The sequence below is a fragment of the Lepidochelys kempii genome, chromosome 8 (assembly GCF_965140285.1).
Source record: "Lepidochelys kempii isolate rLepKem1 chromosome 8, rLepKem1.hap1, whole genome shotgun sequence".
In the NCBI taxonomy this organism is placed as follows: Eukaryota; Metazoa; Chordata; order Testudines; family Cheloniidae; genus Lepidochelys; species Lepidochelys kempii.
In genome coordinates, this window is record NC_136387.1 from 48,420,241 (window position 1) to 48,660,246 (window position 240,006).

Consider the following 240,006-nt stretch of genomic DNA (forward strand, 5'->3'; position numbering starts at 1 on the left):
CCCTATCCAACCCCCCATCCCTTGACTGCCCTGACCTATCCGCACCCCTGGGACTCCTACACCGTATCCAACCCCCCCATGTTCCCCGACCCCTGACCACCCCAGAACCTCCGCCCCTTCCAACTGCTCTCTGTCCCCTGACTGCTCCCCAGGCCCACCGTCCCTAACTGCCCCCTGCTCCCTGACTGCCCCCCCCGGACCCCCTACCTATCCAATCCCCCCACCACCGCACGCACTGCCGCCCCCTTTCCATGCCACTCAGAGCGGCAGGAGCTCATAGCCCTGCTGCCCGTGCAGTGGCATAGCTTTGGGGGTAGGGTGAACAGCAGGGGAGGGGCTGGGGGTGAGCCACCCGGGCCAGAAGCTCAGGGGCCAGGTAAGATGGTCCCACGGGCCATAGTTTACCCACCTCTGTCCCAAAGCCATATTCAAGCTGACATTCCCAGATGTGTAACCACCTACTCCACTTCCAGAATGTGCATATTCATGTGTAAGCAGGGTGCCCTCTACAAACAACGTTACCCTGGGCCTGGCATTTTCCAGACATTGGTAAATAAACATGTAGAAGATCAAAGATATATATAGATCAGTGGTTTTCACTTTTTCCATACAGGACCTGCCCATTTAGCAATATGGGAAGGGCAAGTTGGTCCCTGATACCTGGTCACATGCCCCAGGCTGAGAACCCCGATACAGATCATATGTGGTCTCTGAAAGTTAATTCAAGAAAGTATCAAGAGGACTCCAAGAGAAACTGGCTTCCACTGGAATTCTCAGCTTGGGGGGGATGGAAGGTGGCCTCTTGGCTGTTATATCAAGGGCTTTTTTATTTTTTTTTACCTGAATATCAGCATAATACTAATCCTACACAGAGGGAATAAGGCAGAAATCATAATGACAGAATGAGCTGCTAAAGTGAATAACTACTGAGTATTTCTCAGCATGAAATACATTTATATTCCATACACAGAATAACCAGGGGATGGCATTGCTGTACTACCAAAATCCCTGTGTCAGTTCAGCATACAATAACACAGTGGTTCTCAAACAGGGGTCTGGGGGGGCTGTTGGCATGTTTCAAGGGGTCCACTAAGCATAGCCAGTGTTAGACTTGCTAGGACCGAGGGCAGAAAGCTAAATCCTCGCTGCACAAGACTGCAGCCTGGGGCCCCGAGCTCCACCACCTGGGACTGAAGCCGAAGCCTGAGCAACTTAGCTTCACGGTGCCCCCTGAGGTATGAGGCCCTGGGCAATTGCCCTGCTTGTTACCCCTTAACGCCAGACCTGGCTTTTATAGGCAGTTGTTGTGGCACAGGTGGGCCGTGGAGTTTTTATAGCATTTTGCGGGGCCTCAGAGAAAGGTTGAGAACCTCTGCACTAACATATTAACTCATGACAGGAACCCCTGCCCGTGCACAGTTCTTTGACCACCTTTGGGGGGAAAGATTTTGACCATTTTGTAGCTAGTTGGGGCACTTTTTAAGAACACATTTTAAACCATTTTGAAGCTTTTTTAAAAAAACAACCTAGCTTGTGTCACTTTGGGCATTTGGGGGGCAGTTTTGATCATTTCTGTGCATTTTTGGTCCTCTTTTGGGGAATTTGGGAGCATTTTTGAGGGGAAGTTGTTTTCACTGCTTTTTGGTAGTTTGGAGGAAAGTTTTATTTTCTCACCAGTTATTTGGTACATTTAGTGTCTAAAAATTGCAAAACTCTGGCACCACAAATGCCCAATTGAAGTCAAGGGGCTCATTCAGGTGCATGAAGTTAAGCACATCCTTAAATGTTTTCAGGGTGGGGGCCAAAGAGAGGAAGGAGAGAGAGGGGAATATTTTGCTGTTGTGGTGACTGACACGTGCAGGGTTATTATTACTCTGGTTATTTACCTCTCATCGTCATTGCTTGGTAACGGCAGCACTTACTGAAACTCCTCAGGAGCTAGAGGATGCAGTGTTGGAGAGTTTGTATATCACCTGTGTCAGAACAGAGTTGAATGCACACTGTCCAGGATCCATTCCTCACTTTAAAATGTTTTCTCCCTCCCAGTGTGCAGACACAGATTTCTATCAGACTCCAGATTTTCAGAACTTTGATAAACATTTTTTTTTCCTGTTTTTCAATGCTTTCATCGGGTTGAACTTTTGGAACTTCAGATTTCAGTGATAATTTTTCCACCAACTCTATTTCTCAGCACACCCCAAACAAGAAGTTTTGAATGCATGCCTTCGGCTTCTCATCTCCCGTGTCTGTTTCCTTTCAAAAGTTAAGATGGAGGCAGCAGTCCAGCTGAAGCAAAGCTGAAGGCCACGCGGATTAGCACCCTCATACACAGGATCTCTCTTACCACAAGGCATCGCACAACAGACTTCATGCCTTTTAATAAAATACAGAAACTAGCCATGAACAGCACCAGCTGGGGATGCCTAAAACATCTGTGATAGGTGGAGAGTTGTAGTGACTTTGTTGAAGAAAGTGCATTTTAGTCGTGAATGTTTAAAAAAAATTAAATTAGACTTTCCTTTTTCAGAATAGCATGAGACTCTGTTCCAGATTATAAAGGAATAAATTACTATAATAAAAGAGCTATTGCAGAGTTTAATTAACGGTGAGTAAAAATGGTCTAAGCAAGCCACAGTGAGACATTAGAACCTATATTTACCAAAGGAAGAGATGAACAAATACAGAGGGCTTTGCAGAGAGCAGGCGTTGTTATGTGCAGCATAGGAATATCATAAATGCTTACAAATTTGGGGAGTGCTGGCTAGAAAGGCTTACAAAGTGCTCCAGTTGGGTAGGTCATTTCAGAACTACATGCAGCTCAGACATTGGGGATCTCAGGTTCTGGGAAAGGATTATTAATATCCAACACTGGCACCCGCAGCAAGTACTTGGTTTTATGGATCTCTGGAAAGTCTCTCTCTGTCATTCCTATTTCCCACTTGGGAAAATCTGGCGCGGCCTTCAGCCATAAGTCTTCCATGGGGTCTTTTCCAGTGAACCACCACTCCTAGGAAGAACAAAAGAGAAATGAGAGGCCAGAATGAGACTGGTTTCAGAGTAACAGCCGTGTTAGTCTGTATTCGCAAAAAGAAAAGGAGTACTTGTGGCACCTTAGAGAGAAAGCTTATGCTCAAATAAATTGGTTAGTCTCTAAGGTGCCACAAGTACTCCTTTTCTTTTTGCAGAATGAGACTGAATCTTCAGAGACAGCATTTCCGAGATGGTCAGGAAGGGGAGAAGTCTGACAAGAGCCACCCTATTCTTGCTATCGATCACTATCTATCCCACACTGCCCCACAGGCAAACTAGGGAACAAACGGATTACAAAAGTTGCAATTTGATCCTGGGTTCCCAGCTGGCTTCGGGGAAGGAAGTAATCTGCACCACGCCTACACCAGGCACAGATCTCTTCCCGCTCCATGCTGGCTCAGCACTGCTGGCTGGCATGTTGGATTCCCTGCCTGTATGTAGGAAGGGAAGTAGCACCCCATTGAAACTACTCAGCTCCCCATGCTGTGACCCATGATACAGATAACCCATACAGGAGTGTTGAGGCCCCTTAAGCCCCATTACTTACACCCTTTTAGGGTGTAAAGTGAATGGTTTTCATTTGATGATTTACTCGTGCTTCATGCTACAGAGGCGCTATACTGGAAGTGTAAATATTGTCGTGATTTATCTTACAAAAGACTTTATTAGCAATAAAGCAGGCCAGCTGCCTTTACAATGACACCAGAACAGAACCGTCAAACCACAGAACTGTCCTCCGAGATGGTAAAAATGCATCTTGACAGGGGAATTGTTCTCTCAGTTTGCCACCAGGGTGGAATTTCTCAGGCTAGGCTGGCAGAGCCTGTGGTTGGAAAGGCTGATTCCAAACTTCAGTCTTCCGCATTTTGTATGGCAGAGTACTGTAAACAAGGAGCCGGAGAAGGATCTTACTCAGGTGGTTAGAACTCTACCTGTGTCCATTTGGATCTGGAAAAAGTTCTCAGACATCCGTATTTCAAATCCCCTCTCTTCCTGGTGCATGTCCTTCTGATGAAAGTAGTTGACCATGATTTATTTGTCATCCTAGCTGTAGACTTCCCATACTTCTTTTTTCCCTTCTCCTCCAGCTGTGATTGGACCAAACATATTTCTGGCCAATGTCTTTTTAAAAGGCCAATAGCAGGTGCTTCCGGGCTCCAAAGCTGTCAGCCTGCCTATTAGTATTATTATTTATTATTTGTATTGCCTCATTGTGCTAGGTGCTAGACAAACAGAACAAAAAAACATACCTGCCCCAAGGAGCTAACAATCTAAGACAAGAGTCAATGGGTGGATACAGACAGATAGGGGAGCACAAGGAAACAGTGAGATAATATTGGTCAACATGGTAGTCTGTGGTCTCAGAGCACTTGGCATCATGGCAAAGGAGAGTTTTAACTCCAGCACCCACACTGGCCTTTGTTGCCTTGGTTCAGAACAGAACTGTGCAGCTGGGGCCATGGTAGAAGGCCCTGTTAAGACAAACCAACTAGTTTTGAGTTTGCATCCATAGTAAGCTATCATACCTTTCTTAGCCTAATACTTTCAAGGGATGAGACAAATGTATCCATTTTGCTTAACTTCTAAATTCCAAACTATACATCCCAGCCATTTGCTCCAATCAGCTCCCTGGGCAGGAGAAGAAAATCGGCTCTGCGAAGAAACGCACAAACTACATTAGAGCACTGGCTTTGAGATATTTTCTGACATTACCTCACAAGAGTGGGTTAAAATTAGAGCAGGTACTAATACGATCAATGGAAAACTCTTCCAGTAAGAATGCTTGCCACTGTTATATGTCCATTGCGCCTGTGATTGCCTTCACTTGTTCCATATCCCGTACATTCAGAGTGTACCATGAAAACGTATTTTAGCGTCCACTGATTTTCATGCATTGCAGGCATGCTACCATCTGGCAGTATGTTCCAATTATACCAGCCTCTTTGCAGGTGCTTTAGGGCACATGGCCCGGCAGATATGTTGTCATGTAGGTGTCTGGGCCAGACTGCACTAGATCTTTAGTAATGCTCCTGTTTTTAAGTCTTTCTGCATTGCTGCTTGTGGGCCTTTTACATTTTTCTCTGCTTGTCTGACATCTCAGAACAGACATCTGCTGTTCATCAGGGACTGGGCATTTCTGTCCCTACTTGGAACAGTCGGCCAGGCAACAGGAAGGGGTGGGGTCAAGAAAGGGAAATTGTGGTGGGGACGTGGTGTGCTGGGACCGACTGACCATGCGATGGAGGTGTAGAAAGGAAGGAGGGAAAGAGTGGCTTGTGCAGGGCTCTTACAAACACACACTCAGGAGAACCTGGGAATGCATTCCCTTCCCAACCCAAATCAGACCCCATCTGTACATTTTCACAACTAAAAAGTAGCTTACCAGATCTGAATGGCATTTCTCCTGCTCTCCAGGGTTGAACCTGCAGCTGTCTCAGGAAGCACCTCATCAGATTCCTCTTCCCCCTGGCACTCAGATGCCTTCTCCTCTATCACTCTCACAATGCAGTCTCCAGGACAGGGAATGTCCATCTCTGCCTGATGCTGGGAAATGCCATCATACCATACACCTTCCCTAGATGCTGTGGTCATGCAGTACCACAGCCTCTGGCCCTGTCCATAAGGCAGTCAGCATGCTGATGTCAGTGCTGGCCAGCTGGCAGCCTGGTCGGATGATCCAACGAGGCAGTGTAGAGATCAGATCGCAAATCAATCAGCAGAAGAAGCCTGCCTCTGTGGAAGCACTGTGCAGATAGGGGCCATCCATGTGTCCTGCACTGTTTGTACAGGTAGGTGGGTGCTGGCCAGGCTGTCTCCTGGGCAGTGGAATGCAGGCAAGTGACCAGACAGGCCACCTCTGCAGTATGGGATTGCACTGGGAGGTCCATTTGCACTCTTTGGGCTAACACAACATTACCCTCTTCTCACAATGACACTGAAAACGACTGAGGCTCAATCAAGGTGGACCTCAAAAAACCTGTGACAGCACGGTCTGTAGCGTAACAGAAACCCAAGTGTGTGTGTAGATGTGGAGCATGTTACAGTCATGCTAGGGAGAACATGCTATGTTAACCACGACAAGTTTGACTAAGCCATGATGGGCAGGCAGGCGTAGACAGAAGAACGGACAACAAGAAAAGGAGATTTAATTTTGCAAATATGAAGTTTGCACTAGAGAGAAAACCACTGGCCCCTAAAAATGATGCTCCTATAGATCTTCCATCAAAATTTACTCCAGTCAAGGAGCCAAAGCACAAGTTCCAGGAGGCACAGAGCAGGAAGCAATGTTATTTTGGAATGGTTGGACTTGTACTAGAAATGGTCCTAAACCTGTTAAATGTTTTGAATGGGAATTTATGCTTCTTAAACCATAGTCCTGAAAACCAGTCCAGTGACGTCAAGGTAAGTGCTGTGCACAAAATACTGAGTGAGACACTTGGGTTGAAATCTCAGGCTGAATCTCAATCCCCAGCTTGGCAAATGTGGGCTTGTCTACACTTAACGGGCGCTTGACGCACGGCGATCGATACATCGGTGGTCATTTTTGCAGCTCAAGACCCACTAAACCTACTGCAGATCGCTCTCCTGTCAACTCCTATACTCCACCAGATTGAGAAGAGTGTGGGGAGTTGACAGGAGAGGGTCTCCCAATAAACATCGCGTAGTGTGGACCCCGCGGTAAATAGATCTAAGCTACATCGACTTGAGTTATGCTATTCATTGAACTCAACTTACATAGCTTAGATTGACTTTTCTCTGTAGTGTAGACAAGGAGTACTGCAGAATAACCCTGGCAAGACTTGGGGGCTTATTTGTTGGGTTTTGTAAATAGTCACCACTGCAAGGTAAGCAGTAGCACAGTTAATAGAGTCCTTGAGAGATTCTATTCCATTCTGTTGGAGAAGAGTCCTGATGATGTGGGTGGGTGTGGATGTACACAGCAGGGTGAAGGATCAGGTGCTGTGCACGCTCCTCCCCCAAGCCTTGTCCCCGAATATCATGCCAGCCCCAGGCTGTCTGAGAATATACCACAAATGTTAGCAGAAGTTAGCAGTTAGGTGGGCTTGGGGTGTATGTCACAGTGGTGGGGCAGTTCCCCGCCCCTGTCAGGAAGGAGTTAAAGAGCTCCTCTGGCACAACCAGCCTCAAGCCAGCGCAGCTGTAAGGCTTGTCCAGCCTAGGTATGGGGGTGGGGGCCTTAAAAAGGAGGATCCCAACTCAGTTTGGGACAGCACTCTGAAGGAGCAGGACTGCAGTGCACTCCCAGAAGCAGGGGTTGCTGACAGGGGAAACAGCTGGAGAGCCTTGCCCGCCCAGGCCCTCACAGAAAGGAGAAGGGCAGGTACTTTTGTCTTTTTTTGCTTTCTTTTTCTTTGGCTTCCCAAACTTTTTGTTTGGGCTACTTTAATTCCCCCCACCCCTGGGCAAGGGGGCAGAGGCCTTGAACAGCACTGGACTCTGCCACAGGAACAGTGCCCACCCTCTCCCCCAAGGGGTGCTAGGGAGGTATAGCCTACTGCAGGCACCCACCAGCTCCATCCAGGATTTTGATCATTTGCCTTCACAACCTCTCCCTTGACTTTCTCTATATTGCAGCCATTGACCTGCAGCCAGCTCCACTTTCTTCTAGGGAATCCTAAATCCCTTCCCAGAGACGAGCTCATCTGGTGCTCAAAGGAAAAAGCTTTCACATTACCAGTTCTCGGGACTTACATTGCTGATCTCCAGCCAGGATTTCTCCAGGAGGTTTCCATATATGTCACAGAGTTTGAATGCTTTGGATAGGTAGATTTGGCTCTGTTCTTCATTGCCCAACACCAGGAAGGTATAGGCTTTCAGGTGGTAAACCCTAGGGTAATAGATAGGGCTTGTGGAGCATCGAGAGAGAACCTGGTCCAAGTCCTAACAAGAGAACAATTGAGATTCATGTCAGGATGACATCCCAGAGCTTTGAGATCCCTTTGCAGGAATACAGTATGCCTGAGGAGAAGAGCCAGCTAGAAAGAAACAGGAAACCTGCAGAGAGATAAAAAGTAGCAGGGGGCGAGATAAAATCCAAGAGGATTCAGACTGTATGAACTTGTCTTGATCATGCACTTAGGCAGCACGCACTAACTTGGCTATGCACTAGTCTCTTATCCAGCCTACAGGACAATTCCTCTTTGGGAACTGTGTACTCTGTGTGGCTGATTTCTCTTCTACCTCCTGTCCAGAGGCCACTCTGAGGGGATCCTAAAGATATGTTTCTTGAAAGCGAGTGGAATGGGGACAAGGGGTCATCTGTCACAGTCTTAATAGCATCTTCTTCCACATCCTCACAACATCAGAATAATCTGTCATGGTTCTCTCACCCCACAAAGTACTGGCCCTGGAAGTTGAAGGGCTATAATAATGAAATACTGCTGTTTGATCAAGGGTTGCCCCCACTTTCTGAGACCTTCCACTGGCTTCCTGCCTCTTATTGCATCAAATTCAAGTTTCTCTGTCTCCCCTACAAAGCTCTACAATGTAGACATAAACCTAGCTGCACAGTACAAAAATGTCAATGCCTTCTCCCCTCCTCCGTCGCACAGCTGGACACATACAAATATAGAACATCACTTTTGACCAGTTTCCATGTTCCATGCCAAAAATAGAAGTGTGTATGTGTGATTTTCCCTCCTCTCCATTGTAGTGTATTATGGGGAAAAAAGAGTTTTTGCAATTCTTACCATCAATTTTTGGATGAATCAACTGGAAAGAAGCAAAATTAAGATCAACCTCCCCCTCCACTTGTGATAGACTTTGCATTAGTTATTGCTCATGCTAAGCTATAGTGAAACACCGAAGGGATTTCAAAACCAAACCACCACCTGAACAGCCGTTAAAACCACAGGGGCCCGAATAGGGAACTAGGCAATTCAAGGGAGGAGACCAAGGCTAGTAGAGCTGAGTAGATACACAGGACTGGAATGCTGCAGGTGTCAGGACCCTGGTATTGAATCCAAGTCCATTGGATTCCTCAATGGTACCCCCAGCCTCCATGCCATGGCAGCTTGCTGAGCCACTACCCATGACCGGCAGTCTTAGTGCTAAAGGCCTACGACCCCACAGCAGGTAGGCTCCTGATTGGCTGGACTGACAGCATTCTCATTGGGCACCTGGACTATATAAAGACCCCGACAGGCAGAGGAATCTGTCTGAGCAGCAGGCCATTGTCTGCTGGCTGGTGCTTGGACCACCTTGCTGCCCTGCTGTTTTGCCTGACCTTGCCTTGCTGCCCTACTGTCTCACCTGACTCTGCCTTGCCTGACTGCATCTACCCTATCTTCCCAACCCACACCCTTGGATTGGATCTCCTGGCTACAGACCCCCTGCGAGAACTCTCACCATTGCCTGGGACTGCCTGTAATACCAATTGTCTTCCCAGTTACCAGACTACCCACATACCACGAGGCCATGACTCTGGACTGCCCCTAGTCTGTGTTAGGATATAGATATTCAGGCCTGTCTGTAAAGGCCTATACTCTAAGAATTTAGGTGTATTCTTATCACTTGGCTAGTTAGGGGTATAAAAGAAAGAATCAAAATCACTGTCTGCTGGTGTAAGGTCCTTCTCTTACTGTGACAGTCTGAGGCCCTGTGCTTAGGCTAAGATCTTTGGCTAAGCAGCAGAGGCAGCCATAAGCTGGGAACCGACCAGTCACATCCTCACATTCCAAACTAGTCACACTGAAATAAGGTGCTATTGGGCTGTTAGGAATACAATCCTGTCCTGATAGTGCCTATCACCTCCAGAGAAAGGCAAACGCTTAGAAAATGTAAAAGGAAACTTAGTTTGATAGCATCCTGTCTAGCAAGAACTCACTTATCAATAGCTGGGATGTGAAATCCTCACTTTTGTATTGTTTTGTCATTATAGTTCCCACTTTGCTTTGTTTGTCTGCATAATCTCTGTCCGGTTCTGTGAGTGTTCCTGCCTGCTGTATAATTAATTTTGCTGGGTGTAAACTAATTAAGGTGGTGGGATATAATTGGTTACATAATCATATTACAATACGTTAGGATTGGTTAGTTAAATTTCAGGAAAATGATTGGTTAAGGTATAGCAAAGCAGGACTCAAGTTTTACTATATAGTCTGCAGTCAATCAGGAAGTGAGTGGGTGGGGGCGTGGGGAGGGGAAATGGGAACAGGGAATGGAGGTGGGGAAATTGGAATCATGTTTTGCTAAGGGCAGGAATGGGAACAAGGACACAAGTGTAAGGCTCTGTGGTGTCAGAGCTGGGAAGGAGGATACTAAGGAAGGAAACTGGAATCATGCTTGCTGGAAGTTCACCCCAACAAACATCCAATTGTTTGTACCTTTGGACTTTGGGTATTGGTGCTCTCTGTTCATGCGAGAAGGACCAGGGAAGGAAGTGGGTGAAGGAATAAGCCCCCTAACAGTCTGCTTCCCGTCCTGACCTACCATAATGCCCAGTGGCAGAAAGGGAGGTGTTGGGAAACTTGACAGATGGCTGCTCTCAATGGGCCTGATTCAAAGCTTGTTGAAACCTGGAAAGATTCCTACTGACATCATGGGCTTTGGATCAGGTCCTCCATGCCCAGGAGATATCAGGCCTCCAGTTGCAGAGGTATTGCATTTTACAGTCTTTCCACACAATGTGAACTTCTCCCGCTCTCACCTTTAGCGTCTTAGTACGAGTGTCCCGGACACTTTCAGGCTTTTCCTCAATGTGTTTCCGTAGCACAAGGACCTCACACTCCAAGAATCTACAGAATCCACTGATAGCAAAGAATGAGGCGCTAGTTCTCCTCAGCAACCTTCTGGCCTTTTCAAAAGGCTCCTTGAAGTTTCCCCACTGATGAAGTCTGGCAAACCTAGATCACCAAGCAAGAGATCCACATAAGATTTGCTGTAGGGGATTAGACTATTGGACTGGCCAATGGCACCAATCTAGAGGAAGATGGAAAACTCACGCTGCATCTAGCCACCTGCACAGTGTTATACAATGGGGAGAGGAATTCTTCCTAATGCATGCAGCAAAGCATGAGATATGATTACCACCAACTTAGATTGTACTTTGGGGGCAGTGACTGTCTCGTTCTGTGTTTGTACAGCGCCGAGCACAGCAGGGTCCTGGTTCATGACTAGGGCCCCTAGTCACAATGATATTGATTATAATAATTTAGTGCAAAATAAAGATGTTTTTACTGAACCTAAAATTATCCATCCAAGGTATGTGACATGATGACCAAAACTTTTCAGCCACCCACCCCACTCCCCCAGATAATGTGGCCTTAAGGTTCATCAATACCCCATTCAGTCCTCTAGTAGAACTGGCCCAATTCTGCCACCCTTACTCACATTGAGAAGTACCTGATCAGCCAAGCAGTTACTCTGATTTCAGCAGGACTCACGGACTAAGGAGCTATTCAACATGAGTACAGATGGCGGAATCCAGCCAAAGTTTCCAAGTTCCAAGCCACCATATGGCTAGATAAAGACTAAACTAGTAACACAGCAAAGTAATTTTGAGGAGACTTCGTATATTACCAAATGGCCAGGGATGAATACAGCCCCAGCATGATGCTGTTCTGAGACATAAGGATGCAGTTTTTTTCATTGCGCTGTATGAATTCCAGGCACTCTTTAAATGACTTAAATGAAAATCCTGTAAAAGACATTTGCATTAGAGAAGCCGTTTCCCCTTCTGGTGGGAGTGTACTTCCCTATTCTAAAACTTCAACAGGTACAAAGATAGTCAAGAGGGATGTTGGAAGTAGCTGAATCACCTGGCAGAAAAAAATTCTCAGATCTCAATGGAAATTGAAAAGAAAAGCTGCAAGATTTGGGGTTTTAACTGAGCTCCTTAGGGCTGTCATAGGCTCTGTATCAGTGGTCTCTAGTGCAAGGGGAGAAACCCCGTACTGGGCAAAAAAAATGAAAGCATCAATAATCTTTCACCCAAGCATGCAGTCCGCTTTTAAACTGCCCATGTTTCTGTAACACCGAGACCCAGGTCATCAGCAGCTGGGATTGAACCTGGGACCTCTGGAGCTTAGTGCATGACCCTCTACTGCATAAGCTAAAAGCCAACTGGCTATTAGCTAAGGCTGTAGAGCAGACACATAATCTCTCTCTGAGGGTCTTGGTGCCACTAGATCGGACTGAACACCACACCCAGTAGATGTGTGGGTTATATACTTCCCCTAGGTGATGGGGCATGTCCTGAGCTTCAGAGACTTCCCAGTTGAAATCCCAGACAAGCCCCCACTTGTAACACTGACAGACCCCAGTCATCATTGAACCTGGGACCTCGGGAGCTTAGTGCATGAGCCTCTACTGCATGAGCTAAAAGCCAACAGGCTGTTAGCTAAGGCTGTAGAGCAGACTCATAACCTCTCTCTAAGTGGACTCACAACCTCTCTCTAAGTGGCCATTAGATGGGACAGAACACCACACTCAGGAGGTGTGTGGATTACATTTGTTCTCCACAATGGATGCAATGCAGGGATGGGCAAAGCAATTCCTATGTTGTGGAGCAGCAGCAGTCCTTCCATAAGGAAAGTTGCCACTTGGGTCCCATTATCCATCCCTCTCTTTCTAAAAGGTGTTTTTGAAAGAGGTTCTCCTTAAACTACAGAGCAGAAAAAGAGTTTCAAAATTCTTCCAACTTTTTTGCCACTTTTGTAAGGGATAAAAAACAAACAACCACAACCAAAAACCCAAAGAGAATTGGCTTCAGCAGATCACTGCCTTTGATCACGACTATAAGGTGGGTAGAAAGTTGGCTAGATTGTCGGGCTCAACGGGTAGTGATCAATGGCTCCATGTCTAGTTGGCAGCCGGTGTCAAGTGGAGTGCCCCAGAGATCGGTCCTAGGGCCGGTTTTGTTCAATATCTTCATAAATGATCTGGAGGATGATGTGGATTGCACTCTCAGCAAATTTGCGGATGATACTAAACTGGGAGGAGTGGTAGATACGCTGGAGGGCAGAGATAAGATACAGAGGGACCTAGACCAATTGGAAGATTGGGCCAAAAGAAATCTGATGAGGTTCAATAAGGATAAGTGCAGGGTCCTGCACTTAGGACGGAAGAACCCAATGCACAGCTACAGACTAGGGACCGAATGGCTAGGCAGCAGTTCTGCGGAAAAGGACCTAGGGGTGACAGTGGACGAGAAGCTGGATATGAGTCAGCAGTGTGCCCTTGTTGCCAAGAAGGCCAATGGCATTTTGGGATGTATAAGTAGGGGCATAGTGAGCAGATTGAGGGACGTGATTGTCCCCCTCTATTCAACATTGGTGAGGCCTCATCTGGAGTACTGTGTCCAGTTTTGGGCCCCACACTACAAGAAGGATGTGGATAAATTGGAAAGAGTCCAGCGGAGGGCAACAAAAATGATTAGGGATCTGGAACACATGACTTATGAGGAGAGGCTGAGGGAACTGGGATTGTTTAGTCTGTAGAAGAGAAGAATGAGGGGGGATTTGATAGCTGCTTTCAACTACCTGAGAGGTGGTTCCAGAGAGGATGGTTCTAGACTATTCTCAGTGGTAGAAGAGGACAGGACAAGGAGTAATGGTCTCAAGTTGCAGTGGGGGAGGCTTAGGTTGGATATTAGGAAAAACTTTTTCACTAGGAGGGTGGTGAAACACTGGAATGCGTTACCTAGGGAGGTGGTAGAATCTCCTTCCTTAGAAGTTTTTAAGGTCAGGCTTGACAAAGCCCTGGCTGGGATGATTTAATTGGGGATTGGTCCTGCTTTTGAGAAGGGGGTTGGACTAGATGACCTCCTGAGGTCCCTTCCAACCCTGATATTCTATGATTCTATGACTGTGAGAGTAACCTCGCCTACAATAAGTTATTGAACACGTTTAACAGATACTCCAAGGAACAGACATTCCTACACTGACTAGCTTGGTGTAGCATGTAAAAGGACTGCTGGAGCCCTAGACTTTCACTGCAAGGAAAGTCTCTAGCCCTTTCCCTTGAAGAAGCAGAGCTCACAGCATAGATCAGTAGGGAGGCTAGACTTGTCAAAGAAAAAGGTTTCCCACCACCAATCAAAGGCTCACAAGGGAGTTCTCCCCTCTTGCAGACCTCAGAAACCCACTGTAAGGTGGTGTGAAGTGACCACCTGATCTCCCAGCCAAGCCCCCTGTTCTCACCCCATCCCCCATTTTGTGGGCTTTCTGAAGTGTGTACGAAGGGAGCTGTGGTCCTGGAGACCTTAGGTCTATGATTCAATGTTTTATCGGCCTAATTAAGTCAGTTAGGGAAGTGATTTTTTTAATGAGATAGCAGTGCCAGCCAAAGCCCTAGCACATAGCAGCTATACCGGGGGAAAGGGCTTTTGCCAGTACAGTTTATGTCTTTCACCAAATCGGTATAAGATGTACCATCCAAAGGATTTTTTTGCTGGTATAATTGCATCTCCATTAGCAGGGTTTTGCCAATTCAGCCACATTGAATAAATTTGTCTGCTCAGATAAATTTGTTAGTCTCTAAAGTGCCACAAGTACTCCTTTTCTTTTTGCGGATACAGACTAACATGGCTGCTACTCTGAAAACTGATAGTTATACTGGCAAAGGTTTTAAGTGTACACAAGGCTTTAGCTGTGCGGAGTGCCAGGGGCTAAAAGGAGCAGGGTGATTGGGGTAGAGATCAGGGGAATTCCTCCATGCCGGCTGAGTGAAGTCTGCAAAACCCCAGTTAGCCTTAGGAGGTTTGTTGGCCAACTTTACAACCTCCCACACTTGTATGAGAATATCCCAAAAGCTTCAACGTTCACACAGATATCAACATCCCCTCATCGGAGCTACCACCCCTTTTCTGTTAAACCTTTTAGCTCTCTTCTTTAAAAGCATGTCAATTGCAGTGTAACCACAAACGAGATGCCAGAACGGCGCCACCATTTTTTGGCAGTGTTGACATGGCGACTGTCCCTGTCCAGGAGTGTCTTTGCAAAGCACGCCATTATCTGTTGTCCTCATCACACAGTACTTACCAGCATAAAGCAAGAGTTCTAAACAGTAAGAAAAGAAATAAGCCATCCCAATGATTCTCTCCTCCTTAACGACCAACTCCTCCATCCAACTCAGCACTCGCACACAATCTTGGTACCTAGACACCATGGAGAATTATTGCATGACTCATTTTATTCTGGGGTGTTTCTCCACTATCCCTTCATTTCCTTTCCTCTTTCCATGTCTCATTCTCTATGCTCCCATCCATCATTCCACTCATGTATCTATCCTATTTTTCTCTCCAAGGATCTTCGGCAAACAAGCTTATGGAGAAGGGCTTCAAGGATGCCTGACAAGATAGCGAGTGGATAGAGACATTCCACTGTGGTCCTTCCCAGGTGCACGAAGTATCCCTATGTGCATATAAGTGTCTGCAAGGTCCACTGTGACTAGCTAGTTGCCTTTCCAGCTGGTCATTGACAAGGAAAAGCACCAGGAACAGTGCATATAGAAGCCAGGTGGCCAACCTATCACCGCAGACAAACATGCCCCAGCAGAAGGAACAGTTGTGAGAAGAAGTGTGTTCAGGAAGCCATTGTGGCTCAGAGAGAGTCGTTATAGAGGGATGTCTAATAAGAAGCAGACCAGTCTTCTAATCTGCTGGGGGTGGGAGGAAATAAGGGTACCACATGACTCCAGTTGACACTTCTGAGCTATGTGACAGAGGTACCTGTATCCCAAGTATGGGGATCCAAACTGCCTCCTCGTGAGGAAGAAATTCACTTCAGAAGAAAAGTACCAGCCATCCAAAGCAAAAAGCCAAACTTAGCCTGTCCATACTTCCTTACTTCCTGGCTCTATAGACCAGGGAGTTCCTTGGTCCCAGATCTTTCTGTCAAGGGCACATTGTTCTCATCGATAGTAATTCACATTAAGAGCTGTTAGATATTGCTCAGTATTATCCCTCCATCTCCTCCTTGGTCAGCCGTGAGGCCGGACACCATAAATAGGGCCCTGTGTAAATCACATTTTCGTGGAGGGCATGGAAAATGCCCCCAAACTGTGGTCTTTGACATATTTTTCCTTACAGTTAACTACATTTACTTGTCAAATTCATTCCTTGCAAACTGTTGGGAATTTTCTAAAAAAAAAAAAAGGTGATTTATACAGGGCCTTAAACATAAGGATGCCCTTCCTAGAGACACTAACTTATGTGGTCTGTCTTCTGTCATTGTAACCACATGCCCTGCCCACTGAAGTCATTGGGAATTCTTTACTTTTACTATACTTGGGTCGCCATCGACCTCCCACAGTACCCTATTAGATTTCTTCTCTACACACCATTCTCCTTAGCCCATCCATATGGGAACATAAATTTGCATCATACCTGATGCTCAGAAAGAGAGCTTTGAAGAGCATGCAGAGAACCAGATAGTCTAGCTTGGGTTTCTTCAGACGCACACACATTTCATGGGCTCGATAGCCTGTGGAGAAAACAAATGTATTAAGTGTCTCTCCCTTAATACTGACACCTTCTCTTCACAGTATATGATGAAAGCATACTTACCTAATTGAATAGATAGGGGCAGGTTACCCAAGCAGAGCTTCATATAGGCCAATGACTGTGCTAATTTAACTGTTGTTAATAGCCCTCCTCCAATAACCTGGAGGTGAGAGCTACGCTGGATGGCCATCAGCTCATATTTCATCCATTCATCTTGGTAACCCATCATCTGGCAGCAGAGTGAGAATTCCGTATAGGACGAAATGATCTAAAATGTTCCAAACAAGAAAAAACAAGAGCCTGAAACTGTTGACTGAATCGTTATCTTGTGTAGGTTCAAAAGGGACACATGGATAAACCAGAAGCCCCCAAATTTCTTTGTTCCTTTTTCTCTTACAACATTGACCATTAAAAAAAATTAGGATTATTAATACTAACATTTATTATGCTCATGTCTAAAGGCTCCATTCAGGATCCTGCCCCCCGTGCTAGGTGCTAAGGCACAGAATATAAACTAGTGTACATAAAATTAGCAATAGCTTAAAAATCAAAACCAAGCTGAACTGTTACAATAAAAAAATGAAACTGAACCTCAGATCAACTCTTTTGGGAGGTTTAAAAAAGCTTGGTGAACTGTAATTGTTTGTCATTTCACCACATCTCTGCCTCCCTAGTTCTTAACAGAGACAGAAGTGCTGCAACATTACAAGGAAGACCATGGGCATGTTTTACCAGCCAAGACAGAAAGGAGCAAGCATGCCGGAAATCTGACAAGAAATCTGGTTTTCCATGAGATTTCCAGCCCCAGAGGCTTAGACAGTGTGAATGAGGTTCAGAAAAACATCAGAACATTGGGATGATTATCCAAAGCAAAGCTTTTACAGGTCAACCCATTGCTCGTTGAAATCAGACATCTGCTCCATAACAGCCAGGATGCCCCAATTGCAGGGTGTGTCCTGTCATCACAGTTACTTCCAATGCTGCTAGTTACTTCCTCTTCTTTGGGGGCAGGAGGAGAGGGTTCCCAGCGGCAAGGGTGGACCCACCTGGCTCTCATCCTCCGATTCCTCTGCTGAGTTCACCTTCATGAGCGCTGCCAGACGACAGAACTTCTTGCTGTTTGTAGCAGTGTCCAGGCTGAAGAGTTGCCACAATAAGGAAAGGCAGTGGCCCTGCTGGTACAGGAAAGCTAATTTCTTCTCCCTGTCACACAAGAGACATCTTTAGCCAGAGCAGATCACAGCAGCACAAAGATCTCACTATTGCTACTAATTAAACAGAGAGCCGGGGTGGGAGGAGGAAGAGGCGGGATCCTGAACTGGACTTTTCCTCCTCCTCCTAGGAGAGGAGACATGGAGGATTCCAGGAGCAGGAAAGGGGAAAGGAGGAAGTAGCAATTGGATGATGGGGTATCAATTGGGGGAGGGTCAGTCAGCGGAAGGATGGCATTGTGGGGGAAGTGGATGTAGAAGCAGGGAGGTTGGGGGTAACTGTGGGCATTGGGAAGGAAGGGGAACTCTGCTCCCCAACTTTGGCTGGCTGCAGAAGGGAGCAGCACAGAGGAACCTGAGGCTGCTTTATGCAGCAATACCGAGAACCCTCCCCCTTCCCTGGCCACTACAGATCAGCTGTTAGGTTCCAGCCAGTGGGGATTAGCCATTGTAGCCCTGTGCCAGCAGGGGTTGCTCTGTCAGCAGAGGGGAGCAGGAGGGGCTTGGCTAGGGCATGAGGCAGCACCATTGGCTGGGGCAGAGGCTTCTCCCCCACCATCCTGCAAGCATGGGGAGGTACAGTTATGGGGAGGATCAGAGGGGACAGCTGTGATGGAGATATGGGGAAAGCCATGCTGTCAACTCTCATGATAGTTGGCATTTTTCTTAAAGCCCCAGCTCCTGGAGTCATGGGATCACAGGAGAACCTTGGCTGCCATTTATTATTTCAAAAGAACAAGGTTCATGTTGTGAAGAAAAGCTTGAGAGACTGGTGATCTTGGGGGAAGGGAAGAGAAGCCAGAAGAGCTGAGGGGGAGAGAAACTGACTGGGATGGGAGGCTGTTTGGGGCAGAGAGAACGAGGAGTCTGGGGCAAGAGGGAGAGAAGGAGTGAGTGTGGGGAAAGCAAGAGGGGAGACTAGGAACTGATGGAGGAGAATCTTGACAGGCGGTGCAGCACTGCTGGCTCAGGGGGGAGCTGTTGGGGAGTCTGGATGGATTTCACATGGAGAGAAGTCTGGAGAGGGAAGGAGGGTGGAAGCTCAGCTCACCATCTGGAGACTGCTACAGTGTAGGCTGGGAGCCTGCCACTGGGGACACTGTAGCGGGAGGCCAAAGTAGGTGTTGGGTGTTTTGTTGAGGGGTATTGGATGAAAGGCAGTTGTGCTGGGACATTTTGGTGATCCAGGGAGGAGGGTGGCTTCATGGCAGGGAATGACTGTCCATCTCCCCAACCAGTGAGGGCAAGAGGTGAATGTAATGTGGGTGGTGGGGAGTTGTGGCAGCCGGAAGGGGGTTCCAGCAGAGATGGGGAAGAAGGTGAGCAGAGGAGGAGGGTGGCAGCAGCAGGGGGATACGGTGAGGTACGTTGGGGATTCCTAGGGGAGAGGTGAGACAGCCTGACTCTCCCCTGGTGCCTCAACCCAAACTCTGTCATCTCACCCCTCAGGGCCTCACCTACCCCTCCTAGAATCCAGCCTTTTCCTGCTCACTTTTCCCCCCACTCCTAAAATCCCCCTGCTGGACCATCTGTCACTTCTACCTGTCCTCACTACCTCACCTTCACCCCCAAGCACCCCATCTTCTGACTCCCCTTCTCCCCTCCTGCCTTAACCTTTCACCTCTGCCACTTCCTCCTTTCTACTGCCTTAACCCTCACCAGCCGGTACCCCGGGCTGCCTCACTGATCTCTGCCCCCAACCCCTCCCCTTCTGTTCCAACACTGCCTCCCCTCCACTGGGGCTCCCTTATCTCCCCCTGCTTCCCTCTCCACAGCACGTCCCCCATGAAGCACCCCACTCTGATATCTCCCCTTCCTGTGGTACCTCCATCCCCTCATGCTGATACCCCCACTGCCTCACCTCTCTCTCTCTGCTTGAATCCCCAACAATACTATCCCGCATGACCCAAAGGGTCTCTCCATAACACCAGATGCTTTTCCTTGCTTCCTCTGCCCCCATTGGCCCCAAAGCCCATGGCTCCCAACAGCGCTTCTCCTAATCTCAGGTGCCCTTTCACCTAGGACATTCCTGAACCACTAAGATGATGACTTCTTGCTCCACAACCTAAAAGAATGCTCGTAAACACATTACACAGCCATGCAGTAGAATACATTCTGTTAAAGCACTGACACTGTTCAGGTAGATTATTTATAGTGCAAATAAAAACCTTACAAACTTGTTTACATCTGTTGCACCCATTTTTAATCACAAACAGGTAAATTGAAGCACTGTTCCCAGACTGAAATATGAGCATTCCCATGACGAGACTGGTTAGCGAGGAGAGGCCAACATTTGGAAATAATGCCTTTAGCAGTAGCAGGGAGTACAAATATATTCTCAAAAGCACATGCATTTCTTTGCAATCGATTCCTGTTTTCCAAAATAAATGCCTTGCTTTAAGGTACTGTACCATTGGGAATGCACATATCTGTAATTCCCCCTTCACTACAGTATGTAAACACCACTATTTAAAGCCCCCACTCTTCATGTGCTTAATTTGAAGCATGCAAGTTACATGCTTCCAATTAAGCATGTGCTTAAGTGTTTGCAGGATTGAGGTCTAAATGACAACCAGGGACTAAGGTAAAATCCACCCAACTTGGTTTTACTCCAGTTCTACTTCCTACCCTTTACTGCGTCTATACAAGAATTGCTGCTTCTTCTGGTGAGACGCGTGCTTTGACACTTCCACCAGAGTCTTAAAAAAGACTCCAATCAAGGTAAACGGGAATCTTCTTTTTAATAAAATCAAAGCCTTCCTGATAAATTTCTTTGCCAAATTCATTTGGCCCATGTTATAACAGACCTGCAGAGAGGAAGGGAGAGTGAGACAAAGACCGTTTGTAACATTATCAGCCAGCTGCACGTTCCAAAATGGTCGGGCTCTCAGCTGCCATTTTCTAGCATGACATCAATGCTGGAGCCAAGGGCGGAGGTGGGGAGTAGAGAGTAGGTTGGGTTAAACCTCATTGAAACTGTTGTGACCTCCACCCCTCTTTTAAGATAGCTGTGAGAGACAACTCAGTGGCCCCACCTAAAGCAAAGGGGGCATGCAAGCCCATCCAGTAGTTTGGACTTTTAGTTTTGGATGAGGTTGTACGGACATAGGAGGGAGACACAGAAAACCTCCAATCATCTTCCAGGATGGCCCCGACCAGATACATAAGGAGGTTCCTCAATATCTTGCTGTCTCTTTACCTCACCCTTCAGGCTGTAGAAGGTAGCTTCCTCAAACTGGTTAATTACAGTGGCTCTGAAGTCCACCGATTTGATCAGATTCTCTGCTGTATTCAAATTGCAAAAGGCCTAAAGCAAAGCAAACCACAGAGAAGGGTGGGTGACCATCTGTGCCGCACACTTTCTCCAACCCCACCACCCGCTGAAGAGAGAAGGCTGGATTCTCCCATCTGCTACGGCCACTGCAAGCAGCCGGAGATGGCCAATGGAGAATCCCCTCTGCGCAGGGGGAGGCAGCTCTGTGTCCCCTGCCCCCCTTCTCCCATGCCCTGTGGCAGGGGAAGGAGGGAGTGTCCTGAGGGCAAGGTGGGAGCAGAATGGGGTCATGGCAAAGCTTTACACCTGATCTTCCACTAGTGGAAGCCTAAGCTAGAGCTGCCCTTGTGCAGCTATCTCACGCCAGGGCAACATGGCACTGAATCATGGAGCTGCAGCTGTGCACCCTGTCTCTTTGCCACCCTAGCTGTGCTCACTCAGGGGTGAATCAAGCCACAAAGCAAAGGGAGCTCTCTTCACCCTGTCTAGGACAGCAACATTGCTTTCTTTCCCCTGGGAGTAACCCAGGAGCTGCTGGAGCTGCCTGTAGAGCTGGGACATAATGCCCATGGGTTTCTTTGGCTGAATGTATAGAGGAAATGTAGTAGTGAAGGACTGATGGCACTGAGTCCCAGTCACCCTTCAACCCCCCCACCCTCCTCCACACACACAGCCCTGCCAATGCACCTTACTCCTGACCTGCGTGCCACCTCCTCCAGGCTATTCCAGTCGAGGGCCCCTTCCACAGCTCAGTAACATACTCCAATCCTGACTAGAAGCACCCCATCTCTCCCATGAGCTCTCCATGGTAGAGATTGCTAACTCATATGATGAGTTTTGTCATATGACTAAATGTCACCCAGAGACTACGATGGGCTTCCCAAAATCATGTCCCTAATGATCTCCTTATCCTGCCACCCCCCACCCCCATGCCCCCAGCCTCTTAAGGACTGAGGCTAGTGCCCTAAACCACCACGCCTTTGAACATTCCTCACCCCACTCTCGCCACTATAGTCACTATACTGGGGGGATGGGTGAAACCGCCTTGAGGTCAATGGGTGTTAGAGCCGGCCTTCACTCCAGACAAATGTATAAGGCACTCAGCTCTTTTCTGGAACAGACAGCTAAAGCAATAGGAGCCTCCCCCCAAAACACAGGCCACAGGCAAAGCTGGAGCAGGAGTTGATCCATGTGACCTAAGAGGTTTCCTGGGAGTCTGATAACAAACACAGGGCTGGGGATTGACTGGATTGCACAGGCGTGTGTGGGTGTGAGAAATACCACAGAAAGACCCAGAGAAGTCAGAAGAAAGCCAAGGACAGCCACAGAAGGACTTGTAGCATGACCCAGAGAAAAAGGTGAGAGAGAGAGCATTTGGGCACAGTGCTGTCTGGAAAGAAGCTTGGATCTGTGAGCAATTAACTGTCTCCAGCTGTTTGAGTCCTACAGTGTTCAGGGAAACAGAACTTTATGTACATTCCTTGTAAATAAAGAGGATTGCATCAATGACATGCCTGACTCAGTTTCTCCTTCTAATAGAAACAACCCACAGGATCCCAAATTTTGACTAAAAGCTCAGGTCAAAAGGGGTAATAATATTAAACCGGATGTATGCTTGTAATCTCCCATGTGCTATGTCTGTGACATTAAAATCCTGCGCCACAGCTCAGGGTCTCTAACAAAGTAGGAAGGAGAGACAAGGAAAATGTAGGGCCTAACACCACCATTCTGAAAGAATCAAAGAACATGTGTTCCTAGATGAAATCTGGGACAGCCTGTTAATATGGAGAGAAGTAAGAGGGAAACCAAGGGAGAGGACATGAACTCGCATGGGATCAAGGGAGCAAAGCAGCTCACCATGTAGTTGTTTGACAGATGTAAGTAAGCTGCTGCACACTCCAACAAGTAATACAAGGCTCTGGCATATTCGCCCATCGCCATGCAGTGCCGGGCCAGGGGCACAAAGACAGACTCCACGATCTCTTCACATTTGCAGGATCCCAAGCGCCTGATCTTCTCCTGGTCCCTGTCGGAATGCTGAATGATCTCGTCCAGCCTCTCCAGAAACTCCTTCTCTATCTCTTCAGCTCTGGCCGGAGACAAGATGGCAGAGAAGGGGCAGGATTCCCCTGTCACAAGGCTTTCTTGTGTGTCCGCGTGCGCAGGGTTCGGTAGAATTCACAGTTCTAATTCCCTGGTGCTGTTTTTATGTTGTTCTCGTTACCCAGGGAATGGTGCTCTCTGTCCCTAAACTCCTAGCCCCTCCTGGGCCTTTACGGCACAATTCTAGAGGAAGACTATGGTATTCCTTTATGCAGGGCAAGTTTAAGGCAATCTGCAGCTCTTGGCACACCCCCACATGAGGTCTTGTGGCCACTAGAGGGTGGACATGTGGCAATTCTCTCCCACCACCATCTCCAACAGGCACAGCAGAGCCCCCCTTCTCCCTGGGCCATGCCCTCTCTGCTGTGGGGTGGGCTCAAGCAGCTTCCTCCCTAGCTACAGTGGCTGCTGCTCCCCTTCAGACTCAGGCAGACATCACATCCCTGCATCAGTTACTCTCTCTTCTGTTTTTTCAAGTTATTTTTTGCAAGGGCTGGAAACAGACTTCTTAAAAATGAAAGCTGAGATGCAGACATCATTGCAGGATTCCTGGAGGGAGCCCAGGCCCACAGCACAAGCCTGTGATGTTAGCCAGCCCTGGCACCCTGTGCTTTTGGCCAGGATGCAGGCAGCCCTTTCTCTGCCTTGCTTGAGAAGACAGAACTCCATCGCCTCTGACAGCACCAGCACCTAATCCCTCCTAAAAAGAACAACCAAAACCATTTCAGCTTGGAAATCTTCCTGTTTCTTAACATGCCAGAGAGAAAGCGGAGCACAAAAGTTGGCTAAAATGTACCTGACTGAACAGTGGCTCTACAAAAGAACTTTGTAAGCAGGCCTGAGTACCTTACCTTGGATAGAAAAGAAATGTGACCTAAAAGCTTGCTTAATCTGTATCTCCTGCCCTTGGCTCATGTGCAGCAGGACTGTGAACCACAGATGGCCCAGACAGTATGGAGCTTTCATGACTATCTGTCTTTTCCGAGCAGGATCTTGAAAATGTGAATTGAGTGTAAACAGATGGAGAGATGCCTGCCTGAGTCTGCAGAGAGCCTGAAACAATCATTCTGAGAGTGTGTTCTACCGTATCCACCTCAAACAGGGCTCCATCGACTCTGCTCTTCATGGCTGTGCAAGTTGCCATTTTTCCAGGATGCCACAGAAACCACCATTTCTGCCATGGAATTCACTGTTTTGCTGCATTCAGGCACTCACCGTTTTATCTTCCTGACCTACCAGGACCTGTCTGCAGCTACCTCTTGCTCTGTAGATTTCCCCACAACAGAGAGTTATTTCAGTGCACGCTCCCTGCACTGTTCCATGGAGCCAGGGACTGGGGAAAGTGCCAACTCCATGGAACAGCACAGGCTGGTGAGCTAAGCAGGCTGGAGAATGGTACAACAGCCAACGTCTGAGAAGATGAGCCACTAAGCCAGCTCCCAGCTTCCCACTTCCCTGGCATCCATGGGGGAAGAGGGCTCTGAGCCAGGCTGGGGCAGGAGCTAAGGTTTGGGGTGTGGAGCAAGGCCACCCAGAGGGTGTAATGAAAAATCCATTCTTGGACTGTTGAAAATAAACAAATTCTACTGCAAGAATGTTTAGCTATGAGCCACAGGGGGATAGGAAGGAGAGCGAGTGGGAATGAAAGGCATTTCCCAGAAAGAGAGAGAGAAAGAGAGAGAGAGAGAGAGAGAGAGAGAGTAAATTAATGCTGCTGTAGAATGTAGGATTCCCATTTTGCCATGGAATACATGGGGCCCTGACAGTAGGGATGTTCCATTCTAAGAGAATCCCTCACACCCTCCAAACTCCCGATCTCCGTGGGTATCTCGCACCCCATCAAATAATGTCTTCCCCCACAGGTAGCAGCCAAACCCATATATTCCACTCACAACCTCTGGAGCCCCTAGGAATCTATTTCTTTGTAAAGTGGTCTGGTGAATGAAGACCTTGCTCCCGTACTTAAGATTTTCCTCTGGCAACATCTTGTGTTTCTTTAGTGCCTTTAGAGTCTCTGGAAAGAAAATCAACCATGGGGTTCAATGCAACATCATATGTCCTGGAATAAGAGCCGCTTTTTACCATTCTCTAGCACTAAGATAATGAGATGAAATTCCATAACATAGGGAATGTCTTCACTGCAGACTTAGCGTGTGACATACCAGGCCAGGAAACTCCAAAGGCCACAGTTAATGGGAAGAATCCCACCCACCCAAAAATCCTCCAAAAGCTGACGGCTTAAAGAGGAGAAACACCCACTACTCCCAAAAATGTTCTTTATGGTCCAGATCTTCAGCTGGAGTAAATCAGCACAGCTCCATTGATGTCAGCACAGCTACACCCACTTACACCAGTATATGATCTAACCCAGTGGTTTTCAACCTATTTACCATTGTGGGCCGCATATGTGGCCCACAACGTGTTATGTGGGCTGCATCCAATACTACCTCTATGACCCTGAGGATGTCACATGGGCCGCAGCTCTGTGCTGACTGGGCCACAAGCAGCCCGTGGGCAGCAGGTTGAGAACCACTGGGTGGGGGTTTTTGCCCAAACCTGTTAGTCCATAGTGCACTTCATCAAACTGTTAAAGGTTCTTTTCAGTGCAGCATTTTAGGCTTTGGCTACACTAGCACTTTTGTTGGCAAAACTTTTGTTGGTCAGGGTGTGTGTGAAAAAACACACCCTGACTGACATAAGTTTCACCAACAAAGCGCCAGTGTGGACATGGCTACGTCAGTGGGAAAGCGTCTCCTGCCGACATAGTTACCGCTGCTTCTTGGGGGTGGTTTAAATATGCAGACGGGAGAGCTCTCTCCCGCCGGCATAGAGCGGCTACACATGAGACCTTACAGATTGCCGCTATATGGTCCATAGTGTAGACATAGCCTTAGTTAGTCAGAAGGAAGGAGGAGAAATTCAGTTCCCTCTAGCCACCTTTTTTGTTTGTTGCTTTCTTTTAAACAATATTTTTCATTCCTGAATTTTTCAGGCTAATATATGATGCTGAGGAGCCAAATTCTGCTCTCTGTTACAAAGATGCAACCCCCATTGAAATCAGTGGAAGTCCAATATCTAATAAATCTGTGATTTGAGCTAGACAAGCACAGTTCTGTTTGAGTTAGAAGCTGTTACAGTCAAGCATGGATTTGGTCTTCAATTTCTCATTGCTGCACTGACTGAGTCTAAAAAGAACCCCTGGCTGATCTGTTACATTCCAGGAAGATAAGCTTGAATTTACCTTTCTCAGTGTCTTGTGGAAGTAATAACTCTAACTTCTTGGAGACAGTAGAAGTAGTGATGTCTGAAATTCAGAGAACAAGGGAGAAGGCATATCTAAGGGTGCCTGCCACACACATCCTTTGTTCAAGACAAATGGTTCTGGTACATGCTGCCTACATAGAGAAGAATCTTTACCGGCATTGGGGATCTGGAAAATTTCAGGAGATGGTTGTCTGGACACAGAGATCCTAGTCAAGGGTGCACCTGCTCAACATGAAAAAGAATCAAAGAATAAAGTTCCTCTGAAAAGCCATCTTAGAGTCATCACCTGCCTCTGCTTATTGGAAAGAGAGTGTGATGAGCTTTCATCGCAACCCCGCCTGCAGTCTGCAGATGAGAAAGCGAGTGCTGCATCTATGAAAGTGACTACCATCCCAATAGACTTGCCATTGGGCATTAGCCATTTTCTGTTGTACTCTTTTGTACATGATGACTTGAACACTCCATTCATTTCTTTCTGCAAAAGGACCACAACCAGCTAGTATGACTGTCTTTTGTATGTCATGTCAAACTCAGGTACTGACCATTCATGGTCATGAAAGATTTCATAGCACTTTTCTCAAAAGTTAGAGATGGCAACCCTGTTGTCCTGGCCTAATTTATTTGTGAAAATGTACATTTGGCTCCATAAACACCTTTCGGAGTGTCATTTGAAATAGTTATTCCTTCCCTCCTACTCCTTAAAACACCCTGTTGGGTAATGTTGCTGACACAGAGTAGTTGCAGTACTCCACCCCAGAGATGGCTGTATTTCATTGGTGGGTGAGTAATCCATGTTTAAATAAACTGTAAAACATGATGCCATTGAAAGACACTGTATAAATACTGTAGGAAGTTTGATTGTATTTTCAGTTCTCTGTTTGGCCCTGTTTTATTCCCACAATAAGCGTAATGCCCCTACTCCATTTGTTACATTCTTAGACCTGGTGTGATGAACAGCTCAGTGGTGTAGGGGAGAATATATATAGAGAGAGAGGTTTAATTATTATCACAAAACACTACCACACACGGTACCTCTAATCCACCTAACTCATTTCATTACGAACTAAATGCCCAGTTCTTTCGCAGAGTCTGTGCAAGCTGTACATTCTCATACATTAACATACTAGGTCAAATTCACTTCAGTCCAACTCCACTGAAGTAGGCTTACTCTTCTCTTTAATTATTTTGCAATAGGTTTGTGACATATTGCACATATTTTCCTACTCATACTGTGAACAGCAGCGTTCTTTAGAGAGAGCCAATGTTTCAACATTCAGACTGTCTGAACAGAAGCAGGCAGAAAGGAATGACCCAAATTGGAACTTGATCAGAACACCTGGGCTTGGATCCTTCTTGTTGCCTCACTTGCTGTAGGATCTTACAGAGCTCAATTTTACATTTCATCTGAACAGTGGGAAGTCTTCAGCCGGGCAACACTCCCTAGCACCATGGTAGGGCACTAGGTCAGTACTGACTCAGGGGACTAGGCCTCAAAGGTATTTAGGCACCGAGCTTCCATTGAAATCAATGGGAGTTAGATGCGTAAATACCTTTGAGGAGCTGGGCCATAGTCAATTGCTCCCTGTGATGGGGCTTTCTCCCCATCACCTGCAAGGCAAGGGAAAGAACCCCAATTAGGGATAGCTCAGTGGTTTGAGCATTGGCCTGCTAAACCCAGGGTTGTCAGTTCAATCCTTGAGGGGGCCATTTAGGGATCTGGGGCAAAAATTGGGGATTGGCCCTGCTTTGAGCAGGGGGTTGGACTAGATGATCTCCTGAGGTCCCTTCCAACCCTGATATTCTATGATTCTATGATTTAGTCATATTCCACACTTAAGGAGTGATTAACTAATTGCCTCCTGGCCAGAGGAAACGGAGCAAGGCATTTTAAATAGACAAAGGGTGCTCAGGTGGGGACAGACTACAGAGCACACAGGTTTCTGATGGAGCAAAGCCTTGGAAGCGGATTTAACAGACAGGAAACACCAGAGGAAGAACTCTACAGGAGCGAGTTAGGCCCCTGCAGGAGAAGCCCTGAGGGAGGGCCAGCCAGGGAACTACAGTGGACCCTGGGGCTGCAAAAGAGGTATTAGTTTGGTGATCTGATTGGACTTTCATTTGGACTTCATGTTATCCCTGAAAGGGGTTGAAATTTCCATGTGCCTTGGCCTTATGGCCATGCCACAGCACACCCAGAAGGGGCAAAGAGGAAGCCTGAGAAAGGCCACTGAAGGGCAGAAAATGAGCCCAGTAGGTGAGGCCAGAGACAAGAACCCTGTGCAAGGCAGCATGAGGGGTGCCCACAAGGTGAGGATGTGCTACTAGTACTACGCTGCCCCTGAATCCTTCTCCGCTCTCCATATCAGTGGTTCCCAAACTTGTTCCGCTGCTTGTGCAGGGAAAACCCTTGGTGGGCCGGGACGGTTTGTTTACCTGCCACGTCCTCAGGTTCAGCCAATCGCGGCTCCCAGTGGCTGCAGTTTGATGCTCCAGGCCAATGGGAGCTGCTGGAAGAGGCAGCCAGTATGTTCCTCGGCCCACACCGCTTCCAGCAGCTTCCATTGGCCTGGAGCAGCGAACCACAGCCATTGGGAGCCATGATGGGCCAAACCTGCAGACGCGGCAGGAAAACAAACCGGCCCAGCCAGGCCCAGCCGGGGCTTTCCCTGCACAAGCGGTGGAACAAGTTTGGGAACCACTGCTCCATACCAATTCTTTACCTACCTCTTTTGTTTTCTTTTTTGTGCTCTCTCTCTCATACCTTCACCCAAATTATTTCACTCAATCTCTCTCCCTTATCAGCCACAATCCCTTTTCATCCCTCTTTCTCTCCACAGCTCCCTGGGTTTTAGCGTGGTGGTCTCGCCTCGCTCCCTCCAGGTTACTGTGAATTCTGTATCCGATGGGGCATTTTACCTTCACTTGTCCTCTGGACACTTTCAGGGGAGCATATAGTGGCTAGGGAAGCCTCAGCTGTCACAGCTTTTCGCTCCATCCCTGCCAAATCGGAGGGAGAAACAGACGTTAATAAAGAGCTGTAGAACAACTCCTCATCGCTATCCGCATGGTAGTGGCCAGCAGAAGCCAGTGGGCCATTGTGCTAGGTGCTATACTGACTCAGAATACAAAGATGGTCCCTCTCCAAAAGCACTTACCCTCTGTCTTTTAAATGTTTAGATTGTAAGTTCTGTCCTCAGTTAGACCCACTCAACCCCACCGACTGCCCATGGGTAGGGCCCTACCAAATTCATAGCCGTGAACAACGCCTCACGGACCGTGAAATCTGGTCTCCCGCATGAAATCTGGTCTTCTGTATAGTATAGGGTAAAAGTACACAAATTTTACAGGGGAGACCAACATTTCTTAAACTAGGCGTCCCAACCCAAAAGAGGGCTGTGGGGGGGGGTCACAGTATTGCCACCCTTACTTCTGCCTTGCCTTCAGAGCTGGGTGGTCGGAGAGCAGCAGCTGCTGGCCAGGTACCCAGCTCTGAAGGCAGTGTCCCACCAGCACCAGCGCAGAAGTAAGGGTGGCAATACTGTGACCCCCCCCCCCTAGAATAACCTTGTGACTCCTACACAACCCCCTTTTGGGTCAGGACCCTTGCAGTTACAACACCATGAAATTTCAGATTTAAATATCTGAAATCATGAAATTAATTATTTTTAAAATCTCATGACCATAAAATTGACCAAAATGGACCGTGAATTTGGTAGGGCCCTACTGGTAGGAGTTACACAGCCAAGGCCCGCTGTGCTCTGTGAAACAACTGTTATTTATTATTTGATTGGCATAGTGCACAGGAGACCCAGTCACAGATCAGGACCCCACTGTGCTAGGGGCTGTACAAGCACAGAACAAAAGGTCCCTGCCTCAAAGAGCTTGCAGTGGACCAAATCCTGCAGCAGACCAAATCCTGCACCAGAACTCCTAAATTCTACCAACAGGATGAATTCCTTGGAAAATTCTATGGCTGCTGAAACAGAGTCCACAGGGCCCTGATTAAGATGAATGGGACACGTCACACCTCTCACAGCCATTTTTCCTCAAAGCCATTGTTTCAGGCTCTCTGCAGACTCAGGCAGGTGATACTGCATCTGTTTCCATTTTCTCCACCATCATAAAGCCTATAAACACATCTGTTCCAACAGAAGAGCTCAGATTATGAAGAACAGTTCTGGGGCAAGGACACAGTTCCCCAGCAAACCCTGCAGCCATGGAAGTGTGGAGTACTCTAGGCCCTGTGTCTAGGTGTAGCTGAAGGCCGAATTTGGCCCAGCCCAGGTATCCCCTTCACATATCATCAGCCCAGCTAACATAGCCTCCTTCCCTGCACACAATCCTTCCATTCCACACCTCTGCCTGCTTCCCACTACTCCTTCACAGCCCCATGCTGCCCCCACCACAGCCCTGGACTTTCCCCTACCCTTCAGCTCCTGACACCAGACCTAAAGGCTGAGCAGAAATGTGAGGGGGCATGGAAAGGTTACAGCATATGTGGGGCTTGAGGAGTAGAGTGGGGATATAGGGGAAAATAAGGGGATTGGGAGGGCATGGAAAGGGGGCCAGGATGCCTCTCCACATTTCCCCTAGGGCGGGAGGGGATATGGAGCAAATGGGACTACTGGAGGTGAAGGAGAAGGGAGAGAGGGACTTGGCAAAGGTGTCTGGTGCATCCCACCAGCTAGGAGCAGAAGAAGCCCAGAGGTACACTTAGTCACACCCTCCAGGCCCCAGGTCTCAGAGAACGCTGAGGCTCAATACGTGCCCGTGCAGATGCATTGAGGACTGTGCATTGTCTGCATAGCCCTAGTCTCTGCAGCAGTGAGCAAAGCCCTCCCAGCAGCACGGTCCCTTGGGGAGCCCAGTAGAAACCGGGGCTTCCATTTACCTTCAAATGAGGGTGCCTGAAGATTTTTCAGGGTTGTATTAATGATCAGTGAGGCTGCTTCACTGAATGGGTATTCCTTGTGCTGCTCAGAAATGTCTTCCTGAGACTCAGTGTTCACCAGAATCATCTCCACGGTGTGGCGGTGAAATGAAATGAAGTCCCCTTCTCCGCAGCGTCTGCATTTGTGAGCCTGCCCTTCTAGATAGCTCACGCACTTGAGATGTAAGGCTTTCTTCTGGCTCTTCAGCCAGACCTCATAGGCCGCTTCCTGCAGCAGCGGTGTGCAGAACGCCATGATGCTGCATTGCATCACCAGCTGCTCTTGCTTGATTCGGTTATAAACAGAAGAGCGGATATCTGAAAGACAACGTGGATTTATCCATAAACTCTCAGCTAGGCCAGCTCTCATGCAGAGCTCTGTTTCTGCTGCAGCCACTGATGGAACTGTCCACGCCGAAGGTGTAACACTGTCCTGGGGAGTGGGTGGTAGGGATTAAACCCAGAACCACCAGGTCTGAAAGCATGAGACATTACTGCCCGAGTTAAAAATTGCAGTCCTTAGCCACGGATGTAGTAGGCTTCTCAACCTCCACATTCGGGCCAGAGTTCCACACTACATGGATTATCACCACTTGGTTATACACCAGCAGACTCCGAAATAACCTCATCCACTTTAATTCACTCCTGTTGCTATTGTTGGTGCCAGACTTGCACTGAAATAACAAAAGATAGATATATGGTGATTTCTGTGCCAATCTGTGTGTAGACAAGCCCTTAGACACCATAGGGAGAGTTTGGTGGAATCTAGGTGAGGTAGGAGGAGAACAGAACAAAATAAATTCAGGGGTAAGACATATTAGCTCATACCAGCCCATTTTGACAGTACGTTAGGGGGTTTGGAATGACTATAATTTAGTGCTTTAAAGTATATGCTGCCACATCATGGTTATTATTATTTGTATTAAAATAACTCAACAGAGATCTCAACTGAGCTGAGGGTTACATTGTCCTGGGCACTGTATAAATGCATAATAAAAGATCATCCCTGCACCAATGAGTTTATAATCTACATACGAATCAGACAAAGTTGGGGATGGGAAACTGAAACACAGAGCGAGAAGTAGAGCTTAGGTTTCCTGTGTGTGTCAGGTCAGTTTCCTATCCCCTGCACCCAACTGTCTCTCTCTAGGTTCCGCAGGAGTGACTTGAATGCATTTACAATAGCATTCCTAATGCTGCAACAGCTGAGTTTTTTGTATAGAATATTCCTTTATTTTTTTAAAGAAAAAAGGCATTGATGATTACCCTGAAACAGATGCTTCTCAGGAGTTTATTTCAAAGCGTGATGCGAGATTCTGTTGTGTAGGCTGTGACTGTCAGTAAATACATTTAAGATGCAAGCAAGTACTAAAGCTACAGGCAAAAAAAATCTAATGATCTGTACATTCCCTCCCTACTAGAAATAACCCTGCACTTTATGCATGTTAACAAGATGGATTCACACAGCACTCTGGAAAGATCACCAAGAACACAGACAAGGAGCAGTGGGATTTCAGCACACTCTGGTACCCCCAGTCCCTGGCCAGCTCCACGTACCTGACTCTTGTCCAGTTGATCTGACCATCCCTCGGCAAACAAGTAACTCTATGGAGGGCATATCCTGTGATTGTGCATTCTGGGAGTCCTTTCTTTTATTAAAACACTTGAAGATGTGGGAATCCACCAGGGTTGCAAGCGTCTGGTTCATCTTTCTCTTGGTCCATTCAGGAAGGATGTGGAGCAGCAGCTCAGTCGTGAAAGTCAGCCCGATGATAGCCGCACACTTCACTACCATCTGCTCCGAAGGGCTCATGTTGTCTAACTCAGCCAGTGCAATGCCTACCGAAAACAAGTCATCCAGTAAATCATCACTTCTCCATGCTGGGTGCTCCTGAGACACCAAGACAGTAAGATTACAGTGGTTAGCTTTAGCGTTGGGGGTGAGAGGAGGATGGACGTCCTATCTGGATCCTGTCCTTTTTACCCTACAAATGAACTGACCTGAGTAAAGTCTGCTGCAGTATCCACGGTATGCATCCGATGAAGTAAGCTGTAGCTCACGAAAGCTCATGCTCAAATAAATTGGTTAGTCTCTAAGGTGCCACAAGTACTCCTTTTCTTTTTGCGAATACAGACTAACACGGCTGTTACTCTGAAACCTGACCTGAGAAAGCCAACACCTCAATTATCTCATCTGGAAGCTGCCTTCACCAGCAACTACTGATAATGGCCAGTCATGGGGAATTCACCCACTGGATTTTTGACCATGAGTTGATCCAGGATCCACCATAACTGCTCAGTAGCTTGAGTTGTAGAATTTATTAGGAGGGCTGTGTTTATATTAATTCTTAATAGTTTGTCGTTTAAATGAGTTTTAAAGCGGCTTCCCAGAACAGCATCAGGACTCTGCTGCGCTGAGCTAGAGTGCCGACTACTGGACTGGAAGCTTGGCATGACTCCAAGAGCAGACCAGCGTATTCAGGGATTAGACTGGGGCAAAAGGAGGGGAGAACCTTTTACAATACAAACGCCAGAAGAATGCCTGTTCAGCAGACTGTAGTAAGGCTGAGTAAGTGAGTGAGTGGCCTCCCTCCAAGCTGGAGAGCGAGGGACCACTACACTCCCCCTGGTGGGCAGAGCTAAATCTGCCATTCCCTCCCTCACCGGAAGTCCTGGGGCGGGACAGAAAGTATAAAAGGAGAACCCCAGAGCTCATTTGTGACTAGCAGGGCCGTCCTTATGCATAGAAGACTGCATAGGGCACCTGAAAATTTGGGGCACCACTGAGTCTTAGTGTCCACCCTCCTGCCTCTTCCTATCCCTGTTCTGACCCTTCCTGCAGGCTCCCACAGCTAGGTGCTGCAGCCTGGTGACTCTTACTCTGGAGGGGATCTAATAACTTAAAAGTGAAAAAGCCTGCCATCCCTATTAGCACAACATTGAAACTGTTAAAGAGACATTCAAGTGCTAATGAAGCCATTTAACTGACATTTGCCAACCCCAAGGTATATACTGTCAGTTTCTGAATTTTCTGACAAAAACAGTTGTGCATTACTGTAATATTTACTCAGAACATGTTAGTCTACAGGACCCTAGTTTAAAATTTTCTTTAAAAATATTTCATTCGTGAATTAGTGAAGATTATAAAATCACATCTCTAAAAATTCCTTGCATACATTTTTAGATGCACAATCATCTTTAGCCTTAAATGCTTGGATCTTCAGACATAGTTTTTTAAATAAATCCTTCAGAAGACCACCCTTATCTAAAATACACATTTTAATTTTAATTACTATAGTAAACAAAACTTGCTTCCAAAGTCTTCCTGTCCTTTCTGTCCATCCCCTTCTCCCTTCAAAGCCCACCCACCTTCCCACCCCTGTTGAAGAGAGCCCTTAAAGGGACAACACACCTTTCCTTTCAGATAGCTGGACAAAGAGTTTCCCTTTCTTTACTTCTGACTATATGATTAATTAGTTTTAAGAGAACTCTCCAGCAAAATCAGTACCTAGTAAGATATAAAAACCTTTGTTACGCCTAAAATCTTTGGAAACATATTTTTTAAAGTGGTAAAATTTCATAAACACGTCTATTGTTATGGAGATCACACAAAGTAAATTAGTGTTCCCTTTTTCTAAAAGCAATGAACATTATTATGAACACACTAAACCTCTGTGACTAATTAATTTAAAATAATGTCTTTGTTTCAGTGAGTTAAATATGTAGTAATCTGGAAGTATTACTTTATGAAGGCTTAAGAGTACATTTAAAATATTATCAGTATTTCTAAGCTGATTTTAAGAAAATGTAGAACAGAGAAGAGCTGCATCATGTATTCCATAATATTTGATATTGTATTCAGCAAGCCAGCTGACTCACCCTTACTACAAAGTTTTTGCAAATAAATCTCTGACAAACTTTAGGGCATATCAAAAAACCTGTGACGGATATTTTTTATTCCCAAGTTTAGTGCTTTTAATTAGGTACCTTCTGCATGTCCAGTCTTCACCATCTGGCATGCGGTGGAAAACATGCCCCGTTTTCTTTAGAAAGAAATTGCAGAAGAGTGGTTTTTTCAAATGTGATTTGCTTCATTTGGTTTCAGAGATTTGGCCGGAAGGGGGTGAGCAGGATGGGGGAGGGAAGAGAGGAGGGAGACAGTGGGGAGAGGGCGGGGTCTGGGTGGAGTGGGGTGGGGCCTGGGGCGGAGCAGGGGTGGAGTGTGGGTGGGGCCACAGGCGGAAGAGGTGGGCTGGGGAGCTAGCCTCCCCAGGCGGCCGCTTCACCCACAGCCAATGACAGCAGGTAAGAGCAGACTGGCTCCTGCACACCGAGCGTGCACTGCAGTCTCCTTAGGCAGGGGTTGTATTCGCAGAGCTGAATGCCCCGGCGCTGCACATTCTGCATGAGAGAGAGGGTACGGGGGTCTCTAGGAGGAACTGTGACTCTCAGCCGCTGTGAGGTGGGCCGTGGGGCTCGGTAGCCTTTGCTGCCTCGTCCCTTCCCCCCCCCCGCCTTTCCCCCCCCAGGCAATGAGCCTGGGCTGCCGTCGGGCATAGGGGTACCAGTTTAATAATACTGCGTAGGGCCCCATAAATCCTAAGGACGGCCCTGCAGACTAGGCCCTGAGTGGAGTTGTGCCCTGCAGTCGGAGGAGACAGACGAGAATCCCCAAAGACTCCCCACCACTGTTAGGGCCCTGGGCTAGGACCCGGTGGAGTAGGGTGAGCATAGGTCTCCCTATCCGCTGCTGCCAACCCCACCCCTGGGATGGCAATCTACCCACCTTAGGCCAGATGGTGTGCACTTGCCTGCTTTTGCTCTGCCCCAGTCAGGAGGCTGTAAGCCATAGACTGCCTGTGCTCTGCCCCCCACCCTCACCAACACCACCCCCCGAGGGCCAGAGCTTCCCCATAGACTATTGATTACTACCTGCCTGTAGTGAGGCAGAGTGGCCTCCATCCCCACTTGAAAGTGAGGGACCACAACACAGACTTCTTGCCTAATTGGAAGGTCTGGCCTATTCTGCAAAGCTCAGACTCGTCCTTCTCCGCTTTGCTCCAAAGTTCAGACCTGCGCTGTCTGCCGCATTCAAGCTCCCAGGCCCTCTTTAACTGCTGCCCTTAAGGAACAGAATCATTGTGTCCCCACTGGCTGGAGACATCAGGATCAGACCCTTACCTTTTAACGTAGGGGGCAGCATAATATTTTGCAACTTAACGTTCTGGCGAATGGTGCAAATGTACAAGTCATTGTCTAAGCTGGAAAGTGATTCTGTTTTGGAGGGGATGACCTTGATTGCATTGGCTGCATGGAGAGAAAGAGGAGAAAAAACAATTACAAGAACTCACATTTTAATTTGTTTGCTTTTTAAATATAACCAAAGCAAAACAATACTTGGCAAGATCTGATGGGAACAGCCTTTTAGCCATTTTGGTGTGAGAGTAAACTCTATCACCCCGCATGCAAAATGGGTTCCGTTGCATTTCTACTTAATCACAACGTTCCGAGGCCGGCTCTTCTGGGGGCCAAAGCTTTCGTGTTTGGTCCCTGCCCAAAGGGATCGCCTAGATTTTCCAGATTTATCAGATCAATGGCCCATCCAGGCCAGTATCCCAGCCCCACCAGCTGCTTAGAAGAAAGCCGTTAACACTTCTTCCCCTATGGAAATTTGGCACTAATATGTGGGGAAGTACCATCCTAATCCCAGGACGTAAATGGCTGGTTTATGGCCTGAAGAAGCTGGGCTGCTATTTTTCTCTTCCCACTTATTTATTTAGGAAGTTTTAAAAGGCTTACAAAATCATTGTCATGGAATTATCATCATTTTGTTTTTGATATTTACAACAGCTTTTATTTAAAGAAACATTATTCAGCAATATAATCATCAGATCTCTCTAACAGGGTGTGTTACCTTTTCACTACACAAGACGTTTTGTTTCTGGTGATTGTATTATTCTGATTACCCATTTATCAAGCCAGGCATGTCCATCAAATGTTAATAATAAAAAACATGGACAGATGTGCTGGGTTTGGTTTGGTTTTGAGGCAAATGTACTTTGTCTGAATATTGAACAACATATCTAAGAATCTATCCCCTACATTTCTCATATCTTAGCTAGTATAACTGCAAGTGATACTATTCCCATAAATATCAAAATCTTTTCGAAGATATTTGTCTCCATATTATCTTATATCAATTAGTCCACAGATTAACTGTGTGCTGAGTAGGAAAGTGTTTCCTTTAATGTTTTAAATATGTTGCTTTTTCATTTCACTGGATGGCAGCATAGTCTATTGTGGGAAACTATAACTATTCACTATTAGAGGGGTAGTACATAGCTGAAACCTTTTAAGGTTGCTAACAAATTGCATTATAACCCTCTTTTTCTGTGATTTATAGCTTTGTTAGGCATTAAGCTTTGGGACTGAAATTTTCCATGCTTGGTCTCTGCCTCAGATTGGGTTTTTTTTTTGAAAAGTTAAGATTTAAAATGGTTCCGCAGTTTTTTAATGTTAAAAAAAATGCATATTTCCCCCCTCCCCCAACACACACCTCCTTTTTGAGCAGCTTTAGTGTCCCAAAGATTTGGAGCTGGAATAGAAACTTGTCAGGGACAAATAGCATCCAAGGGTTTTAACTCAGTCCCATGCTTTAACCAGTCAACCTTACTCCCCTCCTGGAGCCAGGAATAGAACCCTGCCACCCAGCATTCTACTGCTGCCTAGCAAAGTGCTGCTCAATGTACACCTCTTACCCTCTGCTGCCTCCCCGACCCTAGTCTCTCCTCCTTTCCTAGCCTGCCCAGCTACCCTTTCCATTCCCCTCAGCATTGCCCCTTGCACGCTCCTTCCTTCCTGAATTCCAGCAACCAGTGCCAGGCTGACAAATGTTCCCAGAAAAGATGAGAACTGCCTGGGAGGGTAATACACTCTCCTGCGAACAGTATACAGTGGGCTGTGGCATTTAAGAACGTAAGAACGGCCATGCTGGGTAAGACCAAAGGTCCATCTAGTCCAGTATCCTGTCTTCCGACAGTGGCCATTGCCAGGTGCTTCAAAGGGAATGAACAGAGCAGATAATCAAGTGATGATGAATTAATGACAAGTAGCTTACTGAAAAGGATCTCCCACTCATCATCTACTTCCTCCTCCTCCTCCCACAGATGGAAGATGAGCATGTTGTTTAAATGGAGGTTCCGCAGCAGCTCCTCGCAGTAAAATGGGATGCCATGGCTTCTCTGTATCAAGAACCTAAAGAGAGGCAAAACTATCACTACCCATTAAAATAAAGGATTGCGATGCTCCTCAGGCGATGATGGGAATGGTAGCTACATAGACGCCATGGTGACAGGTGCCTTCACAACACCTAAGGTTGCAGTTGAAATGGACAAGGCTGCACCAAGTGTCCTGTATGCCTGCTATGTGGTAGATTGCAGGGCTGCTACAAGTACAGAGTGTAAACCGTACTGAAGATACAGAGTGTGTCGTGGGGTGAATGGGCATCAGGGCAGGGGGTCAGGCTCTTAGGAAAGCATCTCAATGTTCAAATGACAGTCAGGTGTAAATCAGCACTTAACGTAGCTATGGCCGTTTACAACAGCTGAGGATCTGGCCCCATGTTCTTTTTTAAATGTTACTAACAGCAACTAGATTACTAAAACTGGACCCATCCATGTCAAGCCTAAATATTCTCTGCTAACTCCTCACATCGGTGGCACCACCTTCCTGCAGAGTTCCAACCTGTCACAGCCAGCCTCTTCCTCAGACGCCTTCTTCCTTTCTCCCATAAAGCCCCATCAGTCACAGGAAAAGCTCCCTGGCAAAGTCCATCTAGTCCCCACCTTTTCCTTCTTCAAATCCCTCCTTAAAAGTCACTTCTGCCTTTATGCCTGCAAGACACTGCCAGCTCACATTGGCTAGGCCATCTGCGAGCCATAAGCACTGTTCATTTTGCTAAAATGTACTTGTTTGACTCTCACCCTTCCCATTCCCACACAACCATGCTCTTTGGCTACGTGTTGTAACATACAGTCTCAGTGTTTTTAGGGCAGGGACACTGGAGCCCTCATCCTGACTGGCACCCTTAGGCGTTACCATAATATAAATAAATGCCAAGATTTTCAAAAATGGGAGCTTAAAGTGAGGATCTTAAATCCACATTTGGGCACTTACATAAATTGCCTGATTTTTTCAAAAGTGCACCCAGCAGCTCCCATTGACTTCAACCATGCAACTTTAATTGTGCATATACACACTGATTCAATCTTTAATTAATTATTGTCCCCCACTCCCCCATGGGACTCCTTGCTTCAGTCAATGCACACAAGGGAATCTAGGATCCTATGGTTACACCAGTGTGGGGAGTCCTTGGAGTAATTTTAAGGGTTCCTTCTACATATCCAAACCAGGAGGAGGGTAAGGAGATTCGCTTAAGCACATACAGCAGTTAGGCATCTAACTTCCGGTTGCTCTTTTGAAAATCTCTCCATTTTATACCAGGCTTTTTATTTGTAATGTTATAAACTGGTTTGGCCAATATCCATTGACCTGGTTGCTATGACATTTGCTGTCTCTCAGCCACTTGAACTGCAAAGATTCAACATGTCAGTAAAGCTTCCTATGGCACAATATCCCCCAAGTCCGCTCATTACCTGATGTTTCATCGATTCACAGATTCTGAGGTCAGAAGAAACCACTGTGATCAGCTAGTCGCACTGCCAGTGTAACACAGGACATAGAATTTCCCTGAAATAATTCCTGTTGGAACTAGAGCATCTCTTTTAGAAAAAAACATCCAGTGTTTTCGTACCATGCTTAGCTTTAGTATCTTAGAAAATATGGAAACAGTACTGGCATGCCCATCTGCATTACAGTAGTAAAATGGAAAAAACAATGATAACATTTTAAAATGCACTGTGCAGGGTTTTTTTAGTTGATTGCTTTTAGCTGAAGGCAGGTATCAAATAAGGCTTAATGCATTTTTTAGCCTTGCAATTTGAATAGGTGAAAGGGCAACCTGGAGATAGACATTAGCTAAGTCTGTTTATAAAGCTGGAGATGGAAGCCTAGTACAGACTGGGTTTTACTTAAGCAAAAAGGGAACTGCTGATACAACCCTGAGGACTCTCGGCAGGTCACAAATGGGTATAGCAATAGGCAAAAAGAGTCTAAAACTGGAATGAGTTGCCCAAATTTGAGGTACTGGCAGCTGTGTTCAGCTGGCTGGAATAATGAAGACAGATGGGTGGGTAAGTCACCACCTGCCCCCTGTGGGACATGTTGAGAAGAGGTTGTAGGAGCCACTGGCACTAGATGGCTGGGGGGTTACTCCAGAAAGCCTATGCTTTACTGTGAGGATTTTACCTTTGTTTGTGGGCTCTGGGAATTACACTGAGGACATCCAGGCTTCACCCAGACTGGTGAGGACTTTGGGCCCCATCACGGGACCACTGGATCCCAGGCTGCCTAGGGGATGGGAGACTGAAGATTTCTGTTGGTTTCTTCTCTCACCTGTCCCCGCTGCCTGATTCTGTGCTCCTCCTCAGCTACCATCCAACCAACTCTGAGGCCGACTGAACCACATTGCACCATCATGACAGGCCAAGACACCGTCTCAAGCTCTGCAAGCCAGACATGCCACCGCTGAACCTGTCTGGAGCTGCCCTGCCTGCACTGATTCTTGGGACAACCCCAGACAAAAAAACGCATTTCCCCAGCCTTTGCTGCCACACCTTCCCTCCCCTCCTGTGTCAACCCCTTTGCCTAAAGAGCTGGAATAATCTCTGACCATGTTGACCTGAAATCCAGCAGCAAACGTAGCCTTTCTTTCCCTTCCCCAAAGGGGTGGACCCTTTAATATCACCAAAAATTCTGACCACCTTCTCAAGGACTCTAATAAACACTCCAGTCAGACTAGTCCCAATGCAGAGCCACTATCCTGTCACAGCTCAGAGAGCTCAGATTGTATTTTCCCTCTTTGCATTGAGTGACTGTGATATTATTGACATGAACTGTGACCATATAGATCATTGTTGCAACCAAGGTCCTATAGTTGCACCAAATCTTGTACAAAGGAAGTCGAGTAAAATGTCTATAGAAAGATTGTAATTTGCTGGTTATGATTATGCTGTCTGTATGTGTGCATCATTTTTGTATTTGAAGTTATGAATATTGGCTATGTACTTGTATCTCAATGTGTCTGATACTAAGTAGCCTCAGTGAAGCATTTGGTCAGCTTCTTGAGAAAGGACTATTCTCAGTAAGTGCCCAATCAAGAGACACTTAACTGACAATGGACTTTGGGAGACGCCAATCCATATCTGAGCTTTCCTGAGAACATTCAAACTAACATGTAAACAATGGTGTCAGCCTGCAAAAAGCTGAATAATTCATGGGCATGTGACTTTCCCAGGTGGTTACAAACTCCATCTTGTAGCTGTGACTTTGCACAGAAGAACAAAGGGGTTTCCACCCACAAGAGAGGGAATATAAAAGGCCCCAGAAGCCCCTCTATTTTGTCTTCAGCTGGCTCAAGAGATGGCCTCTCCACCCCAAAGAGATGCCTGAAAGAAACTGGGACAAAGGCCTGTAACTATGGGGGTGTAAGTGATTGCTGGACCCAGGCCATAAACCACAATGTTGGTCTGAAAAGGATTGGGTCCAGACTAGGAAGGAGTCTAGTCTGTGAAAGAAGTTTATTGGGACATCTCTGAGAGTGAGATTTACCTGTATTCAGTTTCCTACTGTATTAGGCTTAGACTTGCTTGTTTTGTTTTATTTTGCTTGGTAACTTACTTTGTTCCACTTGTCATTATGTGGAACCACTTAAATCCTACTTTTTATACTTAATAAAACCACTTTTGCTTATTAATTAACCCAGAGTAAGTAATTAATACCTGGGGGAGCAAACAGCTGTGCATATTTCTTTATCAGTGTTATAGAGGGCAGACACTTTATGAGTTTACCCTGTATAAGCTTTATACAGAGTAAAACAGATTCATTTGGGGGTTGGATCCCATTGGGATCTGGGTTTCTGGGTGCTGGAGACAGGAGCATTTGCTAAGCCGTTTTCAGTTAAATCTGCAGCTTTGGGGGCATGGGTCAGACCCTGGGTCTGTGTTGCAGCAGATTAGCATATCTGGCTCAACAAGGCAGGGTTCTGAAGGTCAAAACTAGCAGAGAAAAGGGCTCAGAGGTAGTCTCAGCACATCAGGTGACAGTCGCAAGGGGGTCTCTGTGACCAAACCCATCACAGGAAGTAGCTGAAGGAATTTTGACAGGGCGGTTTCTGTACTAAGATGCACTCACACCTGACTGATGAATGGTGGGGCAGGAAACAAAGGTCAAGTTAACATCTTAGCCTTCTGTGCTCACCACTCTTCACCCAAACAGAGGGGATGGATGGTATCAGCTTAACTCCCTGCCTAGGGACCAAACTGATTGAGAGATCCCCTGAGCAACTGCCCTGAGATGTACTTGCAAGCCAGAACATTAGAAGGCAGTGACAAGCCAAGAACTCAATGTTAATAACAATAATACCTGGACTTTCTATGGTGCTTTTGTCAGTAGATCTCAAAGTACTTCACAAAGGAGTCAGTATAATCATCCTCATTTTACAGATGGGGAAACTGAGGCACAGAAAAATGACATGACCTGCCCAGGGTCACCCAGTAAGCCAGTGATAGAGCCAGGAATAAACCTCAGGCCTGCTGAGTCCCAATCCACTGCTCTAGTCACTAGGCTACAGTGAATCTTTGCCAAGCCACTAGAACAGCATACAGTTAGGGCCGACCATGTTTTACTAGGTGCTAGGCTATTGGGCTGTTTTGACCCTGCTTTCATGGACCCTACAGAGTCAGTCACTTGGCCATGAGCTATGTGGTTTCTCCTTTTCGGACCTGCTCCCCTCTGTTTTGTGGGAAAAGGTTGGTTTGCAGCTAAGAGCACAGAGCAGGTGCCTATCACTTACGTTTCTAGCTCCCGGGGGATGCTGACCACCCCAAGGTCCTGGCAGGCTTTTTGCAGGATCACAGAGGGCTTTAGCTCCTGCAGCTGAACGTAGATGGTTTTTGCATTGTTAATGATGCTTGCAGCAGAGACACAAGGCAGCCGTGCTTGGCAGCTGAAAGGAGCTAGAGACATGACCATAAACACTGGGATGCTGGAGAGCAAGTTGTCCAGAAATTCCCATGAGGCAGGATCAATGAAGTGGGCTTCATCAATGACAAAAATGAGAATGTCTTTCTCCACTGCCTAAAAAGGCAAAGAATCGCCTGAATAAGGTGTTGCTTCAGTTACGTATATCTTGCCTTCAGGCCAGGGCCCGGCGTGTCATACCCACAGCCCCGTGACTGCTACTCCAACCTATGGAGTGGAAGAGCAGCTGCAGCTCCTTTGTGTTGGTTAAATAAGATACTGGGGTCTGCATACACATGGATCCATGGCCCCTCCCATGGCCTGACCCCCGACTGCCTCTAACATGACTTTCTGTGCTGACTAGGGAGGAGACAAGGTCCAGAGCTTTCCTCCCAGCCAGCTCACCCCACCTCATTCATGCACCTGTAAGAGGGCTGTGTCCACGCACACCAGGGGCAATATCACCCAAGATGATTACACTCTTTTGGAAAAGGGAGTTATTTATGTTTTTCCACTCTGGGGGTGTAGTCAGTGCATTTTGGGAGGAGATCCACGCTTTGGGACAAAGCGTGAGCCAGTTTCATGGAGAATCCATCCCATAATCTGAATTTGAGAAGGGCCAGAAAGTGCACTCGGTGCTACAGAAAGACACAGTTCCTGCACTCTAACTGTAGGCATCACACAGTGAGCACAGATGACAGGAATTAGGATTGAGGCGTGATACAGAGGATAAGGACATAAGGAAAATGGCTGGGGTACACCATATTCCCAGCCTGCTAGCCAACTGCTCATTAGCAGAATCTGCAAGTCCAGTGCAGTCTGGGGAATCATTTCTCTCTGTTTCACAATGAAGAGAGTGGTTCACCTTCTGTAGTATTTTCACAAGAAATAGTTCCATCTCCTTTGTCCTTGTTTCATTGTCCATTTTGGAAACCTCGGCAGAGGTGGGAAACTAGTCAGAAAAAAATGAGAACAGTGAGCAGAAGAGGCAGCGTTCCTGTTCATAATATACACATTCATGGGAAAAGCCGTGATTGAAATGTCCAGCCTAGTGAGACACACACGTTCATCTCAGTGTCTATCCTTTTCACACAGGGATTGCATCATCTGGGCATGCATATGTGACTATACCAGGCCTGCTTCTAGATCCTCCATCTAAGTCCAGCTAAACAATTAAACTACCATCTGACAGCTCTTTGGTGACCTGTGTGAAATAAACTGTTGGTCTTAGTCCTGCTCTGGGTAGGAGGGTGCCTAAAGCAGAGGAACTATGGGGGAAATCCTGGCCCCACTGAAGTCAATGGGCATTGACTTCCCTTGTGATTCAGTTCACTCTGGTTGACTGACAGTGGACAGGCTAAGAACTGGAGGGGCTGTGATCGCTGAACTGCCCTCTCACCTAGAGAGGTGGTCCTTTCAGAGCAGAGGTGGGAAGTTGTGTGTTTACAGAAGGCTCACTCCGCCATTGTGGGAATTCTGTGGATAAGGAAAAGGGTTTCGTTCTCCAGGGCTGCCGAGCCTGCACCTTTCACCCAGCTTCCATTTTTGAAGCCTCACCCTCCATGACACCTTTTTCCCCTTACGCCTCTTTTGAAATGATGTTTCCGTGCTGTGCAGTGACAGGCAGCAAAACCAAATCACTGAAGTGTGGAAAACAAGAAATGACCCCCCCCCCCCATTTACTTTTATGGCAACTAGTGCAGATATCAGAGCGAATCTTTCCCTCCACATTCAACTTTTCTCCACTCCTGTTCCCCTTGAAAAGTCAAATGTAACTTCTCATTGGAGGGGTCCTCTTACCATAACTGACTAGCATCCACCCATTCCCTTAACTACTCTGTAAATCCCCTAAGCCCCCATCTGACCCCCCAACTCCCCAGGTGCTGCTTTCTAAGTCTTTCCTGGAATGAGTAAGAGCTTTTTCTTGCCACCTCACAAGTCTGGGTGGAATTGCTTCCCTTCCTCCTGTGTAGTTGCAGATGGTAGACATTCTGTGAATATCCTTTAGAAAGTATAGGAACAAAGTCCAGTGTGTGTGCACAAGCTAGGATTCAGGCTCACCAAACAGGTCAGCCTCATGACTGCAAGAAGGCCAATCCCAGAATAAGAGTGAGGAAGTGGGACAGGTGAAGTGGATGGCATCAGATCGACAGCATGATGCCACTAACTCTTCCATGCAGATTTAGGAACAAACATTTCTTCAGCCACACCCAGCACCCTATTTATCCCAATTATAATGACTGTGTTGAATTTCATGAGTATTCACACCTTTGATTCAGTGTGCAATTTCAGGGCAAGAACAAAAAATGCTGAGATGCCGAATTGGTGTGAAGCAAGGTAAATAACAGAACCCAGTTCCACAGACAGGCTTTTCCCCCAGAAGGTGAGGGCTTTCTCCATTACCTTAACAAGAAAGATGTTATTCAGGAGGCAATAGTAGGTCTGTTCTACCACACCTCGGAGTTTGCCTTGGAGGATGTGCTGTCTTGCATCGTAAGATTTACAGGCATCAATCCCCAGAAACATGGCCATGAGTGTCCGGATGGCAAAAAAATTCTGCTGCACATTTACCTTTGTCAGCTCCATAGCAACAACCCTGCATGGTTAAAATGAAGAGAAATTATAAGGAAGTTCTAATGGGGAGTAAGGAAGAGCCAGCACATTCTGAGAAAGAATTACAGAAACACAAACCTACCGCTTACCACATGGACATCTAGACACACAGAAAAAGCTTCCAAATGAAGGAGAAATAATGGAACCAGCGTTCTTCAGCCCTTTCTGATCGACCTCCAAGACAACTACAAGACATTTCAGCACCTGATTTTCCTTATGGATAAATGGCTGAGGATCAGCAGTGGATTTGAGCAATGTCTCCTGGTCTCTGTTTCCTCCATGGCTGGTGCAAAGCAATCTAACCGCAGAGCTCAGCCTCTCCGTTTTTCGCTTTTGTTTGAGGGACACAAAAGATTAACAGCCCTGAACTGATCTCCAACCACCTTTCCCAACCACACCCCTTTGAGTTTCTGACAGAGTCCAGACTGATCAGCCTGTTTATTGTCTTCTGGAGAGCACACCCTTGTCAAAAGCACCTGGCTGCTTTCAGTTCAGTTCCAGGCATCCCCTTGGACTCTAAAGTCATCCTGCATTGAAAGACATGCAACCATACATACCCATGAGCATCCATCCCATTAGAGCTGCTCTCATTGCCACATCACATGCATCCAAAAATGTCTTCTCTCAGTGAGGGGCCATCTCCTAGCCCCTCACTAATGACATTTTTAAAGTCTGTCCATTTCTCTTGGGGGGGAAAAACCCAGCACACGCATGAGCTTTCGTCCACAGTTTAAAAGTTGGATTAGCCCATGAAAAGCTAGTAACGCTGTGTCCAGGTAGACAGAAAACATGGGCCAGAGTTGATCAACACCTTTTGAATTTTGAAATTTCAACATTTTTAATGTTGACATTTGAAAAGTAAAAAGGACTTTTTTTGTTAATATTGACAATTTTCATGGAAATCTTTCCCTAGCTTTCAACCAAGCACTAAGCTGTTCAAAATATTTCAAATTTTTTGAATTTTTAAATTAAAGGGGGGGAAAATGAGAGGAGAATTAATAAAACAAATTAGCAGAATGCCCCCCAATTTATTTTTTAGCAGCTCTATTGGATACACTGTCTTGCTAGACATGTTTCCTCTTTAGCATCAAATAGCACTGAAATATGAATCCGACTTGATCTGGGTCATGACAGCCTCAACCAAGGAGTCTCTCATAGGATGGATGGGAGAAATAGCCAGCAGTGTCTCTTTCTGATGCGTATTCATGCCCTGCTAGTTTTGAGATTCCCAGAAATCAACTTTCCATATGCTGTCAGAAAACAGATGGACGGCTATGCCTTCTGATTCACGGGGGGTGGCTGGGTCAACAAATCAACTGGACAAGAAGCCACAGTTAATCAAAGAGCTGGTGAGGTTAATCCTTTGAACCACAAAAGGACCCATCCAACCACAAGTGAATCTCTCAGATTGCCTCATTTATTAAATGAAGAATTAGAGCAGTAGACAGACATTGATAGGTACAATTGGACCAATGGTTGTTTCACCTCCCCTGTGACTGTGCTGGCTATTCCTGTATGTGAAATAATAGCTGTACTAAAGGAGGAAGTTACTAAAAGCTCCTCTTCCCCATGCAGGGCTCATTTAAGCCATTAGAGGTCAGTTTGCAGCCAATTAGACACCGTCTCAGTCTGTGCCAGCCTCACAAAGCCTCCTACCATTGGCATTATTGCAATCTCTGTGGGAATGTTGCAGCTCAGGATCACCATGCAGGGGCAGAGGTGTGTGGGGCACAGGGGTCAGGTGTATCAAAGTGGGCCAGGTGTATCAAAGTGAAGTTAAAGGCACTTACCTGTGGCCAGCCTTCTGGCCTAAGTAGGCAATTTCAGCAAGTAACTGGCTTTTTCCATAGCCCATAAGGCCTTCATACATTATGATACGGCCTTCCGTAGACCCCACAAATCCTTTCAATAAAGTGTCATAGATTTCAAGCTCTTTTTCCCGACCTAAGAAACATTGAGTGACTGTAAGAAAGCAAAGACCAATGCACTTCCCTTTCCCTCTTTGCTTAGCAGTGGCAGCATGTCTCCATCCATATTGAAAATGCATCCATAAGTCACTGGTTCATTTCCACCTCTGCTGCAGGCCTTATCCATCCCTTTCTCCCCACTCATTTTGATAATTGCAGCTTCCCTCTGTAGCGTAGTCCCAAACCCGACTGTCCAGATTCCAGCGGCTTGCTGCTACCGTCCCCCGCAAACACACAAAGAAGTGTGACTACATTATCCCTATCCTCACACAACCCCTTGTTCATTCCAATACCCGGGGTCACTCTTCAGATTTGTTGCCAGCCTCCCTTACAGACCCTGAGCTACATTCACTGGAGCTGGCACAGGGAAGCGTAATTTACATCTCTCCTTACCAGCCTGCCAACTAGGAGATTCACCTCCAGGGAGGGCAGGTAGTAGTTGAGTGCATCAGCTCCTACAGGGAACAGGATTAAAACTTAGAGACGAGGTGGGGCTCACCCAGTATTGGGGTGCTGGGATCTAGCATTTTGCTTTAACCCCATTTGTCAGTAAAGTGAAAAGCCCTTAAAATGAAAACAACAAGGAGTCTGGTGGCACCTTAAAGACTAACAGATTTATTTGAGCATAAGCTTTCCTGGGCAAAAACCACGATGCAGCTGAAGAAGTGGGGGTTTTACCCACGAAAGCTTACGCTCAAATAAATCTGTTAGTCTTTAAGGTGCCACCGGACTCCTTGTTGTTTTTGTGGGTACAGACTAACATGGCTACCCCCGATCCTTAAAATGAAGTGGGCAGTTAACACCTCTGCTCGAAAACTTGTTTCTTCCACTAACAGGAACTAGTCCAATAAAAGCTATTCCCTCACCCACCTTGTCTATCCTGGGACCAACACAGCTACAACAACATGGCAAGCATGTATTCCATACTCTTGTCTGACCATGGACAGGTCCTGCACTCCTTAGCACCATATAAGGCCTGCAAGATCAGGCACCACAACTTCAGCGTAAAGGCCCCGTATCTTTAAGAGCATCCTGAGCACATCTCACAGCTTTACATTTCTGAATGATCCCAATGGTCAATTACTTAATATTCTCAAGTAAAAAGAAAAGGAGGACTTGTGGCACCTTAGAGACTAACCAATTCATTTGAGCATAAGCTTTCATGAGCTACAGCTCACTTCATCGGATGCATACTGTGGAAAGTACAGAAGACTTTTTTTCTGTACTTTCCACAGTATGCATCCAATGAAGTGAGCTGTAGCTCACGAAAGCTCATGCTCAAATGAATTGGTTAGTCTCTAAGGTGCCACAAGTACTCCTTTTCTTTTTGCAAATACAGACTAAGATGGCTGTTACTCTGAAACCTATCCTCCAGTAGTGGCTCCCCCTCAGACATTTCCCCCCACATCCATCTCTTCCCTGGGCATCATCTTCCCAGCAGCAACAACTGCTCCACAGGTTCCTAATGACAAACCAACTGGAATTCTGAAGAGCTCTGTCCACCTACCCAGTAAGGGGTAATACTCAGACCTCTCCTTGGTGAGATACGCTTTGCCAATCATTCTGCAAGGAGTAAGAGAAAGGAAAGCTGCAGTTAAAGAGCGAAAATACTCCTGGTCAGAATCTACATGAGTGGGGGCGCAGCTGGGCTGCCCACTCTCTCTGAATCCAAGCCCTGCTTCCAAGAAGGGTTTCATTATTCTTAAGCCTCCTGCACCCAGAAGCTCAAGTTGAGATGGGGTGAAGTAGTGTCATGGGGTTTCCCTTCGGAAGAGCGCTAAAGGAACATCAATAATTAAGGAGCCTAATGAGCCTGGTGTAATGGGAGAGTGGATTAAAATCCATCGGAGAGCTAAGAAGGAAACGAGGCACAGCAGCCTACAATTCCTCTGGTAAAGAGCAATACAATGCCCACCAGTCTGGTTTCCTGAGGCTCCTCAAGGATCTGAAGGTAACAAACAATTTTGTACTGCAAATGGGCGAGAGATGAGAGACAAGTAGGAATAGACAGAGTCAATGAAGCTTGCAGGGGAAAAGATAAGGAAAGCAAAAAAAAAAAAAGCAGAATGAGTTAATACTAGGCAAAGGCTGTAAGGAGAATAAGGAGGCTGTAAGGAGAATCTATAAACATGTCATGGGAAAAAGAAAGTAAAGCCATTAATAAGGAAGAATGTTGATATAATCGGTGATTACTCTGAACTACTGCGCTGCTTTTTAAAATCTCTCTTTAGCAAGCTATACATTAACAACAGCCCGGCTCCTGCAAATTGCTTCCCACATACGGACTCCCACTGATTTTAATGGGGCTCCTTCCACAGAGAGGAACTTGTAAGAATGTAGCCTTGGATTTGGACAATGAGAGCAAGGCAGTTCTTATATAAACAGCTGTTGATGAAAGGAGGTATCAGGATATATGAAAAAACAAAACACATGCAAACTTGGTCTCTGAACTCAATAATTAGCTAGCTACACCACAGTTGCTATGAACTTGGATTTTTCTGTACTGCACCTTTAAATTTCTGCCAGCACAGCTGATGCAGCATGTTCCCAAGAAGGGACCCAAACTGTGCTCCCTCATGGAGACTTTACATTCGTTCTTTCTTAGTCTGTTGTGCCCCTTAATCTGAACTGAAAGTCATTCGGACTGAGACTACAGGGCTGTTCTAGGTGTATGGAGAAACACTGCATGCTTCTACATTTCCATGGTGCAGTTCTCTGTCTCCAAGTAGCTGGAGCTGATGAGGGAGTGGGAGAGAGATGCAAATGAGACACTATAGTTACCCATTCTCTCAAACATGAGGCTTGATTGAAGGTATGCCAGTTGAAGCTATTTTTACACTAAGCTATTTGCTGTCCAAGCAGCTGTTTGTCTCCTTGACTAAGTTGCCTTGAGTTTATCTTGTGTGGGGGGAAGTACAGGACTTTGGAGATGAAATTTCCTAAGACAGCTGTGAGATGATGCCCTGGATTTTGGCAAGGATGATGCACATTGTGGCTTTGAACAGACAGGATAGCACTCACACCCCTTTGTGCTGATCAAAGGTAATTTGCCCTTTCATCACCCCCACCCCACCGTGGTAAAATGGGGGTGTGACTCTGGAAGCCCCTCAATGCCAACTAGCAGAGGGCACCCCTACTGTAACTCACATCAGGTCTGACATACGCATTACCCCAACATACTGTTGTCATGATATATATCTCAAAGATGTCATGAAAGGTATTGTATATAACCTGGTGACATGCTGGTTCCAAAAATCACTGTGTGATGTATGTACAGGTTGGGTACAAAGTGTTATAGATGTGTGCTGGAAATATATTCATGAAAAGTGTTTGGGAAGTAGAGCGTAAAACCCAGTCTGTCCTAGGCAAAGGCATGCATATTTACCTGTCTTACCTGGGTTACCAGCAGAGGACAATGGAAGTATATTTACATATAAGGAAAATAAAGACATCAAGCTAAACAAGCGGGGGAGAAGACTGTGGACTTTGAGTAATATAAGGGGAACAAAAAGACCTTTTAGTTCTCTATCACTGAGGGGACAGTGGAGTCCAGCACCTTTTGACCTATGAAAGCTGGATTCTCTTGGCCGGAGAGGCAAGAGCTGATGGAAACATGATGTGAGAAACTGCTTAGGCAAAGACTGCAACTTGCTCAGATTGAGTTTTCATCATTAGAAAGTGTGTTTTGTTTTGTTTGTGACCTTGCCTGTCTCTTTTGCCCTTGCTTAGTGTCACTTAAATCCAAGGGCTTTGTGCATAACCTTTTTCTTGTTTTATTACAAAACCGTCTCAGTTCTGTGTATTAAAGTGAAGTGTGAGGCCTCAGCTAACCTCACAGGCTGGTGTGTGCTCTGTCTCTTTGGAGGCAGTGAGCGTAACATGAGGGACTGGATGCTGCAGGGAGACATCTCTGGGGAACTCGCAGCTGGGGCTTACTGATTGTTACCAGCAAGCCAAGGTTTAGACTGGCAGAGTCTTGAGGAGTTTGCTGGCAAGGCAGACAGGCTGCTGTGTCAGGGACCTGCCACAGAGCTTAGCAGTACCAAAGTTCTTGCTCTTGCTAAGGCAGAGTGGTAACAGTGGCTCACAGTTCTGAGTGTTCTGAGCTTGACGTCACAGGGGGCACTTACGTTTTCTCACTGATGCCAAGATAATGATAAACCACGCCGGGATTCACAACTCCTTTCATCTCAGTCTGGGGGAGCTCTTCGAAGAAGTAATGAGGCAGCCTGGAGTTGGCGTAGGTCACTGCATCACAGGACACTAACCCTGGATAATACATCATCATCCGGGCAGCAAGATTCACCTTCTGGCCAATGACTGTGTTGTGGAGAGAGCAAGAAAATGGGCACTGAAAAGTTAACTGAGTTCCCACCCACCATCCTGTGGACAGCTCCATGCATACATACCCCTCCACCAGCAAAAATATGCAGCCTACACACACACTCCATGGGTACCCAGGGGATACCAAACATGCACACGACCAGAGAAACAGACTGTACCTGTGTATTCATGCCTTACACGATGGCCAACTACTCCACAGAACACTGGCCCGCTGGTTACTCCGATGGAAACTAGCCTAGCAAGCAATGAGAGCAACATGGAGTCGGCAATCCCAAATGTCCAGTCCCTCTTGCCGCATCTGCTCACGCACCCTCTCCCCACCCGCACTCCTGTAGTGCTAATTTGTATTGACTATCCCCACATCAGCCAGCTAGGTCTCCGAACAACCTGTGTGCAGCTCTGTGTGTGCGCAAAAGGGATGGAGAAGGATGCAAGGAGGTTCCCTCACGCACATCCCCATGTAATGACAGTTCTTGTGCTTCCCAGAGTGCAGAGTGCTATGAGCTACCATCGCTGTTGGAACTAGCCTCCCCAGAGAGATAGACCACAGCCCCACCTGCTTGCCACCCCAGCTAGCAGAGCTGACCCCAGGCCAAAGGGAGCCCCTGTCCATCCTTTGCAAGGGTGCCACAGAGGCCGCATTCCTTAGGCAACTCCACAGGCACAATGTCTCTTTGACCTCCCCATGGGTTGCGAGTCCCTGTTCTCCCTGTAATGCAAAGCCACAATTGAGCCCTCATTTCCTGGTGTGGAGCTGGAGGTGAAGCCCTGCCTGAAAGTTCAAGGAAGTATTCACATTTTCTCAACACATTTATCTGCCCACAGTAAAAATCCTGCATCCTTAAAATGCTTCCATGGGTGAGGGAGTGGTGAGATGGGTGTAGAGTTTCAGCCCTCCCTCCTTGCATCATCCAGCTGTCCAGTTGGTTATACCACACCCATCACTATGGTATGTGTGTGCTTCCCATATTTATAATGGGTGCACACAGCAGAAAACTGCTTAACTTTAATTGTCACTGGACACTGATCTCGCAGGGTACTCATGCCTGGAATTTAATTCTCTCACATGTGACTGGTTGAATTTCCCTGGCTCTTTATGGTTGGCATGCCCCTTAAAGGGAGTGGCTACTGAGCAAAGCACACACCCCTATTGGCTATCACGCACTGTTCCCAGTTGAATATAAATGCTGCCCTCTGAGTGTGCCGGTCTGAATTCTCCCTGCTGGAGAGTCAGGAGCTGGAGGGACGTCAGAAAAGGAGAGTCAGGTTACACAAAGACTCAAAGAGATCAGTGCCAGTGGTGTGAAAAGGGCGTGTGGTTTGGTCTGGTCTTGTCATTTATAGACACAAAAGGGGACAAAGGCTCTGGTCCCACAAACATGCAGGAATTTAATTTGAAGCCTCAGTGAAATCAGCAGTGCTTGCATGCCAAGGCACAGGCCTCAAAAATTCAGCAGCCAGACCAGAGCGTGCTGGAAGGTAGGAGGGGGTGAAGTGCTCTCTCCAAGCACTGCTGGAGTCCTGCCAGCGGACGGGCCTCGGGGTCCCCTTCAGTCGGGAGCTCCTCCACCAAATGCAGTCAAGAAGGGCTTGATGGGACCTTTGGAGGCCAGTGGGGTGGGGGGTGACAGTCAGTAGGGGTTTGGCTCATGCTCTGTCCTGTTACCAATGCTCTCAAGGAGCAAAATGCCTTTAGAGCTCAAAAATTTGCCATTCTCACACAAATGGAGCTGAGAATCCTGCACAGCTGGTGTCGGGTTAGTGAAAGACACATTGCTCTCTCTTTTCTGCAGGGCCTGAACTTGGGGATTGGAGTTTCTTGGGCTGTTGTGGGATGGGTCAGTGAAGGTGGTTGGCTTTGCAGTTCGCTCTTAAGGCTGCTGAGGTTCACGGTCATCCTGAGCAGGTTCCAGATTCATGGCCAGTCGCTATAAAAGTTCCATCACCTGCACCCACCAGTACCACCCCTGCGGTTGCGGTTCTATTGCTCCAGTAGCATGTAGCTGTCTTAGGAGGTCAGGGTCACATAGCGTGAGGGGGAGCCCAGGTAAACTGGGCTAATCCCAAATTTTGTCTCCCAGCTGTCATGTCACTGCCTTCTGCCCACTAGGGGGGCCTTCCTGTTGGGATGAGGGAGTTTAGATGGCAAACAAGCCCAATAGCACCCCTGTAGACAACGTGGAGAACTTCACCTTCCTGCTTACTTTATTTTCATGAGCTTCTCAGAACAGAAGTTGAAGATTTTAAATGCACTGTCCAAGGCGTGGGTGCTCTCGTCAGCCTGCTTATCCCCAGGGAGCCCGAACACACACAGGAACGTGCAGCCCTGCCAGGGAGGGGAAAGAAAACACCAGAGGGGGGAGGTTTTTTTCCAAAGAGCAAATCAGTAACAATGTCTGTAGCAAACAGTTCCACTGTGCTCCAGCTCTCCCACCCACCCTGTTAGAGTTGTGCTGTCACACACCACCCCCAAAATGCTCTGGGAGGCCCCACCACCACCCCAGACTCAGTCTCTTCAGCACTGAGCTTCTTATCATTCCTCCTGATGGCTGCCCTCCACCTCCCTTCTCTATCCCTAATGACAACACCACTGTCCTTCCTGCCTCCTACTAGTCCTGCACTCTCAAGGGAATGTTTGCCAGCTCTGGCTGCCTGGCTGGCATGGCCTTGAAGCTCTGACTCACTTTGTCAAACATAAAGACTTTGTTGATTTTGCCACTGAAGACGTGGATGGTGTCTGAGATCTTCATGCTGGCATTGTGGATAGCCTGGCACAGATGCAAGGTATTGGCGCTTTCATCAAACTGCAGGTTTACAAAGACAATTGTGACTGGCCGAAGCTCAGATAAATATTCCAGAGGTTGGTTGTCATCAATCTGAAAAAGAGCCGGATGTACTCAACAGTCCGTACTCCTGATGAGCGGGAAGCATTCGCTACTCCATATACCCCTCCTCCAGCTGGGCTGACTCTACTCTCAGATACAGGTGCTAACTTCATGAGGGCAAAGATGTTAGATCAGCTATTGCCATAGGAAGGAGTGGGCCCCCATCAATGGGAAGCACTCTCCAGGCTCAGGAAGATGATCCTTTCAGCACAGGACTGGGAAATGAGGCTAGGCACCAAGGGGACAAAGGGGGAGATAGCTGAGCAGAGCCTGTCAATGTGACTTTGCTACAACCCAGGTCTCCCCATAAACTTTAAAATTTTAAACGGAACAAAGAAAAAACTTTTTCATACACCTTACAATTAGCCTGTGGAACACATTGCCTGCAGTCAAGAACTCAGCAGATTTCAAAAAATGATGACAACGTCCAATGTTACAATAGTAAGGATTTTTTTAAATAAAACCCAAGAGTTTTGGAAGGGATCTAAACCCTCATGTCTCAGGTCATAAGCCAAGGGAGCGGGGAGGAGAAAACTTTCCATGTGAACAAGTTGATCCACAACTACACACTGCAAGGTTTCTTGTATTTTCCTCTGTATCATAGAATCACAGAATATTAGGATTGGAAGAGACCTCAGGAGGCCATGTTGTCCAATCCCCTGCTCAAAGCAGGACCAACACCAACTAAATCATCCCAGCCAGGGCTTTGTCAAGCTGGGCCTTAAAAACCTCTAAGGATGGAGATTCCACCACCTCCTTAGGTAACCCATTCCAGTGCTTCACCACTCTCCTAGTGAAATAGTGTTTTCTAATATCCAACCTAGACCTCCCCCACTGCAGCGTGAGACCATTGCTTCTTGTTCTGTCATCTGCCACCACTGAGAACAGCCTAGATCCATCCTCTTTGGAACCCCCTTTCAGCTAGTTGAAGGCTGCTATCAAATCCCCCCCTCACTCTACTCTTCTGCAGACTAAATAACCCCAGTTCCCTCAGCTTCTCCTTGTAAATCATGTGCCCCAGCTCCCTAATCATTTTTGTTGCCCTTCGCTGGACTCTTCCCAACTAGACATCGAGCATCAGCAGAACCTCAGAAAAATTCTAGCTGTGTAAAGCACAGACCGTCACGCCAAAAAACAAAATTCTATGAAGTTACTGCACTACCTTCTTCAGAATGTTTCTCATCACAAACTTCCGGAGGGACTTCTCCAGCTTATCATTAGGAGACAATGTGGAGGTTTCTCTGAGGATACCTAGGGGAGGAAATTTAGTGCTTTAAATAGGAGAAGGAAGACTTGTGGTTAAAGCGTAAGGTTTTATTCCTGGCTTTGCTCAAGGGCAGACTTTTGCCAGTGAGGACTGGACAGTGCCTGGATGGGGCTGGAGATTCTTGTCTAACCTATTTCACTTACAATCTTGAAAATGCAAATCACAGTTGCATAGGTGCTGAATTTCTAATCTGCCGGGGGGTGCTCCCCCCGGCTCCCTGCAGGCCCCGCCCCCACTTCACCCCTTCCCCCAAGGCCCCAGCCTTGCCCTGCTTCTTCCCACTCCTGCTCTGCCCCACCCCGCCTCTTCCCTGCCCCTTCCTGCTCCTTCCCTGCCTAGTTCTGCCCCTCCCCCGAGCACACTACACCCTTTCTCCTCCTCCCTCTCCCCCAGCACCTCCTGACACAGCGAAACAGCTGATCCGTGGTAGGCGCTGGGAGGGAGGGGGAGGCGCTGATCAGTGAGGCCCACGAGTGGGCAGAAGGCACTGGGGGGAGTGGGAGGTTCTGGTAAGTGGGCTGCTGGTCAGTGCGCAGTACCCACCATTTTTCCCCATGGGTGCTCCAGCCCTGGTGCACCCACGGAGTTGGCACCTATGCACAGTTGGGGTTTTTTATTAGAAAATTCCTTGTGTGCTTATATCAGCACCACTGAAAGCTTGCTCGCCCAGAAAGACTGTAGGCACTGAGCAGGGGTCCCTATAGTATCTCTTCTTGCCAGCCAGGGGCCTCCATAGAGCTGACCCAGAAGGTAGGGAGAGGGTCTCTTCTCCTCCACAGTCAGTGTACCCCTTGCTGGTGTCCACACAGGTTGAAGCCAGCAGGGGGGAGAGGGAGTTGAAATTCAGCTGGCTGCCTCGGGATTTTAGTGGCAGGTAATGGAGGAGTACACAGGAACTCAAAGGGGTACAGGGCAGGGGCCCACATGTGCAGTCCATTCACCCTCTCACATTTACACTGACGGAAAACAGGAATTTCTGCCTGCTGTCTCCCTGGGGTTCAGCGCAGTAGAAGGAAGAGGGACTCACTGTTACTTTCACCAGTGGGGTAGTTCTGTAGGTATTCAGTACATTTCCAGAAGAACTCGTCAAACTCAGTCTCAGAGATGTTCTTTATGTATCTAGCCTGAAGGCAGACAGAATTAAAGGCATCTGTCCGCTTCCCCAAGCCTAGTGTAGAATTATTCAATAAAATGCACTCCCATCCTTCACTGTCACCTCCATCATCAACCTCCCTGTCAACTGGATGGAGGACACAGCAGTAATCAGCAAAGATTTTTTGGCTGGAGCAAAACAAATGACTACGCTCCCAACAAATGCAGCAAAGTGATTCTGCAGCCTCCAAAGCTGGCTGCAGAGCCTTCCAGTTCCACAGTCTTTCTCCTGCTGGGTATCTGTCCAAGCCACCAATCCTGCAAAGGCTTACATACGTGCTTAACTTTAAGCACCTGATTGGCCCCAATGATTTCAACGGGTTTACTCCTATGCAGGTGCAGGAATGAAGCCCAGTTTCTTCTCATGACGTCTGTCGCTGAACTATCTCAGTGCCTCCAGAAAGATACTAACTAAAATCACAATAGGCCCACAGTCTGATTCTCCTCCCCAGCCTCACAGCTGCTCTCCAAGAACCAGTGCAAGGCGTAAGAGGGGGATGCTCAAAATAACTGGTGGGCTGCAGGTAGCAATGCTCCCACTTCCACTCCTTGGCAGGTTGGTCGTATTTTCAGAGTTCAAAGTGGGGACACCGGCGTTGGTGAGGGGGATGGGTCAGGGGAACTGTGTGTTATCCTGTCAGGATGAGTACTTGGGGCCTTTTACAGGAAAAGGTAAGGAAAGTGAGAACAGTATTTACCCCTCTGTGACCCCTTTCTTGTTCTGTCCTAGCTCTAATGTCTCCCATTCCAACCTAGCTGTACCCTACCACACCCCGACCGCCCCCTCCACAGTCACTGATCCACCTACACCCTCAGTCACAAACCAACTCCATCAACCTTCCCCCCAAACTCTTCCCTCAGCTCCCCACCTGCTGAGAAACACGCCTCACAAACACACCTTTTCACCCAGGCTGAGATCCGCCCTCTTCCTAACAGGCCTCCACAGCTCAGGCCCACATCCTCAGCTCTGAGCCCTGGCCACCAGATAGCCCCAGGCTCAGAATGCCCTCACACACTCCTCCAGCTCTAGTGAATCCATTCCCAGGCTCCAAAATCTTCCCCCTCCTACCTGACACCCACCACCACCAATCTCAGATGCCCCCCAGGTCGGAACCCTGCCCCCTGCTGAGAAAGCTCTGGTATTCACTGCTCTGCACCTCCTCCCTCTGCCATTTGCATCCCTTCTCTTGCAGAGTCTCTTGCAGGGGCTGGAGGCTGCAGGGAGCATGGATAAAGAGCCCCAAATTCTGGCTTTGTGGCTCTGTCCTCTGCAGTACAACACCTACACTACCCAGGTCTGAGATCACTGGTGGGGCTTGTTGGATCATATTAAAGAAGTTCTGTATTAAAATCACAAATGAGTTTGATTCCCCATAGTTTAAATTCCAGGGTATTACTAATTAAGAGGTCTCTTGGTTTTTGGTACTGTTTCTCTCCCTCTGTGTGTGGAACTTGCAAGCAGCTAATTGCGTTAGTACATTCTAAGACAGAGTCTGTTCTCAAAGCAATTCACAGAGAGAGAGATTCAAAGCAATACTCTGCAACAACAGAAACAGCACCCAGAGACTCCCCGCCCTTTTGTTGTATTAACAATTGTGATTAAAATAGAGCTAGAGGATGTATGTGGATGGATGCTTGGTGTGGATAATAACTGAATGATCAGGGAGGTGCCAGCCTAAGAATCCAATGTCCATCGGCTGAAGAAGGCGTCAAGTGGAAATAACCAGAGGACACCCCCCGCCCCCCCCTGCCCCCCCCCCCCCCCGAGAGCAGACTGGAATCCACCCAACAGCCTCAAGAATGGAAGAACCAAAGAACAAGATAACATTTAGCAGCACGGAGCCCTCAGGAATGTGCTATCTGCTGATTGATTCAGCAACAGCATGATGAAGCAATTCCCACAGACTGGCATAGGAAGAAATTCCTATGAAAATAGACTCTAAAAAGTGAGAACTTTGGGGGGTCTGATTCTGCAAACCAACTTCTAGGAGCATCAGATGAGCATCTGACAAGGCCCTGCTCCCTCCTCATGTCCAGGCCACCTGGCCTGTGGCTTGGCATGAGCAACCCTAAGGCTGGTAACTATGATAACAACCGTGCAGAACCTCTGTGTGTGTGTGTGTGTTTGTATGAATGAATAAATATGAGATTGAATGGAATGTTATAACTATAACTAACTGCTTACTATGATTCTTTCTGTATTCACAATAAATGTGGTATTTTGCCTTTTCCCCTTTAATAAGATCCTGCTGGTTTTTATTTTATTGGTATAACATTTTGGTGGAGAATTGCGAAAGGGGGAATATTGGTAAAAAACCTCAGTTATTGTAAATATTGGTGTGCACACCGCCAGCTCTATTGAGCTAGGCATTTCTATTAGATTAAACCAGACCTGCTGGCCTCCGGGAAGGTAGTAGGGGACCTGCTGGCCTCCGAGAAGGTAGCAGGGAAAACAGATTAAACCAGACCTGCTGGCCTCCAGGAAGGTAGTAGGGGACCTGCTGGCCTCCGAGAAGGTAGCAGGGAAGAACAGGTTAACCGGACCTGCTGGCCTCCGGGAAGGTAGCAGGGAGAAATAGGTTAACCGGACCTGCTGGCCTCCAGGAAGGTAGCAGGGGACCTGCTGGCCTCCGAGAAGGTAGTAGTGGGAAATAGGTTTAACCGGATCTGCTGGCCTCCGGGAAGGTAGCAGGGGACCTGCTGGCCTCTGAGAAGGTAGCAGGGAAGAACAGGTTAACCGGACCTGCTGGCCTCCGAGAAGGTAGCAGGAAGAAATAGGTTAACCGGACCTGCTGGCCTCCAGGAAGGTAGCAGGGGACCTGCTGGCCTCCGAGAAGGTAGCAGGGAGAAATAGGTTTAACCGGATCTGCTGGCCTCCGGGAAGGTAGCAGGGGACCTGCTGGCCTCTGAGAAGGTAGCAGGGAAGAACAGGTTAACCGGACCTGCTGGCCTCCGAGAAGGTAGCAGGAAGAAATAGGTTAACCGGACCTGCTGGCCTCCAGGAAGGTAGCAGGGGACCTGCTGGCCTCCGAGAAGGTAGCAGGGAGAAATAGGTTAACCGGACCTGCTGGCGTCCGGGAAGGTAGCAGGGGACCTGCTGGCCTCCGAGAAGGTAGCAGGGGAAAAACGCATAGATTAAGCTATGATTTCAGAATCTAGGCTGTGTCACTTTCTAAGTAATACCAGCAGTGACAAAGAGATTGAAATATCCATGTTAAGATGTTTAAAAGAAAACAGGGTAAGCCAGTACCAGAGGGAGGAATGGAGTCAGAAGGAACTCCAACCTCACCTTTTATTAAAAAAATTATACCTTTTAAACAAATCCTTCAAAAATTTGGGCACAGTCCTTGGACTAAACAACCCTAGCTGATATCTGCACTATTTCGGACCTGGAGGATAGATTGGCTCAGTATATCCTCATATACAAACCTTCTAGTGCTGCCAAAAGAGATGCAGCAGCAATTTGGTTGTTGTGGGAGGCATGTAAGGATTCTTCCCTCTGCTTGTCTTCATGAAAGGAGGAAAAGGCACAAATGGAAAAGGGAGCCACAATAAGTTGGGTTTTCTTTTTTTAGATTGCTGTGTGTTTTGGAAGCAGAAGTTTAAAAAGTGACCAAAACTCTGGTGAAAGTTGATTGTGTCCCTTTTAAGATAGTCTCAGGAAGTGTCTGACAAAATGCAAATTATCTAAATGATAAAGGAAGGAAAGAACTAGCAGCACAAAGGAGCTGCAGATAAAGGACACACCTGGTCAGCAAACAAATTGTCTAAATAAAAGGCATGGGATAACAAGATAATTTTAATAGTGTGTATGATTTTTGGAAAAACCCTTTAAGGTCGTATGGTAATGATGCTTCACAGTTATTACTTGTAAATAAAACTTAAAGCTTAACACAGCAGGAAAAACATTGTAAACTTGGTCTGCTGTATAAGAAGGAAAACTCAGGGATTTAATGACTAAACAGTGGGATAATTTCCCCATAACCCTTAAAAGATAAAAGCCATTGAAACCTGGCCTGCCTATAGAACAATAACAGGAAAATGTGGGGGCAATTCCTCTGTTTTGCCTGCAATCAGCAAGGGTATTTGTAAAAGAAATATTTTAAGCAATAATCTGCCACCCCAAAAGGGGTAGAAACATGTTCTTTTTGTCTTTCAGAAAATCAGGAAAAGCTGATGCCAGCTGAAGAGCAACCCAATACCATGAATCTACTGTCACAATAGAAATTGTGTTTTGTGTTCTATGTTTTGTCTTCTGTTTTGTCTTGTTGCTAACACTGTTGTGTGTTTAAAAAAAAAAATACTAAACACCTGCAGGTAATTAAAAATAAATTAAGCTGTCCCAGCTACAGGACAGCCTGATACAAAAACAAGTACATGCCAATATAGACTTGGTCCAAATTGGTCTGGGTAACCTAAAAGGCCGATGGAAACTTTGGTAATGGCTTAATACTATCACATGGCTTATGCATAAGAAAAAAATTTAGAAATAGGAAACTACACAGCCATAGCTATGGGATGCACTGAAATGCAGATACTTGCATTAGCTACTTTGGAACACAAAATGTTCTGGGTCATATTGGGAAATATTAAGGGTTTGAGGCATTTGTTAAAACAAAGAAAGAGATCATTGTTTGACACTTATCAATATGAATGGATGCAATACATTTCCAGTATTGTAAAACCAGACTTGTTAATGGGAGAAATTGTTGTCAAAATTGCACACCAACAGTCCCTGGAGGCAAAGGTATTGAAGGTTAACCCACTCCCCATATTACACATGGGATCCTTCTGGCTACCCTGCACCTCAAGCCAGTGGGCTGGGGAGGGAGGGAAGCTATTGGACACTAAAGGTTGTATCGAATGGACTCCTCAAAAGTGGGTGTGCCTCACCTTGCCTCTTGCCCCAGAACCTTGTAGTAAAGATACATCACTAGGATCATGTATGTGGCATGAATTGGAAATCACAAACTCAAATTGCCTCACAGTACCTTCTCTTGAATAGGCTACATAGAAAGTGACATTGACTATTATAAATCTTAGCGTCAAAAGGGGGATTATGTTGGATCATATAAAAGAAGTTCTGTATTAAAATCACAAATGAGTTTGATTCCCCACAGTTTAAATTCCAGGGTATTACTAATTAAGAGGTCTCTTGGGTTTTGGTACTGTTTCTCTCCCTCTATGTGTGAAACTTGCAAGCTGCTAATTGCGTTAGTACATTCTAAGACAGAGTCTGTTCTCAAAGCAATTCACACAGAGAGAGACTCAAAGCAATACTCTGCAACAACAGAAACAGCACCCAGAGACTCCCCGCCCTTTTGTTGTATTAACAATTGTGATTAAAATAGAGATAGAGGATGTATGTGGATGGATGCTTGGTGTGGATAATAACTGAATGATCAGGGAGGTGCCAGCCTAAGAATCCAATGTCCATCGGCTGAAGAAGGCGTCAAGTGGAAATAACCAGAGGACACCCTCCCCACCCCCCAGAGGGCAGACTGGAATCCACCTAACAGCCTGAAGAATGGAAGAACCAAAGAACAAGATAACATCTAGCAGCACGGAGCCCTCAGGAATGTGCTATCTGCTGATTGATTCAGCAACAGCATGATGAAGCAATTCCCACAGACTGGCATAGGAAGAAATTCCTATAAAAATAGACTCTAAAAAGTGAGAACTTTGGGGAGTCTGATTCTGCAAACCAACTTCCAGGAGCATCAGATGAGCATCTGACAAGGCCCTACTCCCTCCTCATGTCCAGGCCACCTGGCCAGTGGCTTGGCATGAGCAACCCTAAGGCTGGTAACTATGATAACAACCTTGCAGAACCTCTGTGTGTGTGTGTGTGTCTGTTTGTATGAATGAATGTGTGAATAAATATGAGATTGAATAGAATGAACTAACTACTTACTATAATTCTTTCTGTATTCACAATAAATGTGGTATTTTGCCTTTTTCCCTTTAATAAGATCCTGCTGGTTTTTATTTTATTGGTATAACAGGCTTACCCCCCTTATTCCCTAATGACCAGCCACTCCTGGCAAGAGGAAGCCAAAATTAAGCCCATGTTTCCAGGGAACAAGATATTTCCCACATTCTACTATGCCTTCTTACTTCATCACCACTTTCAACTTTCGCATCACCATCCCTCTCGCCCCGCTCTGACCAGCTGGTCCATTGGATAGAGGCCCAATAACAAATATACACACAAGCATACGTGTGAGATTGCATCCAGCAGAAGACAATAAGGCACGTAAACATACCCCAACCTAGATAACAAGGCAATATGAACTCCACTGGTTATGAACCATTGTTGCACACTCCACATTGCCCACCTTAACAGCTCTTTGATCTTTAATTCTTTCTATTTCTATCATGCTCCTGTTACAGAGTTCCCAGCAGTTCGGCGATAGAATAACCTCGCTTGCTTTTGCTAGGTTTTGGGCCAACCGAACTTCATCCACTGCTCGGCCAATTACCAGAAAATATTGGTGCTTATTGTCTCCCACAACAACTTTGGAGATGTGACCTGCAGATAGCCCTGAGAAGAGAAACAGGATTGTTATGGAGCGCATATTTACTTTACCATTTGTAATATATGTATCTCATTTATCTTGGAAGCGGATTTTGGAGGCCAACCTATTTCTTTTGAGGTGGGAGGTTTGGATCAGTTCTTGACAATATGTGATATTTATTCTAGGAATCTGAGGATTTCTAGAACACCACTCTCCAATGAATTAAACAGCACGTCAGTTAATAAATAATAATAATAATGCACACATAATTATAAGGGTCACACAGTAGCATCTGTTATAAGGCTGCAAATCGGTTTCCGTTATAACAATCTGTTTATAGCTGAAGAAGAAAGCAGTGTGTTATAATAACATTTAACATTCCTGTGGTGGGAAGAACACCTCAACAGCCCAACACTGTGGCATTTAATTTCAGAAAGGGGAACTATGCGAAAATGAGGAGGTTATTTAAACAGAAATTAAAAGGTACAGTGACTAGAGTGAAATCCCTGCAAGCTGCATGGACACTTTTCAAAGACACCATAATAGAGGCTCAACTTAAATGTATACCCCAAATTAAAAAACACAGTAAAAGAAGTAAAAAAGAGCCACCGTGGCTTAACAACCATGTAAAAGAAGAAGTGAGAGATAAAAAGGCATCTTTTAAAAAGTGGAAGTCAAATCCTAGTGAGGTAAATAGAAAGGAGCACAAACACTGCCAAATTAAGTGTAAAAATGTAATAAGAAAAGCCAAAAAGGAGTTTGAAGAACAGCTAGCCAAAAACTCAAAAGGTAATACCAAAATGTTTTTTAAGTACATCAGAAGCAGGAAGCCTGCTAAACAACCAGTGGGGCCCCTGGACGATCAAGATACAAAAGGAGCACTTAAAGTCATTGCAGAGAAACTAAATGAATTCTTTGCTTCAGTCTTCACAGCTGAGGATGTTAGGGAGATTCCCAGACCCGAGCCATCTTTTGTAGGTGACAAATCTGAGGAATTGTCACAGATTGAAGTGTCACTACAGGAGGTTTTGGAATTAATTGAGAAATTTAGCAGTAACAAGTCACCGGGACCAGATGGCATTTACCCAAGAGTTCTGAAAGAACTCAAATGTGAAATTGTGGAACTATTAACTATGGCTTGTAACCTGTCCTTTAAATCAGCTACTGTACCCAACGACTGGAAGATAAATAATGTAATGCCAATATTTAAAAAGGGCTCTGGAGGTGATCCTGGCAATTACAGACCGGTAAGTCTAACGTCAGTATCGGGCAAATTAGTTGAAACAATAGTAAAGAATAAAATTGTCAGACACATAGAAGAACATAAATTGTTGGGCAAAAGTCAACATGGTTTCTGTAAAGGAAAATCATTTCGTACTAATCTATTAGAGTTCTTTGAAAGGGTCAACAAACATGTGGACAAGGGGGATCCAGTGGACATAGTGTACTTAGATTTCCAGAAAGTCTTTGACAAGGTCCCTCACCAAAGGCTCTTATGTAAATTAAGTTGTCATGTGATAAGAGGGAAGATCCTTTCATGGATTGAGAACTGGTTAAAAGACAGGGAACAAAGGGTAGGAATAAATGGTAACTTTTCAGAATGGAGAGGGGTAACTAGTGTTGTTCCCCAAGGGTCAGTCCTAGGACCGATCCTATTCAACTTATTCATAAATGATCTGGAGAAAGGGGTAAACAGTGAGGTGGCAAAGTTGGCAGATGATACTAAACTGCTCAAGATAAAAGAAAAGGAATACTTGTGGCACCTTAGAGACTAACGAATTTATTTGAGCATAAGCTTTCGTGAGCTACAGCTCACTTCATCGGATGCATAAAAGTGGAAAATGCAGTGAGGATGTTTTTATACACACAGACCCTGATAAAATGGGTGTTTATCACTTCAAAAGGTTTTCTCCCCCCACCCCACTCTCCTGCTGGTAATAACTTACCTAAAGTGATCACTCTCCTTACAATGTGTACATCATACACATCACACATTGTAAGGAGAGTGATCACCTGGAGCTTGGTACTTAGCATGTAGCACAGGGGTGGGCAAACTTTTTGGCCGTAGGGCCATATCAGGCTGCAAAACTGTATGGAGGGCTGGGTGGGGAAAGCTGTGCCCCCCAAACAACCTGGCCCCCGCCCCCATTCGCCCCTCCCACTTCCCACCTCCTGACTGTCCCCCTCAGAACCCCCGACCCATCCCACCTCCCCTGCTCCTTGTCCCCTAACTGCCCCCTCCTGGGACCCCCCCGCCCCAAACCCCGCCCCAGGATCCCACCCCCTATCCAATCTCCCCTGCTCCCTATCCCCTGACTTCCCCCACCTATCCACACCCCTGCCCCCTGACAGGCCCCCTGGGACTCCCATGCCCTATACAACCCTCGCTGTTCCCCGACCCTTGACCACCCCAGAACCTCCACCCCATCCAACCACCCTCTCCCCGACTTCCCCCTGGGACCTCCCAGCCCTAACCTCCCCCTTCTCCCTGTCCCCTGACTGCCCCCTGGGACCCACTACCCAACCCTGTCACCGCTGCACACACTGCTGCCACTCCCTTACCATGCCGCTCAGAGCAGCAGGAGCTTGCAGCCCCACTGCCCGCGCAGCGGCATGGTTGTGTGGGAGGAGGAGCAGCGGGGAAGGGGTTGGGGGCAAGCCTCCTGGGCCAGGAGCTCAGGGGCTGGGCAGGATGGTCCCACAGGCCGGATGTGGCCTGCAGGCCATAGTTTGCCCACCTCTGATGTAGGAAGTGCCCACTGAGGAATACATTCATGAACAAGTTTGAGAAACATTGGCTGGATAGCAATAAAGTGATATGCAATTCAATAATCCCTTCTGAACCTGCTCAGTGCAGCATCTACTAAGACTTTGAGTAGAACTCAGTAAAAAGCACTCTCTCATTTGGGATATCACTGCACATTCTGTCTGTGCGGTCTAACCAGGAGGCCAGCAAGCAGAAGGGTTTTGCTCTCAGTCTGCTGCTGCTGGGAGTTTGCATGAAGGGAGCTTGTAAATGTCTGCTTGAAAACACAAACAGAAAAAACATCCAGATGCAATCTAAAACTCCCCAGCTTAATATAAGGAAATGGCAAAAGAGCAAGTTCCTGAAGATCCCAAACTTAAGTGGCTTTACATTCTGTTGCCCAAACAGACAGTTGTGTGAACAGAGGTACTGTGAAGGCACTTCCCACAACCCTAATGGCCAGCAACTTCCTGTTGGTTTCCATGGATGTGAAATACTCAGAAGTAGAGCTGGTAAAAAAAAGGGGGTACTCTTTCCACTGACAATTTCAATACAAACAAAAAAGAAATAATTTTTGTCTAAATTTTCCATAAAAATTTTTGATTTTCAGCAGAAATTCAAATGCTGAAATACTTTGGCTGAAAACAAAACAAAAAAATTGACTTGGAAATACTCCCACTTTATTTATGGGAGTTGTAGTTCTGATGCCTCAATCTCCCATTATCCTTTATATGTTGGGCTCTCTAGTTTGACTACATCACCCAGGATGCTTCTTAATGTCCCCTCTTAGTGAGGGGAATTGGTTAATAATCAGAGTCTTTGTTTGTGGTGTACAATGGGAGATGTAATCCAGCTGGGGAGGACATTAGATGACCAAAATACAATTCCCATGAGCACTGTTCCCTCTAAGCTATGCACATGTGTGTGTGCACACAGATCCTAAACCCCATGCACATGGTGAAACACCGCACACACAAAAATTTGCATAGAAGCACAACAATTTGCACAGAAGAAATTTTTTGCGCACATGGCCTGTCAAAAATTAGAGGGAACATTGCCCATGAGACACTGTGGCAGGATTTCTAAATCAAAATATTTCAGTTTTCAGCTGTTTGGGGGTTTTTCGATGGAAAATTGAAATATTTCATGGAAAACAGACACTCTTCATAACAAAAATTGTTTAGTAGAAAACCCAATTTTCCATTGAAAAACAGTTTTGAAGGAATTTTGTCCACGAGTGCTAGTCAGAAGCTCCTCAGAGACAGTCATAACTCTGTAAAAATAAACTAGGTACAGTTAGCACCAATGAAAGGTGCCAGACTGGCAACAATAAATAAATTGAAGCTGTTTATTCACATAATAGATGCAGAATGGCCAGCTGTAGGACCAACTACCCCAAACTGCCTCCCTAAGGTACTTCAGCAGTTTGATCCTCAAGGCCCATTCAATCCCTTGGCTTCTCCGATGAAACTGTTTCTGAATGTAAGGATGGTTTATGTGTCACAGATACCTGTCTGCTAGGAACTCAAACGAGACCTGCAATGCATTTCACATGAGCCACTAGGCAATCAGATAGGAATAAGTCTCGGTCACCACTTCCACAGGCTGAATTTGAACCAGCAACTTAGAGATGAAATGCTCTTTATTCCAGTCCCCAAAAGACGCTTCTCTCTGACCAGAAATACATTTTCCCTACCACAGCAGCAGCCTTCCCATGCAGCTGCTGAAAAGGATGCAACTGATCAAAGCACCAAGCAATTCATGTCTTCTACAGATTCCTGGCCCTCTAGAAATGGAACAAGATTTGGGCATGGTGTTTCTCAGAGACGTATCTCGGGAGCACGAGAAGTGAGTGGGGGCTCATGTGACTCAGGAAGCAGAACTGCCTACTGGTTAGGGCAGACAACTGGGAGTGAGGAGTCCTGAACGCTCATCCCATCTCCACCACCAACTCACTGTGTGACCTGAGACAAGATATTTCATCTCCATTTGCCTCCGTTCCCTCCCCTGCACAATGGGGTCAATGCTTCCTATTCACTTTTGTAAAGTGCTTTGAGAATGTGCTCTCTAGTTACTGCAAAGTATTGTTATTCCACTAGTAGCCATGGTACCTATCTTCACTCGGAGCTCCAGACCCACTTCAGTCTCACGAACCCCATACTCTTCCTGGATCCTCAGGCTACATTTCAGCGCCAGGGTAATGATATCGCTCAGCTGGCTTCGTTGCACTTGCCACAGTGCTAGCAGTGCGTCCCCTGGGGAAGGCAGTGTGACAGAGACTTATGGGACACATGCTCTTCTTGTTTCGAAAGTGCTGACAAAGCCACAGCAGATCCACCTGTACCAGCCCAGCACTCTGACCCACAGAAAGATTGCTCACTAACCACCCCAAACTCCTTAGCAGCTGCTGGCTGTGAACAGACCAACCCCTCTATGCTTCTAGCACAGGGGTAGGCAACCTATGGCACACATGCCAAAGGCGGCACGCAAGCTGATTTTCAGTGGCATTCACACTGCCCGGGTCCTGGCCACTGGTCCCAGGGGCTCCGCTGCCAGCCTGGGGTACCGTCCGCTGGCCCCTTGCCTGCCGGGGTTCTGCTGGCCCCGCTCAGCCCGCTGCTAGCCCCGGGTCCCAGCCACTGGTCCCAGGGGCTCCGCTGCTGGCCTGGGGTACCGGCCACCAGCCCACTGCCAGCTGGGGTTTTGTCCACTGGCCCCCTCGGCCCACTGCTGGACTCAGGTCCCGACCACCGGTCCGGGGGGCTCTGCTGCTGGCCTGGGGTTCTGTCCATCGGCCCCGCTCAGCCCACTGCCAGCCCCAGGTCCCGACCACCAGTCTGGGGGGCTCAGCTGCCAACCTGGGGTCTCAGCCGCCGGCCCGGGGCTCTGCTGCCACCCTCAGCTGTGGCCCTCTGGCCCCAGGCTGGGGCAGTGAGGGGTGTAGACTGGGCCAAGAGGGGGCGCAGCTCAGCATGGATCGCATGGATTATTATTACTAGCACGTGAAACCTTAAATTAGAGTGAATAAATGAAGACTCAGCACACCACTTCTGAAAGGTTGCCGACCCCTGTTCTAGCAGCTGTCGGTTGTGACTACCTCTTCCCACCCAGTAATCCCTGTAGCTGCTTTTTACAAGTGAACTCTCCTTCCTGGTGATCCCTTATAGACACTGACTGCAAGTGTTCCTTCCCCGTCAGTGACCCCATGCAGTGGCTTGCTGCATGTTCCCCTCCCCTCTCCCACACACACAAACCTGTGTCCGCTGGCTCAGGTACACCTAAGGCATTGCACCTCCTATTGTCCTTGGGCAACTGCTAGCACAGTCATTCAGGCCCAGATCCCCAAAGGTATTTAGTATCAGAGGGGTAGCCATGTTAGTGTGTATCCACAAAAACAACGAGGAGTCCGGTGGCACCTTAAAGACTAACAGATTTATTTGGGCATAAGCTTTCAGGATAAAAAAACCCCTTCTTCAGATGCATGGACTGAAGAAGTGTATCCATGCACCTGAAGAAGTGGGGTTTTTTGCCCACAAAAGCTCATGCCCAAATAAAGGTATTTACGTGCCTAACTCCCATCTGATCTCAGTTCTAAAGGAAGTGCCAGCCAGGGTTTCTCAATCAGACACAGAGGAAGGGGAATCGGGGTTGTTTCTAACTGAAAGATATAGTGTAAATTCTTGCTTCTTCCAAATCATGGATCAATCCTGTGGGAATAGGAGCCAGAGGGATGGGTACAATAGAACAAGGAAAGGGAGTCGGCTAGTATGAGTGCCTTCACTGTCCAGAGCCTCACAAGTTAAATGACAACGGGAAAATAGGCCGCTCTACCCCACCCCAGTGCTTCCTCCTTAGATATCACAAGCTAATAAATACCTGCAAAGTTCAAGATATCGCCTCCGTAAATCAGCACCTCTGCAGCAAGAGAAAAGGCAAGAGAAGTTACACACAGCTCTTGTCAAAGAAAATCACGGAACAAATTGTTCTGTCGATCGGGGGAGGGGTGTGTGTGTGTGTTCGTGCGTGTCATAAATATAAAGGGAAGGGTAAATATCTTACAGGGTAATCAGATTCAAAACATAGAGAATCCCTCTAGGCAAAACCTTAAGTTACAAAAAGACACAAAAACAGGAATCTACATTTCATTCAGCACAGCTTATTTTATCAGCCATTTAAACAAAACAGAAGCTAATGCATATCTAGCTAGATTACTTACTAAGTTCTAAGACTCCATTCCTTTTCTGTTCCAGGCAAAAGCATCACACAGACAGAGAGAACCTTTGTTTCTCCCCCCTCCAGCTTTGAAAGTATCTTGTCTCCTCATTGGTCATTTTGGTCAGGTGCCAACGAGGTTATCCTAACTTCTTAACTCTTTACAGGTGAAAGGGTTTTTCCTCTGGCCAGGAGGGATTTTTAAAGGTGTTTACCCTTCCCTTTATATTTATGACAGGAGAAAAAAAGGTTCTCTCTATCTGTGTGATGCTTTTGCCGAGAACAGAAAAGGAATGGAGACTTTGAACTTAGTAAGTAATCTAGCTAGATATGCATTAGATTCTGTTTTGTTTAAAGAAAAGGAGTACTTGTGGCACCTTAGAGACTAACCAATTTATTAGAGCATAAGCTTTCGTGAGCTACAGCTCACTTCCTCAGACATCTGAGGAAGTGAGCTGTAGCTCACGAAAGCTTATGCTCTAATAAATTGGTTAGTCTCTAAGGTGCCACAAGTACTCCTTTTCTTTTTGCGAATACAGACTAACACGGCTGTTACTCTGAAACCTGTTTTGTTTAACTGGCTGATAAAATAAACTGTGCTGAATGGACTGTAGATTCCTGTTTTTGTGTCTTTTTGTAACTTAAGGTTTTGCCTAGAAGGATTCTCTATGTTTTGAATCTGATTACCCTGTAAGGTATTTACACATCACCATCCTGATTTTACAGAGGTGATTCTTTTACTTTTTCTTCCATTAAAATTCTTCTGTTAAGAACCTGATTGCTTTTTCATTGTTCTTAAGATCCAAGGGTTTGAGTCTGTGTTCACCTATGCAAATTGGTGAGGATTTTTATTAAGCCTTCCCCAGGAAAGGGGGTGTAGGGTTTGGGGAGGATTTTGGGGAGAAAGACGTTTCCAAGCGGGCTCTTTCCCTGTTATATATTTGTTAGACGTTTGGTGGTGGCAATAAAGTCCAAGGGCAAAAGGTAAAATAGTTTGTACCTTGGGGAAGTTTTAATCTAAGCTGGTAAAAATAAGCTTAGGGGGTTTTCATGCAGGTCCCCACATCTGTACCCTAGAGTTCAGAGTGGGGAAGGAACCTTGACAGTGCGTGTGTATGTGGGCGCGCACACATTGAGAGGGCATATTTTGCAGAGTAGGTGTGACTGAGTGAGCAAGATGGTGTATGCTTGAGCATTTAATCACAACAAAGCTCCCAGCTGCTGAGGGCTCAGAGCAAAAATCAGGGAGTTAAACTCCATCCCAAAAGCCACCATAAGGAGGCAGAGCACAGTGTTCTCTATGGCAACTAGAAATATTCCCTCCCAGACCCACCTCTTCTCCCAACCCTTCAAATCCCCTACTGCTCAGTTTTCAAAATGTCACATCCAACAGGGAGGGCCCTGGGGACAGCTTCAGAAGCACTGCTCAATGGGAAGTTTTGAAGCAAGTTCTCAAAAGCAATGTGACAGCGAGAGATAAGGAAGGACGATCCAGTGGTTAGGAAGCTAAGCCAGAGACTCTTGGTTCCCTGCTCCATTATAGACTACAGGTGTGACCTTGAGCAAATCAGCTGGCCTCTCCATGCCTGGGTTCCTTATCCATAACATGAATAATGGCACTCCCCTACCTCACTTCCTCACAGGGGTGTTGGAAGCCACATAAGAGCCTAAGATAGACAAGGAAGGGCCACACTGTGCTCTCAGGCTGTTGAGGCACTTTCTAGATTCTGAGAGGGAATTAGTAACTTTTGTCAGAGCTCAGCTCCCCAAATCATTAGCGTGCTGATGTCACAGGGGCATCTTACTCCTTGGCCACATAAACAACAAGACATTGCTCTTCCAGTGAAATGGGGTGGAGATCAGTGTTCCCTCTAATTTTTCCCACCCATGTGTGGAATGAATTTTGTTATGTGCACCAATATGGAGGTGATGTGTGACACACAACAAAATTCATATGGTGGGGGTGGGGTCGGGGCAGAGGGGTCAGGAGTCTTGGAGGGGGTCAGAGCTGGGGCAGAGGGTTGGGGTGCAGGGGGTGAGGGCTCCAGCTGGGGGTACAGGCTCTGGGGTGGAGCCAGGATGAAGGGTTTGGGGTGTGGGAGGGGGCTCCGGGGCTACCGCGGGGAGAGAGGAGTCCCCCCCAGCACTTTCTCCCCGCAGCAGCACCTGGGCTGGGGGGGAGAGGGGCCTCTCCTCGCCACTGCAGCTCTGGGGCTGGAGCCGCAGGATAAGTGCCCCTCCCCCAGCAGGTCCAGGCCGGAGACGCAGCAGGTTGGGGCCAGGAGCGGAGCGCCCCTCCCTTAGCCAAGGCAGGTCCCCTGGCGGGTTCCCTGAGCACCAGCATGGCTCTAAGAAGGCTGCCATGTGGCCGCACAGCTTACAGGGAACTTAGGTGGAGGCATATACCAGGGTAGAGCCACAGGAATAATGGACCCTTCAAAGCAGGACACATTGTGCCACTGAGGAGCAGCAATGACTGGTTCCCAAGGCAGCTCCATCCAGCCCTCCTAATCTTGGGAGATTTTCAAGGCTCCCTAAGTGACAGAGAAGATCCAAACCTCCAAGTAAAGAAGGGCCCACGCTGCTTAACAGAACACCTTTCTGATGGGCATTTCTTAAGTTCCCCAGACCTGAGCCAAAGAAGTGCTCTCAGCAAGGGATCGTGCCACCTGGTACTTACGTTCTACAATATCTCCTACGTAATGATTGAGGGTCTGCGTTAGCTGGTCAGCACCACGGTCCAGACTGGTGTCCATGCTAAACTTCTCTGTCAGTGCAGTAAAACCTGTAACACAAACGGCAGTCAGGCAGCCACTGTAGGAGGCAAGAAATGGCAGAAGATCTCAGCGACTGCAGTCAGACATGCTTTGTGTTACCTTAAATGTGCTGGATACATAAGAAAAAAAGTTTAACAAAACTTATTTTCCATTTAAAACTGATTTATTAAGCAAAGGAAGTATTATCTGTAGTTAGTTAATTGAACTGGAGTTTCTAGGTCACCACAACCTTCAAGATTTTAGAATAAGTTGATCTCATCCTCTTACACCTTGTTTTTGTTTGCAATTGGAAAAGGAAAACAAGCATTCCCTCTTTTGCAACTTCCAACTGGTTTCTTGATTTTGAATGAACTAGTCATTGAACTGAACTAGCGGAGTAAACTGAAATGAAGAAAATATTCTCTCTGCACCACAACAAGAGGCTACTTCTGCCAAAAACTGGTTTAGCACATCAGCTAACTCTGGTTCCAGGTGCTTAGCCAGTGACTTCCACCGGTTCATTTGAAATGAAATTTGACTTTCATTAAAACTTGGCAACAAACGTGTACTGCTATGTATTATTTTTGTATGTGATTTAAATGATTTTAATAGGCTATAAGTTTAGGCCTTAACATAAGTTGTTAATTTCAAGTTTAATTTTAAATAGGGTTGTTTTTTCTTAAAATAAATCTATATTTAAATAAAAAAATCTTTTATATTTTTTAATTAATTTTTCTCCACCCTGCATGCAACATTCCCTGATTTCAAGTCCCTAGTTCTTTCAGATTTCAGAGTAGCAGCCGTGTTAGTCTGTATCCGCAAAAAGAAAAGGAGTACTTGTGGCACCTTAGAGACTAACAAATTTATTTGAGCATAAGCTTTCGTGAGCTACAGCTCACTTCATCGGATGCATATAGTGGAAAATATAGTGGGGAAATTTATATACACAGAGAACATGAAACAATGGGTGTTACCATACAGATTGTAACAAGAGTGATCAGGTAAGGTGAGCTATTACCAGCAGGAAAGCGGGGGTGTGAGGAACCTTTTGTAGTGATAATCAAGGTGGGCCATTTCCAGCAGTTGACAAGAATGTCTGAGGAACAGTAGGCAGGGGAAATAAATATGAGGAAATAGTTTTACTTTGTGTAATGACACATCCATTCCCAGTCTCTATTCAAGCCTAAGTTAATTGTATCCAGTTTGCAAGTTAATTCCAATTCAGCAGTCTCTCGTTGGAGTCTATTATTGAAGTTTTTTTGTTGAAGAACTGCAACTTTTAGGTCTGTAATCGAGTGACCAAAGAGATTGAAGTGTTCTCCGACTGGTTTCTGAATGTTATAATTCTTGACATTTGATTTGTGTCCATTTATTCTTTTACGTAGAGACTGTCCAGTTTGACCAATGTACATGGCAGAGGGGCACTGCTGGCACATGATGGCATATATCACATTGGTAGATATGCAGGTGAACGAGCCTCTCATAGTGTGGCTGATGTGATTAGGCCCTATGATGGTGTCCCCTGAATAGATATGTGGACGCAGTTGGCAACAGGCTTTGTTGCAAGGATAGGTTCCTGGGCTAGTGTTTTTGTTATGTGGTGTGTGGTTGCTGGTGACTATTTGCTTCAGGTTGGGGGGCTGTCTGTAAGCAAGGACTGGCCTGTCTCCCAAGATTTGTGAGAGTGGTGGGTCGTCCTTCAGGATAGGTTGTAGATCCTTGATGATGCGTTGGAGAGGTTTTAGTTGGGGGCTGAAGGTGATGGCTAGTGGCGTTCTGTTATTTTCTTTGTTAGGCCTGTCCTGTAGTAGGTAACTTCTGGGTACTCTTCTGGCTCTGTCAATCTGTTTCTTCACTTCAGCAGATGGGTATTGTAGTTGTAAGAATGCTTGATAGAGATCTTGTAGGTGTTTGTCTCTGTCTGAGGGGTTGGAGCAAATGCGGTTGTATCGTAGAGCTTGGCTGTAGACAATGGATTGTGTGGTGTGGTCTGGATGAAAGCTGGAGGCATGTAGGCAGGCATAGCGGTCAGTAGGTTTCCGGTATAGGGTGGTGTTTATGTGACCATCGCTTATTAGTACTGTAGTGTCCAGGAAGTGGATCTCTTGTGTGGACTGGTCCAGGCTGAGGTTGATGGTGGGATAGAAATTGTTGAAATCATGGTGGAATTCCTCAAGGGTTTCTTTTCCATGAGTGCAGATGATGAAGATGTCATCAATGTAGCGCAAGTAGAGTAGGGGCATTAGGGGACGAGAGCTGAGGAAGCGTTGTTCTAAGTCAGCCGTAAAAATGTTGGCATACTGTGGGGCCATGCGGGTACCCATAGCAGTGCCGCTGATTTGAAGGTATACATTGTCCCCAAATGTGAAATAGTTATGGGTGAGGACAAAGTCACAAAGTTCAGCCACCAGGTTTGCCGTGACATTATCGGGGATACTGTTCCTGACGGCCTGTAGTCCATCTTTGTGTGGAATGTTGGTGTAGAGGGCTTCTACATCCATAGTGGCCAGATGGTGTTTTCAGGAAGATCACCGATGGATTGTAGTTTCCTCAGGAAGTCAGTGGTGTCTCGAAGATAGCTGGGAGTGCTGGTAGCGTAGGGCCTGAGGGGGGAGTCCACATAGCCAGACAATCCTGCTGTCAGGGTGCCAATGCCTGAGATTATAGGGCATCCAGGATTTCCAGGTTTATGGATCTCGGGTTGCAGATAGAATACCCCTGGTCGGGATTCCAGAGGTGTGTCTGTGAGGATTTGTTCTTGTGCTTTTTCAGGGAGTTTCTTGAGCAGATGGTGTAGTTTCTTTTGGTAACCCTTAGTGGGATCAGAGGGTAATGGCTTGTAGAATGTGGTGTTGGAGAGCTGCCTAGGAGCCTCTTGTTCATATTCTGACCTATTCACGATGACGACAGCACCTCCTTTGTCAGCCTTTTTGATTATGATGTCAGAGTTCTTTCAGTTCACTTTGTTCCTATGCTGGAACTCTCCCTGCTTTCTAGTTCTGATCCTTCCCCCACTCCATTTGACCCTGTTTGCCATGAGATCATGCTGACTCTTCTGAGAGAGGTGGCAGAGATCCAGGAGAACATGCTAAAAAGCTTTAAGTTCTTTCTCGGTAGTGATGGAAAATTGCCTGTCTCCCACCAGACCTTTCACTTGCAGAGTGTCACAAGGATCAATTCTCTCTCCAGTCCTATTCAATACCTACAAGCTAGTCAGACAACAGGGACTCAAATGCCAGCAATATGCAGATGATACACAGCTCTGCTTCTCCTTCCGCATATACATATGACTATACCCCTACCACCAAGATGACCCAGTGCTTAGAGGAGATCAGTTCATGGATAGAGAACACCTGATTAAAGCTGAACCTGAGCAAGACAGAGGAGATGCCAGTGGGTAGAGACGTTTGCAATCACAGCGCAGTCTCCTTTGGTTGAAGGTACACATCCATCATTGGTCAATTCAATCTGTAGTTTAGGAATGCTTGCTGATGATACACTCTCACACAGTTGCATCCACAAGTAACTTTCTCTACAACATCCACTTGACTAGGAGAGGCTCATCGTAGAGGATGAAGACCTGGTCTCTGTTATATATATTTCCTCACCTCCCAGCTGGGCTACTAAAATGCAACATACCTGGGCATAAAGCCTTCACGCCTTAGAAAACTGAGAATGCGGCAGCACATCTCCACAGCAACACAAACTATCACAACCACATCAAACCTATCCTCCCACATAATATAAAGTCAAGTTCAAGGTCCCAGTCCTTATCTTCCAGGTACTCTTTGACCTGGGCCCATCATATCTAAAAAATTGCACAAAGTTCCAGGATAGGGACAGCAGTCGACAACTCTGCCCTGAGCTGCTGCTGTAGCATCCTCTGCTACTCCTGTCCCAAACTCTTCTGAGCCTAAAGACAGCCAATTCTGCAAAACCGTCCAAAGTGCTGTAATAAAGATGAAAGTCCCTAAGCCATTTCAGCTGTGACTTCAGCTAGATTTGGGCCCAAGCCTCCCATTACTACAGACAATATCTCTTTTAAACCTTCCATGTACTAAGGCTGGGCTTTTCGGAAAGGCCTAATAAAGGAGTTAAGGCTTGTCTGCACAGTGAGTTACTGCACAATAAACCAGGGTGTGACTCTACAGCATACCAGTTTGCCACCCAGTCATTCATTGTATGGACACTGCTAAGTCGTAGACACAGCTTAGCATGCTGCTGCTTGAGAGCACAGTACATCAAGCCACACTCTGGAACTTTTCACTCTGCTGTAGCACTGTCCACACACCAAGTTAGTACATGGTACGCTGGCATCCTATTGATTCACACTCTGTCTTGCTGCACAATAACTTCCCATGTAAACAAGCCTTTATGCACATTAATCCCATTGATTTTCAATGGAAGTTGGGCACCTAACTTCCTTGGGCCCTTCTGAAAATCCCACCTGAAATGTCTGCAAAAATCTCTCTACCCACCTGAAATGTCTGCAAAAAGCAATACTCCATCAAAACTCTCAATGAAAGGCACCTCCTGGGAGAAATCGCCATATACGATGAGATCGGGGACATGAGCTGCTACTTTCCCAATTATAGAGCTGTCACTAGACTTTCTTTGCTCCATGTTGGCCATGAATACAACCTGCTGCCCAGGGCCCTGGAACACTGATGGATAATTCAATATATGATCCTCCCACGCCGGGAAGGAGGTGACTCCCACTAGCCTGCCATATCCATGATCACTCTTCTGATGATCAGACAGCAGCACCATAAAGGACAGGTCACAATTCACTGACGGAAGGGTTTCAGCCAGTAACATTCTCTGTGTATCACAGTCTATGTAGCAACAGTTGCTAGGTGAGACAAGCTTCCTTCATTAATGTATTTTAAACCCATTTACACAGAAATGGTACAGAAACCCCACACAAGTCTGGGCTGTTGTGACTCTTGGGCCTACAAGAGGCTCTCCTCTTGTAAACTCAAATGTAAAAAGTATGTAAAAGTTCTTAAGATGTTACAATAACCATGAAAAATAGGTAAAGTTGTTTACAACCCTGAATGTTGTAACAAGTCCAAAAGAACCAGACAAAGAAGCCAGATTAGTCTTATGGCGGTTCAATGACAAGACAAGAACACAGCTTTTAGCAAGCAAGCGGCTGGTCTGCTAACAGGCTTCTGCCTGTCAGCTTTCCACCTTCCCCTTTATTCTTTCTCTCCCCCCGCACATTACATTCTCCAACAGATAAAAGGAATACACTGGCTTTGTTTAACATTCTTATTTACCAGCTTCTATCTACCGCATTCCTTGCTCTCGGGCCTTGAGCCCAGTCCTGGGAGGCTTCCCACGGTTCATGTCATCTGGGCGAGATTCCAAGGTTGATGCCCTTGAAAGGAGCTGTGTGTGCACAGGTCCAGCACAACACTCCGGGTGTGCCCTGAATGTTGCCAAGCACATAAACCTTGTATGAATGCTACATAGTCTAAACCAAAAAAGGCCATGTTGACATAATCCAAGAACAGTTGAAATTATGACTGGTAAAAACAGAAGACGTGGAACCAGAAGTTAATAGCCCAAAACTGGTGTGATGGATATGAGGCCTAACTGGTGAGAGGGATGAACTATGACTCCTACTTCTCCCTTTTTGGTTTCCTTAAAAAGAAACAGTGAAAAAAAAGACACGATCAGTTCTGTTCAGATCAATTCAGAGCTCTCCCTCTCATCTCAACACCTTGCATCCCAGCTCATCCCCCGATCTGCCAGCACTGCAACTCATCCCAGCTCACCTTGATTCACCGGAAGGACTTTCTTCCTGGGAGGAATCCTGGCCGGCCTTAATCTTGTTCAAGGAACTTTGTTTTCACCTGTGAGTGCTGAAAGTCATCACATGATCATGACATCCAATCCTCAGCCCATCAGTGGGGATATCCAATTGCCAGTACTGCAGAGGCATATGTAAGAGCCTGTATTGTTTTCCGTCCCCTTGTGTTATTTTCTGCCTCCCCCACTTCTTTCCTATCTCTCATTCTCTTTGCTGTTTTTCAAATTCTGAAATCAACTATGGTGTATTCATCCAAGCCTGCCTTGTCTAAGAAGAAAAGATCCAACCAGATGAGGTCCCTGACCAAATCGTAAACCAGGATTCAAGCTGCAGGTGTCATAGTTGACTTGCCAACCAAAAGCACCCACTCATAACTAACCAGCAGTCCAGTGTTTCAGAAACATCAACAAAAGCCATATTTCACCCATCTTTTCTATCCTCTCTCTTCTCTACGTTGTGTCTGTTAGTTAAGAACAGGATAAGTAAATGCCCTCTACACATCAAAACTGAGAGTAAAATTAACCCTTTCCTTTTAATCAAAGAACAGTTGTTCTGAAAATATGAGTCTGCTATTTGCCTCCAAAAGAAGGGCTTTCAAGGTTTTGCCTAAGCTTGTTTTGCATAATCATTCAATCATAGTTTGACTATAAATGCCTGTTTTGATTTCTTGTTCTTTCTTGTTTTTAATCAATAAACTTTTAATTTAAATTAATGCTTTTGGGTGTTTGCCAAGTTACCGAGTAAAATCAAGCCTTCTGTTTAAAATAACCTCAAACCTACCTATCCCTGTTTGAAGTTGGACAGTGAAAGAGTTTATAAACACCTTTAAGTCTTTGAGCTTTTGAGATCAATATCCGTAGAACAAGGCCCAGTCCATCCTGCCCTGTAACACCTGAACCAAGTGTCAGGCTTCATGGGAGGAACTAAAAAGGGAGAACCCAACACAGCTGTTTCCTGGCTGGGAAAGAGAGCAAGTCTGAGGCTTTCATGGTGTGAGAGATTGGTTGGAGCCAGAAACTGGGGAAGATGGCTGCCTACCAAGGGAAGGGAAGAGTTTATGCTTCTTTGTGTTTATTTTGGACTTTGGGCACCCCGATAAGGTGGAACTGTTACATGACCTAGCTGAAGAGCTAAGTCACTTCAATCCAGAAGATGTTTGAGACTGGGTGGAGCAATGGAGGACCAGGAGGAAAACAAGGCAGAGCCATGGCCACACAGTGCCATGCCATGAGGGGATGTAGCAGGAGAGCACGTGGGCCACAGGTAGCTAATGCCATGAGACTCCACTGGTCTTCCCTTTCAAACTCTGGGCTTCCTATGCTTCCCCACTCAATAGCTGAGTAGAAATAAGGAGGCTATATTACCTCTGTATTTGGCACTGGTGTGACTGCTCCTGGAATAATATGTCCAGTTCTGATGGCCACAATTCAAGAAGGATGTTGAGAAATTGGAGAGGATACATTGGAGACTGTTCAGAGAAGAGTTATTAAATTGATTTATGGATTGGAAAACATGCATTCCAGTGAGAGGCACAAGGAGCTCAATCAGTTTAGTTTAGCTTTCTCTTTGTTAAGGGGTGACTTGATCACAATCTCTAAGTACCTACATGGAGAAGAGAAATTTGATAATGGGCTCATCAGTCTAACAGAGAGAGGTGGAACAAGATCCAATGGCTAGAAGCTGAACCTAGTCAAATTCAGACTGGAAAAAAGGTGCAAATTTTGAACAGTGAGGGTAATTAATCACTGGAACAATTTACCAAAGGTTGTGGTGGATTCTCCGTCACTGGCAATTTTAAAATCAAGATTGGTGGTTTTCTAAGAGCTATGTTTAGTCCAAACAGGAATTAATTCAGGGGAGTTCTCTGGCCTGTGTAATACAGGAGGTCAGATTAGATTGTCACAATGATCCCTCCTACCCTTTTAATAGTCCTTATATTTCCTCCAGCTCCCTCAGATGATATCTCTCTAAGTGTTCTCTCCATTGCAATACCCCAATTTCCCCAGACTGCAGCCCCTGCAGAGAAGCTACCCAATTGCTGCCCTATTGTTCCCTGTCCCCTTCCAATAGAGACAAGGGAACAAATGGGAGTCGGGGAGCTGACTAACCTCTGTAAAACCCCTCCACACAGTGTCCTGTTGCCTTTTCCATTGTGACCCAGTCAGATGTGCTATTCCCCCTAGAGAACTTCTCATAATGACCATCACCAGGGCTACCCCTGTACATAAAGACCTGCTGCTCTAGAGATACCTCATTTGCTGTCCACCCTTATAGAGAATACTCAGGCTGTTACCACTCTGACCCGTAAGGGCCTCTCACACACCTTCTACTCAAGAGATCTTGCTCAGAAGGATCCCTCAACAAACCACACACACACACAGCAATGACCCTCACCTTCTATTTCATGCAGATCCCACCCAGTCACATGCTAACCCTGCAGAGATTCCCACATGGCAACCACTGTTCCACTGACAGCTCCTAGACACTTAACAGATCTCTGGGTTATCCAGCAGTGCAAGTATGGTGGTATGGTACGTTATGCCATACCAGCAAGATATTTATAGCTGGCACAGTGTAACAGAAAGACACAGGAGGAGCCGGCGGTTCCATGCCGGCAGCTCCTCTGGCACGGCTGTACTTCCCCCTGCCCTTCCACAGAGCTGCATCTCCTCCGTCTGTATGGCAGTCTTGACGGAGGGCAGGGCTGGGGACGGTACAGCCACCCAAGGAGCTGCCAGGGTTCTGCTCCTTTTCCCGCTGCCCCTCCCAGGGGGGAAAACTATCTAATAATTATCAACATAGACGACACACACAAACTAGGTTAAAAAGAACATGATTAAGGTTGCAAAGTCAAGCACTCAAAAATTATGAAATGGCAGAATTAAGAGGTCAGTCTTAAGGCAATAAGGGTAATATTTTCAAAAGTACTTAGGTCCCATTAACTTTCAGTAAGGCTCTTAAGTGACTTAGGTGTTTTCAAGATAGGACTGGACTAAGGCTTCTAAGTCACTTAATTTTCCCTGATTGAAAATGCATGTGAAAGCCTCCTATGCATGGTCTACGTATTCAAGGAAGGAAAACAAAATATACCCACACACACAAATTTCCACTGTACATATTATAGAAATGCAAAGAAACACTCCTAAGCACTGTATACAGGCTCTTAAAAGTGTAAAATGCACACAGCCAAAGTCCTAAAGAAGAAGGCCTTCATCCTAAATAACACACAATACAATGTAATTGTTTGAGTAAGGGTTTGCAGAATCAGACCCTCTGTAAGAAAAGAACAAAGAAAGGGAGCTTGGAGGCTGGTGTTACTACAAAGCAGAGTTGCGTTGAGTAACTCAACTATGCATTCTGTAAGCCCCTGAGGGTAGAAAGATTCCTTTGTCATTGGTCTGTAAATGCTATACACACCTATGGACTGTGTAAAGAACTCATATTCATAGCAATAACATTGTCGAAGGGACACAATGCACTGAGCCTTTTACAGGAGTGTAAGAAATCATATGCATTATTATAGGCACCAATACAAAAGAGGATTACACCAGATGACTGGCTGCATCGGTCTCAAATGCAACAGCAGTGGGAAACCGGGGGCTTTGGTGATTTGTGTTTAATACTAGACATATATTTCTTGGATGGGGAGAATGGTTAATCCCCATATTCAAATGATAGATTTCTCGTGAGTGTTGAAGACATTCTGGTGGGGGAAGGGAGGTAGCAGCCCTTGCTAGAACAGGGTGGGATTTTCCCAACAGCATCATCCTGCTGCCAGAGAGGGGTGAATGAGGAGTTGAAAGAAAAGGCAGAAGCCCTATATGTCAACTAAGGCAGCTCTTATTCTCTTCTCTGTCGGGCTTTGCTGCCTTCTAGCAACACTTTGTGTGTGAAATAAACAAGAGGTTTTGTGTTTCCCTGGTGGGACTAGTGTGAGAAGTGCAGTTAAACTTTAATGCTGTGGGTGAACATAACCAGGCCGATTGCCTTGGACCAAGAACACCTCTCTCCTAGCTGGGAGGGAAATAAGAAGCAACCTGTTCATGTGAGCCACTGCCATAGATACAGATGAGATGGGTCAGATAAGATGGATGTTCCATGCATCCAAGCCCATCCCACCAATGAAGGAGGACTAGAGGGCAGCTGCAAGGGAAAGTAGGAGAAATACAGTATCAGGTGCATAACAATTAATAATATACAGTCAAGGGGTGACTGGAATGTTACATGTGTCTTTGTTGGATCATATTAAAGAAGTTCTGTATTAAAATCACAAATGAGTTTGATTCCCCATAGTTTAAATTCCAGGGTATTACTAATTAAGAGGTCTCTTGGGTTTTGGTACTGTTTCTCTCCCTCTATGTGTTAAACTTGCAAGCTGCTAATTGCGTTAGTACATTCTAAGACAGAGTCTGTTCTCAAAGCAATTCTTTGTAATAACAACTACTCACACACAGAGAGACTCAAAACAATACTCTGTAACAACAGAAACAGCACCCAGAGACTCCCTGCCCTTTTGTTGTATTCATCTTGCTTTGTTAACAATTGTGATTAAAATAAAGATAGAGGATGTATGTGGATGGATGCTTGGTGCGGATAATAACTGAATGATCAGGGAGGTGCCAGCCTAAGAATCAGTGTCCATCGGCTGAAGAAGGCATCAAGTGGAAATAACCAGAGGACCCCCCCCCCACCCCGAGGGCAGACTGGAATCCACTCAACAGCCTCAAGAATGGGAGAACCAAAGAACAAGATAACATCTAGCAGCTCGGAGCCGTCAGGAATGTGCTATCTGCTGATTGATTCAGCAACAGCACGATGAAGCAATTCCCACAGACTGGCCTAGGAATAAATTCCTATAAAAATAGACTCTAGAAAGTGAGAATTTTGGGGGGTCTGATTCTGCAAACCAACTTCCAGGAGCATCAGATGAGCATCTGACAAGGCCCCGCTCTCTCCTCATGTCCAGGCCACCTGGCCTGTGGCTTGGCATGAGCAACTCTAAGGCTGGTAACTATGATAACAACCTTGCAGAACCTGTGTGTGTGTGTGTGTGTGTGTGTGTGTGTGTGTGTGTGTGTGTGTGTGTGTGTGTGTGTGTGTGTGTGTGTGTGTGTGTGTGTGTGTGTGTGTGTGTGTGTGTGTGAATAAATATGAGATTGAATGGAAGGTTATAACTATAACTAACTGCTTACTATGATTCTTTCTGTATTCACAATAAATGTGGTATTTTGCCTTTTCCTCTTCAATAAGATCCTGCTGGTTTTTAATTTATTGGTACAACATCTTGATTTACCATTAAGACAATAGTGACGTGAGAATTCACCTCTCATATTTAAGTAGCAATTTTTCCATCCATGTTTTCAATGTCAAGTGTAAAAGCTTAAGAGTGCAATGTATTAAAAACAATAGCAACCCAATACGCTTAGTAACAGAGAGAGAGTTTACATAAACAAGCAACAGCATTCTTTCTTTAAAATGCAAAACCTTTTACATTTGGTATGTGTCTAACTGGAATCTTTACAGTACAGTCTTTAGCATTACTTCTTCCATCACAATCATAGAATTATAGAATCATAGAATATCAGAGTTGGAAGGGACCTCAGGAGGTCATCTAGTCCAACCCCCTGCTCAAATGTTAGATGGGGTAGGATCTGAGTTACTACAGAAAATTCTTTCCTGGGTATCTGGCTGGTGAATCTTGCCCATATGCTCAGGGTTTAGCTGATCGCCATATTTGGGGTCGGGAAGGAATTTTCCTCCAGGGCAGATTGGAAGAGGCCCTGGAGGTTTTTCACCTTCCTCTGTAGCATGGGGCATTTGCTGGAGGATTCTCTGCTCCTTGAAGTCTTTAAACGACGATTTGAGGACTTCAATAGCTCAGACATAGGTGAGAGGTTTTTCGCAGGAGTGGGTGGTTGAGATTCTGTGGCCTGCGTTGTGCAGGAGGTCAGACTAGATGATCATAATGGTCCCTTCTGACCTTAATATCTATGAATCTATGAATCAAAGCAGGACCAATCCCCAACTAAATCATCCCAGCCAGGGCTTTGTCAAGCCTGACCTTAAAAACCTCAAAGGAAGGAGATTCCACCACCTCCCTAGGTAATGCATTCCAGTGCTTCACCACCCTCCTAGTGAAAAAGTTTTTCCTAATATCCAACCTAAACCTCCCCCAGGAGGTTTCATCAAGAGAAGGTGCCCTTTACAGGAAGAGAAATAAATGGTCAATCTCGCCTAGTAATCTAGTCAGAGTTTTGACACACTGCATTTGTTCTCTCACCTGAAATTATTGACAAACTGCCCCTAAGTACATTACAGCCACAGCTAGAACCCTGCTGTTCTCCCATAGTACCGAAGAATAGGTGTATGGGTCATTCCTATCTTTTTTCCTGTTTCTGTCAATGGCTAAGCAGCATCATTCTGTCCCCCTTAGTTCCCACTAGGATCTTTACGTTGTATAATTTCAAAGAAAATGTAATTTTCTGGCACAAAAACCTGGAAGTCTCCAACATTAGGGCTTTGACCTTAGTCTCTTAGAAGTTTTGTTTGAAAGTTCAGAATTACTGTGATGGGGTCCTCGCACCACAGAGGCGCCTCCTACCGGCCTTCACAGGGAATAACTCTGCCAGCCAGTGTGCCCTCTTCAGGTGGTGCCCTATTATCATCTTCTCCACCTGCAGACTGGCCTCAGTCCAAGTACCGCAATGTCCTCTTCATGACTCAACCCTCCAGCTGACTCAACATCTGTATTTCCCCCTTCAAGCCAATCCCCAGTGGCAAATGGCAGAGATCCAGGCCTGCCCACTACTCCGTGTCCCGACCCAGGGATCCTATAGATAACAGCCTCCTGCTGCATCTCCTTAACTTCCTTCAATGCTACTTCAATTCCCTGGGCCACTTCCCCACACTCTGGTCCTTCTTCGCTCTTACCTCAGGGCATTCAGCCAGCAAGTCCCAACAGCCAGCCAGGAGCTCCCTCTTGATCCCCCTTCCCTGCCAGCAACTGTTCTGTCTCCAACGCTACCCTTGCTGCAGCCTGTTAAAAACACAGTCCTCCCTCCTTGGGGTCCCCACAGCAACGGAAACTGACTCTGCCCCTACAGAGTCTTTTGTACTAGCCTGCTAGGCCCTGATTGGCCGCTCTGTGCAGCCTCCCTCCAATTGGCTGTTTCCTGTGCAGCCTTCCTAGGCTGCGTGGAGGACTCTCCTCCCCTGCTCCTTTCTGGGATGTTGTATGGCAGGCCCCTGAGACCCCCATTAACCCCTTCCATGCCAGTGTGGGGTGAACACCCCATCACAGTTATCTTTTCATTCTGCTCCCTTTTGCTGAAAGAAGTCACGGTTATCTCATCTTCACCTACACAATATGATCCCATTCGTATCTTATTTCTGAATGTTGAGAATTATTTTTCTTTATAAACAAGAATAATGGGGTGGCTGTTATGTTCCCAGCATACATATAGAAGTTAGATAAAAACCTAAATACTCTTGCTGGAAGGCTGTAATGTAACATGACTTTATTTTTTACAATTCAGCACAATAACACACAAGACCCAAAAACAGGGAGAGACAAAGCAGGCTGCTCCCTGAGGCAGAGAAGCACCACTCAACCCGCCTTGCTTTGAGCTGGTTCTTTCCACAAAGACTCTGCTTGCATGCTTTCACACAGAGCCTCCGAGCAAGGTTGCCAACCTCAAAGCTTGAGTTTTTGCCAATCACATGTCAAAAGTACTTAAAATCACTTAGGTTGGCACCATTGCATTCTTCCACACCTCTCCCCTCCCCAGTAATACTCTCCCCAACCCCAAAAGTCCCCCCTCAAGGTGAGTCTGGGGTGTACACACAAAGGCTGCAGAATCCCTGTTTCCTTCCCTCCTTCCCTCCTTCCCCCCCTCACCCCACGCTACCCTCTCCCTGCTGCCTGCCTGGCTCTTTGTTTCCTGCCACAGACTGACAGGAGAGTAGCTCCCACCACCTCTGCTGGCTCCTCACTGAAAGCAAACAAGCATCAGGGAAGCAGCTGTGGGTAAGCCACTCCCCATCCCCCACACAACTCCACCCACTAAGACTGCCCACACGCATCACACCCCATTGGTTGTGCGAGTGCACTGCCTTGTAGGCCCTCACAGGCTTGCAGGTGCACCGCCCTTAGCGCCCACTCAGATTCTTCCCATCAGTTGCCCACCCCAGATTACTTCAAACAAAATACCCCACTTCAAAGTTATGGTTTATTAATACTCCCTTTACAGAGCACAAACCACTTCTTTAGTGTGTTGCGTTCACACCCACTGTGGGGCTGTGTAAGACTCCTGACAGATTTCCTCCCACTGTTCAGGAGGTCCCAGCCCTCCTCCTGGCCTGCCACGAAATGTCTGTACCGACCGCAGGAGGGTTTGTGGTTCCAGGATCGGACTCCTGAGTCATCTCAGGACCCATATGTAAATCTGTGGTAGAGATCATCCTCAAAATCGAGGGATCACCAATCATCATCAATCAGTCATATTACTGTGTGTGTGTAAACCACCAATGCACAACAACCACCTTAGTGGATCTAAATATTAACAAATCAAGTAAAGTAGTTTATTAATGAATGGAAGGCCATTTCTAAAAAAATTGTTAAGGATTCAATATTGCGCCATTGAAATCAACGGGAGCAGAATCAGGCCCCACAATATAGCCCTACAGTTGATTTTCATTTTAACGCTAGAAAATGAAAAAAAATAAAGGAAAAAGAAATTAGTCTGAGTATTAGTGATGCAAATACCCAGAGGTAAACACCGCTGTGTGTATTTTCCAGTATTACCTCCTTTGTAAAGCACTTTGAGAGCTACTGATTAAAAGCTCTATAGAAGTGATCATGAAATGAGAGAGTTTCATGATTTAAAAGAAAGGAAGGAGTGAGAGCAGCAGAATAAAGACAATGGACTTCAAAAAAGCAGACTTCAACAAACTCAGAGAATTGGTAGGTGTGGTCCCATGGGAAGGGTATCTAAGGGGGAAAGGGAGTTCAGGAGAGGTGCCAGTTTTGAAAAGAGATAATACTGTATTAAAGATACAACAGCTAACTATCCTGATGCAAAAAAAAGATGGGAAGAACAGGAAGAGACCAATATGGCTGCACCAGAAGCTCTGTAATGCCTGGAAATCAAAAAGGAATTGTATAAAAAGTGGAAACAAGGACAAATTACTATGGATGATTTCAAAAGAACAGCGCATGCATGTAGGGAGAAAATCAGAATGGCTAAAGCACAAATGAGTTACAACTAACAAAGGACATAAAAGGCAATAAGAGGTTCTATAAATACATTAGAAGTAAGAGAAAAGCAAAGGACAGTGTAGGCCCATTACTTAATGGGGAAAGAGAGCAAATAATGGACGACACAGAGACAGCAGAATTATTTAATGCCTTTTCTGCTTTCCACATTTACTAAAAAGATTTATTACCAGATGCTTACCACAATTACTATTGACAATAAGGGGAAAGTAATGCAGATCAGAATAGGGAAATAACAGGTTAAAACAGTGGTTCTCAAACTTTTGTACTGGTGACCCCTTTCACATAGCAAGCCTCTGAGTGCAACCCTCCCTTATAAATTAAAAACATTTTTTATATATTTAACACCATTATAAATGCTGGAGCAAAGCAGGGTTTAAGGTGGAGGCTGACAGCTCGCAACCCCCCATGTAATAACCTCACAACCCCCTGAGGGATCCCGCCCACCAGTTTGAGAACCCCTGGGTTAAAGAATATTTAGGTAAGTTAGATGTATTCAAATTGGCAGAGCCTGATGAAATCACCCTACATAAGGAACTAGCTCAAGCAAACTCTGAACCATTAGCAATTCTCTTTAAGAACCACACAGAGCATGGTGAGGTCTCAGGGGACTGGAGGAAGTCAAACACACTACCTATATTTAACAAGAAAAGGGAGACCCAGAGATTAAAGAGCAGTTAACCTAACTTCAGTAACTAAAAAGATACTGGAACAAATTATTAACCAATCAGTTTGTAGGCACCTACAGGATAATAAGGTGTAGCCAACATGAATTTGTCAAGAACAAATCGTGCCAAAACATTGTAATTTCCTTCTTTGACAAGGTAACTGGCCTAGTGGATGGTGGGGAGGGACGGCTGATTTGATATATCTGGACTTTCACATGGCTTTTGACACAGTCCCATATGACATTTTCATAAACAAACTAAGGAAATATGGTCTGGATAAAATTACTGTAAGATGGGTGCACAACTGGTTGGAAAGCCATACTCCAAGAGTACTTATCCATGATTCCCATCAAAGTGAGAAGACATATCAAGTGGGGTCTTGCAGGGGTCAAGTGGGGTCTCGAGCTGGGAGACGTTGCAAGTACTTTGGAGAACAGGGTTAGAATTCAAAATGACCTGGACAAATTGGAGAATTGGTCTGAGGGTTTCTATAAAGAGGATGGTGATCAATTGTTCTTCATGTCCACCAAGAGTAGGACAAGAAGTAATTGGCTTAGTTTGCAGCAAGGGAGATTTAGGTTAGATATTAGAGAAAACTTTCTAACTCTGAGGATTGTTAAGCACTGGAACAGGTTACCAAGGGAGGTTGTGGAATCCCCATCATTGGAGGTTTTTGAGAGGAGGTGAGACAACACCTGTCCAGGATGGGCTAGTTATACTTAATCCTGCCTCAGTGTGGGAGGATAGACTAGATGACCTCTTGAGATCCCTTCCAGCCCTACATTTCTGTCAAAGTAAGGAATAATAAATAATAATAATTAATAATAATTCGGGTATTTTCTAATTTTTGAGGTCTTGACTTTGCAACCTTAATAACGTTTTAAATGTACTTTGTGTGTGTAATTTAACATATATATTGCAGTGGCTCCTAAAGGCCACAGCCAGGTTGGTCCCCACTGCCGTTGGCACTGTGCAAACACATAAGTGACAGTTCCGGCCACAAAGAGCTTTCAGGCCAAAAGACAATGTAGATCTTCTCAATAAAAAGGTTGGTGTGCAGAGGACCATCAAGGGAAGGTTCTATAACACAAATGAAGCTAAAAGGTCTAAGCAGTTTAAAAATTTTACCTTGAGTGTAAGTGCATGTGAAAGTCTCTTTTGTGTGATCTATGTATCCAAGGAAAGGAAACAAAACCAAGACACACACACACACGAGCACTGTAGATATAGATACAAGCCTATTTGTTCTATCAAGCAGAACTATATATCTACCAGAGCAAATGAACACCCCCATTATATCACCATTACATAAATACACACTTGTATACACAGGCACTGCACTCACATGGACCTCGTTGCATCAAGCATTACACTCTTTCAGTACAGCCACACACACAGAGCTTTGTGCCCGCGTGAGACACAGACAGGCACATTTGTATATACACACACACAGATCTGCACTGCTGGCCAGGTTAGAATTCTCTCTCTGAAGCCAGGCTGCCTTAGCAAGCTCTGATGTCACAAAGGTGTCAACTGGCAACCAACGTGACTCGTAGATGTTCCCATTTGCAAGCAGCTCTTCTTTACTTTCAAGCACAAAGAGGGTGAGCTCTCTCTCTAAGCAGCCAAGTAGGCAAACCAGGGAGCTGCATGAGTGAGGGATACAGAGAGCTTCCAAACAGCCTCACAGCTCAACTCCTCTTCGGTCTTACTGGAATGAGAAAACTGCTTGCACAGGGCCGGTTCTTTGTAGCTCTGCAGGGCCTCTGCCCCAGCATTCTCTGAAGGGCTGAAGCAGTGTGGAGGAGCTACAGTAGATAAGGAGCCGTATCATGTCCCCTCCTAATGGCCACAAATCCCTGTGGCTGGTGCTTCTTTTTGGAATGGGAATGAAGGCAAAGAGCCTGAACTGTCCAGAAAAGTGTACCTGTGAATACCTGGAAGTGAACTGCACAGGGCAGCAGCTGCAAGATTTCCCCACGACCATTCCACTGGACACAAGGCAGCTGATTCTGGCTACCAACAACATCTCCTACCTGCCATCAGTGGAGCTGAACTTCCTAAGTGACTTGGTCTATCTGGACTGCAGGGAGAATGCCATTAGTGAAGATCTGGATTTTGCCTTTATCAGTCTCAACAAGCTCATCTACCTAGACCTCAGCTTCAACAACCTCACCCGGGTCACCTTCACCACTTTCTCTCAGCTCAGTAGCCTGGTGGTGTTGAAGATCTCGAACAACCCAAATCTGGTGGAGATTGAGAAGGATTCCTTTGCCAACAACACCTGGCTGAGGCACCTGGATGTGAGCCGGACTGGCTTGACGTTCCTGGATACTAGCATTGTCAAGGATCTGCCCAATCTGAAGTCCCTGGGTCTAAGTGAAAACCTCTGGAACTGTAACTGCTCCTTCTTGGACTTCACCCTCTGGATGAAAGAGAGTGGCGTTCGCTTCCCAGGTGAGGACTTTGTGTGCCAGCCCAGGCACCCCAAGATTTGGCTGGAACTAAGCAGATGGTTCTGCTTTCTGTATCAGAATGTCACTGTTACTCTTTCACATTATGGGCCAGATTCGCAGTTGGTGTAAAGTAGCACAGGTCCATTGAAGTCAACTGAACTGTGCCAATTTACCTTAGCATGGATTGGGCACTCTGACCATAACAATACACACACCATCAAATACATACAAGAGCACCCATTAATGCCTAGCTCATAGACTTTAAGGCCAGAAGGGACCATCATGATCATCTAGTCTGATGTCCTACACATCGCAGGCCACAGAACCTCACCTACCCATTCCTGTAATAGACCCCTAACTTCTGGCTGAGTTACTGAAGTCCTCAATTCATGATTGAAAGACTTCAAGTTACAGAGAATCCACTATTTACCCTAGTTTAAACCAACAGTGACCCATGCTGCAGAGGAAGGCAAAAAAAAAACCCAGGGTCTCTGCCAATCTGACCTGGGGGGAAATTCCTTCCTGACCCCAAATATGGCAATCAGTTAGACCCTGAGCACATGGTCAAGAGCCACTAACCAGACAGCTGGGAAAGAATTCTCTGTAGTAGCTCAGAACCATCCCCATCTAGTGTCCCATCTCTGGCCGGTGGGGATATTTGCTACTAGCAGTCACAGATGGGCCATGCCATTGTAGGCAGTCTCATCCTACCATGTGCTCCATAAACTTATCAAGCTCAGTCTTTAAGCCAGGTAGGTTTTTTGCTCCCGCTGCTCCCCGTAGAAGGCTGTTCCAGAACTTCACTCCTCTGATGGTTAGAACCTTCATTTAATTTCAAGCCTAAACTTGTTGATGGTCAGTTTATATCCTTTTGTTATTCTGTCTACATTAACCCTTAATTTAAATAACTCCTCTCCCCTCTGGTATTTATCCATCTATGTATTTATAGAGAGCGATTATATCTCCCCTCAGCTGCATACAAACAATGCGCATGAACACGCACACACACACAAGCAACCACAAAATGCTAAACTAACAATCAAGAACGGTCTTTAAGTGATAAGAAACAAGGAGATTGCTAGACCTTTAAAATTCCTGCTCTCGCCTCAGCTGGTGCCACTGTAGTCTGTGATCAGTTCAAAGTGCCATGTGTCTGTCCTGCTGTATTACCCACAGGCAGCTCTGAGGCAAGCTCTGGATGGGGAAAGCCGCTCCTCTGAACTTCCGGATGTTTCTAGAGTTCCATTCTGTTGTGTAGTTTTTTGCTAGTGGTGTTAAATTTCTGTGTTTCTAATGGTAGATTCAAAAAACCCCTCTTAAGTGAAAATGCAAGAGGTACCATTATTCCAGCCCTGGGGCCTCACACACCATTCCCAGCCCACCTCGATTCTGACCTCTAGTACGCTGCTTTTCCGACCCAGGGCTCCCCAAAGTTCTGCCAATGCATCCCCACCCTAACCTGTAAATCGTCCTGATGTTCCATTTCTGGGTGTCTCTCCTTGAACATAGACAGTCATTTGGGCTAACTATATGGCAATTTTGTTCTGTGCACCACAAGTGAAAATTTCATTGAGGCCACGGCTTCACTCTATTTTCATAGCCTGCCTATATTTTTGTTACATAAGCAATACAGGCAATTACCTTTTCCCTAAGAGTAAGAGCTGTTCTGCCGGAGCAGTGGTAAACCACTTCTCTAATCACACTGACTATCACAGCACTTTTATCTCAGTCATTTTTGCCCTGAATGCAGATACATTTTGTACAGCACTCAGTATTAAGGGCGTGATACAGAGCCCATACTGAACTCAGTGGGAGTCCTTTTATTAACTGCAGCAAGCTTTGGATCAGGCCCTACATTGAGGGGGATTGACAGAGTGTAAAATAGGACAAGTGTGATCGTACTCAGGAAAAAGAAAAGGAGTACTTGTGGCACCTTAGAGACTAACAAATTTATTTGAGCATCAGCTTTCGTGAGCTACAGCTCACTTCATCGGATGCTGTAGCTCACGAAAGCTTATGCTCAAATAAATTTGTTAGTCTCTAAGGTGCCACAAGTCCTCCTTTTCTTTTTGTGGATACAAACTAACATGGCCGCTACTCTGAAACGTACTAAGGAAAGTATCTCTTGTGCATGAGCTATTGTGGGGCTCCCATACGTTCTCTCTCATTCTCAAGGATGCCAGAGCAAATTGACTCAATTTACAACATGAAGTCCTGGATCAGGAAACCACATGAGCATCTGCTTAAATCCCTTTGACTCCAGTGGTACTTAAGCACACTCTTAAGTGCTGTTCTGAATAGTGATGCTTTCCTAAATTGGGACCTGAAAAATGATTTTTTTCTTAAGTCACCTGAAATGCCTAAATCCAGCTGTTGTTTTTTTTTTTCTACCTCAGATTATGTAACTGGATTGTAGCTGTTGCTTATGCACAGGGTAGAAGAGTCTCCATTTCACTTTCCCAGAGTCGTTTTGGTCCCAAGAGTAAGAGCATGTTTGAAATGTATGCTGGCTTTTCCCAACTCCAAATGTACACAAGCCCCAGTCTTTAAAGAATTACACACAGCACAGTGCTGAGAGGGGATTCTGACAATGGTAATTGTTTAAGGATTGGCCGAGCAAGACCCTCTGTAAAATCAAAGAAAGGAAGATTGGAGGCTGATGTTATTCAGGGCAGAGTTAAGGTTATTTGAGTACCTGCTTTGGGGCAGGAAGCTCTTTTGTTTGCCTGTAAGTGCTACACATGCCTATGGAGCTGTGTAAAGAACTAATCATAGTAATAACATTGTAGATAGGAGAAAGTGCACCGGAAACTTATACAGGAGTGTAAGAAACCATGTGTATTGATTACAGGCACCAAAACAAAAGAGGGTTACAGCAGATGACTGGGTGCACCAGTCTTGAAGCCCCATGCAACAGCTGTGGGAAACTGGGGGCTTTGGTTATTTGTGTTTAATAATAAATGTGTTTTTCTTGCGCGAGGTCAATCTCCATATTCACATCACAGATTTCATGTGCATGTTGGAGACATTCACATGGTGGGGCAGAGGGAGAAGGAGCAGCTTCTGTTAGGACTGAGGGGGAGAAGAGGGATTTTCCCTATTAGCATCACAGCTGCTAATCATGGGTACCAGAGAGGGATGAATAAAGAGTTGACAGAAAGGGCAGAAGGCCTGTGTGTCAGCTCTCATTCTCTTCCCTGTCAGGCTTTGCTACCTTCCAGCAACACTTTGTGTGTGAAACAGGCAGGAGGTTTTATGTTTCCCTGGGACTAGGGTGAGAACTGCAGTTAAACTTTAATGCTGCAGGTAAACATATCCAGGCCGAGTGCCTTTGACCAAGAGCACCTCTCTTTCCAGCTGGGAGGGAAATAAGAAGCTCCCTACTCATGTGAGCCACTGCCATAGATACAGATGAGATGGGACAGATAAGATGCATGTTCTATGCATCCAAACCCATCCCACCAGCGAAGGGGGACTCGAGGGAAGCTGCAGCTGATGGGCAATTCAGGCAGCCCAGCTGTACTGCAAAACAATGCCCTAGCCAGGCCTGTTAAAAGCTTCTGATGCCTCATAAGGGAACAGAGCACCAACGTTTTATGCAGAGCTGTGTTTGGATCCACATGCAGAACTGAAGTTGCCCCAAGTTTGGGGCTGTTCAGGCTCATCCTGAATGTTATTCAGATACAGAGATAAAACCACACTGATTTTACCCTCCCCAGCATCCTTTATTACTAGGGACATTTGCGTGAAGATAAGTTATTTTTCTACGTTGCCTCCAGACTCCTATTTACTGTTGCTAAAGGCACACACAAGAGAGGATTTCTTCTGTGTTTCCCCTACAGATCCTGAGAACATCACCTGCTACAGCCCCGCAGCTCTATATGGCTGGTCAATGCCTGAGGTGGGGTCGAAGCTCCACTACACATGTCTTCTCCATTTATACGATACGGACTATGCCTTCCTGGGTCTGATTGGCTTCTGTATATTCTCTGCCGGCACTGTGGCAGCCTGGTTGGCTGGGATGTGTGTAGTGCTATACGAATTCCACACAACAAAGGGGGGGAATGATGACGACGAAGATGAAGACGAAGAAGCCACTATCTAGAACTAGCCTCTGAAGTCCTGGTGAATAACTATGCTGGGATGCCACAGAGACTTATACTAGACATCCCTTTCTCTTGGTCCCCCTGGGCTTTCCCTCTATCTCCCTTTCCAGATGAGATTCTTGTGACCCAAAATATAACTGCAGGAATCCTTTTGCTGTAGTTTAACCCTCTTTTGGGGAATTTCTTCCTTCCTCCTTCTTTTCTCCAAAATTTCTTTCTCCGCCTGGGCTTGGGCCATTGACAAACTAATTGATGCTTGCCAAAAGTATGGTAAGTACTCATCTATCAACCAGCCAGATAATTAGTACTTGTTATTTATGGAGTGCTCCAAAATAGCTAAGAACCTTACTGAATATGTAGGAAGCCATGAGCAAAGACATTCAAAAATAGGGGCCTAAAGTCAGGCTCCAAAATTCATATTTAGGCTCTTGAACTACGTGTCCTGATTTTCAAAAATGTTGAGCATTCAGTTGCACCAATGGAGATCACTGGAAGTTGCTGGGAGCTAAATGCTTTTGAAAATCAGGTTATTTATTTAGGAGCCTAAATAGGGATTGAGGAACCCAACTTTAGGCTCCTATTATTGAAAATTTTGGCCATGGCTCCTGTCCCAGAGAGCTTGCAATCTAAGTATGATTTGTAAAAGATATACAAGTTAGTCCCCAAAAGATACTGGAGATGAAGCAGCCAAGTGTTACAGAAAGATCATCATAGAGTGACCTCTAGCTGATATATATGTTTAACATCTCCTTAATATTGCACGCAGGAAGAGACAATTACCTGCTGAGAGCAGCTCAGCTTAGCTCTTACTGGCTGAAACTAATAGCATGTCTCCTAGAATCTTACTTGAAAGATTAATGTAGATTGGTTTGGACATGAGCTGCTGAATAACAAACTGCCTGAAGGACAATAAATATATGATAATGATAAACTGCACTGTACTGAGTTGGGGAAGTCCAGTAGGGTGCCGCAGTGATCTGTTTGGTCTGCACTTCCTTAACAGCTTCATGAAAGATACTAATTTAGGAGGAGCTGAAAATAACTATAAAGACAGAACTAACTCAAAGAGACCCAGAGTGACTAAAAATGCAGATAGAAAATAATAATAGTTATAATAAAAAGATTAGTCTTGTGAAAATGAAACTAACACATATGGGGAGTATTATTCTTTGGATTGCAGTAGCACTTAAGGTGTCCAATCAGGGCCCCATTGGGTTAGGTGCTGTGTACGTATATAATTACGCAGTCCCCATCTCAAAGAGTTTACAATGAAAGGGCTAGATTCCACAGTATGCATCCGATGAAGTGAGCTGTAGCTCACGAAAGCTCATGCTCAAATAAATTGGTTAGTCTCTAAGGTGCCACAAGTACTCTTTTTCTTTTTAGGGCTAGATTATGAATCCCTCATCCCTAGTGTGCAGTTACTCAAATAAGTATTGCCATTGACTTCAGGGGGACTACTTGTGTGAGTAATTGGTCACCAATATGAATAGTAGGTTTACAGTCTGGCCTATACTGATCTGAAATCTAGATATTCAACAGGGGAGAGAAATCTAGAAACAGAAATGTTGCTAGGATACTACAAATTAGACCTGAGTTTGCATTGAGAGTGGCTTATTTGAGTTTAGTTTAAACTGATTCCTAATTGACTTAAGCGAAACTGAAATAAGCCTTGTTTAAACCAAAATCTGAGTGTCCACGAAGGCTTTTGCACTGGTTTAACTAAACTAGTTTAAAATGATGCCTTACATTAAACCAATTCAGTTTTCTCATGTAAACAAGACCAAAGAGCCATATTGGTGTGATATTCCTCCCATTCAGACAAATGTTGCTTAGAAATCAAAGGTGCCCTACTTAATTGTGAAGAATCCCTGTAGACTTCACAAGGCCTGATAAATACAGTTTGGAAAATCAACCTTTTGCAGGCATCTCCTTAGCTACTTGGAACAAAGGCCCTGATCCCACAAGCACTTCAACCATTCCAGCAAAGTTAAGCCTGTGCTTAACTTTAAGCATTTGAGTAGTCCTAAGTCATTGTTAAAGTTAAGCACAGGCAGAAGTGTTTTGCTGGATCAGTGCTTTAAAGAAGAAGGCTTGAATCCCCACTCCACCTCAGCTTTCCCACCAGCATATTTCCCTTCATATTCAAGGATGAGGTGAGGAGCTGCTGGTGCAAGAGGCAGAAGAGTTATCTCTGCCAGGTTTCCCTTTGCAGAGAGTGCCTCTGGTTTCCATTGCTTGTGGCCTTAGAGGATAGGAGAATCCAGCCCCAAAACTCTAAATATTGTACCAGATGCTATATTAAAGCTGGAATTTTTTCATATTGTATGGGAATGTTCAAAACTATTAGTTACATGTGACAGTATAGTCAGAAATTATAGGCATTGTGATACAAATCACCTCAGAGTTATGTATACAGAACATGACAGATGTAAAATGTATAGAAATAAGATCCTTAGTATCACAAGCACTGTTGATTGCCAAAAGAATCATCATCTTACAGTGAACAAGGAAAGCAACTCCACGTGTGAAACTCTGGCCTCTTGATCTGATTCAAGCAGCATCTGTTGAGGAAAAAGGACAAAAATGAGAAAATTTTAGCAAGCATGGTCAAAATTCACACATTGTCTCACAGCAATTATGCTATGACCTGCACATAGATTGTAAAACTGACTCATGAGCCTATGGCTGGAATTAACACTCAATGATCTTAAATATAATTTCATAGAGGATACGCCACAGTGTACTAAGAAAGCACTATACAGTATATATATATACTGTAACAGAATGAGCTGCTTCAAAGGGGCCATAAGATGATCCTCTTCCTCATGCTGAATAATTACAGCGCGAGTACTCACACTAAATTCAGTGGAACTACTTGCAGAAGAAGATACAACTCAACATGAGTAAAGGTATCACAATCTGGCCCATAAGGTTAAACAGAAAATAGTCAGATAGTCTTAGATACTGTTAAAATTTTACTGTTCAGTTGATGTCTCCTATCTTAAAAATGAAAAGAGAAATTTAAACATATATCACAGACAAAGACAACTTATTAGGACTCACATACTCATTAGGGACCATATGTCAGTGTCATTCTACACTGCGAAAGAAACTCAGCTTAAACTGGTTTAAAGAATACACGACACCTAAAAAATGACAAATAAAATTATACTTTCTATAAATGTTCATGAAAATATAACAGGTCTGGGTTTCAATTTTCAAAAATGACTAGTGATTTTAGATACCGCAATTTTTGGGTGCCCAATCTGAGACACCTTTAAAGGGCCTGATTTTCAGACAGGGATAAGTACCTGCCTTTTGAACATCAGCCTGTTCAGGGTATCTCAAGCTGGGGCTGGACACTCAAAAATGAAGAAATTAGAAACCACTAGTCACTGGTTTCTTTAGCCACTTGTGATGGTTTTGTACAGTCATACTAGATTTCTGGTTGAAGGTCAAAGGGTATGTCTACACTACGAAATTAGGTCGAATTTATAGAAGTCGTTTTTTTAGAAATCGGTTTTATATATTCGAGTGTGTGTGTCCCCACAGAAAATGCTCTAAGTGCATTAAGTGCACTAACTCGGCAGAGCGCTTCCACAGTACCGAGGCAAGCGTCGACTTCCAGAGCGTTGCACTGTGGGTAGCTATCCCACAGTTCCCGCAGTCTCCGCTGCCCATTGGAATTCTGGGTTGAGATCCCAATGCCTGATGGGGCTAAAACATTGTCGCGGCTGGTTCTGGGTACATATCGTCAGGCCCCCGTTCCCTCCCTCCCCCCGTGAAAGCAAGGGCAGACAATCATTTCGCGCCTTTTTTCCTGAGTTACCTGTGCAGACGCCATACCACGGCAAGCATGGAGCCTGCTCAGGTAACCGTCACCCTATGTCTCCTGGGTGCTGGCAGACGCGGTACGGCATTGCTACACAGTAGCAGCAACCCCTTGCCTTGTGGCAGCAGACGGTACAGTACGACTGGTAGCCGTCATCGTCATGTCTGAGGTGCTCCTGGTCGCCTCTGTGAGGTCGATCAGGAGCGCCTGGGCAGACATGGGCGCAGGGACTAAATTTGGAGTGACTTGAGCAGGTCATTCTCTTTAGTCCTGCAGTCAGTCCTATTGAACCGTCTTATGGTGAGCGGGCAGGCGATACGGACTGCTAGCAGTCGTACTGTACCATCTTCTGCGGAGCAGCCATGAGATGTGGATGGCATGCAGTCCTTCTGCACCGTCTGCTGCCAGCCAAAGATGTAAAAGATAGATGGAGTGGATCAAAACAAGAAATAGACCAGATTTGTTTTGTACTCATTTGCTTCCCCCCCTCCCCTGTCTAGGGGACTCATTCTTCTAGATCACACTGCAGTCACTTACAGAGAAGGTGCAGCGAGGTAAATCTAGCCATGTATCAATCAGAGGCCAGGCTAACCTTCTTGTTCCAATAAGGACAATAACTTAGGTGCACCATTTCTTATTGGAACCCTCCGTGAAGTCCTGCCTGAAATACTCCTTGATGTAAAGCCACCCCCTTTGTTGATTGGCTCCCTGAAGCCAACCCTGTAAGCGCCCCTCCCAGCGTCAGAGCAATGGCAAACAATTGGGCATCTGAGAGTGCTGTACAGAGCAGTCACAATGGAGCACTCTGATGGGGCTAAAACATTGTCGCGGGTGGTTCTGGGTACGTGTCGTCAGGCCCCTGTTCCCTCCCTCCCTCCGTGAAAGCAAGGGCAGACAATCATTTCGCGCCTTTTTTCCTGAGTTACCTGTGCAGACGCCATACCACAGCAAGCATGGAGCCAGCTCAGGTAACCATCACCCTATGTCTCCTGGGTGCTGGCAGATGCGGTACGGCTTTGCTGCACAGTAGCAGCAATCCATTGCCTTCTGGCAGCAGACGGTGCAATACGATTGGTAGTCGTCCTCGTCGTCTCCGAGGTGCTCCTGGCCACGTCGGCTGGGAGTGCCTGGGCAGACATGGGCGCAGGGACTAAATTTGGAGTGACTTGACCAGGTCATTCTCTTTAGTCCTGCAGTCAGTCCTATTGAACCGTCTTATGGTGAGCGGGCAGGCGATACGGACTGCTAGCAGTCGTACTGTACCATCTTCTGCCAGGCAGGCAAGAGATGAGGATTGCTAGCAGTCGTATTGTACCATCTTATGCCAGGCAGGCAAGAGATGAAGATGGCTAGCAGTCGTACTGTACCATCTTCTGCCGAGCAGCCATGAGATGTGGATGGCATGCAGTCCTTCTGCACCGTCTGCTGCCAACCAAAGATGTAAAAGATAGATGGAGTGGGTCAGAACAAGAAATAGACCAGATTTGTTTTGTACTCATTTGCCTCCTCCCCTGTCTAGATTACACTGCAGTCACTCACAGAGAAGGTGCAGCGAGGTAAATCTAGCCATGTATCAATCAGAGGCCAGGCTAACCTCCTTGTTCCAATAACAACGATAACTTAGGTGCACCATTTCTTATTGGAACCCTCCGTGCAGTCCTGCCTGAAATACTCCTTGATGTACAGGCACACCCTTTGTTGATTTTAGCTCCCTGAAGCCAACCCTGTAAGCCGTGTCGTCAGTCGCCCCTCCCTCCATCAGAGCAACGGCAGACAATCGTTCTGCGCCTTTTTTCTGTGCGGACGCCATACCAAGGCAAGCATGGAGGCCGCTCAGCTCACTTTGGCAATTAGGAGCACATTAACCACCACACGCATTATCCAGCAGTATATGCAGCACCAGAACATGGCAACGCGATACCGGGCGAGGAGGCGACGTCAGCGCGGTCACATGAGTGATCAGGACATGGACACAGATTTCTCTGAAAGCATGGGCCCTGACAATGCATGCATCATGGTGCTAATGGGGCAGGTTCATGCTGTGGAATGCCGATTCTGGGCTCAGGAAACAAGCACAGACTGTTGGGACCGCATAGTGTTGCAGGTCTGGGACGATTCCCAGTGGCTGCGAAACTTTCGCATGCGTAGGGGCACTTTCATGGAACTTTGTGACTTGCTTTCCCCTGCCCTGAAGCGCATGAATACCAAGATGAGAGCAGCCCTCACAGTTGAGAAGCAAGTGGCGATAGCCCTGTGGAAGCTTGCAACGCCAGACAGCTACCGGTCAGTTGGGAATCAATTTGGAGTGGGCAAATCTACTGTGGGGGCTGCTGTGATGCAAGTAGCCCACGCAATCAAAGATCTGCTGATATCAAGGGTAGTGACCCTGGGAAATGTGCAGGTCATAGTGGATGGCTTTGCTGCAATGGGATTCCCTAACTGTGGTGGGGCTATAGACGGAACCCATATCCCTATCTTGGCACCGGAGCACCAAGCAGCCGAGTACATAAACCGCAAGGGGTACTTTTCAATAGTGCTGCAAGCTCTGGTGGATCACAAGGGACGTTTCACCAACATCAACGTGGGATGGCCGGGAAAAGTGCATGATGCTCGCATCTTCAGGAACTCTGGTCTGTTTCAAAAGCTGCAGGAAGGGACTTTATTCCCAGACCAGAAAATAACTGTTGGGGATGTTGAAATGCCTATATGTATCCTTGGGGACCCAGCCTACCCCTTAATGCCATGGCTCATGAAGCCGTACACAGGCAGCCTGGACAGTAGTCAGTAGCTGTTCAACTACAGGCTGAGCAAGTGCAGAATGGTGGTAGAATGTGCATTTGGATGTTTAAAGGCACGCTGGCGCAGTTTACTGACTCGCTTAGACCTCAGCGAAACCAATATTCCCACTGTTATTACTGCTTGCTGTGTGCTCCACAATATCTGTGAGAGTAAGGGGGAGACGTTTATGGCGGGGTGGGAGGTTGAGGCAAATCGCCTGGCTGCTGGTTACGCGCAGCCAGACACCAGGGCGGTTAGAAGAGCACAGGAGGGCGCGGTACGCATCAGAGAAGCTTTGAAAACCAGTTTCATGACTGGCCAGGCTACGGTGTGAAAGTTCTGTTTGTTTCTCCTTGATGAAACCCCCCGCCCCTTGGTTCACTCTACTTCCCTGTAAGCTAACCACCCTCCCCTCCTCCCTTTAATCATTGCTTGCAGAGGCAATAAAGTCATTGCTGCTTCACAGTCATGTATTCGTTATTCATTCATCACACAAATAGGGAGATGACTACCAAGGTATCCCAGGAGGGGTGGTGGAGGAGGGAAGGAAAATGCCACAGAGCACTTTAAGCACAGCACTTTAAAAGTTGACAACTTTAAAATTTATTGAATGACAGCCTTCTTTTTTTGGGGCAATCCTCTGTGGTGGAGTGGCTGGTTGGCCGGAGGCCACCCCACCGCGTTCTTGGGCGTCTGGGTGTGGAGGCTATGGAACTTGGGGAGGAGGGCGGTTGGTTACAGAGGGGCAGCAGTGGCAGTCTGTGCTCCAGCTGCCTTTGCTGCAGCTCAACCATACACTGGAGCATACTGGTTTGGTCCTGCAGCAGCCTCAGCATTGAATCCTGCCTCCTCTCATCACGCTGCCGCCACATTTGAGCTTCAGCCCTGTCTTCAGCCCGCCACTTACTCTCTTCAGCCCGCCACTTACTCTCTTCAGCCCTCCACCTCTCCTCCCGGTCATTTTGTGCTTTCCTGCACTCTGCCATTATTTGCCTCCACGCATTCGTCTGTGCTCTGTCAGTGTGGGAGGACAGCATGAGCTCGGAGAACATTTCATCGCGAGTGCGTTTTTTTTTCTTTCTAAGCTTCACTAGCCTCTGGGAAGGAGAAGATCCTGTGATCATTGAAAAACATGCAGCTGGTGGAGAAAAAAAAAGGGACAGCGGTATTTAAAAAGACACATTTTATAAAACAGTGGCTACACTCTTTCAGGGTAAACCTTGCTGTTAACATTACATACATAGCACATGTGCTTTCGTTACAAAGTCGCATTTTGCCTCCTCCCACCGCGTGACTACCCCCTCAACCTTCCCCACTCCCTGTGGCTAACAGCGGGGAACATTTCTGTTTAGCCACAGGCAAACAGCCCAGCAGGAATGGGCTCCTCTGAGTGTCCCCTGAAGAAAAGCACTCTATTTCAACCAGGTGACCATGAATTATATCTCACTCTCCTGAGGATAACACAGAGAGATAAAGAACGGATTTTGGTTGAATGCCAGCAAACATACACTGCAATGCTTTGTTCTACAGTGATTCCCGAGTACGTGTTACTGGCCTGGAGTGGTAAAGTGTCCTACCATGAAGGACGAAATAAGGCTGCCCTCCCCAGAAACCTTTTGCAAAGGCTTTAGGACTACATCTAGGAGAACCGCAAATGCCAGGGCAAAGTAATCCTTTCACATGCTTGCTTTTAAACCATGTATAGCATTTTAAAAGGTACACTCACCAGAGGTCCCTTCTCCGCCTGCTGGGTCCAGGAGGCAGCCTTGGGTGGGTTCGGGGGGTACTGGCTCCAGGTCTAGGGTGAGAAACAGTTCCTGGCTGTCGGGAAAACCGGTTTCTCCGCTTGCTTGCTGTGAGCTATCTACAACCTCCTTCTCATCATCATCTTCTTCGTCCCCAAAACCTACTTCCGTACTGCCTCCATCTCCATTGAAGGAGTCAAACAACACGGCTGGGGTAGTGGTGGCTGAACCCCCTAAAATGGCATGCAGCTCATCATAGAAGCGGCATGTTTGGGGCTCTGACCCAGAGCGGCTGTTCGCCTCTCTGGTTTTCTGGTAGGCTTGCCTCAGCTCCTTCAGTTTCACGCGGCACTGCTTCGGGTCCCTGTTATGGCCTCTGTCCTTCATGCCCTGGGAGATTTTCACAAAGGTTTTGGCATTTCAAAAACTGGAACGGAGTTCTGATAGCACGGATTCCTCTCCCCAAACAGCGATCAGATCCCGTACCTCCCGTTCGGTCCATGCTGGAGCTTTTTTGCGATTCTGGGACTCCATCATGGTCACCTGTGCTGATGAGCTCTGCATGGTCACCTGCAGCTTGCCACGCTGGCCAAACAGGAAATGAGATTCAAAAGTTCGCGGTTCTTTTCCTGTCTACCTGGCCAGTGCATCTGAGTTGAGAGTGCTGTCCAGAGCGGTCAGAATGGAGCACTCTGGGATAGCTCCCGGAGGCCAATACCATCGAATTGTGTCCACAGTACCCCAAATTCGAGCCGGCAACGTCGATTTAAGCGCTAATCCACTTGTCAGGGGTGGAGTAAGGAAATCGATTTTAAGAGCCCTTTAAGTCGAAATAAAGGGCTTCATTGTGTGGACGGGTGCAGGTTTAAATCGATTTAACGCTGCTAAATTCGACCTAAAGTCCTAGTGTAGACCAGGGCAAAGACATTTCAAATGGCATCAGAGGACTCCACATTCCATTTTACCCAGCCATTTCCCCCCCTTAGGATTCTATCCAAATACTCCTCTGATGAACTTTTATCAAAATCTTGGCAACCATCTTATTATGATAGCTAAAAATGTAATCGGTCACATGCAGAAGAGGAAAAACACCTGCTATTGATTAAGGAACGTATATTCTTACCATGGTCAAATTAACTCTTAGCCCGACAGACAACTATATGGACTCTATAAGTGCATGACCTCCTCTGAGTATGTAGGAAAGAAGTCTCCCAATGCAGGAAGATTAAAGGCTATGTACAAAAATTTCAAAAGTTTGCAAAGTAAAATTTGGTAGTTTGCAGGTTTCATACACACAGCATCTTCATGCATTGAATAGAAATATTTCCTGTTCCTAAAGGCTGCAATGTTTCAGTTGGGAGCACTCCAGGAACTATGGGTTCTATGCATGGTTCCCAGCACCAACAGAAAGTGGGCTCTCCAGTAGAACTTCCCCATGATTGCTCTCCTGGGGAAGGTGATGTAATCAGATGCCCTGCTGACTGTGGCATTCAGGAAGTCCTCAAGGCAAACAGAGAAAGCAAATTGTGATATGTTGGACGTGTCCACTATGGTCATTTGTATGAGAGGGAGGTTGCGCAGTTCCTCCTTTTTAAAAAAAATGCACGGTCAGAGGAATAGCAGAGACCCCGGAATGGAACAGGTTTCAGAGTAACAGCCGTGTTAGTCTGTATTCGCAAAAAGAAAAGGAGGACTTGTGGCACCTTAGAGACTAACCAATTTATTTGAGCGTAAGCTTTCGTGAGCTACAGCTCACTTCATCGGATGCATACTGTGGAAACTGCAGAAGACATTATATACAGACTAACACGGCTGTTACTCTGAAACCTGTCATTATGCAAGGCACTGCATTTAGCCGTATGGAGTGGAAATCTATCAACTGCATGAAAAAACTTGTACAGATACAGACAGACATCATCTTCCTTTCCAAATGCAAACAGATGGACATCGTACCAAAAGGACTGAAGGTAAAAAATCCATTACACTCTACATACCACACAGACTATGCTGACAGCTTGTGCCACACGCTCTCAAAGAAACTGCGGAATCACCTGATCAACATCCTCTACAGCAAACAGGGAAAGATTAAGAATGAGCTCTCAAAAATGGATACTCTCATAAAAAACCAACCTTCCACACAAACTTCCTCGTGGCTGGAATTTACTAAAACTAGACAAGCCATTTACAACGCACACTTTGCTTCTCTACAAAAGAAAAAGGACACTAAACTTTCTAAACTACTACATGCTACAAGGGGCCACAGCAATGGTTCCCTCAACCCACCCAGCAATATTGTTAACCTGTCCAACTATACTCTCAGCCCAGCAGAAGCAGCTGTTCTATCTCGGGGCCTCTCCTTCTGCCCCTCCACCCCCACGAACATGATACAGTTCTGTGGTGACCTAGAATCCTATTTTCGACGTCTCCAACTCAAGGAATATTTCCAAAATACCTCTGAACAACATACTAATCCACAGAGGTCTCCCTACCAACACTACAGAAAGAGGGATTCTAGGTGGACTCCTCCTGAAGGTCGAAACAGCAGACTGGACTTCTGCATAGAGTGCTTCTGCCGACGTGCATGGGCTGAAATTGTGGAAAAGCAGCATCACTTGCCCCATAACCTCAGCCATGAAGAACACAATGCCAGCCACAGCCTCAGAAACAACTCTGACATCATAATCAAAAAGGCTGACAAAGGAGGTGCTGTTGTCATCATGAATAGGTCAGAATATGAACAAGAGGCTGCTCAGCAGCTTTCCAACACCACTTTCTACAAGCCATTACCCTATGAACCCACTGAGAGTTACCAAAAGCAACTACAGCATTTGCTCAAGAAACTTCCTGAAAAAGCACAAGATCAAATCCGCACAGACACACCCCTGGAACCCCGACCTGGGATATTCTATCTACTACCCAAGATCCATAAACCTGGAAATCCTGGGCGCCCCATCATCTCAGGCATTGGCACCCTGACAGCAGGATTGTCTGGCTATGTGGACTCCCCCCTCAGGCCTTATGCTACCAGCACTTCCAGCTATCTTCGAGACACCACTGACTTCCTGAGGAAACTACAATCCATCGGTGATCTTCCTGAAAACACCATCTGGCCACTATGGATGTAGAAGCCCTCTACACCAACATTCCACACAAAGATGGACTACAAGCCGTCAAGAACACTATCCCCAATAATCTCACGGCTAACCTGGTGGCTGAACTTTGTGACTTTGTCCTTACCCATAACTATTTTACATTTGGGGACAATGTATACCTTCAGATCAGCGGCACTGCTATGGGTACCCGCATGGCCCCACAGTATGCCAACATTTTTATGGCTGACTAAGAACGCTTCCTCAGCTCTCGTCCCCTAATGCCCCTACTCTACTTGCGCTATATTGATGACATCTTCGTCATGGACCCATGGAAAAGAAGCCCTTGAGGAATTCCACCATGATTTCAACAATTTCCATCCCACCATCAACCTCAGCCTGGTCCAGTCCACACAAGAGATCCACTTCCTGGACACTACAGTGCTAATAAACAATGGCCACATAAACAGCACCCTATACTGGAAACCTACTGACCGCTATTCCTACCTACATGCCTCCAGCTTTCACCCTGACCACACCACACGATCCATCGTCTACAGCCAAGCTTTGCAATACAACCGCATTTGCTCCAACCCCTCAGAAGAGACAAACACCTACAAGATCTCTATCAAGCATTCTTACAACTACAATACCCACCTGCGGAAGTGAAGAAACAGATTGATAGAGCCAGAAGAGTTCCCAGAAGTCACCTACTACAGGACAGGCCTAACAAAGAAAATAACAGAACGCCACTAGCCGTCACCTTCAGCCCCCAACTAAAACCCCTCCAACGCATTATTAAGGATCTACAACCTATCCTGAAGGATGACCCAACACTCTCACAAATCTTGGGAGACAGGCCAGTCCTTGCCTACAGACAGCCCCCCAACCTGAAGCAAATACTCACCAACAACCACATACCACACAACAGAACCACTAACCCAGGAACCTATCCTTGCAACAAAGCCCGTTGCCAACTGTGCCCACATATCTATTCAGGGGGCGCCATCACAGGGCCTAATAACATCAGCCACACTATGAGAGGCTCGTTCACCTGCACATCCACAATGTGATATATGCCATCATGTGCCAGCAATGCCCCTCTGCCATGTACATTGGTCAAACTGGACAGTCTCTACGGAAAAGAATAAATGGACACAAATCAGGTGTCAAGAATTATAACATACATAAACCAGTCGGAGAACACTTCAATCTCTCTGGTCACGCAATTACAGACATGAAGGTCGCTATCTTACAACAAAAAAACTTCAAATCCAGACTCCAGCGAGAAACTGCTGAATTGGAATTCATTTGCAAAATGGATACGATTAATTTAGGCTTAAATAGAGACTGGGAGTGGCTAAGTCATTATGCAAGGTAGCCTATTTCCCCTTGTTTTTTCCTCTCCCCCCCCCAGACGTTCTGGTTAAACTTGGATTTATGCTGGAAATGGCCCACCTTGATTATCATACACATTGTAAGGAGAGTGATCACTTTAGATAAGCTATTACCAGCAGGAGAGTGGGGTGGGAGGAGGTATTGTTTCATGGTCTCTGTGTATATAATGTCTTCTGCAGTTTCCACAGTATGCATCCGAAAGTATGCATCTGTAGCTCACGAAAGCTTATGCTCAATAAATTGGTTAGTCTCTAAGGTGCCACAAGTACTCCTTTTCTTTTTGCGGAATGGAACAGTAGAGGCTGCTGTAGGTCTGCCATGTGAAACTAGGCAGAGCTGTTTGTGACCCTCAACCCAGAAATGTGTAATGGCTCAAAGCAAGAAATCCCAACCCACTAAAATCCTTTAAATGGCATCCACAGTTCTTCATGGCTGTCCCTTCACTGCATACCTGCTTTTCATCACCTAAACCCTGATTTCCCAGCTAGGGTTACAGCTCCATAGTTCAGCTCAGCACCTAGAAAATTCTCCAGCAGGAGTACAGCACCTCTTAGATTGGCTATCAAGTGACAATAAACCCATTCCTTAGGCCCAGCCAGCAGGATTGCACAAAATTGTGTGAATGCCATCAACTCCACTCCTTCCTCAAGGGAGTCAGCCTCTGGTTTTATTTGGCCTCTGGCTGCTGGGATCTCACGGCCAACATGCTGCTGTTTTAAGCCAATATTATGAGACAAACCTTTCTACTCTTAACCACCTCTAGTAGCCCACCTCAGTGAGTCCCAGCCAACCAGGAATGGCTTCTTTAAGTAGTCCATAATCATCAGTTAAGATGAATCCATTGCCCTGCAGGCTCCCTCATCAACTTAACGACCCACTGGTCTAAGATTCAGATGCCTCCGTCAGGGGATGACTCAGGGTCATCTTTTGGTTCTGTTTTAGTCAGCACCTCTTTCCCCAGGAGAAAGAATCATCTATCCTATCCATAAGAGGTCAAGTACATATGAGATGTCTTGAGGACTGGTACCGTGTGAAATTGCCTCAATGGTCGTGGAGGTCTGAACGAGTTATTTTGGGAGTCTCTGTGATGGAGATTAAGAGGGGACTTTGTGAGTGGTGTTTGAGGGGATATTGTGGATGGGTGTCTCAGAGATTATAGAAGGTTCTTTGGGGGTGTCCTCGTGATTATATGGGGTTGTGTGGGGATTTTCCAGTGATTAAATGGGAGCAGGTGGGTGGGCGTATTGGTGATTAAAAAGGACACTGCAGGGGATAAAAAGAACAGGAGTGCTTGTGGCACCTTAGAGACTAACAAATTTATTTGAGCATAAGCTTTTGTGGGCTACAGCCCACTATAGCCCACAAAAGCTTATGCTCAAATAAATTTGTTAGTCTCTAAGGTGCCACAAGTACTCCTTGTTCTTTTTGCGGATACAGATTAACAGGGCTGCTACTCTGAAAACTGCAGGGGATAGTGTCATTGACTGAGGGGATCTTTTGGAGGGAGCCAATGATTATAAAGGACTCTACGGAGTGAGGTTGTCACAGTGAGTACAGGGGAGTGTTCATATGGGGGGCTTTAGATAGGTGGGTGTCACAATGGATATGAAGCTGGATATGAGTCAGCAGTGTGCCCTTGTTGCTAAGAAGGCTAACGGCATATTGGGTTGCATTAGTAGGAGCATTGTCAGCAGATCAAGGGAAGTGATTATTCCCCTCTATTGGGCACTGGTGAGGCCACATCTGGAGTATTGCGTCCAGTTTTGCGCCCCCCGCTACAGAAAGGATGTGGACAAACTGGAGAGTGTCCAGTGGAGGGCAACAAAAGTGATCAGGGGGCCGGGGCACAGGATTTACGAGGAGAGGCTGTGGGAACTGGGCTTGTTTAGTCCACAGAACAGAAGAGTGGCAGGGAGATTTGATAGCAGCCTTCAACTACCTGAAGGGGGGTTCCAAAGAGGCTGGAGCTTGGCTGTTTTCAGTGATAGGAGATGACAAAACAAGGAGCAATGATCTCACATTGCAGTGGGGGAGGTCTAGGTTGGATATTAGCAAAAAATATTTCACTAGGAGGGTGGTGGAGGTGGTGGAATCCCCATCCTTAGAGATTTTTAAGGCCCGGCTTGACAAAGCCCTGGCTGGGATGATTTAGTTGAGGTTGGTCCTGCTTTGAGCAGGGGGTTGGACTAGATGATGTCCTGAGGTCTCTGCCAACCCTAATCTTCTGATTCTAATGATTACATAGGGTGTTGTGTATGTGTGGTGTCACAGTGATTATGGGGGTGCTGTGTGTTGTCCCCCACCACCCTTGGTCAGAGAGGGTATTTTGGGGTGTCACAATGATTATGGGGGCAGGGTGTGGACCCCCCAGTCAGAGGGGGTGTTGTAGGGTGTCCTGGTGATTATGGGGGTGCAGTGAGTCCCGCTAGGCAGAGGGGGTGTTGTGGGTACCACACTGATTATGGGGGCGGTGTGTGTCCCCCCGTTCAGAAGGGGTGTTACGGTGATTATGGGGGCGCTGTGAGGGTTCTGGGTAACGCGGAGTTGAGGGGCCGCAGCGCCTCGAGTCTCCCCACGGCGGGACGGGCTGAGGGCCAGGGGGCGGGTGTGCGCGGCGCTGCGGGCCCGCCCTGGGGGCGGTGGCTCGGCAGGGCCCGGGGCGGGTCCGGACGCGGCTCTGCCTTAGACAGTCCGTGGCCAGCCCCGGGCTGCCCCTACTTCCCAGGATCGTGTCCGCGCGGCAAAGGCAGCGGGTGAGTCCGGGCGGCTCCTTCGCCAGCTGGGAGCCAACCTGGGGCCAGGCGCCTGGGCCTGCTGCGGGCAGCGCGGCCCGTGTGCCCGCCTCTGCGCCCCTGGGGGCTCGCAGGCACTGGACGGCAGCCCCCATCCCTCCCGGGCAGCCCCTCTTCCCCCCGCCCCGGCTCTGCGCCCCCGGGCAGCCCCCCTTTGCCCGCGGCTCTGCGCCCCCGGGCAGCCCTCTCTCCCCGGGTGGGAGGAGAGGCCTTGGGGCCCTTGCCCCTAACCTCTTTTTTAGGCCAAGAGGCGGGGGGAAGGGCGACATGGATAATCTCCCAGCCCTTAGGAGCTGGGGTGTTGCGTAAAGTCAGAGTCCTTCTCTTTTGGAGGTTAAAGTTGTCTTTGGCCCTTCGGTGCGCGTGGTGAGGCTGGGGCCTCTCCCAGGGGATGTTGCCGCTCCTCTTACAGCCACCGCCGTGTCCTCTTCTTCCTGGTTTAGCTGTGTCAGTGTCCCTGTGCCCTCTGCCCCAGCTGCTGTTCCACTTAATGACACTCCCCAAGAGGTCTGTGTGTCGGCTCAGGCCCTGCACACTGCTGCTTCCTGCTGGGCTTCCCCAGGCTGGCAGTTTCCCCTGCACTTCACCAGTGGGCAGCTTCTTTCATCCCTGGCTCCCTGTGAAGCCTGTGGGCTCTTCCTGCAGGCTGTACTGGTCCCTGCCTACCCCACAGCCACTTTTTGGTGACTTCCCTGTCTGCTCTGGGTCCTCCTGCCACAGTTCTGCTGGGCTCACTCGCCCCTGCGGCTTCCGAGGTGCTTGTCTCCCTGTTGCCTCTGTAGGGCCACTTCCTCCCATTTGACCTGCAAGCCAACCCCAAGCCCAGTGCTCACACAAACCAGTGCCTGGTCAGTTTCCTGTTCCACATCCCCAGAGCAATCTAGGGGTCACTTTTCTTTGGCACAGTGGATAACACAATACTCTACTAATTATAGTCTGGCCTGAGTTTCTGGGCCAGTCCTCTCCCATCAGGTAACTGGGGAAGGACACCCAATAGGGAGCCAGAAGATGTATTTAAAATCCCATCACTGAGTGGGGTTTCCATTATATCTGCTTTCACAGTACCAATGCGGCATAGAAACAATAGGAGGGGTTGCTCAAGGGTGTGGGAGAGAGAGATGTCACTTTCCTGTGCAAATGCTGCATCCTCTTGTCTGTCTCCTTTTGTCCCACTTGCTGCAGTCAGTACCTTTTTCATTTCAGACCTGCCTGTGCTTTAATCTGAGGCATTGGTTATTGCAGAGATCTTGTAAGTGAAGGAGATGCTGCCAAAATTGATTAGCTCAAATTTGAACCTACCCTGAAATGTATACAACATAAGAAGAAAGGCCTGCAAGATTGTTAATCCCAGTATCTCTGTTGGATGAACTACTTGCAAGAAACCCCTGAGAACTGGATTTGTTGTGGGTATTGCACATACTCTGAGTTCATCCAACTTCTTGTTCCTATGAACTAGAACATTGCTCACAAGGGAGTGGGGTATTCAGATATATAAAAATGTCCATCGTGAGAATCAAAACAAAGCTAACTTTTCAGGTTTCCCAGCTAGGATGGTGTCAAGCATCAGAGGGGTAGCTGTGTTAGTCTGTATCCACAGAAACAACGAGGGGTCCGGTGACACCTTAAAGGCTAATAGATTTAGCCTTTTTTACCCATAAGCTTTTGTGGGTAAAAAAACCACTTCTTCAGATGCATGAAGTGAAAATTACAGATCAGGCATAAATATATTGACACATGAAGAGTAGGGAGTTACCTTACAATTGGAGAACCAGTGTTGAGGGGGCCAATTCAATCAGGGGGGATGTGGTCCACTCCCAGTAACTGATGAGGAGGTGTCAATTTCAAGAGAGGGAAAATTGCTTTTGTAGAGAGCCTCCCAGTCCCTATTCAAGCCCAAATTTAATGGTGTTAAATTTGCAAATGAATTGTAGCTCTGCAGTTTCTCTTTGAAGTCTGGTTTTGAAGTTTTTTTGTTGAAGCTAAGATGGTGCGTATCCTTGTCTACACTGGCAATTTACAGCGCTGCAACTTTCTCGCTCAGGGGTGTGAAAAAACACCCTCCTGAGCGCAGCAAGTTTCAGCGCTGTAAAGTGCCAGCATAGACAGTGCCCCAGCGCTGGAAGCTGCGCCTCTCATGGGAGGTGGGTTGTTTTTTTTTTTTTTTAAGAGCGCTGCGCCGCGACCACACAAGGCACGGTAAAGCGCTGCCGCCTCAGCGCTTTAACATTGCAAGTGTAGACTAGCCCTAATTCCTGTATCTATTGCTCGACTTACAAGGCCATGCTGTGTCAGGATCTGTGTGGTTCTAGGAGTACCTTGTCTGTATTGGCTTCAATTTGAGGGTATGTCTACATAGCAAAAAAACAGGGCAGCAAGTCTTGGAGCCTTGGTCAGCTGACTTGGGCTCATGCTGTGGGGCTAAAAATAGCAGTGTAGACATTCCCATTTGGACTGAAGTCTGGAAGCCTGAGCTCCGAGAGCCTCCCCATCCTCATCACCAGGTTTCAGAGGCCAGCGCCCAGCCCAAGTGGGAACATGTACACTGCTATTTTTAGTTCTGTAATGCGAGTCCCAGTCAGTTGACCCAGACTTGCTGCTGTGTTTGGTTTTGTTTGGTTTTTTTGTAGTATAGACATACCCTATATGAGGACCAAAACTGCATAAATGGAGCTTTCTTAAAGGTGACCTGCAAAGGACACTTACGAAACTGGACTTGTGCTTCCTTCCCCCCGCCCCCCCCCTTTCTTTTTTGCTCCTTATGATATATAAAGAAGGCTTGAAAAATGTGTTAGGTTTTGTTTCTAAAATGTCCTGCTTTTTTTACCATAGAAATATCATTACTGTTGAGTGTGATCTACCATGGTTTTAGAGCAGAGGTGGGCAAACTATGGCCCACGGGCCACAGCCGGCCCTTGAGCTCCTGGAGGGGGAGGCTAGCCTGCAGCCACTCCCCTGCTGTCCCCCCTCCCTTGCAGCCACAGCTCGCCATGCTGCCAGCGCTCTGGGCGTTGGGGCTGCAAGCTCCTGCCGGGCAGCACGGCGGTGTGGCTGGCTCCAGCCGGGTTGCGCGGCTGCCAGACATGCTGCTCTGAGCTGCATGGTAAGGGGGCAGCAGTTAGATAAGGGGCAGGGGGTCCTGGGGAGCAGTCAGAGGGAAGGGAGCAGGAGGCAGAGGTTCTGGGGGTGGGAGGGGGCATGGTCAGGGCATGGGGAACAGGGGAGTTGGATAGGCATGGGAGTCTCAGGGGGCTTGTCAGGGGGCAGGGCTGTGAATAGGGGTCGGGGCAGTCAGGGGACGGAGCAGGGGGGGTTGGATGGGTCGGAGGTTCTGAGGGGGGCAGTCAGGGGGCAGAAAGTGGGAGGGGGCCGACAGGGGGTGGGGGCCAGGCTCCCCTATCTGGCCCTCCATACAGTTTTGGAACCCCAATGTGACCCTCAGGCCAAAAAGTTTGCCCACCCCTGTTTTAGAGCATAGCTCCAGGACAGTTATTGAGCCCTAACACCTTAAAAGAATCTGTAGAGGTTCTGGCTATTACAAGCCTTCCTTCATTAAAAAGTGTTAGTCATTCAAGTTAAATAGGACTTAACAAAAACCAACCAACCAATGGCTTCTGAACAGTCTTGATTTCTTATTGCAATTACTCAGCTTTCACTCTCAACGATTATGATTTCACCATTTCATTAGTTCTCCAGGCATCAAGTCTTCCAGCCTGGACAACTGACCCCTGAGCCTGTTTCTCTAATGTCCCTCAATCCAGACATTTTTAATGTGTTATTACCTGGAAGGAAAATGCCACAGTCAAATGCATGAGTCCTTCCCATCTGGAATGAAGGCTGTGCATGTAAGTGTTAATCGAGCATGGTAGGTGGCCATGTGTTGGAAGCCAGAGACTGTTGTGAGGCTGACAGCCTATGAGGGTTACATGAAGTGTAGATGGTAATACATGTGCACTGAGTTTGCTCTGGATACTTGTGGCCTTAACTAGTGATCTCTTTGGTTTGTAGTGATGGTGTTGAAAGGAAATGCTCTTGACTAACCTTATCTCCAGGCTAATGAAATGTTTAATGTGAATTCTTTAACATTTGTAAAGTGCGGTGAGATTTTTACTGGGCTGGGCCTAGAGAAAGACAAAATACTTAACTGGTTGTAAAGCACCAATAGTAGCGCACTGGGCACTTTGCTGAGAAACGTGCAAACTTCAGGCTCTGTCTCAAAGAGTTTACAGTCTAGATAACTATTATGTGTTATCACTAATTACAATGTAGATTGAAAAAATGAGGAGTCCTTGTGGCACCTGAGAGACTAACAAATTTATTTGGGCATAAGCTTTTGTGGGCTAGAACCCACTTCATCAGATGCATGGAGTGGAAAATACAGTAGCAGGTATATACACATAGTAGATGAAAAGGTGGGAGTTGCCTTACCAAGTGGGGGGCAGTCTAACGAGACAATTCAATTAACAGTAGAATACCAAGGGAGGAGAAATCACTTTTGTAGTGGTAGTGAAGGTGACCCATTTCAAACAGTTGACAAGAAGGTGTGAGTAACAGTAGGGGGAAATTTAGTATGGGGAAGTTATTTTTTGTAATGACTCATCCACTCCCAGTCTTTATTCAGGCCTAATTTGATGGTGTCCAGTTTGCAAATTAATTCCAGTTCTGCAGTTTAACGTTGGAGTCTGTTTTTTTTGTTGAAGAATTGCCACTTTTAAGTCTGTTGTTGAGTGACCAGGGAGAGTGAAGTGTTCTCCTACTGGTTTTTGAATGTTATAATTCCTGATGTCAGATTTGTGTCCGTTTATTCTTTTGCCTAGAGACTGTCTGGTTTGGCCAATGTACATGGCAGAGGGGCATTGCTGAGTGTGTTTCTTTATTCATTACTATTAGTTGCCTACTGAGCTGCTACAAGCTTTTGAGTCTTGGAATATGTAGTGGTCTGCATCCTCTTCAATCCTTTGAGCTCAAGTTGTCTCAAGTCTCTTAAGGTCTTGTCTGCTTGGGGAAATTGACTGGCCGTGGCTATTCTAGAATAACTATTCCGCTATAGTTCTTCTGGGATAACTCCCCATGTAAATACTCTTATTCCGGAATAGTTGCTGCATTTTAAACTCAAACTTTACCTTATTCTGAAAGAACATCTTTGTGTAGATAAGCCCTAAGTACCTGCAATTCAGGGGGAATGAATTCAGCCTTATGACCCACGTCATTCAGTTTATCACAGTCTTTGTGGTTGTGGCCAAAGGTTGCTGAAATACACTGTGTGTCTGCAGGTCATAAAAAATAAGAGTCAAGTTGAGTCCTGTTGAATTCCTTTGCCTGGTTTTACTGTACTTGGGTGTGACTTCCTTGAAGTCTTGTACAAGCATATAATGTTTGTTCTAATACCAACTTTGATATAACCTATGATTGTGTTGGCCTTTGCTACAACTGAACATGACAGTTTCTTCCAGCTAACCCAATCCTTAGTAGTTCTATGTCATGTGGTTGTAAAAGTTGTCAGTTGGCTCACTGCACTGTAATTGTGATTCTACTACTGCTAGGCTGATGATTGACTGTGCACAAAGGTAACTTATCAAAGTTTCCTTCAGTCCTGGCTCATTTAGCAGAATTGCTCCAGCAATGCTGAGTCAGGATGAAAAGCCAGTCTTGCAACATCTATGGCAGTGTTACAGTGCCAAGGTCATTAAGACTCTCTTGTGACCTATGGACTTACGCCATTGTGAAGCAAAGGTAAGACTCCATGCATCAGGTGAAAGTATCTCTATGTTGCTATCAGTATTCCCACACTTGTCTTCAGATGTTGTCTGCAGACTCTTCCTTGTAACACTTTCTTACTCCTTCTTCCTTAGTCATTTCTTTCGACTATTTATCTGGTTAACATGCATTTAGTGAGCAATGGGCCTGTAACATATTCAGTGACACATATACAAGTAACTCTTGTTTATTTTTTTTCCTACTATCTTTGAAGTTTGGAAGCCTGTTTCCGTTTCCTTACCGTTTTTCATTTGATGATACTCTTAAATTACCATCTGCAGTTTTTAAAGTTAGTTACTTTTGATCTCATCTTCTTCATACTTGTTTTGATTTTGTTATGAAATAAAACTGACTTCCAGTGTCTCTTTGATATTGCAAAATTATAGATAAACAGATCCAGGCCCAAAGGCACTACAATTATCATCTAGCCTGGCCTTCTGCATAACACAGGTCCTAGAATTTCACCTAGTCATTCCTGAATTATTCTTTCCTACCACATAAGAGAACGTTATTGAGACCAGTAACTCGTGGATTTATCTAGATGTTCTTGGACATCTGGTCTTGACCTAAAGATTCAAAGTGAAGAGGAATTTACCCTTTCTCTTGGTAAGATGTTCCACTGATTAATTACCTTCTTCTGTAAAGTAATTGCTCAGTGCAAAAGAAACACATTTTACTTACAGCATTTCAGGCTGGAAAAGTGCTGCTATATTCAACTATATGCAAACAGGAGGGGGCACACTAAATAGGAAGTAAGGGAGGGGTGGAGCATAGCTCCAACCCATAATATTTTGAGTAACCCAGTTAATCCCTTGATGACCACTTTACTTACACCCTCACTGTTTGAAATGTTGCATCTCATTTCCAATTTGAATGTACTAACTTCAACTTCCAGTCATTGGAACTCGCTGGGCCTCTGCCTGCTAGAGTAAAGAGCTCTCTAGTATCTGATTTCTTCCTGTGCAGGGGTTTACAGCCCAGGATCAAGTTACTTTTTAACCTTCTCTTTGATAAGCTAAATCGATCTCTCAGTGTTCTCCAGAGCTAGAATCATAAATTTTTGTAGCTCTTCTCTGCACTGTCTCCAAGTTTCCAACATTTTTTTTTAAAGTGTGGACACCAGAACTGGACACAGTATTCCAGTAATGTTCTCACCAGTGTCCTATACAGACGTAATATCACCCCCCTGCTCCTATTCAGCATATCCCCTTGTTTATACATCCAGGTATCAGTTTAGCCCTTCTTAGCCACCCTATTGCTCTAAGAGCTCATACTCAGTTTGGTAGCTACAATGATCTCCATGTCCTCTTCAGAGTCAGTGCTTTCTTGTAAGTGTTACCTACATGCTTTGTTTTTAAATGTCTGCTTTTGCACTTGGCTATAAAAATGCATGTTGTTTGATTGCACCCAGTTTACAGATGTTCCAGACTGCTCTGTATTGGTGAACTGTTCTCATCAGTGTCTTACTACTGATCCTAATGTGGAGATGTTATGCCTTTATTCCTAGCAATTTCTGTTCTCTGTTTCCAATCTGCGTTTGGAGATAATCAGTGCAGAATGCTGTTGTGTTTTTTAATAAAACCTAATTACCTGGACCATGCCATTCAAACTTAAAAAATAAATCTTTGTGCATTTCTGGTATGATTTTAAAGTATATTATTGACTTATTATGCTGTTAGCCTCTGGTCTGAATACTTGCAAGTGGGATCATACAAATAACCAGCTATGGGGCCCCAACCAACTTCCACCAAAGTCAATGGAAAGATTCAGAAACATTGTCTAGGGGGAGCCTTACAAAATATATATCCCACCAGGTCAGCTGAAGAGGTGTTAATGTAAACATGAGGCCCCTGCAACCAGACCCATTTTTACCCATTCAGCAGGCTTTACACTGGTAAAAACAGCACAAACTTTTCTACACTAGGGCTTATGGTGGTGCTTAACATCAGTTCAGCTGAACCAGTGTTGGAACAAGCAGGAATTCTTCTGTAAAATTCACAAGCGTAGACATGGTCCCACTGGTTTCAGTGGGAGTCGTTTGGCTTCACAAGGTCCTATGATCTAGTTAGCCATTTGGAAAGCTGAGCGGGCTTTAATCTTCCAGTATAAGTTTTAACAGTTCCTTAGTTGGGGTGCTGCATTTGATTGTTGGACTCTGACCCCTTTCTAGTGAAGGGCCCTGTATGAATGAGTCTTAGTACAGAGCTGAAATTGAGATGGTAATTTTGACTTTACAGAAATGTGAAGGGATGCTGCCCCAAGATGGTGGGTCATGGTTTCATAGAAGGGGCCACTAAATCATTTAGTCTGACCTGAATATCACAGGCCTTAAACTACATCCAAATACCCCTGTGTTGAGGACAACAACAATAGTGAAACCAAAGCACTTCAGTCCATCAGGAGACTAAACTGTTGTGTGAAATGGGCAGAGAATAGGAGAAACTGAGGCATCACCTGTGCCCAATGTCCTTGCGATAGCAGGGAACTGATAAGGTGAAAGATCCAGATTATCCTAGCAGGTTTGAGAGGTGACACCCCTTTAAACAATATTCTTAAGCAGTAACTTATCTGGGTGTTTCACTGAGCCAAAGCTGGTACAAAAATGGGGGCAGGGCTCCTCCAACACAGCCAATAAAGCACCCCTCAATTAACACAAGCCTCTGGAGTCTCTTCTAAGGGCTTGTCTACACTACCCACTGGATCGGCAGACAGCAATCAATCCGGGGGGGTGGATTTAGCGCATCTAGTATAGAAGCAATAAATTGAGTACTCTCCTGTTGACTCCAGTACTCCACCAGAATGAGGAGCGCAAGCGGAGTTGACGGGAGAGCGTCAGCTGTCGACTTACTGCAGTAAAGACACCACAGTAAATAGATCGAAGTACATCGATTTCAGCTACGCTATTCACGTAGCTGAAGTTGCGTATCTTAGATTGACCCCACGTGGTCGTGTAGACGAGCCCTAAGAGTGCTACATGCAGTATGGCCCTAGTGCCTGTGGAAGGAGAGGGCATTTCAGAAGTGCTCTGCCTATACTCCACAGCTCCAGCCTTGCAGCCTCTGGGACAGGTAGTCATTCAGACAGACTGGTCTTATGCAGGGCAAGTCTTTTCAATACTAATCATAAGGCCTCGAATTTCACTTGCGGACTAAGCAGCCTCGGTGGAGCGTGGGTGTCCGCTTCCGTGGGTGAAAGCCTTTATGCAGTGGCGCTGTTGTGTTCCACAGTAGTAGCAGCCTGTGAGACATTCTCAGGGTAGCCCCTGCCAGTGACCCAGGTGACAGGCAGAGATGAAGTCTGTGGGTGGAGGGCAGTATCCCTCCTGAGTATCTGAGCAGAAAAATGCTGCTCCTGATCACCACTGGCAGTTGGTGTTATGAATTCAGCTTATAATAAAAAATGACCCTCAGTTTGCTGACCTGTTGTGTTTGTGAAATGCTGATCATTTACGATAGTCTAAATGAAGTGTAGTAACCGTTATAACAAGGGGTACTGCTCGTGCTCACAGCCTTAAATCTGCTTTAATTTTCAGTGTTCTCATGAATGCTTAAAATAACTACAAAAAGAAAAGGAGTACTTGTGGCACGTTTAGAGACTAACACATTTATTTGAGCATAAGCTTTCGTGAGCTACAGCTCACTTCATCGGATGCATTCAGTCTGATAGCCAGTCTGAATGCATCCGATGAAGTGAGCTGTAGCTCACGAAAGCTTATGCTCAAATAAATGTGTTAGTCTCTAAAGGTGCCACAAGTACTCCTTTTCTTTTTGCGAATACAGACTAACACGGCTGCTACTCTGAAACCTAAAATAACTAAGTACCTGCAAGTTTTCATGTGCAAAGTCTACGCCATTGTCCTTGATAACCTCATTCCTTTCCATGCTGTTTATAATTATCCTTGTAAGTGTGAAACTAAACCTGCTCCCTTATGAATTTCTGTTCCATTGCTCATGAGTGCTGGCAGCATTGCCATGGTAGGCTGCAGGTGCCAGTTTCCTAAGGTAACATGTTCTTCCAGGACTGCTCTGGTTCTGTGTCAGTGAAGGATAGGAGGCCTCACTGCCCAGTGGAGTCACCAGATGGAAAGGATCAGTTAGGTTTGACTTGACCCTGTAAAATGGAGAGAACCTTGTTCAAGTGGTAGAGAGAGGCAACTTGACTGGGAAAGCTCATTTGCAGGGCTAGGGGTTTGGTATCAGGAGACATGGTTTATGTATAACAGCTCTGCAAGGCCATCTTCTGATAGCCAGTGGAGCTGCATGTGCAACTATTGGTAAATACCAGAGACTAGATGCTTCTGGAGACTTGCTGTGTGCTTGTGAATCTGAGCCCGCTCCCTGGCACTGTTCTCTAGCTGCTGGGAGGAAGAACATTACTCAGCTTACCAGTGGCTAGCTGGGCTGAAGTATGGTTTCCACTTTTCACTCACATTGGTACATTTGTCAACTTTGCTCTGCCTCCCACTACCCCCACACTGTGTGCAGTGTCAGTGATCATTTGGCCACAGCTAGGGTTCAGATGAAAGGACTTCTGGAAGGCAGTCTGCAGTGCTTTATGTCTAGGGTTAAACCTCCTGTAACATCTCCCCACTCAGGTCACCAGTATCTGTTGTCCTCTGGCGTGACACCGTCCCATTTAAGTCAATAGTCCTGACATTGACTTCAGTAGAAGGAGGATAAGGGCCCTAATCTAGAATTTGGGACAGTTGCAACAGTAGAATTTACATATTTGCTATTAAGACTTATTCTAAACAATTAAGTGAATTTAGTGCTATTGAAAATGTGTCGGATAGACCCCTCAAGAGAGAGCTGGCCTATCACTGGTCTTGTCTACCCTAAAAGTTGTACTGCTCTAACTATACCAGTACAGTTAAAGCAGAACAACCACGCTCCATGCTATAGCGGTATAGCTATTCCTGTATGGGAAGGGAGGTGATGATACCAATACGTCACCTTTATACTAGCATAACTGAATCCACACTAGAGCTTTTACAAATATAACTTTTTCAGTTAAAAGGTTCTGCTGATATAACTGAAGTGTATAACAGACCACAGTCACAGACCAGGCACAGGTACTGAGGCAAGCTTCTACCCATTGTCTCCTTGCATGCACCACCCAAGGTTGCCTCGTCTTGATCTAAAGAACCACTTACGGGGCACTCTGACTCCGGGGCCCAATCCATCTGTGGCCCTTCTACTGAAAGTGCCAGTGAGGAGACACAGTTATGATGGTGAAGGTTATGCTGTACATACTTGCCTAATATGAACTGGACGTAGAGACCCTGACTCATTACACATAGTACTGTACTTAACTGCTTGGGCTGAATTTCAGCAAGCAGCCTAGAGGTGAAAACTCCATAATTTGTCACTTCCCTCAGGCACCCAGGTCCCCATGCCGGAAGGACGTTGGTCAGTGTTCAGTAAATCCGACTTTTTATACCAATATAGTCTCTTGTGGATTCTCAGTCCTGTCCTGAGATTGTAACCAAATGCTCCTCTCTCAACAGTGTCAAGATGGTCGTTCTCTCCAAGGAATACGGCTATGTGGTCCTGACCGGTGTTGCCGGCTTTATCATGATAACGCACCTCGCTGTGAATGTGGCGAAGGCACGCAAGAAGTACAAGGTGGAGGTGAGTGGGTAGCGCAGGTGGTCCTGCCCTTGAGGCACCAAGAATGCCTCTACTGGCTATCTTGAAGGAGAGAGGCCCAGGCATCTCATTAGCTGGCTTAGTATGACAGAAGCACTGGTAATTAGGGGAAACACAAGACTTCGTGGACTAGTTCCCATTCTGTGTGAGTTGTTTGGTGAACGGCAATTTGGTTTTGTCTAGATCCTAGTACATAAGGAACATCACAGGGGGATATCATGAGAATACTGCACTTCTCCAGTGTTTGGCTCTTAGCCTTGTGCCTCACCATATCCTAGGAGCTCTCTGCAGAGGAGCATATCCGTGGTGGTGGTCCACTCAGCAAATGTTGTAACCCACTAGTCACTGTGCGTGTATTACATATACATCCCTGTCTGATGGGTCTGTTACAGTTCTTAGTTGGAGAGCCTGGTTCTTCACCTCAAGCTGTAGAGTCTCATGCTTATAGCTGTGGAGTCCCTGGTTCAGTCTCCAGTGTGTTGGCCAAGATAGCAGTAGTCACATTATCGCTGACTTTGTGGGTTGTCTACACTTCAAACACTGTAGCGGTACAGCTGCAGCACTTCACTGTAGCCACTGCCTATGCCAATGAGAGGGGTTCTCCCATCAGCATAGATAATCCACCTCCCCGAGAGGTGGCAGCTAGGTCAACAGAAGAATTCTTCCATTGACCTAGCGCTGTCTACACAGGGACATAGGTCATCCTAACTACGTCACTCAGGCGTGTGGATTTTTCAAACACTTGAGTAACATAGTTGGGTCAATATAATTTTCTAGTATAGCCCAGTCCTAAATGGGAGAATATAGTGAGGTGAAGTAGTTCAGAACTGTGTAGTGATTCCCCATTATTCCCTGGACCAGAGCCCTAGCTGTGATGCCCCACCAGTGCTAGTTATTCTCTTATCCTTTGTACGATCCTCCTAGAGGGGTGCTTGCAATAACCCTCACAGTGGGTATTCTTACCCTTAAGATTTGAAATCAGTGGAAGAGAGTTATTGACTCAGCTCCAGTCTCTGCTTCTGTCTCCCAGTTGCAGCAGTCTCCTTCCAGTACCCACACAGATGCATTTGAAGGCTTTCCCCCCTCTTGGTCGCTGTGCCAGATCTCCTGCTGCTGTTAGGCACCGTTGTTCCTTTCCCAGGAGAGGTGAGGTGTAGGACCTGGCAGCAATGGGCTGAGAGTTCAGGCTGGGGGAGATATGATGGGACTGGCTCTGCTGAGGTGTTCTAACCTCTGTCCTTAGGCACAGGCTGTTGTCTTCCTGCTACAGCACCTTCTAGGTCTATTCACCCCCACCTCCAACCTAGGCAGCTGCAAAACCCAAGACTTTCCAGGACTCTAAAACTTAGAACATCGCACATAAACACAGGTTTTCCCCACCCTTTTAGCCTGGCAATATGCCTCCATGAGTGTGTGTGTGAGTGGGGAGCTGGTGTTTCTGTGCTCTGATCTCCAGAGCTAGATCTGTGGAGCTACCAGTGTGGCAGATCAGCTGCTTAGGACTGAATGGGGCTGTTGAAGGGTGTCTGAAACAGAGAAACTTAAGAGACCTGTAACAAGCAAATAACCATATCGTCCCTGCCCTATCTACTTATGCTTTTCCCTGCTACTAGGTGGGTAGATCTTGCCTTTGGGAAAAACCCAGTTTGGATTTGGGGCAGAAGAAAGTGAGATGATCTTAGAGGAGCATTTAAAAATAGAGGGAGAAGGGCTTATAAAATTCAAAGGAGATATTTAAGAGGAACAATAGCCAAGAGGACCCTTTGTAAACTAAACTTCATCTCAGAATCCACCCTGGGAACTACTAACAGCTGCCGCTGTGAGTCAGGACGTTGGCATGTGGAGCCTACTGTGCTTGGAAGCAGCTTTGGCACTTTGGGCATTTCCTCCAGGGTGTGATTCTAGAAACTTGAGAAAGGGTGGAGGAGCTGTATGGTATAGCCCTCAAACATCCCCAAGAGAGGGCCAGTCAGTGGGTGTGTACGAGGCTGCAGCAGTATCTGGCTGCTGGGTTTTATGTGCACCACTGCTGCTCTTTCCCCACACGTGAGTGCATAGAATGGGGTGTTCAGGGGTACTTGGATCAGAACATAAAAGGCCGGCTGTGATGTATTGTGTATGGGGAGCCCATCGTTCAGTGTGTTACACGCCTCTCAGGCTGGTCCACAGAGGGAGAGTTCAGTGCAGTTCCCAGCTAGTGGAATTACCCCTTTTGTTCAAATGGGAAAGGCTCAACACTGCAGATTCTGGGTTCCACCCCTGCTGACAATGCATGATGGTGGTTTCTTCACACAACTTGAGAGTCTCTGTTTAAGGTTATGGGCTAGCTTTGTGATGTGGCGTGACCATCCTCAGGGCTCCATGTGAGAATCTCCATTCATGCCCATGTGTTATAGACTGAGTAGAAACAATGAGCAATAAATTCAGTGCTGGGAGATGGCAAGAGAGAGCTTGGCAGGATTAGAACCAATATAGACACTCCCGGATTAAATTCCCACCCAGACAGCAAATGCGTGCACAGAGATCTAACCCCAGCTTGTTTCAGGAAAGTATCTGCAGCTGAGGGACCGCTCCTGCTTGAGGCTCAGATGTGCAGAGGAGATGGGGGAGGCAGTGAGCCTCCAGTCCTTATTCCCACCTGCGACGTTCTGCCCAGCTCTCCAGATGAGACGGTGTCCAGGATTTTTTCGGGCGGGAGGGAGGAGTGTTTGCTCTAGCCTCCATTCCAGCCTTCAGACTGGCTCCACAGAGCAGATGAGATTGCACAGAGAGGGTCTATCCAACTCCTGGCTGCTGCTGCCCGTTGCCTTTTGGAGGGGGTATAGAGAGAAGCAGCCAAGTGTCCTCTCCCAGAAGTTCTATCTGACCAGAGCCAAAGGATGGTTTTAAAGTAGCCGCTGGGGGGACGGATCCTCCATTTTGTGTCACATCTAGTGGCATTTGCAAGATCACGGAGACATGAGGCCAGGGTTCACTTCGTGCCACTGTTCAGCCAATGCGCCCAGGAGTTTGAAGTGCAGCCTACAGCTCATTCTTGAAGGAGGGCAACATGACACAACTTGGACTCCAAACCCCCCAAGGCAGTCAGGTGGTCTTGCCAAACAAGCAGAGTTGAGATTCAGATCGCCCTGGGTGAGTGCTCTGGGAAATAACAGCCCCCGCAGGAAGCGGCGAGTGACGCTGTTGTGAGGGGCCACAGAGCTCCATGTGTTTGCTAACACTGTGTTGTCTTTAACAGTATCCAACCATGTATAGCACGGACCCTGAACATGGGCATCTCTTCAACTGCATCCAGCGCGCACACCAGAACACGTGAGTATCGTGGACAGTCCTGAGTGCTGACTTGAAGATTTAAGTTATTAAGCACTGACACCTGGAGTGTAGCATTCGCTTCTGCTAAACGCTTTGTCTGTGTCTGGATTGGGCTCTGAGAAAATGTAAGGCTCTGCTGCAGCGTAATGCTTAGTAGGTGAGACAAGCCCTCATCCAGGGGTTCGATTCCAGTCACGGTCTGGCCCCACTTAGGCAGGGACTACCATGTTATATCACAGCCCTGGCAGTTTGCCCATGTGGACAGATCCTAAGGCCCAGGAAGCTGTGTTACCAGTGAGGTATGTCGTGCCTTGCCTTTTGATGGTCTCATTTGTTCAGCTGCCTGATGAGTGCCTGACTCTCCCAGAGAATGAATTCACCAGCCCAGAGAGACCTGGCTCTCAAACGGAGCATGGCTGGTGTGTTCCCATTCCCCAGCTAGTAAACAGTGGCTTAGCATTTGGCAATGACTTTAAAAGGGAACTTCAGGCCTTGTAAGCAAATACGCTGCTGATCCTGGGCAGTGGCTCTGGGATCTTCAGGATTCCCAAGGGTTTGTGCATCCATTACTGCACACTGTGTGTGTAGACACCACTATGGTTGTCACAGCATTCTTGCAGAGGCAGCTAAAAGCTGGACTTGGAGACCTCTTCTGAGTAGTCCAGTCCCTTGCTCTAGGTCTCTATACAGGCTGAGGGTGTTCCCTAAAATATGGTGCCCAATTCTAAGAAGTGTGGGGGAAAGTGGGATGGGCAGGGATTGATCCTCTAGATATCCACAAAGATCTTTTTAAAAACAACCAAAACAAAAAACCTCTTAGAGTTTAGTCATAAGTGCAAATCTTTGTCTTTTATTTTCAGATTGGAAGTTTATCCCTCCTTCCTGTTCTTTCTAGCCGTGGGCGGAGTCTATCACCCGGTGAGTCATGTCCCTAGCCAGGTTTGAAATGATTGGATTAGAGACTGTTCCTACTCTCCCCTGCCTTCCTGTTGGCTGCAGGAGAATGTGCTAAGATCTCCCAAGGAGGCAAAGTCTGCCTGATCAATCTTTAGCATGCTCCACTCTAGCCCCATTGTGCATTGTACTTGCTCAGGAGGTGCTGGTGGGAGCCATCAATCACCTTGCACAGCTGAGAGACAGTGTTCTGTAAGACAAGTTCCTGATCTGTGTAGTGCATCCTACAGTAGGCTGCTGCCTCCCAACTTGAACCATGTACCTGGGCCAACTGGAGCTGCTGCTGCCTCCTGCTTGCTTGGGTGCATTGTAACCCCTAGTGAGGCTCAGGCCCCTCCAGTCTTCATGGCGCACTGCAGCATGCGCAGGATCGCTGGTCAAAACTCTTCTGTCAAAAAAAATTTTTTTTTAAAGCCTTTATCTAAATGAAAATCTCCATGGAAAAATTTCCATTGAGAAACCAAAAATGTTTTGTTTTGTTTTTTTTTCTCTCTGCCACTAGCAAAAAGGGCTGGGGACAAGAAATAAAGAATGTTCAGGTTTGGGTTTTTCTTCCAAAATCCAGACGACTTTCATGAAAAACTTACCAAGATTTGAAACTTTTTGCAAAAACCAATTGCCGTCCTTTGCCAAGCGCTGGTGCGGAGGGACTGGAGGCAGCAGCACTGGCAGGTTCAACTGAGGTCCTAGTCTGGCAAACTGGAACCGCAGCCTGAGAAACAGGAACTAAGCTGTTAGGTGGAAATTTGCAGTGTCTGCAAATGGGGAAGTGCCACTCCTGTGTGTTTGTACTTGCTGAGGTTTCTTGCAACGTAAGAGCGAGGGATAACTTCTACTCGGTTCCTATCTCTGGTCCACTCCAGAAAGTGGCGAAAAACAAGCTTACAAAAACTGGTTGGTTTTATTCAACATACCTGGTGGCTCAAGCCTGGAGCAGACAACAACTTGTGACTGTAGGGACTAGGCATTTCTAATTACCATAGTCCCTTTAATGCTGTCAAGTTTGCACCAGGTAGTGCTCTCTCCACTGTGCTTAGGACACTGAATGAGGGGAAAGATCTGGAGTGAAGAAAACAGTTGGTGGATGGAAGAGTTTGGTTAATCAGCATCTGGTAAATTAGGGCTACTCTATACTAGTGGCCATAGGTCTGGCTGGTCACTGGGGATGTTTGGAGGTGGACAGGAAGGAGGGCACATGCCACAGACTGATGACACCAGGATCAATTCTAAGACATAGTGTGACATCTGTGTTGGGGGGGGGGGTGTATGTGACACTGATACACACCACATGCAGTATTTCATGGCATTGCCACGCTGCGCTCCTCTGGGACACTGATTTCTGGTGCTGCTGACTGGGTGAGGACTCCACAGCTTAACGAGAGGGAATTATTAGAGACGCAGATTCCTTTTCTACACTGACTCCTTACCATGTTGATAGCCAGTGTTTATAAAGCAGAGTGCTTATTTGCGTGGCCAAAGGAGCATGGTAAGTTTTCCTCAGCTCCGAAATCCTTAACCTTTCCTGCTTTTCTCTAGCGTGTCGCTGTTGGGCTTGGCATCACCTGGATCATTGGGAGAGTCCTCTATGCCTATGGCTATTACACAGGAGGTGAGTCTTTAGACTGACAAAGGATGAGCCCCAGTTGAGACCTGGAGTCTCCAGTGTTGACCATCTGGCCTCTTTAGTGGAAGGCTGCCCTGTGAGGCAGGGTGGTGGGGGCATGAATAAGGATTCCTGTACCACTGAAAGGAGGCTAGTGCCTTTGCCCCACATATTGAGGTGACAGCTAAGACTTGGCATTGTACAGTCTGCATGCGCTTGTCCTTCTGTATAAGGAGCTCTATTCTGGGGATAGGATGAGCTAAATATGGCTACCCCCAGTGCCACAGTATCTATTGCTCCACCCTGAGACTGAACTATAGTTCCCAGTCCCTTGTTCACTTCTCCGAGATTGCGAAAGCAGATTAGTCTCAAAGGTACAGTATCCTAATTAGAACTGCAGCACATGTTCCCCCTTCCTAAGAAAAGAAACTCTGTCCACAGTGAGAAAGGACAGACTGATTTGTGTGTGTTGATACCTTCTCCCACCACACACAAGTGGCATTCTTTGACTTAAAGAGCAAGTCCTTTTAGTCCTGACCAACTATCTCTTCTTCCCTCAATCCATGATAGGCATGCTCTTCTGGACCAAATCTGTACTATTTAATTGTCTATAGCACCTAGCTAATATGGTGCTGGTGCTTCTATAAATACTTGGATGATGATAGGGAAAACAGATGATTCTTTCCTATTATTCCCCAAAAAGCAGTGCAAGTACTGAACAGCAGAAGGACAACAGTCCTTTAAATCTCCATCTGTAGGACAACATTCAGGAAGCAGAAGAGCTAAAATTCCCTGTTGCTCATTTGCTGCTCACTTTCTCCAAAGTAGTTATTCACTCTGGGGTATTCTGTGTGGAGTGCTACAGCCTGGCAATCTAGCCCTGGAACCCAATCGGTCTTTGGGCAACTGGCTTGAGTGGCATGTCATAAAGTGATAGGGTTAAAGAATGGCAAAACATTTGTGTAAAACTAAATACAAAAGTTACAAGCCTCCACAGCAGTGACAGACTGCAGATTCAGGTGGGAAATACAGCCTAAATCTGTATGTGAACGTCATTCCCTCATCCATTTACCTGCCAAGTTCTGTTACACCTGTAGGTAACTGATGATGCAGCTCCACGGAGTGTCAGTTACACCAATTGGAGCAGGGGAAGCTTGGAATCCTGAATTCACGATTTAGACCTTAGGGGATCCGTAGAGCTGAGCATAGAGGTTTCAGCCTGCAACAGTCTTGCTTTTAAATGTCCATGTTCCATAAAAGCTTTTTGGCTTCCCTTTCAAAAATGAACTAACTGGGCAGCTGAGAATGCAGTTTCTCTGCAGCAAGGTGAGCCCTGACCTGCATCCCCACTTCCCCAAGTGCTACCTTGTTAAACGTGTATTAAACTTCCTTGTAGCATGGGCTAGTGCTGAGAAGCATGGCACAGGATGGTGTTGCTGAGCTAGCTAAGTCTTTGTGCTCTTTCATCTCTTTCTACAGATCCCAGAAAGCGAAACCGAGGGGCCATTGGTTCAGCTGCACTCCTCGGATTAGTGGGGAACACTTTGTACTCAGCCTTCCAGCACCTTGAGTGGGTCTCCAGTGAGTAGCCAGCCTCCATACCCCTTCGCAGCTTTCTGGAGAATCTCCAAAGTGTAGAGTGTTTGGTTTTTGTTTTTGTTTTTTGGGGGGGGGGGGATGTTTTGGATAATAAAACTTAATTTCCAACTTAAACTAGTTTTTTTCCTAATTAAAATTCAAAGGAATTAATTGTTTTCATCTTGAAATCTTGGGTAAAAGTGCTTTTTATAGTAGTCCTGGGCAATAATACAGAGAGGGGGTTGGAAAAAAGCCTGTGCTATACAGAAGTCCTGTAAACTGGAACTTATATATAATATTGGCCTAGCCTGGTGACCTGTCACATGAGAGATCAAACTGGGCCTCCTAGTCCATCTCCCTCCCTGTGCTAGGACTGTACAGACAGAATGCTCACTCCAAGCATCTGATCTCCAACAGCAAGTGACTCCTCTGGGTGGCTGAGTAGAAAAGGTTGAGTTGTATCCAGGGCCCAGCCAGGAAGATGTTTCTTCCTTTCCCTATCATGAGCTGCAGGCACAGAATCATCACTTGGTGCCTACAATGGTGTTGGCCTAGCATCACTACCCTGTTCTTGGTTGGGCTTTGACCTCTGCTGCAGGCAGTACTAACGGAACCAGATAAAAAGCAGGATCACTGACACTTATCACCATGATCTCATCTTGCTGACTGCAGTTAAAGCAGCATTATAGCATTTAAGAGCACTGGAAAGGAACAAAGCAGCTCAAGTGGGAAATTCTAGCCCCTCTGCTTCAAGGGTGGCTTTTCCTGCCCTTCACCCAGCCCCTTGAATCCTGTGATCCTTTTTCTCAGAGAAGGAGCTGTTCCCTTGGTACCACTGCTGCAGTCTTTGCAAATGAGGCCTTGTCTGTGTTTTACCCTGCAGTCTGTATTTCAGGCAGATGAGGGTAACTTCTAAATTACATCTTTTGAATAAGGTATGCAGATGAAGGAGGTGGTGAGGGCTAAGGCAGCTGTGCCCTGGGAAAAAGCACTAGCTCCATCCTTGTATCTAGGCTTCTCCTGTTTGGTATAATATTGCTAGCCTTCAGCTGCTCCTTTGAGTTTCTCTGCTGGAAAGGCCCTCTGTGCTTTGATTTCAGAGATGAAGGATGTACTGGATTATCTAGGACAGGCAGTGCTGGGTGTTTCCCTCTGTCTTAAGCAGGACACAACTCAGTATTGTGTACTTAGCTTTTGAACAACAGGCAAAACTTCAGTTATCCTTAATTTCACCCCTTTGTTCCTTATGCTGAATGCCTCCTTGGTGGCAGTCGTCCCTTTACCTACTCCTGTTTAGCTAAGCTAGCCATACACAGCTCTTTAATTCTTCCTCACTCAGTCCCTCTAAGGGTGGGTGCAGTCTGCTCTGAAGTGCTGCCAATGTTATACTAGCTTGCTGGTGTCCTAGAATTGAACACTATGCTAAGAGCATTGTATATCACCACCTTTCTGGAGTAGTGGAAATCTACCTCTTGAAACAGCCCCAGGAGGCAGTTTTGCACTTGGCAGTGCCTTTCTGTACCCCTTGGATCAGTTCCACTTCTGAGACTCCCTTTGATACTACACTTGATTTAAAAATCCTGTTGCCCTCTAAGTCGCTTATGTAGTGAGTGATCTAGGCAGTAGCTCTGCTGTAGGTGGGACTCAAGAGTTAGCTTTACTAAACTCCAGGCTGGATGGCTTGAGCCTGCTAGAGGCTTAGTCCCTGCTCACACACTAGTCCTCTACCCCACGCTTGAGTTGCAGCTCCTCTCTAAAAAACCAGTCTTCTCCCACTGGCAGGGAGCACTTTGAGCTACAGCTCCAATTCTTCCATAAACAGAACTTTCAGATAAGGCTGTATACCAGAACTTTTATTTGACTGCTAAAATCAAGTAGTATAAAACAGTTTCTCCAAGTGCGTGTGTACACAAAGAATAGCTTGCCTCATTATTGGTGCCTTGGGGGATAAACAATTTTCACTACACCAGCAACTACCCCTAGGTGATTCTAGAGTGGAGCACTAGCACTATTCCATAGCTGCAGGTGGATGCCATTATATACTGCTATCCTCACTGCACAATGAGCTATATTTGGAAAAAGACCCAACCAAGCCTCTGTCAGCAACCACCCACATATAGAGATGGCCAAACGGTGTTCCAACACCCCGCTCTATGCTGAAATAGCTTAGGATAAGGGCATTGCTGTTTAGGAGAAGTCAGGCAGGCTTCTACCAAAGCTCTCATACAGCATAGTGTGCATGAAGGAAACCTAGGCCTACAGAGACTATGGCATCACTGTAGGTTTTCTCCGTGCACAATGAGCTGTCAGAGCATGACCCAGTAGTTAACTAGAAATTGTTACACTAAACAGCTGCTGTGTCTACTGGTACTTACTTCAGTAGCAACAGTTGCTGGTGAAGAATCAAGGTCACTTAATCCAATTTTAGTCCTAGGCAGATTGTGGAGAATGGGACACTCAAACCCGAACCATTTGTCTCCCATCCCCCCTCACAAATGCAAAGGATTGCAGCACACTGCCCCACCCCAGCTTCCCCCATTGGCACAGGACATTCAGAGCACTTGTTACTGCGATCTAGAAGTTCTAGTAGAAATCTCTGGCTGACTGGGACAGCCTGTTGCTCTCCTGTGAGGCCCATGCCATTAGAACACAGATTCCACATCACCCATCTCCACACAGACGGTTTTCAGCTGTGAGTAATACTCAATTCCTGCCTGGCCATTCTCTCTGCCGAACCCTGGAAGGAACAGATGCCATATTCAGGAGTGAGATGGTAGTGCCAGTCATTGCCACCCACCTTCTTATGTTATTGCTCTGTCACTAGTCATGTGGTCAGACTCAGCCATGCACACCTCTGGCCCTTTGGGGAAGGACAACCCTGCCTACAGGCAGCAGTCCAGCATCACTAGCTTCTTGATATGGCATTTCAAGTTATCCCTAGACTGAGTAGCTGAGTCAACTCTGAACTAGGAGCCATAGCAGGCGATGTAACTTCCCTTCCCTTACTTTCTTGGTGTGTAACATTGCAGCCACCTCACCAACCTCCCGCCTTTAGTTTCTAACTGCAGCCCCGAGTGCTCAGAATAGCAACCAAGCTGCTGAGCAGCTTTTGGCTTCCTACAGATGTGACAGCCTCAGTTTTTGGGGTCTCAGCCTAGGATGACACCACTTGATTCTGCTATCACAGGAGTAGGGACATTGATTCCTATATGCTAGAGAGGTTTAAAAGGGAAGCTCTAGTAGGTTTTTCAGAGCTGGTGCCTTGCTCACCTGACATCTTGTATCCTCCAAAGGGCAGCTCCACAGGGCTGACGTTATAGTTGTTAATGAAGCATATTCCAGCCTGGAGAGCAGCAACCACCCTGTGAGCCCGCTGGATATCCCTGTGGGAGAAGGACAAGATTTAGTGCAAGCCTTCCCTTCCATACCAGTCCCCCAACCCTCTGCAGACAGCTCAAGTGGTAGGTATTAAGTCCCACTAGCTGCCTTTGCTCCCCCATGCCCAATAGCAGAGCTGTGCAGAAGTGCATGAGAATCTAGTTCACAGGCACTGGTTTTGACCCTGAGGAGAGAGGCACCCAATCTGTGCCTGCCCAATGGATGTAGCAGCTAATTGCCAGGAAACCTAGGGTGGCACTTAATTTAGAGCTGTTAGCCACTAGTGGCTATCTTGTCCCCCACCACTACAAGGGAAAGCAGGCAAGAGCTGCCTTTGGACACTTGGTGTGTGCATGTCCCAAAATGAGGCAGTGTCTTCCTGTGGCAGGGAAGACAGGCAGGGCTGTGAAGGAGTTTGAGTGGCAGCTGGAGACAAGTTGTTATGAAAAGGGGAAACGGGGGGGGAAGGAAAAACCACCACCAACTATCATTTACAAGTTCTGTACTCTCAGCATGGTGCATTTTGTTAGTCTTTTACACTACAAACTGCTAGGGAAGGAGCCATTTCCTAATCTATGTCTGCACAGTGAGACCCCGTCCTACCTGGAATACAAATAGCAGCAGAGACTACATGTCCAGCACACAGAGGCAGGGACTTTTTGTTCCAGGTTTTGTACAGCACCAGAACAATAGGGTCCCGATCCATGACTGGGAATCCTACGTGCTATGATTATATACAAAAAATAAATAATAGTGCTCTTTCTTGATCTGAGCCATCTTGCTGCTCTCTGTGGCTGTTAGAAGAGAGCATCTCTGAAGCAGAATTGCCACTAGGACTTGGTGTTCTAGTTTGGTAACATTCTTCCCCTATCCCTAGTCCATTTCAAAGGACTGAACACTGCCCCCCACCTGTACCTGGTAAAGACACCACCTGCCAGCCCAAAGGTGGTGTTATTGGCTCTCTCCAGGACCTCCTCCTCGGTGTCAAATGGTAGGATGGACATGACAGGCCCAAAGATCTCCTCTTTCACACACGTCATGTCATCTCTGCAGTCCCCTGAAAGTATTGCAGCACATGTGTATTTGCAGTGCTGAATTATGTATAACCCCAGCCCCACCACAACAATCCTTGACATAGCATCTTAATTGGCACTCCATTGGCCAAGTTGGGAAAGATTTAGGGTAGAATGTGGGAGGGAGGGTGGCATGTCCTACCTCTCACATGCAGAGCAAGCACTAACTTTTACACTCATCCCCCTGACTAGTCATTCCACTGGGCTCCAATCCACAACTTGTGTGTTACTTCTCTATCAAGGCCCCCATGCTCCATCCATTGGGTCCCCATGTCCTATCAAAGCTCCTGAACCTATGAATCCATTGCCTTGCATTGCAACCTGAATCCATTATCTATGTTACTTGTGGGAAATGTTGCAGTTCAGGATTGAAGGGCTAGGCAGAGCTATGTATGAGGCCAAACGAGGGTACTGGCGGGGGAGGGGGGAATGGTGGCATGCGCAAGCTTGCACATCATCTGCCCGTACCATGCCTCCAAGATCCTCCAACAACTAAGACAAATAAAGATCATGTCCAGCCATGGCATTGACATATGACTTCTATCCTGGCTCTGCATTATGCAGGAAGTTGGCAGGCTACCTGCCCACAATTCAGAGCCCTCAGCTGCTGCTTCACATCCCAAATTCCCCTTTAAGCCTACCCACTGTCCATTCTTGTACCAGTATGTCCAGCTCTACCAGCCCTGGGGCTGAACAACTAAAGATGGTTGCAGGAGCTTCAAGAGGGTATAACAAAGGTGGGCAAACTGGGCAGTGTGATAGATTAAATTTAATGTGGGTCAAGGGTATACACCGGACCCTCGCTAGAATGTGGGGTTCAGGATCCATGTGTGGTACCACATTAACATGAGGACCGCGTTATAGCAGGGGCTGCGTTACCCTGGATCCCAAATATTTAAATTTGGGATCCAAAATATTTAAATTTGGGATCCATCGCCGCAACTGTGCTCTAGCGATGCGTGCTCTAGCGAGGGTCCGCTGTATCTACACTGCAGTTGGAGGGGTGATTGCAGCACACAGACATACCTAAACTAGTTGTTTCAAGCTAGCTAGATCAAAACAATAGACGTGAAGCCACGGCAGCAGCATGTATAAACTTCCCTACTCTGAATACATACTTGAACTGCTAGCACTTGCAGCTGCAGTGCTATTATTCAAATGAGCTCAGTCAACGCTAGCTGTGGTCTGTCTACAAGTGCTGCAATCACAGCTCTGATTGCAGTGTTGAAACCCCTAAGCTGCAAAGTCATGCACAGTATGGGACACATTTTCAACTTCTCATAAGCCTTCCTGGGCTCTAAATGAACTCCAAAAAGGGACCTAGGCATTGTTGCGGACAGCTCAAAGACCTCTGCTAGATGCACAGCAGCACTTGAGTGTCAGGAAGCATAAGAAAATGCAGACAATATTGCTACACTGTATAAAAAGTCTGCCCTTGAACACCATGTAGTCAGTTCTGGTCACCCTTTGCAACACAGCCAAGTTAGGAAGGGTCTAAAAATATTAAGAAGACTACAGAAGCTAGGAAGATTGAGACTATTCAGTTGAGAGGAAATGAAAAAGATGGGATGTGCTAAGAAGTGCATTACACAGTTGAGAGAAGGTAGGATCAGGCGCTGCTTTCTCACTCCTTCCAAGAGTGATGTAGTGGTGGGAGTCTGCTATAGACCACTGGACCAGGGGGATGAGGTGGATGAGGCTTTCTTCCGGCAACTTGCAGAAGCTACTAGATTGCACGCCCTGGTTCTCATGGGTGACTTTAATTTTCCTGATATCTTCTGGGAGAGCAATACAGCGGTGCATAGACAATCCAGAAAGTTTTTGGAAAGCGTAGGGGACAATTTCCTGGTGTAAGTGCTAGATGAGCCAAGTAGGGGGGGAGCTTTTCTTGACCTGCTGCTCACAAACAGGGAAGAATTAGTGCTGGAAGCAAAAGTGGATGGGAATCTGGGAGGCAGTGACCATAGTTGGTCGAGTTCAGGATCCTGACACAGGGAAGAAAGGTAAGCAGCAGGATACGGACCCTGGACTTCAGGAAAGCAGACTTCGACTCCCTCAGGAAACGGATGGGTAGGATCCCCTGGGGGACTAACATGAAGGGGAAAGGAGTCCAGGAGAGCTGGCTGTATTTCAAGGAATCCCTGTTGAGGTTACAGGGACAAACCATCCCCATGAGTCGAAAGAATAGTAAATATGGCAGGCGACCAGCTTGGCTTAACAGTGAAATCCTAGCGGATCTTAAACATAAAAAAGAAGCTTACAAGAAGTGGAAGGTTGGACATATGACCAGGGAAGAGTATAAAAATATTGCTCGGGCATGTAGGAATGAAATCAGGAGGGCCAAATCGCACCTGGAGCTGCAGCTAGCAAGAGATGTCAAGAGTAACAAGAGGGGTTTCTTCAGGTATGTTGGCAACAAGAAAAAAGCCAAGGAAAGCGTGGGCCCCTTACTGACTGAGGGAGGCAACCTAGTGACAGAGGATGTGGAAAAAGCTAATGTACTCAATGCTTTTTTTGCCTCTGTCTTCACTAACAAGGACAGCTCCCAGACTGCTGCGCTGGGCATCACAACATGGGGAGTAGATGGCCAACCCTCTGTGGAGAAAGAGGTGGTTAGGGACTATTTAGAAAAGCTGGACGTGCACAAGTCCATGGGGCCGGGCGAGTTGCATCCGAGAGTGCTAGAATTGGCGGCTGTGATTGCAGAGCCATTGGCCATTATCTTTGAAAACTCATGGTGAACGGGGGAAGTCCCAGATGACTGGAAAAAGGCTAATGTAGTGCCAATCTTTAAAAAAGGGAAGGAGGATCCTGTCAGGCCAGTCAGCCTCACCTCAGTCCCTGGAAAAATCATGGAGCAGGTCCTCAAAGAATCAATCCTGAAGCACTTACATGAGAGGAAAGTGATCAGGAACAGTCAGCATGGATTTACCAAGGGAAGGTCATGCCTGACTAATCTAATCACCTTCTATGATGAGATTACTGGTTCCGTGGATGAAGGCAAAGCAGTGGATGTATTGTTTCTTGACTTTAGCAAAGCTTTTGACACGGTCTCCCACAGTATTCTTGTCAGCAAGTTAAAGAAGTATGGGCTGGATGAACGCACTATAAGGTGGGTAGAAATTTGGCTAGATTGTCAGGCTCAACGGGTAGTGATCAATGGCTCCATGTCTAGTTTGCAGCCGGTGTCAAGTGGAGTACCCCAGGGGTCGGTCCTGGGGCCGGTTTTGTTCAATATCTTCATAAATGATATGGAGGATGGTGTGGATTGCACTCTCAGCAAATTTGCGGATGATACTAAACTGGAAGGAGTGGTAGATATGCTGGAGGGCAGGGATAGGATACAGAGGGACCTAGACAAATTGGAGGATTGGGCCAAAAGAAATCTGATGAGGTTCAATAAGGATAAGTGCAGAGTCCTGCACTTAGGACGGAAGAACCCAATGCACAGCTACAGACTAGGGACCGAATGGTTAGGCAGCAGTTCTGCGGAAAAGGACCTAGGGGTGACAGTGGACGAGAAGCTGGATATGAGTCAGCAGTGTGCCCTTGTTGCCAAGAAGGCCAATGGCATTTTGGGATGTATAAGTAGGGGCATAGTGAGCAGATCGAGGGATGTGATTGTTCCCCTCTATTTGACATTGGTGAGGCCTCATCTGGAGTACTGTGTCCAGTTTTGGGCCCCACACTACAAGAAGGATGTGGAAAAATTGGAGAGAGTCCAGCGAAGGGCAACAAAAATGATTAGGGGTCTGGAACACATGACTTATGAGGAGAGGCTGAGGGAACTGGGATTGTTTAGTCTGCAGAAGAGAAGAATGAGGGGGGATTTGATAGCTGCTTTCAACTACCTGAGAGGTGGTTCCAGAGAGGATGGTTCTAGACTATTCTCAGTGGTAGAAGAGGACAGGACAAGGAGTAGTGGTCTCAAGTTGCAGTGGGGGAGGTTTAGGATGGATATTAGGAAAAACTTTTTCACTAGGAGGGTGGTGAAACATTGGAATGCGTTACCTAGGGAGGTGGTAGAATCTCCTTCCTTAGAAATTTTTAAGCATGAGAAGCCCTGGCTGGGATGATTTAGTTGGGGATTGGTCCTGCTTTGAGCAGAGGGTTGGACTAGATGACCTCCTGAGGTCCCTTCCAACCCTGATATTCTATGATTCTATTCCTTAATTTAAAAGTGATCAAAGAAAGTGCATTTTTTAAACTAGAGCCCTGATAAGCCTGAGGAACCCACTGCTAGTAGATGAGATCAAGAGCCCCGTAAGATTCAAGGAGAATTAGGGGTTTTTTTTGTGGGGTTTGTTTTAAGATCATCATCTACAGTTAGGGTTACCATATGCCTGTATTTTCCCAGACGTGTCTGGCTTTTCGGTTCTTAAATCCCTGTCCGGGAGGAATTTTTAAATACCTAAAAACGTCCGGGATTTTGCCATTATTATTTTTCCCCAAGGAAGAGTTGATCATTCAAGAAAGAGCAAATGTTGATCACTCGAGAGAGTGCCCGCTTCCCCCCCACCCAAGCTCCCAGGGGTTGGCTTGCACCGTGAAACAGCTGTTTCGCATGGCTGGGAGGGAGGAGGAGGAGGGGGAATGCAACGTGCTCAGGGGAGGAAGCGGAGACTTTGGGGAAGGGGTTGGAATGGGGGTGGGGAACGGGTGGAGTTGGGGCAGCACTGGGGGGCACGGACAAATGCCATGCACCCCACCCTGTATGGAGTGTCCCCTTTTTTGAATGTTCAAATATGGTAACCCTATCTACAGTTAAATTATCTGGAAAAAGTTTCTTAAAGGGATATCAACTTTCAGGACAAAGAGCAAGCACCATCTACCCAGGATTAGGGAGAAATTTCCAACCCCTTTGGGCCAGTTCTCCTGCAGTTGTCCTTCCTGGGAGTATTAATACATCTTCCTCTGAAGCATCAGATTCTGGTCACTGTCAAAGATATTATACACCACTGATCTTACTCAGTATGTTCCTATGCCTCTAGAGTACCATGTGTTGGGTTCAGTTGTCTGAGCTATACAAACTATCTGAAAAGGGTTACACATTTCACAGGTTTCACTTTAGGCAGAGGGACCGACAGAGCTCGGGAACTTGTTAGCATTAAACCTATGCATATAAAATAGCTCCACTGAGCTGAAGAGGAATCCTACCTAGCACGCAGGGTCGCATATAGTAGCCATTCTTCAGCTTGGGGTCATCAGGAACATACGGCTCCCCGCCACACAGCACCTTTGCCCCCTGAAAATGAGCCAAACTAGAAGGTACACAGGTGTCAGAGAGCCAGCCCACTGCACTGCCCTGATGTGCCTGCTGGCCAGCAGCAGCAGCCTTAGAAGAGGCCTACGGTGGATGGAATTGGCCACAATCACAGGAATAATGAAGTCCAAGAGTCTGGGAGTTTAGCGGGAGGCAACGGTCAAATCAGCTTCAAAGAGAGCTGCCCAGTGAAGGCCCTGGACTGCTTGGGAGGCTAAAAGAGCAGCAGCTGTCACCCTGTGGCTATGTAGGGACCAGAGCAGGCAGTTCTCAGTGACAGGATTAGCCAATTCCCCAAGAGCAGGAAGCCTCCCTCCCTCCTTCCCTTTATACCCACAAAGTACAGGAGAACAGCAGCAGTTGTTTGGGAAAGCCAGGCTGGATTCCCAAGGTTATTTTGGTTCCTTCACCTCCAGAGCTCCTCCAAGAGCTTTAACACAAACTGAGATGCCTAAAGGCTCGAGTAGCATGCGACTGGCTGGACACTTTATGGGGATGTTCATCCCACCCAGAAGGGAAAGGGGTCTGCTCTACTCTACTAGCACCACTGCAGGCAGCAGAATGGAAGTTAGCAATCTGGCACCCCACCACCACCCTTGGCTTGCCCTTGCTCTAATTTTTTTAAAGCATGTGATATCACCAAGCAATACATGCTTTTCGCGGGTGGACTGGAAAGGAAGGGGTTAAAGCAGATGTCTGCAGAAGGCACCCTGCTCTAGTGCTTTGTCCATCAAGTGGTAACTGCAGTTCACCGTGACCCAGCTGTCACTGGGGACAGCATTGACTCGAGTAATCAAGCTGGGACCTATTCTCCCCCCCGCCCCAAAACAGTGTGGACAATTTATTGTGCGCTTTACTACACAAACCCATACCAAATAATTTTAGATACAGATTGAATTGCCTTTGAAAAAAATATATATATGTCCTTTATGGTTTATCTTTGCTACTGAACAGGAGCACCTGTATTCTAGCTCCAAAAATAATGAGCAAACAAAAACACTTCTTGCTTCATCCTAGTTTGGGATTGTGCCATTTTCACTAGCAATCTTGTTTTCCTTTTGGAGATGAATTCAGGAATAATTCAATACATCTGTGTGCACGTGTGACCTTGGCCATAAGAAGATGCAGTTGCTGAGGAGTCTCAAAATGTACATCTGCTTCTCCTGTAGCTTTCCCACTGGAATTATATTCCACGGTGATTTCTGAGAGTTTCAGTGGAGCAAAAAAAAAATGTACGATGTCTTGGGCACAAGCTTGACAGGCTTTCATGTTTTCCCTGGCCAGTGTCTGCTATCAGCTAAGAATTGAAAACCCTTGAGTTTAGAGCCACTCAGAGCCTGAGCAGACAGCATCTGCTGCTGCCCATGCCACAAAGAGAAAGCCTGCCCAAGCAAGCAGATAAAGGAGAAAACTGTTTTCAGCTGTCTGTATTCGGAGCTGGCCAGGGTCCAAAGTTCAAGGCTCTGCCATTCTCCTGTTACAGATGATGATATTGCTAACATGGCTGGTGAAGCCAGGTGCTGCAGTCTCTTGTTAGTATGTCAGAAAGGGTAATGCAGAGCCCTAGACTTGGCCTGTGGCTAGAAGAATGCCTTTCCCACTGCTTTGTTTGAAGAGCCCAGTAAGCTGTAATTTGAATCTGCCCCGGTGATCTGTTACTGGCCTGGCGTGTTAAACAGAGCTCTGCAGTTAAACTTTAAACCAGGACTGTCAGACTCATTCTGGGGAGAGAGACAAATTCAGCTTTTCATAGGGGCACCTAGTACAAGTTCAGGACAACAGTCTCCTCTCGACCCATAACAGAGCTCCAACTGGGATCAATAGGAAGTTTGCACAAAGATCAAGGGTGAAATCTGGCCTGTATGTAATAACTTTGGACCAGCCCCTCAGCTGGTGCAAATTAGCATTCCTCCAGTGGAGCTATACCAGTTTACACCAGTTAAGGATCTGGCCCTTAGTTGTTCATTTCATGGTCATGTTCAGCAGGAAAATATTCTTCACTTCAGAATGACCCTTACTTCCATTATTTGTCTCTCTTCCCTCCCTGTCTGTCCCCTACTTTCATCCCCCTGCATTTTGTTCTCTGCACCCTCGCAATTCTACCCTCTTCAGGGTACACCCCAAACCCCTTCCCAATTCCTGATGCTAAAGTGATCTGCAGTTAAATAGTTAGTGCTGACATATGAACATCATTAGACTTAGCATGGCTAGACCAAAGGCATTAACAGGCGTTGGGAAAGTTCACCAGTCTCAAAGCTATTATATCCAGGCTGCTTGCAGACGAGGCATGCATCACTTCACTGGTTACGCTTGGGTCAAATCTAGAAGGTTCTCATTGCAAACACAAGACCTACCATTTTGTTTTTAAATGAAAGCGGAGATTCTACAGTATTCAAATATGCCCCATAAACAGATCAAGCAAGCCAGGTGTTTGCCACCTCTGCTTTACATGATACAATGTGTACTATCCATCCTCATGACCCCATAGCCCTGCTGAGACACTAATATCAGAGTGGTAAGATATCATACCACTCTGATTCAAGATTAAGCCATTGTGTCAGTTTTAATCCAGGGTCCCTTCTATATGTACCCTCTTGGCATGTGTAATTCAACCTCAGCAGGGAAAGGGCTTCACCCCAGAAAGGGTAGGGAGAACATGCTGCCTGTCTATTAAACTAGCAGCAGAGGGAGATGGAAAGTCCCTTCCCCAACATGTGAGACTCTTTCCAGCAAGCCTCCTCAAATCCAAGAAAGCCAGATGCTCTTACCTGCTCCTTTGCCTGTGTAATGAACCCCAGGACTCGCTCCAGGTGGGGGCGGCTGATCAGGGCCCCCATCCTTGTGTCTTCCAGAAGTGGATCTCCAATTTTAATCTTCTGGGTGCGTTTCACCACTTCCTTTGTGAAGGCCTCCAGGATCTCCCTCTGCACAAACACTCGAGTGCCATTGCAGCAAACCTGGGACATCAGAATCAGCAGTATCTTATAGAAGGCTCTTTAGGGGGAACAAGTAACATACCATAGTCCCCCACAGGACTCCCCACTGGCACATTATCCTACCCACTGAAGCCGCACATACACCAACCACTTGTTTCACTTGCAGCTGAATCCCATTTCTTGGAGGAAGTATAAGTGGCTATTAAGGGACCAATGTACCTACCAAGTTTAACCCCCTCACGATCTTCCCTCAAACATATTGGGAGTGAGCTGAAGGACTTGAACTCCTTTCCCTATCACCAGCTCCATATGGGCCACTAGCATGATTGCTGTTTGCATGGCAGCCTGATTGATTAGAGAGGAGCTCAGAACAGCCTAGGGGCCTTCCTTCCCAACTCTGGGGCTGTTTGGATACAGAAGTGAATTGCATTATGCAGCTCAGTCCATCGCCAGGGGCAATAAAGGCAAAGGGATTGATTGCTGTTCCCTCTCACCACAAAACACATCACATGCAAGTATTTTAGTGGTCTCGGTGCCACCAAGTGGTGAAAATATATACGGCCACCAGCAGGGATAATCAGAGTTAGCTGTTCAAACCCCAAAGATGCTCCAAAGGGACACATAAGCATTTAGCTATTATGGCAATAGATGTTACAGAAAGCCCCAAAGTGCCCCAGGGGCTGGGCCCACAGGGGGTAAACATCTTGCAGGCTGGCATGGGAGCATCATCAGCGAGCCAGAGAGAAAAGCCCCACACTGCTGCAGACTCACAGCAGCTGATCTAGTCAGTAACGGAATCCAAAGAGACCACAGTAGGGAGGCAGAGCCATACATTCTGATCTCTGTGCTGCGGGCTTGATTCCAAGAGCCAAGATGCAGGAATAGCTGATCTTAGGGGCTGGTATCTTACACAGAAGAAGCTCCTGGAGCCACCCCCTCCACTCCAGAGAATGATGCTACCTGCTGGGGCAAGTGAGGAAGGAGCTAGAGGTGGCACAGTAGGAGGCATTCGAACCTCAGTTTTGCCCTCTATTGTGATTCTCCCTGGAGGCAGAATCCAGGAGACATCCCCTCAGACAGCAGGGTGTGTGCGAGAGCCCTGCTTAATCCCGCTCCTGCGGACCCCTGTCCCGCTGCAGGGTTCTACACTAGTCAGGTGCAGAGCTCCAGTGTGTGACCTTCCCCAAGCCTCTGCAAGAAACCTCATGAACAGGTTCCATCATGGGCACTGCTCCCCAGGGCACTTTCTCCTATCATGTACAAGGAGGGTGAATATAACTTGAGTCTTTTAGGACGTCAATCGCTGTAGTATCTGTGGGACTGGAGATGTGGAAGGGAGGGAGACATGAGAGTAGAGTAAGCAGGTAGCATTCACATCCCGTTGGAGCTACACACCTCGCCTTGCGTGAGGAAGTTGGCCATCAGGGCTCCATTCACGGCATTTTCCAGGATGCTGTCAGAGAATATGATGAGGGGGGACTTGCCCCCCAGCTCCAGGGTGACTGGTTTTATGCCTTTGGCCGACATCTCCATGATCTAATACAAACAAAGATAGAAGGGACAGGCTGCTGGGGGCCCAACCAGGAACAGGAACCACAAACAGGACTGTGAGGGCCCAACCCAGGTCCAGAAGGGCCACAGGAGATGGCAAATACATGGCCCCCATTCTAGAGATGGGGGGAGGGGGAGGAGAGGAGAAATTCACCCCTGGCCCACACACATGCCCTTTGCAACAACAGAAGTCAGTCAAAGGTGGGGACTGCATTTTTTATTTTAGTGGGGGGCACTCATGACTGTTCCCATACTGCTGCCCCATGATGGCGCAAGAGACTTTTTGTTGATTAAAACGTAGTTGAAACCTAAAGAGCTGTGCACGCTGAAAATTTACAGTTTTAAGGGTGTATAAATTTTAACACGTAATAGACTAATTGAATGCAAGGATCCAGATACACAGCACCAGTCAAGGGTGTACATAGGGCACATCATCTAGACTAGCAGGGCACGTGTGTGTGTGTGTCTGTGAAAATATCTACAATACCAGAAGCAGAGTGACCCAGTCTGTGCTGTGCTACTCTGCTCTTCAGGTAGTTTTGGGGCCTCACCTGCCTCAGGGAATGGACAAGGGCTCTGGTTTCTCAGCAAAGAGACTTTGTCAGGGACTGCAAGAGGTTGCGGGGGGTGAGGGGGAGAGGTATTTTTGTTTGCTTCTGAAAAGGCAGCAGCTACAAGCTGAGGGGAATGAGCTAGATCTCCATCCCCACCACGGGAGATGGCCAGGATCAGTTAGCATCCCACACAAATGGAGGACCCCTGCTTGATGGTCCAGGGGGAAATGCTTGAGTTCTAGGCTCACATGGGCCCAGGATAAATCTTCCCCAGCTCCAAAGAACTAAATTGTCTCACTGCGTGCACATGAGCAGAATTTGCTGTAGGTCAGGGTTTATTCCCCAAGATACTGTTGCTAGGTAAGCAGCTGTCCAATAATGTGGGGTAGAAAATTACTAACAATGATTGCTACCCTCCTTCCTCTAGGGAAAAAGGGGTCTCTGCATATTAATATATCTTGAGTTTGGGTTGATTGGAGGGAAACATATTAGTTTCCAGGAGTTCCCATGTGTTGTCTTTCTGATAGTTCAAAACACATCCTGACCCAGGTTTACCCATTTAGGTACCTGTATTTATTCCCTGCTAGAGAACCCTCTCTTCACCAGACCATAACAGGCTGAACAGTTTAAGACTATCAGAGCAGAGACTCTCCATAGATTTAATAGCTCCTCTCTAGAGCAGAGAGGACCTTCAAGCCTCCCACCCCGCAAAAAAACCCCACAACTAGTACTCCAGGCAGGCCCTTATAGCATAAGTACAGCCTGACATTTCTGTGCCATATTTGAATAGCTGTAAGGCATGCCCCATGTGCCCAGCCATTCTCCAGGGCAGGCTGCTTGTGCACAGGCTTGTGGGAGGGTCTGCCTCTGCTGCATGTCCTCTGGTATTCGTGCCATAATTAGAAGTCCCTTGCCCTCCCACCTAGCAGAGTGGTCTTTACCTTGATACCAGTTGGTACGCTCCCAGTGAAAGAGACTTTGGACACATCCTGGTGCTGGCACAGAAACTGGCCAGTGGCAGCTCCACCTTGCACCACGTTGAATAGCCCATTGGGCACACCAGCCTGGGTGAAGATCTCTGCCAGCATTACCACTGAGATGGGGGTGAGGGGAGATGGCTTGTAGATCATGGCGTTACCTATGTGAATCCAGTACGGAGGGGAGGGAGTAGAGGGGGTGTTAAAATCGGAGCAACACTCGGGACAGGGAGGCAGGGGATTTCACATTCAAATATCTCACCCTCCAGGAGGGCAATGGATTTTGCAGAGACTGAAAACAGGAGAGCAACTGGAAGTTTTACCCCTTTCAATCCCGACAAGGCACCCAGGCAGGGCAGCGACAGCATTCACAAATGCAGTATTTTCAGTAACTGATGAAATGGGGACACAAAGGGGAGCAAGTGCAACTGAGGTCACACAGCAGCAGGAAGGAGCTAGTATGGTACCTGCCACCGGAACCAAGTCAGAAGGAGGAGCAGGGACACTGCTTTGCTGGCCCTACCTCTTTGCTCCCTCCTCTCTCTCTCATCTTTCACTGAAACTCTTACCTGTTTGGTGTGAAGCAACAGCAGCACCCCCTTCCTGTCATGCTCCCGCCCCATAACTTATTTGCTAACTCTCCTTTGCCTTGTTCCCCTCCCAGACAGAAAAAGTTTCTCTGAGAAACAGACCTAAGACAAACAGATCCTTCTTCACCCACTAATGGAGCTCTTAGTCCATGAATGCTTAACCCCTGACCCTCTTTCACCACACGATCACCCACATCACAAAGAAATCTTGCACAGACAGGGGGGTCTCATTACCACAAGCCAAGGCTGGGGCAGATTTCCAACAGGCAATCTGGAAGGGGTAGTTCCAGGCTCCGATCCCAACACATACCCCAAGCGCCTCTCTTCGGGTGTAAGCAAAGGATCCCCCAGGAAGCTGGATGTGCTGACCTTGGCGGGGATAAATACAGGTGCATGAGAACATATGGAGTTAGCTGAGCAAACTAACAAAGAACCTTCGAGCCTCCAGACAGCTTCAGATCTACTTTCCTGTCTCAGTGCCAAAGTGGGATCTAGCAAATCCCTCTATACTAACAGGTTTGCAAGTGCCCCAAGACCAGTAGCACCAAATGGGGTTTGCCCAAAGCGGTCTTAAGATTTTGACTCAAGGAAAAGCTCCACCTCTTAGTGAATTTGAGAGTGAAATCCCCACAATGCCACTGGAACTAGCAAAAGGACAGAGACTAAAGAAAAAATTTACTGCTGGCCCAGGGGGGTGTCTACAAGCCCACTGAAGCCAGCTGCAATTTATTATGCCAACAGTGGCAGGAAGGTCTTGTGGTTAAGGCACTGGCCTGGGAGCCAGGCAATCTGGGTTCAATTTCCAGTTCTGTTACAGACTCCATGTGTGACTTTGAGCAAGTTACATCTTTCTGTGCCTCAGTTTCTCCATCTGTAAAAAGGAGAGAATAAGCCCCTCTTCTCCCACCCTTTATTTTGTTTATTTATGCTGTAAATTCTTCAGAGCAGGAACTCTCTCTCACTAAATGTATAAACAGCACCCTAGCACAATGGGGCCCTGATCTCAGCTGGGGCTTTCAGGTCTGGATAACAGCAAATTTGGTCCCTGAATATAAAGACAAAAAAGGAAATATAACTCCCATCTGTTAGCTGCTTTACTACAGCCTCACCCATTTATATTTAGAGCTGTGCTCCCACCCCCAGACTATCAGCAGAGCCATCCCTAAGAGGAGATGTTAAATCAGGGTCCAGTCTGCATTGTCTGGTGAAAGCGGAAAGTCGCAAGGCACTTCTAAAAAGAAGCCAGGGACATCATTGGAGGTGTAGCCAGTTACCTTTCTCCCATCACAATCAGCATCAGTGTCCCAAGACGATAAATGGACTCTTGCTACATGTACAATGGCTGCCCTGTTTACCTGGTCACTGCTTTCCAGCCCAATTTAATCCCTAGGCACTCCAGCTGAGGTCAATGGAGTCACACAGGTTTTAAAGCAGGACAGAGTTTGCCCCCCATGTCTAACTCACCACTGCATAAAAAGTGTTGACGCACCTGGGATAGGAAACATGGTGTCTGAAACCAAAATTCTACCCTATTCCAAATAGCCAGGGACTTTCTAGGAGTCCTAAGATTTAATCATCATCTGACTAAACGATCATTGAGGTATACGAATGACTGTCTCACAGCTGCGGAAAAGGAATGAGGCTCCAGTGACTAGTATAGCTCTCACCTGCTATAGCCCCTGCTAAACCTGCATAATACTCCAGGCACTGCCAAGATATGTCAATGTCCACTCTGGCTTCAAAGATGGATTTCCCATTATTGATGGTTTCCATGGTGGCAATTTCTTCCCTCCGTTCCTGTAAGAACAGCACAGTAACAGCATTAGACAGACTGTGGCACCAGCCACAGCATGCTAGCTGCTTTCCAAACGCAGATGAAGACAATCTTTGCCATCAGTGATAACCCAACCGTCTCTACAAGAAGGAGTTTTCCACTTGCCATTTACCAGCTTGTCAATGTGTTGAGCTGGGTGTAGAGAAGTATCTAACAAAGACCTGCTGGGGACCTGCCATAGGTCTACTCTTGCTTCACTTCCCTATTTAGATTTATTGATCATTTCAATTTAGAAATGGGAGTAAACAAAACATTAAGGAAGTTCACAGATGATACCAAATTGGGAGGAACTGCAAAGAGCAGGGACAAGAAAAATCCAAAAGGGACCTAAAGAGGCTAGAACCATGGATTTAAAGATAAATACATTCTACTGGTAAATCATCTTTATCACCGGACTGCCCTGAACATGGCATTACAATTCCACTGTAGGGGTCAGACAGCAGGAGAAGCTGGACTATGAAGGAAAAAATAAGCACAAATCCCTCCAAAAATATAGCAGAGGCAAACCTAAAATGCAGACATGTATTCTTTCATTTGTCCTAGCAAGAGTCCCATTCTAATGCATTCCAGTTACAGGGTTACTGCACTAAGCCCAGGCCAACACTGCAAACTTACATTGGTATAACTACGTTGCTCAGGGGTGTGGAAAATCCACACCCTTGAGCGACACAATGACACTGATTTAACTCCCAGTGTAGAAAATGCTATGTCAATAGAGGGACAGAAGCTCCCCCACAGGCGTAGGCAGTGTCTTCACTGAGCACTACAGGTTAGTGTAGTTAAGTGTACATAAGCTCTCAGTAGTTATGAAGATAAGACAGTGTAACAGTTATCCAATTTAAGTTCCAAAAGCAAATGGAGACAGGGATAGTGCCCTGTACTTTCTGCAGGCACAGAAGTTCTGGACTTTGGGACTTTCACTTCTAGCAAGCTTACGTGGATTTGTATAGGTCTGCTGCAAACAAAACTAAGTTTACTATAAGGATACAGAAACTACAGTAGTGGAGTAAGCAATCCAGAGACCTCAACTCAGGCATAAATTTGGCTTATATTCTTTGGGAAAGGGGAGGCGCAAGTGACAAGGGAGGCAGGCAGGCAGGCAGGCACTTTAGGGCTCAGAAGAGAAGACTTAGCTAGTGGTCACAATTCCACAAACAAAGCTACCTTGATGAGACTGGAGGCCCATCCCTGCCCAAGGAAATCTCTCTGCTGATCAAGTATGACTTTCAAAATGTACATTATTCATGCAATTTGAATAAATGGTACCGCATTAGTGGTCTTATCTAGTGCTGCAAGCACAGCCCAACAGCAAGCTGTGAAGGGTTAAAAGAACAGCTCAGGAAGAGGATCAAGGACAGGACCACATCATTCCAACACAAGAGAAAAGCTTCACCACATACCCGGATAATCCTGGCAGCCTCCAGCAGAACCCTGCTCCGCTCCATGCCCGATTTCTGGCTCCATATCTTAAAGGCAGCTTTGGCACTCTGCACAGCCAGATCCACCTCCTTCTCCCCAGAGAAGAGAAACTTGCCCATCACTCGACCTAAGAAAAAAAAGGTTTATATTTCAGAGCTTTCGTTCAGAGATTTTTGCCATTAACCTCGCTATTAGCGAGCGTTTATAGGAGTAGCACCAATGAGATCCATGGTTTACAGTATCAGAAGAAGTGTTCATTCTGTCTCCTACTGCTTTTATATGTATGCTAACAGATTTTAAGGCCATAAAGAATCACTGTGATCATCTAGTCTGACCTCCTGTCTAGAGGATTTCATCTAGTAATTCCTACACTGAGCCCAATAACTTGTGGTTGAACTACAGCATCTTTTAAAAAGACATCCAATCTCAATTTAAAGATTTCATGTGGTGAAGAATCCACCACAAACCATGGTGAACTGTTTCAATGGTTAGTTAACTCTGCTGTTCAAATTTTGCTCCCTATTTCCAGTTAGAATTTGTCAAGCTTCGACTTCCACTTGTTGAATCTTATGTCTTTATCTGCAAGATTAAAGCACCTCCTCCCTGTGTTGATTCCGTAGGACTTGGGATAACCCAATAACACCCATTTCAAACATCCTCTCCCCAAAAGCCTTCTAATCCCAGCATTTTAAGACAGTTATAATTTTTAATACGTTTTGAACAGGTCATCTGCCAGTACCAGAAGTTGGTATTGGATCACCAAGGGCCAGATCCTGTAGAATTCTGCATGGATCTTCCATTAAAGTCAGTGGTCATTCTGCTTATGGCCTGGGTGCAGGGCTGGGCTGCAGAGGTTGGTACTGGTATGGACTATGCCAGCTTCTGGTATTGACACTAATTCCAAGCATTATTTGCTAAAATACCGACAGACATCCTGCCTCTGAATATGACCATTATGCTACTAGCACCAAGTATTATCTGCTAGAACTATTATTTTTCCCAGGTGCCCTCCTTGAGACACCGTAAAGGGATCTGACTTTTAGAGAATGGGTGCCCAATGCCTTATGAAAATCAGAACTGTTTAAGGGGTCTCAACCTGAGACACTTAAAAGTCACAAGACTCTTTTGAAAACCTTGGCATAATTCACTAGTGTGAAGGGTGGCCAGGGCAGAAAGGAGAAGCAGCTACATGAAGATTTGAAATCCTTTAAGCATTTGAGGAGCAGCACCAAAGGCAATTCCCACATAAGTAGAAGCTTGTGCTTGCGTTTTCTAACTATCCTACGGGTTACTGGCTGGTGTGTCAGTGCTGAATTTCCATCAGAGGTAGTCATTCAACCCAAATACTGGCTCTAAGGCAAATTCACACTTTTCTGAATGCCACTGCACAGCATCTACAGATATTCTCACAGACAATGCGACTGATGTGAAGAGTGGAGGTGCTGGCAGGAGAGAGTGGGATGCTGTATACTCAGAGGTGGCAAAGGGAAAAGAACTAGGTGTGTGCGCCCCACAAGGCGGTAGCAGTGCAAGGCACCTGGCCAGAGAGATGAGAAAAGTCCATGCTTTCCTGTCTACCTCATCACACCGGGGATTTGCCAAGTGCCTTTGCTGTTTCGCCCCATTCTGTTAAGTATGAAAGAGCACTGGGCTTAGTCTACAGGAGGACTTGGGACCCAACTAGCCCCAGGGCTGATGCCAACAGAATGAGAAATCCAGGCCACTTATCAGGTGCTGTGGCAATATTTGCTGCACTAACTCTTTCTCCTGAGCCCTTATACCAGATAGCACTTCCTTTTTCTATCCCATGCAAGTCTAAATGGAAGAGAAGCTGTTCCAGGGCTCTGGAGCTGCGCTCCGGCTCCGCTCCAGCTCCAGGCAAAAACCTGCAGCGCCACTGCTCCGGAGCTGCTCCACGGGCTCTACTCCAAAGCCCTGTGTTAAACAACAACATCTTTATGAGTAAGACAAGCTATGTAAGTACTACCCAAATTGAAGGCAGTGTTGCTGTAGCAGTGTTGGTCTAAAGATAATAGAGAGACAAGGTAGGTGAGGTAATATCTTTTACTGAACCAATTTCTGCTGCTGAAAGAAATCAGTAAAGAAAGCTATTTAAGCGTGGAAGTTTGTCTCTTTCACCAACAGAATTTGGTTGAATAAAAGATATTATCTAACCCACCTTGTCTCCCCAAGTTGAAGGAACAATTACTTGGAGACATTGCAATGTGCTAGGCCTCGCAGTGCAGCTTGGGATTTCATCTGCTGTGTCTATCTAGTATTCCAATCCAGTTCATGGGCACTGGCAGGTTGTTATAGATCTTCAGGCAATTTCTACTGAGAATACAGCAGCTCCTCCTTGGCTCCAGGATCCCAGGCCCCACAGAAAGCAGTCAGTTAGTTACCTGTTGCTGGCTCATTCACCTCCTCACTGTGGCTTCCATCCACGGGCTGAATTCGGGCCCCTGCCCGGTAGTTGAGTGGTTGCTGCAAGAGGAAGGTGCCGGTTTTGCTGCTCATGGTGGCGAAGGGGAGGAAGGAGCAGAATCGAGGTAAAAGGAACAGGCTGTGCCGTGGGAGCATCCAGGGGGCAAGGCAACAGGAACAGGCTATAGAGAAAGAGAAACAGAGACAGGTGTCAGTCACAAAGTGCCCAGGCTCATTTCCAGGAACCACCAGCACCACCCCACACAAGAAGGAGAAGGGCCCCTTGCATTGGAGGAAGAATTGGGGCAGGGGGTGCAAAATCCCCATAATCCCACCAGGGGAAGGTACCCCACTGCTGGAAAGTGGGAGAAGGTATGAAATCCCCCATGACCCCCTGCAGAGGGGACCCTGGCTGCGCAGGGGGTGGGTGGGCAGGGTAAGAGGTATGAAATCCCCCATAAGTCCCTGAATAGCAGACCCTGACACTGGGGTGGAGAGCAGGGAAGGGGTATGAAATCCCCTATAACACCCCCTGCAGAAGGAACCCTAGCACGGGGGAGGGGTAAAGTATTAGGGTGATCAGACAGCAAATCTGAAAAATCGAGACAGAGGGTTGGGGATAATAGGAGCCTATATAAGAAAAAGACCCCAAAATCGGGACATCTGGTCATCCTATATAGTATCCCCCATAGCTCCCCTAGGGAGGTGCCCCAACACGGGGCGGGGGGGGGGGATGAAATCTCCCATAACACCCCGCGGGGCCCAGCGCCGAGGCGCCCAAGTCCCGAGGGGAAGGACCCAAAGCTACCCGAGGCGCTGCAGGCGGAGGGGACGGCAGCCCCGCAGCTGAGAGAACGGAGCCGGGAGCTCGTGCAGCTGGCGGGACTCAGCTCAGGAACAGCTCCGTGCAGCGGGACGACTCGACTTTACCCTGGCGCGGCGCGGCCCCGGCCCCGCCCCCGGCCCCGCCCCCTTTGTGCGTAGCCCTGCGAGCAGAAGCCTTGTGTATCGCCTCGCTCCCTACCACAAGCCTCGCGCTGGAGGAGTGTGCGCATGGGCACGGGGCCCCCCTTCCCCCGCGGGTGACCACGAGGGATACGGGGCCGTGCTCGCTGTGGGATCCAGGTTGAGCCTGGGGGGCGGGGTGGGTCAGACTCGCTCTCCCGCGGGGCTCTGCCCCCTGTCTCCACACACCTCGCGGGGAGCCCGCTGCCCCAGTATCCTGGCGCGGTCCTGCCTCAGAAAACCGCACACCTTCTGCACGCAGTTTAATCTACTCCACCCAACCCTACCCAAAACGCAGCCAAACTCTGCCCCAAACCCACCCAAAATCTACCCAAATCCTACCTATGCAACCCTCCCCTAACACTACCCCAAACCTGCCCAAACCCTACCTGTCCAACCTCCCCAAACACTTCCCCAAACCTGGCCAAACCCTCATTCCCAAACTCTCATTCCTTTTCCTTAGCTAATAAACCTTTACTTAGTTTACTACAGAATTTGCTACCAATTTTGTCTTTGGTGTGAGATCTGAGGTGCAAATCAACATGGGTGAGTGACAAGTCTCTTGGGACTGGGTGTATCCTGGAATATTTGTGATTTCTGATATAAGTGGCCATTTATCACATAGTCCAGTTTGCCTAAGTGGCAAGATAGAGGAGTGTCTATCTGTGGCTCCATTATAAGAGTACTGTAGTACTTTGGGACTTCACTTTTGGTACTAGGTTGGTGAAATCTAATTATAGAACATAGCACCAGTTTGCAGTGTCTGCTTTTGACAGTCTGAGCTGAGGTAGACACTCATGGTTGTGAGCCACTCCACCGTGTGACACAATCCAAATTAGGATCCACTAAAATCCATCATAGCATCTGCATACTCTGAAAGTGACCTTAGAATTTGAGGAGAGGATCACATCCCGATTTGCTTTGACTACTTACTTTACATTTTATTTAAAACTTATTTTTAGCCTTCCAAAAAAATTCCCAGTGCTCAAGCAGGATTTGAAGTCATAGTCTTTCCAATTAAACAACTCGTGTTTGAAGCTGGACAGCAGAGCATCTCTGTTGCAGACAAGCATCAACAGGTAGGCAGTGATAATTTCAGGGGTAAGAGGAGGGGCATGCAGCCAGTCCTGCAAGCAACCACTCTATTGGTGTTATCACAGATGGGGGAAGTATGTGTGCAAATCTGTGCTAGCACCATGCCACAGATTGGTGGCCACACAATTACTGCATTTAGCCAATCTCCCAGGGAGTTTTGTGTCTGCAAAGGGTTAATGCAGCTTTGAGAAGCAAAAAGCATGCCAGTGAGGTTTGCAGGATTGGCAACCCCAAATGTTCAAAGACATTGTACTGAGTCATTGCCAAAACAGCATGAGATTTTAAAAAATAGTAATACAATTTGTTTTTTATTTGCCTTCAGGTTTTTGAAGCATTTCAGAGTCACATTTTAAAACTTAACAACACTTTGAGCTAGAAACTTTTTTTTGTAATGAAAAATGTGTTTTTCCTATAATCACATGACTCCAAGTGCTGGGGTTTTAAAGAAAAACATCAAACAACATGAGATTGGGCAACACTGTAATAGAAAGGATCACACGAGGTGGGGAGAGTTTGTTACAATCACACAGTTGCACTACACAGAAAAGCTTCTGTTGTAGAACTGGCTATTTGCTGCACTGAGGTCACATTCCTAAAATGCCCAAGATTGTGGCCATCAACCCAGAACTATCTCCCAGGAATTTATTGCTGTGTAGGAAAAACTTCCCCCAAGGTTCCAGTGTATCTGCCAATTCCCCACAGACTTGTTGAAACACTGAAGTTTGCGTGGATGATGCCAATGCTACGTTAGCCAATGCTGGGTATGCAGGAGCATCAGGAATGCTGGTTTAAAATATAAGTAACTGCATATTGGGAAAAACCCAGCTAAGGGAGTTACATCCTATATACTTTCCTGTGTTCCCACTAGTATGCTTAGGCACTCGAGGTTCATTATGAACCAATTTGTTTAATTAAGAGCCGCAACAAGGGGAAAGAAACCGATTACAGTGAAATTATACAGACAACCCCAGAACATCATTGCCCTGAACAAAAGTGGAGAACAAGTATTTAATAATGGACTAGCAACAGACAGGTATAACATGATGATCTAATGGCTGGAAGTTGAAGGTAGACAAATAAAGACTGGAAATAAGGCATAAATGTTTAACAGTGAGAGTAATTAACCTTTGGAACAACTTACCAAGGGTCGTGGTGGATTCTCCATCACTGACAATTTTTAAAGCAAGATTGGATGTTTTTTTCTAAAAGATCTGTTCTAGAAATTATTTTGGGGAAGATCTGGATCCTGTGTTATACAGGAGGTCAGACTAGATGAACATAATGGTCCCTTCTGATCTTGGAATCTATGAGAGAGCAGGGGCCATAGAATCAATTTGCAAGGCAGTGCTTTCTGAAGGCTGCATTGGCATGCAATTCTCCAGCTGCCCACTGGTGGGCAGCTGAGGTATAATTGAACAATTCAAAACATTTAGAAGTGAAAAAATCAAAGGATTTCCAAAGTCACAGTGCACCAGACAAAGATTACTGGACTTCCTACAGGATGCCAAGGCAATTAAAGTGCTCGGGTGCTAAAGGTAGTTAAGCACTGCTATTTACCTTCTCACAATATTGCACTACAAGGGCAAGGGAAAACCCAATAAAATCCAAAGGCAACATACAAAACTGATACTAGGAAATACTTTTAACACAAAGCATAATTAATCTGGAACTCATTGCTACATCAATGTGGCAAAGAGTTTAGAATTTTTAAAAGGAGTAAATATTTATGTAATTTAAAAAAACAGCAGTTAGATAACAATACAACAGGACAAAACTATAGAAGGGATACAAAACCTGCTGTTTCAGAACATAACTATTAACTGACTAGGTTTAGGAATAAACTTCCCCTGTAGGCAGGTTATTTCTTATTTGTCTACGACGGAGTTTCTTGCAAGTTTCTTCATAGCATCTAGTACTGGCCACCATTAGGGACAGGATAAAGGATAGACTGAGCTGGTATGCAAAAAGAAAAGGAGTACTTGTGGCACCTTAGAGACTAACCAATTTATTTGAGCATGAGCTTTCGTGAGCTACAGCTCACTTCATCGGATGCATACCGTGGAAACTGCAGCAGACTTTATATACACACAGAGAACATGAAACAATACCTCCTCCCACCCCACTGTCCTGCTGGTAATAGCTTATCTAAAGTGATCATCAAGTTGGGCCATTGGGCCATAAATGGCCCAACTTGATGATCACTTTAGATAAGCTATTACCAGCAGGACAGTGGGGTGGGAGGAGGTATTGTTTCATGTTCTCTGTGTGTATATAAAGTCTGCTGCAGTTTCCACGGTATGCATCCGATGAAGTGAGCTGTAGCTCACGAAAGCTCATGCTCAAATAAATTGGTTAGTCTCTAAGGTGCCACAAGTTCTCCTTTTCTTTTTGCGAATACAGACTAACACGGCTGTTACTCTGAAACCTGAGCTGGTATGGCAATTCCTATGTAAGATAAAAGAGGTATGGGTCAATGGTCTAAAATTGAGATATATAGAGATGATTAATAGGCAGGAACCCTGAGTGCCCCCCCAGAGGTGAGGCATGGGGGAGTACACAGGGTCACATGCAATGCCCCCTCCCCCACATTTCTGCAGTGCAGAGCTGCCGTCTGTGGTTCACTAACTCTGCAGCTGGATGCCACCTCCTGGGTCCTAGTGCTGAGTGCCTTGCATGTTTTCTGTACAATGGTGAGTGCCTGTGCTGGGCCAGGGTGGGGAAATGGGAGAAGGAGGGGGGGAGGAAAGGCAGTGGGGAAGAAAGGGGGATGTGATAGGGCAGGGGGAGGGGGAATGGGGAAGGGGATGGGATGGGAAATGGTGTGGGAGAAAAGGGAGCCCAGCATGCAGTGTCCTCTCAGCAGCAGCACGGGCTCCCCTGTTAAGCAGGCCCATCTCGACCCCCCACCCCCATCCCTGTAGAGCCTCACACCCCCTGCACCTGGACCACCCCAACAAACCGCCACACCTGGACCCCCACCCCACTGAGCCCCAAACAGCTGCACCCAGACCTCCATCCCACTCCTGTACCCCCATAAAGTCCCATTGCCCCTGCACACAGAACCCCCCAATGAGCCCCTGTGCATCCAGATTGCCCCACATAGAACCCTCTCACCCCACACCTGGATCCCCCCACACTAAGCCCGTCTGCACTTCGATCCTGCTGGGCTGAGCCTGCCTGCCCACATCTGGTACACCTGTGATGAGGGGCAGGGCCCTTGCACTGTGTCAGGGTTGGGTGCAGCCTCACTGCCAAGTCCCTGTCCTGGGAGGGGGGAGCTTCAGGGTGATCTCTCAGCTCAGTGCAGCCAGTAGCCTGTGCTCCGCACAGCCATGCTGGAGCGTCCACATTAATTTACTGACAAATAAAATTTGCAAAATTTTAAAATAATTGTGTGCAGAATTATTAATTTTTTTTAGCAATTCCCTCAGAAGTAAATGTGAGATTTTTTCCTGTACTCAGTGAAATGACCTACTCGTAGTGCATTATTGAGCCATTAGTTATATAAGAGGTCCAGACAGGGTGTGGTGCCAGATAAATAAGGGAGACAAAGTTGGAACTCAAACTGTGTGGAAGTTGTTTTCTTTAACAGATCCTGCTTAAGACATAATTGATTCTATATCATGACTACCACTGAACCAAATTTCATGATTTTAGCTCAGTGGAAACATGGGAATTAATGGCAATCCATGACTGAGTCCATTATAAGTATTTATTCAAAATAAGTCCAATAGGACCTAATCGTGTAGTTTCCATACAGGCAAAATGAGCCTTAGAACTTCACTGGAACTTTGTCTATGTAACAACTACAAGATGTGGCCTATAGTTTGCTCACTCTGCATCTACACAAGGAATTAACTCCTTTCTGTCTCTAACAGATAAGGAAACAAATGCAACACATTGAACTATAATATAAATCTTAACTACAATTTCATACTTCCTCTAAACACATCCCACCACAAACCTAACCAGTTTCAATTCTGAATACTTGTTAATTTTGCTGAAGGTTTTGCATGATAGCGTGAGGGAACTTTGTGTGCTGCATATAGTTATTTTCTGGGAGACAAAAAAGTTTCTTGCAGAGATGCAGAATCTGGCATTATTGGCTGACAATCCTGTCTTCACAATATGACAAAAATACATCCCTTAATTTGGCATTTCTTTGTTTTTAAGAGCTTGTGTTGGGGGGGAGGTGGCATTTAAGCAACCTTACCCAGTTTTAAACCAAGTTTATATATGCACAGGCACTCTCTGATAGGATTCAAGGCAGGGTTTATTATTCAGAACTCTCCCATTATCTATTTAAAATAATCCAGTGAATATGCCCCATGTTGCCACATACAGGCAGTCTTGAATTTATGTCGAGCACATCATTTAACCAAGCACATATCACATTTAGTTCAGTTGTTAGTGCACAGGTACTATGGTGTAACATAAATGCCTCCAAAGACAGGTGCAGACTTCCATCCTCTGCAGTGGTTTAGAATTTATGAGGGTACAAGTACAGCGATGATACTTCAGGCAATTCCACCTCTCAGCCATTCTAGAACTCTGTCTATAGTGACCCTGATAAAAGTTTAGCTTCAAGATTTATTTTTTAAGTCCCCTCATAAACAAAGCGAGTTGGGCTCCAGCTAATACGACTAAGCTAGGTAAATATCTGGCAATGTAGAAATAGCACAGGGAACTGAACTGAGAACATATGGCTGACTGGTAACAAATTTAGAGGCCTTTAAGACATGCAAACCGATCACTCAGTTCTAGAAGTACAGTGAATAGCACAGCAGCATTCTATGTTTGGTACATGCTGTGTGTGTACACTGTAACCCTTAGGTAGTAAAGGGTAATTGCAGATGGTATCATTGGCATACAACAAACAAGAGATTATGTAACTGTTTAATCAAGGTAAGACTAAAGGCCTTGTTTGTTTTAAATTATGACTGCAATTGAACAGATTCCAGCTAAGCAGACAGCTAGAATGTGGGCACCGTAATGCTACATAAACCACTACCAAGCTGAGCTTCTCAGGAGGAGGGGAAGGAATGTTCAGAAGCAGTTAGAGGTTGTTGGTGCTATGCAACATGGCACTGTGGCCTGGGTACTGCACTAATGAGGAAACAAACTCCAGCTTTAGATGTATTTTTCTTCCCATTCATAGCCTAGAACTGAACATGCCTAGTTTCCCTATAGATGGGTTCCTAATACACAGAAGTCTCTAGCCAGTTTGTCTAAGAGAACAGGGACACAATCAGTACTAGAGCATGATGATGCAGGACTTTCTAAAATCTGTTTATTTTACAGGTTCCCTATCATGGCTCCAAATAAGGTTTTATTATCTTTACAGTAGTTCTATAAAGCAAGATAGTTCCACTGTCCCTGCAATGGGATTAGGTGACTACATTTTAAATGCAAGGGGCCTAATCATTTATTACACAGACACACAAAACACATCTCACGTTATCTGCCAGGAGTTTTGCTTCAATTGTGACAGGCTGCTTGTAGAACGCTCCAAATACAAAGATGCTTCCGTGAAGGCAGTACCCATCCCAATGCTGCTTCAAATGAATAGAAAGCCTGCTGTGGAATCCGCTCCTGTTACAAACCAAGGGCAGTCTGTCTTCGATATTGACATCAATGGGAGCTGCTGTGAAAGGTGCATGACTATACTTCAAGAAAATTTCCCAGCTTGAGGAGGGGGGCCGAGGAAGCCCCCTGCCTGCTTGGTGGCAGCCCGCGAAGGAGCCAGGCCAAGCATCTTCTGAATATTCTGTGAAAATGAAAAACAGAATGATGGGATGGTGGTATAGTGAGAAGGAAGCCAATACACAGGTGAAATCCTGGTTCCGTTTAGACCAGTGGCAAACCTCTCTAACTTCAACCTCCAGGGTTTCACAACTCAGTTTACCCAATGTATATATGTGATATATCTGAAACCATACAAAAGGGCCAGGAAAAAATGCAGTCCATAGAGATTAAGTGATTTATATGCATAATGAACTGCAATTAGAGGTGGGCCTAAGCGCCAGAGTGTGTTTCTTGATCAAGTTTCCCCACAGTTGGAGTGGGTTTCAGTGCAGGGCTGCAATTCAATTCTATCTTCACCTACATAAGTCATAAAGCCAATGGGCAGGTAATAGAGTTCTTGTTGCAGGCTGCAGCCTTTGCCTATTTTGTTTTCTTTAAATTAAGATGGTAACATTAAATATCTTTGCAATTCAACTACAGTGCATATGCAGTAGCAGCTTCCTGTTCTCTGCTCCCAGGCAGAAAATCTAGGAGCAGCACTCCGCTGTTTTCACGCATTCCAAAAACCACCATCAAGGGAGGCTGTAATTAGAGCCCGAGAATCTTCAAACAAGACAGGAAGGATCCCACACAATACAATCAGAATTGGGCTGCCCACCCGGCCACCAGAGGAATTGCTGAGCTCCTGCCAAAAGTCTGAGTACACAGCTGATTTCTGTGCTAATGATAGGTTTCAGAGTAGGAAACAGTGCTTTCTCTCCTGAGACACATGGTACAGTATACCTACCTATCAACAAAAATAAATTTGTGCAGATGACCTTATCTCTGCCTTTATCCATTGGTTAGATTTTTGAACATCGGAACATAGTGTTTTAATACAACATCACACTAGTGTTAATGGAACATTAAGATTGAAAAAAAAAAAAAAACCCACAAAAACCAAGCACTTTCATAAGGAAAGTCATACTCATAGCAGAATGCTTAAAGATTAGTATTGTACTGAGATTTTTGTGAAGCTATGTTAAAAACAGCACACTTCAATTAAACTACATTTATTTAGTTTCAACACTGGATAGTGTTAGAAGCATGATATAAGCAGAGGGCATCCTTCACTATAATCAACACCAGTGTTCTAAATGATGCAAGCCTAAATGGTGCTGGAAGGACAAAATGGAAAATCTGAATATGCACGAAGCAAAGGAGGATAAACTACTAAACAGAATTTCTTCACCCTTGAACGCCTTCCTCAAAAAGATTGTCAACACAAGCCAACTAGGAAATTTCCAGCTTCTACCTTTTAGAGTCATGAGATTTTTGTGCTTCGAAGTGGAATATACAGAGAACTTCCCCACTACTTTGACATTCACAGAGCAGAGAATCAAAAATTTTACACACAAAAGACAGCAGTCACTTTTGGGCAGAGGGTAAGGAAAATTTCAGCCCAAATATAAATATGTAAGAATTACAAGCAATTAAAAAGGGAAAGGAGGTTAAAGGGAAGTCACGGCAGCTTTATAGCATTTGCGGATGGCAAACATTCAACTTTTTACAGTTACACACAAAACTATGTTAAAAGAACATTAGAGTTGCAAAGTCAAGCACCCAGAAGTTAGGAAATGCCAGAATTAAGGTTGTCAGTGTAACCTTAATTTGGTCCCCTTGTGCATATGCATAATGACGACACAATCTTTAATTATAGGATCACATAGTATTTTTTCCAGCCTGCTCTGGGGATCAATCAGGGCTGTGTAGTGCACAAGACTATTGTCTACTTCATTTGTTGCAGAAGTTGGAAGGCACGTAGTGAATAAGGCAGGAAATTGAAGGAAGACAAGGACATTCTCATGGTTAAGACAGCTGAATGCTGCCCCGCAGAACTGCACTCTATCTCTGCCTCTATCACAGAGCTCGTGTGTGATGCTGCACAAGTCACTTAAACCAAGCTTTTTCACAAACAGCCACTAATTGTGTATGCCTCATTTACTGGGTGCCCAACCTGAGGCCTGTGGTAGGAATAAATGGCCAGTTTTCACAGTGGAGAGCGGTAAATAGCAGGGTCTCCCAAGGATCTGTGCTGGTAGCTGTGCTGTTCAACATATTCATAAATTATCTGGAAAAAGAAGTAAACGGAGAGGTGGCAAAGTTTGCAAATGATACAAAACTATTCAAGGCAGTGAAGTCCAAAGGTGACAGCAAAGAGATACCCAGTTTTGTGAGATCCCTTTGTAACTGGGCAACAAAATGGCAGAGGAAATATAATATTGATAAATGCAATGCATTGCACATTGGAAAACATCCCAACCATACATACAAAATTAAATTAGCTATCACCATTCAAGAAAGAGATGTTGGAGTAATTATGGACAGTTCTCTGAAAACATCTGCTTGATGTGCAGCGACAGTCAAAGCTAACAGAACGTTAGGAACCATTAGGAAAGGGATAAATAAGACAACAGAAAATATAAGCCACTATATAAATCCATGGTACGCCCACACCTTGAATGTTGCATGCAGTTCTGATCACACCATCTCAAGAAAGATATATTAGAACTGGAGAAAGTACAGAGAAGGGCAACAAAAAGGATTAGTTAGGAATATGGAACAGCTTCCATCTAAGAACGGATTAAAAAAAAAACTGGCACTTCAGTTTAAAAGAGATGACTAAGGGGCATAAGATAGAGGTCTATACAATCATGAATGGTGTGCGGGGGGAAAAAAAAGTGTTATTCACCCCTTCACTTAACACAAAAATCAGGGTTCACCCACAAAATTAATAGGCAGCAGGTTTAAAACAAACAAAAAGAAGTAGTACTTCTTCACACAATGCACAGTCAACATGTGGAACTCGTTGCCAGATGTTGTGAAAGCCAAAAGGATAATTGGGTTAAAAAAAAGAATTAGTTCCTGGGGTATAGGTCCATCAAAGGCTATTAGCAAAACTGGTCAGGGATGCAACCCCATGCTTTGGGTGTTCCAAAGCCTCCAACTGACAGAAGCTGGAACTGGGCAAAAGGGGATGGATCACTTGAAAAATTGACCTGTTCTGTTCATTCATGCTGAAGGATCTAGCATCGGCCCCTGTTAGGAGACAGGATATTGGGCTAGATGGACCATTGGTCTGACCCAGTATGGCCGTTCTTATGATTTGCAGATACGTTGAGCACTCGTAGCTGCATCTGAATAACTGGGAGCTGTGCTCTGAACATATAAAGCCCTATAATGCTAAGTACTCTGCAAATCAGGTCCTCAACATCTCAAATTGTACACCTAAGATTAGTGAATACTTTTTATCTTAATCTCTCTGGGCCACAGTTATCCATCTGTAAAATGGGGCTGATACCCCCTCATCTCACAAGAGTGTTGTGAAAATAAGATCAGTAATGTTTATTAGGCACAAAGCTAGTGTAGTGTTGAGCATGACAGAAAAGCCCCTGAGGAGATTAACTGTTCTGTCTTCAGAGCAGGGTTTGACTAGTGAGATTAACCAAGGCCTGGGGCCACCCATTGAATGATGAGAAGAAAACATAGTGAGTAGTTGCTAATGAAGTGAGCACTGTCCATCCTGTTCACTGAATGAGGCAGCATCCTGTGGAAAAAAACTGTGTGTGGTCATGTGATTAAAGGCTGTATCATAATGCATATGCACAGGCAACCTTAATTCTGGCATTTCCTAACTTCTGAGTGCTTGGATTAGCAACTTTAATAATGTTCTTTTAACACAAAAACCTGTGTGTAATCTCCTGGGTTTTTAAAAAAGCAAACTGAAAAAACAGATTCCGTCATGTGGCATTATATTGATGCCCACATGGTTCATCAGCAAGGTTGGAATCTTTAGATCCGACCCACAGACCTCTGCCACTTGCACTGCCAGAGGTAACTAATAGCATGGAAAATTTCAGCCCAAAGAGTTAAAGTCTGACCAGCTTATCAATAACTAAAAATAGGGCCTTGTAACAGGAAATGTTGGTGAACTTAGAAAAGGGAACAGCTATTCAAAAGGGACTCGATTGACCAGTAGGGGCTACTGCAGGATCAGGACCGAGGTGCGCTGATAGAGCAGAAGCATAGTTGTTCAAGACCAAAGTTACTATCAGAGCAATGGGGGAAGCTTGCACTGCATGCTCCCGACTCTTGTCGATGCCATCACTCAGCCCTGTACATTCTAGCTGGTCAGACAGATCTCACTGGTGGGAGGAGGGATTATGAGAGTAGAGGCAAACAGACACGTTGACCTGAGCCGACTATAACCAATCAGAATGCTACACACTCTCTGGCCAGCCTTTCCTCTCCCACAATTGTCAAGTTCTCTCTCCAGCAGACATGTAGCTAGCTAGCATTATGCTGATAAATAACTTTTGCAAGACAGTGATGTTAAAATTGCACAGAAGGTCCCAGACACTGATGCCAGGACTAAGCGTTATGGAGGCCTGCACCATGTTGCGTCCCCACAGCATAGCACACACTCTTCCTTTCTAAAGGAAGGACAACTCTGGGCAGCACACTGTTACCGATGGGAGCAGAAGAAAACAGCAGCAGGGGAGCAAGAACATTTGTACTACACCAGTCCATCCCACCCCTTGTCTTTTCCTTTGAATCCTTTCCACCCCACAATCAGTGCAGAGCGAACAGATGTCATTTCTGCGCAAAACTTTTAAGTGCCCTAGGAGAAGAAAACTAATCAGAACTGACCTACTGCCCCACAACAATCAGGACAGTTTGTGGGAAAGAAAGATGTGCTCCCTCTCCTGTCTGCAGGGGGAATCGTTGGCCCCCTCTACCACCAGGAGCACATCTTGAGTAGAGGAAGAGGACAGGTCTAAAATTCAAAGATGTGTGAAAAGGAAACTAAATATTGGCAAGCCTCTGTGTAATAAAGGTTTATTACGCAACAAACAGGACAGGTGAAGGCTGTTAGAGCACTAACAGGAGGAGGGGCAGAGGATATAACTGACATTCCTCATCACTCCCAATTCAGCAGCAGACTTCCCCAGCTGAAAGGCAGCAGCTCAATGGCCTGTAGAAAGCCTCTCTCAGCAGCAGCCCTCTCTCCAAACAGGAAGGCACAAGGAACCACTGGACAGGATTTACGTGCAGGGGGAGATGGGAACAGCGCAGAGGAAGTTACTCACTGCAAATTGGATATTTCAGGAGATGCTGGCCTCAGGTCACAGGCAAAAAGCAGTCGAGCCAGGTCTTGAGGAGTTTCCTCAAGCCTCACGTGCCTGAGGACTATCAGCCTAGGTGAAGAGTAGCTGTGCTATCACTTCCCACCCCATAAGCAATGCCTGTTTAAATCAGTGGCACTTGGTCACTCTGCACCAATTAGTCCTCTCCCTCCCACAAAGCAGACTGAGACACCCACACCCTGAACTAAATCTAGGCTCTGCCTCAATTTAATGAGTTCTAGGGATTCTCTCCTATACTCCTCCCCCCCAATGGACTCTGTGATCTTCCCCTGTTCTCCCACTATTTAATTCCAGGGCCCCACCTCTCTGCAGCTCTTCTCTTGGGCTATTGCCCTCATGGATTGTAGGGGGGCCCTTCCACCTCCATGGGGGCCAGTTTAAACTACAGCTTAGAGGTAAAGACTTGAGTGTGAAAGGAGCAGCTACCGCTTTTAATGTAATGCTGGGAGTACACAGTACATCAGTTCTACAGAGAATAAAAAAAGTGTTACACTAGAGAGGCTGCAGCATATGAAGCTGAAATATCCTTTCCAAGGCAATGGCGCTACTACCCCCACCAGGCCATTAGCAGGGACAAGTAAAGGGCTGAAGGCTTGTTGGACTGAACAAGCTGAATACCTAGCATTGAAAACCCGAGTGTTTATGCCCAGCCATTCATTTTGTGCTGCTTCTAGTATGTTTCATCGCAGAAGGTGACAGCAGGAAATAGTCAAAACTGGAATATACCATGGGATTTTTTATTTTAAAACATACAAAAAGGCCACTTGGGATTTTTCAGCCACTGAATTCCCCAAGTATCCAACTGGTGCAAAGCAGACATGCAGCAGCCAGCACAATCTGAGTTTCACTCTCACTGCTCGTTGCCTTTCAGGGGTGCAAAAGAAAGTCTATTTGTGTCAGAATAGAAAGGCATAGAGCCCCACTGTAACACAGATTGGAGGCAAGGAGAGTTTCCCCAGGGTACTGCAAGGCACTGGCTATCTGGTGTGAGATTCGCTGGGGGGCAGTCACTGTAGAAATAACACAAAAGCTTCCCAGTGGGTGACACAGAAACCACAAAAACTAGACAAACCCCTCAACACACAACAGCACCTGCTGTTCTAGTTCCAGGCCAGGGAACGAGCACTGAACAAGACCTGCTGTGCTGAGAGCATTAATGAGGGGTCAGTGGACTTGATGGCTTTTGCTAGTTTGTTTGCCTTGTTCCTTCATGCAAGACTGGACACAGATCTGATTTAATGCAGGATCCTGCTGTGGAAGGAGGGAGAGAATCTGTCTGATCCATTAATATGCACTTATTTTGGGGTAAAGGAGCTTTCATTCTATTATTGAGCCACTTCACCAAGCCCATCCTGACCCCTCTGTTAGAAGTTGGCACAAGAATCATTTCCTCTCCTGACCTGCTGTAAGGGTTTCTAAGTCCCTTGGCACCTCCAGAGGAAAAAGCAACAGAGATCTGCAGATCAAGGAGAAATAAGCAGCAAGCATTCAGGAAGTGAACCAAAGCAAGAGGAAAGATAAAAATAGAGAACCAGCTAAGTGCATCAGCATTAATCCAGCTTCCAGGGTCTATTAGCCTCTTCCCACTCCCTGGGGGAAATTCAACAAGCAGAACACACTTTCAGCAGCACTCAAGTCCCACCGGTCCTAACCGACACAGACTGACACTTCATCCAACCTAGTCATGTGCTAATAGCAGCTCCACTGTCAGTTAAACAGCTGCTTCACTATTATTCCTGCTTCAGTGCACTGCAGCTGATAAAATGATGGCATCACTGTGGCAAGCTATTCCCAACCACGAAGACACTTCCCATTTTCAGGGCCAGCAGTTCCGCCTTGTAGCAGAAGGGCCTGTGTATGGGTCACAATCCACCATGGTGGTAAATTCTTAACAGTGGTCTCTAGCATGGCCTTGCATTTTGTCACACCAGACCCCCATTCTATAAATTACTCCACCCACTGGTGATTTGGAACAGAAAATACTCTGAAGGGAAAGCTATTCAGCCTTCAGAGAGAGTCATGTATTAATCAGGCAAGGGGGGAGGGAAGAGAATAAGGCACTTGAGAAAAATGCAGGTTTGACCCCAGACTTTCTTGCTTCCTCAGCAGATTTTTTGGACACGGATTGAACCTTTTGGAGCATCTTACATTAAGGCTACATCGTATCTGGGAATGCGCCTCCCAGCCTGCGTCCACAGACTTGTGCTGGCAGGGCTCAGGCTAATGCTCTAAAAATAGCATGTAGATCATGCTTTGATGTTGCAGCTCAGGGTCTCAAGCCCACCCCCACTGGTTTCAGAGCCCAAGCCACAAAATCTACACAGAACCATTTTCAGAGTGCTAGCCCAAGCCCCACTACCATGGGGGCTAGATGGCTGAGAATTTGGGCTAGATGGCTCACTTCCAGATGCAAAGTAGACATACCCTCAGAGTACACTAAAGGAGGAGTGTTTTTCTTTCTGATAATGACTGTACAGTCAGGTTTTTAGTAAGGGCTTTTTCTTAGTAATCCTGGTGTTTTCTGAAGCCTGCCGTGAAGTCAGTGAACCATGCAACTGGTCCCCTGCCAAAAATGATCCTGTCAGTCCACAAAGTTACCTGGCGACAGGTAGCAGGGTGGAAGCTGTTTCCACGGGAATGTCCTGGAGCAATCCTGCTGACTTTAGCCAGGTCTCCCTCATGAGATAAGACCTCATACAAAGTGAGACTTTTCTGCACTACATTTCCTTTGACAGCTAAGCCTATGGGAACCAGTGGTCAATGTGAAAGCTTCAAACAAACCTAGGTCAAAGGCAGACTACATGTGCTAAATTGGTTATTGGGCACTTGCTACTTCTTACCGGGTGGCAGATCAATGCCTGCCCCATTCCCGCTCCATAGGAAGCAGCTCAGCACTCACCTGCCGGATAGACATGGTGCAGAGAATGTAGAGGAAGATGAAGGAGCAGTCAGTGTAATCCTCCCCAAGTAGGTTGCGATGGGACAGGCCCTGGATGTAGGAGAGGGGGATAAAAGGAAGTTTTGCCACCACTCGGCCGTCAAATCTGGAAGAGAAGAGATCACTTAATGTGAGACGGCAACCAAGTACCCAGCCTAGAGAAGGGCTTCAGTCTGGGACAGTAATCGGGTCCCTGGATTGCAGAAAAACAGATTAAGTGTTTTAAATGAAACAGGCCTCCAAGAGGACAAAACCAGATGCAAGATCAAGTCAAAAGCCTAAAAAAAAAAAAAAAAAAAGTCATGTGGCTCCACCTTCACTTGCACAATACTAGACAGACTAATATATACACACACCCCATCCTCAAGGCCACGCACCACAGCGGCCTGCCATCCACTGAATGGACTGTGCAGGCCTCCCTTAGCAGATGCTGTGGAATGACAAGGGGTCCCTCCTGGAGGTCAACCTATCAATGATTACTGGTTGGATAAATTGCTGACCAAGGTTTGCGGGACACAGACTAGGAACTTTCTAAATCAATATCCTCAAGTACTGACACCTGCTATTTAAAACCAAGTCACACATAGGTTTCTCTCAAAGCGCTGTAACACTTGAGTCAAGAGACAATTACCAGCCTGTTGTAATACAGTTACTTTATGCAGACTCATGGATTTTTGTACTAGAGGTGTGTGCTCAGCTTTCAGAAGAAAAACTAAAGCCCAACTCTGTGTTTTGTTTTTTTTGTTTTGTCCCCCCCGCCCAGATTTGTTACATTTATCAGTTACCAAAAGGAATGTGGGCAACCGCCATGGAGAGAATTCCTTTTTATATAATGCTCCTTCTCTGCATTCACTCTTCAGAAGCAGGGGACATTGTATATTCCCACAAGGTACCTATTCAACTCCAGGAGCTGGGAAGCATTCAGTACTACATTCCGGATATGGAGACATGGTGTGAATTTGGACGGACTGAAGAGATTCAGCTTCTGAAATCAGACAGCCAACACTACCCTTTGAAGCAGTGTGCATATCATGCTGCATCAGTGTGTGCTCAGAGTTTGATGTTATTTTCTCCTTGAGTGTTCATTTTCTAACAGGTGTTTCTGGTTTCAAGAGCTCCTAAATGAGCATTCTTTCCTGTGGAGAGGCACTCACACAGAGCTATGGCTCTAACATGTGCCAACTTTGCTTACATCTCACAGGCAGTTTGGCAGAAGGGCTAGGAACGGATGTTTGTCTCCCTGTAACATCCCCGGTGTTTTAGGATTCTGCATTACTCCTGCTGTGGGAACACAGAGTAGCTCAGAGGTGGTAGCCTGAGGTACCTGCCTTCTCTTCTGGCAGGTAACCTAGGTTTTAAGGCACACTCTTGTAGGGAATTCTGTAAGGTTTGCTGCTTTGGCAGAGTTGCATGATTCAGGACTAATGGAGTAAGATGTTAGTGTCCGGAGAGAACCAAGGGGCACAGCAGGTAACTTCTCTCACTAGATACCCCTATCTGCCTGGATCCCGGTCTAGTATTCACCTGCAGATTGCCCTACCCCTAGCAGAGATAGCTTTTCCATGGATCCCACCAACCTACAAAAAAGATTACCCTGAATGGATAATCAGGATCCTCATGGTAGATCCTCAACCTGGCATTCTGCTTTTAGTGTTCAAGCCAGCCTTCCTGCACCTGTCCCTCCCATCCCTGTACTGTGTATTGCAGCTCCCATTTTCAACAGCAAGTAAGGGGCTAGTTACCTTTCTCTGTATATATATGTTGCATGTACAAAGCCTCTCTGTAGGAGTCATTTGCCTAGCTGTATGGCCATGGCTTTTAGGCAGTAGCTGACAGAAGGGATACATGGCCAGCCTACATTCTATTGTCCAAAGGTAAACACAGCATGCTCACTCCAAACAACCCATAGTCCCTCTCCTCCCAAACTTTAGGCCTTGGCCTCTCCAGCAGTTGGGGGAAAGAAGTGGGTGAATAAAGCAATACACTGACTCTTGTTCCAAGCACAAGCAATCCCCTTTCCTCCTTCTCAACCCTGAATCTAGAGCACCTCTGTAGGTGGCTAGTAGCCATGACTTCCCAGGAAGTGGCCTGAGGACCCCAGCTAAACAGTGATTGAACACTGTCCTCCTGAAACCAACATCTCTTCTTGATACCATGTCAAGAGAACAGCAATTGGTGAAGATGTCAACCAGCTCTCTCCCCCCTCCCCAATGAGCCCTATAGATTTCAGATGAGGGCATGACACTGACAAGTCCCTGAAGCTGCCCTTCACACACAGGTACACTAGCCAGCCCATAAGACTGGAAGCATAGTCTTAGACACATAGATTGCCGTTAAGCCAAAACTGTCAAACCTTTAGATTTTTCTTTGAGTGCTACAGACAATCTCTTGGACTTGCTAAAAGGGTTAGTCCTGTTTCAATAGTAACTGAGCTCTCTGGACATCTGGGATGTGCAGCTTCACCTTCCTGCGATAGCTTTAGAAAATAGAGACAACAACATGGCATGATTTAGACTTTTTTTTTTTTTTTTAAAAGAAGATCATTTTAAAAGTCAAGACTGAGTGAGGTCCAAGTTCTAATGGGCCCATGTGAATACAGTACAGGGGAAGCTGGCCATAGCAGACTGTACTCCAGAGACTGAGAAGATGGCCACCAAGAATGAAACTTTCAGCACCACATCAAGAGACAGTAGGCTCAAAGTTTAATCACAAGCATCAGTAGGTTCTAGGGTGGGATGGTACATAGTTGTAAGAACCTTCAAAAGTAGTTTTAGCAGATGGACAAACATGAAACCATTGCACAGAGAGATCAGGGGTGGGGGGGAGGAGAGAGAGAGAGAATTGGGACCAGAATCCAAGGCCCTCCTTAAAGCAAAGCACACAGAATGCAACTGCTTCTGCCAGATGGATGCGGAACACTGGCCTTGTAGTGTAGTTTCCAACTATGTATAGGAGGAGCAGGGGATGGTTCCAGATGGTTGACTGCTTCTCTAATTGGGCTTGTTTGTCTGCACCTCCCAGGGACTTTTCCTTCCCTAGAGTTAGGGGTCAGAACAACACTTACCCAGAATGAGCTGTTTGTAAGCATAACCTGGGCCCTTCAAAAGAAGCAGATCCCTGCTGAGTGCCTCAGTGAGGGGAATGGTACAAAGTGTGTATTTCTGCCTCTCTCCCTTCTTTGTCCAACATACTGAACTCCCAGTGGATGAGCAAGGGCTCCAGCCTCTAGTGTTCTTCAGCAATCAGGGAAAGAGGCACATACTTTGTCCTGCAAGCGCATTGCTGGAGAATTTGGGGCCAAAGTAGACACTATGGAAGGAAGAGTGCTTTTGTTAAAGCTCTACAGTGGGGCAGCACAGACCCGTCTGCCTGCTGCTGTGAAGACAAAATGAAATGGCAGACTCTTCAGGGTGGAGGGACCCACCTTTTCATGCTAGTGAGTGACAGATCTGGCTCTGAACCTAAAGCTATACTATAACTGACCTTAGTACAACAAAACTGTCATTAGCAGAACATTTTTAAGTGCTGGCATCTATGCCCAAACTCTATTACAAAGGGCTGGGCTTCGCTTCACTTCACTTCACCAACAGCAGGAAGTGTCCCCCCTGACCTCAGACTGAAAGATCCCTTCACATACATTATTTTTATCACAGAGCACCCACAATATACTAGGTACTGTCTAAACATAGTGAGATTTCCTAACCTGAAGAGCTCACATCTGAGACAAGCTGCATTCACCCTTCCCAAAGTACATCAGATATCCCCCTCACTGGCTCCTGATGCAGCCTTTAAGTTTCATGTAAGAATCATGGCAGAGTTGGGACTTTAGGAGGGACTGGAAAGTGGCTTTATGGTCCAGTTCAGAGAGGGTACTCCATACAAACGGCTGCACAGAAGAAACCACAACGATGGTTATGGGAAAGGTGGACAAATAAGGAGCTGAGGCTGGCATTACTGGCGATGGGAAAGGTGACAACATGAGCAGATAAGCACGGCAGGGTAGATTTGTGAATGACCAGTTAAGTTTGAGACATCCACAAATCTGAAGGCCAACCATGGGATTACTGTCACCATTGTTGTGGACAGAAATCCCCCAGCATTTTTGTTTGGTTGGTTTTGGGGGGTAGGGAGGACGAAGAGTTTTGTCGCTCCCCCCAAGAAAATTCAAGCATCGCTCTAGTATTGCACTCAAAAACAAAATATTCTGACAGAATTATTTAGACATATAAATATATGAAAAGTATAGCTTATGTAATTACCCTAGTCAATTCCAAAACCTTTTTTCTTTAAGAATCTCGGCTTTTGGGGAAAAAAACAGCCAGTACTGCTTTAGAAAGCAAAGCAAAAGCCAACACAGATAGCCAATGCAGATGTGATAGAAAGGTCTGAAGACTGTAGAAGGCTGCCCGATCTCCGCAAAGCTATTCTGAATTAGCCAGACTTTCATCCTGGTCACATATTCCAGAACAGCAAGCATGCTCAGTTGTGGCTAAAGTGCAGCCTAGAGAATCCCTGCATGCAATGCTCCATGCTGAGCTGAGCAGAAGCAATGATTGACCTGCAGATTCGCTGGCTTCATCTCTATATCAAAGATAAGGAGAGCTGCAGTTTGATCCATTTTATACAAATTAGATGCAGCTCTCAGTGGGATCCCATGAACATCAGTAGAATGAGTCCAAGTAGCAAAGGAGAGAGGGGATGGGATACATTCACTTTGAAGGCTGGGAAGGGGGGGGGGGGCGGGGGGGAAGCAGCCAGAGAGAATTGATACTTACATGGAGTTGAACATGCCCATGAGGGCAGTAAAGCAAAAGCCAATTGCAAACATGGACTTCATTCGAACCTGCAACCAGAGAGGTCAGAGTCATTCATTATTGACAGCTAATACAGGGAGAAACAAACAGATTAAAAATAAAGGCAAGTCCCAGAGTTAGGGCTTGGGGGCTTTAATACTGAATAATGGGTTTTGTGCAGCAGCATCAGGATCAGAAGAGAAGGGAATCTTTAAGCTCACTCTCTCAGCTTGTAGCAGAGGAGACCAAGCAGAAAACTCTTAGAAGGGTTGAATAGCTACGAGTACTGGAACAGCCATGAGAGGGATCATGGGGGCCAAGAGCTTATGGAGGAAAGGGAGGTCTCAGGGCTGTCCTGTTAACCAAAAGGTGACCATGCATAAAGAAAGGGGAGTCCACGGGAACTGTGAGGCAGGAAGGGAAATAACAAACAGAGTGGGCTCACTAGGAAGATGGGGTGAGTAAGTGGAAAGTCAGGAAAACTGCTTCTATTTTGGAAGCACTAGAGAGATTGCGGGGGTGGAGGGGAATGAGATCTAGCCCTTCACTAGTTTGGGCATTGCCCCTAATTTACAGCATTCTTACCATCGACAGGTCCCTATTGTTGTTCTTCAGCTTCTCCTCTTGCCTCTCTGTAAAACAGGGAAGAATACAGAGGTTATCCCAATCCAGACACCAGAAAGATTTCACTTTCAAGAAGTCTAAACCTTCCTTGCTATCCAAGCCAGTAATAGTTCCAAGACAGACTCCAGCTCTGTATGCCAGACAATACAGCGTGAAAACGGTACACAGCCAACTGTCCTTGAATCGAAACAACATGCAGCAGAACAAGTATATGAGGTTTGTCAACATTCAAAAGGCAATGCACAACAACTCAGACAATGGGCATGACGACATACAGACAGACATGTCAACTGGAAAACCAAACAGTGCTTGTAAAAATCAGGTAGTGCCAGTATATTGTATACTGGAAGCAGTGTTGTTCTCAGAATTTTATTTGTACATCGCATCTTATTACTGTAAGGCAGTGTTTTTCAAACTGTGGGTCGCGACCCAGTACTAGGTCACGGCAGCTCTGGTCAGCATGACCAACCAGGCTGTTAAAAGTCCCGTCGGCAGTGCTGCCCGGCTAAGGCAGGCTAGTCCCTACCTGTTCTGACACCTCGCTGCGCGCCGGAATCACCCAGCAGCAGGTCCAGCTCCTAGGCACGGAGGGGTGGGGCCACAGGGCTCTGTGCACTGCCCCCGCCCCGAGCACCAGCTCCGCACGCTCATTGGCTGGGAACCAGCCAATGGGAGCTGGGGGAGGGGGTGCCTGTGGGCAAGAGCCGCGTGGAGCTGCTTGCCCCTCTGCCCAGGAGCCAGACCTGCTGCTGGCCGCTACCGGGGCATAGTGTGGTCCACTGTACAAGGACAGGAGGAAGTCTGCCTTATCACCCCTGCTGCACCGCTGACCAGGAGCCGCCTGAGGTAAGCCCGCATCGCAGCCATGCACCCCAATCCCCTGCCCCAGCCCTGAGCACTCCCCAAACCCGGAGCCCCCTCCTGCATCCTAAACTTGTCATCCCTGGCCCCTCCCCAAAGCCTGCATCCCCAGCCCAGAACCCTGACCCTCTCCTGCACCCCAACCCCCTGGCCCAGCCCTGAGCCCCCCCCGAACCTGTGGAAAGAAAGGGAAAGTCAACTCCAGCAGCTTTTCCTCACAGCCTCCCCCTCACTTTTGGAGCATCACACCTCCCCTCCCCAAATCTTACCTATTTTCTTTTTTTGCTGTCGGCCTGCTGATTCAGTTATCGTTTCCTTCTTCTTTTCCACTATAAAGGGCAAAGACAACATAGAATCACTTTCACACAAACAATGGAGAGTTATGCTACTAACCCCTTCTCTTTTCCTCTCCCTTATACCCAAAACCCTCATGCAGACTGGGGCAGGAGGAAGGAAGGAAGCAAGATACAGATATATGTCTATGATATATGTTCAATGTCTTATAACCTGCCAGAGCAGGACTGGCACAAATGTTTTCAAGACTAGGAATGTTTTCCAGGCCCTGATCCTAGACGAGGAAAAGATCAATTTCAATCCCTGACAAAAGCCAGACTTTTAAAACCTGCCAAAGGAGCCCATTGCATTGTGAACCAAGGAGCTTGAGTATCATTTTGGTTTAAACAGCCCTTGCTGATTTGTCATTATGAATTCTAGACAGTACTTTCAATTCAACAAGTGTGATGAAACGAGCTTTATGGGAAACTCTGACCCTAGCTATCTGCAGTGGGAAGCAGAACACAGAGAGGCCTGTGTTCTGTTATATCCCTTCTTCACAGACAGGCATTCTCAGTGGAAGTGCTGCGCCAGCAGTCTGGCACAACCAGCTCCATTCTTGCTGGTCATCCAATTAGGGCTGAAACATTCCCAATATTTTGAAGTTAAAAATTAAGTAGCAAGTCTAAACTTAGTTATCAAAGCTACCAGAAAACCAAGTAGGACAACCAATTCAGACAGCAGATACTCCACAGATTGCTGCAAGCAAAGCCAACAGATAGTCACAAGCCAGAGTGCTGATCTGTTGATACTGTGATCCAGCAACTATGCTTTTCAATCTGCAAATGGAATCACCTCCATTAGCAGAGAAATTTGATCGACAGTCCCAGAAAATGAAAGCCAAGTTTTAGTTTCAGGTTTATATAGCCAATATCACAATATGAAAATGGGATGATAAATGTTAAAGTACAGTTATGATAAGATATGTGATATTGATTGCCTTTTTCCAACGGCACATCTGTACATCTACTTTACCAACAAACCCATTTTCACTCCTGTTGTTCCATAGTGTCAGCGCTGAAGACTTCTATCTCACATATTAGTATATCAGTTCAGTTTTAATGGCAGAACTTTTATTCCTGATGATGACCAAGACAGAAAGACTACAGCTAAATTTCCAGATCGCAGGAGAATTTGTGGTGCTAACAGATAAAATTCTTATGACTCATAAACCAACCTTGCACAATTGCCAAAAAACGAACAGCCCAGGCACAAACCTACTCATCTGCTTTTACCACAATGCTGCTGATGAAAAGGTTAACGGTGAAGTTTACTTATCCATAAACTAAATCACACACCTCAGGCAAGCAGGCCAGTAGGATTATGCAAGGGTGATGTAAACTGAGCAAGTTTGCTCAGAAAGGTCACTAGGAGTAAATAAAGTGGCACATCATCATTTTTATTCTTACTATAACCATGCTGCAGTCTTGCAACTTCTTCCATTGCCAGATAATAATCAGACATCTACCCTGAAACTTTCAGGCTCACTGAGTTTTGAGACATAGCTGTGCCATACAACACAAGTATATTTTGTTGAGAGATTAAATTATAAACACTCCCCTAATCTAATAGCCCTAATTTATTCACTTTCAAGACCCATTTGTTTTCTGTAGCTGTGATAGAATGGCAAGGCTCTGGCAGAGTGGCCTAGTGATCTTATCCATGGTTTGGTTTTTTTTTTTTTTTGCTGTTTTATTGGCACATTGGTTGTTGCTGTGGGTACACTGACAAATGGTTGAAAGGTATGGCAGGAGTGGTCTATTTTACAGTTGTATATTTAAGAATTGTCAAAGGACAGATAAGTGCTCATTTTAAAAAGGATATGTGGATAAACTGTGATTAATAAATGTTAATCAAATCTGAAATTGTAGCTAATATTTGTTATTCTCAGCTCTGCCACTCAAACTCTAACTCACAAGCATTAACGTTAGCAATTATTATTGGTGTATGCACCTCACATCTGGCTCTTCGTGGAAACACAAACCAGAGATAGGAGGAATTACAAAATAATCAGAGTAAAGTCTCTACAGCAATCATTAAACACCAGAGATTAATCTATACCAGCTGCTTATAAATTCCACAGCACCCAAAGGAGTAGCACATTATCTCTAAACCAGGGGTGGGAAAACTATGGCCCATGGGCCACATCCGGTCCATCAGACCTTTTAATCTGGCCCTCAGCTCCCGCTGGGGAGCAGGGTCGGGGGCTTGCCCCGCTCTGGCACTCCAGCCAGGCAGCAGGGTTGGGGGCTTGCCCTGCTCCACATGGCTTCCAGGAAGCAGCCGGCGTGACGCCCCTCCGGCTCCTGCATAGTATGAGGAGGTGCGGCCAGGCTGCTCTGCGCTGCCCCGTCCGCAGGCATCACCCCCACAGCTCCTATTGGCCTGGCTATGCCTCTGCATAGGAGCTGGAGGGGTGACATGCTTCCGGGAGCTGCTTGAGGTAAGCGCCGCCCAGAACCTGCACCTGAGCATCCCCTCTAATCCCCTGCCCCAGCCCTGATCCCCCTCCCGCCCTCTGAACCCCTTGGTCCCAGCCCGGAGCACCCTCCTGCACCCCAAACCCCTCACCCCCAGCCCCACCCCAGAGCCTGCACCTCACCTCCCCCCAACCCCCTGCCCCAGCCTGGAGCCCCCTCCCGCACCATGAACTCCTCATTTCTGGCCCCACTCCAGAGCCTGCACCCCCAGCTGGAGCCCTCACCCCCTCCCACACCCCTAATTTTGTGAGCATTCATGGCCCGCCATACAATTTTCATACCCTGATGTGGCCCTCAGGCCAAAAAGTTTGCCCACTCCTGCTCTAAACTCTCTGCTGGGGTTTCAGTTGGTTTCATATCTTATACTAGTAGGTTTTATCCTTAGCTACTCTGCGCTGTCTTATACTCCTGGAAAAAGTAAGGATTAGATGAATGGACTATAAGATGAATAGGAAGCTGGCTAGATTGTTGGGTTCAATGGGTAGTGCTCAATGGCTCGATGTCTAGCTGGCAGCTGGTATCAAGCAGAGTGCCCCAGGGGTCGGTCCTGGTGCTGGTTTTGTTCAACATCTTTATTAATGATCTCGATGATGGGATGGATTGCATCCTCAGCAAGTTCGCAGATGACATTAAGCTGCAGGGAGAGGTAGATATGCTGGAGGGAGGGATAGGATCCAGAGAGACCTAGACAAATTGGAGGATTGGACCAAAACAAATCTGATGAGGTTCAACAAGGACAAGTGCAGAGTCCTGCACTTAGGGCGGAAGAATCCCATGCAGTGCTACAGGCTGGCGACCGACTGGCTAACAAGCAGTTCTGCAGAAAAGGACCTGGGGATTACAGTGGATGAGAAGTCGGATATGAGTCAGCAGTGTGCCCTTGTTGCCAAGAAGGCTAACAGCATATTGGGCTGCATTAGTAGGATCATTGCCAGCAGATTGAGAGAAGTGATTATTCCCCTCTATTTGGCACTGGTGAGGCCACATCTGGCGTACTGCGTCCAGTTTTTGGGCCCACCACTACAGAAAGGATGTGGACAAATTGGAGAGAGTCCAGCAGAGGGCAACGGAAATATCAGGGGGCTGGGGCTCATGACTTACGAGGAGAGGCTGAGGGAACTGGGCTTGTTTAATCTGCAGAAGCGAAGAGTGAGGGGGATTTGATAGCAGCCTTCCACTACCTGAAGGGGGGTTCCAAAGAGGATGGAGCTTGGCTGTTCTCAGAAGATGACAGAACAAGAAGCAATGGTGCCAAGTTGCAGTGGGGGTGGTCTAGGTTGGAAATTAGGAAACACTATTTCACTAGGATGGTGGTGAAGCACCGGAATGGGTTATCTAGGGAGGTGGTGGAATCTCCATCCTTAGAGATTTTTAAGGCCTAGTTTGACAAAGCCCTGGCTGGGATTGGTCCTGCTTTGAGCAGAGGTTTGGACTAGATGACCTCCTGAGGTCTCTTCCAATCCTAATCTCCTATTATTCTAACTTGTCTTCTCCTGAAGGCTCAGGAGAGAGGGAGACAGAAGCCAAGCCGATCTTCTGTTGAGCTGTCACTTGCTTAAAACCCTTACTTCACTTATTTCTATTGATGCTTTTGTGCGCCACTTTTACCTTATACCATAGATCTTCCAACTCTTTCTCCACCTCTCTATCTTCTTCCCTCAATCTCCATCCCTCATTTCCTTTTCTCTTTTCACTGCATTGTACTCCCTCCCTCCTTCTCCAAGTCCTTTCAAGCTCATTTTATATAGAGAGGTTGTACTTAAACTAGTGCAATCAGTTTAAAAACCAATTTAAACTCATGCAACTTCTGTGTGTGTGTTCTTTCTTCCGTCACTTTTTTTTCTCCCACCACAAAAATCATCCTCCCTCATTCTCCTCTGGGACCTTTAATCTCACTCCTTATCTATTCCTCCCTAGTCTCTCATAACATTCATCCAACCACAATTCTTCCTCTTTTCAGTAACTCCTCCTGTTCTTCTCTCTCCTTCCTCCCCAGATCTGGGGTCCTTCTCAAAGAGCACAGGCAGGATCCCTGAGCTCACCTCAATGCAGCTGGTGGAATCTATATACATAACCACTGGCTAACCATGCTAAGGAAAGAGAGGCTTACACCCATTTCTGCTCCCCCCGTTCTTCAGTAGAAGTTAGGTAGGCAGTGGAATTAACATCAGGACAGGTCTCAGTACTAACCCTTCTCCTTCCAGTTAAGGACAAAAAAGGATAAAGCTAGGAGCTGCCTCAGACCAGAATGGCAGTGGTCATGTTTAAAGCTCCCAAGTATTCTATGCAGGGTGGATAAAAATCAATGATTTAAAAAAAAATTAAATTTTAAATCGGTTTTTATTTAAATGTTTTAAAATAAATAATATATAGAGGTGAGAAATAACAGACCTCAACTCTATTGTCCCTCTGCAAATTTGTGTACAGAGTCAATCCCTTACCTCTCTCTAAAAGTGCAAAGTTTCAGAAAGTTCAATGGATAGAAGATTGTTGCGGGCGGAATAGATCTGGACAAGGAGAAGAAGTCTGGAGATAAATGTGAGAATCGAGGGACATATGCTTGTTTTGTTAAAATATTCTATGCTTGCTGTCGAAGAAAAAAATCCAGAATACTTAATGTTGTTGTTTTAATTAAATCAATGATTCTCAAACTTTTGTACTGGTGACCCCTTTCACACAGCAAACCTGAGTGCGACCCCACTTATAAATTAAAAAAACATTTTTGTATATTTAACACCATTATAAATGCTGGATGAAAAGCAGGATTTGGGGTGGAGGTTGACAGCTCATGACCCCACATGTAATAACCTTGTGAACCCTGAGGGGTCCTGACCCTCAGTTTGAGAACCCCTGAGTTAAATAACACACTTCAAGTGTCTGTCTGGTGATGTTCTCCTCCTAATACAGCATGGCAAGAAAATCCTCCAAATATTAATGAATAACCTGTTGAATTGGAGATATTTATGAAGTCATTGGGAGGTGAACTATCTGCTTCAATTACCTTTGGTAAATGAATAATCAAACAACCACTCATTTTCTGATATAGCTGTAAAACTAATCTGAAAAGTTTTCAAAATAAATCATGGTTTAAAAATGTATAGTGTGTACCTTCTAAAAATGAAACCTACATCTATCTCTCAATTGCGAAGGATATGTATTAAGGTTATAACAACCAACAAGAATGCACTTTTATGTAGAACACCATGATTAAATTGAGTCTGCCTGACTAGAGATTTAAATCAAATCCACCCTGATTCTACGATGAGGCAGGGACCCTCGGAAGCAAACAGAAGGCACCTCTTGCCAAGAGCAGACCCTACTTTGAAAAATCCTGGAGCAGAAAACAATGAGAAGACAAGAACAGCCATTTTATTTATAGTGTTTGAAAGGCAACACTTACATTTTTTGCTTTGTTTTTCCACTTCAGCTTTCAGTCTCTTGTATTTCTCGGTTCTGTAAACCAGCACCCATGTTATACCTGAAACAAGCATCAGATAAAATAAGGGGAGAATGACTTTCTATACAGCTCTATTGAAACTTCCCCAGGGCTGCTGCAGCATTTAGATTTGGGTACATTAACAAGGACTGGGAGTGGCTAAGTCATTATGCAAGGTAGCCTGTTTCCTCTTGTTTTTTCCTACCCCCCCCCCCCCGCAGATGTTCTGGTTTAACTTGGATTTAAACTTGAAGAGTGGTCAGTTTGGATGAGCTATTACCAGCAGGAGAGTGAGTTTGTGTGTGTATGGGGGTGGGGAGGATGTGAGAAAACCTGGATTTGTGCAGGAAATAGCCCAACTTGATTGTCATGCACATTGTGTAAAGAGTTGTCACTTTGGATGGGCTATCACCAGCAGGAGAAAAGGAGTACTTGTGGCACCTTAGAGACTAACCAATTTATTAGAGCATAAGCTTTCGTGAGCTACAGCTCACTTCCTCAGATGCATATCGTGGAAACTGCAGCAGGCTTTATATATACACAGAGAATATGAAACAATACCTCCTCCCACCCCACTGTCCTGCTGGTAATAGCTTATCTAAAGTGATCATCAGGTGGGCCATTTCCAGCACAAATCCAGGTTTTCTCACCCTCCACCCCCCCACACAAATTCACTCTCCTGCTGGTGATAGCCCATCCAAAGTGACAACTCTTTACACAATGTGCATGACAATCAAGTTGGGCTATTTCCTGCACAAATCCAGGTTTTCTCACATCCCCCCCACCCCCATACACACACAAACTCACTCTCCTGCTGGTAATAGCTCATCCAAACTGACCACTCTTCAAGTTTAAATCCAAGTTAAACCAGAACATCTGGGGGGGGGGGTAGGGAAAAACAAGAGGAAACAGGCTACCTTGCATAATGACTTAGCCACTCCCAGTCTCTATTTAAGCCTAAATTAATAGTATCCAATTTGCAAATGAATTCCAATTCAGCAGTTTCTCGCTGGAGTCTGGATTTGAAGTTTTTTTGTTTTAAGATAGCGACCTTCATGTCTGTGATTGCGTGACCAGAGAGATTGAAGTGTTCTCCGACTGGTTTATGAATGTTATAATTCTTGACATCTGATTTGTGTCCATTTATTCTTTTGCGTAGAGACTGTCCAGTTTGACCAATGTACATGGCAGAGGGGCATTGCTGGCACATAATGGCATATATCACATTGGTGGATGCGCAGGTGAACGAGCCTCTGATAGTGTGGCTGATGTTATTAGGCCCTGTGATGGTGTCCCCTGAATAGATATGTGGGCACAATTGGCAACGGGCTTTGTTGCAAGGATAAGTTCCTGGGTTAGTGGTTCTGTTGTGTGGTATGTGGTTGTTGGTGAGTATTTGCTTCAGGTTGCGGGGCTGTCTGTAGGCAAGGACTGGCCTGTCTCCCAAGATTTGTGAGAGTGTTGGGTCATCCTTTAGGATAGGTTGTAGATCCTTAATAATGCGTTGGAGGGGTTTTAGTTGGGGGCTGAAGGTGACGGCTAGTGGCATTCTGTTATTTTCTTTGTTAGGCCTGTCCTGTAGTAGGTAACTTCTGGGAACTCTTCTGGCTCTATCAATCTGTTTCTTTACTTCTGCAGGTGGGTATTGTAGTTGTAAGAAAGCTTGACAGAGATCTTGTAGGTGTTTGTCTCTGTCTGAGGGGTTGGAGAAAATGCGGTTGTATCGCAGAGCTTGGCTGTAGACGATGGATCGTGTGGTGTGGTCAGGGTGAAAGCTGGAGGCATGCAGGTAGGAATAGCGGTCAGTAGGTTTCCGGTATAGGGTGGTGTTTATGTGACCATCACTTATTAGCACTGTAGTGTCCAAGAAGTGGATCTCTTGTGTGGACTGGACCAGGCTGAGGTTGGTGGTGGGATGGAAATTGTTGAAATCATGGTGGAATTCCTCAAGGGCTTCTTTTCCATGGGTCCAGATGATGAAGATGTCATCAATATAGCGCAAGTAGAGTAGGGGCTTTAGGGGACGAGAGCTGAGGAAGCGTTGTTCTAAATCAGCCATAAAAATGTTGGCATACTGTGGGGCCATGCGGGTACCCATAGCAGTGCCGCTGATCTGAAGGTATACATTGTCCCCAAATGTGAAGTAGTTATGGGTAAGGACAAAGTCACAAAGTTCATCTACCAGGTTAGCCGTGACATTATCGGGGATAGTGTTCTTGACGGCTTGTAGTCCATCTTTGTGTGGAATGTTGGTGTAGAGGGCTTCTACATCCATAGTGGCCAGGATGGTGTTATCAGGAAGATCACCGATGGATTGAAGTTTCCTCAGGAAGTCAGTGGTGTCTCGAAGGTAGCTGGGAGTGCTGGTAGCATAGGGCCTGAGGAGGGAGTCTACATAGCCAGACAATCCTGCTGTCAGGGTGCCAATGCCTGAGATGATGGGGCGCCCAGGATTTCCAGGTTTATGGATCTTGGGTAGTAGATAGAATATCCCAGGTCGGGGTTCCAGGGGTGTGTCTGTGCGGATTTGATCTTGTGCTTTTTCAGGAAGTTTCTTGAGCAAATGCTGTAGTTGCTTTTGGTAACTCTCAGTGGGATCAGAGGGTAATGGCTTGTAGAAACTCGTGTTGGAGAGCTGCCGAGCAGCCTCTTGTTCATATTCCGACCTATTCATGATGACAACAGCACCTCCTTTATCAGCCTTTTTGATTATGATGTCAGAGTTGTTTCTGAGGCTGTGGATGGCATTGCGTTCCGCATGGCTGAGGTTATGGGGCAAGTGATGCTGCTTTTCCACAATTTCAGCCCGTGCACGTCGGCGGAAGCACTCTATGTAGAAGTCCAGTCTGCTGTTTCGACCTTCCGGAGGAGTCCACCTAGAATCCCTCTTTCTGTAGTGTTGGTAGGGAGAACTCTGTGGATTAGTATGCTGTTCAGAGGTATTTTGGAAATATTCCTTGAGTCAGAGACGTCGAAAATAGGATTCTAGGTCACCACAGAACTGTATCATGTTCGTGGGGGTGGAGGGGCAGAAGGAGAGGCCCCGAGATAGAACAGCTGCTTCTGCTGGGCTGAGAGTATAGTTGGATAGGTTAACAATATTGCTAGGTGGGTTGAGGGAACCATTGCTGTGGCCCCTTGTAGCATGTAGTAGTTTAGAAAGTTTAGTGTCCTTTTTCTTTTGTAGAGAAGCAAAGTGTGCGTTGTAAATGGCTTGTCTAGTTTTAATAAAATCCAGCCACGAGGAAGCTTGTGTGGAAGGTTGGTTTTTTATGAGAGTATCCATTTTTGAGAGCTCATTCTTAATCTTTCCCTGTTTGCTGTAGAGGATGTTGATCAGGTGATTCCGCAGTTTCTTTGAGAGCTTGTGGCACAAGCTGTCAGCATAGTCTGTGTGGTATGTAGATTGTAATGGATTTTTTACCTTCAGTCCTTTTGGTACGATGTCCATCTGTTTGCATTTGGAAAGGAAGATGATGTCTGTCTGTATCTGTACAAGTTTTTTCATGCAGTTGATAGATTTCCACTCCATACGGCTAAATGCAGTGCCTTGCATAATGACAGGTTTCAGAGTAACAGCCGTGTTAGTCTGTATTTGCAAAAAGAAAAGGAGTACTTGTGGCACCTTAGAGACTAACCAATTTATTAGAGCATAAGCTTTCATGAGCTACAGCTCACTTCCTCAGATGCATATCGTGGACACTGCAGCAGGCTTTATATATACACAGAGAATATGAAACAATACCTCCTCCCACCCCACTGTCCTGCTGGTAATAGCTTATCTAAAGTGATCATCAGGTGGGCCATTTCCAGCACAAATCCAGGTTTTCTCACCCTCCACCCCCCCACACAAATTCACTCTCCTGCTGGTGATAGCCCATCCAAAGTGACAACTCTTTACACAATGTGCATGACAATCAAGTTGGGCTATTTCCTGCACAAATCCAGGTTTTCTCACATCCCCCCCACCCCCATACACACACAAACTCATTCTCCTGCTGGTAATAGCTCATCCAAACTGACCACTCTTCAAGTTTAAATCCAAGTTAAACCAGAACATCTGGGGGGGGGGGGTAGGGAAAAACAAGAGGAAACAGGCTACCTTGCATAATGACTTAGCCACTCCCAGTCTCTATTTAAGCCTAAATTAATAGTATCCAATTTGCAAATGAATTCCAATTCAGCAGTTTCTCGCTGGAGTCTGGATTTGAAGTTTTTTTGTTTTAAGATAGCAACCTTCATGTCTGTAATTGCGTGACCAGAGAGATTGAAGTGTTCTCCGACTGGTTTATGAATGTTATAATTCTTGACATCTGATTTGTGTCCATTTATTCTTTTACGTAGAGACTGTCCAGTTTGACCAATGTACATGGCAGAGGGGCATTGCTGGCACATGATGGCATATATCACATTGGTGGATGTGCAGGTGAACGAGCCTCTGATAGTGTGGCTGATGTTATTAGGCCCTGTGATGGTGTCCCCTGAATAGATATGTGGGCACAATTGGCAACGGGCTTTGTTGCAAGGATAAGTGAATTTGTGAGGGGGGTGAAGGGTGAGTAAACCTGGATTTGTGCTGGAAATGGCCCACCTGATGATCACTTTAGATAAGCTATTACCAGCAGGACAGTGGGGTGGGAGGAGGTATTGTTTCATATTCTCTGTGTATATATAAAGTCTGCTGCAGTTTCCAGGATATGCATCTGATGAAGTGAGCTGTAGCTCACGAAAGCTTATGCTCTAATAAATTGGTTAGTCTCTAAGGTGCCACAAGTACTCCTTTTCTTTTTGCGAATACAGACTAACACGGCTGTTACTCTGTAACAAGGAGAAAGAAACCCAGAGAACAGCAACATACAGTAAGCAGAGGGCGGTCTTTGTCAAGGACGCATTAGATGCACTGAATGGCACAGACACCTCTGTGAGATACAGACCTCATATCTCCCCTTAACTTTCAGCAATAAAAGTATTTACCTCAGAAATCTATAGAAATTGATACACACACAGCTGAGGCTGCAGAGTCATTTTCGCTCTGTCCCGCCACGATATGTATATAGTCCCCATCACCAGAGCCCTTAAAAATCTTAAATGCATTTCTCCTCACAACCTCCCGCAAAGGGCTATTGCCCCATTGCACAGATAATGGAGAACTGATACACGGAGTCACCCACGGTCACTGTGGCAGAGCCAGGCCTGGCACTTGGCCTCAGAGCTACCGCGCTCGGAGACCCAGGCTGGAGCCCCACGGTGGGCTCTTCGGGTGACCAGCTAGGAGCCCCTCCCCGCTGCGCCCCCGGAGCCCCACTCGCAGCCTGAACCGGGAAGGGGCTGGCTCGGAGGCTGCTCACCGGCTTACGCCTGGCAGGCGCCCCCTTCCTAATGGAACACGCCGGGGACCTAGGAGACCCGCCCAGCGGCCCGGCTCACCCTCGGCCAGCAGCGCCGTGCACACCGAGATGAAGACGATGAGGACAGTGTCAGCGAACATAGTACTCATGGTGCCCCCACACCCGGAAGAGACTCCCACGCGCGCGCACACACGCGACTAGACCGGAAGCCACAAAGGGTCCAACTAGCAGCCTAGCAACCGGCTCCAGTCTCCGGAAGTGATGTTGCTCGGGGTTTCGGCAACGAGGCGCTCCGCCGAGGGGAAATCCCGCTTACGAGTAAGGGGCGGGGCGCGGCGCAGGTGAGGCGAGCAGCCTGCCCATAGTGGCGGTAAACTCGCCTCGTGCCGGCGCCCCGTCGCTCAGCCCCTCGAGCTGGAAGCAGCCGCCCCGGGTGCCCCGGCTGGGCCCTGCCGCTCCCGCGCCTTCCCCTCGCGGGGCACTTTCTGCAGCCCGTGGGTCAGAGGGCGCCGGGCCCCAGCGTGCCTAGCGCCAGGCTGGTCTGAGTGCCCGGCCGGGCCGCGGCCTCCCCCTCAGCCCATGGGATCGCGGAGCCGGGCCCAGCTCGCAGCGAGCCCCGCTTGGCGCCCGCGACGTGCTATCCGCGCCAGGCCCTGGCGAGTGTCGAGCTCCCCCTGTGCCCCCGGGCCCGGCGGAGTCTGACGGGAAGGGGGGCTCTGCTGTAGCTAAGCCCCGGGCCTCCCCAGAGCCTTGTCCTCCTGGAGGAGCCCGGCCCGCGAGCGCTGCTCAGCGTCCCGCGCTGATGCCATTGTTGGCGGGAGGGTGCTTCCCGGCAGGCAGCGCGGAGAGCTCCCGGACTGTCACAGGAGGGCCCAGTGCTGCCTTAGGTACGTGCATGGCCCCCCGTCAGCTGAGCGCCTCCCAGTGTCGCAAGTCTCACTTCATAGGTGGGGAACCCAGACACAGAGGGACTACGTGACTTGCACCAGGGAGCCCGTGCAAATCCGAAGTCTCCTGAGCATGGAGCAAGCCCTTGAACCATTGGCCCATGCTTCCTCCTCAAGGACTGAATGCCTTATTAGTCCCCGGATCATCTTGGGTGAAAATCGGGGAATGGTTCCACCATGACACAGTCTTAGAAATAGATGACAAATCCCCAGTGCATATTCCTTCAATGAGGGATTGTGGCCTACCTTACATTTTGGATTGGACAGTCTAATTTTAAGAACAGTGTGGCTTCCTGGACTTCTGTGGAGAGATTCCCCAAAAGTTTTCCAGCATAACTTTTCTTTTTCCTAATTTCATCCCATTACTTCTACATGTATCCCCCTTAGTTCTCACTTTGTGGTCATGGAATAACCTTTATTTTTTTATGCCTCTTCTTATAAACCAATCCCTCCAGCTCCCTAGTCATTCTTGTTGATTTCTCTAAATTTCCTCCAGTTTTGTCAATATCTTTTTGGTAATTTGTTCTTCAAAAAAAATACTCTATTTCAGATATGATCACATTAGAGCTGTACCTTACCTTGCTGTGAAATGATTACCCTGTGCATTTTAACTGGCCTTTCTACAGCTGTGTCATTTTGCAAACTCATATCTAATTTGCGGTTTTATCTTCTATCTCTTTTCCAAGTTTTTTCTTCCTTTTAGATAGGGTTTTGGATTATTGTTCCCCAGATGTTACTCTGCATTTTTTTTAATTGAATCTCATGTTGTTGGTTTATTTCTATATATTTATCCTCTTTAAGGGCCTGACCCAAAGGCCACTGAAGTCAATGTTAAGGTGGTTTAAGTGGGGTTTGATTCAGGCCTTAGGTTCCTTTTCATTATTTTCTCTGTGATCACTGGTATTCACAGTTCCTTCCACTTCAATGTTATCTGTGACATCATTCCCTTTACTCTCTCCTCCAGATCATTAATGAGGGTATTAAATAAGACTGGACCCAACCCTGACTTGTTAAAATCCTCCCCATAACTCAATACATTGCTATTACCCTTTGTTTATGGTCCTTCAGCCGGTTTTCAGTCCATAGGACAGAGTTCCTATTCAAGCCAATTTGAAGTAATTTCAAGAGTGATTATAAGACAGTACCACATGCTTTAGTAAAAGTCAAATATAGTGCATCTACTTCATCCACTAACTGGGCTAGATTGTGACTTGAACTATGGACTAGCACAGGGGCATGAGGGGGGAGACTCTCCTTCTACCCTGCAGAAGCTACCTGGAACTTAAGTGCGCAAAAGTAAATAGGTGCTGTGGTGCACCTGTTTGGAATGAGTGGGCAGAGAAGAATAGGGAATATTGGAGCCTTGAGTCTGCCTCCCCATGTGCTGGCCAGCACATCTGAGCCAGTGTGAGATAAGGGAGTGTTATAATATGCTGCTGGCATAGGCTACCAGTAGATTACTCCCCTTGTGCAAGAGGGGAACCAAGAGAAAGTAGTACTTCCAAGAGATGTCTTTGAGTCACCTTTCCTCCTGAGGCTGCTTCCAGAGACATGCAGTTTATGCACTGATCCTTGCCAGGACTGTGTCTGAAAGTACAATCTAGCCCTTTGGGTCTGGAGGTTCCACCACCCTTATTCATGCTGTGTGATAGGCCCACTGAAATCAATTCTACTACTTGCACAGTCTGGTACTTCACACCATGAGTAAGGGTAGCAGAATCTGATCCTAAATAAGGCCATGTCTACATTATGGGTGTTTTAGTGGCCTATGGCTTGTCTACACTGGAAACACTACAGCAGCACAGCTCCAGTGCTTCAGTGTTGACACTAGCCCCTACACCAATGGGAGGGGTTCTCTCGTCAGCATAGGTAATCAACTTCCCTGAGAGGTGGTGCTGGGTTGACAGAATTCTTCTGTTGACCTAGTGTGGTCTTCACCAGGGCTTAGGTCAACTTAACTACGTTGCTCAGGGTGTGGATTTTTCATATCTCTGAGGTGCATAATTAGGTCAGTGTAACTTTTTAGCATAGACTAGGCCACACACAGGGATTTTTCCATTGCTGTAGGAACTCAACCTTCCTGAACGAAGGTAGGTAGGACAATGGAAGCATTCTTCCATCCACCTAACTGCATCTACAATGTGGGTTAGGTGCTGGGTTTTTCACATCCCTGAGCACTATAGTTATGTTGGCCTAAATTGTAAGTATAGACCAGACCTAATACTGTTGTGGGCTGGGCAGAACATCATTGAAACTGATGAGAGTAGCAGCAGTCCTTCATTCAGAATAAATGTTCGAAACAGTAGGTGCCTCAAACCGGAACACAGGCACACACACATGAGTCTGCTCAAGACTTAGCATGATGTGGGTGGAGGGTTCTTGTTGGGTATTGTTTGGTGGAGTTATGTGTGTGGGAGAGAGAAGGCAGCAAGGAAGACAGAACAAGCACAGTGTGTGGCCCTGAGAAAAGCCTAGAAAGAGCTTTAAAGGTGGGTACTGCCAAAAAGAATCTTGAAGCTGTGAGCAAAGCTGTTGTTTGATTCCTGCCGTGTTCTGGGAAACCTGACTTTGTACATTCTTTGTAAATAAACAGGATTACATCAAAGAAATATCTCACCCCATCCTAGCGGAAAGAACCCACAGGGCCCCAAACTTTGGCCAACCGCTGATGTCAAAAGGGGTAACAATACTATCAAAACAAAGGCATCGAAGTTTAGGCCAGATTGTGGCCCATCCTGCAAAAGGGAGTAAGGGAGCAAAAAGCACTCACTTGCTTCCCTGCACCAGCTTCCCATTCTCAAGGGGCTGCTATACCTTCTCTCTGCACATGTGGGCAGGAAGAGATGGGGAACAGGCAACCTTAGCATCATCGCTTAGTGTTGGGGGATGTATAGGTATAAAGCTGGGAAAGAGTATGATTCTCCCCCTCACCTGGAGCTGAGGGGACTAGTAGGCACATTTGGCCAAGATCCTCAAAGGTAATTAGATGCCTAACTCCCATTGAAATAAATTGGAATCAAGTGGTTAAATACGTAGAGGATCTCGATTCTCGGCCATTTTCACTTCCTCAGTCACAATCTGCTTCCTGATGTGCTTGTCAGGTAACACAATGCACTGGTCCATATGTGGGGCTTGTGCAAAGCCACACTTGACCTCTTTTGAGTTGCAATATCTGTGCTTCAAGAAAACTCCAGCTGTTTATTGACAATGTTCAGGTTTTTCCCCTCTTAACATCTGTTCCATTATTCTCATAGGAATAAACATTAAATGTAAGAGATCCTTTCATTTTTTGAACACTGCTATTACATTTGCTTTCATCTGTGATGGATATTGCAACTGCATGCAGTATCTTTGGGGACCATATTGTATTACAGTTATGTAATACTGTATTACAGCGTATGTATTACCGTGGGCCAGGGATTGTATACACCTACCGCAGATAGGTTACCATGGCTCCTTCAGGGACCGCAAACAGTAGGGGTTGTTAAGATGAATCACTCAGATTATAACATCTCCAAAGCAGTAGCACCCCTGGCGGGTGGCTTGCACATATGGTTCAAACTGGGTTTTCCAGAGACCAACAGACAAAGAAGGGGCTTTTGGTATGAAAAGGCTGCACTTAAACTGACTCAGGGCCTTCTTTCTGATCCAGCAAACGGACAGGACCTTCTGTCCAATAGGGGCCCAAACCTTGTGGAAGGGTGGGAAAGACTTTGGCTGACTAGGGTCCCATAAGACTGACAGGTGAGATTTGGTAAGCTTTTAGCATGTGTACAGGAAATTTTATTGTTTTTTATATGTAGCACAAACTGGTACCTGAACTTGATTCACTTCCATTTTATCATTCTGGACTGTTTTTGAAAGTTGATGTAGTGTGCTGCCTATCATCTCCATTACAAAGAATTTAGTCCTAGATCCCCAAGGTATTTAGGCACCTAACTTCCGTTGATTTCAATGGGAGTTAGGTATCTAAATACCGTTGAGGATTTGGATCTTAGTTCTTGGGGAAAGACAAAATGTATGTATATTTTCTATTGAAAGAAGGAGCTCTTGTTATACTGGGCAGGTCTACACTTAAAACGCTGCAGCTACTACACCAACAGGATGGCTTCTCCCATCAGTGTAGTTGATCCATCTCCGCAAGAGGCGGTAGCTATGTCGATGGGAGAAGCCCTCCTGTCCACATAGTGTTGTCTACATCGGGGGTTAGGTAGGCATCATTGCATCACTTGGGTGTGAATTTTTCACACTCCTGAGTGACGTAGTTATACCAATGTAAGTTTGTAGTGAAGATCTGGCCTTGCTTACACACACTTTTTTAAGACAGAGAGGGACACTGAAAGATAACTTTAGGCTGGGATACAACCTTTATTCTGATATGCCATAGGTAATATTTCTGTATTTTGTAACATAAACTTTGTGCTGGCTTGGCCTAGTTTTTCATAGTATCCTAACAAGACAGGATCCTATTTTTTTTATTCATGGTTTTCTCAATTTCTTTTGTGTGCCAAAAAATCCCTGCTTTTAAGACAGAAATTGGACTGTGGATACTAATAGGTGAGGAAATTCAATGGTGGGCATCTGGGAAAGAAACTAAACTGACCTCAGAGAAGGCAGAATCTGAAATGTGTAATGGCCAGTGCAAAAGGTCATGGGCATGGTAGACATCTTGCTCTCTGTCTCCACACACAGATTGGTGCAGGTCTGTGTGGGCACAAGGAGAGCTAAATGACCTGAAGATACTACACATAGTTACAGAGATGGCTACAATGGGGGAAATGGAGCTAAGGCTCAGATCCTCAAAGGTATTTAGGTGCCTAATTTCCACTGAAAGCAATGGATCTGGGCCTGAGTAATGCCTGGAGCACTGAAGTGCTCTGGCACTGTTATATTGTTTGTTACAAACTTTTAATGGTTCCTTGTGCCTGGCACTGTGCCCCCAATCATAGCTTTAAAGTTGGTATGGGGTCATAGGAATCCCATTGGAAATCACCCTTCCAGGAATCTCTCATTTGTTTCTCTGCCTATAGCACTTCCTTTCTTGGCACTAGCAGTAGAGCACAACTGGTGCTGAGGTGGGATCCTCTGACATTACAAGAAACACTCTGCAGGGATGGGGGGACAGGAGAGATGGCACCAATGAACAGATGACTCCAGTTCCTCTCAATGCTTCCTTCTCTCAAAATTCATATCCTGTGTGGTCAGTGCTGGAATTTGGGTCCTGATCATGCTTAAGTTTATTCATGTGTTAAAAGTTAAGTACATACATTATGGACATAAGTGCTTGGATCAGGGCTGTGGGGGGATAGGGTGATGAACCTAGGATTGGTGACATTTGAGTTCCTATCATGAGCATTCCAGTAGAAGCTGATTTTGATCTCTGGAAATGGCCTGGGGAAATTCATACCTAAAGTGCTGCTCTCAACTGATTTAGGGCAGTAGGTAAAGAGAATGAATTCATCAAATGCATTCGGTGCAAACCCAGGGTGTCATCCCTGGGCAGCCTCCCCTGGAAATGAAAGGGTGAAGCGAGCAAAGTAGGATATTTGGAAGATTTGACGCCTCAGAGCCATAACACAACAGAACTCACAGTGCGGTCAATCTGGAGTAGAGGGCCTCAGTGCTAGAGAGGGTTAACTGAGCACAGGTGTTGTAGGAGGCGTTACCCGGACACGTTCCGCTTTGTCCTCCGCAGCAGCAGCAGCAGCAGCTGGAGGAGGCAGTGAGCGGAAGGCGGCTGGATGCTGGGTCTGTGCGGCCCTGAGCCCCAGCCAGTTTGCAAACCCAAGCATCAGCCCGGGCGGCGGGAGCATGTGCAGCTGTAGCAGGCACCTGGCAGGGAGCCGCACGCTGGGGATGTGAACCAGGCGGGGAGGAAGGCCTTTCCTTGACTCATCAGATAAATCCAGCCCCCCAAGGCGACTGGTGAGCCAGAGACTGAGCGGCGGCAGCAGCATGGCAGGGGACAGCGAGCAGAGCCTGCAGGAGCACGAGCAGCCCGGCGGCGAAGAGCCCTTCCTGATCGGGGTCAGCGGCGGCACAGCCAGCGGCAAGGTGAGTGGGGGAGCGCGGAGCCGGGGGGGGCTGGTCCCCGCGTAAGTGCACGGGGAGCCGAGCGCAGCGGCTCCATGGCCGGGTGCGTGCCAGCCGAGACCCTGCTGGAGAGCCCCCGGCCTCCTCTGGGCTGCAAGAACACGTGTGCGCCGGGAAGGGGGGGGCGTGTTGTTGCCGCGATGGGGTGCGGCTCCTAGCGAGGCGTTGGGCGGGTGAGAGGCCGCGCGTGTCCCCCTCCTGCACCGGGATCGCCCCAGCGCGCTGCGGGGAGACAGGGCGGCTGCTGACTGGTGGCGCGGCTTTGTAGCACGTTGTCTGGCCGCAGCCAGCTCGCCCGCCCTGGGGAGCGAGCTCGGCTCTGCGGCGTGGGTGCCTCCGCTCCCCGCAAAGCGGCTGCTTCCTGCCTTGTGTTCTCCCTCTGCCAGACACAAAGGCCTGATCCCCAAGCAGGTGGCACTCAACGGCTTCGGCGGGCTCCCTCCTGATTGACACCCCTGCCACTCACCTCCGGCTCTAGGGGGAGCAGATGTCTGTGTGGCAGTTGTGCCGGGGTGCGGGGTCGTCACAGATGGGTCCTGGTGACTCTCTTGTGCTCCTGTAAACATCTGTCTAAACGGTTATTCTAACTCCCGCAACCTCCTTCCTCCCCTTTCTGCCTTGGTGGTGACATTGCTCTGTGCCGGGGTGACTCAGTGCTGCATGGATGGCTAGGCTGAATGGGAGTCAGATAAGTGTCTTGTTCCCCAGTCCCTCCTGGGGCTGCCCAGCTTCCCCTCCTCCGACTCTGATCGCAGCTATGTGGAGGAGTCACTGGAGTTCCCTCAGCCTGCCTGGAAGCAGGCTAATAGGCGCTGTTACGAGAGAGCTTGGAAGTGGCAATCATGCCATTGTGTTAACTGCTCCTGCTGGAGATGCACCTGCACTCCTAGGCTGGGGAGAAAGAAAATATAAACTAGAAGCACAGACAGAGGGTAGAACTCAAAACAGACAGAGGGTAGAACTTATCAGAGGGTAGAACTCAAAAATAGTTGCTGTTGAATATAACTTGTCCACTTTTAATTAAGTGAGATAAGAGCAGCTGTTACAAACTGATTCTTTCGTTATTAATGAAGTTCCTCAGGCCTTCAGTTGTCTATATCCATGTGTACAAGCACCTCTAGAAAAGCTGGTTCTAGAATTTTATACCTGTCTCTTAGTGAAAGGAGCTTAGATCCTCACTTTTTTCTCCACACTAATATTAAACTTGTCACTGTAATCAGTAAGCAAGTAACAGCTTTAAAGCAACACCAGTTTCATTCTGTCAACAGACCTCCCACCCCCACCCCCATTTGACTCATGCTCTGGCCCTGTTTAGCGCAGTACAGGCCTGGAGCTGTAGTTATTGCACACTAGTTTTTGTGTATGTGGCTCTGTCTGTGTACTTTCTCTGGTAACTTTAATGGCTTTACAATTGCACTTTCCTTTAAGGTATTTAATGTGTACGAAAGACTCCTACAAATAGCCAGTTTCACTGTTTCCCCTATATACAGACAATAACATGGACGGAGGAGGCAAAGGACAAATATTTGCCCCTCTCTAATCCCTTTCTGTTCTAGTAATCTGAAGTGTTGCTTAGAATGATAGTAACAGATTTTTTTTCAGGCAGATATGGTGTGTCTGATGGGCATGAGGGTGTTTTGTTGACCCAGATTGGTAGCAGGTGTTGGAATCCTACTGGGAGATGCTGACTCATAATGGCAAATGTGACTCTGTAACTCCATGCTGGATGTAAGTGAGTGTAGAAGAGTTCCTCTGGACACAGAACTGGGGCTGGGGAAAACTCTAGGAACTGCCAATAGGGAGATAGCTTGGGCTGAGGTTTATGGTGAGTTTGTTGTTTGAATTACCAGTAGAGGCAAACTAGTTGCTCTACGTACATTTTGTCTTTCTGTTCAGAGGGGGATGGAATTTGTTCCATCATATGGTGTCCATTTAAAAAATGTTCCAGGTGAACACGCTCATGTTCATAGGTGGGAATGCAGCTGAAATCTTCCTTGTTATAGGGAGCACTAAATGCCTGGCTGTAACTGGAGGAACACAGGGCTATGTGCACTCAGTTTTTTCTAAAGATGACTTAAAAAAAATACACTAGGCCTTCACTGCAGTGATAGGGGGTGGCCTTTATCTGTTCTCTTGCTTGTTGAAAACACATGTGCATGTTCCCCAGTGGAAAAAAATCCCATAGAAGGTGGAGGGGGTGTGTGTGGAAATCTGTCTGGGCACCAATGCTGAATTGTTCTTACACTAAGTTTTTTTTCTGGTGACTCAGGTATTCTGGGCTCATGTGAGGCCTTTTGTGCGTGGGCCTAGCTCTGTATAGCTGTCTCAGTAACATTGTGTCTGTCGCTGCTGAAGTGCTATGTCTTGGAGCAGTCTATTGAATCCACAAGGTAAGGCCAGGGATTACAGTCCAATAGGGCACAGTTGTTCTCCGCTTCAAAGTGAAACATGCTCAGCAGCAGTAGTAGGCTCTCCTGTAAAACAGGGAAGAGGTTCTTTATCAGCAAGGTGGTGTACTAAATGGTCTTTCCTTTCTCAGCTTTGATTTCCCCTCTGCAATGATTACTTGCTGCCAAAACACACATACTGTGCAGTGCTGCCCTTTAAAAGGAACTCAACAGATCAGTACAAACTTCTCATAGCCAGCTTTCTTATAGTCCCTTCTTAACTTATGCTGAAGCAGAAGCAGCAGGAAGAGATTATTGGTGCTTATGCCTCTAGTATCTCAAACTGGTGTATTATAGTTAATGTGGCTCATGATGCAGCAAAGTGAGAACATACTTGGTGGCAGAGGTAAGGCGAAATGTGTATGCAGCTGACACAACAGGGATCTTCCCAGCTGGTTCCTGGCAAGACCTCCAATTTTGGTGATATTCTTGATTGCTGTAATAGAGGGCAAACGGGTCATTGGAAGAACAAAGAACGCTGTACATCTATGGTGATATGCACCACACTGAGCCCAGGCAAGGGGTAAACTTTCCTGAATGTTCTGTGGCTAGCAGTATGGCTGACTATCAGTTCTTAAGGTCCACATGTGCTGGCCCCGGTTAGAAGCAGAGAGGATCTAGATGGTGGAAAAAAAGACAGATGTATTTTCCTATTCCAAAGCTGCAAATCCATCTAACTCTCCGTGCCAACTGCAGACTGTTGTAACACACTCAGTTTGCAACACACCAGAGTAAAGATAACAGAGGATGTTTTCCTTGCAAAGGCGCGCACGCAAAAAAAGCCCCTCGCTGTGCTGCTGCTGTTGAGTCAGAGATGGGTAAAAATTTCTCTAGACCAGCCGTTCTCACAACAAATTTTTTGGTGGCCTCAGAGTGCCACCACCAACTCTTGCTGGTGGCCACCCTGACACTTTTTTTCCTAAAATACTCATTTGTTTTTCCTAAAGTTAAATATTCATGTATACACATCAAGATCATTGTAATTTATTTATGTAGGGTTCTTTTTTGGACTCAATAATAAAAATAATGCTGTGAAAAGTGATATTTGTATGTTTAATATCACTTTTTACAGCAAGTCCTGGCAAGCTAAGACCTGGATGGAGGGGTAGGGGGTGAGGCGGCAGAGGCTAGGGAGGATGGATGTCGGGGTGAAGCAGCAGAAGCCAGGGGTGATGGATCAGGGGGCCCTGCCACCGCGTGGTCAGAGGATCAGCACCCTCGGTCAGTATCTCCTGGAGCCCAGGCTTGGTGCCTGCAGTTGCATGGCTAGGGCCAGGGATTGGCGCTCAGGGCCAGGGACTGTCATCCAATGCCATGCAGCTGGATGTTGGCACCCAGAGGCAGCACCTGCTGCTGTGCAACCCGGGCCAAGGGTCAGCACCCAGGGTCAGTGCTTGGGGTCTGTGCCAGCTGCTGCTGCACAGACAGGGCTAGGAGTCTGCTGGCCCAGGACACACCCACTGGAGCCTGCTGCTGCACGACCAGGACTGGAGGTCAGCGTCCAGGGCCAGCACCTGCCAAAGCCTGGGGTTAGTGCCCGCTGCTGTGTGGCTGGGGATCTGCACTCAGGGCTGGTGGCTGTGGATGGGTGCCCAGGGCCAGCACCTGCCAGAACCCAGGGTTGACATCCCAGGAGGTCAGCAGCCTGGGCTGGGGGTCGGGGCGCGCAGCCGGGGATTGGCTGCCACCGTGTTTGGGGCTGGTGCTTGGGGCCTGTGCCTGCTGTCATAGGGCTAGGGGTCAGCACCCGCCAGAGCCTTAGTCCAGTGCCGGGGATCTGCACCCAGGGCTGGCAGCCGCTGGAGCTCAAGGTCACCCGGAGTCAGTGACTAGGGCTGGGGGTCGGAGTGTACAGATGGGGTCTTTGCCCGCAAGTGGGATTAGGGGTTGGCACCACACAGCCAGAGCCAGGAATTGGCACCTGCTGCCGCGCAGCTAGGGCTTGGAGTCTGAAGCCCCAGGGCTGGAGCCCTGGTCTTCAGCCAGGCTCCCTAAGTCCCTGCCACCCAGCCACCCCAGGGCTGAAGTTTGAGCCCCATTAAGCCCTCTCCCCCTTGTGTGCCAGCCCCTCTCCCCGCCCCCCCCCACCAGGTAGAGAACTCCCCTTGCTCCTTCAGCATTGTGTCCCACCTGCAGAGGTGAAAGTAAACCGGTCCAGTAAGAAAGTGGCTGCCAGTACACAGGTTACCATATCAGGAGGGCTGCTGATGGGGGCAATGGGGGGCAAAAGGGGTAGCTGCCCTGCCCAGTGATTTAAAAGGGCCTGGGGCTCCCAACTACCACTACCGTTCCAGTGGTTGGAGCCCTGGGCAGTGCTGAAGGGCTGGCTGGGGGAGTCTGGTACCAGCCCTGTCCCTTCTGCCCAAGGCACTGCCCCTTCCAGGGGCGCAGAGCCGTGCGTTCCCTCCTCCCCCCCCCCCCCCCAACCTTGCTCAGGACCCGTCTGCCCTGTGTACCAGTAAATCCGTTAAGTTACTTTCACCCCTGCCCACCTCTCTCTGGAAACGTGCAAAGTGGCACATCCAGGAGCAAGACCGGGAGGGACTGATGCTTTGCTGCCCCACCCCCCATCACCACCCAGGAAGCTGTCATGGCTGCAGGGAAACCCCCTAGTGGCCGCATTTGAGAAACAGTGCTCTAGACCAGGGATCTCAAACTCAACTTGCCACGAGGGCCACATGAGGACTAGTACATTGGCCCAAGGGCCGCATCACTGAAACCTTTTCATACAACAATACAAAAGTATAGCCAAAAATGAAGAGTAATATAGTATGCTATAAAAATCAATGTATTAACTTTTTAAAAACTGTATATTTTATTAAAACCCCTCTTTGTATTAAAAACCTGTAACTATTCCTTATGTGGTCAGTAACACTGATGATGATCTATGCTAACAGTCTATCAACATAGCTGTAATGGCAGGAACTTTTTAAAGTAATTATTCATACAAAATACATTGCCACTTTTAACATTCTTCCCAACTTCTCACAGCAAAGAATCATACATGCTGAACTTCATACCTCAGACTGCCCATCTAGTCCATGAGGCCCTGCCTCTTCCCCCCCCCTTCTCTTCTCCCATTCCAACCCCTTCCCCAAATCCCCAACCCGGCCCCGCCTCTTCTCCACCTCGTCCCCTAAGTGTGCCGTGTCCCTGCTCCTCCTGGAAAGTCCTAAGTGCCGCCAAACAGCTGTTTGGCAGCGGGAAGCAATGGGAGGGAAGCGGAGGGCCGGGGACGTGGCCCATTCAGGGGGGCTGAGGGCTGAGGAGAGCTTGGCTGCCAGTGGAGTCGGTGCCTATGGCAGACTGCAGGAAATAACTCTGTGGACACTAAGCAGCTGTGTTAGGCCATGGAAAGGGGAGTATAGAGATAGCTTGTTTGTAGCGCACCACACCTGACTTTTAGCATGTGCTGCTCTTGGTGAGCTGGCATTCCTTTACAAAGTGACCAGGCCTTCCCTAGAGGGTTGGGGAAGAGGGATTCTGTTAGCATTTAGTAAATGGATCCAGCTGATTATGGAAAATAAGAAAGGGGGGGGGGGAATTCAAATAAAGAATAAAAACTTGAAGTAACTTAAAAGCCTCCTGGATTGTCTGCCTCTGAAGCCCATATGCAGGGCCAGCCTTAGGGAAAATAGTGCCCTGGACAAACTTGTATTTTGGCCCCCCTGGCCCTCAGGTTCCCCACCTATTCCCCCTGGCTCTGAGCGCCCTTCCACGGCCTCGCACTCTAGGCCCACCCGTAAGGTCGGCCATGCCCACGTGTTGCAGAAGCCTTGTTGCTGGCATAAGTGGTAATAGGCAGATGAGGAGGACTCAGACTGATGCCCATGACTAGAGCTGTCAAGGGAGCTAATGTGATGGCCTATCAGGCCACAATGCAGCTTCTTTATTAAGAGTCTGTTGTTGTCTAGTGAAATGCATTACTAGTAAGAGCTGGCTGGGATACAAAGCCTTCCCATTGTCAGAATACAACCTGTGCTTTGATTAGGCCCAGCACATTACCGTCTGATGGCTGTCTAGTGGTCTGTAGGAAGTGGTGAAACTGGCTCCCTTGTTGGCAGTTCCACCAGAGAAGCGCAGGATTAAATGGAGACTCTCTTTTCCATGCTCTCGTGCCCCCACCAAGTGATTTCCCAAGGTTTGTCTTAGTACTGTTTGACAGACCTGTTAAATACTGCAACAACTCCACTTCCTCTTGGAACCAAAGAGCCCAGTGAAAACTCCTGCTCTCCTTCCTCTCTCCTCAAGTAAAGGACTCCTGTCCACACATTTTGTTTTTTGACAAGGTTACTGGCCTAGTGCAGCGGGGTGGGGGAGCGAACAGTAGATGTGATCTTGATTTGAGTAAGGCATTTGATGTAGTCCCACATGACATATTGTATTTCCCAACTCTGGCTTTGCAGGTGTCATGCAACCATAAAAAGACACGTAGATAGCTAATGAGAACATCCGTTACACTGGAGAAAATAAACCAACCTCTTCCTGGCATGGGGTAGGAAGAAACTTCTCAATGGGCATCTTATTCCACAGTTGTCCAGTATGGGCAGGCTTGGAAAAACTTACTGATATCTTGTAGCCCTAGGACTAAGCCTATGGCCTGGGTGAAAAGTACCTTTACCACCCACCCCTTCCAGATGCCATCTCTCTGCACCATAAAGGAACAAAGCAGGTGTACTGTTTGACAATGTTACTATTAAATGCAGTGCAAAAAACCCAAACACTTCTGTTACACCTGTTTTCAAAATTTCACTTGCTAGTAGGGATGATTAGCCTATGGGATATAGAATAGTAGAATTAGTCAAATATATAACAGGTTAATATGTTCTGAATAGTATCAGACCAGCTATAGAGCTGGTTAAATACCATGAATGAGTATGAATTGAATATATTTGATGGATACAGGTAAAACTCATGAAATGAGCATTCCACTGGTCCTTACTAGTTGCCATTCCTGAATTCCTCCTTCTCCTCTTTATTATAACCCATGTTAAATTTCTTTCTGAATTGCCTCAATATTAATTTCCTATTTCCTTTCCTCTGCTATATTTTTTCCCCCTTCTCCTCCTAACATTGCCCAACCTTGCACCTGTGCTGCAAACAGATACGAAAGACTGCAAGAGGATGTGCAATCAGCACTGTTTGGGCATAACGCCTCCTTCAGCTTTCTGGCTGCTGGAAGGAAGAAGATGTTTCCACTATATAAACTTTGCCTTTTTTTGCTGCAGGAGGGGTAGGGCTTCCCCAGTGACTAGCTCTAGCACTTACCCTGCTGTTACTCAGAATTTTCTCCAAGACCTAGCAAAATGAAATTGATCAGATTCTTGTCAGTTGGATTGCTACCACAGCACCCGAAAAAGAGTAGTAAAAGTGAAAAGGCCTTAAGTCAGTTTTCACTCTACTGCAGCTTGTGGAAGCTCTGAGCAGCAGCAGAAGCACTAGAGCTGTGTGCCTGCAGGCTTAGGAAGATATCACTGCTCTGACTTCTCTCAGTTCATGGTTACAAAGCTTTTGTTTGTAACCGTGAAAAACTAGACTGATATGGTACTTGATGATATTTAAGTGAAAGCTTAGATTCTGGAAGAAGTGAAGGTACTTCCCTGGGAAAGCATCCTATTCATTGAGGGTGGCTGGCTTTTTTTTTTTTTTTTTTTTTTAAACACCTGTGTGACATGTGCCCCTCTATTTGGTCATATCCTTTTTGAGAGAGCGTGACTAAAACAGAACACAGTATTCTAGGTGACAGTGTCACATTAGTTTATATAAAGGGAGTTACCTTATATGTATTACAGTAATACCTAGATTTCAGAGTAACAGCCATGTTAGTCTGTATTCGCAAAAAGAAAAGGAGTACTTGTGGCACCTTAGAGACTAACCAATTTATTTGAGCATGAGCTTTCGTGAGCTACAGCTCACCTTCATCGGATGCATACTGTGGAAACTGCAGAAGACATTATATACACAGAGACCATGAAACAATACCTCCTCCCACCCCACTCTCATTACCAGCAGAAGAGTGGGGGGGGAGGAGGTATTGTTTCATGGTCTCTGTGTATATAATGTCTTCTGCAGTATGCATCCGATGAAGTGAGCTGTAGCTCACGAAAGCTCATGCTCAAATAAATTGGTTAGTCTCTAAGGTGCCACAAGTACTCCTTTTCTTTTTAGTAATATCTAGAGGCCCCAGGCTAGACCGGGGGTGGGCCCTTTATACTAGGTCCTGTACTTTTCGTGCTCCCCTGAAGATCTTGCAATCTAAATAGACCAGCTAGAGCCACGGGGAAGGGAAGTGACTTGTCCAGGGTCACGCACAGGTCAGTGGCAAGAATCGATCCTAGTTTTCTGGAGACTTAGCTCAGTGCCCTATTCACTGGACCACGCTGCTTCTCTAAAGGCATTTGTGATGTTGCACTCTATATGATTATATTCACACTCATTAGCATATTTTCATAAAATGCAACTAGAATTGCTTCATGCAAAAGATCTCTTATAAGGTATCATTACAAAGCTAATCTACTGAGTGTGGTAATCCTATTTGTATAAATGTATCGTTCTTGTATCTGAAACTAGAAATGTAAAATATAACTCTCAGGTCCTATTGTAGTTACGCAAAGTGTGGGCCATTAATGGTGGTTTGGAATCTTGGTGGCTCCCATCAACCAAAACAATTGACTGTAAATGGCTCTGTTTACTTGCAGGCCTTCCTGTAAATCAGGCTGGGAGGAATGAGGGCTTAAAGTCTTACAGTGATGTGTGATCATGTCACCCAAACTGGAATCCATCTTTAACCTGGTGCTTTTCCATTTAGAAGGAGGGGTGAGAACCCAGACAGGGACAAAGGATTCCCACCTTATACAAAAGATATATAAGGAGGTGGGACAGAACAAAGTGGGCTGCAGTCATGAGAAATCCCCTAGCTACCACCTGAGCTAAAACAAAGACTGTACCAGGGAAAAGAATTGTGCCCAGACTAGGAAGGCGTCCAGTCTGTGATAGAAGCTTATTGAAACATCTCTGAGGGTGAGATTTCTTCTGTAATCGCTTTCTTACTGTATTACATTTAGACTTGCGTGTTTTGTTTTTTGCTTGGTAATTCACTTTGTTCTTTCTGTTATTACTTGGAACCACTTAAATCCTACTTTTTGTATGTAATCACTTTTTACTTATCAATTAACCCAGAGTATGTATTAATATCTGCGGGGGGGGGGGCAAACAGCTGTGCATATCTCTCTATCAGTGTTATAAAGGATGAACAATTTGAGTTTACCCTGTATACACTTTAAACAGGGTAAAACAGATTTATTTGGGGTTTGGGCATCTGAGTGTTGGAGACAGGAACACTTCTTAAGCTGTTTTCAGTTAAGCCTGCAGCTTTTGGGGGACATTGTTCAGACCTGGGTCTGGCTCAGTAGCAGGCTAGTGTGTCTGGCTCAAACCAGGCAGGGCACTGAACCCCCCAGTCTGGCAGGGGAAACGGGTGAGAAGTAGTCTCAGCACATCAGTTGGCAGTTACCAGGGGGGTTTCTGTGATTCAACCTGTCACAGCGTTATCCTATTTTCTATACCATTTGTTATTGAACCTACTACATTCTTTTATTAACAGCTGCTTCACATAGAGTTGTGTAATATGACACCCAAGTCCCATCCTGCAGCAATTACAGTTAATTTAGAGCCCAGCAGTATGTATGATTCCAGATTACTTCTTCCACTATGCATTACCTTGCATCTGTCAGTGCTGAATTTCCTCTACCATCCTGCTGCCCATTCACCTAGCTTGGTTAGATGCTTCTGAATTTCTTCATAGTCTTCTCAGGTCTTGACTAACATATAACTTGGTCACCTCGAAGCTTTGCTACCTCACTGGTCATTTCCCTCTTCCAGACCACTAAAGGAGTTTTTATGTTTCTTCCTAATGGCGTTCTCTTGTGTGTGGTACTGGGGATTTGTGCCCTTCATTTGAAGGGAATGTGAGCTGTAGCTCACGAAAGCTTATGCTCAAATAAATTGGTTAGTCTCTAAGGTGCCACAAGTACTCCTTTTCTTTTTGCGAATACAGACTAACACGGCTGTTACTCTGAATGCTAGAGGAGTTTCTGTTCCTGTTGTGCAGGGGAACTTATGACCTCTGTGTCTCTAGTCTTTCCTCCTCCTCAGAATCTTGCTTTCAAGCCAGTGGCTGAAGTTTTCCCACCAGGGCACCATTGGTTTGTGTCTGTCAGAAGCAGCTTTGCAGAGAGGGACTGGATCTTTTTCTCTATAAACAGCTTTTTGGCAGGATGGGGTCCTATTTTTCAAGTATTTTAGACTCCTAATCTTTCTTCTCCCCCCTCTTCCCCCCCTCCCCCCAAAAAAAAAGAGTGGGTATGGGGAGAGGAAACACTATTGTATTTCAGGAACAGGTGAGGGTTTTAATGGGTGGGGCGGGAGAGATTAAACTCTTTCCCTGCTGTATTGACTGAAATGCAACAAGCTCTTTATGGTGCTGGAGAACTGAGGAAGTGAACCTGAGCTGTCTCATTTCACTGTCCAAGCTAAATGAAGAAAGTGGCTGCATTAATGGGTGGAGAGAGAGAAAGAGTGTGTGTGTGTGTGAAACAAGATCCAGTTGTTAAACTACCCCGGATTGGTGACTATCCACAAGGAGAGAGATGTGGAACTCCTTTCCCAAGAGTCACTCTTTGAAAGCTAAACCCAAACCCCTGTGAAGCTTGGCTGTTTCTTTCCCCATTGCTGCTGTCACACAGGTAGTTCTACTTGATGACAGGTTTCAGAGTAGCAGCCGTGTTAGTCTGTATTTGCAAAAAGAAAAGGAGGACTTGTGGCACCTTAGAGACTGACAAATTTATTTGAGCATAAGCTTTCGTGAGCTACAGCTCACTTCATCGGATGCATTCAGCCCAAAATACGGTGGGGCGCTTATACTCAAATTTGTTAGTCTCTAAGGTACCACACGTACTCCTTTTTCTTTTTGTAGTTCTACTTGTACATACACCTCTCCTTCCAGCTCCACCCCACTGCATTCTGAGCTGTCCCAGTTCCCTCCTTTTGAAGCATCGTTCATGCCTGGAAGTCTTGGTTTGCTTTGATCCACAAGAGCCTGAAGTTCAGGGTTGGACCAGAGCTCTGCACAGCTGGAGGCTCAGGCTGTCTTGGAGCTGAATCGGTCTGTTATGTGGGAGAGGCACATGCCATTTTGGAGGCCTTGCTGCAATAGTTGGAGCTGGAGGGTAGCATCTGTGTCTATCTTTCCTGACTAGAGAGCAGGAAATCCTCATGGATACCTCCCCCATTGTTTCTGACAACCCTTAAAATCCATTAAGAAAAATAGAGTAGGCTCCCCGGCCCGCACTGTGCAGTCATCACTTCTGGTGCCTGATAGAAGCAGGCTGCTGGAAGGCAAATGCAGCTTGCAAGTGCTCTGATCTTCACCCTTAAAAGGTCAGCTGAAGAGAAATGGGTGTGGGGTGGGCCCCGCATTCCACCCTCAATCTTCTAAACAATGATAAAGGTGGAGGCGTGGCTATTTTGTCCATCAATCACAGGCCACACTTCACAACTAGTGTTTAACTTTGTGCTGCTGAATGCAGGGGTGCCTTGTGAGCTGATTGCAAAGGGAGAGAATAATCCCCCTAAAGGAAGAGATGGAGAGCATCTGACAGCATGTCCCCAGAACTCCTCCACTTCCAGTGCCAGAGCATAGCTGAACAGATGAATCCTCAAAGACTCCATTCCCTATGTGCCTTACCATGTTCTGTAGGGTCAGCAGGCCAGGCAAGAGCCAATTATTGCTTGAACACAGGCCAGAAGTTACCCCTCAGTGTTCCTTTGCCATGACATCAGTTATCTCTCTCACTTCCTGGAATGGGGAGATTAACTGAGCCTGGAACTTTCTTCCTGTGTCTGTCTCCAGCTATGGGAATCTGATCTCTCCCCACCCGCATCAGTTGGGCAAATAGTCTCTGACTACAATGGTGCTACACTGACTGACACCAGCTCAGGCTCTGCCCCTGTGTAAGACAGAGAGGGCTAATTCACAAATGAAAAGACCATGGGAAATTTGCAAGAAGAACCCTAAGGGGTTGCTGGCTGATGGCTCTGCCCATAACACATTGCTGACTCCCAACAGTGATTCTCAGAGTTGGAATGTCAATATTGATGGGCAGCAATCTAGCTAGGAGAGATAGAACAGGAAGAGGAGAAGGTGATCTGTGTCAAGTGTTTATGAAAGCAGTGGGATACAGCTTGATAAGTCAGAGTGCGATGTTGAAATGGTGCTGGGGAAGGAGGCAAGGAATGGGAAAACAAGGGAGAGGTGATGGCAAGCAACTCATGATGGTTGGAGTCAGGAAACACTCTGTCCTACTCTGTCTGTGTGTGTGCGTGTGAGATTATATATAATTTAAGTGAATATCCATTGATAAGATCTACAGGATTTAAATACCCTGCTTCTGGGTGTCAGCTGCCTATTGCAGAGGTCAGGAAGGGATGCCACCTATAAAGCACAATTGGCCAACAGAATCATTAAGTGAGGTGGGAGTGGGTTGTACAGCTGCCTGTGTGCTCTCTCAACACCTACCCCCAATTAAATTAGCTCTTCTCTTACTGGATGCTCTGTTTTGATTCTTTTCTGAGCCTGAATTTCTTCACTTTTCATAATAAAAAACACAAAACCCAAAGTTTCCCAAATGCTGCTATTCTAGCTGAGCTCTGGGGAACTCCAGAAATTAGCTCGCTCTATATACAGGGAAGCTGAGCTTCAGACACTTAAGTGGTGACTCCTATCTTGGCTTCTTGCAACTTCTGCCGCGGGGGTGGCTGGACTAGTGAATTAGAGCTCTGCAGGCCAGAGTCTGGTGAGAAGGGTAGCTCTGCCAGCCCCTGGACTCTGATGAGGTGAGGGCTGAGCTGCCCACAGAACAGTTCAAACAACCCACCTCTCTAGAACTGAACCACTTATAAGCTGTTTATCCATTCACTCTGTACAGCTCCTGTGGCTAGAGAGTCCTCCAAGCACTGGCCCATAGTGCACTGCTCATAGCAGAAGGGGTCCATCTGGGCTTGGAGGGGGAATGGACATGGGGCTGTCAAATCTTCTCATCTGTTCTCCAACTGAAGGTCCCCCCCCACCCACCCCCACAAACTTTCCTCCCATTGGTCTCTGATAATGCCCCTGGCTCCAACTCCACCTCCTGAGCCAACAATCCAACTGTGGAACATCTGAATTAAGATTTGGGGGGGAGTTGTAGACTGCAGCCTGGCCACGGGGCATTTTTAGGTGTGGATGTTAATGCTGAGAAGCTCCACTAATGCCCCTCTTTGCTGCTCTAACGCACTTGGAGCTGGCTATCCAACTGGCATTTCCAGCTGGCACTCCAGAGTGGAATTTCTGGCTCAGAGTGCATAGCTGGAAGCAGGGGCATTATTTGTGACTTAAGGGTGGGAATGGAAATGTGGGGACGTGGATGGGAGGGAGGTCCATCTGGGGAGCAGAGAAGGGAATGTCGGCTGGCAAACTAGGAGGCTAGCTGAGTCACTGGTGGGACGAGTGGAGCAATAGCTCCTATTTGTTCCTCAGTTTCTGAGGCCCGCAAGCCAATGCAGTGTGTTTTGGTACATTGTGGAATAGGCACCCAGAATGCCTTGCCAACTAACTGCCTTAGGCAAGCACTAGTGTGGTTACATGGCTACCTAAACAGGTGAAGTTTGCCAGGCATCTGCCCGCTTTCTGTAACTAATCTAAGTTCAAAACGGTCAGGGGTCCAGTGAGGCAACCTGCTAGTGACACAGCTAAGTGCTGCTGTATGGGACTGAGGCCACAACTTAAAGTTAAGGAGGACTTGTGGCACCTTAGAGACTAACTAATTTATTTGAGCATAAGCTTTCATGAGCTACAGCTCACTTCATCGGATGCATTCCGTGGAAAATACAGTGGGGAGATTTGTATACATAGAGAACATGAAACAAGGGGTGTTACCATACACACTGTAACAAGAGAGTGATCACTTAAGGTGAGCTATTACCAGCAGGAAAGCGGGGAGGGGGGGAACCTTTTGTAGTGATGATCAGGGTGGGCCATTTCGAGCAGTTGACAAGAATGTCTGAGGAACAGTGAGAGGGGGGAATAAACATGGGGAAATAGTTTTGTGTAATGACCCATCCACTCCCAGTCTCTATTCAAGCCTAAGTTAATTGGAATTAATTTGCAAACTGGATACAATTCAGCAGTCTTTCGTTGGAGTCTGTTTTTGAAGTTTTTTTGTTGAAGAATAGCCACTTTTAGGTCTGTAATTGAGTGACCAAAGAGATTGAAGTGTTCTCCGACTGGTTTTTGAATGTTATAATTCTTGACGTCTGATTTGTGTCCATTTATTCTTTTACGTAGAGACTGTCCAGTTTGGCCAATATACATGGCAAAGGGGCATTGCTGGCACATGATGGCATATATCACATTGGTAGATGTGCAGGTGAACGAGCCTCTGATAGTTTGGCTGATGTGATTAGGCCCTGTGATGGTGTCCCCTGAATAGATATGTGGGCACAGTTGACAATGGCCTTTGTTGCAAGGATAGGTTCCTGGGTTAGTGTTTCTGTTGTGTGGTTGCTGGTGAGTATTTGCTTCAGGTTGGGAGGCTGTCTGTAAGCAAGGACTGGCCTTTTCTCCCAAGATCTGTGAGAGTGATGGGTCGTCCTTCAGGATAGGTTGTAGATCCTTGATGTGTTGGAGAGGTTTTAATTGGGGGCTGAAGGTGATGGTTAGTGGCATTCTGTTATTTTCTTTGTTGGGCCTATCCTGTAGTAGGTGACTTCTGGGTACTCTTCTGGCTCTGTCAGTCTGTTTCTTCACTTCAGCAGGTGGGTATTGTAGTTGTAAGAATGCTTGATAAACACTGATAGTTTATGAAACCCATTATTTTATGTTCTCTATGTATATAAATCTCCCCACTGTATTTTCCACTGAATGCATCCGATGAAGTGAGCTGTTGCTCAGGAAAGCTTATGCTCAAATAAATTAGTTAGTCTCTAAGGTGCCACAAGTACTCCTTTTCTTTTTGTGAATACAGACTAACACGGCTGCTACTCTGAAACTTAAAGTTAGGGGCCGCCTTTTTTCCCCAGAGGTGCTTTGCTGCTGCAGCTCCCAGGGACTTCAGTGCATGTATGATGGGGTCCAGTGCACCTCTCCTCTCTGTCCTGGTAATTCAGTCTTTAAATCTGCAAACCAGTTTGGAGTAAAGTTCCTCCTCTCTCACCCATACTCTGCCACCTCCTTACTTCCCTCTGTTCCGATGCTCCTGTGCCACTTGCCTCCCTGTTGAGTCAGTTGGGAAGCAGCGGTAGGGATGGAGCTGGGGAAGGCTTCCACCAGCCACGTGTCTGCTCCCCCAGCTGTTGGGACCCTCCCCAGACTAGCTTAATCTACCATCCAAACAACCTGAGCTTGGGCACCCAAAAGGGTGATTTCAGACATCTTCTCTACAGAACGGGTTGGGATCCCCAGCAGCTCCTCCCTGAAACCTGTCCCCAGCTGCATGGCTCTTCATTCTGGTCTGCTCCCTCTATTAGTGTGAAAGTGTGAGATGTCAGCCAGAGCCACAGACCAAGCTGCTCATTCAACAGTTCCCTTAGCCTCTGTGCCAAGAGGCACCAGGATGTGCTTTCTGCTGCTCCTCCAAGCCCTGCTTGCTGCTGCAGAACTCTTGGAGAAAGGCCCTCCTGTTTTCTGGCCAGTGCAGAATGAGCTACTTTCCATTGGGCTTTATTTAGGGTGTTAAAAACAACTTCTGTACGCTTTTTCTCCCCTCCAACTTCCCCAGTCAGAGCTTGATTTCTCCCCTCGCTGGCGTAACAGAGTTCAGCAGACTTCTCTGTGTGAGTGAGGGGAGAATAGAGCTTGTTGGCTTCTGTCCCACAAACACCACTCCTGGAGCCAGTTTGAGCGCAGCTCCTGAGCCTCTACTGCTCCTTGTAGGCCTCCTCAGCTGCTCTTTAGTGAGGGCAGACCCTGAGTCACATTGGCTGTCACTGCTGCTAATGGGAACCCCATGGGCGGCAGTGCAAGTGACCTGGATCAGGTTGGCTTCATGCTACTGCCTGTGGAAAGCTCAGAGCAGCCCCTGGAGCTACTCTCAGAATGGGGGACAAAATAGGCTGGAGCAAGAGTAGGATAGTGGAGACTTATGACAGCTAGGAGTTTTGGAGCTGGTTGGGAGAACAGGTCTGGGACACAGAGAGAGCCCCTTCTCCCTCCCAGCAGTTAGAAGGCACATGGGGAAGTGAGAGGGCAGGTGGCTTCACACCTATTAACTAAATAAATGAGCAATAGGCCACAAAACAATACCCTTAGGAAAGGATCCAGGGGCAGCACTCAGATGGCTTTGGGATGTCTCAAGAGGACAGATGAGCTCTCTGCTCCTTGGCTAAGGAGCAAAGCATCAGATGAGGATGAGAATGTCTCCCGCCTGAGCCTGCAGCCTCCTGCTCCCCACCAACCAAGGCAGGCTTCTCCTCAGTCTGCAGGTCTCCTGCTCAGAGTAGTCTCCATTTGCATCAGACTCTCTTCTTTCATTTTCCCCCTTGCTACGTCGCCTGAAGTCCTCAGTCTGTGCCAGAATCGTCCAGCTACTGGGTCAGAACGAGGTGGATTATCGCCAGAAGCAGGTGGTGATACTGAGCCAAGACAGCTTCTATCGGGTCCTTACCTCTGAGCAGAAGTCCAAGGCACTCAAGGGCCAGTTCAACTTTGACCACCCAGGTGAATGGAGCCTGATCTTTGGGAGGAGGTGTTGGGCTGTGATAGGGCTTCAGTTACACCTCTCCTGATCTGAGTTGTTCTTTTAATTCCACTGGCACAGAACCTCTTGGTAATGCCGGGGACCCAGCTTCTTGCCCCACTGCGTTAAAGAGGGGTGGATGGGTAGTGATGCAGTGCATTGGCTTGCTTGGGACCAGCTGCCATATCCTGATCAGGTTCCTAGTGCAATGAATCTGAGTCTTGTCCTTGTCCCAAGAGGATGGTTGCACCATCCTATAACATTTATTTCTACTTCTGTATCCGATTTCATCCTGAAGATCCTAAAGTGCTCTGCAGATTATATGCAAACTGCACCACTGAAAAGCAGCCACCTGAGGGTTGACATGCTCAGCGCGCTGCCCAGCCGGAGGGAATACTCTGCCCAAGGAGAGTAGTGTTTAAAACATCTCCTCCTTAAAAGCTGGGATTTTAAGCCTTACCCCAACTGAGGTCACCTACTGAGCAGGATAACAAACTAGGACTAAACAAACTAGGTCTAAATACAAAGGAAGCCCAATTCCTGTTACTACAACAGAGACTTTTTCAACTGCTTAATGGGCTGGTGGGAAATTCCAGAACCGCCTCACCCAAAACTCAGCTGCCTTGGGCAGTGGGCTGTCTTGCTAACAGAGCCCTTTCTATGAAGCTGTGGGAGGGAGCTGTTCAGGGATAAAAGGCTGCTCTAGTCTCTGAGGGGCTGGGGTTCAAGAGGAGATTCACTCTTTTTAGTCTTGGCTTTAAACAAAATCAGTACAAAGATTGTATTGATCTTCCAGGGCTGGATCCTCAGCTGGTGTAAAGCAGCATAGTCCCACTGATTTCAGTGGAGTTCTGCCTCTTTCCACCAGCGGGGGATCTGGCCCAATAGCACTCAGACCTTGAGGCAGCATGCACCTGCCTCTGCTCCTCCATGTCTAGCTCAGCAGGGACTCTGTCTAGGTTGAAATACCATGATGTATGGGGGCAGAGGTTGGCAAGCAGCCTTCATAACAGCTTGTCTCTCCTCAGATGCCTTTGACAACGAGCTCATCGTCAAAACGCTCAAAGAGATCATGGAAGGGAAGACAGTCCAGATTCCTGTCTATGACTTTGTTTCCCATTCCAGGTAAGACACTACTCCTGCCTTGCTCTGCACCTGCTGCTCTGATTCGGGAGTGTGGGATGCAGCTCTGCCCATCCTCATTTGCAGCACCCTCCCTCCCTGACACTCCAGGCGATGATCTCTTGAGCACAAACTACCAATATGGGGTATTTCTGGAGAAGGTATCTTTTTATTTTGCTGGCTCTTGTATGCACTGTATATTGCCCAAATGCTTGAGCTGAATAGTCCACACCAAAAAGGTTACAAGGGTTACAAAGTCAAGCACTCAACCTGCATTGTAGCATTTTTTAATTTTTTTATTTATCCACTCAAACTAAATTCTGTGTGTGTTACGGTACAATCACATGCTATTTCCCACAGGACCTCTGCTTCATAAAGTGCTCAGGGAATGCACCAAGGTTGCGTAATGAATGGGGCTGTCATCTGCACAATACTTGCCTCCTTCACTGGAGAAACTGGAAAGGGTGTCTGTTCCTGTGGGTGGGTCCCTGAGCGTGATTGATTAGTTTGACTCTTGCATACAGCAGCTGCCTGGTGGAAATGAGCATGCACATGGTGGCAGTGAGGGGGATGGTCTAGCCTGCTCCCTCCTTTCACCATATTTTAGGGAGGAGTGTCCATAACCTTTGGATTCCCTGGTTAAACTTTGCCATACTGGGATGGGGCAGAGTGGTGAAAGCTGAGTCACAGAGAGGTGACATCTCTCCCAGATTTGGTGTCAGTGAGGCATAGAGCCAAGAAACTGTCATCCCCAACACTCCTCCCATCAGGGAAGCTCTTCCTCCTGCTCTGCATCTTGTTCTGACATGCCTTTCTCATGCGTGGCAGGAAGGAGGAGACAGTGACTGTGTACCCAGCTGATGTGGTCCTCTTTGAGGGCATCCTGGCCTTCTACACCCAGGAGGTCCGGGACCTCTTCCGGATGAAGCTATTTGTGGACACTGATGCAGACACCCGGCTGTCCCGCAGAGGTGAGGGTGCATCGCTAGCCAGGTAGAAAGATGCTACTTGGTGCATAACTGACTTGGGAGCTTGCTTCTGTGAGATATTGCAGGCAAAGATTCTGAAGCAGGATTAGTCTGTTGGATTGATGGAAGGATGTCTTCTGTGACTCCTAACTAGACAGAAATGGCAAGGGCACTTGGCCTTCATGGTCCAGGGTATTAGATCAACCCCCCGGTGGCATCAGGAAGCTCTTGCCCTGTATCCCAAGTAGTATTAGGTTGTGTGGGTTTTATGCTTCCTGAAGCAACTGGCTTTGGTGAACATGAGTGACAGGATTCCAGACTAGATGTTCAGTTCTGTTGTGGCAGCTCCATTCAGTGCAGACAGCTGGAGTGCCAGTTGTCCGCCAGTCCTGGGGCGCCAAAAGCAGCGGTACAGCAAACTGGTTTAAAGACTAGTTCCAAGTCCATGTCTGTCGTGTAGGAGAGAGCATGGCAGGTGGGGATGGGCTGTGTAAGCTCAGGGAGTGACTATAGGAAGGGAGAGTCTCTGCAGATACTTCTCGTGCTCTGGGTGGATAAGGGCCTGTCTCTAAGGGCCTACACTAACAATCTCTCCTGACAATACGGTGGCTAATGCCACTGCATCCTGGAACTCCTCACGTGCCTAGTGCTGGTTGAGAGCAGAGGGCTTGGGGGTCGCTTCCAAAATTGCTTTGCTTGGGTGGGATATTTTCTGGGAGCTGAAGGGCCGGCCTGGCAGGATTCCCCTGGCAGGTCGGCTCTGGCTATGAATGCTGGCCAAGAACTGACAGTGTGGCGGCCATTGCATGACAGTTCAGGGTTGGGAATGGGGGCACGTAGAATTTGGGAAGCCAAGGGCTTATGACACTGGATTATCTTTCTTAGCTACCCGTAGAACTTGGGGAGTAATAGGCGTATTTAACACTAATGTATCTCCCTGGAGTCCTGTTGCCACTTCTGTCCCTAGACAACCACTGCCACTCTGATAGTAATGCTAATGGCAAGAGCTGGCCTGCTGTGGAGGCTGGACTCTGATGGGGCAGTGGAACGACTGGGGTTGGGAGAGGTCATGTGTTTTCCAATTGGGATGAAGCAGGCAGGTCAGTTGGGTGCTCTGATTACCATATTGCCAGTCTCTGGAGTTGAGGAAACTCCTTCCCCCCACCCCACCCTTCTGACCCGTGCAGTACCACTGAGAGCCTCGGCAATACCAGAACCTGGCTCCAAGCACATACAGCACAACATCACATGGAGTTGCAGTACTGTGTGTGTGGTGGGCTGCTCCCACTGCAGTCAGCCCTCTTAGCATCCTGGCTTGGTATCGACAGTCTGGGCTGACTCTGGATGGGTTACATTAAGAACAGCTATACTCTGTCAGACCAATGGTCCATCTAGCCCAGTATCCTGTCTTCCGGCAGTGGCCTGTTTCAGAGGGAATGGACAGGACAGGGCAATATTTGGGTGATCCATCCTCTATCATCCACTCCAAGCTTCTGGCAGTCAGAGGCTAAGGACACCCAGAGCATCGCATTGTATCCCTGATCATCTTGGCTAATAACCATTGATGGATCATATCCTCCAGGAACTTCTCTAGTTCTTTTTTGAACCCCGTTATACTTTTTAGCCTTCACCACATCCCATGGCAATGAGTTCTACAGGTTGACCATAGGTTGTTTGAAGACGTACTTCCTTATAATTGTTTCAAACCTGCTGCCTATTTCCATCATCGGTGACCCCTGGTTCTTGTGTTATGTGAAGGAGTAAATAACCCTTCCTTATTCACTTCTCCACACCAGTCATGATTTTATAGACTGCTATCCTATCTCTCCTTAGTAGTCTCTTTTCCAAGCTGAACAGTCCCAGTCTTTTTAATTGCTCCTCATATGGAAGATGTTCCATACCCCTAATGGTTTTTGTTGCCTTCTCTGTACCTTTTCCAATTCAATACATCTTTTTGAGATGGGCAACCAGAACTGCATGTAGTATTCAAAGTGTGGGCGTACCAGAGATTAATATAGTGTTGCCATGATATTTACAGTCTTATTATCTGTCCCTTTGCTCATGGTTCCTAATATTCGGTTATCTTTTTTGACTGCTGCTGAATATTGAGTGGATGTTTTCAGAGAACTATCCACAATGACTCCGAGATCTTTCTTGGGTGGTAACAGCTAATTTAGATCCCAATATATTGGAAAGCTCTAATCCCAACTATACATACAATGTGCATTTGCTTTTATCAACATTGAATTTCATCTGCCGTTTTGTCTCCCAGTTTTGTGAGTTCCCTTTGTAACTCTTCGCAATATGCTTTGGGCTTAACTATCTTGAGTAATTTTGTATTGTCTGTAAATTTTACCACCTCACTGTTTATCCCTTTTTCCACATCACTTATGAATATATTGAACAGCACTGGTCCCAGTAGAGGTCCCTGGAGGACTCTAACTTACCTCTTTCCAGTCTGAAAACTGACCATTGATTCCTATCTTGTAACCAGTTACTGCTCCATGAGAGGACCTCCCCTCTCATCCCATGACTGCTTACTTTGCTTATGAGTCTTTGGTGAGGGACCTTATTAAAGAGGAGTTGGGATAGTTGCCCCTTCAGAAGGGGATTTCCTTCAAACTGATCCAGACCAATGACTTGAAGAGCCCAATATGCACAACTCGCAACCTGAGCCTTAGTGTACTAGGACTCCAGTCCCTTGGTATCGTTCCTAACCCTCTACCTTGGCAATGCTTGATGTGGGGCTGCTGGCCATAGGTTGTGGAGGTGAGCTCTGCTTGAACTGCTCCAGAAGCTGAGCAGGGCTCTTGCACAGCTCCTAGTCTTCTTGAAGGTCTTGATTGGAGCAAGCACTGCATGTAGGAAGCAGAAGACTGGCTACCACATGTGCACTCAGCGGAGGCTGGGCGTTATAGAGCAAAAAAGGACCACGGGTCTGTGGCTGGTGGTGCAGGGTGGTGAAGAGGCCTGGTTTAGCATTAACTACAAAACACAAGTTGCTGTGTTGCAGCATGGCATTGGGGAAATGCAGACAAACTGGTACTGCTGTCACACTCATTGCTTGCTGGCCATGCTGGAGAAAAGGCAAGAAAGTGTGTGTGTGTGTGTGTGTGTGTCAGACTGGACTTGGGCTGAAGACTTGATGCCACGTGTTGCATTTTGTAAGAGCTGACGGCCTGAGTCAGCTGCCGCGGGTGCTGTGTTGCAAATTTAAGGCCTTAAAACCAACTGTTTGCTAGGGTACCTCTTCACATAGTGTAGGGAGGACTTTGGTACCACAGGGTCTATGAGAGATCATGGGATCTCATCTACTGGCAAATGCTGGTCGAGGTGGTTTTTGGTGGTGGTGGTGGTTGTTGTGTTTTTTTTTTTTAAATCAACCTGTGGAATTTAGAGACACCTTTTAATAGGAGATGTCTTTAAATCCCCTGTTCTTAGAAGTTTGTATAAATTACAGTTTCCCAGAGGGCGTGAAAATGCCCCCAAACAATGATATTTTAAATAGTTTTGTCTTAAGACTATATTTTGTTTGTAAAATTCATTGTGCATTCACACTGTCATTCATGCTTTTTCTAAAGATGTCATGAGTTTTCTAAAGATGTGCTTTACACAGGGCCCTATCTATGCAGCCTTGGAAATCTCAGCCGAGGTGTCTGAGTATAGACAAAACAGGACACCAGAGCAGAACTCCATTAAGGGACTCTAGGGAAGGCCCACCCAGCATGAGTGGGTGTCTCTGTAGAATTCGAGATGTGTTCATCCTGTGTCTGAGATGGGATTTCAGTGCTGGCTGAGAAAGCTAGAGCCAAGATTCTCCAGGGTGCCTGCCACTGTCAAGCCAACGTTACTGTCTCGTCAGTAGGGGAGATGTTGTCATTGCTGATAAACGCTACTTTTTTTTTTACACCCATCTGTCTCTTCTGTGCTCAGCCTGCTGCTTCCACGTGACTCATTCAGGGAAGTCACAGTACAGTCACTGCGGGGATGGGAGGGAGAACTAGCAGGTTGTAAACCCTGCATATGGACCTTACAAAAGGAGTCTCCCTTACTCAGTGGTCATGATATTGGGGATCTAGGATTTGCCATCTGTCCAGTTGCGTCTCCCACCTCTGCAGATGGCCTGTGTCTCATGTCCCAAGGGAAGGTGAAAATCACCTGCACTTGGCTGACAATACAGTGCTTTATATAGGCTCATTGTAAACCTGCCTGGCCACTGTGGCAATCGGCTCATGCCCTGAAGCATGAGATTTGGTTACCTTTATCTTAGTACGTGATTTCTAATGTCATTAGTCTTAAAATTATCCAATCCCTTATTAAGATCCAGCTATAGTTCTTCCTGGTGCTAGGAACTGAGAAATGGCCCTCAGCCCAATGATAGCAACTGAGAAATGAACCCCCCTCCCAGCACCACCACCTCAATGAAGAAACTGAGCCAGCTGATTTGGAAAGACCTCTCTACTGATCGCTGAGGTGGGTGTGTCAGTGGGGCTTATAGGTCTTGGCTAATAGAGCCCTGGAAGCAAGAAATCTTAAGTGATGAACAGACAGCCCCTAAAGACAGCGATCCTCAAATAGGTGCTCAATTACCCTCTTCCAGCCCTTGCCATAGGTGAAGGTCAGTGACTGGGAACTGTTGTGTTCATTCTCTTCCCCCTCTTCTCTCCCCCGCCCCCAGCTTCTAAAGCCCTGCAGTATGGTTGGCTGGAGACCAGCAGGCCCATCGGAGAGCAGCTCCGTCCCTGTTCAAGGGACCGGACTCCTTCCTTTTTTTGGGAGGATTGACCACCCAGAGGGTTTCCGTGTTCCCTTTCATATGCATTGTGGAAAGCGCTAGTCACAGCCTTGTTTCTCTCCTTCCCTAACTAATGACCAAGAATGTACCTGTCTCAACCAGTAATGGGATGTGGGGGGAGAGCTAATGGCCTGTGTTTCACAGAAAGCCAGAGCTGGTGACTAATGGTCCTTTCTGGCTGTAACCTCTGAACTGCAGAAACTAGGCAGGATGATGTAATGGGATCTGGCTACTGAGTCGTAGCCCACTCATAGGTATTACTGTAATTGAATGTTACTGTGGGAACCAGAGCCCAGAATCCTGGATTAGCACAGGCTGGAGCAGTAAACTTAGGACTTTGGTTTTTGTAAATTGCATCATGCTCTTTCTGCTAAGAGTGGTTCTGCTGCCAGATTGCAGAACTGGCCAGCTGCTCCAGATACTACCCTTTCCAATGAGGCTGATCATCTCCCATCAGTCAACAGGAGTCTCTCCAGGGACTCTAATGGAAGATGCATCAGGCCTGATCTGATCTTTGCCAGCCCTCCTTGGTCTCGTGTATATCAGGCTTTCTGGATGGGTGCAAATCCTGGGTCAGCAAAGTATATAGACCACTAGAAATAAAAGACTAGCCATAGCAGCAGGTAAAGCCCAATCCCTGGGGGGAGGAGCCTTGTGGAAACAGAATTGGAGCCTCCCCTGGCGTCTTGGACACTTTACCTACCTATCCTGAGGGTGCCGCACTTCCTCAGAGTATCACAGCTGACACTATAGTAAGTCTGAGGGTGCTGGACTCCCTGCAGCTGTAACCCGTATGCTGAAGTACCCGGCATGTGTGGCAGAAGTGCCTTCTCTCTCTTCTCCTCCTTCCCCCCCCCCCCCAAGTCTGGGAGGCAGGAGCGGTGGGGGGGGGCACTTTTGGGGGCCCCACAGGCCCAGAGTGGCCCGGAGGATTAGCAGGGGGCCAGGAGCAGCCTGCTCCATTTCCCTTGCCCTGGCCCCAGCTGTGTCGCTCAGGAAAGGGGGCTTGGGGGAAGGGGTTCTTCCCCCTGCACTCACTGGCCCCAGCCAGCTCGACTCCGATAGCTCCCAGGCGCCAGTGAGAGCGGGGGACTGTCTTTTTTTTCCCCAACATCCCGCACTCACTGGTGGCAGGAAGCGGAGCGCCGCAGCTGGGAGCTGGCGGAGTAGAGCGGGCTTCCCGCCACTGCCAGTGAGCTTGGGGTCGCTGGGGGAAGAGGTGGAATGGGGGCAGGCCAGGGGCAGAGCAGGGGGAAGGGTAAGAGGTGGGGTGAAGGGAGTTGTCCCTAGGGGGGGCATGGGGCCCCCGACGGCCCTGACCCTTGCAGTGGGCGCAACCTGCGGGGGGGGCCAGCCAAGGGATAGGGCTGGTGCTGCCACGTATGCAGCACGCAGCTGCCTAGGGCACCATGAAATTTGGGGCAATTCGGTGCCCCAAATTTCATGGTGCCCTACGCAGCTGCATATGCCTAAGGACGGCCCTGATTGAGGGGTATTCACAGATCTGTGTGAGGGGCCTATGACTGGAATACCAGGGGGCTGCAGGTCAGGATTGAGGGGCATCAGCAGAGCTGTGGGGGGACCCCAGTAATGCAGTAGCATCAGGGCCGTAGGTGGGACTGGTGTATTGGGAGAACTCTGGAGGCAGGACTGGAATGTTGTGAATTGAAGTGCACTGATAGACCTGGAAGGGGGGGAACATGTGCAGCCCCCTGCTCCATGTTGTCTGGCTCAGGCCTGTAATATCAGCCCCCTGCTATCGGGAGCTCTTGCAACCAAATGGCATTAAACTGCGAGCCATCAAGCCTGCCTGCCTGAGGTGTGGCCTGAAGAGGTCTGTGCTTGGAAAGGGGCCTGTCTGGGAAACGGGGGCGGGGATGCATTGACCTATGCAATTGGCTCCTGACTGCCTTGTTTTTCTCCTAGTGTTACGGGACATCAGCGAGCGAGGCCGGGACCTTGAGCAGATCTTGTCTCAGTACATTACCTTCGTCAAACCAGCCTTTGAGGAATTCTGCTTGCCAGTGAGTGAGAAAAACAACCACCCCGCGAGCTGGCTGGGAGCTCTCTCTTCTCACTGGGGCCCGCCCTACCATGCAGCCATGTCACTTTGCTCAGGACAGCACCAGCCTGGACAGTGTGCATCCTCTCCCTGCAGGCACAGATGGCTGCATGGCAGGACATGGTGTCTGTTGCTCTCAATGGTCACTTCCCTGTGGCTGGAATTTCCAGCTGGATACAGCAGCAGCAGGGGAAGTCCCTACTTGTGGGTGAAGCTTGTGCATAGCCCCAGTGGCTAACAGGCTGTCCTGGGTGTGCTGGGAGACAGCTAGTGCTCACGCCTTCTGGTTGGCCCATAAGGAGGTGCAGGAGACTGAGCTCTGTGCTGCAGGTCTTGGCCTGGGGTTCACCCTTCTGGCTGGCTACAAAGCCAATGAAGAGCTTGCTGGGTGCCAGCTGTGGATTCCTGGAATCAGAAGTGAAGTGACTTCAGTGGAGATGGTTTTGGCTCCCAGGAAAGGCAGAGGGAGAGTGGGGGGTGGGAGGGGCTGGGAGGTGAACACAAGGAGCCCACATTGCCAGTCTGTGTGTGGTAGTATCTAGAGGCCTGGAACAAAGATCAGGGCCCCCTTGCACTAGGCACTGGCCATGCGCCTAGTAAGAGACAGACTCTGCCCCACAGAGCACATCTAAACACCACGGACCAGGAAGGATTTTTATCCCCTTCTTGTACATGGGGGAAGTGAGACACTGAGGTGGAGTGACTTGCCCAAGGTCGCAAGTCAGTCAGGGCAGAGGTGGGAATAGAACCCAGAACTCCTGACTTAGTCAAGTGCCTTAACCATTCAACCACCCTCCTCCTTAACTGTTTTTTGTTTCCTGTTCCCAGCACTGCACTTCCTTTTCCTCAAGCCAGGGAGGGAAAGGGTGGGACAGGGCCTTGCTTTGCTCCATGCAGAGAGCTGCATTAGTGCATCCCTTTGGGATGCAAGGCCTGGTTAAGGACGCCCTGAGACAGTCCAGGGTTGGACCTTCCTTCCCGGCTATCTGCTGTCCCACAGTCATCACTGGCTTCTGGGAGACGTGGAGTGGAGCAGACCTGTCATGGGAGCCAAGTCTAGCTCCCTCCTTGATAGGATCGGGGGAGGGTGTAGAGGCCCGGCAGGAAGGGTAGGTAGTCGGCTGCAGAAAGGAGGCAAGAAACTGTATTCTAGCCACCTTGGCGCACTCCTCTCCTGACCATGGATCCCCAGCAAAATTGCTACTGCTGCCCTTGTTTGCTTCCAGAATCGGCTGCTGGTCCTGCAGGGAGAGGAGTGCCCAACAGAGGTGGCAGCAACATCTCTTCTCCTCCTGCCCCAGTGATTCCTGCCTCTGTCTGATCTGCACCCCCTGCTCCAAGCTCATGGCTCAAGGAGCAGCTATTCTACTTGCATGCAGTGCAGGACAGACAACCTGGTATAAGCGCTGGCGATCCTGGTACTGATCTCCTAACTAGCTCCCGGTCAGATGGGCTGGGAGGGAATTCCCATGACTGGAATCTGACAGATCCATAGCTATGCAATGTTCTTGTTGTCATGTCAGTCCCAGGATCATAGAGACAAGGTTGGGAAGGTAATGTCTTTTATTGGACCATCTTCTGTTGAGGAGACACAACTTTTGAGCCACAAAGAGCTCTTCGGGTGTGGGAAAGGTAGGGAGAGTGTCGCAACTAAACAGAAGAGCGAACAGGTTGTTTAGCATAAGCAGTTAGTGTACATTATCTGTTGGATCTTGTATGTAGCTGTTACGCTCAGAATACCTTTCCCAGACCTGAAGAAAGAACTGTGTGTGGCTCAAAAGCTTGTCTCCCTCACTAGCAGAAGTTGGTCCAATAAACAATATTGCATTCCTCCACCTTGTCTTAGCGTTGCCAGTGTAGACTAGTCCTAAAGCGCTGCCATGGCAGCGCTTTAACGTTGCTTGTGTAGTCGCAGCAGAGCGCTGGGAGACAGGTCTCCCAGCGCTCTTTTTAAAACCACCTCCACAAGGGGCGTAGCTCCCAGCGCTGAAACTTGCTGCACTCAAGGGGGTGTTTTTTCACACCCCTGAGCGAGAAAGTTGCAGCGCTGTAAAGTGCCAGTGTAGACCAGCCCTAAGAGCCAGAGCTAGGCCGTAATGGGCTCCCATAACTGCCATTATCTAAAGCCATGAATAATGTAGCAGTTTGTGGAGAGAGGCTATTCCCACAGCCTGGCCACCGCCTCTGGGAGCTCTCAGGGTCTGGCTGTGCAGGGCAGATTCTGCAGCAGTGGCAACAATTAAATGCTTGGCCCAGTGCTCTGGTTTTGTGGCTGTCATAAACATACAGCTGAGGGTAGCATAAAGTCCCTCCTTTACTTGTAAAGGGTTAAGAAGCTCAGATAACCTGGTTGGCACCTGACCAAAAGGACTAATAAGGGAAGAAGATGCTTTCAAATCTGTGGGGGGAAGGTTTTTGTTTTGTGCTCCTTGTTGTCTCTCCAAGACAAAGAGAGAGACCAAGCAAGTAATCCAGCTCCTACTGAATGATGCATCTAAAATTACAGAAATAGTAAGTAATAGCAAGGAAATGCGTTAGAGTATCTTTTGTTTTTAGCTTGTGAATTTTCCCTATGCTAAGAGGAATGTTTGTTCCTGTTTTTTGTAACTTTAAAGTTTTGCCGAGAGGGGAATCCTCTGTGTTTTATATCGTACTACCCTGTAAAATGACCTTCCATCCTGATTTTACAGAGGTGCTTCTTTTATTTTTTTTCTTTATTATAAAGTTCTGTTTTTAAGAATCTGATTGGGTTTTTAGTGTCCCTAAAAACCCAAGGGTCTGTCTGTGCTTATCTTGTTTACTCTCAAGCCTCCCCAGGAAAGGGGGGTGAAGGGGCTTGGGCAGGATATTTTGGAGAAACAGGAACTCTAAGTGGTCCTTTTCCTAAATCTTTGTCTAACTCACTTGGTGGTGGCAGCAATACCATCCAAGGACAGGGAAGAATTTGTGCCTTGGGGAAGTCTTTAACCTAAGTTGGTAGAGATAAGCTTAGGGGGTCTTTCATGCAGGTCCCCACATCTCCACCCTAGAGTTCAGAGTGGGGAGGGAACCCTGACAGTGGCCAATAGCAGTGCCGTGTGGGTGGCTTCACTGTGCTCCAAGCTAAATGCCAAGGTGGGGATGAAGCTGGCATTGGCCTTGTGGGGGAGGAAGGTGTGAGCCAGCAAACAGTGGGATGCTGCATCGTTAACCTTCCAGAAGGGCGGTGTAAGCAACACTGAAATCCCATCCAAACAAACTATTTGGCAGCCTCTCCCCACAAACTCCCTGTGCAACTCAGTCTCGTCAACTCCTGTGACCCTTAGTGTGAGTCTGGTGATCTTTGGTGGGATGTTTATCTTGAAGCACCAGCTTCCGGAGTCACTAGATTCTCACCTGATCACAATTTTTACTAATGAAACTTTGTAGCCTCCATCGTTGTGGAGAAAAGCATGAAAACGTGCTCAGAGCGTAGCCTAAAGCTCAAACGAGGGCAAATGAAAAGAAGCCAGAGTGTGGTTTTGTGGTTTTTTTGTTGTTGGGTTTTTTTTGTTTTTTTGTTTTTAAACGTCCCATGGTGGGGGGGCGGGGGGGGGGGTTGGCGCTGCTGGACTCTGGTATGAAATCTTCAGAGGTATAAATGAATGAAAATACTTCAGCACTCGGTCAGTTACACGCTCTGGTCTCCTCTGTAACACTGCGCTCTCTTCTCACAGACCAAGAAATATGCTGATGTGATCATCCCCAGGGGGGCAGATAATGAAGGTGAGCGGTGATGCTCCTCCTTAATGGACGGGGAGGCTTCATGTGGGAAAACTGACTAATGGGGTCATGGCTGCTGTTGGGCATGTGGACGTGAATGGCTCCTGCGGGGCTGTGGTTAGATGGGAGCCAGTGTGGCTCCTAGCGAGGTGATGAGTCCCATATCTGGCTTTCAAGGTCAGTTACAGTCTGCAGACGTGGTTGGAGGAGGTGCTCTCCCATGGGAAACTCCTAGATGCTCCCTGTCGCTGTATGGGTGGGCTGGCAGGCTGCAGCTTAACGTGTGAACCAGAGTACAATTGGCAATAACTCAGAGTAGCATGGGGCCCCCTCTGTATCCTGCAGCATGAACCCCTTCTGGTGGAAGACCTGTTAAGGTGAAGGGGGCTTTTAGTAGGTCTAAAGTACATATGTTCGGATAGTCCCATTAGAGAGGAAGAGCTAGCTCCTCACTGCTGTGATCAGTGTCACTCCACTGATGGGTGGCTCCTCTCTGGCTGTGGGAGAGGATGAGGCGCCGCCTGCATGCGGGAAGCTATCACTCAGTGACTTGGCTGGCATCACTGTTCCCTGCAGTGTTGACAGCCTGGCACTCCCGGGCATGTGCCCCACTGCATTGCAAAGGGAGCTGGGAGTGGCCCCATTTCTGTAGCTCGGGACTTATTTATACTGTACAATCTAACCCCATCTGTTTCCCACACACCCAGTGGCCATAAACCTGATCGTGCAGCACATCCAGGACATTCTGAATGGAGGACACAGTAAACGCCAGATCAACAGCTGCCTGAACGGCTACACCACTCCATGCCAGAGGCAGCCTTCTGAGTCAAGTAGCCGGCCACACTGACCCCAGGCCTTGGGGTGAGGTTGGGGGTGGATGGTGGTTGAGCTCTGCTGCAGCTGATTTGTCCATACTGTGTCCAGTCACCCCTCCTCCCCAGCCTCCTGATATTTAAGTAACTAGATGGAGACACATGCCTTTAATTTTGTATCTTGGAAATGAGAGAGGAGCATCTGGATACCCATAATCCCAGATGCCGCTGGGGATGCCTACCGCTGGCTTCGCTCAGTAACCACTCCGGCATGGAACTGGCTATCAATACAGAATCGCTCTATTTTTGTGTAAAAAGAAACAATGTAAAACTACTTGCCATAAGGTATTTGCCAGGCTTGGTATTGCTGAGGGCAGCTGGGACAAGGGAGCGGGGAGGGAAGTACACGGGTGCTGCTGGTTTGGGGAACTGGTAAGTGTGGGAGGGGGAAACTGTACCAAAGGCTTCAAACTAGGTGACCAAGCGGCCTAGGAACCAGAAGCAGCCACCCCATGGCTGGGGCGCGTGGGTGGCAGGCTTGGTGTGGCGCATACTGTGATTTTTTGCTGTTGGCCTGCATGGCTGTGTGTGGCCACACAGCTGCTGTCCCTGTTCTGCAGGAGGGTGCTGGGTTTGGTTGGCAGGGAGGGGTGGCGTAGGGGAGAACAATGGCTGAAACCTCTGCTGCCCTTTCCTACTCTGCTTTCCCGCCCCTATCCCTGCTAGCTGCCTGCCTTGCCAAGGCTCCCCAGCGCTCCTGCCTGAGTCACTCAGCACTGCCCCTACCGCAGCTGACTTCCTGCTGGCTGTGGTTTTGGGGCTGGAGTGATTCATCCCACAAAGAACTGGCTGGGGGGTGGGGAGGGGGTGGATTTTGAAGGGGTGAAATTCTGGGCTTGGCTATTAACAGCCACTGGCCCATCTGATTCTTCCCACACATCTGGGTGGCAAGAGCACCTCGCCCCTGTCTGGCTACAAGTGACTGGGGGCTCTCCCCAGCTGCCTGGAGTTTGGTAGGGGGGAGGCCTGGGGCCATGGGTGGGACAATATGATAGATGTCAGTGTGCTCTAGCACCACCCCTTGGCCAGCTGCTGAAATAGCAAGAGCGCCAGGCGAAAGCTCGGCGGTGCCCGTTTAGTGTGTGGGGTTGGGGGTGGGAGGGAAACGTGCTTGCTGTCTGAAGGGGGCCTTGCTCCTCCGTGAGTGGGGTTTGAGCTGAAGCTCTGCTTACAGCATCTCTGAAGCTGCTCCCCAGCTGGTCTGTGGGGAGAAGAAAGGGCAGTTGGGTTAGAAGCTACAGAGCAGCCCCTCCCAGAAAGCCCTGCAGCGTAATGCTATGCCAGGGCACTGCAGCGTTGGCATGGGGGATGGGGGGCGTGGCCTGTGAAGAGCCTAGTGCTGCTGGCACTCTGGGGCCACCCAAGAGCAAGCCCCTCTGAGACTGGAACCTCTGCCCCTAGAGAAGCCCGGCCCCATGCCCAAGTTCTACTTGAAGCTACCAGGGCAAACCACTGAGTGCCTTGGCTGGGATTTGGGCCAGAGGATCAGACTGTCTCCATGCTCTCCCTGCTACCTGCTTTCTTTGCCAGCTGGCGGGATCTTCTCCCCGCTGGTGCTGGGCAAAGCAACCTCTTTTTTCAGGGTCCTTGAATTAGCATTGGGCTTGCTGTTTGCTCAGAGCCCCCTGGTCACGTGCCCCCTCTATCCCCATTACTAGAGAAGCAAAGGGCTGAGCAGTCACTGCTATTGGGAGTATGGTAGAGGGCAGGTCTAGAGGGGCCATCCTGACTAGGCTGGGGTGTTAGCCCCCCAAATTACTTCAGAATTGGCTTGGTTAAGGATCTGAGCTGGATTGGACCTGGAGCAAGTTCTCTGCTCCTCTAGAAGGTGCTAAACCCACATGTGCCTGTGTTCAGGCCCCAGCCTGCCAGTATTGCCTTGGGAGACAGTATCCTGAAGCACTTGCTCTTTTCCCAGAGCTCTGCAGAGACCAAAGCCATGACAGTTCATTCCCAGGGGCAGGTGGCCATGCTGGCTGTGAGCGACTGTGCCATGATGTGGTACAGACTATGGGACTTCATCAATTTAGTGCCACTGCCCAGTGCTGCAGCTGTCAAGCACAGCTGTGCTTGAGGGGCTATCACTACAGTGATAGGGAACCCCAAGAGCCCCCATGGGGGGGAGGGATGGTTCTTCATGGGGAAGGAGCAGCACTAGAAAGGATCTCTTAAGAACTGAGGAATCCCCCAGTGCTAACCTTCTCATGTCCCATTGAGCTCTTTGCTGTGGCCTCTGCCCTCAAGCCTGCTGGTGCTTTGCTCTCCTTTTCCCTAAGCAGCTCCCTGCGTGGGACTGGGTGGATTCCCAGGGGGCTCACTGTCTGCTTTATGAGCTGTGTTCGGTACCAGGCTCCTGTGCTTTGGGGTGAGCCTTCAAACCTCAGGCTTATTCTTGCCCCTCTGTGGCCATCTGGAGTCCTGCGAGGCTACTGCCTGGTCCTGTTCTTGGGCTAACTAATAAGGAATAACCTAGAGGTCTGGCTTCTTAGAGAAAAGAGTTGCTTATTCACCTTCTGCTGGCTCTTCCCTCCCTTCCAACTGAACAGGGATGAGAGAAGTAGCAGTGTGTGATAGGCTCTCTGAGACCCCAAGGGGATAAAGAAGGGAATAAATGCCCCAAGTCAGCACTGCCAGGGGCAAAACCATTCCCTCTCCTATGGTGGGATGCGGAAGCCCTTCTCCCCACCACCCTGTCCAGAAACCCCCCAACCAGCTCCTGAGGCATGGCAATCTCCCTACTCCTGAGACCCAGTGATGCCTGGGTTGCCCCAGGAGGGCCAGAGGCCAGCCCTTAAGTGATAAGTGGCTGGAGCCCTACCAAGGGGGAGAGGTTTCCAGGGGCTGGAGGCTCTGCCTGAGTGGGGTGGCTTTCAAGACTGATGTACTGTTCTGCCCTTCCCTGTAAATAAAGATGAAATAACTGGATACTGGTGCTTCTTGTCCCCTCTGTTAAGGTGATTGCCAGGTGGGTGGTCCAGGCTTGGGCCTGCACTGTCTCTCCCTGTTTTCTGCTCTGTAGGGGAGAGCCTGCCCCTATGTCCCTGGAGCAAAAACCCCATCTGCAGGTGCTGTTCTGTCTAAACTCTCGTGCTGAAAAATCATGGTTGTGGACTGACAGCTGGCTGACGCACTAGAGCAGGGTGTCCACCACCCAGCCTGGAGGGTGGATTTAATTAGCAGCTGTGAGGGATTCTGCAGAATCAGAGCTTTTGGGCTTGTCTACACTGGCAGTTTACAGCGCTGCAACTTTCTCACTCGGTGTGAAAAAACACCCCCCTGAGTGCAGCAAGTTTCAGCGCTGTAAAGCACCAGCGTCGACAGTGTTCCAGCGCTGGGAGCCACGCCCCTCGTGGAGGTGTTGTTTTTGTTTTAAGAGTGCTGTGCCATGACCACACAAGACACATTAAAGCGCTGCCGTGGCAGCACTTTAGCGTTGCCAGTGTAGATTAGCCCTTTGTTTGTTTGTTTTTTTGGTTTACAGCCAGGGAGAACCTTCCACATGCAGCTCTGTCCTAGTCCAGCAGCTCAGCAACTTGGAGAATGGTCTGCAGCCATAGCCTAATAATGGCACTTTAAACAGCAGATTTCCCACAGGGTTTAGGGGTCCAGTTGTGTGCCTGACTTGCATGCACCACTGCAGCTTGTGCAATCGCAGTAGCCCTAAAAGTATAGTTCCTAACTCAAAGTCCTATGGCCTGTGTTATGCAGGAGTCCAGACCAGATGACCCCGGTAACCTGCTGGCCCGGGAACCTATGTAATACTGCTCACTGCATGATGCTTTAGTAACTAAAAATTAAGTCCCTGTGTTTTGTCCTGGCTCCGTGGGCTATGTGGGTTGGCTCTTTGTATATCTGGCCTGTATTTTAATACACTTTAACCTCACCATGTGGAAGAAGTCAAACTCTCCTACCCTGGCCTTCTTCTCCAGGCAGAGATTTCCCTAGGGCCCTACACCTACCCCACTCCCCCAGTTACATGCAGTGTTGCCAATTTAGTTGTTGGTTGGAAATTTGAATCGAAAATGAAACAATACACACTTTAAAAAGCATATACAGTATATGAGAATACTTGTACCTGAGAAAGCATAATGGGTTTGAAAAATATGAACAAAGACTAGCTTCTTCAGACAGCTGTTATTTATGACAATGTCGGCACATTTGTTTCAGCTATATTAGCCCACCTAACAATTTCAAATTATTATTTATAAGCAAGGTCTGAATGAGCTCTCCCCTGACAGCTAGCAATGAGCCAGTGGAGGGTGGAAAGGCTTCAGGACCAGACTGCATTTACATGAACACACCTACTCTGCCTGGGTATCCAGCAGACAGAGCTGTGCTGCCCAAGTGATCAATTTGGGCTGGTGGTGGGTTACAAGTCACTTAAGTATTAAATATCAGGGGATAGCCGTGTTAGTCTGTATCCACAAAAACAACAAGGAGTCCGGTGGCACCTTAAAGACTAACAGATTTATTTGGGCATAAGCTTTCATGGGTAAAAAAAACCACTTCTTCAGATGCATCTGAAGAAGTGGTTTTTTTACCCACCGGCTCCTTGTTGTTTTTAAGTATTAAATGTGGGGGTCATGAAATGTTATCCACATTGTAGGAGGAAAGGACAGCAGAACTGTACTTAGCCTGACTGAATGAGGGGGTCTCCCTCAGTGCTTATTTTGTGCTCGGGCTTGCAGGGCTGAGCCCCAGCACCTCTAGGCTTGGCAGTTTATAGCCCTGAGACCTCGGGGCTTGTCACATCAGTTGTGAATGTAACAAACTTGCTTGAACCCCAGCACCTCTTTCATTACAAATTAAGCACTCGTCACTCTCAACTGAACTGCACTTGCTAAGCAGGGGGTTTGAATGCCACATCCTAGGGAAGAGAGAGAGGGTGGGGCACAGGTGTTTTTGCTTGGTTGTGGGCTCTGCCTAAGAGTCACAGGCACTATTTGACCTGCCTCCTCTTGAGAGAGAGAGAGATGATTAGGCTTCATTACTGACCACTAGAGCTGAAATCTGTGATGATCAGTCTAAGTGCTTAGGCCTGCTGTGGGACAGCATTTCTGTGGAAGAGACAACCCAGCCTGCACTAGCAGCGAGGCTCCCCCACTGAGAGCGGAAATCACTGAGAGCTGGGTGGAACCTCGAGAGACCGATTCGCAGAGGTCACAGTGGCAGCAGAAGGTGACAGTGCAGGGCCATTGGGGACGGAGCAGTAGAGTGAACGGTGGCACGACAAACAGCAGCAGCCAGAGCACTGGACTATGTTTTAGTGACTTGGCTCCAGAATGCTAGATTTGTGACTGGAAAACGTATATAAATGTTTCCTAGTAGGCCAAGATTTTTAAAATACATAATTTGCCAAAGTCGTCATATCACATCATCGCTATCTCAAGAGGTCATTAACTAGGGGAGTTTCTGTCATAAACTTTTTTATGATTATTTTTATGTAAGAATGGCCATATTGGGTCAGACCAATGGTCCATCTATCCTAGTATCCTGTCTTCTGACAGTGATTATTCCAGGTGCTTCAGAGGGAATGAACAGAACAGGGAATCATCGAGTGATCCGTCCCCTGTCATCCACTCCCAGCTTCTGGCGAACAGAGACTAGGGTCGAGACATTCAGAGCATAGTGTTGCATCCCTGTCCATCCTGGCTAATAGTCATTGGAGGACCTAACCTCCATGTACTTACCTAGTTCTTTTTTAAACCCTGTTATAATTTTGGCCTTCATAACATCCCTGGCAAAAAGTTCCATGGGGGACTCTGCGTTGTGTGAAGAAATACTTCCTTTTGGTTGTTTTAAACTTGCAGCATATTAATTTCATTAGGTGACCCCTGGTTCTTGTGTTAAGTAAAGGGGTAATAAAACTTCCTTATCCATTTTCTCTACAGCAGTCAAGATTTTATAAGCCTCTATCATACCCCTCTTAGCTGTAGCTCTTCCAAGCTGAAAAGTTCCAGTTGTCTTACTTTCTCCTCATATGGAATCTGTTCCATACCCCTAATAATTTTTATTGCCCTTCTCTGTACCTTTTCCAATTTCAATATATCTTTTTTTGAGATGGGGTGACCAGAACTGTACACAGTATTCAAGATGTGGGCATATCATGGATTTATATAGTAAAAGCGGAGGGGCTTGATTTGCCAGACTGATCACCTAAGCCAATATTGACAACCTATTGAAAAGGCTGCAAAACACCATGCCTGTGGACTGCATCGACATGCAGAAAGCCTTATAAACCAGTCACTGTCAAAGCTAGTTTTAGAAGAACTTAATGAGGCTGTTAAGAATGCTGGAGACACAACTCAGTTCATGTGAACCAACATGGCTGTTGCATGGTATTTTCTATTTAAGCAAGAGATACCACACACTACAAACTGGAGGCCAATGTTGAGTGCATTGTCACTTGTGAATCCTGACACTGTTTCAGACACTAGTTTCAAAGAAGACTGGCAAATGCTTGCTGTCTTTCTGAAAAACTCAGCTGACTCTCTAGAAGTGTGCAGTGCAATAGTGAAAGACTCAGCAGTTTGAAGAAGTGAAGAACTTTCTCACCATATTCAAAATATGTGCATATGTTGCTGATGAATGCACCAATGCAATGTCCATGGTAGATCAGTAGATGCATTTTAGATGTTCAGGTTATTGAAGAGATATAACCTGCCATCTGTGACATCTTAGAAGAGTTAAATGCTTGTAAATTGAACCCCAAACAGATGGCTGCTTGTGCATTTGATGGTGTTACAAGCTTCTCTGGAAGACGTAGTGGAGTACAAGTTTTGCTCAGAGAAAAGTGTAACCCTAATCTCTCTTATATACGTTGCAGAGACCATCTACTCCAGCTAGCGCAGAATCTAGAAACTGCAGAATCTTCAAAAGATACTCTTGCTTGAAAAAAGAGAGTCCAAAAGGACTGAACATCTTGGAAACAAATAGGTACACTGCAAATTTGAAGTTCAAATTAGTCCAACCTGGGAAAACCTACTGGCATTGTTATGAGCGATTCTTGGCTGTTGTCTTAAAATTATTGCAACCGTTATTACTGGCTTTGGAAAGTATCCACCAAGATAGGACAGATCTAAGTAGTGAGGCTGGTAGACTATTTTTGTTACTAAGTTCAGAGAAGACTATCGCCATTCTCTCTTGTAAATCTACTTTTGAAACCACTTGGGTCATTAAATAATGTCATCCAGGCATCTGCTACAACAGTAGTAGATCTTTGTCCAGCAATAGAAGCTATCCTTGGATCAATCAGAGATATCCATTGAAAATGTACTGGAAGAAGCAAAGACTTCAGTCCAGAAGCTGACTAATGAAGGTACTTGAATTGACTCCTTAAGTGAAGAGGAAAAGAAGTGCTTGTTAAACCAGCTGAAAAAGTACACAGACTTGATTCTTACAAATCTACACTAGCGATTTCTGGATTCTATTCAACCTCCATGTAGCTTTTACAGATGCCTGTCTTATAAAATACCTACAGTTGAGTGGAGTGAGGCACTACCAGCAGTAGGGCTGCTATGTGATCAGGACAGAATAGAGAATTTTGAACGCAGAGTGGAATAACATAGGACGAACAAATGAAGATTAACTTCAACTTCTTTATCATCACTAGTGGTTCGTCCCAATCTTTGTGCTACGTTTCCTGGGATGAAAGGAGTAGGAATTCATCTCTTGCTGCTCCCAGTCACAACAGCTACAGTGGAGCATTCTTTTTCCTCATTGAATAGAATTTTGTGTTCTGAAAGAAGTCGGCTTCTGCCTGATCATGAGCATATCATGAAGGACTGGAAGTAACGGGCACACAAGATGACACCAAAGAGTACAAAATTACAACAAGAAACCAAGAAGGCTGTAGATGTAGTGCTTCATAGTAGGCTTGAGTAGCCCACTTTAATTTTTGTGATGATTTTAAAACATAAGCTAAATCTAATAAAAATGGTCATGGGACATTTTTCAGTTTTTACTGTGGTGCCATACAGCCCACCTTTGCCTTCACGGTCTCAACCCTCGTCGGCCCTCACCCCCTCCCCGCCCTAACTATTCCAAAAAAAACCCACCCCATTTCAATTCCTGGGGAAAACACTCCAGGTAAGGGTGCTGAGGGGCAGGGGAGAGACCCAGGCTGAACCACAGGAGCCTACAAAGACACAGACCGTTCTGGTTCCTGGCTTAAAACCTCTGTGTAGTGAATCTAGCAATGCTTCATGGTTCCCTAGAGGGGGCTCTTTCAGCCAGGGGGGCACTAGGTGGGAGCTCGAGCGTCCGTCACTCCTCTAGCATCATAGCGAAGGTGGGATTTTTGTTTTAACACAAGCATTTGGAAGTACAGTAACTGCTTTTGAGTTTTTTGAACTGCAATGGCTGCATTATTCAATAGATGGCATCAGTGCCGCACTACTGCTTCTTAATCTAGCTTCAGTTAAAAGGGAAAGGTGCTGTTTTCAAATGTATATTGCTCCCTTTCCCTCTTGGGGATTTCTACCCCACCTGCCTTGTTTTTGTCCTCTTTTATTTAATATAATTAATGTTATGAAAAGATTGGTCTAAAACGATTTGAATACTTTCAAGTTTGGATGGGTTGGATTAATTAATCAGTTTTTCCACTTAAATTACCTCTTTATAAACTCATATTGTAGAAGAGACAACATTGTTCTGGCTTTGGTAGATGCAGTGTTCCACTTTTACAGAGATTTGCAAGAACCTGCTGTGTGCACTAGAATAGAAACCTGTTGGGCGAGTGGGGGCAAATAAAGAGGTAAGATAAAGTCAGATTCAGTGTGATGAGAGGCAGAATGTATGTAGTTTTAAGCATCCGTTACGGCCAGAAAGGCTTTAGGTTAGGGTTACCCTCTTTACTTAAGACTGGAGTTCATACAAGATAAAGGCTTCCTCTTCCAGCAGTTCTTTTAAAATGATTGTTTTATAATGTTCCTTTTGTGCCACTGCAGCCCATGACTTAAACATATATAAACAAACAAATGGAAGCAAGGGAAAGTTGATAGTAATAAATGTAAATCAGAAGCTAAGAATTGTAGAAAATTGATAAGGGAAGCAAAGGGACAAGGAGGAAATCTATGCCCAGAAGTGTTAAGGACAAAGGAGTTTTAAAAATATATTAAGAACAACAAAAATCGTACCAATGGTAATAGTCCATTACTAGCTGGGAATGGTAGAATTATCAATACAGAAGAAAAGGCAGAAGTATTCAATAAATACTTCTGGTCTGTATTGGGAGAGAGAAGCAGATGGCATTATACCCTATAACACTCTTTCCATTCCACTACTGTCCCAACAGGCTGTTAAACAGAGGTGCTAAATTTAGACATTTTAAAATCAGCAGGTCTGGATAACTTGCATCCAGGAGTTTTAAAAGAGCTGTCAGAGGAGCTTGCTGGACTGTTAATTTTCAATAAGTGTGGGAACACTGGGGAAGCTTCAGATGACTAGAAGGAAGCTAATTGTATGCCAATATTTAAAAGGGTAAGTGGAATGGCTTAAATAATTATAGTCCTGTCATTTTGACATCAATCCTTAGCGAGATAATGGAGTAGCTGATACAGTACTCAGTTAATAAAGAAATTAAAGAAGGGTATTTCATGCCAATGAACATGGATTTATGGAAAATAGATCCTGTCAAACTTCATATCTCTCTTTGAGATTACAAGTGTGGTTGATAAAGATAATAGTGTTGATGTAATATACTTAGACTGATGTATGGTGTTTGACTTGGTACCGCGAAACATTCTGATTAAAAATTTAAAACAATATAAAACTAACATGGCACACATTTGACTAACTGATAGGTCTCAACATGTAATTGGAAATGGCGAATAACTAAGAGTGTGTGTGGTTTCTAGTGGAGCTCTGGAGGGATCTGTTCTTGGCCCTATGCTATGCTTTTTATCAATGACCTGGTACAAAACACACACTCATCACTGATAAAGTTTGCCGATGACACACAAATTGGGGGCGTGGGCAAATAATGAAGAGGACAGGTCCCTGACAGAGCATTCTAGATTACTTTGTAAGATAGGGACAAGCAAACTATATGCATTTTAATACAGCTAAATGTAAATGTGCACAGCTAGGAACAAAGAATGTAGGCCATACTTACAGGATGGGGAATTCTATCCTAGGAAGCAGAGATTGTGAAAAAAATTGGGGAGAGGGGATTGTGGATAATCAGCTGAACATGAGTTCCTAGTGTGATGCTGTGACCACAAAGGCTAATGCAATCCTTGAATGCATCAATGAGAATATCAAGTAGGAGAAGAGAGGTTATTTTACCTCTGTATTTGGCTTGGGCATGACTGCTGCTGGAATACCATGGCCAGTTCTAGTATCCACAATTCCAGAAGAAAGTTGATAATCTGGAGAGGTTCAGAGAAGAGCCATGAGAATGATCAAAGGATTAGAAAACCTGCCTTATAGTGATGGACTCAAGGAGCTCAATCTATTTCGCTTAACAAAGCAAAGGTTAAGGAGTGACTTGATCACAGCCTATAAAAGCCTACACAGGGAACAACTATTTAATAAAGGCATTTTTAATCTAGCAGAGCGAGGTCTAATACGATCCAAGGGCTAGAAGTTGCCACTAGACAAATTCAGACTGGAAATAAGGCATAAATGTTTAACAGTGAGTAATTAATCATTGGAACAACTTACCAAGAGTTGTGATGGGGGTTTTTGGACAGCTCGTTATAGGGTCATTTCCTTTTGCAATGAAGGATAACTATGGGCCAAGGTCTCAGCAGAGACTTCAATGGAGCTATGCTAATTTATGCCAGCTGAGGATCAGGCTCTACGTACCAAGCCAGGGGACACGAACTGCTTAGCTTTTGGAAGCCATACAATACTTTTTCTCCTCTACTGATTCTGTTTTCATTGGACAAGCAAGTGAAATAGCTGGGGAAAGCCTTTCCCAACATTCAGAGTTTGTTTACCTGTCTATCAGGCTGTTCCAGAGCCGGAGGAGTGCTTGACGATCAGAGTGAGAAGAGCTTGACTTGTTTCCACGTGTGCCTGTGTAACACACTGGGCAGTGTTTGCTACTGGTCCCCTTCTGCATCAGCTCCACAGCGGAGAAGAGTCTAGTACAGCACTCGGAGGAAGAGCCTGGCCCTTTAGCTGGCACTGTAATAGCTCATGCTCTTAGCCCTGGTTTAGGCCCCAGGGTCAGCCAAGCTGTAGCACCTTCCCTTGGAGAGGCATCCATTTGGACAAAATGGAGTAGTTTAATCTTTTAACCTAAGAGGTGAAGATCAGCTCAAAGGATGGTATGCATAGCATAAAGAAGAGGCGAGAGGAAAGACATAGATGAGCTATTTGTAATGGCAAACACAACAGGGGTCTTGTTTTTCCAGTTTTCTACTGGTAGAGCTTCCCCTGATTAATTTGATTCCTAACGCTCTATTTCTCTGGTAAAGCATGTTTAGTAGGGGTTGCTCTCAGAGCAATTATTGACCCCCCATCAATAATAACAGGACATCACAATTAATGGCCGAGCTGTAGAGGCAGTACATGAATGTAATTCTCTGGGCTCATACATACCCCACCACAGAGGCTGCTTCAACGAAATCAGAAGAAGCCTGCAGATGGCTCACTCAGACATGGCTTCCCTCATGAAAGCATGGAAAAACCATGCTATCTCAAAACATACCAAGGTTTGACTGGTGAAAAGCTTCATTTTTTTTCCATAGCAACTTATGGAAGTGAATCTTGGGAAACTAAAGCTGTGACCAAGGGGATAATTGATGCCTTTGAGCTCGGGTGCTGGCTCCCATAATCTGGTAAGCATTCATCTTTTCCCTGCAGGAGATACTCATGTTAGAAATAATATTGGAGAAAAGCAGCCCCTGCTGTCAGAAATCAACAGGCGCAAACTTATGTACTTCAGTCACATCAGGCATAGAGAGGGAAATAACCTTGAGAAGGCTATGGTGGAAGGAATGGTGGCAGGTCATCACAGTAGGGGATGACTAGTGAGGTGATGGTAGATGGTGTGCAGCAGATCACTGAGCCAAGCATGCAAAATTAGCAATGGAACAAGAAGGCTTCCAAAAAAAAAAGTGTGCTATGATGTCACCGGTATTCAGACATGAGTGAATGGATGTGCTCTCAGGACTGGATGGGCTAGCTACAGGGAGAGACCCCAGTTTCTTCAATGATGAGTCTATGCTGCCTGAGCTAAAGGGCCAGCACCACTGGGCGCTGCACCTAAGGAACTGGGATCAAAGGGAAAGAGCAGGCCTTAGTTGTGAAGGGTGCTTAGGGTGCAGAGGATTTGCTTAGAGAAGAGAAATTAACTCCGAAGTAGAATGGGACCTTAACCATCACAACCGCTGACTGGAGTTGTCTGCGACCTCTCAGCCCCAGAGTCAGAGCTTTACGTCAGGGATCAGGCTGGTGTTCCTTTCTCCAGGGAAAGGGTGTGACTCTCACATGAGCTATTGCCTTAAAGGGTGAAAGTCCCCTTTGTTCTCATAATCCGAGTGCTTGGCTGCGACTGAACACACACACACCCCACCCCACCCGCAATGCCACCTAAACCCTTCATCAGCCACTATCGCTAGACCAAACTGGGGCCAGGCCCGTGTACAAGTAGCATGAAAAGATGTTTAGCAATCACACATGAGTCATTACAGCAGAGGTTGAAAACCCCCTCTAGTTCCACTCCCAGCTCCTTCGGTTGGTGACCAGCCCCCACATACATCCCACAGCATGTTTTTTCTGCAAGTGCTTTGTAAATGACACATCCAAGCCTGTGAAAGATCCCTATGTTTCTGCAACCAATATCAGCACTTGTCAGGACATTCACCCTCCCGCAGTCATGCCTTGAGCACCATACTGCACAGCAAGCATGTAATTTTTACAAGCAATTTGTAAACAAGATGTTTTTACGGAACCGGAAAGATGCCTTCCTTTTCACTGGCAGTGCTGGTTAGGAATTGAATCCAGTGCAACCTGTAGTGAAAGCCAACTCATGGGCCAAGCAGTGGGCTGCCTTCTCTTTGTTGGGGAATGACATTGGTAAATTAGGCATCAAGCCCCAGATCCTTGATTGCAGTGGGAGTCCTAAATACCTATGAGAATCTGGGCCTAAGTTATTCTGGAGAGAAATGTAAAGGTGCCATCCTTCTAACATTGCCCATGAGGGTTGGTTTGGGACCCCAAATGTCCTATAAAAGTCTCACCTTGATAATGTCCACTAATGAAGCCAATGTGGTGCCTGGCTTTCTCTGGGAAGGAATTTGCACATTAAGCAAGAGGAATGACCTCCAAAACTGAACACCACCTGATGTGTCATAACCATTGCCCAGGTAGGATGTCTCTCACACATCCCCTCAGACCGAAACACGCACTGCTTTTTCTCTCAGTGATAGGAACTTGTGATTCACCCTCAAGCTGTTGCCTCAGAGATCAAAGATATCTTTGTTTTCACAACCAATCTGAGGGCCCATCACATATTGAAACCAGCAGAACTGCTTCCCATCGTTACCAGCTACAGGATGTGTTGTTTTGGGTGCGTGCTACCACAATGAATTGGTAAGTCACACAGCACAAGTCAGCATGAAACACAGTCATCTTTATCAGGGACTGAACCTATGTTCTGTGCCCAAAGCACAGCCGTACCCTATCAAGCCAGCTGCGGGGTTAGTTTTTGTTTCTCTGGGAAAGGAATTTTTAAATTAGCTATGAAGTCTTTTTTATTTATTTATGGTGGGTTTTTTGTCAGCAATGTGAAGGGACCTTAGATTTCACACCACTGTGAAGCATGGCTTTGCTTGGATTTGCATCCAGGGCTTCTGAAATCTTAAATTAGTCATTTGACTAAGAAGCCAGTCTAGTTTGCTTGTCTCTCAGGGTATGTCTACACTACGGAATAAGGTCGAATTTATAGAAGTTGGTTTTTTAGAAATCGGTTTTATATATTCGAGTGTGTGTGTCCCCACAGAAAATGCTCTAAGTGCATTAACTCGGCGGAGCGCTTCCGCAGTACCAAGGCTAGAGTCGACTTCCGGAGCGTTGCACTGTGGGTAGCTATCCCAGAGTTCCCACAGTCTCTGCTGCCCATTGGAATTCTGGGTTGAGATCGCAGTGCCTGATGGGGCTAAAACATTGTCGCGGGTGGTTCTGGGTACATATCGTCAGGCCCCCCTTCCCTCCCTCCCTCCGTGAAAGCAAGGGCAGGCAATAGTTTCGCGCCATTTTTCCTGAGTTACCTGTGCAGACGCCATACCACGGCAAGCATGGAGCCCATTCAGGTAACCGTCACCCTATGTCTCCTGTGTGCTGGCAGACGCGGTACGGCATTGCTACACAGTAGCAGCAACCCATTGCCTTCTGGCAGCAGATGGTGCAGTACGACTGGTAGCCGTCATCGTCATGTCCAAGGTGCTCCTGGCCACGTCGGCTGGGAGTGCCTGGGCAGACATGGGCGCAGGGACTAAATTTGGAGTGACTTGACCAGGTCATTCTCTTTAGTCCTGCAGTCAGTCCTATTGAACCGTCTTATGGTGAGCAGGCAGGCGATACGGATTGCTAGCAGTCGTACTGTACCATCTTCTGCCGGGCAGGCAAGAGATGAGGATGGCTAGCAGTCGTACTGTACCATCTTCTGCCGAGCAGCCATGGCATGCAGTCCTTCTGCACCGTCTGCTGCCAGCCAAAGATGTAAAAGATAGATGGAGTGGATCAAAACAAGAAATAGACCAGATTTGTTTTGTACTCATTTGCTTCCCCCCCTCTCCTGTCTAGGGGACTCATTCCTCTAGGTCACACTGCAGTCACTCACAGAGAAGGTGCAGCGAGGTAAATCTAGCCATGTATCAATCAGAGGCCAGACTAACCTCCTTGTTCCAATAAGAACAATAACTTAGGTGCACCATTTCTTATTGGAACCCTCCGTGAAGTCCTGCCTGAAATACTCCTTGATGTAAACCCACCCCCTTTGTTGATTTTAGCTCCCTGAAGCCAACCCTGTAAGCTGTGTCGTCAGTCGCCCCTCCCTCCGTCAGAGCAACGGCAGACAATCATTCCGTGCCTTTTTTCTGTGCGGACGCCATACCAAGGCAAGCATGGAGGCCGCTCAGCTCACTTTGGCAATTAGGAGCACATTAAACACCACACACATTATCCAGCAGTATATGCAGCACCAGAACCTGGCAAAGCGATACCGGGCGAGGAGGCAACGTCAGCGCGATCACGTGAGTGATCAGGACATGGACACAGATTTCTCTGAAAGCATGGGCCCTGCCAATGCATGCATCATGGTGCTAATGGAGCAGGTTCATGCTGTGGAACGCAGATTCTGGGCTCGGGAAACAAGCACAGGCTGGTGGGACCGCATAGTGTTGCAGGTCTGGGACGATTCCCAGTGGCTGCAAAACTTTCGCATGCTTAAGGGCGCTTTCATGGAACTTTGTGACTTGCTTTCCCCTGCCCTGAGGCGCATGAATACCAAGATGAGAGCAGCCCTCACAGTTGAGAAGCGAGTGGCAATAGCCCTGTGGAAGCTTGCAATGCCAGACAGCTACCAGTCAGTTGGGAATCAATTTGGGGTGGGCAAATCTACTGTTGGGGCTACTGTGATGCAAGTAGCCCACGCAATCAAAGATCTGCTGATATCAAGGGTAGTGACCCTGGAAAATGTGCAGATCATAGTG

The 240,006-nt window shown here is 46.8% G+C and overlaps 7 protein-coding genes across 12 annotated transcripts; 3 read left to right on the forward strand and 4 right to left on the reverse strand.

The window, feature by feature from the left end:
- Positions 1-2,593: 2,593 nt before the first annotated feature.
- Positions 2,594-112,643, reverse strand: ADCY10 (adenylate cyclase 10). Its single transcript, XM_078854180.1, has 37 exons — positions 112,063-112,643; positions 98,696-98,758; positions 73,797-73,901; positions 70,781-70,819; positions 69,016-69,159; positions 63,979-64,184; positions 57,516-57,612; positions 56,384-56,472; positions 55,021-55,212; positions 54,541-54,662; positions 52,495-52,571; positions 52,123-52,312; positions 49,500-49,555; positions 47,815-47,969; positions 46,108-46,376; positions 45,816-46,008; positions 44,278-44,364; positions 43,246-43,529; positions 38,392-38,528; positions 36,456-36,581; positions 32,832-33,113; positions 31,236-31,592; positions 29,261-29,341; positions 26,498-26,566; positions 26,322-26,384; positions 24,973-25,094; positions 22,784-23,152; positions 20,903-21,010; positions 20,332-20,606; positions 17,539-17,695; positions 16,556-16,760; positions 16,376-16,472; positions 15,030-15,145; positions 11,569-11,686; positions 10,697-10,892; positions 7,744-7,932; positions 2,594-3,007 (listed from the first exon to the last, which is right to left on the reverse strand). The coding sequence occupies exons 3-37, from the start codon at positions 73,870-73,872 to the stop codon at positions 2,819-2,821; spliced, it is 5,532 nt and encodes a 1,843-aa protein (XP_078710306.1). The 5' UTR covers positions 73,873-73,901; positions 98,696-98,758; positions 112,063-112,643; the 3' UTR covers positions 2,594-2,818.
- LRRC52 (leucine rich repeat containing 52) lies at positions 91,465-96,193 on the forward strand. Its single transcript, XM_073358101.1, has 2 exons — positions 91,465-92,089; positions 95,931-96,193. Exons 1-2 carry the CDS (start codon positions 91,465-91,467, stop codon positions 96,191-96,193), a joined length of 888 nt encoding a protein of 295 aa, XP_073214202.1.
- Positions 103,385-106,216, reverse strand: LOC144930787 (uncharacterized). The gene is made up of 2 exons (XM_078854051.1): positions 104,534-106,216; positions 103,385-103,945 (listed from the first exon to the last, which is right to left on the reverse strand). The coding sequence occupies exons 1-2, from the start codon at positions 104,937-104,939 to the stop codon at positions 103,404-103,406; spliced, it is 948 nt and encodes a 315-aa protein (XP_078710177.1). The 5' UTR covers positions 104,940-106,216; the 3' UTR covers positions 103,385-103,403.
- Positions 111,669-130,815, forward strand: MGST3 (microsomal glutathione S-transferase 3). The gene is made up of 6 exons (XM_073356410.2): positions 111,669-111,792; positions 123,092-123,215; positions 126,472-126,545; positions 127,406-127,463; positions 129,036-129,108; positions 130,582-130,815. The coding sequence occupies exons 2-6, from the start codon at positions 123,099-123,101 to the stop codon at positions 130,689-130,691; spliced, it is 432 nt and encodes a 143-aa protein (XP_073212511.1). The 5' UTR covers positions 111,669-111,792; positions 123,092-123,098; the 3' UTR covers positions 130,692-130,815.
- A 1,697-nt stretch (positions 130,816-132,512) lies between these two features.
- On the reverse strand, positions 132,513-153,646 carry ALDH9A1 (aldehyde dehydrogenase 9 family member A1). 2 transcript variants are annotated; one of them, XM_073356408.2, is made up of 12 exons: positions 153,488-153,646; positions 152,658-152,861; positions 150,237-150,382; positions 148,670-148,799; positions 147,237-147,371; positions 146,377-146,573; positions 144,726-144,866; positions 143,163-143,351; positions 140,289-140,376; positions 134,974-135,115; positions 133,951-134,063; positions 132,513-133,417 (listed from the first exon to the last, which is right to left on the reverse strand). In XM_073356408.2, the coding sequence occupies exons 2-12, from the start codon at positions 152,833-152,835 to the stop codon at positions 133,323-133,325; spliced, it is 1,554 nt and encodes a 517-aa protein (XP_073212509.1). In that variant the 5' UTR covers positions 152,836-152,861; positions 153,488-153,646; the 3' UTR covers positions 132,513-133,322. The 2 variants fall into 2 exon arrangements, with proteins under 2 accessions (XP_073212509.1, XP_073212510.1); XM_073356409.2 differs by having other exon boundaries at positions 153,610-153,629.
- Positions 153,647-159,034: 5,388 nt separating this feature from the next.
- TMCO1 (transmembrane and coiled-coil domains 1) lies at positions 159,035-186,851 on the reverse strand. Of its 3 annotated transcripts, none has more exons than XM_073356389.2 (7): positions 186,603-186,787; positions 181,140-181,217; positions 175,196-175,255; positions 174,027-174,073; positions 173,424-173,491; positions 168,610-168,754; positions 159,035-160,546 (listed from the first exon to the last, which is right to left on the reverse strand). In XM_073356389.2, the coding sequence occupies exons 1-7, from the start codon at positions 186,670-186,672 to the stop codon at positions 160,448-160,450; spliced, it is 567 nt and encodes a 188-aa protein (XP_073212490.1). In that variant the 5' UTR covers positions 186,673-186,787; the 3' UTR covers positions 159,035-160,447. The 3 variants fall into 3 exon arrangements, with proteins under 3 accessions (XP_073212490.1, XP_078710175.1, XP_073212491.1); XM_078854049.1 differs by lacking the exon at positions 186,603-186,787 and adding an exon at positions 184,600-184,741; XM_073356390.2 differs by lacking the exon at positions 159,035-160,546 and adding an exon at positions 161,625-162,634 and having other exon boundaries at positions 186,603-186,851.
- On the forward strand, positions 186,788-227,266 carry UCK2 (uridine-cytidine kinase 2). 3 transcript variants are annotated; one of them, XM_078854048.1, is made up of 8 exons: positions 187,329-187,410; positions 193,166-193,524; positions 210,603-210,762; positions 211,810-211,906; positions 212,732-212,874; positions 219,593-219,690; positions 223,424-223,472; positions 224,177-227,266. In XM_078854048.1, the coding sequence occupies exons 2-8, from the start codon at positions 193,426-193,428 to the stop codon at positions 224,314-224,316; spliced, it is 786 nt and encodes a 261-aa protein (XP_078710174.1). In that variant the 5' UTR covers positions 187,329-187,410; positions 193,166-193,425; the 3' UTR covers positions 224,317-227,266. The 3 variants fall into 3 exon arrangements, with proteins under 3 accessions (XP_073212489.1, XP_078710174.1, XP_073212487.1); XM_073356386.2 differs by having other exon boundaries at positions 187,330-187,410; positions 193,169-193,524; XM_073356388.2 differs by lacking the exon at positions 193,166-193,524 and having other exon boundaries at positions 186,788-187,410; positions 210,610-210,762.
- The last annotated feature ends 12,740 nt before the right edge of the window (positions 227,267-240,006 follow it).

What these genes read in the sequence shown, in the direction of transcription:
- ALDH9A1 (XM_073356408.2), bottom strand. Translation starts at nt 152,835, where the DNA reads ATGCTCCCACGGCACAGCCTGTTCCTTTTACCTCGATTCTGCTCCTTC. An exon ending in TGCCCCAGCCTTGGCTTGTG is followed by an intron (nt 146,574 to 147,236) that starts GTAATGAGACCC and finishes GGATTCACATAG; the next exon opens with GTAACGCCATGATCTACAAG. An exon ending in TTACACAGGCAAAGGAGCAG is followed by an intron (nt 140,377 to 143,162) that starts GTAAGAGCATCT and finishes GCTCATTTTCAG; the next exon opens with GGGGCAAAGGTGCTGTGTGG.
- LOC144930787 (XM_078854051.1), bottom strand. Translation starts at nt 104,939, where the DNA reads ATGAAGGACAGAGGCCATAACAGGGACCCGAAGCAGTGCCGCGTGAAA. An exon ending in AGGCGGAGAAGGGACCTCTG is followed by an intron (nt 103,946 to 104,533) that starts GTGAGTGTACCT and finishes TTTCTCCACCAG; the next exon opens with CTGCATGTTTTTCAATGATC.
- ADCY10 (XM_078854180.1), bottom strand. Translation starts at nt 73,872, where the DNA reads ATGGACACCAGTCTGGACCGTGGTGCTGACCAGCTAACGCAGACCCTC. An exon ending in TCCACAAGACACTGAGAAAG is followed by an intron (nt 25,095 to 26,321) that starts GTAAATTCAAGC and finishes TTTTCTTTCCAG; the next exon opens with AGACTCTAAAGGCACTAAAG. An exon ending in GCTCTCTTTCTGAGCATCAG is followed by an intron (nt 15,146 to 16,375) that starts GTATGATGCAAA and finishes CATGGTGTCTAG; the next exon opens with GTACCAAGATTGTGTGCGAG.
- UCK2 (XM_078854048.1), top strand. Translation starts at nt 193,426, where the DNA reads ATGGCAGGGGACAGCGAGCAGAGCCTGCAGGAGCACGAGCAGCCCGGC. An exon ending in GTTCAACTTTGACCACCCAG is followed by an intron (nt 210,763 to 211,809) that starts GTGAATGGAGCC and finishes GTCTCTCCTCAG; the next exon opens with ATGCCTTTGACAACGAGCTC. An exon ending in CAGGGGGGCAGATAATGAAG is followed by an intron (nt 223,473 to 224,176) that starts GTGAGCGGTGAT and finishes CCACACACCCAG; the next exon opens with TGGCCATAAACCTGATCGTG.
- LRRC52 (XM_073358101.1), top strand. Translation starts at nt 91,465, where the DNA reads ATGTCCCCTCCTAATGGCCACAAATCCCTGTGGCTGGTGCTTCTTTTT. An exon ending in GAGTGGCGTTCGCTTCCCAG is followed by an intron (nt 92,090 to 95,930) that starts GTGAGGACTTTG and finishes TTTCCCCTACAG; the next exon opens with ATCCTGAGAACATCACCTGC.
- TMCO1 (XM_073356389.2), bottom strand. Translation starts at nt 186,672, where the DNA reads ATGAGTACTATGTTCGCTGACACTGTCCTCATCGTCTTCATCTCGGTG. An exon ending in GGAAAAACAAAGCAAAAAAT is followed by an intron (nt 175,256 to 181,139) that starts GTAAGTGTTGCC and finishes TGCCCTTTATAG; the next exon opens with TGGAAAAGAAGAAGGAAACG. An exon ending in ACAATAGGGACCTGTCGATG is followed by an intron (nt 173,492 to 174,026) that starts GTAAGAATGCTG and finishes CTCTGGTTGCAG; the next exon opens with GTTCGAATGAAGTCCATGTT.
- MGST3 (XM_073356410.2), top strand. Translation starts at nt 123,099, where the DNA reads ATGGTCGTTCTCTCCAAGGAATACGGCTATGTGGTCCTGACCGGTGTT. An exon ending in TGGGCGGAGTCTATCACCCG is followed by an intron (nt 127,464 to 129,035) that starts GTGAGTCATGTC and finishes GCTTTTCTCTAG; the next exon opens with CGTGTCGCTGTTGGGCTTGG. An exon ending in CTATGGCTATTACACAGGAG is followed by an intron (nt 129,109 to 130,581) that starts GTGAGTCTTTAG and finishes CTCTTTCTACAG; the next exon opens with ATCCCAGAAAGCGAAACCGA.